This window comes from Diabrotica virgifera, chromosome 7 (genome assembly GCF_917563875.1).
Source record: "Diabrotica virgifera virgifera chromosome 7, PGI_DIABVI_V3a".
Taxonomy (NCBI): Eukaryota; Metazoa; Arthropoda; class Insecta; order Coleoptera; family Chrysomelidae; genus Diabrotica; species Diabrotica virgifera.
In genome coordinates, this window is record NC_065449.1 from 48,005,451 (window position 1) to 48,271,564 (window position 266,114).

Sequence of the window (266,114 nt, forward strand, 5' to 3'; positions counted from 1 at the left end):
GGTACTAGCCGAAAAAATATATACGTTCCATCACCTATGTCACTTTTTATTAATTCTCAAAGGTTTTTCGAATAAGAAATCTCTTTTATTTTTTATTATCTTCAATTTTGGTAATCATAACTATTTTGATAAAACTTACAGTTTTTGAATTATTTACGAAAAACCGCTTTACATCATTCATTAATTTCACGAAAAATTCAAATCTTTGATCTTTAATAACTCAAAAAGTATTGATTTTATTTAATAATTAAAAGTAACAAATTTTGCTTAAAATTTGTCCCTCTATCGATTAGTGGGGTTATTTTTAATAAAATAGTTTTCACCCTCGAGAAGGGGTGGCATCCACCCCCAGGGTAAAAGCGCACGTTGGCACCATATCAGTTTTGTTTCTTGAGTTATGCTCTAACTACTCACCAATTTTCATGTAAATCGATGGAGGTTTAATAAAATAGAAGGTGAAAACCTTTAATGACTGCGTTAACTTTCCCCTTTCATCCCTTATTGCTACTCCCTGTATCCACTGAGGTGTCAGCCTGAAAGGGGTCATAATTATCAACATACAATAGACACATTTCACATGCCAAACTCCATATTACTTATGACGATGATTTCTCGCCTCTAGCTCTTAGACTATAAGTGATACTCAAGGAGGCCCTATCTTATAAGTAGAGCTTAGCTAAGCTGGAGCTTAAGATCTTTTGGTGCAATCAGGCATTAAAGTTATGGTATCTATATTTTTGTTAGTTTCTAGTAGTAGACATTCTTTCTTTAAGGCATAGTCTAAGAGTGAACCATTCAAAAATTTCTAATTTATAGCATGTGTCACTGGATACCATCCTTTATCTGCAAAGGTTTTTAAGAAATTTTCTCTCCAAATTCTCCATTGTGAATCTAGTGTATTTTTTATCAGCATTGAGGTATACCAGTCTTTAGCAGTATTTTCTAAAAACAATCTTAAAATTTCAATTTTTTCAACAACTTTTGTAATATTAAATCGGTTACATTCACTCTCATATACAGGGTGTCCCGGAAAATAGTGCGTTCCTTAAAGGTGTGGGTAGAATGCACCATCTAAAAGAAAACTTTCTTATAAATTTTTTTTCTAAAGTCATCTGTTGCCCCAAAAAATTAAAATAATGTATTTTACTAAAATTTACATTTGGCAACACGGCAGTTTTATTTATTTTGACACAGCTTAGATAAAAATATACAAATTGTAAACACAAACAGTCATATCATAATCACCTGTAACCCCAGAATAGGTACATCCTATTGTTGTGATATTGTCATGATTTCGATAGCGAGTATATCATGATATTATGTTAATTACGTTTAGTGCAAGATTTACAGCAAGGCTATTTACCTCCAAGTAAAATAAGATCTTCAGAGAACCCGAATTTCTGTGTAAAGTGTTATGTGCAGATAAAGTTTATTTTTACGAATGGTGTGTTTAACTTTCGTGGTTGACAAAAGTATGAATTTGTGGGCTGGGAATATTTTTTATAATCATCTAATTGAACCATTCGAACTTCCCAGAAGATTGAATGGAGAAATGCAGGTACTCAAATGTTTGCAACATGTTCTATCGATGCTTCTTGAAGACGTAGCTTTATTGTAATAAAAAATTTTTATGTAAGTTAAAACACTATACAAACCTTATTTATTAGATATTTAATAAACACAAATATTATGCTGTTTTTCTATTACTGTTATCAGTATTTTATCAATGTATATTATGCCTATGATCGATGATTCATGATAGTTGAGTTACAGTAAAATTATTTTAGCACAGAAGGAACGCAGCGCTGCCGGCTGTATTTGTTTTTCTGTGGACATTAATCAAATGCATTAAAATTAATAAATTATTTTTTTGAAAACGGTTGACTTAACAAAAAAAAAATTATTAGACTTTTTTGCTCTAAATGGTGCACTTAGCCCATACCTTGAAGGAACGCACTATTTTCCGGGACACCCTGTATTGATAGCCACTGATTTACATTTACATTATTACCATTAAATCTATCAACTATGAACTTTTCGGAAATTTTATTTATGTTTGGATTTGTTTGCATTTGATTTTCTTCTTCATTTTTGGATAATTTTTCCAAAATCTGTATTAAATCTTCATGAGAAGTGTGTGGAGATGTGTATTGTTGAACTTCTTCTAAAAGATAATCTTCTATTGCCATATTTCCACTCTCATCTTTGTAGATGTTTAAAGTACTTTGATTTAAATTAAACCATACATTTCGTGTTTGACCACGTTTTTTTAGTGTTGTTGAAACTCTTTTATATTCAGGTAGATTGGCAAGTTTTGTGTGATATTTTATTGGCCATAGGTGATTTGGAATGTAAAATTTTTCTTTTTGTTCATTTGTTATTGATTTAACTGCTACAATATTGGATTTTTGATCTTCTGCTGCAACAACTTCAAACTCAAATCTTAGTCTCTCCATAGCAATTAATAATTAACTAATAAACGGATTTATTCTTCAGTTATATTTAAATATTGATTGTATATTCAGGTACTTCTTGCACAAACGTGACAATTGTTGATTTATAATGTTCCTTGTTGCATCAAAACAAAAGTTGATTGTCTAAAAATAGAGTTTATAATTAGTTACAAAATTATATGCTAACAAATTATACAAACCTAAAAATAGAGAATCAACAATTAAAAGTTTATGCTTTCAAAAATCTAACAATATTATTATTTTATCTATCTAATAATTATATATTATTATTTTATCTAAATTGTACAAATTATTTTATCTATCTGACAATAGCTAAATTAAAACAGAGTGACAAATATCAAATTCATTAAATAAGTGCGTCACTTGAAAACAAGCTGCTGGTTGCGTTCCGTATCTAATGTAATATCAAGCATTCACAAAGCTTACATAATATCTAAAATATTTATTCACAATAATCCACAAAATATCCACAAAAATCCAATACATACGCAATAAAGGAACATTGGTAATGAGTAAGCGTGTTAATGGGCATTTAATGATTTTAATCTTTCCCTAATACCTGGAAATTATTATAATACCTAATTATCATAATGAGGGAAAATTAAAACCGTTCTTTTTCTTATTATTTTAAAAGTTCAAAGACAGTTTAGATTTGTAATAAATACTTTTTCAGCATAAATTAATGTACTATTATATACGTGACATATCACATAATTTGTCCTAATTCAAGAGTCTTTCTTATGTCTATATTTTGTATTATTTTGAATAAATATTTTAGGTATATAATTTTCTTTTCGTACTTCCGGGCCTAAAGTGACAACTTCACTCCCTTGTGACAGGTACTAAAGTGTCACATTTAATCCCTCCGGGATTAAATATTGACGAAACTCCCGGAACGATTAAATCACAAACAAACGAATTTAAGGGATATTTTATTGAAAAATATAATTAATTAGAATGGTAATTAACGTTAATATTCAAATTAATATTGTGACAGTTCGTCATATTGACCAGTCTTTCCTGGGTTAATGCAGCAGGTAACTGACGAGTAACAGATAGGTCCTTTTCATATTGAACTGGTGTTTGTTTCGAAGATCCTGCGGAAACAGGAAGCGAGAATGAGGACTGTGGCATAACTATAGTGGACGAATCGGCGACTTGACCAAATATTTTATCTGAAATTTTTTGTTTATTTTTAATAGACGATTCAATATATCCCTCGGCCACGTTGGAGGATTTCCATCCTCCATGTCTCTTCAGCACGTCTATTGTTGCTCCCGAATCAGCTAACAAAGACGCAGATGTGCGTCTAAAACAATGTCCCGTATAAGACGTCGCATTTTCTAATTTCAAGAAAGCTGCTATTTGCCGTGGAATTGTACCAAACATGTTTTTTCCTACTACTCGCGTAGTACATTCTTTGTTGATGTATTGAACAAAAAATTTTGAATGAGTTGTCCCTGTCTTTCGCAATGCCACATATTTCCGAAATATCGCCACAAAACTGATGGCACTGTTTTCTGAATTTTTGATCACAAAATTTCGGTCAATTTTATTTTTGGTGTTTCTAATCGCAATTAGGAAGGAATCGCCCAAATCTCTCACATCGTCGATTTCTAAATCAACCAACTCTTTTCCACGACAAGCTCCCGCAACGCCCAAAATAAGTGCAACCTACAAAAAAATTGATTTCTTAAAATTTCTGAATATAAACAAATTTCCAAATTTACCTTAAGCATTAAATATTTATCATCCGGAGCCTCCCGTAAGAACTGATCTACCTGCTCAGACGTGAGAATTCTTGACTTCTTTGGCTTAAATCCCTCATTTCTTCTCTTCAAAAAAGCTAATAATTTTGGAAATTTACTTATATCAATATCTTCTCTAATGTTAATAACCGATTTCAGCATTGAGTAATGTGCCCAGAGAGTTGAGGCACAAACCGCTTTTGATTTATCATCGAAGTAGACTAACAGCGCATTTTCAGTAGGTTGTCTCACATTTTTTAAGCGGCACCACTTTTTAAAAGCATCGTACTGCTGCTCGTATAGTTTTCTAGATTTCGGTGGTAACAATTCTTCACCTACTTCGGCTGCTCTTTTATCAATATCAGATACACCTTCTTCACTCATGATACCAATAATTATCAATAACAATGTTTCTTTACAATGACACTAGTAATGACAATGTTTCTAAATTATAACTGTCACAACGCAATGTTACTATGGTAACTTATTTTAAAGACAGTTTATTAAATGAGTTGAAGAGAGAAAAAACTGATTGAAATTATTGAAATAATTAATAAAATCATACCGGAAGTACGAAAAGTATCGTATATACCTTGCGACTGAAGTACATTTAATCCTTCAGGTAAATTATGGCCCTCCCTGCGGTCGGGCCATAAACTTTACCTTCAGGATTAAATGTACTACTTCAGTCCCGCGGTATATAATGTACTATTTTTATTCGAGCAATTTGTATTTCGAGCAATTTTTACGTCCTGAAACTGTCACGTCAGTCGTTAAGGGTTACCATGTTAAAGTCGTTGTTTGTCACCCTTGACTATTTTATTACAAGTCACATTAACATGCCAACTCAAAATTGCCAGTAAACTCAAAACAAAGTAGAAGAATAAGATTGTGTAATGGTCGGCAGTTGCCCCCGAGAGCAAAAGTTTGTGTCTTTGTTGAATTTGTCACATGCCAACTCAAAATTGCCAGTAAACTAAAAAAGAAATAGAAGAATAAGATTGTGTAGTAGTCAGCAGTTGCCGCCGAGAGAAAAAAGTTTAATGTCGTTGAAAAAAAAGTTAAGTTGTTGTATTTGTCCCATGCCAACTCAAAATTTCTACTAAATCAAAGAAGAAAAAGAAGATTGTGTATTGATAGACAGTAGTTGCCCCCTTAGACAAGGAAAGAGAGGTTGCCCCTAGCGTGAAATTTTTTTATCTTGTCATGTTTGTCCCACACCAAACAAAATTGCTAGTTAACTAAAGAAGAAGAAGATGAAGAAGAAGAAGTAAATTGTAGAACGTACTAACTCCAAATTGTAAGTGAATAAGGGATTTTCCCCTTGTTCCGAGACGATGAGCTGGCCAAATACCCAAGTAGGTGGAGGCCAATAAGCTGAAGAAGAAGAAGAAGAAGAACAGTGTCCACTTTCAAGTACTTATTGAGATCACTATTCAAAATATGTGTGTGTGTTTATGTTTTATTGGCACTGGTTTAAGCAACCAACTGGCCAGTCAATGTGTTTTGAATTCTCTCTTTTACAAAATATATGCTTAGTATCTAAATTTAAAACTATTAGTACTACTGTTTTTTTTTACTCTGTTTTTTTTATTATTTTTTTTATTATATTTTTTAACATTTTTTTTTATTACATTTTTTATTTTTTTTTTATTTTTTTTTTTATTTTTTTTTTTAGTTTTTTTTTTTTAGTTTTTTTTTTTTTTTTTTCATGGGAGAGAGTAATTATTATTGATAGACGCATACGTGAAGAAACCAAAATATCTGATAATCAATTTGGATTTATGCAGGGCAGATGAACAACAGATGAAATTTTTTATTATAGGGCAATTGATGGAAAAATACAGGAATCTAGAAACAAACGCTCTCTCAATCAGCAAAGTGCTTATCATATGGGAGTCTTGGGTACAAATATATAGAAACAAACGCTCGTATAGTATTCACTGATTTTGAGAAAGCATATGATAGAGTTCCTTGAGAGATTCTGTCGTGGGCACTTAGTAAGAAAAGATACCCTGGTGAATATGTAAATATTGTGAGAGATATGTATGAGGGTGTAACGACTAGTGTTAGGACAGGTGTGGGAGAGACCGATAAATTTCATGTGAAACTAGGATTGTATCATGGCTCGGTGCTTAGTCCTCTAAAACAGAGTATTTGGAATGTTCCTTTAAAGATGGAGATACTGAAAATAAAATGGTATCTTTGGATGGTAAAACGATTGTGAAAACAATAGTTTTAAGTATAGTCGGTTCGCTAAACTCAGACACAACTAGCTAGTAATTTTAGTTGATATTTTTTTGTTTTTGGCTAATTTTACCAAAACTGGCAAAATTATTTAGTAGTTATTACCTATTTAGTAATTATTTTCTTGCCAATTTTAGTAAATTGGCAAAATTGCTTACTAGAATCATTAGCCAGTTGTGTCTGAGTTTAGCGAACCGACTATACCTAGGATCGGTATTACGGAGTAATGAATAAATAGATGCAGATGCATGCATTATAATTAGGGCTGGGTGGATGAAGTGTAAGGAAGCGAGTGTGATGTGTGACAGAAAAATTTCAATGAAGCTAAAGGAAAAACTCTATATAACAGCCATAAGATTGGCTATGATGTACGGAACTGAATGTTAGGCAGTGAAAAAGAATGAGGAACAACAAATACACGTGGCTGAAATGAATATGCTTAGACGGGTCAGTGGAGTGACAAAGGATAAAATTTAAAATGAGTATATTAGAAAAAGTTTAGGTGTGGCACCAATTGATGCCAAAATGAGAGAGCATAGGTTAAGATGGTTTGGTCATGTTCAACGTCGAGACGTTAATCACCCAATATAAAGAATTGCTGAAGTGTAGATTCCTGAAAAGAATAGAAGAGGAAGACCAAAGAAGACCTGGGGGAGACGATTAGGCAGGAGAGGTTGATAAAGGGGATTAATATTGATATGACCCAAGATAGAATTTTTGTGGAGAAATACAATTAGGGAAGCCGACTCATCATAGGAATAAAGCTAAGAGAATGATGAATTAACCGTCTTCGTTATAAATAAAGATGAAAAATATAAACAGAAAACACACATTTTGAAAATAATACCCTATCTATCTCAAACAATAAAAATAACGACTTACATTGTATCTACTTAAAAATAAAATTTATTAGTTCCTTTCAAACAAAATATTACCAAAGCTTTTTCGTAATTTGTGCAATTGCTTGTGAATCTCTAAATTACCCAATGTCTTTTTCCGATGCATAAACTTGAGATCGATACCTTTTTAATTTAAATTCACTCTCAGTGGAAGAGCGGCCCTTTCGACAAGCTACTTTGGAAATCGGCCTTCGACGAACCTTTTGGAAACAGAATTGCTGTCTCATCGCCAGCAAATGATTAAACAATTCGTTCCAAAATCAACTACAGCTCTTAAAACAACATTCGTAATTGGATGGTGTTGGAGTATAAAGTAGGATAAATCATTTTTTTTTGGAACGCATGTTTTTTGGTAGGGATGGCGGTTGTTGACAAAACTTGTTATAAAGGTTTTTTTACTTGCGGTTTAACTTGGCGGTTATAACCGGTCAAAAAACCGGTTATTCCGAGAACGGTGTTTAGTTTTTTTAACCAATAGCCAATACCCAACAGGTTAGAATGTTACATTTAACTTGTACTTTAGTTTGCGATACTCCATTCGAACACTGCCTATATTACACAGTGGGATTGGGAAGGAGGAACTGGAAGCTAGAACTAGCCAATTGGGATAGGAAATATAATTCAATCATCAGTGTTGTAAAATCTGCTTCGGTCTCGGCCAGACTAAAATTTTTCCTGAGTGAGCGAAAAGAAAATATTTCCCAAATTTTTCTCTGAATTAATTATTTTTCTCCAGAGGTAACTTATCTAGTTTTTTACCGGTTGTTACTTCTAAAGGGAAAAATCAGTTCTAAATTGTTGGTCCAAATTATACTAAAATATGGATATATCTTAGTAATATTAAATTTTAGTTGCCTGTCACCTCTTGTAACATGAGTCATATGTTGCCCTAGGGGGCCGTAGCCATAGGAATTATATCCATCCTTTGAATTTTGACATGTTTGCATTTATACGAGACTTTTAATCTGTTTTTGAAAGGCTTTGACCTTTGTATTTTTTGGTTGGCTCACCATGTTCTTGTAACACTGATCATACTCTTGTTATAGAGCTAAAACGTTTTGTTTCTATATTTGTAGCCCTATAGGGGCTTCTTAAAATAATATACCTTTTACCAAGAAAAAAATTATTTATTAAATTTTTATTAAATCCTTTGACTTGGTTTTTCAATTTCGCACTCCTAATAGTCGCAAGTCGTCTTCCACCTAGTCCTTAAATCGTACTCTGGGCCTGCTCCTTCTCCTCAAATGACATTAGAATCCGTTTATTATATTCATCCACGATCATCTCTAGAAATTAAAATTGAATTATTGGTAATTATATGCCTTTGTTCTGCAATACTAGCTGGCTTAGTTTTATAAATTTTACTTTTAAAGTATCGTCAATAAAAATAATCTTTAGGATACAAATCGGGTCAACGAGGAGGTCATTAAATAATACCTAATCTACCAATCTACCGTCTGAGAAATGCCTGATTTAAATTATGCCGAACATTTACAGAAGTATGAGCTGAAGCTTGTCTGTCTGTTGAAAAAGCTCCGTCTTGTTGAAACGATATTTCATTAAAATTTCCACATTTATTATACTAGTAATTACTTGTATAGATTAGAAGGAGGAATCTGTTAATAAATTAGAAGAAGTACAGCCAAATGTTGATATTAATAATTATTTATTAAAAATATTCATTGGTTATAATTTGTCTTAATTTGCCAGTAGTATCATTCCTTAAAATCAAACCGTCTTTATCAAATTCGTAATATTAAAATTAGATCCACACCATTCATTTCATTTAGTGCCTCAGTGAATGAAACGAGACTTACGTTTTAAAGTGAAAAATTGCTGCCACGCTTAACTTCATTATGTGGAATGCTTCGTTCAAATAGGAAGGTCAATTTAAAAATTTGCTTTTGTGACAATGAACTAAATTTTAAATATTTGACTAAAATGTGATTTGTTTTGTGTGATCTCTTCCAAAAATTTTAGTTGCTTTTTACCAGGTAATTATTTTATTTTTATATTTATATTTGCTAAGAATATTTATCTATATTTTTCGATAAATTACACTTAATATTATTTAATACAAAGATTTGGGTTAGACTATAGGTTGCAGTTGCTTAAGAGGTTCCTAAATATGAATCAAGATCTTGCTATGTACTTCAATTTCTAATCTTAGTCTCTGTGCAATTGTCAGTAGTAATTGCACAAGAGCTCTAAAATTATTGAATTTTTCCCGAGTGTCACTTTGGCAGTTTTAATTTCACGAGCCGAAGGCGAGTGAAATTATGTCAAAGTGTCACGAGGGCAAAAATTCTATATTAATTTTAGAGTTCGAGTGCAATTTGTTGCGATTATTTCATGAATAAAACTGTTCAAAACCAAAATTTTATTGTAATTTATATATTCGCACCTTTAATAAGAAAGCGAAATAACTCAAAATTCATGGTTTTCGAGATTTAATCATAAAGTGAAATAACTAGACGAGAAGAACCTGTTCCGTTTAACAGCCAGGTTAAAATGATGAAAATGAGAAAGATAAGTGATTTTCCCGCTCTTTTTTACTAACGCCTTTGCACAAACCGGTACTCGTAAAGTGGTGGAATTCAGTTATACTCCGGCTGTGTTTGGAGGTAAGATATCCGGTATTTTCAAAGAAAGTGATACAATACGAAATAATTCTGTGTTTTACTAACGAGTAAGTATATTATTTGCTATCGCTTTTTAGAGAAGTGTATTCTTTCAGATTTATTTCACTTTATTAGAAAACTAGTTGAAGATTTGTTAGTTCATTTATGAGTTAGTTCATTTTAGTAGAAATTATTTCTTATTACGTGCCGTATTATTTCAACTTTATGCAGTTTCTAATTAAAAATTTAAAAAATTACTAAAGTACAATAAGTATTATTTCAATATTCTGCTATTATTTTATTAGATAGGTAGTTAGAAACCTTCACGTTTTTGACTTGTTTTACTTTATTATAAAATCAACAATAATTATTGTAATAGTAATATTTTTAATATGCAATGGTTTGATGTTCGCATTGATACTTATGTACTTATTTTTTGATAATCCAATTTAATTAGATTCTTGTTGACTATCAGCTTCTTGTATAACTAACCGGTATAATATTTATACTCTTTTTTTAGAGTTGCGTCTTCTAGTCTAGAGCACAAAAATACTTGGATTAGTAGCGAAAAATTCCTCATTGAATAATAATTCCATCAATGAAAAACCCGTTAATAATAAATGTGAAACTACGGAAGAAGTAAGTTTCAATTTGTGTTTCTTTAATATATGTATAAATACACATTTTTTTATTATAAACTAATGCTTTTACTTGTTTCTATCAAACAGTAGTAGTATCTTACATAATAATAGTAAACTTACGTATCTATGTCAAAAAATAAAAAAAAAAACTATCCCCGCTCGTTGTCTGAAAGAGCCATGTACCGAAAAGGGCAGACTTAAGTCCTCTGAGAATATCAATACAGCAAACAGATATGGTATTTTTTGCAAGTTCTGGGAATTGGGCAGTTTGCTAAAGCAAAGAGCATACATACATTTTTGTATGGATGATATTCAACCTAAGTACAGGTACACAAACGCTGAGAATCCTAGGCGCTGCAACCAGGCTTTCCATTTTGTTATAAATGATGTCAAAATTAGAGATGTCAAACATTTTTTAAATCAACTTTAGATATTTCTGACCGCATGATTTTTACAATACAGACCAAGATTGATGCAAATGGTTTTGCACTGGATGATTTAAGAGAAAAACATGGCAAGCACAGAAAAAATGATCCCGAACTGATAACCGACATCAAGGGGCATATTAATTCTATACCAAGGGTTGACTCACTGCCTACGCGCTGCTACTTCAAGAGAATACATAGAAGGCAGCAAAACCATTAAAGATTTATACAATGATTTTAAATTAGAACAAGAGCGGAACAATAAATAAATTGGTACATATATTACCTATTATAAAATATTTACGACTGAATTTAATATCGGTTTCTTCCAACCAAATAAAAAAGATCAATGCGATCTGTGTAATACCTAGAACAATTAAAATGTTAATGAAAATAAAGACCTGGAGCAAAAATATAAATCAAATTTAAAAAAAAACTGGAGAAGGGCTGAGAAATTAAATGACCGAAACAAAGTCAGCCTAAAATTAAAGGGTAGCTAGTTGTGCTGCAATGGCATACAGGTCAGTCTTCTTCATTTTATTATAAATCAAAACTGAACTGTTACAATTTAACGGTGTCGGAACTGACGGAAAAAATCTAAGCAGGCATATAAAAATGTACACTGTTATTTTTTATCTAAATGTGATGCAAAACGAGGCTCCATAGAAATCGGTTCTTGCATATGGGCCTATTTTAAAAATATAAGTGAAGAGGGCGATGGTGAAAAAGAAGTCATATTCTATTCAGACAATTGCTGTGGCCAAAACAAGAATAAGTATATAACTCAGCTGTATTTATTCGCTGTGCACACGTTAAAAATTAAGAGAATGACACATAAATTTTTAATAAGGGGCCACAGTCAGAACGGAGCCGATAGTGGGCACAGTCTTATTGAGAAAGAAGTTAAAAAGAGCTTGAAATCTGGATCTATTTACACTCCAGACCAATATGTAACTTTAACAAGGAATGTTAGAAAATCGAACCCACCTTTAATTGTGCACGAGATGAATTACTGATCATTTTATGATTTAAAAGGTTTGCAAAAATAATTGGGGTATAACTTTACGATTAATACTGAGGGAGAAAATGTTAACTGAAACGAAATCAAAGCAATACAAATGAACAAAGATAATCCTACATATTTTTTTATAAGATATCATACAATAATGAGACTTATAAACAGGTAGATATAAGGAACAAACGAAAAAAAAATAGGATCAATAACGGAAATAGCACTCAAACCCGCCTATACAAAAAAACAAAAATTGAGTACAAACAAACGGAAAGATTTGCAAGCATTGCTATCTAAAGGATTGGTTCCTTCTTTTTACTCCCAATTTTATAATTCAATAATTTAATCGTTTTTTTAATTCATAGTTCTAAGATAAACGTTGTGCCATATTTGAAAGTAGCCACACAAGTTTCTTGAAACAATCTATTTTATATTTTCGGTTTATTTTTTAAAATGTATTAACATCTTTTCATTGTATTATTACAGTGTTACTTATGTTTTAGTTTAATTTTGTAAACAGGCAATTTTGTTAATAAAGATAAATAAACGAATAATCAGTATTTTATTATAAAGAAAACGAAAATTCATTTTGTGTTTAAGAAAATATAGAAACAACTAGGATTAATTCAGTGTTAAGTTTTTTTACATCAAAACTGCAACAAACCTAATTGTTTATTTTACATGACAGTTCATTTAGCAATAAAAGAGCATCATGTAGAATTATTTCATCGGCGCAGAATATATGTTTAATCATAAAGTGAAATAACTATAAACTATCAAAAGAACAACACATTTGCACCCTTAACAATAGACGAGAGGATTAGCATTTTCTAAAATCTAAGAGCTTACTAATTAAACTCTCCACACCAACCTTTAGAATTCCTCTAACCCGTATGATTTTTGTGAAATGAATTTTTAACCTCTACTGTGCAAAACTTAAAAACTTTGACTGCAAATTCCCACAAACTGTGTTTTTTTGAGTTATTTCTTTTTTTTTATTAAGTACCAATTAGTGAAATTAAACACACAGTTGTTATAAATATGTATTTGACGGTTGAAAGTCATCACTTTTATAATGTTTAAAACATTTGTCATTAATGTCACTGAATGTATTTTTTCGTAGCAACGAAGAGCATCTGACGTAATATGCTTAACGACGGGAGATTATCAAAAATTATCACCTTAATTTGCATGTCTGTAGCTTTCTATTGGTCAGAATCTCCTATGAATGAAATAATCACGCTTATTATTTAGTGTGTATTCCAGATATTTGAATCGATGTACTCTTTCTATTATGTATATACGCTGTGAGCTCGTACGTAGAGGGGATATTTACAAATTCGCGAACGCCAGTAGTGACAAGTTTGTAAACGTTTACCGGAAATTTGACATAAATGTCAAAGCGATTAATTTAAAATTAAAATTAAAAACATTAATTATAAACAATATTAGTTGGTCAAAGCTGTGGTATATATTTTTACCTTAAATATACTTACGTTTTAAATACTGAATTTAAGTTTTTTTAATGTTCCGTAATATCTAATTATAAATAATCCATTATAATCTTAGCGCCATCTACACGATTATTTTCAAAGTATCCGAAGTAAGAAATTGATATTTTATCAATAGAACGTCAAAATGATTAGAAAAATCTTAAAAAAATCGATTACAATTTAATTACTTTTTTGCGTTGTAAATATTAAGCGATAACAATTAAATAATAAATTTAAAAATTACCAGTAAAAGTTGAATTAGTAACCGCTAGGAGCGACACCAGCGAAGCTCAGAGCGTATAGTTCGGATTCAATAAGCAAATCGATGTTTTGAACGGTTTTTTTAACTAACCATCATCGGTTTAGTTTTTGTTCTGTTGATGTTAGTCGAAATTGGTTGCCTGTAGTAGTAACTCTATTATGTACGTATATTTCATGCACCAAGGTTGATCTGAATCAGATAGAAAATGTTATGCTTTAATTAATTTGGACGACACTTTTAAAAAAGGTTTAATAACATTTTTTATACCAATATACAAATTGAAGTTTTTACTTCTATATTAATTTTATATAGGTAGATGATATATGAACATCATCTACAAATTTTTGATAGCGACCAGTATTACTATCAAAGATTACTAATTCTTGATGCCTTTATTGTATTTTTCCAGTGCCTCTAGAATATTTGTTCCTTTATAAAATATGTTGAAAATTAATGTCGAAAGGATGCAGTCCTGTTTAATCCCGTTAGAATTAATTATACACGGTAGCGAGAAAATATCGAAACACGGTAATTTCTCGGAAACCGCTGGAAGGATTTTTATAGGTTTGGTGGTTAAGGGTATTCTAATACGGCCGATGTTATAGTGGTAATTACATTGTTGTCAAATCTTCCGTTTTTCTGGAAATCTAATGAACTTTTAATTTTAAATGGAACACTATATTTTTTTGCGTTTTGAAGTGCCTAAGAAATACTGATTATTTTTCATGTTAGATTTCCTCTACATAAATGCCATAATTTCGGAGTTATTGCTACATTTATTAAAAAAAATTTAAACAAATTGTAAAAATCATTTTTTTTGTGACCCAGTCATTTGGAATAATTTTTTTAATCCCATCATTGGGAACAAAAAAGCTCATTTAATCATTTCCGAGGTATAAACAATTTAAAATTGAAAAAAATCGAGAAATTACGATTTTATAGGTTTAAAAACACAGTAGAAAATATTATTTTTGAAACTTCGAAGTATCTAAAGTCAAGTGAAAACCTTATTGTATCACCTACCTATAAATGATTTGGTCTTATTTAATTTTAAAATATTTTGTTTCAGTTGGTAATGCAGCCCGATCGCCCGTCCTCTCACATGCGCTTCATTAACAATAAAAATAACAATGTTTTACAATAAAACGTGCCAAAAATTCTTATAAGAATCTCATAGAAGAAGGTTTGACCTTAAATTTAAGTACTTCGTAATTTTAAAAATTGATTTTTTTACTTGTGTTTTTGAACCTTAAAAATCGTAATTTTTCGATTTTTTTCAATTTTTAATTGTTTATAACTCGGAAATGATTATGAAAAAACAAAAGATGTAGATCTTTGAAACACACTCAGTGATCAAAAGATCCACAGGTACTGGTTTAACGACCACTCGTACGAAATCAAACAAATGAAATAGAGAATGTGGAAAAATCCCCTTACGAATAATTCACATATCCACCATTTCGGGCTGGGAAAATTTTTTTGAATAGAATCAAAGACCCAAACACCAGTTCTTAGAAATGTGTTTCGCCCTCTTCAACCTCCCTGGGCTCGTCGGTAAAGATGAGAGGTTGAATATCTTTAGACACATTCCAATCAAAAAACAACATCCGAGTCCTAGACATAGCAGGAGCGTAAATCTACGCCCAACCTGAAAATGTCAGTCTCAAGTTTTAATTCCCTAATTACTTTAGAGTAAGTAAGATAATGTTTATGAAAAAACAAAAGATGTAGATCTTTGAAACACACTCAGTGATCAAAAGATCCACAGGTACTGGTTTAACGACCACTCGTACGAAATCAAACAAATGAAATAGAGAATGTGGAAAAATCCCCTTACGAATAATTCACACATCCACCATTTCGGGCTGGGAAAAATTTTTTGAATAGAATCAAAGACCCAAACACCAGTTCTTAGAAATGTGTTTCGCCCTCTTCAACCTCCCTGGGCTCGTCGGTAAAGATGAGAGGTTGAATATCTTTAGACACATTCCAATCAAAAAACAACATCCGAGTCCTAGACATAGCAGGAGCGTAAATCTACGCCCAACCTGAAAATGTCAGTCTCAAGTTTTAATTCCCTAATTACTTTAGAGTAAGTAAGATAATGTTTATGAAAAAACAAAAGATGTAGATCTTTGAAACACACTCAGTGATCAAAAGATCCACAGGTACTGGTTTAACGACCACTCGTACGAAATCAAACAAATGAAATAGAGAATGTGGAAAAATCCCCTTACGAATAATTCACACATCCACCATTTCGGTGTCTAAAGATATTCAACCTCTCATCTTTACCGACGAGCCCAGGGAGGTTGAAGAGGGCGAAACACATTTCTAAGAACTGGTGTTTGGGTCTTTGATTCTATTCAAAAAAAATTTCCCAGCCCGAAATGGTGGATGTGTGAATTATTCGTAAGGGGATTTTTCCACATTCTCTATTTCATTTGTTTGATTTCGTACGAGTGGTCGTTAAACCAGTACCTGTGGATCTTTTGATCACTGAGTGTGTTTCAAAGATCTACATCTTTTGTTTTTTCATAAACATTATCTTACTTACTCTAAAGTAATTAGGGAATTAAAACTTGAGACTGACATTTTCAGGTTGGGCGTAGATTTACGCTCCTGCTATGTCTAGGACTCGGATGTTGTTTTTTGATTGGAATGTGTCTAAAGATATTCAACCTCTCATCTTTACCGACGAGCCCAGGGAGGTTGAAGAGGGCGAAACACATTTCTAAGAACTGGTGTTTGGGTCTTTGATTCTATTCAAAAAATTTTTCCCAGCCCGAAATGGTGGATGTGTGAATTATTCGTAAGGGGATTTTTCCACATTCTCTATTTCATTTGTTTGATTTCGGAAATGATTAACTTAAGGAAAATTAAAATATACCTTTTTTGTTCCTAATGATCCAAAAAACCTAAAATAATATCTGTGCTCTGTGCGTAAAGCGAGTTAAGTCCAAAAATGGTCGAAATTAGAAAATACACTATGTGTATGTTAGAATTTGATATCTACAGGTGTGTATAATTTGTCAAGTCCAATTCAATTTCTAAACTGAGATATTAATGAAAAACAATATGTGTAAAGCGTGTTAAGTCCTGAAATTAGACGCATGATTATTTAAGAAACAGGAAGACTCAGTGTGTTAAGTACCACAATTTTGGGACTTAACACACTGTACACTAATGAGTTATTAAGTGCGCCACGGGACGAAGTGCGCCACGGGACGTTGCAAACTTTAAACGCGTTTATCTCAAAACGGTGTTTTAGGACTAAACTCTCTTTACGCACACTGCCGTGCTAGGCCCAAAGGCGGTAACTAACATTTGAGAAAATGGTGGCAAAATCGATTTCAAAATTGAATGCTAAAATTTGGGCCCGTTAGGGATTTATGGACTAGCTAATAGTTTTTATGCATGGATATATGCCCCAGTTTATTAAGGGAACCGTTAATTATATTTTAAAACAAAGTTTTATATAAAAAGAGGTAGATACCGCTAAAACGTTTTATCAAAACTTACTATAAAACTAAGCCTATTAGCAGTATGTGGTTTACAGTTGTGATTGATATGAAATAGAAAGGTTTTCTGTGTATTCCAGTTTATTAAATTGAAAGAATTAAAGTACTATTAAATGTTATTATTTTGTTGAGCCACAATAGTAGATAACCAAAGTTACTACGACTACAGAGATAGGGAAATCAATGTGTTAGAGAGAGAAGTACCTTTCCAATGAGTAAGAGTGAGATAGATGCTGACGTCACAAGGAATCTTCCATAATGGAATCTACCATAGTTATTTTCCGCTAGATGGCGCCACCAATTCGCCATTTTTATTCCAATCCGCCATTTTTATTCCCATTCACCATTTTTATTCCAATTCGTCATTTTTATTCCAATTTGCCTTGACACAGTCATTACGTCGAAGAAATCTACCATAGTTTAGCTATTATCCGCTAGTTGGCGCTATTTTTAAATTAAAATAGTAAATAAATTAAAAATAAAACAATTTTCCGTTCTGTGCTAGTCGCCACGCTCTTCTTCTTTTTGTCAACTGTCTATTCTTCTTCTTTTACATAATATGTTATTTAAGCCAGTCACGTGCAGAAATCTAAGCTCTACGTGTTGCATACTATATTTTATCTACGACCGATAATTTAGTATATTTAAGCGATGGTGACATCTCGTTAGCATTGGTCTGATTATAGATTGTCATACGTTAAAGGTGTGGGGAGTATCGAATATGTTATTTAATCCATAAACTAACCGTTACGAGTTGCATACTATATTTTATCTACGACCATAAAATAATGTGTTATTTAAACCAGTCACGTGAAGAAATCTAAGCTTTACGAGTTGCATACTATATTTTATCTACAACCGTAACATAATTTAGTATGTTTAAACGATGGTCTGATTGGAGATTGTGATACGTTAAAGGTGTGGGGAGTATCGATTATGTTATTTAATCAATAAACTAACCGTTACGAGCTGCATACTATATTTTATCTACGACCATAAAATAATATGGTATTTAAACCAGTCACGTGCAGAAATCTAAGCTTTACGAGTTGCATACTATATTTTATCTACGACCGTAACATAATTTATGTTTAAGTGATGTGAATTATATGTTTAAGTGATGGTGTAATAGAAAAATTAAACATCATGTCATAAAGGCATTAGATATGAATCTTTACTAATACAATAAACATAACATCATGCCATAAAGACATTAGATACAAATGATTTAACCACCAGACACAGAAAAATCAAATAGAGCAGAATGTTAAAAAGGAGTTCTGTATCTTCGGTCCTCTTGGTGCAATAGGGACATACGAATTCTCAAATGATACGATTTAACCAATAGAGTTCAGTGACAGAAAAATAAAATACATCATGTCAAAAGGGTCTTAGATACGTATTTTCCGTCCAATCGTAACTTACAGTACCTCAACCAATAAAATACAATGGCATAAAAATCAAATACATCAGCATGTCAAAAAGGCTTTAGTATTTTCTTTTCTACTGAGAAACATCCAAATCTTTCGTAAAATATTATACACGGGCGTTCTTTCTATATGTCCAAACTAGTAAACCTCTTATTTTTAACACGCAACTCTCAATATTTACATTATTTCTTCCTAGAAAATATCAGTGTATCAAAATGGAATACAAATATATGCAAACCACCAATTGCTAAATCTATCATTATATCGCTAATACCTAAAATACATATCAGATAAATTCTTTCGCTAAGTCCAAACCACCGATATTTCTCACATTATTTTCAAACCAGATTTAGAGTTCTAGTCAAGCATAAAAATCAAATACATCAGCATGTCAAAAGGGTTTTAGTATTTTCGTTTCTATTAAGAAACATCCAAACTTTTCGTATACTATCGTGTTGTATACTTTTGTACACTATTGGTTTTTATAATTTGTTTAAATTTTTTTAATAAATGTAGCAATAACTTCGAAATTATGGCATTTAGTTGTAGGGAAAATAACATGAAAAATAATCAGTATTTCTTTAGGACTTCAAAACTCAAATAACGACTTCTTGTCCTATTAGAAATACGGAATTGGATTTCCAGAAAAACGGAAAATCTGACAACAATGTAATTGTCACTATAATATAGACCGCCTCAGAAAATTCATACCCATCAAAATCTATAAAAATCTTGCAAGCCGTTTCCGAGATAATTGAGTGTTTCCATACATAAAACTCACTCTGTATGCAAACCAGATTTAGAGTTCTAGTCAGACATAAAAATCAAATACATCAGCATGTCAAAAGGGCTTTATTATTTTCGTTTTTACTGAGAAACATCCAAATCTTTCGTACTCTATTATACACAGGCGTTCTTTCATTATGTCCAAACTAGTAAACCTCTTATTTTTACCATGCAACTCTCAATATTTACATTATCTCTCCCTAGGTGCAAAATGTCAGTATATGAAGCATAAATATATGCAAGCCACTAATTGCTAAATCTATCATTATATCGATAATACCTACAATACATATCAGATAAATTCTTTCGCTAAGTCCAAACCACCGATATTTCTCATATTATTTTCAAACCAGATTTAGAGTTCTAATCAGTTGGAGAATACAAATTTTTGTTATAAAGTACGTTTTAAATGTGATCTCAAATAAAATCCCATGCATAAAACAAATTGAATTCATCGATATGAAAAAGAACTTCGACTTAGTGCAATATAAATGACAAAGACAAAAAATATATCTAAAAGGAAGATATCTAATAGAAATAGGTCGCAAATTTTCAAAGCAAAAGTCTTTTAGTATAATTAGAGTAATCCGATTGAGAAAATTACTTATTATGGGTATACACAAGTTAATAATAAGCAAAAAATCGAACTTCTATTGATCCAATCAAAAAAAATCAAATACATTTGTACTATGAGAATGATCTCCGAAAGGGAAATCGATAGGTCAAAATAAACTAATTTTAAAGTAAAAATGTGGCTTATTCACAATAAAAATAATAAATAATAAATTTTCTTGCGCTCCTTATTGTTTTACGAAAGATACAAAAAAAACACGAAAAATACACGATACGTAGGTAGAAAATAATGTCATTATTAATTATGACTTAATCATTCTTTCGAATGTTTTTAGTACGCATGACTCTAAGAATTTACCCTGGTATGATTCTGGTTTCGAAGGATCTTTGGACGGTTTTAAAATAATTCGAACTAGGTGTCGAAGGATCTTTGGACGGTTTTAAAATAATTCGAACTAAATATATTCTTACCAACCATCTGGAAACTTAAGGTGTGTGTCGATATAATTCTTTATTTGCACTAACGCCATTACTACAATCGGAAATTTTCTTAATCATTCTATAAGTACAGTATTTTAATTGCATTTTAAACAGGTTTCTAATTCACTTATGGAAAAATTAGAATTAGAATCAGAATCAGATTAGAACTTTCATATTGTGATACATTTGTATATGGAAGAAAATAATACGGTATGTATAAGATACAAAATTCAAGCATTGGAAAAGCCATACAAGAGGCACACCAAATTCAAAAATCTTGACTATTTCGTCTAAACATGAATTAAAATTTCTAGTTCTATCTTCTAGCTTCTCATCCAGCTTGAAATAGGATATTAGTATTCATATTTATTATTTCAAAATTTTAAGATATCGTGTCTTTTGTTGTAGGTATACTGTCACATTTTCAATACATATTACCCAATTTTTACTTACCCATCATCGAGTTAATTTATAAATGCAATAAGTAACTCCTTAAGATATTATGCTTTCAAAAAACGCTACCAACCAATCTCCTTCATATTGGCTAGTTTCAAATGTATTTCTACAATTACACCATTATTTGCCGAAATATTTTAAAGCAGTGTTGACAACGTCTAAAAAACTGTACATAATTTGGTACATAAATATCAAAAATGATGATCAAAATTGCTTTTATTAGATGATTATTAGCTCTCTTTATCCAGCTTAACAAAATGAGAAAAGTGCTCTGCACAAGAGATCTAAGGTTAGAGCTAAGAATAAGGTTGGCTAGGTGCTACGTTTTCTCGACTCTGTTTTACGGAATGGAAGCTTGGACCTTGAATGCTGCATCAATGAAAAAACTGGAATCATTCGAGATGTGGGTATATAGAAGAATTCTAAAAATATCATGGACAGAACACGTCACAAACAAAGAGGTTCTGAGAAAGATGAACAAAGAAATGGAAGTCTTAAATACAATTAAAACCAGAAAATTGGAATATCTCGGACATATTACACGTGGAGAGAGATACAACTTGCTCCAACTCATTATGCAGGGAAAGATTCAAGGAAAAAGAAGCATAGGGAGACGCAGAATATCGTGGCTGCGCAACCTGAGAGAATGGTACGGATGTACATCAAACGAACTTTTCAGAGCAGCTGTCTCCAAGGTCCGAATAGCTATGATGATTGCCGACCTCCGTCGCGGAGATGGCACTTGAAGAAGAAGATCCAGCTAAAATAAAATAAATAAAGAACTTACATCGTCATATCCATATACTGTTTTGAAAACCGAGGACTTGGAAGCTCCAATAAGTCATAACTCGAAGTTTGAAATAGTAAATAGTATATCAGTGAATGTTTATGCTTTGGAATTAAATCAAGTTAAGGAAAAATAATTTTACGAATTAGTGCCTGCTTGCCTAAACAAAACAAACTTGATAGACATGTAAATTTGAATCTTATTCAGGATAAATATTTTCTAAAATTAAATGATTACCTACGACTCTCATCGTAGTGACGATGGAAATATTGAAATAAAATATCATTACTTCTGGAAAAAAAGGTGTCTAGGTTGTTACACTATATAACCAAAAAAGAAAACTAATTCACCCAGATTTATTGGAAAAATTTACTGTTTCACCGTATCATTAAAATCTTACAAAAAAAGAAATATCGAATTAAATAAACAATACATAATAGAACTAAGAAGTAAATTACGAATATCAGAGTGCATGAGATACGAAATAAACATCTTACAAGCAAAACTATCGATACAACAAATACATATTATATACATTATTCACTTGAAAATTTTAAAGTAATGTTGGCTGAATGTCCAAGAAACTGAGTATATTTAGCCTCTTTTACAATATTTCTGAAAAACTTCAACGAATTTGTCTATTTAGCGAAAAAAAAATCTAATTCACGCAGTTTTATCGGAAAACTTTGCTATTTACCATTTTTATTCACTGTCTTTTTAATCTGTTGAGTAACATCTTTAATTTATTTTGATTTTTAAGAAGTTTTCTAACCTCCTCTAATTACGATTTTTTGTAGAATTTGGACTGGTTGTATTGAATTATGATAGGTATGTGTATCTGATTACGCAATAATTTCAAAGAGACATTCTTTGTAGCTTAGTATAAATTGGTCTTCTAATACTAAAATATTATAAAAAAATAATAGAGTAAAGCAATACAGGAGACTTAAAAAAGGTTTAAAATCTCATGAAATCTTGTTTATTTAGTCTAAACATGAATTAAAATTTATACTGTTCATACTTATTATTTCAAGAATTTTAAGATCGTTTCTAATTATCCATCATCCAGTTAATTTATAAATTATGAAATAGGTATCACTATGATATATTATGCAGCAATAACTATGTTTTCAAAAACTATACCAACCAATCTCTTTCATTCTGACGATGTATTTATACAATTACAACATTATTTACTTAAAAAGTTTAAAGCAATGTTGGCTGAATGCCCAAAAAACTGAGTATATTTAGCCTATTTTACAATATTTCTGAAAAACTTCAACGAATTTTTCTATTTACCGAAAAAAAAATCTAATTCACACAGTTTTATTGGAAAAATTTACTATTTCACCATTTTATTCACTGTCTTTTTAATCTGTTGAGTAACATCTTTAATTTATTTTGATTTTTATGAAGTTGTCTAACCTCGTGTAATTACGATTTTTTTGTAGAATTTGGATTGGTTTTATAGGATTATGATAGGTATGTGTATCTGAAAACACAATAATTCCAAAGAGACATTCGTTGTAGCTTAGTGTAAATTGGTCTTCTAATACTAAAACATTATAAAACATAATAGATTAAAGTAATACAGGAGACTTAAAAAAGTGTTAAAATCTCATGGTACAAAAAAGAAAATGTCTCGAGTGTGAATTTAAAAATGGAGTTACTACAAAAAAGAAGATGGTACATACCTTTGAATATTAAAAAATATTTGAAAAATTTTAATTTTTTTTGTAGATTGTGTAGTTAATACTAAAAATTAGTAAGGAAATAAAAATGATTATAAATTAAAAAAATCTTCGACGTTTGTTCTTAGAGCATGTGAAACATTAATAATTACCAAAAAATTTCAGTAGGTACCTTTAAATATTAAAAGTATTTGAAAAATTTTAATTTTTGTAGATTGTGTAGTTAATACTAAAAAATTAGTATGGAAATAAAAATACATATCAATTAAAAAAAATCTTCAGCGTTTGTTCTTAGAGCGTAGTTCGAGTATGCCCGAACTTTCCCGATCCCCAATATATCTACTTCTTCTTGTAGTGCTCATCCATTTTGGATGTTGACGATTATCCTAGAAATATATACTTTGCATACTAATGTACTGAAAAGATTTGTAGTTGTTGTGCTGCACCACATATATAGATTTTTTAGCCAGAAAATCCTTCACCTTCCTGGTTTTCTTCTACTTTTCTCTGTAAAATTAGTTGCAGCAGTTCATATCTTCGCTCTTTCTTACAATGTGTCGGATGTATTCGATTTTAACTGTTTTATTGTGGGTACCAGCTCTTTTTCTTTTTTAATTCTTAATAAAATAATCTAATTAGTTATGTGATCTGAGTAAGATATATACAAAAATAAGAAAAAAATGTTTTATTTCTTTGGAATAAAATAAAAAAGCCAAGTTGGTTGACTGGTTTAAAGTATTGCAGTGCAGGGGATTTGAACCTATGATCCAACACTTACTTATTTTCAATGCAATGTAACAAAGTCTTAAATCGCTCGACCAACGTGGCTTTGGAACTTTGCTCTAAAAAACAACGATGATATTCACATGTTATGGCATTCCTATTGACAATAAAAAGAAATAAAATGTTTTTCAAATAATATTTTATTCAAAATACTGTTATTTAGAGTGTGAGCTTTATGATTATAAATAAAAAAATCTTTGACGTTTGTTCTTAGAGCATGTGAAACATTAATAATTACCAAAAAATTACGGTACCTTTAAATATTAAAAGTATTTGAAAAATTTTAATTTTTGTAGATTGTGTAGTTAATACCAAAAATTAGTGTGGAAATAAAAATAAATATCAACTAAAAAAAAATTTTCAGCGTTTGTTCTTAGAGCGTAGTTCGAGTATGCCCGAACTTTCCCGATTTCCCAATATTAGCTGTGAGTTTTGGCTTAGGATACCCATATAAAAAGCATGGAAAACGAAAAGTTTCAGCGTTTGTTCTTAGAGCGTAGTTCGAGTATGCCCGAACTTTCCCGATTTCCCAATATTAGCTGTGAGTTTTGGCATAGGATACCCATATAAAAAGCATGGAAAACGGAAAGTTTACCTTGGACAAGTGACGGCGTCACTTGTCCAAGGTAAACTTTCCGTTTTCCATGCTTTTTATATGGGTATCCTATGCCAAAACTCACAGCTAATATTGGGAAATCGGGAAAGTTCGGGCATACTCGAACTACGCTCTAAGAACAAACGCTGAAACTTTTCGTTTTCCATGCTTTTTATATGGGTATCCTAAGCCAAAACTCACAGCTAATATTGGGAAATCGGGAAAGTTCGGGCATACTCGAACTACGCTCTAAGAACAAACGCTGAAAATTTTTTTTTAGTTGATATTTATTTTTATTTCCACACTAATTTTTGGTATTAACTACACAATCTACAAAAATTAAAATTTTTCAAATACTTTTAATATTTAAAGGTACCGTAATTTTTTGGTAATTATTAATGTTTCACATGCTCTAAGAACAAACGTCAAAGATTTTTTTATTTATAATCATAAAGCTCACACTCTAAATAACAGTATTTTGAATAAAATATTATTTGAAAAACATTTTATTTCTTTTTATTGTCAATAGGAATGTCATAACATGTGAATATCATCGTTGTTTTTTAGAGCAAAGTTCCAAAGCCACGTTGGTCGAGCGATTTAAGACTTTGTTACATTGCATTGAAAATAAGTAAGTGTTGGATCATAGGTTCAAATCCCCTGCACTGCAATACTTTAAACCAGTCAACCAACTTGGCTTTTTTATTTTATTCCAAAGAAATAAAACATTTTTTTCTTATTTTTGTATATATCTTACTCAGATCACATAACTAATTAGATTATTTTATTAAGAATTAAAAAAGAAAAAGAGCTGGTACCCACAATAAAACAGTTAAAATCGAATACATCCGACACATTGTAAGAAAGAGCGAAGATATGAACTGCTGCAACTAATTTTACAGAGAAAAGTAGAAGAAAACCAGGAAGGTGAAGGATTTTCTGGCTAAAAAATCTATATATGTGGTGCAGCACAACAACTACAAATCTTTTCAGTACATTAGTATGCAAAGTATATATTTCTAGGATAATCGTCAACATCCAAAATGGATGAGCACTACAAGAAAAAGTAGATATATTGGGGATCGGGAAAGTTCGGGCATACTCGAACTACGCTCTAAGAACAAACGCTGAAGATTTTTTTTAATTGATATGTATTTTTATTTCCATACTAATTTTTTAGTATTAACTACACAATCTACAAAAATTAAAATTTTTCAAATACTTTTAATATTTAAAGGTACCTACTGAAATTTTTTGGTAATTATTAATGTTTCACATGCTCTAAGAACAAACGTCGAAGATTTTTTTAATTTATAATCATTTTTATTTCCTTACTAATTTTTAGTATTAACTACACAATCTACAAAAAAAATTAAAATTTTTCAAATATTTTTTAATATTCAAAGGTATGTACCATCTTCTTTTTTGTAGTAACTCCATTTTTAAATTCACACTCGAGACATTTTCTTTTTTGTACCATGAGATTTTAACACTTTTTTAAGTCTCCTGTATTACTTTAATCTATTATGTTTTATAATGTTTTAGTATTAGAAGACCAATTTACACTAAGCTACAACGAATGTCTCTTTGGAATTATTGTGTTTTCAGATACACATACCTATCATAATCCTATAAAACCAATCCAAATTCTACAAAAAAATCGTAATTACACGAGGTTAGACAACTTCATAAAAATCAAAATAAATTAAAGATGTTACTCAACAGATTAAAAAGACAGTGAATAAAATGGTGAAATAGTAAATTTTTCCAATAAAACTGTGTGAATTAGATTTTTTTTTCGGTAAATAGAAAAATTCGTTGAAGTTTTTCAGAAATATTGTAAAATAGGCTAAATATACTCAGTTTTTTGGGCATTCAGCCAACATTGCTTTAAACTTTTTAAGTAAATAATGTTGTAATTGTATAAATACATCGTCAGAATGAAAGAGATTGGTTGGTATAGTTTTTGAAAACATAGTTATTGCTGCATAATATATCATAGTGATACCTATTTCATAATTTATAAATTAACTGGATGATGTATAATTAGAAACGATCTTAAAATTCTTGAAATAATAAGTATGAACAATATAAATTTTAATTCATGTTTAGACTAAATAAACAAGATTTCATGAGATTTTAAACCTTTTTTAAGTCTCCTGTATTGCTTTACTCTATTATTTTTTTATAATATTTTAGTATTAGAAGACCAATTTATACTAAGCTACAAAGAATGTCTCTTTGAAATTATTGCGTAATCAGATACACATACCTATCATAATTCAATACAACCAGTCCAAATTCTACAAAAAATCGTAATTAGAGGAGGTTAGAAAACTTCTTAAAAATCAAAATAAATTAAAGATGTTACTCAACAGATTAAAAAGACAGTGAATAAAAATGGTAAATAGCAAAGTTTTCCGATAAAACTGCGTGAATTAGATTTTTTTTTCGCTAAATAGACAAATTCGTTGAAGTTTTTCAGAAATATTGTAAAAGAGGCTAAATATACTCAGTTTCTTGGACATTCAGCCAACATTACTTTAAAATTTTCAAGTGAATAATGTATATAATATGTATTTGTTGTATCGATAGTTTTGCTTGTAAGATGTTTATTTCGTATCTCATGCACTCTGATATTCGTAATTTACTTCTTAGTTCTATTATGTATTGTTTATTTAATTCGATATTTCTTTTTTTGTAAGATTTTAATGATACGGTGAAACAGTAAATTTTTCCAATAAATCTGGGTGAATTAGTTTTCTTTTTTGGTTATATAGTGTAACAACCTAGACACCTTTTTTTCCAGAAGTAATGATATTTTATTTCAATATTTCCATCGTCACTACGATGAGAGTCGTAGGTAATCATTTAATTTTAGAAAATATTTATCCTGAATAAGATTCAAATTTACATGTCTATCAAGTTTGTTTTGTTTAGGCAAGCAGGCACTAATTCGTAAAATTATTTTTCCTTAACTTGATTTAATTCCAAAGCATAAACATTCACTGATATACTATTTACTATTTCAAACTTCGAGTTATGACTTATTGGAGCTTCCAAGTCCTCGGTTTTCAAAACAGTATATGGATATGACGATGTAAGTTCTTTATTTATTTTATTTTAGCTGGATCTTCTTCTTCAAGTGCCATCTCCGCGACGGAGGTCGGCAATCATCATAGCTATTCGGACCTTGGAGACAGCTGCTCTGAAAAGTTCGTTTGATGTACATCCGTACCATTCTCTCAGGTTGCGCAGCCACGATATTCTGCGTCTCCCTATGCTTCTTTTTCCTTGAATCTTTCCCTGCATAATGAGTTGGAGCAAGTTGTATCTCTCTCCACGTGTAATATGTCCGAGATATTCCAATTTTCTGGTTTTAATTGTATTTAAGACTTCCATTTCTTTGTTCATCTTTCTCAGAACCTCTTTGTTTGTGACGTGTTCTGTCCATGATATTTTTAGAATTCTTCTATATACCCACATCTCGAATGATTCCAGTTTTTTCATTGATGCAGCATTCAAGGTCCAAGCTTCCATTCCGTAAAACAGAGTCGAGAAAACGTAGCACCTAGCCAACCTTATTCTTAGCTCTAACCTTAGATCTCTTGTGCAGAGCACTTTTCTCATTTTGTTAAGCTGGATAAAGAGAGCTAATAATCATCTAATAAAAGCAATTTTGATCATCATTTTTGATATTTATGTACCAAATTATGTACAGTTTTTTAGACGTTGTCAACACTGCTTTAAAATATTTCGGCAAATAATGGTGTAATTGTAGAAATACATTTGAAACTAGCCAATATGAAGGAGATTGGTTGGTAGCGTTTTTTGAAAGCATAATATCTTAAGGAGTTACTTATTGCATTTATAAATTAACTCGATGATGGGTAAGTAAAAATTGGGTAATATGTATTGAAAATGTGACAGTATACCTACAACAAAAGACACGATATCTTAAAATTTTGAAATAATAAATATGAATACTAATATCCTATTTCAAGCTGGATGAGAAGCTAGAAGATAGAACTAGAAATTTTAATTCATGTTTAGACGAAATAGTCAAGATTTTTGAATTTGGTGTGCCTCTTGTATGGCTTTTCCAATGCTTGAATTTTGTATCTTATACATACCGTATTATTTTCTTCCATATACAAATGTATCACAATATGAAAGTTCTAATCTGATTCTGATTCTAATTCTAATTTTTCCATAAGTGAATTAGAAACCTGTTTAAAATGCAATTAAAATACTGTACTTATAGAATGATTAAGAAAATTTCCGATTGTAGTAATGGCGTTAGTGCAAATAAAGAATTATATCGACACACACCTTAAGTTTCCAGATGGTTGGTAAGAATATATTTAGTTCGAATTATTTTAAAACCGTCCAAAGATCCTTCGACACCTAGTTCGAATTATTTTAAAACCGTCCAAAGATCCTTCGAAACCAGAATCATACCAGGGTAAATTCTTAGAGTCATGCGTACTAAAAACATTCGAAAGAATGATTAAGTCATAATTAATAATGACATTATTTTCTACCTACGTATCGTGTATTTTTCGTGTTTTTTTTGTATCTTTCGTAAAACAATAAGGAGCGCAAGAAAATTTATTATTTATTATTTTTATTGTGAATAAGCCACATTTTTACTTTAAAATTAGTTTATTTTGACCTATCGATTTCCCTTTCGGAGATCATTCTCATAGTACAAATGTATTTGATTTTTTTTGATTGGATCAATAGAAGTTCGATTTTTTGCTTATTATTAACTTGTGTATACCCATAATAAGTAATTTTCTCAATCGGATTACTCTAATTATACTAAAAGACTTTTGCTTTGAAAATTTGCGACCTATTTCTATTAGATATCTTCCTTTTAGATATATTTTTTGTCTTTGTCATTTATATTGCACTAAGTCGAAGTTCTTTTTCATATCGATGAATTCAATTTGTTTTATGCATGGGATTTTATTTGAGATCACATTTAAAACGTACTTTATAACAAAAATTTGTATTCTCCAACTGATTAGAACTCTAAATCTGGTTTGAAAATAATATGAGAAATATCGGTGGTTTGGACTTAGCGAAAGAATTTATCTGATATGTATTGTAGGTATTATCGATATAATGATAGATTTAGCAATTAGTGGCTTGCATATATTTATGCTTCATATACTGACATTTTGCACCTAGGGAGAGATAATGTAAATATTGAGAGTTGCATGGTAAAAATAAGAGGTTTACTAGTTTGGACATAATGAAAGAACGCCTGTGTATAATAGAGTACGAAAGATTTGGATGTTTCTCAGTAAAAACGAAAATAATAAAGCCCTTTTGACATGCTGATGTATTTGATTTTTATGTCTGACTAGAACTCTAAATCTGGTTTGCATACAGAGTGAGTTTTATGTATGGAAACACTCAATTATCTCGGAAACGGCTTGCAAGATTTTTATAGATTTTGATGGGTATGAATTTTCTGAGGCGGTCTATATTATAGTGACAATTACATTGTTGTCAGATTTTCCGTTTTTCTGGAAATCCAATTCCGTATTTCTAATAGGACAAGAAGTCGTTATTTGAGTTTTGAAGTCCTAAAGAAATACTGATTATTTTTCATGTTATTTTCCCTACAACTAAATGCCATAATTTCGAAGTTATTGCTACATTTATTAAAAAAATTTAAACAAATTATAAAAACCAATAGTGTACAAAAGTATACAACACGATAGTACACGAAAAGTTTGGATGTTTCTTAATAGAAACGAAAATACTAAAACCCTTTTGACATGCTGATGTATTTGATTTTTATGCTTGACTAGAACTCTAAATCTGGTTTGAAAATAATGTGAGAAATATCGGTGGTTTGGACTTAGCGAAAGAATTTATCTGATATGTATTTTAGGTATTAGCGATATAATGATAGATTTAGCAATTGGTGGTTTGCATATATTTGTATTCCATTTTGATACACTGATATTTTCTAGGAAGAAATAATGTAAATATTGAGAGTTGCGTGTTAAAAATAAGAGGTTTACTAGTTTGGACATATAGAAAGAACGCCCGTGTATAATATTTTACGAAAGATTTGGATGTTTCTCAGTAGAAAAGAAAATACTAAAGCCTTTTTGACATGCTGATGTATTTGATTTTTATGCCATTGTATTTTATTGGTTGAGGTACTGTAAGTTACGATTGGACGGAAAATACGTATCTAAGACCCTTTTGACATGATGTATTTTATTTTTCTGTCACTGAACTCTATTGGTTAAATCGTATCATTTGAGAATTCGTATGTCCCTATTGCACCAAGAGGACCGAAGATACAGAACTCCTTTTTAACATTCTGCTCTATTTGATTTTTCTGTGTCTGGTGGTTAAATCATTTGTATCTAATGTCTTTATGGCATGATGTTATGTTTATTGTATTAGTAAAGATTCATATCTAATGCCTTTATGACATGATGTTTAATTTTTCTATTACACCATCACTTAAACATAAATTATGTTACGGTCGTAGATAAAATATAGTATGCAACTCGTAAAGCTTAGATTTCTGCACGTGACTGGTTTAAATACCATATTATTTTATGGTCGTAGATAAAATATAGTATGCAGCTCGTAACGGTTAGTTTATTGATTAAATAACATAATCGATACTCCCCACACCTTTAACGTATCACAATCTCCAATCAGACCATCGTTTAAACATACTAAATTATGTTACGGTTGTAGATAAAATATAGTATGCAACTCGTAAAGCTTAGATTTCTTCACGTGACTGGTTTAAATAACACATTATTTTATGGTCGTAGATAAAATATAGTATGCAACTCGTAACGGTTAGTTTATGGATTAAATAACATATTCGATACTCCCCACACCTTTAACGTATGACAATCTATAATCAGACCAATGCTAACGAGATGTCACCATCGCTTAAATATACTAAATTATCGGTCGTAGATAAAATATAGTATGCAACACGTAGAGCTTAGATTTCTGCACGTGACTGGCTTAAATAACATATTATGTAAAAGAAGAAGAATAGACAGTTGACAAAAAGAAGAAGAGCGTGGCGACTAGCACAGAACGGAAAATTGTTTTATTTTTAATTTATTTACTATTTTAATTTAAAAATAGCGCCAACTAGCGGATAATAGCTAAACTATGGTAGATTTCTTCGACGTAATGACTGTGTCAAGGCAAATTGGAATAAAAATGACGAATTGGAATAAAAATGGTGAATGGGAATAAAAATGGCGGATTGGAATAAAAATGGCGAATTGGTGGCGCCATCTAGCGGAAAATAACTATGGTAGATTCCATTATGGAAGATTCCTTGTGACGTCAGCATCTATCTCACTCTTACTCATTGGAAAGGTACTTCTCTCTCTAACACATTGATTTCCCTATCTCTGTAGTCGTAGTAACTTTGGTTATCTACTCACAATATGACAACAACAAATTGACAATATTTAGTTGTGTTATACCTGTTTTCTTTCAAGAGTCAATAAATACATATTGCTTCATTAATATTAATGTTCTATTTGCGATTCAATATAGACAATTTAATAGACAATCGAACACCATACCTTGTGTCCGGTGCATACACAAAACCTATTTAGTATTACAATGGTATTACCTCATAATTATCATTTTATATAAAATCTTTTATAGTGCGTCTAATAATTTGGGCAGAACTGTACTTATACAACGAAAAACCAGAATCCGTTCAGATTATTATAGCTGTTTAAACATCTGCGTTTTAAAGAATTCTTCAACTGTAAATGTGATTGTGATTGTAAACCATACTTTTGACTTTGTCTTCTCAGCTATTTTTATTTTGTTTCTTGCAAACAAATTTTTGGATCATTATCCAGGTACCTGACGCATTCTTAGAAAATTTATAAAGGAATAAAACCAACATTTTTGTATAAAATTTATGTAAAGGATTCTCAAAAGATTAGGTAAAGATATCCCAAATCTACAATCCCGTATCTATAATAGCATTGTATAACTAGACTACTAGACATTGTCTAGTTAAACAATGATAATAGCTTGTATTGAAATAAAAAAAAATGCAATCAATGGGTTGCATTGATTTAGTTGTTGCAACCTAACAAAGGGTTTAAACATACATATAAATCATCCACTTGGCGCAGATTCATATTGTTTAGGACAACATAAATGGTTAATTCTTGAAATACTATAAAAAAAAATGAAAATATATTTCAATAGATATAATAATCTCGAAAAGTTCTTACCATCCTCGCTAATTATTTCTTTTACTAACACAACTCTTTTAACTAACACAATAATTTAACCTTGTAAAGTTAGGCCGAATTTACTTTGTAATACTAAGGCGATTTGGCGGTTTCTAAATGTAGACGTAGAATTCTTGAAAGTAGATTAGCGGTAATTGCAATATGCTAATGTATATGGACGGCAACTGTAGCAGATACCGTCAAAACGCCATAGTATTTAACATTTGCCGCCAAATTGCTTAGTATTTTAACTGAAAAGTGTAGATACCGCTAACAAAATTGCAATTTTATTTAAAATATAATGCTTCTATAACTCCAAAGACTTTATAAATATATACTAAATACCCTATTCTACCTAAAAATACAATAATCTTATTTTCGATGAAAAATCAGATCCCGCCTTTGGGCTTAGCACGGCAGCACAGAGCACAGATATATACCCGGGCTGAAAAGAATGATTTTTATAATTTGTTTAAACTTTTTCTAATAAATGTAGCAATAACTCCGAAATTATGGCATTTAAATTAAGAAAGTTAATTAGATTTTCAGAAAAATGGAAGATTTGACAACAATGTAATCACCACAGTAAAATCGGTCGCATTAGAATACCCTTAACCACCAAAATCTATCAATATCGTTCCAGCGGTTTCCGAGAAATTGCCGTGTTTCCATACTTTCTCACTACCCTGTAGCAGCCAGTAATTGTATAAGACAGGCGGATTCTCTCAGGCCTCTATTATTGAACTTAATCATGGATGAAATAATAAAAAAGTAAGAACTAAGAAGGATACTGAATCGGAGAAAAACAACAAAATAATCTGCCATGCAGAATATGCAATGCTAATATCTCAAAGTAAAAATGATTTACAACGTATGCTGCACCAATTTAATACAACCGCCAGAAACTTTAACATGTTTAACATAATTTCCCTAAAAAAGGCAAAATGCATGGTTATAACAGCACATCCACTGAGATGTAAATTAGAGCTAGAGTCAGATAATATAGAACAAGTAATGTAGTTTAAATATCTAGGCATCACAATATCTAAGCACAAAAAGCTTAAAGCAGAATTGGAAGATCAAGTGAATAGAACAAACAAAGACGCAGGTTGCCTGAATGAAACCTGCCTGAGATATAAAAATATTGGAAAAGAAAAGAAAGGTGGAATTTTCGAAACAGTCAGCAAACCAGTAATGATATATGCGCCAGAAACAAGACCTGACACTGACACAGAGAGGACTAAAATAATGCTAGAAACTAAACACACACCTAAGTCAGGGCTAAAAATAGATTAGTCATGGCGGCGAGAGACGGTTTCCCAATAGAAAGATGATCAGTGGGAAAACCACGAATATGATTAAACCACAACTAAAGACACACTACAAAACAGAAAGAGTCATGTCTGCACTAAAATAAGAAGAAGCAGAAGGGGTTATGTTTTGACTCATCATATGTCCACACTTTATACGGACTGTTTGATTTCAATTCAGATTTTTAATAATCTGAGTGTCCTTTGTATCAACTCCGGAAAAATGGAATACTTCTACACGGTGTTTCATTAATAATTGTCCATATAGTAACTGGAGAAACCTTAGCACAAAATACGAAGATTTAACCTAAAACACTTAAATAAAATGTGGTTCCTTACTGAGTTACAGGGTGTTTTATCTAAAAATTTAAAAACTATTTTTGCTCAGCATTTTAAAACTATACAACGTATCCTTTTCATACTTAGCAGGTAGTATAGATACTATACAAACTACTAAATTATGGTAAACAAACTTTACTGGCTATTACCAGAGGCGTGCGACGGGGAAAAGTGAATGGTTGACCCTTTCCAAATTCTACGCCACTGGTGGAATTGCTATTTTAGTTCAATTTTTGGGTTCTTCAATACTTTCTAAAAAAATAATATACTCTTCATTCGTAACGATAAAGTCATTAGTTTTCGATATCTTTGAAGTTAAAAATGAAACGACACGGTTATTTTGATTAATGTATTGTATTGCTTCAGTTTTAATTTGAAATATCTCGAAAACTAATCATTTTATCGTTACGAATGAAGAGTATATTATTTACATAAAAAGTATGGGAAAATAAAAAAATTATACTAAAATAGCAATTTCGTCAGTGGCGTAGAATTTGGGAAGGGCCAACCAGACACTATCCCCTGTCGTACGCCTCTGGTAGTAGCTAGAAACGTTTATTTATCTTAATTTAGTAGGATGTACAGTACCTACACTTTCTGACAAGTATGATAAGGATACGCCAAATAGTTTTAAAGTACTGGGTACAAGTAATTTTTAAATTTTAATCATATGAATCATATCATAAATTAATCAAAATAACTGTGCCGTTTCATATTTAACTTCAAATATCTCGAAAACTAATGACTTTATCGTTACCAATAAAGATTATATTATTTACGTAGAAAGTACTGGAGAATCTAAAAATTATACTAAAATAGTAATTACTCCAGTGGCGTAGAATTTGAGAAGGGTCAACCATTCACTATCCCCTGTCGTACGCCTCTGGTAGTAGCTAGAAACATTTGTTTATCATAATTTAGTAGGGTGCATATTATTCGCACTTTCTGCCAAGTATAAAAAGGATACGTCGAACAGTTTTAAAATGCTGAGCAAAAATAATTTTTAAATTGTTAGATAGAACACCCTGTAACTCAGTAAGAAACCACATTTTATTTAAGAGTTTTAGGTTAAATCTTCGTATTTTGTGCTAAGGTTTCTCCAGTTACTATATGGACAATTATTAATGAAACACCCTGTATAAGTTTGTAAGGTTTGATGGTATCAAACACTCTTCCGTAGTCGATAGAGCAAACGTAAATATCAGTCTTTCAACTATTTTTACAAACGTAAATATGTTTTTGTTGATTCATGCATTTTTAAACACTTGTATTTGAAAGATCTCTCGTTTTTCCGCATTTAAAGCCGAACTGTGTTTCATTTTTTATACTGTGCTCTAGCTGTGGTGTTCGTATTCTGGAATGGGTACTAGACAAAAACACTTTAAACTTATGGCTCACAAACTATGTGGACTTCAACCACTCCAGATGAAATTTGAGCAGTATTTTATTTCTATTATACAGTTCCAATATTATATACATTCAGATTGTTCTCGTTAATACCTTTTAAAAATGCAACTGCATTGCATCGCATCCTGTTGCTTTCCCATATTCATCCCAGAGACCTTTATTTTTGCAATAACGTAAGACATAAAATAATGAAGATAGGGCAATTCTGAGTATACCAAATGAAAGTAAAAGAGTGATAGTGTCAAAATGTATTAAAAAAGATAAAAAATTATTAATATAGTCAAAAATCCTAATGCCAAATTGTTGAAATTTTGTAGTTTATAAACATTTGGAATAGGCAACTTTAAAAATGTTGTCCATATGAACAATTTTTTATATATTCAAAAAGCTAGTATTTTAACACGAATTTTAAAATTAAAAAATTTAGCCTGAGTTCATTTGGGACAAAGTTAGCCATGTATTTTTTAATTCACAGCTAATTTGTTTATAATAATTAAGAAATCTAATTAATGCCATTTTAAAGAATGGGAGTTGTAGTTTTTCTTAAAACATTTGCACAAACATTGAACTTTCACAGCACACTCTACGATTTTTCAAAAATGTAGTTCAAACGATTACTAGGGGGAACCTACAAATCCACCGAGTTAAAATACCGAAAAATAATTTCAAACTAATACCATTTTCTGTATCTCCCGATTAACTCAGTAGACTTTGATTTTTCTTTTATTAATTCGTATGTAATTTCTACGTATTCTTTTTCTCATAGGAATCTTTCAGTGCGTGACAATTTTTCGATTTCTTTCTAACGCACTAAATTTTATGTGATAGAAAAAAGGCACGCTCGTGATTACAGAAATTTATAAAATTTATAATCGAAAAAAAATTATTTACGAATTATATAATATATTTACGAATATAATCTGTACAATTTATAAGACTATACAAATTAAAGAAAATACCATTTTGTAAATTCAATAAACACAATTGATTTGTTTTTATGCCAAATTGCAAATAAAATGTGACAACTGTCAGATTTAACTAAAATATTATGTTATAATAATTGTTATAAATGTATATTATCACGGACTTAACTTTTTTTCCATCATTTGTGACGCAGTGAAAAATGCCCATGCAAAGGACCATACATTACAAACATGCAATTTGTTTATAAATTTATTAATTGGTTAACAGTTTAATTTTTAATTAAACAATTCTTGAAAAAATATATATTTTACAAAAATCTAATTTTTTAAACATAGTATCATTAATGATCATAGAGAAAGTTAAAGTAGACTTTAATAAATAAATTATTTTTATTAGATAATTATTTATTAAAGATAATTTATTTATTAAAGTATGTATACCTTAGCTTTTTCTATAATTAATAATAATAGTATGATTAAAATCATGCATTTTTAAGAAAAAATTTTTTTCGAAAATTGTTTAAACAACTTAGACTGTTTATTAATTAATAAATGTCTAGACAAATTGCATATTTGTAATGTACAGAAAAGAACGAGCAAAATATATTCAGTAGATCCCGAGCCTTTTTTAGTTTTTGAACTCGTGCATCTGTCGGCTACTAGCTCCCCTTCACTTATCACGAGTTGTCACCAATTGAACCACATTTTTAAATAATCTTTTAAAATACCAGCTTTTCTAATATGTAAAAGGATTTTTTCTACGGGCAATATTTTTAAAGTTATTCTAAATGCTTATAACTACAAAATTTTAAAAATTATCTAATATAGTCAAAAATCCTAAATTTTTTACTATATTAGATAATTTTTTTTAACTTTTTCTCGTTTATTTTGATAGCATCTGTTTTCTACTTTCATTTGGCATACGCAGAATTGCCATATCTTCATTACTTTCTGTCTAATGTTATTGAAAAATAAAGGTCTCTGGGATAAACAAATAGAATAAATCTTAAACTAATTAATGGATTCGTCTTAAATTTTGAATGTTTGTTAAGTACCCCATTATCCGACTTTGGGTGAAACAGTAAAGTTCTATGGTAGTTTTAGTAAAAGTTATTAACAAATAACGATTTTCACTTATTTTGCAGTTTGCGTAACAACAAATTAACTTTTTAACTTTCACTTTCAAAAATCGGCATTTTGAAGGTTTTTCAATGTTCTAAATAATTAAATTTTATAATTTTATGTTAACGATTTAGAATTTATTCTAAATTATTCTATTATTATATAATAGAATATGTAACACCATTGAGGACGCTGTACCAATTGAGCAAGCTGGATTTAGAAGAGGACGAAGCTGCTGTGACCAAGTGCTGTCCTTAACTACATTCATCGAAGCTGGCTTTGAAAGACGTGAAAAATCTGCCATAACATTTATAGACCTTACGGCTGTCTATGACACTGTGTGGAGAGAGGGCCTTATTTATAAGTTGATGAAAATCATACCCTATCTCAAAACTTGTCAGCTGATCAACAATCTACTAACTAACAGACTGTTTCAGGTATATATAAATGATGCACTGAGTAACGTTAGACAACTTAAAAACGGCTTACCTCAAGGCTCAGTGCTAGCTCCTTTATTATTTAACCTTTATACGGCAGATATACCTGACACAAAATCGAGAAAATTCGCATCTGCAGACGACCTGGCCATTGGCTTCCAAGATAATAGTAAGGAAGCTGGAGAAAGAGCTCTAAACCAGGACCTAACTACACTAAATCATTACTTTAAGAACTGGCGCTTACGTCCTAACACAAGCAAAACTGTAACCTGTCTCTTTCACCTGTCGAATCAACTTTCGGGCGATACTCTAAATGATACAGCTATCAAACATAACAATAACCCCAAATATCTAGGCGTCACACTTGATAGAACACTCACCTTCAAAAGCCATCTTACACACGCAGCCGGTAAACTGAGAACAAGAAACAATATAATAACAAAACTTGCTGGAACAACTTAAGGTGCTTCTGCATATACTCTTCGGACCTCTGCTCTAGCGTTGATTTTTTCAGTGGTAGAATATTGTACAGCAGTAAGGCTAAATAGTTCACATACCAACAAAATCGATGTCCAACTTAATCAAACCATGAGAATAATCACTGGAACAATAAAATCAACCCCAGTGAGATGGCTGCCTACTTTGAGCAATATTGCTCCACCAGATCTACGCCGTACAGCAGCATTAGTGAGAGAGTACCAAAAAATTGTAGCCAACATACAACTACCAATCCATCAAGACATACCAGATATCTCTATAGAGTACCAGCGACTGAGGTCTAGAAATCCTCCAATCAGATCTGCCCAAAAAATTGGGATTCCTATGGTATACAAAGGCAGTGGTCCACAAGATGGATGCCAACAATAGCAGCAGACTATATTCAGATATCCACCCCAACCCAGGGTGTCATCGGATCGGGTCTGCCCCGGTCCACCTGGGCGAGGCTTAATCGCATACGTACCGCACATGGTATATGTGCTGATTCTCTGTTCAAATGATGAAGTCGTGCGGAAAGTCTACAGTGCTATTGCGGATCACCTAGAAAGACCATAGTTCATTTAGTCCAAGTAATGAAGCTTAAAATAGGACAAAACCTCGCAATTTTTACAGAATGGATCGATTTGCTTGAAAATTTGAGAATAAGTAGTGGATAGTCCATGAATCAAAATCTATATCGTGCCGAAAGGCGCTTATACCATGGCAGTGGTTGCCACCCCATCTCGTGGGTGGAAATTGTTTATTATATTTTAATCGCAAAAGTTGGTAAAAACGTTCATTCTAAGCAAAAAATGTACTATATATTGTTTTGATAAAATTGATAGTTTTCGATTTATTCGCTATCGAAAGTTATAGTTTTATATCCAAAAATCGGTGTTTTTAATAAGATTTCTGCTAATAACTCCAAAAGTTTTCGTTTTATCAAAACAACTTTACTCACCAAAATGTACCTTTTGAAAAAATTAACCAAACCGTTTTTTTTAATTTCCTTTAAGACCAATAGTAATCGAGCTATACTTTATTATATGTCGGCTCTTCCTCGTCAAATACTAAATATTGTAGTTTCAAAGTCAAAGGAAAAACTATGCATTTTTCGAGGACAACTTGTTAAAACTAATTTAAAGTACTTAAAAATATCTATCTCTAGAAATAAAAAAAGTCTCTAGCTCAAAAATTAAGTGACTTATAATGAAAATAATTTTAGTCCTCATTTTATTCAGCGAAAAAGTGATCGTAAACGACCCCCTAATCACGACCCTAATTAAAATTATTGGGTCATTAATTATTTGGTCATTTTTACTTATATATTATTAATAGGTTTTAAAAGTTTTACAGGCAAATAATGATTAGTTTTTAAAAAAATGGAGTTAAAAGCGAATGACGAATTTTTGTAGCTTGGTAGCGAATAAAGTTTTATTCAGAATAGCAAGATTAGCATTAGAGATACGAAAAAATGTTTAAATATGAAATTGTAGCTTATTTAATTGCCAATAATCTGGTTTGCACAAAATTTTTTACGGCAAAAACTGAGTGAGCTATTGACATTTAAAACTTATAATAACATGCAAAAACCACCTTTACCAACCCTTTCAAAGTCACCTCTTTTTGCGACTGAAGATTTAATATTAATAAGCTTATAGATCTTGTCAAAGCCTACAAAATTGTGTTTTATCAAACTTTTAAAGATAAAAAATAAAAAGTTACGGTTAAAATATCAATATATTTTTTTGAAAAAAAAAAAAGGAGAAATCCATTTGGAAGCATAATAATGTAAGTTAGCTGTGTTTTAAGTCATTGGCCTTTTTCATTCTTATGTACCTATGTATTATTAATAGATTCTAGAAGTTTGACTGGTTTAGAATGGTTAGTTTTTAAAAAACTGGAGTTAAAAGCGAATAACGAATTTGTGCAGTTTGGTAAAAAATGCCATTTCTTCAGAATAGAAAGATTATTATCAGAGATACGAAAAAATGTTTCTATATAAAATTGGAAGTTATTTAATTCCCGAGAATTTGGTTTAAAAAAAATTTTCTACGGCAAAAATTTAGTGAATCTTAAATGAGTACATATACAGGGTGTCCCGGAAAATAGTGCGTTCCTTAAAGGTATAGGTAGAAGGCACCATGTAGAACAAAAAACTCTTATAACATTTTTTTCTAAATGCAACCGTTTGACCAAAAAATTAAAATGTATTTTGGTATCCAAATTTAAATCTGACAACTATGTGCGGTACGCAAATTTAAGCATAGACAGTCTCATGTAAATAGATAGAAGATGATAGTAAACAGATAGTTTTAAAGAATCCTGTTTAGTGTCAATGCCGAAAATGTTTTCGAATAGTGAGTGTATTACCTATTATGTTATTACCTATGAATGGTGTTTGTGAAAGGTTACTTGAAACATCTATTCGGTATATTAATTATTTTCAAGTAAGTACAACTTAGTTATTTCAGTTCACAAGTAAACAAATTACTGAGACATTATCTGGTGTATTTAAGTTCCACTGTAAACTATTAAAACTATGTAATTCAGTTAAAGCCCTCAGCAATACTCAGCATTCAACCCATTTAAACCTTACTAAATACATAATACTAGTTTAGTTAAAAGATGTGTTTTTATGTTAAAAGATGTGTAATTCGTTTAAAATTATGCAATAGGTATTTCAATATATTTCAAAAGAAAATAATTTTAGTAAACAAATAGTAAATACATAAGTATTACCTACTATTAGGTTGGATTATTTTAAATACTTTTAATCACAATCACAAACGAGTTATTATTATGTTATTATGTCGTAGTGCGTACGATGTTGCCAGTTTATTAAAATTTCCAAACATTAAAATACAGGTATATGGAAAACAATATTAACTTTTTTTTGGAAACGGTTAACTTTAGAAAAAAATGGTATAGGACTTTTTTGTTCCAAATTGTGTATTCTCTCCATACCTTAAAGGAACGCACTATTTTCCGGGACACCCTGTATATCGAAAAACATTGAATGTTTGTATACAAAACTAACACTTTCGATAGCGAATAAATCGAAAACTATTAATTTTATCAAAAAAATGTATGGTACATTTTTTGCTTAGAATGAATGTTTTAATCAACTTTTGCGATCAAAATATGATAAAAAATTTCCACACACGAGATGGGGTGGCAACCACCCCCATGATAAAAGCGCCTTTCGGAATCATATAGATTTTGATCCTTGGACTGTCTACTACTTATTCTCAAATTTTCAAGTAAATCGATCCATTCTGTAAAAATTGCGAGGTGAAAAGCTTCGGTTCCTGGCCTAATTGTGTTTCAGATTGTCTAAATCGTGCCTACCGTGGAAACCTCCAGGACTTTGTGGAATGCTCCCCAGAAGCAATTTAATGGCTATGTAAATTGGATATTAATATTTAGGTTCATTCATTATATTTTAGTATTTGAATAATATATTATATTTGTGTATTTATCGTACTGTGAAAGTCCATACGCTAAATAAATAACCTAGGCAGTGTCCCCTACTTTCCTAATTATTTCTTGATATTCTATTTATTTTCATTTTTTACGGCAAAACTCTTAAAACTTATAACAAATAATATATAGACTAGATTAAATTGCCTACCAATTTATTCATTTTGTACAATAACTTTCCAACTAATATTGATTTTTCTCTTTTCTCACCTTCATCTATTTTTATCTTTTTATCTTTATTGACAGCAGCTTACTTTCTTTCTATCAATTTGATCAATCTAATGTTATGGTATACAGTCAATATAAATAATCTTATATTCTAAATTAATTTTGTATATCACAATTTCTTTTCAATAACCAATAGATTTAAAATGTTAGACATTTTCAGATATTAAAATCTTTATCATTTGTTGTGGGTCATGACCTTTTGGTTAATTAACATTGAAAATCGACTACCTTTTTCTCTACTGTCAATGTCACTTCAAACAGTTCCTTAGACATTAGTGTCACTTTATAGTCAAAGTTGGCCTAAGATGGTTGATTGAGGTTTTGGTAGGGTTTCACCATGTTCCCATAGGCAATATCCTGTAACATCGGCGTTTAGCCTGTTTAATATTATTTTTAAATAATGTAAATTGAATTTTAAATTCAACCATTGTTTGGTTCTGGGGCTATTTAGCAAGTATGCACGTAAGTAATCTAACCACATTTTTAGCTTTTAAAAATTTCAACCATCTTTCAATTCTAATAGTGGGATTACTTATTTTATTGTAGATTCACTGATGATGGACCGATAGGTCTGAAAACGTTCTGAATTGGACATTTTTATTCAATCCATTGGGATTTTTAAGTTTTAATAAATATACCAATTTACATAGAAGTGGTTTTACTTCTTGTTAGAGTTTTTTAACTATATGGTATACAGCCAACCTAGGGAACCTCCCTTTTAGTTTATAACAAATAACTATTTTCTTTTGGTCGACGTTTCAATAAATATTTTGCCGCACTTACATGACATTTACTTGTTTATGCGCCACATTAAAGACAGGAACTTGCACTATGTTATTTTAATTCTGCAAATTTGCTGTTCCCTTTTTCTTAGACACCGTTCATTTGTTGAGCTTTTCTCAATCCTATATAATTATTTTCTGCAAGCAACCATCAAGCTATCAAAGAGCAGGATACTTTAGAAAAGCGACAGACCGAAGGACATGGGACACTTAACATGGGTATTCAAGTTTCAAGGGATTCCATTCCTTGCGAGCTTACTAATTTATCAGTCAAAGGATGTGATGCTTAAAAGGGTCAATTTTAACATGGGACTTTATTTAGACAGGATGGTTGGGTTACGTTATGCTAATTTGCTAAATTTATCTTAAGACATTTTTGTACGCGTATCGCATTAATTGGCAAGTTTAAAGGTCAGTTAGCTCCGAAATCTCGTCTCGAGTCTAATAAATTATAGGGCACCACGTTTAATTTGATACAACACACGGTAGTAACTAAAGCTCTTAAAAAACAACATTTTCAAACAAAATTATAATAAACATAGACAAAAATATCGAATGCATATTTTGGAATTTTCTATTTTGTTTTTAAATAAATTACGGTCAATCAAGTCGTTTATTGTAACAGTGCGATCACTGAGGGTGGATATGAGTTATTACCTCCGATTTCGTTGAACCTCCATGGATTTGCATGAAAATTGGTGAGTGGTTAGAGGATATCTCAAAAAACAAAGGTGAAATGGTGCCAACTTGCGCTTTTACACTGGGAGTACATGCCACCCCTCCTCGGGGATGAAAATTATTTTATTAAAAATAACCCCACAATTCGATAGAGGGACAAATTATAAGCAAAATTTGTTATATTAATTTATTAAAATAAATCAAAACTTTTTGAGTTATTAAAGATCAAAGATTTTAATTTTTCGTGAGAAAAATGTAGGTTTTTAACCGATTTTTCATTAATAACTCAAAAACTAAAAGTTTTTGCAATAGAGATTATCAAAATTGAGGCTAATAAAAAATCAAATAAACTCCTTACTAGAAAAATCTTTCAATGTTAAATAAAAGTGAGTTATAGGTAATTGAATGTATATTTCTTTCGTCGAGTACCCACATCTAAGTATTCAAGCTTAAATACCAGGAAAATGGTGCATTTTATAACATAAACTTATTAAACATATGTCAAAGTTCATAGAAATATCTATCAAATAAGCCCTCGAACAAGTTAATAGCATTAAAATTTATGCACCAGAAATGTTTCAAAATATATCTTTTAAAAATTTTTCCAAAAAGTGTTGTTTTCCTGTAAATACCTCCGTTAATTTTTAAGATATAAAGTTCATCTAAAACTAATTAAAAGTTTATTCCAAGAGCTATTAAAAAACGTCAAAACTAGTCTTTTAAACTTCTTACTTTTCTAAAAATAAAAGGTTAAATGGCCCCGGTTACATGGTTCTCGCAGCAAAATTGAAATATTAAACGTTTCTATCTCGGTTATTTTTTACTCTACTGAAATAGTAAAATGAATAAAGTATTTGGAACGGAAAAATAAAATTCAGTTATAGGTATATGATTTTTACGTATATTAAGTATTTTTGGAGTTATTATCAAAAGAAAATGAAAAGTACGATAATTATAAAAATTCTGATTTTTTTAAATTATCTTTTTTTTTTTCAAAAATATGCATTCTAAACCGGTCAAAATTGTTGAAATCATTAACTATGTTAACCTAAATAAAATCTTGTGAGGATTACTACAAATTTTAATTTTTGTGGAAATGGGGTATGTTTTATTTTTCACTTTTTCCTAAAAAAAAAACGAAAGGGTTCTCTTATTTTCATCATAACTTGCTTAATTTTGATGCTATTAACTTCTACTGGAACTCATTTGATAGGTATTCCGAAGTACTTTGACAATTGGTTAACAAGTATATTATACAGTGCTAGTCAAAAGTCCGTACCCCCCCTCTTATCTTTTGAACGGTTTTAACTATAATAGTGAAATTTGGATGGAGGAAATTAACTGACGTAAGCTTCTTAACTAGTTATGACCGGTGACGTAATAGTGACAGATGACGTTACAGAGCCACTGTGACCGATAATTTTAAATGGGACCTTATGGCAAGTGATACCTCGTTTGAAAGGTATTCAAAATACCTACTCAGCCATACTAATTTTTTTGTGTTTTAGTTGATTTTGATTTTGGTGAATAAATTAAATAAATATAATATTGTAGCTTCGCATTTAATTAATAAAAATTCAAATGTACGCCTATGGTTTTTTTGTCAAAAAAGTTGACGTTTTTCGATTCTCTAGTAGTTTTTACGTCAACGTCAACCTTTTTGACAAGTAATCATAGGCGGAATTTTGAATTTTGAATTAATTAAATGAAACTACAATTTTATATTTATTTCATTAATTCGTCAAAATTAGCTTAAACTTAAACAATATTAGTATGACTGAATAGGTATTTTCAATACCTTTCAAACGAGGTGTCACTTGCCATAAGGTCCCATTTAAAATTATCTGTCACAGTGGCGCTGTAAAGTCATCTGTCACTATTACGTCACCTGTCATGACTAGTTAAGAAGCTTACGTCCGTTTATTTCCTATCTCCAAATTTCACTATTATAGGTATAACCGTTCAAAAGATACGAGGGGGGGTACGGACTTTTGACTAGCACTGTATAAAATGCATCGTTTTCCCGTTATGTAAGCTTGAATATTTAGATTTGAGTACTCGTCGAAAAAAATATACATTCAATTACCCATAACTCACTTTGACATAATATTAGTTTAGTTCTTTAAGTGGGTAGTGTATTAAATTTTTTATTACCTTAGATTATAATTACAAGAAAATAATCATGACTTAGAAAAAAAAAATAAAAAATGCCTTTGGTAAAGTTCACCCCATCTGGGGGGAAGTTGACCGTATATGCATTTTGCCTGTAAAATTATTTTCTTGTAAGTGGGGTTAATTTGACCGTTTTTTAAACCATTTTTTCTTAATTCGTTATATCGGTGGATTTAACAACCCTTGGAATATTAATTCTTTTTTTTTTAATTAAAAATGAATTCTTAGATATTTATAAATTGGAATCGTTAAAAATAATTTTAAAAATTATACAGGGTGGCTGAAGTATATCACAATAGATATTTTTCTATGTTTTCGTTCAAATTCACCCCAGGGTTCAAAGTAACCCCAGTTATGGTATCTTTAATTTTTTCAATAATAGCTTTTTTAAAAGGCGTATAATTTTTGAGTAATACGTGACAAACAGATCTTAAGCTTAAGACGGGCCTTAAGCTCAGCTTACGAAACATACGCTTTGCAGTATTGAGTCTTGGATCAATTTTCTGCTTGCCTCAATAGATGGCCACGTTGATTGCATCTTAAACTTCGTCTTAGTTAAAACGTGCTTAGTACTGCTTAGATAAAAATCGAAAATTATGTTGCAAAGTAAGTGTGTGACTTAAAACGGCCCTATCTATAAGCTGAGCTGGGCTAAACTGGAGCTTACGATTGGTTGTTGCAAGCAGGTGTAAGATTATTTTATTGTTAACTTAAATGTTGATTTAAATTGCTTAAACAAGTTTTTTTTAACAGAAATAAGTGCATGATTAGTAACGAGTATTCCCACCTCTAACTCTAATTACTGCTTGCATCCTCTCAGTATACCTACAAGTAAATTTTGGACATATAATTGATAAATTGCATTCCATTTATCATGTGCAGCAAGCAGCACGGCGAAGCTGCTCTATCGTTTGGAACGGAATTTCTTTGTCGTGTGCGGCGTTTTAGCTGATCCCACATGTGCTCTATTGGATTTAAATCCGGGCTAAATGGTGGCTAATTCATTCTTCGATTTTTGACTTCATCAATATAATTACTCGCTATGGCAGCAACATGTGGTCGAGCTTTATCGTGCCATAACATGAATTTGTCATATCTAATGTAACCAACAAATGGCAAAAGATAATCTTGCCGAAAGTTTTCAACGTAAAAGTCACCAGTCATTCGTTCAATCACTTCCACAAGTGCGGTGAGTCCCTCCCAACTAATACCCTTTAAAGCATTATGCTTTCATAATAGGATTCTGGTCTGATCAGTAAAAACAGCATTTTTTATCGTCATTCCACTGAATATGGCATATTGGCATATTGTGTTCTTGCAAATTCTAAACGAAGAGCTTTATCATTTTGGAGAAGACGTGGATTTTTGATAAGGGGTCTAGGCTTTAAGCTTGCTCCCTTTAACCTTCATCTAACTGTTATTGAACTCACATTAACTTGTCTAACATTTAGTAGCTCATTTCTGAGGTGCATCGATGTCAATGAGTGATTTCCTGTAGAAATAAGAATTCAAAAATGATCATCAATTGCGGTTGTGCACCTTAGGCGTCCTTCACCAGGCCTTCGTACAAAATTCCATGTCTCATGGTAGCTTTTTAAAGTAATTTAAACTGTAGATTGACATGGTGGAGTCTTTAAAAAATAATATCTAAAACTACATTTCAACAGAAGAGAATATTACTGTGGGTAATTTAAATTTGACCACTTTATGAGCTCTCAGTTGCAAACAAATAAATAATAGAAATTTAAAACAAGGGCGCAGGTTAGTGAAATTTTCATCGAAAAATATACAATTTCTTAGCTTTTCTGTGATTAATGTGAAAAGATTTTGTTTAATATATATAGTTCCAGACACAAATTGTCCCATATTTTTAACTTAACTGTTTCTCATTATTGCTTTCCAGATTAACAAAATTGCCAGATATTTATCTATGTTCTGTAACTTTTGCCATTCACAAAGGCAAAGACAATGCTATCTGGCGATTCACGTCAACATTAGTGAGGTATAAAAATGATTTCTGGCTTGGCTACATCAGAACATTTCCTAAAAACTTAAAGGGACGGAAAGAAATCGTTTCTAGATAATAAATACTTCCCATTCCTGTTCCATTTTAGTCCTAAATCACAAAATCTCTCAATTCTGTAGCAGCTTTAAAGTCAAATCCGGAGTATTGTGTACGAAATGCTTTGAAAATAGCAGCGGATTGGGAAAATGGAAAAACTATATAAACTGAGTATATGGGATTTAAAGCTATTAACTAGTTTATTGACAAATAGAAAAGCTATTTTTGCTTTCTTTTTGTGTTTACTAAAAACTGATCTAAAATTTTTTTCCACATTCAAATATTTTTGTAGATAACAAATATTTTTGTGTATTGAAACACTAACAGAAATATTGATGATCATTATTACTTGAATTTATAATTATTATCATTTATTTATAAAGCCTATATATTGATAAAGCCTATTAATAAAAATAGCCAAACACATAAAAAAGAAGGAATAACACCAGCTTTCAAAGAAAACAACAATTTAGGCAAATACATTAAGAACAAAAGAGCCAAAAGAAAAAGCAATTACAGCGTGGTGTATATAAACTAACATATGGTGACTGTTCAAAAACGTACGTCGGTCAGACTGTCAGAATATTTGACAAACGTAAAGCAGAAAACAGAACACAAATGGGCTTTCAATAATAAATAATAAAAAAAACAGATTTACGTACTAGACCAGGGCGCACCTGTAAAAATATTAGTACATTTTGATGTTGAGAGGTGACTCATATTTTTTGCCGAAATTGCTTGAAAATAACTCACATAATAATATTTGAGTTATCCTCCCACTCAAAAAGGTCCAGAGCATTGTTTAAATTATCAAAATCTCATAAAATTAAGGAAAAAATCGATTTTTTTCTTCGTTTTTTGATTATAACTTTAAAAGTACTCATTTCCAAGAAAAGTTGCGTAAATATAAAAGTTGTGCAATTATATTTCCTACAATATAGTATTAGTTAAAATTTTTAAAAATTGTCACCCTTGTTGCAAAATAGCAATAATTGCGGAAAAAAACATAAAAAACAAGTATTTGCATTTTACGTTTTTCAACCATTTGTTCACTTATAACCCGGTCAATATAGACATTTCAAATAACAAAAATTGCCGGAGAGCCAAATTTTGGTGGAGAGCTAGGGTATACCATAACAAATAACGTTTAAAAAGTTCCCATCGATCCCATTTGTGCGTCAAAAGTTATTCGGGGTCAAAGGTCAAAATTTGAGATTTTTTGGATTTTTTTTCGAAAACGGTAAGTTTTATCAAAAAAAAAACCTTAAACCAAAGTTGTAGATCTTAAAATTCTCCACAAATATAGTCCTTACTATTTTTTTCCTAAGAGTTGCCATTCCTGGGATATCGCGATTCAAAGAGTCACGTTATACATGATATGCACACGTTTCCACACCACCTGTGAGGTAGTGTACTCGGCGCGTCTTTTTTACCGTGGTTTCCCCTGTAGGCCTACTCCACTAACAGTTTTGACAATTTTAGGAAAATTTAAGGAAACAATACCGGTCAAGTTCTAGATATTACTTTATTATTGATATTGATTATTGATATTGCTATTGATTATTAGGTTAACTATTGTTTTGATTTCTTTAGATATTTTAATCAGATTCATATTCTTGAAAGTCTACTTCAACAGTCAAGTCTTCTTAGATTTCATCTTCTTCTTCTTCCTCTTGCTGGATGTTCAAAAATTGTTCAAATGTGACTGAGTCATTGGTCTCTTCATTAAAATCATAGGAGTCTTCCTCTGTTGTACTAAACTGGACATTTGAGCAAGACTGACCTTGGTAGTTGGTACACACTAGAGAATACAGCAACCCGACTTTTTTACTTCCACATTTGGCACTACAACCTTTTTTGCAATTGCAAAAAATAGTGTTAAGGAGTTTTTCTGGAGCAGGTGGGAGTAAGGTTTTAATCGGTTCCGGAGTATTATCTATCAATTTCCAACCCCAGTCTTCTGGATTCCGTTCATTGCCTAGCCATGTTTGAACTTGATAATATACTCGATACAAATGTTGAAAAGCAGATGCTGACGTTGGAGGAAGACATGATAGTTGTACTTGTTTCTTATTTCGCGTATTTTTACAAAAGTTAAGTATCGGTATTTATCAAGACAAATAATTTTTTGGAGCTCCATAAACCGCAAGAAGAAAGCGAATTTCTTCCGTAATTATTGTTTGCGGTGTAGAATTAAGTTCTGTAAAAACTTTACAGCAGTCAGTCAAACCTTTTTTTTTCGAATAATTTAAGTACTGACGTTTTGCCCCTTCTGTACTTTTCGGACGTAGTGTCGCAGCCGGTTATCGCATGTAAAAATAAAATGTACTTTTGGCATTTGGGATAAGCCGATAAACTATTCGAAGAATATATCTCTGTTTGCTGTTGAGCCCTTCCAGGTTTCAGAAAATAAATAACTTTATCTACTGGAGTCCTTGCAGTAATCAGTACCAACAAATCAACATCTTCACCAACTACAATTGTTGTGTTTGTTGCCTTAAATTTTTCAATTGCTGTCTCAATTATAAGGACATCTGCGTCATTTTTAGCTTGTTTCACTTCAATATTCGCAGCTGTTAATTTGTCAGTTAACATGGAAATGAAACGTGATTTATTATTAATGTTGGCGAAAAATTGTTTTTGATTCGCTGGAACTGTTATATTTTCATCAATGATAATGTCGGAACCCGATGATGTTTTTGTAGTTCGACGACGTTGTTCTGCAGCTTTAATATTCTTTGTCGAGTCATTGTAGCCGCCTTTAGGACTAAAAGAAACAGATAATATGATGAACCAGACCTACGGACAATACTGTAGCCATTGCCTATAATAGACAATCTGTTCTTTTTTAAACAATGGTATAGCCAAATGTTTTTCAAGGCCACGTGGATAGAGGAAATTCAGTTTGACTGATTACCTTTTGAAGAAATATTTTCAGAAAAGTATAATATACTATATAAAAGAGACACAAATATGCATTTATACTTGTCTTAAGGGCCACATATGTATATACGTGGCTTATATGTGCATATAATGTATAAAGTAACTTTTAAAATCGCGATATCTCAGGAATGGTACTCAGGAATGGTAGCTCTTAGGAAAAAAATTTTAAGGGCAATTTTTGTAGAGAATGTTAAGATCTACAACTTTGGTTAAAGGTTTTTTTTTTTTGATAAAACTTACCGTTTTCGAAAAAAATCCAAAAAATCTCAAATTTTGACTTTTGACCCCGAATAACTTTTGACGCACCCATGGGATCGATGGGGACTTTTTAAACTTTATTTGTTACGGTATACCCTAGCTCTCCACCAAAATTTGGCTCTCCGGCAATTTTTGTTATTTGCCAAGCATTTTGATGTCTAAGTTGACCGGATTATTAGGACCTTCATGTTTCACCCAGAAAAACTTTATGATATAGTAAAACAATATTGAAAATTTAATTGAGATCGGTTAAATATATTTTGCAAAGTAAACTTTGCAATCCAGCTTTCGCAAAAAAAATTGATTTTTCAAAATGTTGCAGGACTGAAAATAAAGCAGACAGCAAGTTGATTTTTTCTTCGTATAGAAGATTACTGTAAGTTTCATTTGCAATTTGCAAAATTAAAATCGGTTAACTACCACGACGTCAGGAATTTTTTTAAATAAACATTAATTTTTGGTGCTACGCGCAGGACAACGGATACCTTAGCTCTGATTGGGCATTCCAATGACCTTTGATAATAATTGATAAATTTTAATTTTTAGTACATTTCGATATAAATAAATAAATTTGTTTATTGCAAAATAAAAACAAATACTCTGTCCTTTGAAATAACACTTGTTTTAGCAAAAACTTTCTTTGTTCATATATTTCAATTTAGAGAATAAAAGTTTATTATTTTTAAATATATGCAATTGTTTAAACAATATTTCACAAACAATAATCAAATTAGTTTGATTTTTGTGGAATAAATATTAAAATACAACAAAATATAGAGAAAGAAAATATTATATTAGATAAAGATTGAAAGACATTTTGGTGGGAATCAACTTGTGTGAATCAAACACCGCTGTAGTGCGCGTAGCACCAAAAATTAATGATTATTTAAAAAAATTCCTGACGCCGTGGCAGTTAACCGATTTTACATTTCCAAATTGCAAATGAAAAATATAGTATTCTTCTATATGTAAACAAAATTTTAACTTGCTATCTGCTTTATTTTCAGTCCTGCAACATTTTGAAAAAATTAATTTTTTTTGCAAAAGCTGGTTTGCAAAATTTATTGTGCAAAATCTGTTGAACCGAATTAAATTAAATTTACAGTATTATTTTATTATATAAGGTTTTTCTGCATAAAATATGAAGCTCCTAAGTGTAGCGCAGATGGTTTAAATACGTAAAATGCGAATACTTGTTTTTTATGTTTTTTTCACAATTATTGCTATTTTGCAACAAGGGTGACAATTTTTAAAATTTTTAACTAATCCTATATTGTAGGAAATATAATTACGCAACTTTTGTGTTGACGCAACTTTTCTCGGAAGTGAATAGGTTTTTTTAAAGTTAAAATCGAAAAACGAAGAAAGAATCGAACTTTTCCCGCAATTTTTGATATTTTGACTATTTAAACAATATTCCGGACCATTTTAAGTGGGAGGATAACTCAATTATTACTATATGAGTTAATATAAAGCCATTTTTGCGGAAAAATAAGAGTCCTCTCTCAAAGTTTATCTTAAAACAGATGCGCCCTAGACTATACGTACTTCACCTTCAGCATAATCATAATTCATTATTTTAATCAACAGTTTCAAATTCGTCATATTCAAAATAAAGCCCGTAAGCTAGCGGTCGGGGAACCGGGGTAAATTACCCCAAATGGGGTAAAAATGAAATTTTTGGGGATAAAATAATTATTTTCCTAACAAGTGCAGAAAGTCATACTTTTCCCCACGCGACTGCAGTTTGCCGAACGACGCGAAGCGGGAGTTCGGCAAGCAGTCGAGTGCGGAAAAGAGACTTTCTGCAAGCGTTAGGAACAATATTTTTTCTACGAGTCTTTAAAAAATGACCAAAACTTAATCAATTAATTTAATTAATATGAAAATACATACCCCAATTAATTCTTTGACAAGGTTGTCAAAACCAAACTTTCAGCATAATTGGTTAGCATGACGACGATTCAAAACCACTGTTATTGTCTACTGAGTTGACTTACGAATATTATGTCAAAATTATTTTAGTTCATCGAATTCTCACGTTAATTTCATTAAAACATGAACACAATAAGATATGTTTGAAATAAATTAGTAAATAATATCTAAATATTAGTTTGTTGTATGTATTATAATTACTATGATTACTTTAAGGCCATATTAACATATCTAAATTAACACGCGTGCGGAAAAGTAAAACGCGTACGGAAAAGTAAAACGCGTGCAGAAAAGTAACACGCGTGCGGAAAAGTAAAACTTTCTAAACTAAAACGCGTGCGCGAAAGTAGACATTTTTGCACGCTCGTAGAAAAATGAAGTTTTTTGTTAGTACAAAGTATATATTTTTAATTTGCTATTTTATAAACCTGTTAGTATTTTTCAAATGAAAAGGATCTGAATTCAGTGCCCTTGTCTGCGAGAATTGTGAAAGAACAAATTTCTATATTAGCAGAAAATGTGAAGGAACAGGTTATTTTCGCATTAAAACAGGCTAAATATTTTGCTATTCATCTTGGTGAGACAACTGATTTTATTAGCAATTCACAACTAATGGTATATGTTCGCTTCCAAGGTGCAGATAATTTTGAAGAGGAATTGCTGTTTTGTTCTCCTCTCGAGTTAAGATCTCGTGGAATTGATGTCTACAATAAAGTAAATGGATACTTAAATTCGCAAAGTTTAAAATGGGGAAATAGTATTTCTGTATCTTTGAATGGAGCTCCAGCTCTGCTGGGTCATATTAATGGTTTTCGGCTTTCGTAAAAAAAAATAACCCACATATTGAAGTTACTCACTGTATGATCCATCGCCAGGCCCTTATGGTCTCATATTTAGAACCTACAATGGAAGCCGTCATGCATGATGTCATCAAGATTGTAAATTTTATCAAGGGACATGCACTAAACACGCGGCTATTTCGTGAATTATTATGTCAGGACGGTGAAGCTGAATATACGGACCTACTTTATTATACAGAAGTAAGGTGGCTGTCTCGCGGAAATGTACTAAATCGAGTATGGACTCTCAAAACTGATGTCAAAATTTTTATGGCTGATCAAAGAAATATTCTCGCAGATAAGTTTAAAAACTCTTCCTGGGTTGCATGTCTCGCATATTTAGCGGACATTTTATAAAGTATAAATATATTAAACAAAAAATTGCAAGGAGAGAATATTAATATCATTTCAGCGAGAGAAATAGTGTCAGCGTTTGGATTAAAGCTGCAATATTAGAGTTAGAAAGTAGAAGAGAACAAGATAGCTTCTTTTTCAAGGTTAGCTTGTTTTGGGAAGATTGCGAAAATATTACTTTTGCTGACATCAAGGAAAATTGTAAGACATCTTATCAAACTCAGAAAGCGGTTTTCAGATTACTTTCCAGATTTTGATACACGTACTGTCAGTTGGATTGTAGATCCTTTTAAAATTTAAAATGAAAATTTCACATTTAATGTGAAATTGCTATGATACCAGAAAACCTTCAAGTTTGGCAGAAGCAATTCTTGAACTTAGATCTAATACTGAAGCACGTATTCAATTTGAGAGTAAACCAAATCTGTCGTCCTTTTTGATGTCAAAAGCTGCAAAGGTTTAAAAAATTGCTGCCATTTGGAACAACATATTTGTGCGAACAAGGTTTTTCCACTCTAATGAACATAAAAACGAAGAACAGGAATCGATTGAACGCCGAAGACTGTATTCAAATCGCTCTTACATCAAAAGTCCCAATTTTGAAGCAATTGTATCAAACATGAAACAACATCATTTCTCTAAAACGTGAAGGAAGAATATTTTCAATTATTCCTTTTTTTTTCTAATTGTTTCAATTCTAATTTTTGTTAGTAGCATTATTAATATTTTTATTATAATTTATTACAGTACCTACCCCAAATTGTCAACCCTCAATTGTATCCCAATGGGTTTCAATTTGTTATATAGTAGGTATTACTTATATTACTATTATTACCATTAGGTATTACTAGGTTTTACATTGATAAATTGAATAAATGATGTTAAAATTAAATTTTTAGTTATTGCTTTCTTTTCAAAATTATCATGGGGGCTATAATATGAAAGATGCTAAAAAGAGGCGATTTCGTTTTTTTGCTCTTCGCCATGGGGTAATATCAACTTACACAAAAATATTTTGGGGTAGTGATTAAAAAAGTTCCCCGACCGCTGCCGTAAGCTATCTTTATTAGAATCTATGGATACTACTGAAACAATGAATACAGATATAATTCTGACCAATAATAAATGACCAACTTGAGACAAGCAGCTCTCAACTCCTCAACCTATTCAGTTAAAATCTTTAAAGTGCAGACACACAGTAAAATACATCACTTGAAAAAATGCACTCTGCCGAAACAGCTGTAGTTACATTAACTTTTGTGAAAGTATTGGGATCAAAAGTTTTCAGTGTTTTATTGTTAGATAAAATGATTTTCCATCAAGTAATGGTCGAATCGGTCAATTATTAAAACACTGCTGTTTTTTTGTTAGGTCTTATTTTAAAAGGGTCTGTTTAAAAAGTGTCTTCGGAAGCGACAACACTTATCCCGGGATTAGTCGCTAGGTTGGTTTTTACGTGGTCGGCCGCGCGTGGGATTTTTTTCACAAATACCTTTGCCTTTTTTACGAAATAAAGTTTTTAAACTGGATTTTAAACGTTTTTTTTTATTAACTAGTAGAAAGAACGATACAAAAAATACAGCCAGATTGTAAATAAACCTATAATTTTAATTGATCTTCGTATCTTCATAATTTGCAGCAACGCCCTTTGGACACGTATACGTAGGTTGCTCTGGACAAGTTGATCGCTGGTAAAAAATTCAAGTTTTTTAACTTTTTTATTTATAATTAAAAGCAGCTTATGTTTCATTTCAGTTTAGAGATCATCCACCATCCCTATACGGCTGTTTCGGTCTCTTCAGACCTCTTCAATAGGGCTACATAAACACCTCTGAATAGAAACGAAACCAAGCTGCCTATTTAAGCATAGAGCTCCATTTTCCCGACCCCTTTTGATTTCCCGGGAATCGAGAGTTGGTAATTTGGATTTCCCGGGAATTCCCAGGAATGGGGAAATTTAAAAATAAAAAAAGAAATTGTTTGTGTTCTAATTTTTCAATGCAATTAGTATAAAAAAATTTGATTACAAATTAATAATCTTTAGAACAATTTAACAATTTAAAAGAAAATTAATAATTTAAAAAAAAATTTAAAAATAGAGAAATTATAAATTTGTGTAATCTGAATTTTCGTTGTTTTTATTATTGAAATATGTTTTAAAAAAACATAAATTGTTGAGTGTTTGATCTTTCAGGCTGCCTCTTTTTTTGTACAGAAATTTGCTGAAGTTGAAAACGTTTCTGTCGATGTAGGTCTGATGCTTTTTAGTGAAGTGAGTAATTTTTTTAAACTTTAGGTCAGCTGATTTGCACTAATCTAATAACGTATTAAATTTTAATATAATAAATATTTATGTTATAATTCTGGATGCTTCAAAATGAATCGGATCGTCGCATAAACAAAAGAATGTTTATGCTAACGGATGTGATACATTCTGATTTTACCCCAAAATTGGAAGGTTTAACCCAGGAGCAGTCGCGCCAAAAATCTAACATTTATCCTCTTCCGTGATACCTTGAAGAAAAATTTTGTAACATAACTTTTCACTCGTAAGTCCCTCGAGGAAGATTGTAGTAATGCGTGGGAATTTTTTAAAAAAAATTTTAAGTTTGTTTTTATTTTTTTGTGAAATATACGTCTTTGATGAGAACCAATTAGCTTTAAAACTGTTAGAAATATATATTTTTAACGTAACAAGTCAATAAAAATTACCAGAGAACGGAAGTTCTCGCCAGTGGCGCACATTCATACTCCCCTACACGCGACACTACAAATTGTTATATTCATATTTGACATGAGAAATAAAAGACTATATTTATATTTAAAATTCAAATTAAAATAAAAATGTTCATATTTCTCAACCACGAGCATATAAATTTTGAACACGCTGTATAAGACAAATTTTGTAAAAATAGTTATAGCTAGTTTTTAATAAAGTGTTTCGGCAGAAGTGTTTACTAGCCCCATGAACAATGCATTTTAAGTAAGCAATTAGGGTGCTGATTTAAGAAAGTGTTCTTTGAACTGTTTATCAAAACCACGGACAATATAATAGGTCATTAAGTTTTTCAAGATATGCGGGTAAGTAATTCATTAGCCGCACGTTACATAATAGATAGTTAAAATATACCTGTGTATTAAGATTCTTAAACATAGATAAAAATTTGATTAATGTAGAAAATAGAATTAAAATATTCGGAATATTATTTTTTCTTGAAAATCCATAAAGACATGTTTAGAAAATAGAAAGAGTTTTTTGGTAAATACGTCATGACTGAAAGCTGTTTTGATTGGGTGGAAAATTAATTCTGGAGGGGAACGATTTGGAAGGATGAGAATTAATGAGGAGAGAGAAAGTCAGTGTGTTTTGTTGGATCGAAAGGATGAGTCCAGTTTTGAGGATAGTGTACAAAGAATGTAAAACGGCGGTTGGTTTTTTGGAAAAGTGACAAGCATAATAGTATCGTTGAAAGAGTAATAGGCCAAGTCGAGAGATGATATAACTCCTTGAGTCTAAAGTATCCAGGGTTTTGTTTGTGTTTCAAAAAGTTGGAATATTACATCAGGAGAAAGCCGGAACGAGTACTGTACGCGGCATAGTGAGGAAAGGGAGAACGAGTTTGCAGAGGAATAGGGACATTATTGGAAAACGTGAACGAGTTTCGTTGGATCGCAACACCAGCAACGAAGGAAACGTGTTTTGTGTGAAGACATTTTCGAATCATCAGCAAAGGTCAGTTTTATTTTTAGTTGAGACATGAATATATGGTTTTACGTATTAAATATCACAGTGCATATTGAACGACACATTTCACTATTATAAAATCATCAAACCTCAATCAATTTTGTTACTTATAAATCATTATAGTTGATTTTTTTATACAATAATATTGATAAATTAAGTTTTTTTTATATCAAAAAATTTTGAACAGGTAGAACATCCTTTGTAGCAGAGGTAGAGAGACTCATAGTTAGTTATTAAAAAAAACAAATTTGGAGACAAAGAGAAATAAGATTCCTATTTTTATAATTGTTAGTTAAAATAAAGATAGAAGAATAAATAAAATTTGCAATATTAAACATTTATTTCCGTTAGATAAAATAAACGACTTTTATAATTTCTAATTGAAATTTATTTGTGTATTATTTTATTCTCTTTTATCTATCCCTATTAGGAAGCCACTGAGAAATATTTTGAAGCCACGAAAGTAAGTATTGATAGCATAATTTAGCCCTAAGATTTACAAGTTATTTAATTTTGATTTGTTTCATAAATGAGATAATTAATTGATTAATTAATCAAAGTGGATCACAATAATATACACAAAATTTTCGATTTTCTAAATCTGACTGAATTAAAAAATGGGCTAACTCCCATCTTAATTTTCAGGAAAAGCCTCACCCATTCATATGTCAAACATCCATTTTGGTCCACGGGTGTGGATTTTACGGCCCTTCCTATTTAGGGTCTGTTTGTCGTTCCTGTCTCCAAAACTCCCAAAAACTTCGAGAATTTAACTCCGACCTTTGCGGCTTCTGATAGTACTGATTATTACCTTTCTAACGCATGTCTAATTTTGAAAATCGGTTATACCATTCAAAAGTTACCGAGCTCAGAAATATGACTCAATTTTTATTTAAAAAAGGGAAAATGTTTGTCGATATGTATGTATGTATGTGGAAAAGTTAAACCGATCTGAATTTTTTTTCTGTGTTTGAAGAGGGGGTCAGGGTCGATTCAGAACCCATGTAGTTAGTGACTTTTAAACACCCATAAGCCAGCTATAGGACTAGGTAGGTACAAAACGGCCTATTTTTTGGGGGTATATATCTTCGGTTCGCGAAGAGACAGGAGAACAGTAAACACACCAAATCAATAGTATTGAGTTATGCTTTCAAATGGTGTTTAAGCCGTCAGGATCAGATATACACACGGCTCAGTATAGTCAAAAAACTTAAAAACGAAACTTTGAAAATTTTGGTTTTTCGACAATTACTCAAAATTTCAACCTACGAGTTGCGCCAATAACTGAGCGTTTGTAGAACGACTCTAGGCGAATCTAACGGTATATACCTCATATCCGGGAAAATTAGAATTTTTAAGTTATAGGCTTCATAATATGATCAAATTTATTTCTTATGGGAAAACGGTTTTTCAAGCTCAATAATTCCTGTAATAGCTTCAGTTATCATACTTGACCTTAGATTGATCAAATACCACTGGTCAATACGTCTCAAACTCATGTTTAGTGGTCAAAATCGGTTAAGCAGTTTAGAAGTTATTAAGCTACAAAAGTATAATCCAAAAAACGATTATTCCCTAAATGGTTTATGTAGCTGTAGTGGTTACGACGCTAAATTTGATCTGGCAACGAGCAATTCGAGTTCATTTACCGGCCATTTCAATATTTTTTTCAATCTATTTTGAATAGAAAAAAATCTAGTGTACATTCGATCGACACTAGATCATTTGGGAGATAATGCGACCAAGGCGACTATTTATAAAGCTTAACGTGTAATCGAGAAACATTGTATTTAACTTCATACATTTAATTTATAAATAACTTTGAAAAACTCCTGATACAAAAATAAAAAACCGCTACAATATTCCAGCTACAAAAGATCTGATATGAATATTACCTGGCGCGAAAATGTATTTTCATTTTGATGCAAAACAAAATTCTAGTTTTATTTTAAAAGATTTTTCCATAATATTTGCTAAATTTGAAGCAAAACGCGCCACAAAAAGTAACTTTGATACAGTTTGAATTTTGAAACTCTTTTGTGGCGCGTTTACTTCAAATTTAGCAAACATTATGGAAAAATCTTTTAAACTAAAACTAGAATTTTGTTTTGCATCAAAATGAAAATACATTTTCGCGCCACATAATATTCATATCAGATCTTTTCTAGCTGGAATATTTTATTGTAAAAATATTATACAATAAAAATTTCTTTTAAATTCGCATTTAAATTCGTATTTTGAGATTTTTTCTCTACGCGCGACTACTTACGTGACAGAAGTGGGCGCGACTGCTCTCGGGTTAAAATATAATTGAAAAACAAATATTTTAAGTGGAATAATTTAAAATGATTATTAAGCAGAGATAATAATTGTATCAGAATCATTTATTCATTGTGAGTTAGTAATATCTCCGCTCATAATATAAAATAAAATTTTTTAAAATCCCGGGAAATCTGTAAAAATTCCCGGGAACCGGGATTTCCATTTTTTAGTGACTTCCCGGGAAATGTGCCCGGGGAATTTCCCGGGAAGGCAGCTTTATTTAAACAGCATTTTAAAAATAATTCTGCGTATTGGACTCTGTAGCGGTAGCGACATAATATATTAAACAGAAATAGTCTAGGCGAAAGAGGGGTCACCGTGTCATATTCAATTCTGATGGACAAACTCAACGGTTTCTTATGGATTTTTGGCTGCCGATTACGAATTTCGAGGGGGATTTCGATCCGAGTGGTCAAAAATTGTTATAAACAATTTAATTTTTTATAAATTGTTTATAAGGCTCTGGCTCATAAACTAAAAGAGATAAAAAAAATGTTTCAAATAAAATTTGTTCCTTAATAAAAAACTAAGAAACAACCGGTTACTAAACTTAAATCTAACAATTAGAACTCAAGATATTGTAAAATTAGTGCACAATGCAAATTGCAAATTGCAAAATAAGTATTTTTCGAAGCTTTATCGCTCGTAACTCGGCTTCCACACATGCAAATGAGCCTTAGAAGGTGTCGTTTTAAAGCTTAATTCCAGGCTTCGAAACAAAGCTTGTTAAATGACTTGATCTTCAGTTGTTTTAAAGATATACCCGTTTGAAATTACAATTTTCTTAAAAATATTGTACATTCATTTGTTTATAAGGGTTTCAAGCAAATTTGAGCTATAAACATTTATACTTTAATAAACAATAATGATAGAAAAAATCAAAAGGAACAATTTGAGGTTAAGAAAATGTTCCTAAGTTTATTTTTGGCCAAGATGTCGATATTTTAATAGCGCGCTATGAGGCGGAAGATCGGCTTACAGCCAATTAAATATTTTTCGACGCTTTATCGATCGTAACTCGGCTTCTACGCAGTAAAATGAGCTTTTCGTGGTTTCATTTTAAAGCTTAATTAATAGACTTCCAAACAAAGTTGTCAAATTACTTTATCTTCATTTGTTCTAAAGTTATACTCGTTTGAAATTATAATTTTCTTAAATAATTTGTGCATTAATTTTTGTATAAGGGTTTTTAGTAAATTTGAGCAATAAACATTTATACTTTAATTAAAACTAATAATATAAAAACTAAGAAGTTGCATTTTGAGTTTAGGAAAGTGTTCGTAGGTTTATTTTTGGCCAAGATATTGATAATATAATAGCACGTTCTGAGGCTCAAGATCAACTCACAGTCAAGTAATAAATATCATGGTAAATATACCGATCGACTGCTCCCGTGTTACACTATTTTGCTCAGGAAGCCTCTATTCTTAATATTTCTATCAATGTTTACAATAATATAATATACTACTGTCAATTCTGTCTATTTGTTACAACAAAGTCATTGTCTCTTAATAGTGTAATGTGATATTGATTCGTTGCAATAATGAATAATTTAGTTAATAATAAATTATGCACTATATGTCAAAAAAATATCAACATCAAAGTGTCTTCTACTGAGAACGGTTGTGCACGTATAATTGAAACAGCAAATATTCGTAAAGATTTTTCTCTTGTTTTCTCTTGTTGAAGGAGGCATTTCTCTTGTTAAAGATATGCCACCAACATCAAACTCAATCCACTTACATATAAAACGAGCATTTTATGACACACAATTAACGTGCCTCGAAGATTCTGAAAAAGAACTTGATCCACTTGTATATGGATATCTTATAGATAATGAAACTCTGAAGCCCCAAAAAGTTTTAATTTTAATGCTTTCAAAATCAGATTTAGTACCAACATGTGTCTGTAAAAATTGCTCGAAGAATTATGCAGATGTAAAAAAGCTGAGATTCCCTGTATATCTCGATGCAGATGTATGAAAGAAAATGTTTGTAAAAATAGTAATAATAAATAATATCAACTCACTTTTTAGTTATATTTCTGAAATATTAGTTTTTAATGTGTTTTTTTCTCATTTACTACAAAAAATGGAAGACAAATTAAATAGAATGAAAGGTGATACGAGATACAGTATGATGATTTAATTATAAGAAGTATACGATAAAATTATATTAGGATCTTCAAAAATCAAAAATGAAGATAACGTATATATACATAGAAATTATAATTTGCATCGAGATCTTAGCGCGTGAACCTTTACGCTGTGAGCCAATCTTGCGCCTCATAGCGCGCCATTAAAGTATCGACATCTTAGCCAAAAATAAACATACGAACAGTTTCATAAGCTCAAATTGTGCCTTTTGAGTTTTTATATCATTATTGTTAATTAAAGTATCATTGTTTATAGCTCAATTATGCTTGAAACCCTTATAAACCAATGAATGTACAATATTTTTAAGAAAATCATAATTTCAAACGGGTATAACTTTAAAACAAATGAAGATCAAATAATTTAACAAACTTTGTTTGGAAGCCTCTTAATTAAGATTTAAAAGGACATCTTACAAGGCTCATTTACATGCGTAGAAGCCGAGTTACGATCGATAAAGCTTCGAAAAATACTTATTTTTCAATTTGCAATTTGCATTATGCACTAATTTTACAATATCTTGAGTTCTAATTATCGTATTTAAGTTTAGTAAGTAGTTATTTCTTCGTTTTTTATTAAGGAACAAATTTTATTTGAAACATTTTTTTGTATCTTTTTTAGTTTATGAGCCAGAGCCTTATAAACACTTTATAAACAATTAAATTGTTTATAACAATTTTTTGACCACTCGGATCGAAATCCCCCCTCGAAATTCGTAATCAGCAGCCAAAAATCCATAAGAAACCGTTGAGGTTGTCCATCAGAATTGAAAATGACACGGTGACCTCTATTTGGCGCCTAGACTAAAATGAGAAGTCCGAGATCTAAACAATAAATCTGAGGATTCTGTTGGGACCACTTTCTGGTAAAGTCATTTCTCTGATTTGACAATTTATAAGGCATGAAGATGATGAATAAAGGAGACGAAAGGAACTCTACAATATGCAGTCACATTTTGTCTATTCGTCTAAGAAATATTCCAACGAAAGTTCATTTCGTGTACTCAAAATATGAGTAAAATGGAGTATTAAAAACAGCTTATGCTTCATTTCAGTTCAGAGATGATCCACTATTCCATACGTTCGTTTTGGTATCTATAGACCTCTTCAGTATTTTTGAAATTCTGTTAAAATAAGCAGCGTGGTTTCGTTTCGATTCAGAACCAGAAAGTGGTTCCAAGCGGTGCCGCCCAAAATCCCGACAGCCAAAAGCCCGACGACGAAAACACCGACACGCCAGAATCCCGACAGGCCAAAATTCCGACATGCAACCATTCTCTCATAAATAAAAATTCCGACCACTACATTTTGAATATTTATTGTTTTTTTTTATTGTTTTCTTTTCAAATGCAATACCAAATCATATTATAGAGTATTGAAACTTAAAAATTAATTACTTACTAATAACTACGGGTACTAATTATTATATATTTCAAAAGAAAAAATTATTAAACACTTATTACACAATTTATAATATAAAAGCTATGCTTACTGATATTTTTAAAGAATCAGAAGATATATCTGCAACAATTATTTCCAATTCACTCTCTGTTTTTCTTGCTATTCAAACTATAGATTTTCCCAATAACAATTTAAATATTGATATCCCACTAATTAAGAAAATTCTTTTTGAAATTCAAAAAAATAAAAGCAAAGTGAACTTTTAATGAATTAAGGCTCATATAGAACTAATGCATAATGAATATGTTGATAGTTTGGCTAAAAAAGCTGTTGAGTATGGAACTTCAAATAATCGTAAGTTTTGCATATCTGATTTAGTTTACACTATTAAGCATCGAGTTAAAAATCAGTGGACTCAATCATGGCGAAATCTTTGTAAACAATCCAAATCTCAGTATTCACTGATTCAACCTTCTGATCCAAATATATATTGGTTTAAAAATTATGTAGTACCTCGAAGATATATAACAACTTTAATCGGAATGAAGTTTGGACATTTTCACCTTTCAATATATCGTATCTATTGTCTCTGAACAGCAAAATATATATGATTGTTTAATGAAATTTATCCGTGAAACTAAAATCAACCTCTAAATTTATTAATCCTGATAATTTGATATATATTATGTACATATAAAAAAAGAAGAAGAAGAAGATGTATAATGGAAAAATGTGATGAGCAACTTGGATAGTCCATAGCGGCCAGCTGCAGCTTTTGAACTGAGAAAAGAGCTGTGGAAAAGTTTGCTATGGAACTCTAAGGACCTCATTGCCTTGATGTATGAATAGAAAACAAAAAAGTTGTGACTGGCTAACTGACACCCAAGTCTATGCCATAAAACAAAAAAAAATACTGAAATGGACAGTTATACATGATAATATCTATTATATGAAAGTAAACTTAAATTCAGGATTGGAGTATACATATACAGGGAGTAACAAAAATACAGGTCATAAATTTAATGACATATTCTGGGACCAAAAATAGTTCGATTGAACCTAACTTACCTTAGTACAAATGTGCACACAAAAAAAAGTTACAGCCCTTTGAAGTTACAAAATGAAAATCGATTTTTTTCAATATATCGAAAACTATTAGAGATATTTTATTGAAAATAGACATGTGGCATTCTTATGGTAGTAGTATCTTAAGAAAAAACTATAGTGAAATTTGGACACCCCATAAAAATTTTATGGCGGTTTTGTTCCTTTAAACCCCCCAAACTTTTGTGTACGTTACAATTTAATTATTATTGTAGTACCATTAGTTAAACACAATATTTTAAAAACTTTTTTGCCTCTCAGTACTTTTTCGAAAAGTCAGTTTTTATCGAGATATTTTGAATATTTGTCAAATCCACCACATATTTGTATATGGTTAAGTACGATTATGGAGACTTGTTAATAATATGAAAATTTATTTATGATTTACATTTTTAGGTATATTTTGAACCATATTAAAAAAGAAGTAATATCTCGATAAAAAGTGCCTTCTCGAAAAAATACAAAGAGGCAAAAAAGTTTTAAAAACACTGTGTTTAACTAATGATACCGCAGTAAAAGTTTAATTGGAACATACACAAACATTTAAAGGAACAAAACCCCCATAAAATTTTTATGTAAACATATTAAAAAAGAAGCCGCAACTCGATAAAAACTGTCTTATCGAAAAAATACTAAGAGGCAAAAAAGTTTTACAAGTATTGAATTTAACTAATGGTACCACAATAATAATTTAATTGGAACGTACACAAAAGTTTGGGGGGGTTTAAGGGAACAAAACCCCCATAACATTTTTATGGGGTGCACAAATTTCACTATAATTATTTTTTAAGATGTTCCTGTCATAAGAATGCCACATGTCCATTTTAAATAAAAAATCTCTAATAGTTTTCGATATATTGAAAAAAATCGATTTTCATTTTGTAACTTCAAAGGGCTGTAACTTTTTTTATGTGCATATTTGTATTAAGGTAAATTAGGTTCATTCGAACTATTTTTGGTCTCAGAATATGAGATTTAATTTATGACCTGTATTTTCGTTACACCCTGTATTATTGGATTATAAATTGGCAAGAAAAAATTTAATTCATATACCCATGTTAGAAATTTTAATTTAGCAAATTAGTTCATATTAAATGGTAAATACTTTTGTTTAGTAACAAAAAATAAAAAAACAGATGGCCATAAACAAAAAACAAGAAATAAATGTAATTATATGTTAAAAACAAACTTGTCAAACCTGTCGGGATTCTGGCCTGTCGGTATTTTGACCTGTCGGGATTCTGGCCTATCGGGATTCTGGCGTGTCGGGATTTTAGCCGTCGGGATTTTTGGTTGACCCGGTTCCAAGAGAATTTTCAGATTTATTGTTTAGACCTGGGATTTTCTATTTATCTTTTTTTATTTTTGTGGCCAGGCAAAATGTACAAAACTGAATATATTATCTGAGGGTTCAGATTGCGACTCGTTTGGTGACTATATTTTGGCAATTATTGCTACATAGTACTAGTCAAAGGTCGGTACCCCCGTCGTATCTTTTGAACGGTTATACTTATACCTATAATAGTGAAATTTGGAGGGAGGAAATAAACCCACGTAAGCTTCTTAACTAGTCATGACAGGTGACGTAATAGTGACAGATGGAGTTACAGAGCCACTGTGAGCGATAATTTTAAATGGGACCTTATGGCAAGTGATACTTCGTTTGAAAGGTATTCAAAAAACCTATTCAGTCACACTAATTTTTTTGGGTTTTAGTTGATTTTGAGTTTGGTGAATAAATTAAATAAATATAATACTGTAGTTTCGTATTTAATTAATAAAATTCAAATGTCCGCCTATGGGTTTTTTGTCATGACGTTTTTCAATTCTCTAGTAGTTTTTACGTCAACGTCAAACTTTTTGACAAGTAATCATAAATATGCGGAATTTTAAATTTTTATTAATTAAATGCAAAACTACAGTTTTATATTTGTTTCATTTATTCATCAAAATTAGCTTAAACTCACAAAATTAGTATGACTGAATAGGTATTTTCAATACCTTTCAAACCAGGTATCACTCTCCATAAGGTCCTATTTAAAATTATCAGCCACAGTGGCGCTGTAAAGTCATCTGTCACAATTACTTCACCTGTCATGACTAGTTAAGAAGCTTACATCCGTTTATTTCTTTCCTCCAAATTTCACTATTACAGGTATAAACGTTCAAAAGATACGAGGGGGTTACGGACTTTTGACTAGCACTGTATAATTACGAGAGCTAAAAGATAAGTTCGGAATTGTCGTACCATTTATTAGATGTGGTTTCATCAACGACAAAGCCAGTTCCTTAAAAAAGCACGAAATTCTTCGGTTTGGAAGGTGGGTGTCAAAAAAAATGGGAGTGGATCAGAAAATATTGGACAGGGTAAAAAACATAGACGGAAATACAATAAAATAGACGGAAGTCAGAAAAGATTGAGTGGAATGACTGCAGATGGCAATTATTGAGTGGGTGCTTGTCGGATGCAGAGTAACATGTTAATACGACAATCGAAAAAGTTTTATTCGTCAATTTTGGATCCAGCGTTTTAAAATGTTCACTCTTTATATTAAACTCATATTCAGAAAAATAACAAACCTTATATAGTATACTGTTATATCTAATAGAACAAATTATTGTTCGAAATTTTAATAAATTTTACATCAGAAAGGCAAAGGGCCTAGCCGCGTAAGATGATGAAAACTGCCCCCAACTCGATTCGAATTCCATATAGGTCACCGTTTAAAATATATAGTGAAACTCACTTTCTGAAATTTTTAAGCCCCTAGGTCGTCATGTGACCCACCTAGAGCCTAATTAGGGTTTTTATGTTTTTATTTTTATCTCAGCCGCATCGAGAACTAGCGAAAAACTTTAAATAAAAGAGTTGTAAGCTTTAAAAAGTTCTGTCCGAATTTTTTTTTTAATTTTGGCGGGAAATTTAAATTTTAGAACGATTTTAAAATTTTAAGGGAGTATAAAAAAATAACTAAGACATTTGTTTTCACAAAAAAAATATATATCGTGTATTTTAGCAGAATGTTTCTCCCTGAACTTTTTCAAATTTTTAAAATTGGTGAATCGCACTTGTAAAAATAAAAATACCGCATTTTTTTTTCGTTGTTTGGTACAAGTTTATTCATATTTTTCAAAAAAGGTAACACCGTCACTATGAATGGTTAAAAACTAAAAAATAATTGGGGTTTGTTAAATAAAAATTTTTTGTAACGCCATCCATTTTCAAGATACAGGGCGTTGAAGAAATCAAAATTTTACACATTTTTTACGATTTTACCGAAACTACTGGCAACATTGTAATAAAACTTGGCGGGTTTTAAGAGTTAGTTATTGTGCATGTTTTGACATACAATTACGGATTTGATATTCATCATTGGCGCGAATAGGGGTAATGGTCTGGACTTTTCAAAGAAAAAAAGATAGTACGACATATTTCAAATTAACAATAATTTTTTAATTCCTCGTTCAATTTGCGATAAAAAAACTATCTTCTCATTTTTTCTACGACGCGCTGTTTTGTTGCAAAAAATAAAATATCTTAACACTTCCAAAGTATTCGAATTAGTTTTTATAATGGATGTACTGTACAAGTTTATGTACGAATAGATGTAGAAACTACTAGAAGTTCGAATACTTTGTAAAGGTTAAGGTGTTTTATTTTTTGAATAAAAATGGCGCATCGTATGAAAAAATAAGAAGATAGATTTTTTGTCTAAAATTAAACAAGGAATTAAAAAACGATTATTAATTTGAAATATGTCAGTGGCGTACTATCTTTTTTCTTTAAATAGTTCACACGATTACCCCTATGCGCGCCAATGATAAATATAAAATTCTTAATTGTATGTCAAAAATGCACAATAACTACCTCTTAAAACTCGCCAAATTTTATAACAATGTTGCTAGAAGTTTCGACAAAATCGTTAAAAAGGTGTAAAATTTTGTTTTCTTCAACGCCCTGAATCTTGAAAATAGATGGCATTACGAAAAATATTTATTAAGCAAACCCAATTATTTTTCAGTTTTTTACCTATTCTAGTGACGGTGTTGCCTTTTTTGAAAAACACGTATAAAATTGTATCAAAAAACGAAAAAAACAACCAAAAAAATGCGGTTTTTTATTTTTAAAGGTAGGTTTCACCAACTCTAAAAATTTTAAAAAATTCAGAGTGAACTATTATGCAGAAATACACGTTATATATTTTTTTCGCGAAAACGAATGTCTTAGTTATTTTTTATACTCATTTAAAATTTTAAAATAGTTCTAAAATTTAAATTTCCCGCCAAAAATAAAAAAAAATCGGACAGAACTTTTTAAAGCTTACAACTTTTTTATTTAAAGTTTTTCGCTAGTTCTCGATGCGGCTGAGATAAAAAATAAAAACATAAAAACCCTAATTAGACTAAAGGTGGGTCACATGACCACCTAGGGCAGCGGTCAGCAACCTTTTTGATATTGCGACCCCAAAATTAAAAAAAGAGTTATGAGCGACCCCAGAAAAAAAAATCACTAAATTAACAAGTGAAGAGGTTGGTTCAGGACGAAATTAAGGTAAACTTCAATTATCCTCCATGTTGTACTTAGCTGTTTTTATTTCGTAAATTATGTTGAAGCGTTTATTTATTTTGGAAAATAATATTAGAGCAAACTATGCATTTAACATAATATTTATGATGGCATTAAATGAGACAAGCAATTATTTTAACATTTTAGTTTTTTTTAAATAGGTACATATACATAAGTTTACAAACTAATGTGAACCTTGTGCTTGCACATTTGCAGTCAGTATATTAATTCTTGGTGATATATTATCCGAAAGAGACACCCTCAATTCAGGTTCTACGTTAAGTCTGGAGCGATATTTTGTTTTTATAGCAGTCAATGTGGAGAAAGCTGTCTCGCACAGGTATGTAGATGCGAATGGCAGCAATTTCAGCAGAGAAGTTTTGTATAACAGTAGATATTCCTTTTCCATCATTATCCAGAACTTGGATATATCCGTGGATTTGAAAATAGATCGAAGGCTTTCATCGGACAATAAATCGATCAGCTGCTCCTTTTCTTTTAAGTTCATCTTCACAGTGTTAAGATTACAAGTGAATGGATTAATTATCCATTGGTCGCCGTGTGACGTATCTGGGAATCGTATTACCAGGTCTTGCTTAAGGCTTGTAAGGTACATGATGATTTTGGTTTTAATTTCTTCTTCGAGCTTTATATTGTTTTCTTCAGAAAATTTATTGTCCAGGCTGGACAGGACGTACAGTCGTAATTATTTTCGATTCTCTCCGTTTTAAGGACATTGTGTAATTGTGTAAGTAAAGAGAGGTTATATTTTACGCATAAACCATAATAAAATTCGATAAGTACTGGACCTTGTAGTTTTTTTTTACTTTTTTGACGACCCCATAAAGACCTTTCGCCACCCCAGGGTTGCGGACCGCTGACCTAGGGGGCTAAAAAATTTTAAAAGTTAGTTTCACTATATATGCTAAACGGTAACCTATAGGGAATTTGAATCGAGTTTGTGGGCAGTTTTCATCATCTTAACCGGCTAGGCCCTTTAATATTCGTTGATGTAAAAATTGATATAATATTAGACTTTTGGCTTCGTTTTCAGCCAATCGTTCTACTATGCTCCCTTGAAAATATTTGCGAATATTCATGATAGATCAGGCAATGTCACTATTCCCTGTGATCAAGAAGAATTTAAAATAATACGTATAAATAATTCGGTCCTACAAAAGTTAGACAATGATGTCGATATTGATAGTATGCTGGACCCAATTATTACGCAACGTAGTACTCGTATCATGAGTTTTCTTCACCCCTGCCTTCAAACGGAATTAATAACAAGAAAACTTTACTCCCATTATTTGTTCTGATGGAATCTGTGGTATTATTAAAGGCCAATCACACCACATCAATATTTGTCTGACAAAGTTGCTGAAGTTTAATTTGATTTCGTGTGATCAATTGGATGATACTACAGTAAAATTAATACATGGACGTACGTTGAAAATATTTACAATACTTATATCAGTTTAAAAATTTCTACCTTAAACTGGATATGCAAAAGTATGTCTGAAATTCCCTTATCAGATAAGATAGTACGGGATCCGAATATAGGTCGAACTGTACCCATCCGCTTGCCGGATGGAACCTTTTTTTTTGTTTATTAAATTTCATACATAGACAAATATTTCTAGCATGGGTTGCCTATCAAAATCGTGTCATAGCTATGCTTAAGGGGGGGCCGTAAGGGTTGGAATCAATATTTCAAGCACATTTTTTTTAAAGTACGGTAGAATTATTTTATTTTTAAATTAAATAGGCATATTCCGTACAATACATAGATTATTCAAGAAAAAATCAAGAAAAACTAAGCCAACGGTGGCAAATTTTTAAAGATATCTCAAAAAACAATAAATTTTGCGGTGGACATCAGAACACACAGTGTGGCGTTTAGTTGCTATCTTTCAAGTTATGTATAAATATATCAGTGCAGGAAAAGGTGTGAAAAGAATATATTAGTGTTTTTAGTAAATATATTTATTATAACCTAAAAGAGGTAGTTCCCTGGGTTGGCTGTATACCTTATAGTTAAACAAACTGGAACATGAAGTAAAACCACTTCTATGTAAAAGGTATATTTACTAAAATTTTTAAAAATCCCAATGTATTGAATAAAATGTGTTCATCAGAACGTTTTCGAACCTATCGGTCCATCATCAGTGAATCTAAAATCAAATAAACAATCCCACTATTAAAATGGAAAGATGGTTGAACTTTTGAAAGTTACAAAAGTGTGGTTATGATTACTTGCTTGAAATACTTGCAAAATAGCCCCAGAACCAAACAATGGTTGTGATTATAAATCAATCTACATTGTGTTATAATAATATTGTAAAGGCTAAACGCCGATGTTCAAAGATATAACCTCTGGGAACATGGTGATGCTCTACCCGAGGACCCAATCAACCATCTTAGGTCAACGATGACTACCAAGTGTCAAAGGTTTTAAGGGAATGCTTGATGTGACATTGACAGTTAAGGAAGAAGGTAGTCAATTTTCAACAGAATTTAGAACAAAAGTCATGATCCAAAAAGGATGATATGGTAAAAATTTTAATATCTGAAAATGTCTGTTATTTAAAACTATTGTTTTTTTAAAAAATGTGTTTTAAAAAATAAAAATTATTTTTAACTGTACCTACAAATTGACTATATAAAATAAAATTAAACTGATCAAATTAATCCAGATGAAAAAAATGAGCTGATTAGTAGTAATGATAGAAATAAAAGTAAATAAGAAGGTGGTGAGATAGAATAAAATTATTTTAAATTTCTGTATTGGGATATTATTATACAAAGAAATTACTGTCAGCAACATAATGTATACCAATATTGTATTGGTGGTTGTATATGTAGAAGGGAATTTTTTTTATTTGAATGTAGGTGAAAAGTTAAAAATAAATAAATTGGAGTTAAGATATAGTCAATGAAAATAATTATTATGAAACATTATTTATAAAGTTGAGAGAATTCTTGTGACAAAATGGTGAATATGTAAAATTGAAGATAAATAATTTTAGGTTTATAGGTGAGCCCAGTTGACACAAAATAAAATTAAGATTAAATTTATATAGAAAACAGGTGTAGTGAATAAAATAGAATTAGCAAAACAAAATTAAGAGAGTGAATATTGTTAAAAATTAAATTGCAATAATGACTGAGTTTAAATGTGAGATCTAAAATAAAGTGATGGAATGTTAGGTGTGGAGGTAAAATATATTTGGAAAAGGTCAAAAACAAAAAACAAAGAAATGTGATGTAGGGTCAAAGCCTAGGTGAAATGAGGGAAAGAGAAGGAATGAACCCGTCTAATCAAAACCCAATTAATTCACCCTATCATCTAACTATTCTTTCATTTCAATTCTTTATTCAGTTCAACCCTCATACCCAATTTCTCTCTCATTCCTTCTCTTTCCCTCATTTCACCTAGGCTTTGACCCTACATCACATTCCTTTGGTTTTTGTTTTTGACCTTTTCCAAATATATTTTACTTCCACACCTAACATTCCATCACTTTATTTCAGATCTCACATTTAAACTCAGTCATTATTGCAATTTAAATTATAACAATATTCACTCTCTTAATTTTGTTTTGCTAATTCTATTTTATTCACTACACCTGTTTTCTATATTAATTTAATCTTAATTTTATTTTGTGTCAACTGGGCTCACCTATAAACCTATAATTATTTATCTTCAATTTTACTTATTCACCATTTTGTCACAAGAATTCTCTCAATTTTATAAAAATAATGTTTCATAATAATTACTTTCCTTTAATCATACATTTCCTACTATCATATTGACTATATCTTAACTCCAATTTATTTATTTTTAACTTTTCACCTACATTCAAATAAAAAAAAATTTCCCTTCTACATAAATATACAACCACCAATACAATATTGGTATACATTATGTTGCTGACAGTAATTTCTTTGTATAATAATATCCCAATACAGAAATTTAAAATAATTTTCTTCTATCTCATCACCTTCTTATTTACTTTTATTTCTATAATTACTACGAATCAGCTCATTTTTTTCATCTGGATTAATTTGATCAGTTTAATTTAATTTTATATAGTCAATTTGAAGGTACAGTTAAAAATAATTTTTATTTTGTAAAACACATTTTTTCAAAAAACAATAGTTTTAAATAACAGACATTTTCAGATATTAAAATCTTTACCATATCATCCTTTTTGGATCATGACTTTTGTTCTAAATTCTGTTGAAAATCGACTACCTTCTTCCTTAACTGTCAATGTCACATCAAGCATTCCCTTAAAACCTTTGACACTTGGTAGTCATCGTTGACCTAAGATGCTTGATTGGGTCCTCGGGTAGAGCATCACCATGTTCCCAGAGTACACAATGTAGATTGATTTATAATCACAACCATTGTTTGGTTCTGGGGCTATTTTGCAAGTATTTCAAGTAAGTAATCATAACCACACTTTTGTAACTTTCAAAATTTCAACCATCTTTTCAATTTTAATAGTGGGATTGCATATTTGATTTTAGATTCACTGATGATGGACCGATAGGTTCGAAAACGTTCTGATGAACACATTTTATTCAATCCATTGGGATTTTTAAAATTTTTAGTAAATATACCTTTTACATAGAAGTGGTTTTACTTCATGTTCCAGTTTATATTTATTATAATTTTTGTATCTTTGGATTTGTCTTCCTCAGGAGTAAGATGAGTATTATTAAAACATTTTATTGTATATTTATTATCTTGTCCGTTTGTTACCGTGAATTATTGTCATTAGGTACGTCCGAACCGATAAAGACACAGTCCTCGTAGCGTATTTGGTATAGCATTCGGCCAGAGATCGAGAGGTCTTGAGTTCGAATCCGGAGCAATCCTATACTTTTTTTTTGAAAGCGGTAAGCAAAAAATTAGTTTGGTGTTAAAAAAAATTAAAACAAACTGTTTAAAGTATATTTATTTTTAAGAAATCATATAATAGAAGTATAACTTCTTACGTGCGTACAAAGTACACACACATTCTTTTTTTTTTAGTTTTATCGAATTTTGACTTTTTGATATCACTCAGAATTCAAAACAACGATTTTTTTGCAAAAAAAGAAGGTGAAAATCAACATATTTATTATTGTTAAAATATTTATTATTTTATCAACGTTAATAAAATTATTTTTTTCATTTTAATTGTGGCTTATTTCCCATATAAATAATTAATCATAAAAATGCCACAAGGAAATAGCTTCAGAACAACATATTTATTATTGTTAAACAAAAAATAAGCATAAAACAAGAAATACCTCGACAGAGTTACCTTAAGGAATGTCTAAAGAAAATATATACAAAATAGGTCCAGGTGGGTTGGTCAAGTAGATTTGAGTTACAATGTCTGCAGCCTTTGAAAAAATGAGTTTTGTAAAAAAACGTCAACGTTTATTTTAAATTTTTTTGTCTGTCAAATCTAAAAGTGATGCACACCGGAATATGTTCTTGAATCGCAGAGTAATTTACAAACGAAAATAAGAAAAGCTGTTGACTGTTTCTCACTACGTTCAAGCGAGCTGGCGCAAACCTGCTGCAAAGCGAGTCAAAGGTAGTGAGGTAGGGAGATAGTGTTGAATATTCCTACCTCGACTCGCTTTGCAGCAGGTTCGCGCCAGCACGCTTAAACGTAGCGAAGAACGGTCAACAGCTGTTCTCATTTTTTTTTGAAAATTACTCCGCGATTCAAAAAGATATTCCGGTGTGCATTATCTTACGATTTGACAGACAAACATGAAATTGAAAATAAAAGTTGACAACACTTTAAACGCTGTTTCCTCAGAACTGCTTTTTTCAAAGACTGTAGACATTGTAACTCAAAAACTACTTGACCGAACCACCTAGAATTTTGTATATATTTTCTTTAGGCATTCCTTGAGGTAACGCTGTACATATATTTTTTGTTTTATGCTTATTTTTTGTTTAACAATAGTAAAAATGTTGATTGTCATCCTTTTTTGAAAACAAAATTCGTTGTTTTGACTTCTGAGTGATATCAAAAAGTCAAGAGTCGATGGAACTAAAAAAACTCATAAACTAATAAAATATTTTTGAATTTTTTGTTTACCATAAGATAATGATAAGTTCTGATGTCCACCGCAAAATTCATTATCTTTTGAGGTGTCTTCAAAAGTTTGCCACCGTTGGCTTATTTTCCAATATTTTTCTTTGAGTTTTTTCTTGAATAATCTATGAATTGTACTAAATATACCAATTTTATTTAATTTAGAAACAAAATAATTCTACCACACTTAAAAAAAATGTGCTTGAAATATTGATTTCAACCCCTACGGCCCCCCTTAAGCATAGCTATGACACGATTTTGATAGGCAACCCATGCTAGAAATATTTGTCTGTATATGAAATCTAATAAAAACAATGTTTCATCCGACAAGCAGATGGGTACAGATCAACCTATGACTATATTACTCTTAAGTAATATAAATGAAAAATGTTTTCTGTTCTGTTTTTCGTTTCTCTTCTCTTTGAATTGGATATAAAAATTGTATTGGTGATTCAAGAAGCTTCAGTTAAAGTTTCTATTAAGTATGGTTTCAGATAGAGATATGTTATGTCGTCGAATACCTACACTGAACCACTTTTTGAAATAGCGTTATATAATCGCCGCGAATGTGTTAAAATCGGTGGTGAAATTGATACCGTCATAATGAAATAAAATCTGGAAGACTTTCAAACCCTGTTGAACGCTAGGGCTGTAAATAACGAATACACTAAAGAGGGCTTAACAAACAACGCAAAGAAAACAAAATGGTTAATAATAGCCAATAATTAATAGCGAAGACATTATTAAACATAGATAACAAAATCCTGGAAAGGCTGGTACACTTTAGATATCTGGCTAGTTGAATTGACTGCAGGGTTGTAAGTGACGAGAAAATTTCAACCAGAATAGAACTTGCACGGAAAAACTTTATTAATACATTGGGCTAATTAGCAAAATACAAGGAAAAGTTATCTACCAGCAATTTTATTGCTGGAATCGAATCTTATGATTGTATATATTAATAATATAGGTATGCAAAGTCCGCAGATAGTGTGCTACTTTTTTTATACACATAATGGCGCCCGAAAATCGTGTTTTTTTTTTTCAATTTTTGCTCTATGCCTTCAAAGATTTTAACTTTACACCAAAAACACCCAAATAATAATTCACCGTAATTAAATTCTGCATAGACACGTGTTTTTCCCGATTTATTTCGACGAAAATTTTCCCCGGAAATTGGGGGTTTTTCCAACCAAATCTTTAATTTTCAACTAGAATTTTAGATAAGTAATGGTTTATCAATAATTTAATAACTTGGTAATATAAAAGTTCCGTTCATATAGATTATAATTCCAGAAGACAATGGAAATTGAATTAACGGTTTAGCAACAATTGAATTGTTAATTAAAAATTCACGGTCGCTATAATAACCACAATAATTATGATACATAAAAATAACTATGATTTTTGTATAAAAAGACACTGTACCTATTTAATGTACTTCACAGAATTGAAATTGGACTATTTAAGGGGCCTCAGGAATATTTTAAATTTATAAACAATTTTTTGGCTTAAAAACAAATATAATATCTCAGGAAATATTAAATTAAATTAAATCATAAAAACGGTATATGAAAAAATGCGACAGGACGCTTCTTTTAAAAGAAAAACGTTTAAATGTGATGAGTGGTTCTTGAGATACAGTCGGTCAAAATTAGGTTGGAGAAAATGTAATTTCAAAGTTCAAAATCGGTATACGTTAAAAAAATGCATTTTCTCGGCTTCCCATGGAGCAATTTCCTTCATTCTTTTTTTGTTCCCGAGTAACTCGAGTAGAGCCATCTAACTAATTCATTATTAAATGTCAAACTTGTTTTTGTTTTGTTATAATAGATTAATTGATTTATAAGAAAAACTACATATTTTTTACAGTTGTAGACTTTTTTTAGATAAACTTACTAAAAATATACCTTTTAACGTTAAAAACACAAATATTCTCATTTGAAAGCTGTATAATTGTTTAAACCAGTGATTCTTAACCTTTTCAAAGCTGGGGAACACTTGACAAATTTTGAAAAAGTCGCGGAACACCATTGTTTTATTTTATAGGAAACACTAAATAAGAGGTGCAAATGTAAATATAAATGTAAATAAAACACGTTCTTTAACTGCAAATACATGCAAAAACAAAATATAAGAATAGAAAAATACTCTAAAAATAGAAATTAACAAAAGATATGTAGATTAGTAAATACATTTTATTACATTTTATTTTACAATTAGATGTATGGGCATAACTAACATAGTAATAACATAAAAATTACACAAATTTAGTGCGACACTTGAGCCTGATGACTTTTGCAAATTTTATGAATATCCGGTCTAATATACGATAGGGCTTCACGTTTCTTTGTTTTTATGTTTGTGAAGATTGAAAAACCTAATTCACACAAGTATGAAATTGCAAACTGTAGTAATACTAATACCTTTAATGCTCTTGTAGAAAGAAGTGGGTGTTCAGCTTGCACAGAAATCCAAAATTCTTCAAGTGACATTTCAGAAAACTTTAGTTTCAGAGTGCGATCCGTTGACAAGCCTACTAACTCTTCTTCCTCTTGTAATGACAGCTGGTATTTCGACATATTAATCGAGATAAAAGGATTTCGAATCCAATCGTAATTATCTGTATTTAAGGAAGGAAAGTAGTGATCAATTTTTTCTTCTAATAGCGTCAAATGTTAACGGATTTCATCTCTTCAATATTTGCGCTAATACTAGGAAACATATCCAATGTACCTTTTTCTAATATGCGATTTTTCCAAAGAGATATTTTCTTTTGAAACCCTGATAATTTGTCAGTACAAGACAAAATATTTTCAGAAAATGCCTTAATAGAGCCTAATATTGATGGTGCCCCATCTGTACCAGTACCCACGCACATGTTCCATGATAATTTTCTTCAAAATATGATGTAACGCACTTAAAAACATTTTGACCGGTTGTATGTTCAGTAAGTTCCTTACAACATAAAATCTTCATCACCTCTCCATGTAAAGCCATAACTCAAATATTCTTCCGAATACTGGCGATTAACTTTTTTGGTTGGTTGGTTGGGAAATGGGAAGCTGTCCCTTCACAGAGGTACTGGTACCTGCTCCATAGTTTATATCTTGTGCATCGTCAGAACTACGTTTTCTTTTAATAAGGAATTTGTCCATTGCTCCAATGCGAAACAAATTTTATTTTAAAAGGTGATTAGTTACAAAAGTAAATTAACAATATTAATTGTTGTTGTTAGCTCTACGTAACCTTATTTTTATTTTAAGTTGCTGTTAAATCTAAAATAAACTAACCTAAATTACTTACCTATCAACTGGAACTTAAAACTCAATAAAAATAGTGCGTCGTTTTCTGCGAGAAACGGTTGCGTGCACGTGACAAATAGGGCGTATTCAAGCAAAACAAATAAGCAATCTTAAGCTTGGAGTTCGCATCACTACCGAAAACCGAGACCAGCAGTGTTGCCAGGTACACCAGAAAACAGGTAACCGGGTAACCGCGACAATAAATACACGCATAGCATACGCCGACGAGATTGTCAAGAGAATTTTTCATTCTTCCCGATCTCTTGGAAGCGACACAATTTCACGTCGGTCTGCGAGATTAACGTATATTTTTCGCGGAACACTTGCAGCACATTTGCGGAACACCTGTGTTCCGCGGAACACCGGTTAAGAATCACTGATTTAAACAATCTTTATTTAAATAAATTAAAAATTTTTGGTATAATATAAAAATTAATTTATTATATCAAAATAAAAGAAACTTTGACATTTAATAATGCGTTAGTTACATGGCTCTATTCCAGTTACTTGGGAACAAAAAAACAATGAAGAAAATTGCTCCATGGGAAGACGAGAAAATGCATTTTGTTAACTTGTACCGATTTTGAACTTGGAGATTACATTTCCTCCAACCTAATTTTTTATTGGAACTTTGCTATTTTTGGCAATTTTCACTCGTAATATCGATAGTTTTTATTATAATAATATATGTTATAATTATTTTAAAGATATGGAAATTACTGCAAAGAAAGAGGACAAAAATAAATAGGTGATGGTTTGAAAATTATGATCCTATTCTTTAAACCTTTGCCGTAAATGCCGGTCAAATTTGACCGGTTGTTTCTCAAGAACCACTCATCACAATTAAACGTTTTTTCTTAAAAGAAAACGTCCTGCCACTTTTTTTCCAATACCGTTTTCATGATTTAATTTAATTTAACATTTCCTGAGATATTCTATTTTTTATAAGCCAAAAAATTATTTATAATTTTAAAATAAATAATAACAAATTTGATGTTTAGGCAGGATCTTAAAACAGTTTATTCCTAATTTATGTCCTGCATATAAGCAAGTCTGATCAGAATGTCGGATTGTGCCAAGTGTAAAACGTATAAAAAAAACGCTCATTTAATTGGCTGTGAAGGACCCTGTGGTCGCTGGTTTCATGGACCTTGTGCTAATTTATCGGACTCTGAATTCCGATTTCTCTCCAAGAAAGACAATGTCTTTTTCTTGTGTGATTTCTGCAATGGTAATTGTGAAGTAGTTGAGAAGTCTGTCGCTGCTGTTATGACGCAATTAAACAGTTTTCCAGATCTAATGGCAAAGAAGATCGATGTGATGTTTAAATCATTCAAATACGAGATGCTAAAAATGTTAAAAGATCAAATTCCTGATGTCCCACGACCTTCGTGCAGCTCGCCTGAATTGTCATTTGCGAAAGTAGTCCAGAAAGCCCTTACTGTGCTAATTACACCCAAAGATCCAAAACAATCTTCTTCTTCTACCAAATCCGAGTTAATCCGTAAAATTGATCCTATTAAAGAAAATATCCAGGTTACACAAGTAAAAGAAATCAACAAAGGCGGTATAGCGATCCGTTGTGGTAACGATTCGAAATTTCAAGATTTAATGAACTCTACAATGAATAATAAATATAATATTAAAGTAACTTCTCCTCTTAATCCTCGTGTACGTATTGTCGGTATTTCTGAAAATTTAGATAAAGTTATCTGTTAAGTATGCTTAAAGAGCAAAATCATAGCGTGCTATCAAGTGACTGCGTTTGTGATGTAATATCGGTCAGTCCCTTAAAGAAAAATCAAAATGTATTTCAAGCTATACTTCAAGTAGATCTGACTACCTATCATCGTCTTTTAAATTATGAGCATGTTTTTGTGGGTTATGATTATTGTAAAGTATATGATGCTGTGGAGGTTAGGCGATGTTTCAAATGCTGCGGTTTTCATCACTTCGCAAATAATTGTCAAGCAAATCAAGTAGTCTGTCCAAAATGTTCTTTAAGTCATCAAGTCTCTGAATGTAAGTCTACTGCTTTAAAATGTATAAACTGTGTTAATTATAACAAACGTGATGGAGTTCAGACGATTAATACTGACCATGCAACATGGGATAAATCCTCATGTCATGTATTCAAGCATACGCTGGACTCATTTAAGGCTAATGTACTTAACATTAAATAGCAACCACAGAAACAATTTATTAAGCCCCAGGTGAAGAATAATGGAAGCCCAAAACTAAATATTGAAGTATATTACCAAAACTGTCGCAGTTTGCTAAGTCGGACTCAATTGGTTTACACTAACCACGGCTCCGTTCCTGGTACCCATAAAATTTTTGCTTTCACTGAAACTTGGTTAAATTCTAGTGTGTATGATTCGGAACTTTTTGATCCTGAATTGTTTACTGTGATTCGTTCAGATCGGAATTTTTTAGCCACTGGGACAACTAGAGGTGGAGGTGTAGTATTAGCAGTTAATAAAGCATTAAATGTTATTCCTATTGATGTCTACTCTATATGTGCTGCTATTGCTGAAGTCAAATTAATTGATGTAGTCATAAGCAAAGTTGTATCAAAGAAAATAGTTTTTTATCTCGTGTTAGTATATGTACCTCCGCAAACACCTCTAGCTGAACTAGAATTATTCCTAGAGTGTTTAGAAACAGTTGAATGTCTTTATAACGAAACAGTATTAGTCTTGGGTGATTTTAATTTACCGGAATATACTCAAGGCATTATTACCGGTAAATCAGTGGCCGTGCAGAATGTTGCAAATTTCTTTAATCTATCGCAATATAATCATGTAGTTAATCATAATGAACGAATCCTAGATTTGGTATTTTCTAATATATTTTGTAAGTTATATCAGGCAATTGACTATGTTGTTCCCAAGGATAACCATCATCCAGCGCTCATCATTGATTTTAGTATTAAAAAAGAATTTAATGAAATCAAAATCGACAGTAAGCAGAATTTTAACTTTAAGAGAGCCAACTTTATAGAACTTTATAATGAACTCTATTTATCTGACTGGTCTTTTCTTTCCAGTGATCTTGATATCAACAGCAACCTAAATGCCTTTTATCAGTATATTCACAGCATCTTCTCTAAACATATTCCTCTTAAAAAGAAGCAAACTAAACGTTATCCGATTTGGTTCAATGGTGATCTGATTAATCTTCTGAATACTAAAAATAGAGCTTGGAACGCGTACAAAAAATCTCGTAATATTCAAAATTACACTGAATTCAAGAGAATTCGTTCAGAATTCAAATACTTTAATCAAATAATATACAAGCGTTATGTGTCTCAACTAGAACTCAATCTTAAACAAGATCCTCGTAGCTTCTGGTCGTTCATAAACTCCAAGAAAACAAATTGTTTTATTCCTGAAACTATGTCGTATAATAATATATAGCTAGAGACTTCACAGGATATTGCCTCATCATTTGCCGATTTCTTCTCAAAGTCATACACCGATATTTCTCCTCCCGACCATATCACTCCCAAATTAAATACATATATTGCCGAACAATTGCACATTCCCGCATTTACAAAATCTGAAATTAAACAGGCCATAAGGAAGATTAAGCCGAACATGACGATGGGACCAGATAATATTCCTGCATTTCTCATAAAAGATTGTGCCCACGTATTTTCAACTCCTCTGTGTACTTTATTTAACTGCATATTATCCAGTTCGGTCTTTCCCACACAATGGAAAGTTTCTAAAATTGTCCCTGTGTTTAAGAAATAAAATCGAACTTCTATCCAAAACTATAGGCCTATTGCTATCATATCCAACTTTAGTAAAATTTTCGAGATATGTATAAATAAACACCTTTACACCCACATTTCACCATTCATAGTTCCCCAACAGCACGGATTTATCAGTGGTAAATCTACTTTAACAAATCTTGTTAATATCACTCAATTCCTGTGTGAAGCATTAGACAGAAATGCTCAAGTCCACGTCATATACACTGTCTTTTCCAAAGCTTTTGACCGCTTAAGTCATAAAATTCTACTGAATAAGCTCAGTTCTATTTCAATCACACCTACGCTGTTACAATTATTTAACTCTTATTTTACAGATCGATGGCAATATACACAAATTAGAGGTTTTAAATCAATCCCTTTTCCTCAGTTATCCGGAGTACCTCAAGGTTCAATTGTAGGGCCGCTATTGTTTGTGATATTCGTTAATGATATTGTTGATGACCTAGATGTTCATTCACTAATTTATGCGGACGATTTAAAATTATTTTTTGAAATTAAGTCACCCTCCGATTGCATTAGACTTCAAGAAAATTTAAATAAAATCAGTATATGGTGTGACACTAATTGTTTGCAGCTAAATGCGTCTAAATGTAATGTTATGTCTTTTTCTAGAAGCCCTTCTCCAACACACTATGATTATCATATACATAATACTTCCATTTGTCGCCCCTGCTCTGTTAAGGACCTGGGGGTCATATTTGACTGCAGACTATCATTTGTTCCACACATCACTAATATCGTTGCGGGTGCGTTTAGTACTCTAGGTTTCATTTTACGAAATGCGAAAGAACTTACCGATATTGACACTTGCAAATTTTTATATTCATCTCTTGTTCTCCCCAAACTCGATTATGCATCGATAGTTTGGTCTCCAATTTATCAAAATCACACAACTGTTTTGGAATCAGTACAGAGGCGGTTTTTAAAAAGTATGCACTTTAAATCCACTGGCATTTATCCTGCTAGGGGATTTTCTGAAGAGCTACTTCTCGATAAATTTAAGGTGCAAAGTCTTCAGCGTCGTAGAATAACTCAATCTTTATGCTTTTTATTTAAAATTATTAACAATCAAGTAAATACTCCTGAGTTATTGCTACTTCTTAATCTCCACGTACCACGTGTTGCTTCTCGTACTTCACAAACGTTTTATGTTAACAGAGCCAGATCAAATATTTTGGTGCAGTCACCTCTAGTACAAATACAAGCTCACTACAATGCGAACTCTGATCTCTTTGACATCTTCAATTCTAATTTACGCATCATTAAGAATACTGCTAACGATATTAGGTTGCAACCAGTCACTTTTTAACATCTTGCTGTTATATTATATATTTATTCTATATTTTTGTATTTAATTGTTTTACATACTATGTATTTTCTGTTTTTCTTTAATTACTTTATAAGTTTTTGTTCGTCGTTGTTCGTATGTAAATGTGTTTTTCTTATTTTGAGTTTTTTCACACACTTACATATAAACGGCGTTTATGTAGTCTATGTATTTTATACTGTTTTGTTGTTATGTTTATGATCTGTAAACGGTAAATTTACTAATACGCTTAATACACTAACCCAGATTGTAATTGGTCCAGTACTGTTATTTGGGTACTAAATAAATAAATAAATAAATAAATAAATAAATAAATAAATAAATAAATAAATAAATAAATAAATAAATAAATAAATATTCCTGAGGCCACTTAAATAGTCCAATTTCAATTCTTTAAAGTAAATTAGATAGGTACAGTGTCGTTGTATTCAAAAATCATAGCTATTCTTATGTATGATAATTATTGTGGTTATTATAGCGATCGTAAATTTTTAAATAACAATTCAATTGTTGCTAAACTGTTCATTCAATTTCCATCGGCTTCTGGAATTTTAATCTATAGAAAAAGTGATTTTGTATTGCCAAGTTATTTAATTATTGATAAACAATTACTTATCTAAAATATTAGTTGAGAATTAAAGATTTTGTTGGAAAAACCCGCATTTTCCCAAGAAAATTTTCATCTAAGGAAATCGGGAAAAACACGTCTCTATGTAGAATTTAATGAGGGTGAATTTTTATTTGAGTGTTTTTGGTGTAAAGTTAAAATCTTTGGAGTTATAGAGCAAAAATTAAAAAAAAACACGATTTTCGTGCGCCATTTTGTTTATAAAAAAAGTAGCACCCTATCTGCGGACTTTGCGTACCTAAGTAATATATACAGTCATAAGATTCGATTCCAGCAATAAAAGTACTGGTAAATAACTTTTCCCAAAAATGGCATATTCTCCGATAACCTGCCCAGAATATAACTCGCGTTCGCCATTGCACAGTAGAAGTCCAATTACCAGATATCTAAGAGTATTGGAGTGCTAAGTCTGTCCGTTTTGTTTTATGGATATGAAACCTGGACAACAAAACTAAAAATCTTAATAAATTAAAAGCTTTCGAGTTGTTGTGTTACTGTCGAATGCTCATAATCCCGTGGATAGCAGCTATATCTAACGAACCTGTACCAGAGACCTCGCACAAAGATCGATAATTAGTCAGCATCAACAAGATGTGGTTAATAATGTGTTCATACAATGATAGAAGCTAAATATCGCCTACTCCGGTTGATCATTCAAGGCAAAATCTAAGGAAAACGCTGGTTTGGAATAGGGATGGGAAAAACCTACCGGTTATAACCTAAAACCAGTTTTTTCTTCTGCAATAATCGGTTTTTCCGGTTGTTTTTTTGTCACGGTTATAACCGGTTTTTTCTTTTTAAAGTAATAATCGGTGAAAAACCGGGTAAGTGGAAAAAATACTGAATTCAGAGGAAAAATGTGAAAATTTTTGACCCACCGTGCGAAAATGAGAAATTTTAAGCTGACTGAAACCGATTTAACAACACTGATGACTGATTGCTATACTGATAGGGACTGATATCCATTCGAATGGAGTATCGCAAACTGAAGCGCAATGTAAATATAACGTATTGGGTATTGGCTGTGACTAAAAAAACCGAATACCGGTTTTTGAAACAACCGGTTTTTTTTGACCGGTAATAACCGGTAGTTTAAACCGTAGGTAAAAAACCGGTATAACCGAAAACCGGTGTTTTGTCAACAACCGCCATCCCTAGTTTCGAAGAAAGCAGCTTTCCTGGCTGCATAATATTAGGTAATGGCCAGATTTCATCAGCATGTTAATGTTAATCTGACGATAGTCAACGAGAGAAAACAAGGACGGCACACAAAGAAGAAGAATATGTTTATATTCCCGTATTGTATAGGGCAAAAATTTGGATTATAGCTCTTGGTTTTTCACAACCTCGAAATAGCTTTACTTTTTTCCTTATTTAATAAACAACTATTGCCTCATTTTTGATAACTTGAATTTTGAAACCGATTTTAACTCAATGTTCCAAAGCTTTTTATACTTTTGATGATATTTTCTACGAATGTATTTAACCATTACAGAAAGCATGAAAAACAGGTTTGTTTCAACATTTTTATATACAGGGTGTCCCGAAAAGATTTGTCGTAAATTATACCACAGATTCTGGGGTCAAAAATAGGTTGAGTGAACCTCACTTACCTATATACAATAGGGCACACAAAAAAAGTTACAACCCTTCGAATTTACAAAATGAAAATTGATTTTTTTTCATATAACGAAAACTCTTAGAGATTTTTTATTGAAAATGGATATGTGGTATTCTTATGGCAGCAACATTTTAAATAAAAATTAAAGTGAAATTTGTGCACATCATAAAAATTTTATGGGGATTTTGTTCCCTTAAACTCCCCCCCCCCCAAACTATTGTGTACGTTCCAATTAAATTATTATTGTGGCACCATTAGTGAAACACAATGTTTTTAAAACTTTTTTGCCTCCTAGTACTTTTTCGATAAGCCACTGTTTATCGAGATATTTTGTATATTTGTCGAATCCACCACATATTTGTATATGGTTAAGTACGATTATAGAGACCTGTCAATAATCTGCAAATTTATTTATAATTTACATTTTTAGGTATATTTTGAAAAAGAAGCCACATCTCTATAAAAGGTAACTTATCAAAAAAAGACTAAGAGGCAAAAAAGTTTTAAAAAGACTGTGTTTAACTAATGGTACCAAAATAATAGTTTAATTGGAACGTACACAAACATTTGGGGGGTTTAAAAGAACAAAACCCCCATAAAATTTTTATGTAAAGATATTAAAAAATAAGCCGCACCTCGATAAAAACTGGCTTATCGAAAAAATAATAAGGGACAAAAAGGTTTTAAAAACCTTGTGGTTAACTAATGGTGCCACAATAATGATTTAATTGGAACGTACACAAAAGTTTGGGGGGATTTAAGGGAACAAAACCCCCATATAATTGTTATGGGTTGGAAAAATTTCACTATAATTTTGTTTTAAGATGTTCCTGCCATAAAAATGGAACATGTCCATTTTCAATAAAAAATCTTTAATAGTTTTCGATATATTGAAAAAAATCAATTTTTATTTTGTACTTTCAAAGGGCTGTAACTTTTTTTATGAGGATATTTGTACTAAGGTAAGTTAGGTTCAATCGAACTATTTTTGACCCCAGAATGTGTGGTATAATTTATGACCAATCTTTTTGGGACACCCTGTATATTGCAAATTTCTAAATTTTTCATTCTGACAATATAATCAGAAACAAAACGGCTGGAAGTAATAATAGAAAACCCGTATCGAATTTGGGTTTGCCATTTTCATAAACACTGCAGTATTTTCTGGTGTTTATGATCTCATTTCAATATACGCCATTAAAACAGTTTTACTGCATTCAGCTGGTCTATTTCAAAGGTATCAATAAAAAGCGATCTGGTAATATCCACCTGAAAAGCTTTATTAGAAATTTTTATGCCCGGTTCGTCGTTTTAATTACTTTTTCGACAATCTTTCAATAGTATAAGTATTGAAGTTTGATGATAAAAGTAAAATACATGGAGATATTACATTTTTAATTTAAAATATTTCCCAGTAATATTGGATAGGATTTAAAAAACAACATTCACCGATCCTTAATGGATACAAATTATGTGATATTATGTACTTTAGTGTGTTAAAAATTATATTAGTCCAGGTGGTGAGACCGCTCCCGTCTGGAAAAATTTCTGATTCGGTTTCTTTGTGGATTCCTATTCAAAAGGTGCCGGGCGAAATTTTTGTGCAGAAATTGTTTAAAAATTGTTTTTAAACAAATACAATAGATCACACTCAAAAAAATTTAGTTCGTAATATTGATTAACAGTGATTACTGAATAGTATTTCGTTGTCACAACAATTTAATTTGTTGTTTCAACGAATTTTTAGACATTTACGAATGTATTTGGTTATTGTCACAATTATTGAATAATAATTGTGAGAATAACTAGAGTACATTAATCAATAACACTCAATTTATTCAGCCAATAACTTAGTTTCGTATTTTTAATAAATACTGTTAATTCTGGCAGCAACTCACGTTCTTGATTTCGTAGATGACAAGCAACTACCTTGGTTTCATTAAAACAATGTACAAATGTTGTTAATATAGAGTAATATATGATTATTGAATAGATGTACATTGATTGTTGTGACAACGAATGCATTAATCAATCTACTACTGCATTTAATTCCCACAATCAATGCGTCATTGTGACAATAATCGTAGTTGTTGAGACAATAAATGTTTTGCTTGACCATTTGAAAATTAACGGCTTTTCCTTATCGTGATACCCCTAGCTTCTCTGTGTTACCGAAGTGCCGAATAATAATTGCATTTCGTTTTCAAGTGTAGTCCGTAGTAGAAGGAAGTTTTTGTGTGTCTATTATCGTGAAATTTATTATTATTCGGTCGAATTCTTTTTAAATGTATTCATTTTTTTCGAATCCTGAGAAAACGAATTATTATTTTTGAAAATTTAAATGCAAAATAAAATATTACAGTATTATCGAGGGTCTGAAGTCCCTGCGAACTTCTATAATGATTTTTTTAATAAGTCACAGGAAATAATTGTAGAAATAAACGAAATTTGTTGGATGCATGAAGCAGTATACGTTAGGAGAAATAACACTGTTATTGACACAACGAATAGTCTTCGTCGGTCAATTAACGACGTTGTTGTTTCAATGAATAGTGTTTGTTGGCTCAGTGAACAGTGTTCGTAATATCAATAAAGTGATATTATGGTATACATAATGAAAGTGTTATATATTAATAAATGGATGTTCATCCATTCAATAAACTTAATACATTGGATCAACTAACGAAAATAATGAATTTGTGAATATCGCTGTGTTGTTCCAATAAAACCAAGAATTGGACAAACCTGAGAACCTCTATAATGATTATTTTAATAAGTCACAGGGGTGAAAAAGAGAAAATTTAGTATGATTTTTAATTTCAAATAGGCATACCATTTAACAGAAACTTTTTGTTATTCTAAGGGACTTTCTGCCCTCGGTAATAACGTAATATTTTATTCTGCGTTTAAATTTTTCAAAAATACTTATTAGTTTTCTCAGAATTCCAAAAAAATAAATTCGTTTAAAAATAATTCGATCGAAATTTTGCACCTGCGCTCTCAAAAAGGATTAAAGTGTTATACATTTTTGGAATCACTATTTCAAACGCTTTTAAATAAGCTGTCACATGACGTACTTTCCCATTAAAAAAAATCAAAGTTACGCCGCGCCTGTCACCTGAAGAGGGGGATCGTGTAAAGTTCGAAACATTGATGTTATAATATACTTTGATTATTTTAAAAATCGACCTGTCCGAGCGTTTTGCTTATGTGCTAAAAATATATAAGTTAATAAGAGTGTAACACTTATTCCAGTACACTGTATAAGTGAAATCATATGAAAAATCACACAGTGTAAAGTCCTTTAGGTTAAGGAAAAAAAGGGGGATTTAAAAAATTATTATTAATCAATTAATATCATACATTGGGCTATTGCATTCAGTAATTATTAATATAAAATATGTTCATAGAAGGAATGAACGAAACTGATTGTAAGAATGAATAAAATTGATTGTAAGAAAAACCGTATTTATTGTGGGAATAAACGGAATTAATTGTAACAATAAACGGAAATAATTGTAGAAATAAACGAAATACGTTAGGAGAAATAACACTGTTATTGACACAATGAATAGTCTTCGTCGGTCAATTAACGACGTTGTTGTTTCAATAAATAGTGTTCGTTGACTCAGTGAACAGAGTTCGTAATATCAATAAATAGTGTTCGTTGACTCAGTGAACAGAGTTCGTAATACCAATAAAGTGATATTATGGTATACATAATGAATGTTCATCCATTCAATAAACGTAATACATTGGCTCAACGAACGAAAATAATGAATTGATGAACATCGTTTTGTTGTCCCAATAAAACCAAGAATTGGACAAATTTTAATTATTGCGTTTGTTGTCTGAATTAACATTTTTATTGATATTACGTACCTTTTTCGTTGAGTGCACGTTTTTTTGCTCTGAAACATATATTTTTAAGTTTAGTCGGTCATTCTGAACAAGACAGGTATCTTGTAAATTTTCTCAGAAATTGATAGTTTTCGAGTTATAGGCGATTTAAAATCTGAAAAATGTGAAAATACGCATTTTCGAGGCTTAAAAACTCATAATTAATATTTTTGAGGTTTCTAGATACTTATATTGAAGACCAAATATTCAACTTCCAGATTCTGAAGAGTGATCGCATGTATCTTTAATTTATACCGTTATTTTTTAATTGTTAAATATGCGTGTTTATCCGATTTTTTTGCCGGTCTGGCGCGCTCCTTTTCAAAAATCTCCTATTTTCCTCCGAAATATATTTTTTCTAGATTCTTTGGGCATTCTAAATAAAATAAGTTTCTTGACATTTTTCTCAAAAGTTAATAGTTTTAAAGGTATAAGCGATTTAAAATCCGAAAATGCTTTTTTTTGTCATTTTTCGGATTTTAAATCGCTTATAACTTAAAAACTATTAACTTTTTAGAAAAATTTCAACAAACTTATTTTATTTAGAATGTCCCAAAGAATCTAGAAAAAATATTTTTCGGAGGAAAATAGGAGATTTTTGAAATGAAGCGCGCGGCACCGGATAAAAATCGGATAAACACGCATATTTAACAATTAAAAAACAATGGTACAAATTAAAGTTAGACGCGATCACTCTTCAGAATCTTGAAGATGAATGTCCAGTCTTCAATCTAAGTATCTGGCAACCTCAAAAATACTAATATAAATATGAGTTTCTAAGCCTCGAAAACGCGTATTTTCGCATTTTTCAGATTTTAAATCCCCTATAACTCCAAAACTACCAATTTTTTGGAAAAATTAAAAAAATCTAAAAATATATGTTCCAGAGAAAAAAAAACATGATATTTTGTATTTGTTTAAAAAAATTGTTTAAACAATTTCTGCCCAAAAATTCCGCCCGGCACCCTTCAGATTTGTTTAAAGGGGACATTTTTAAATAGGAATCCACAAAGAAACCGAATCAGAAAATTTTTTTCAGACGGGAGCGGTCTGACGACATGGACTATATAAAAAAGCAAGTGCTGCCTGATATAATTTGGCACCACTTGGATACAATTTTGGCATTAATAAGATTAATTAAAACATAATTAAAAAATAAATTTTTTTATGAATTCTAGCCCGGGCAGATATTATTTTAGATTTTTTTGATCATTTCAAACAAAAAAGAACTTTGGTAATTTTTGGTAAAAGTTGGTCGTTTTCAAGTTACAAACCATTTAAAACTGAAAAATGAACGAAAAATAACAATTTTTAAGGCTCAAAGCACAAGTGAAATATATTACTTTAGCAATCTTCAAGTACCTAGATTCAAGTTCACAATCAGGTTCGGATATGAATGATTTTGCCATGTTTTATTCAAAAATATATTTTTTAAATTGTTAATGAGGAAAGTTAGGCCTGCCCTCTCTCAACAAGTTTCTCATTCATCCTTTTGTTCCAGCTGCCCTCTTCTATTAGTCTAAGAGCTGGTGAACCCTTCGACTAACGGTCGTCCTGTAAGGCTAGAAATTTTTCTAGTGATAATTCATAGCACACCAAAGCTAAAAACCATGACCTGGCAGGCATCAGCGGTGCACGTGTATCTACCAGGTGAATCGAAAAGTGCAAATTTAGGGGGTAAAATAAACTTTCTCCTGTAAGGTTTAAATTTAAGTATGTGTTTGAGTAAGTCATTTAGAAGAAATGTGTACAATGACAGGCGATTCTGAAGAGCATTAGACCTTGCCAGGCGAGGGGAAAGATTAGGGGTTTTTCCTAAAATTATTCTTTTTGCATCAAACAATTTTTTTTAGGTTTTTTGAGTCATTCTAAAGAGAAAAGTTCTTTAGTGATTTTTCTCTTAACTTAACAGTTTTTGTTATATAAGCGATTGAAAATTTTGAAAATTGCGAAATCGGCCATTTTTAACCCTAAATCGGACATTTATCTAAAAATTTCAAAGTTACCAAGGTAGATAGATATTCTTTAAACATTGATTGATGAAATCCCAAAGAGTTTTTTGCAATACAATATCGGAAACCCCTTTGTTTTTTAATTGCCAATCAAGCGGGCGCGACACTGTAGTATAAGTGAGGACGCTTGAGTTGGCATAAATCCATATCTCGAGAATGGGCAAATTTTAAGAGAAATCCTCAGACAGGTCGATTTTTATTTTTAAATTAGGACTTTTTGGCATATATATAATACTAGTGACGTCATCCATATGAGAGTAATGACGTAATCGATGATTTTTTTAAATGAGAGTAGGGGTTGTGTGATAGCTCATTTGAAAGTTTATTTAATTCTCTATTCACTAATATAAACATTGACATAATTATTTATACAGGGTGTACAAAAAAAAGTTTTTTATTAAATTAACTTTGATTAAATTTGACAAAGAGAAGAAAATTTTTTTTGTACACTCTGTATAAATAATTATGTTAATCTTTATATTACTGAATAGAGAATTAAATAACCTTTCAAATGAGCTATCACACAACCCCTACTCTTCTTTAAAAAAATCATCGATTACGTCATCACGCCTAGATGGATGACGTCACTAGTATTATATATATGCCAAAAAGTCCTAATTCAAAAATAAAAATCGACCAATCTGAGGATTTCTCTTGAAATTTGCCCATTCTCGAGATAATGAATTTATGCAAACTCAAACGTCCTCACTTATATTACAGTGTGGCGCCCGCTTGATTAGCAATTAAAAAAACAAAGGGGTTTTCGATATTTTGTTGCAAAAAACTCTTCGGGATTTCATCAATCAATGTTTAAAGAATATCTACGTACCTTGGCAACATTGAAATTTTTAGATAAATGTCCGATTTAGGGTTAAAAATGGCCGATTTCGCAATTTTCAAAATTTTCAATCGTTTATATAACAAAAACTATTAACTTAAGAGAAAAATCACTAAAGAACTTTTCTGTTTGGAACGATTCAAAAAACCTAAAAAAAAAATGTTCGATGCAAAAACAATAATTTTAGGAAAAACCCGTAATCTTTCCCCTCGCCTGGCAAGGTCTTATGCTCTTCAGAATCGCCTGTCATTTTACACATTTCTTCTAAATGACTTACTTAAACACATACTTAAATTTAAACCTTACAGGAGAAAGTTTATTTTACCCCCTAAATTTGCACTTTTCGATTCACCTGGTAGATACACGTGCACCGCTGATGCCTGCCAGGTCATGGTTTTTAGCCTTGGTGTGCTATTAATTATCACTAGTAAAATTTCTAGCCTTACAGGACGACCGTTAGTCGGAGGGTTCACTAGCTCTTAGACTATATATTTCTCACTTCCATAGCTTGATCTACTTCGACCCGAAATGCCGCGTCCCCACTGGTAATTTACGTCGAACCAGCTGTTCGTCGCAAATATTTGCGTGCTCGAGGTAAATAATTGCGCCAATGTGGAAGTGTTCGTCGCATAAATCGGACGCAAGAATTTTCGACGCACACAAAGCACACGCTCCATTTGTTGTCGGTTTTCGAGCGAAAATCAAATTATATGCACCGCGTCCTCATCGGTAAAAATTTACGAGGCAAATTCTTTTACGAGAATAGAATAGAAATATGTTTTATTGTCAGTGAAAATTATACAAATTTTATGGACAAAGCTGAATATAAAGTTAGAAAAAATAAATAAATAATAACAATAACAAATACAATTTTCTGAAAATTGATAAATCGTCAATATATAAAAAATACAAAAATACAAAATATAAATTAATAAGGTAAAGAAAAAAAAACAAAATCGATATATTGCAACAATTACTAGAAATTGCAAAGTGAACATACAACAAAGTAAACTATAGACATAGGAACTAATAAGTTTAAGCTGCTGCATGTGACACCCAAATATAGATAAGTTTGGTTACTTGTACATTACTGTAATTTCTTGGTTAGTCATTAATAAAATCTTCTACTGAATAATATGGTCTTTTAGATAGATGCGCTTTTGTCATTTTACGGAACTTGGGGAAAGATATTGCAGATTTGAGTTGTAAAGGGAGATGGTTGTGTAGTTTTTTTGCGGAATATAATGTAGATTTCTTTCCTAACTCAGAGGACGGGATCGGTAAATATACATCAAAAGTTGAATTTCTGGTGGAGTAGTCATGATTAGGCCTTGCTGGAAAGACATGCAGGTGTTTACGAATTAAGCAAACAATTTCTAAAATATATAAAGATGAAAGGGTTAAAATTCCGTGATTTTTGAAGTAACTTCTGAAATATGTTGTTCTTCTGAGGCTACACAGATACCTTATTGCTCTTTTTTGTAATTTAAAAATAACATCTAATTGGGCAGCTGTACTAGAACCCAAAAAAGAAAGACCATATCAAAGATGAGACTCGAACAAGGAAAAATATGTTAGTTTAGAAGATGCTAAATTGAGTTCTTTCGAGACAGATCTTATAGCATAGCAGGCTGAGGCGAGTTTCTTACTTAACAAATCGATATGAAGGGACCATTGAGGTTGCTGTCTGAAAAAATACCAAGAAATTTTACAGAATCAACGGTAGAGATCTGGCTGTTATTAATATGCAGGGGTTGAAGAGCACTTTTATAGGATAATGCTACTGTCTTATCCACGTTAAAAGAGAGTAAATTAGAGTCAGACCAGGATTTCAATACGCACGAAAAATTTACCAGTGAGGACGCGGCATACGATCTTCTGGATCTTTCTCATTTGCATATTCCTATCGAGAAAATAGTTGTATGGTTTGTTCAACAGTAAATGGTTTGAGTTCAATTAGTGCGGTCGTAAATATTATTAAATTTATCTGACCTGGCCCATTGTTAAGACCCACCCGGAGCGATAAGCCACCGAGGTAGACAGAGTTGGTCTTTTGCAATTAACACTGACTAGACGGTACTCCCATAATAAAGCCTAAAATAAATTTTACCTGAAACCGGGCCTTTTATACTATTATCGGTTAATCCGGGCTGTTTATAGTGGTAACTAATTGAACTTAACCATTTACTATTTAACATACCATACCAGTCAATTACTCTAATTATCCATCTATCGGGTGGTACCCTTCTGACATGACCATACCATATAAAACGGTTTTCTTCGAAATAGGTTATAATGTCTTATTCTACTGATATTCTTCTTCTTATATCCTTATTTCGGATTCGGCCTTCTTTCGTGACCCTACTGCATATTCTCCAAAACTGCATTTTGGTTTGTTCTGGTCTTTTTGTTGACTATCCAATTTTCTGCTCCATACGCCATAATACTTCTGACTAGGGTGTTAAAGATTCTTTTCTTGGTCTTTATTATATGTGTCTCACATAATACTCCATTTAGTTGTCTTATACAGTCTCTGGTTTGACCTAGTCTGTTATTTATGTCTTCAACAGTAGTGCTATCTCTAGAAATACAGACTAGGACTAGGAGCCTAGGAGCCTATGCACAAACTAATTTTTTGAAACTTACAATATTCAATAATAGTTGTTATTTATGATATAAATGTTAAAAGTACCATTTTAAGGCACGCCTGTGAAAGTTTGCAGAATGAGCGAAGCGAATTCTGCAATTTACATGAGTGCCTTAAAAATGTACTTTTTAACACGTATATCATACAATATTTTTTCTACGAACGTCGTATATATCAACAATAATTATAATTTGTTCATTCTAAATTACAGGACAACATCTACAAAAACTTTTACCGAACTTTTTCTTGACATTACATCAAAACTGCCTATATTTTCAATACGTAAATCATAACAACTATAAAATAATATCTTACTTTTATTGTTATATATTTTAACAAATTTTAATAGTTTTTTTCTACAAACCTGTTAAAAATGCAACAACACACTTTAAATCAAATTTTAAAAAACCTTTTAGACCACCTTTTTTAAATTGAGCAAGTTGTACTATTAATAGTGGAGTCACTGAAGGTGGATATGAGCTATTACCTCCGATTTCGTTGAACCTCCATCGATTTGCATGAAAATTGGTGAGCGGTTAGAGGATATCTCAAGGAACAAAGGTGACATGGTGCCAACTTGCACTTTTACCCTGGGGGTGGATGCCACCCCTTCTCGGGGGTGAAAATTATTTTATTAAAAATAACCCCATAATTCGATAGAGGGACAAATTTCAAGCAAAATTTGTTATATAAGGTTATTAAAATAAATCAAAACTTATTGAGTTATTAAAGATCAAAGATTTTAATTTTTCTTGAGCAAAATGCATGTTTTTAACCAATTTTTCATCAATAACTCAAAAAGTGTTTACAAAAGTTTTTACAAAAAAGTTATTATTGACAAAATTGAAGCTTATAAAAAATGAAATAAACCCCTTACTACAAAAACCTTTTAATGTTAACTAAAAGTGAGTTATAGGTAATTGAATGTATATTTTTTTCGGCTAGTCAAAAACTCTTAAGTATTCAAGCTGAAATAACGGGAAACTGATGCATTTTATAACATAAACTTATTAGAAATTTGTCAAAGTACTAAAAATATCTATTAAATGAGCTCCCGAACATGTTCATGGCGTTAAAATTTATGCTCCAAAATTTTTTCAAAATTTATCTTTTAAAAATTTTTCCAAAAAATGTTATTGTTTTTTTTTAAATAACTCTGTTCGTGTTTACGATATCAGGTTCATCTAAAGAGTGTTTGACTGTTTTGTCTAAAGACTAATCTTTTAAATCACTTACTTTTTTAAAAATAAAAGGTTAAATGACCCCGGTTGCATGGTTCCCACAGCAAAATTTAAGATTTAAACGTTTGTATCTCGGTTATTTTTTACCCTATAGAAATAGTAAAACATGTAAAATATTTGACACAGATAAAACTAAAATTGAGTTATATATAATTTTTTACGTATATTGAGTATTTTTGGAGTTATTATCAAAAGGATATGAGAATTATAATAATTTTAAAAAGTCTGATTTTTTTAAATCAATCTTTTTTTCAAAAATATGCATTCTGAACCGGTAAAAATTATCGAAAACATTACTTATGCTAATATGAAGAAGTTTTTGTAAGGATTACTATAAATTTTAATTTTTGTGGAAATGGCTAAGTTTTATTTTTGACTTTTTCCTAAAAAATTCGAAATGGTTCTTTTATTTTCATTATAACTTGCTTAATTTTGACGTTATTACCTTGTTCTGAAGCTCATTTGATAGGTATTCCGAAGTACTTTGGCAAATGTTTAGCAGGAATATTTTATACATTGCATCGTTTTCCCGTTATTTAAGCTTGAATACTTAGATTTGAGTACTGGTCGAAAAGAATACACATTCAATTGCCAATAACTCACTTTGAACTAACAACAGTTTAGTTCTTTATATGAGGAATGTATTCATTGTTTTATTATCTTCAATTTTAGTAATAATAACTTTTTTGTAAAAGCTTACAATTTTTGATTTATACGTGAAAAACCGATTTAAAACATGCATTTTTTTACGAAAAAATTAAATTTTTGGTCTTTAATAATTCAAAAAGTGTTGATTTATTTTAATAACCCTATATAACAAATTTTGCTTATAATTTGTCCCTCCATAGATTTATGGTTTTATTTTAATAAAATAATTTTCACCCCCGAGAAGGGGTGGCATCCACCCCCAGGGTAAAAGCGCAAGTTGGCATTATGTCACCTTTGTTCCTTGAGGTATCGTCTAATTATTCACCAATTTTCATGAAAATCTATGGAGTTTCAACGAAATCGGAGGTGAAAACCTTCAGTGACTGCACTATAATATTAATGTTAATAAATGAAATTTAAATGTTTTAACGTTTCACAATTTGACAATTCACTTTTAATTGCAGTGCCTTAAAAATTTTAAAGCACTAGTGCTTTAAAATAGCATTTTTAACGCTCCTATGTAGTGCTCAAAATTGCATTTTTAACACGGTTATAGAAAAAGGTCATTTCTGTAGATATGTTACTGTTTTTTTTTTATTGTAAATGATGTTTAGTGCATTTTAGTGATTTTCACGATTTGTTACTTATTCGTGTAGAGAAAATTAAAATATTGCAATCAATTTCTTTAAACTGTTTATTTATTATAAATGTAATGAAATATGAACTTTACCTTCAGACTACAATATCCAATACTAGTTTTATGTACTCCAATTTATTACCTGTCGTATATTTATTGAATATTACAGAATATTTTAAGTTCTATTTCTCGAACGTTTACTATTCTAGAGGTGAAAGAGTAAATTTCCAATTTGTCGTGGACTGTTTTTATTGCCATTAGTTAGAACAGCAGCGTATAAATTACTGCAACCGTTATTTGTCACGAGAACCTATCTCAACAAAATTTCAGTAAATTATTTTGGAGAGATGGCAAGTGGCCAGGCGACAGGCACATCCTGTACGCCTGGGTGTGCAAAGTGTGCATCTGACGCTAAATGAGGTTTCTTTTTAATTTGCGGAAATAGCAACTTGCTACGTTGGAAAACGCTCATGTAAAGGCATGACTCGCTCTTAAGTTTATAAACGAAGCTAAGAAGGTGAAGAATTTCATGTTAACCATAATAATTTTTAAAGATTTAATAAAATTTCAATACTTGTCGTAACTTTATCATTTTCTTATAGAAAACTAACGTGCATAACGGATAAGAGGTTGTGGTTATTACAAACACCTACTTTAATAGTTTAAGAGTTCGCTTTTCGAAAAGATAATGTTTTAAGGGGAGCTTTACTGTCAAAATGGCAAAAAAATTTAAAATATTTTTTTAAATATTGAAAACTTTGCCTTATTCTTTTTCTTTTTTTTTGTGTAGACATGACATAATCGTCTTCCTAACTTTTCTCGCCGTTCATACTACTCTATTTGATATTATACGGCTTATGTGGTCATTCCATTGTAGTCTTCGAGTTTTTTGCAATACAATATGGAAAACCCCTTTGAGTTTTAATTGCCAATCAAGCGGGCGATTTATTGGCAACCGTTGCATGTATATATGTAATATGCGTAAATATATGTGCGGAAAAATATTTTGATTCAATTTTTTTTCATCATCTTGCTTGAAAATATCCGCTCTTAACAAATTTGCATGCTGCCAGGATCAAAATGTCAAAAAAAATTTAAACGTTTGTTTTTTGTTTTTTCTAAAACTAATTTTTTGACATCGGACAATTTTTTTTAGGTTATTTGGATCATTCCAAATAGAAAAGATTTTAAGTGACTTTTCTGTAAATGTGATAGTTTTCGAGATATAAGCGATTGAAATTTTAATACTTGCAAAATCGACCATTTTTAACCCTCAAAAACTATGTGAAACACCAAAAATTTCAATGATACCAACGTACGTAGATATTGTAAGAATATCGATTGATGAAATCCCGAAGATAAATCCCTATGCAAGACAATATCGAAAAGCCCTTTGTTTTTTAATTTTGCTAATCAAGCGGGAGCGACACTATTTTCAACCGTTGTTGCATGTGTATATGTAATCGGAGAACATTTTTTTAGGTTTAAAAAAATTGTTTAAATTTTTTTTGACACATTTTCGACCCTGGCAACATGCAAATTTGTTAATAGGGAACCTTTTTAAGAAAGATGGTGAAAAAAAATTTAATCAGAATATTTTCCCCAAATATATTTACGCATATTACATAGATACGATGTTGTATACATAGTCGGAGAGATAGAAGCGGATTCTGTGCGTGATAAGTAATATGAAAAAACTATACGGGGATATGTTGAATTAGTTGTGTACATGACTTTCACCAACGGCCGGAAACCAGAGTTGGGGCCGAGGGTAGTTATAAGAGGTCAAAGTCGCGGATTTTGTTATTTTTTTTTATGACGCTCATGATCGATATAGTGCCCCAAAATTTGGGAATAAGTAGATCATGACGTAACTAAGTAAAATCTCTAGAGGCGGAAAGCTGCGTGGCCGACAAAGGGGTGGGGGTAGGGGTGAATATAAAAAATATAAAGGGTTTTTTGCGCTGTTCGTGATTGAGATAGTGAACCAAAATTTGGGAATAAGCAAATCATGACATTACTAAGTAAAATTTTATATTCACCCCTGCCATACCCCTTTGTCGACCACGCAGCCTTCCACTCCTGGAGATTTTACTTAGTTACATCATGACCTACTTATTCCCAAATTTTGGTGCACTTTCTCTATCATGAGCGTCACAAAAAAAATAATAAAAACGGCTACTTTGACCCCTTATAACTACCCTCATCTCCAACTCTGGTTTCCGGCTCTGGTGATTTTACTTAGTAATGTCATGATCTACTTATTTCCAAATTTTGGTCCACTATCTCAATTACGAACAGCGCAAAAAACCCTTTATATTTTTATATTCACCCCTACCCCCACCCCTTTGTCGGCCACGCAGCGTTCCGCCCCTAAAGATTTTACTTAGGTACGTCATGACCTACTTATTCCCAAATTTTGGTGCACTATCTCGATCATGAGCGTCATAAAAAAAATAATAAAATCCGCGACTTTGACCCCTTATAACTACCCTCGGCCCCAACTCTGGTTTCCGGCCGTTGGTGAAAGTCATGTACACAACTAGTTCAACATATCCCCGTATAGTTTTTCCATATTACTTATCACGCACAAAATCCGCTCCCAGCTCTTAGACTAACAGTATACATGCAACGGTTAAAAACAGTGTAGCGACCGCTTGAATAGCAATTAAAAAACAAAGGGGTTTTCGATATTGTATTGCAAACAGCTCTTCGGAACTTCATCAATCGATATTCTAGAATATCTACGTACCTTGGTGTCATTGAAATTTTCATTGTTTTACATAGTTTTTGAGAGTTAAAAATGACCGATTTTCAATTTTTAAATTTTCAGTCGCTTATATCTTGAAAACTATCACATTTACAGAAAAGTCACTTATGATATTTTCTACTTGAAATGATCCAAAAAACCTAAAAAAATTTGTCCGATGCAAAAGAAAAAGTTGTAGGAAAAAACAAAAAACAAACGATTAAATTTTTTTGACTTTTTGATCCTGGTTACATACAAATTTTTTAATAGGGGATATTTTCAAGCAATATGGTGAAAAAAAAAATTGAATCAAAATATTTTTCCGCACATATATTTATGCATGTTAGCATGTGACATATACATACATGCAACTGTTGTCAATCAAGCGCCCGCTTGGCTGCCAATTAAAAAACAAAGGAGTTTTTGATAATTTATTGCAAAAAACTCTTCGGTATTTCATCAATCGATGTTCAAAGGATATCTTCCTACCTTGGCAAGATCGAAATTTTCAGTTTTTCACATAGTTTATTAGGGTTAAAAATGGCCAATTTCGCAATTATTAAATTTTTAATCGCTTATATGTCAAAAAGTATCAACTTTAGAGAAAAGTCACTAAAGACCTTTTCTGTTTGAAATGATCCAAAACACCTAAAAAAACTTTGTTCAATGCAAAAAAAAATAATTTTAGGAAAAAAACAAAAAAAAACGTTTAAAAAAATTTTGACCCACTTTTGGACCTGGAAATATGCAACTTTGTTAAAAGTAAGATCGTGCAAAAAATCCGAATCGGAATATTTTTCCTGGCGGATGCGCGGTGGCTTTCTGGACTATTACCATTTATTTTTTGAAGATTTTCCATCTCTGTTTTTCTAGCATTTTGTTTTCTCTTATGTGTGTCGGGTCGTGTTTCTGCCGCGTAAAGAATTATTGGTCTGATGATGAATTTGTAAATTCTGCCTTCTGTTTCTTTACCGATATTTTTATTTCTCCATATTGTTGAGCTGTATATAGGGTGAGGCAGATAGCTGGCCTATTAGAAATATCTCGAGAACTAAAGGCAACAGAATCATGAAAATTGGAATAAAGGGGTTTTGAGGGATTATCTAGTAAATGAAAATATTTTCATCTCTTTGCAACTTCCGGTTATACCGGAAGTTGCTTATAACTTCGTTTTTTTAAATGGGACACCCTCTATATTTTTACATTTTTGGATTCTCTTCGATGTCTTCTTTCTTAAAATATAAGGTTTTGTAATATTATACAGGGTATTTTAAAAGATAATTACGTTTTTTTATTAATTTCGTAGCAATATTCACACCCTGTAGAATTGTAGTAGTTTGACATCTAAAACTCTACTTGCGTTCAAATGATTTTTAATATACTCTACTATTGTTAAGAATCATTAGTATAGCTAAATTTTCAATTTTAGTATACAGGGTTGGTCGAAACTCGGAATGAGTATTTTCTGAGTTTTCTTAAATGGAACACCCTGTATTTTTGTATTGTAGTGAAATGATATTTCATAGTACTTTTTTATTTCTTAAGCATTCCCTATACCTAACTGCTTTAATTTGTGAGTTACTGGTGATTCAAACTAAACATTAATTGCACCAAAAAATACGTAAAATTTTATTAGGTTGGCCGTGAAAATACTCAATCCCAAATAATTTTTCAAAAATGAATACATATTAATCCAGACTGGTCCTTAAAATTACCAATAATGGTTTAGCTATCGAAATACTTACTTAGTTAAAATTGTTGGTGCGATTAACAATTAAGCACAAATTAAAGCAGTAAGGTATAGGATATGCTTAAGAAATAAAAAAGTACCATAAAATATAATTTCATTACAATACTAAAATACAGGGTGTTCCATTTAAGAAAACTTAGAAAATACTCATTCCGAGTTTCGACCAACCCTGTATACTAAAATTAAAAATTTAGCTATACTAATGATTCTCCACAATAGTAGAGTATATTAAAAATCATTTGAACGTAAGTAGAGTTTTAGATGTCAAACTCTACAATTCTACAGGGTGTTAATTTTGCTACGAAATTAATAAAAAAAAACGTAATTATCTTTTAAAATACCCTGTATAATATTACAAAACCTCATATTTTAGGAAAGAAGACATTGAAGAGAATCCAAAAATATAAAAATATACAGGGTGTCCCATTTAAAAAAACGAAGTTATAAGCAACTTCCGGTATAAACGGAAGTTGCAAAGGGATAAAAATATTTTCATTTAATAGATCATCCTTCAAAACCCCTGTATTCCAATTTTCATGATTCTGTTGCCTTTAGTTCTCAAGATATTTCTAATAGGCCAGTTATCTGCCTCACCCTGTATATCTCTTGAGCTTTCCGTAACAAGATAGTGTGATACCTACATATTTAAATTCCATAATTTTTACTATTTTACCTGATCCTTCAGCTCTAATTTACTGATTCTGATAAGATTTGCTGTTACAACCATGCTTTATTTTCTTTTTTGGGAAAATTTTGAGAAAAATTTAGTAGTAAAATTTTCTGGCGGTTATATTATATTGGTGCAGCATACGTTGTAAATCATCTTCACTTTGAGAGATGAGTATGGCATCGTCTGCAGATAAGATTATTTAAGTTGTTTTTCTCCCATTTGGTATCCTTTTTTAGTTCCTACTTTTAGTTTTAGTAGTTCTTACTTTTTTTACTGTTTCATCCATGATCAGGTTGAATAATAGAAGACTCACGGAATCCCCCTGTCGAATCCCATTGCCAGCTTTAATTATTATTAACTTTGCTGTAGAATTTTATTATAATTTTCTATTATCAATGAATTTTTAATATTGAATTTTTGAATTTATACTTCTTTTGGCTCGATTGGGAAAAATTTGAAGAGTTAATTTTTATAAAAACGACAGTGTACGTCTACACCGACAGTATAAAATTACTTGATAAATCCTTCCAGTTACGTATGTATCAGTGTAAGTAAAGTGTGAAAAGAATGTATTGGTGTTTTTAGTAAATATATTTATTATAATATAACATAAAAATAAAACTAAAATAAAAATGTATACCGTATAACTTAATTTTTGCATAAGATATGAATATTTATAAAAACTCAAAATTTATGATTTATTTTGCAATTGTCTAAGCAACCAATAAGGATGGACATATTCAGCGAACGCCATATTGAAGTTTTTATACTATTTATCTCTTACTTACTGAGGTCTTACTCTCAAATTTGTTTAAAATGCTTAACTTTTTGGTAATAGAAGAAAAAAAAAACGAAAATTTACCGTTTTATGTATATTTATGTATACCTTATATCTGGGAAAATTCGAATTTTTAAGTTATAGGGTTCATAAGTATGATCAAATCTATTTCTTATGGGAAAAAACGGTTTTTCAAGCTCAATAATTCCTGTAATACGTTCAGTTATCATACTCGATCTTGGACGCATCAGATACTACTTGTCAATACGTTTCAAATTCATGTTTAGTGATCAACATCAGGTAAGTCGTTCAGAAATTATAAAGCTCCAAAGGTATAATTAGTCCAGGAACTGAAATTTTTCACTTCGCAATTTTTACAGAATGGATAGATTTGTTTAAAAATTTGACAATAAGTAGTGGATAGTCCAAGGATCAAAATCTATATGATGCCGAAAGACGCTTTTACCAAGGGGGTAGTTGCCATCTCATCTCGAGGGTGGAAATTTTTTTTTTATATTTTGACCGCAAATGCTGGTAAAAATATTAATTATAAACAAAAAATGTTCATTATACATTTTTTTGATAAAATTAATAGTTTTCGATTTATTAGTTATCGAAGCTGTTAGTTTTATATCAGAAAGATTACCAGATAACGGCAGTTCTCGCCAGTGGCGCAGAAATACACCCCCCTACACGCGACACTATTATATACACGAAATTTTCAATTTTCTAAATCTGACTGAATTGAAAATTGTGCCAACTCCCATCTTCAAGTTCAGAAAAAGACTCACCCATTCATATGACAACCATCCATTTTGGTCCAAGGGTGTCGATTTTACGGCCCTTCCTATTTAGGGTCTGTTTTTCGTTCTGGTCCCCAAAACTCACAAAAACTTCGAAAATTTAAGTCCAACCTTTGCGGTTTCTAATAGAACTGATCATTACCCCTTTCCAACGCATGTCTAATTTTGAAAATCGGTTATACCATTCAAAAGTTTTAGTGCTTAGAAATGTGACTAAATTTTTATTTAAAAAAGGGAAAATATTTGTGGATATGTATGTATGTGTGTTTGAAAGTTAAACCGATTTGATATTTTTTCTCTGTATTTAAAGAGGGGGTCAGGGCCGATTTAGAACCGGTGTAGTTTGTGACTTTTGACCACCCATAAGCCAGCTATAGGACTTTGTAGGTACAAAACGGCATATTTTTTGGGGGTATATATATTCGGATCAAGAAGAGGCATGAGAACCGCAAATATATCAAATCAATAGTGTTGACTTAAGCTTTCAAACGGTGTCCAAGCCGTCAGGATCAGACATGCACACGGCTCAGTATAGCCGAAAAACTGAAAAACTAAACTTTGAAAATTTTGGTTTTTCGGCAGTTACTCAACATTTCAACGTACGAATTGTGCCAATAACTTAGCGTTTGTACAAGGACTCAAGACGAATCTAACGATGTATACCTCATATCCGGGAAAATTCAAATTTTTAGGTTATAGGCTTCATAAATATGATAAAATCTATTTTCTGTGGGAAAAACGGTTTCGAAAGCTAAATAATTCCTGTACCTAATAGCTTCAGTTATCATACTTGACCTTAGATCCATCAGATACTACTGGTAAGTACGTTTCAAACTCATGTTTACTGATCAAAATCGGTTAAGCCGTTTAGAGAAGTTATTAAGATACAAAAGTATAATCCAATTAACGATTGTTCCCCAAATGGTTTATGAGTTGTAGTGGTTACGACGCTAAATTTGATCTGGCAACGGGCAATCCGACTTCATTTACCGGCCATCTCAATATATTTTTTTTCAATCTCTTTCGAATAGAAAAAAATCTAGTGTACATTCGATGGACACTAGATGATTTGGGGGATAATGCAACAAAGGTGACCATTTATAAAGCTTGACGTGTAATAGAGGAACATTGCATTCAACTTCATACATTTAATTTATAAATAACTTTGAAAAACTCCTGATACAAGAATAAAAAACCGCTAAACGCCGTAAAAATGAGTGGCGCATAAAATATTCCAGCTAGAAAAGATCTAATATGAATGTTACGTGGCACGAAAACGGATTTTCATTTGATGCAAAACAAAATTCTAGTTTTATTTTAAAAGATTTTTCCATAATATTTGCTAAATTTGAAGTAAACGCGCCACAAAAGAGTTTCAAAATTCAAACTGTTATCAAAGTTACTCTTTTGTGGCGCGTTTACTTCAAATTTAGTAAATATTATGGAAAAATCTTTTAAAATAAAACTAGAATTTTGTTTTGCATCAAATGAAAATCCATTTTCGCGCCACGTAACATTCATATCACATTTCTTGTAGCTGGAATATTTTATGCGCCACTCATTTTTACGGCGTTTAGCGGTTTTTTATTCTTGTCTCTTACTTACTGAGGTCTTACTCTCAAATTTGTTTAAAATGCTTAACTTTTTGGTAATAGAAGAAAAAAAAAACGAAAATTTACCGTTTTTTGATCTTCATTTGTTTATAACTATGTATATCATCAAAATAGGCTACAGGAAACATAATATAGGTTATTATTATAGATGTACATACTACTAAAAAAATTTGGTTTCGGTCTGGAGGGGGTTGTGTCACCAACAGGATATATTTTTTCCTTATTTCTCTGAACTATGTATATACCTTAAAACCATGATTTTTTTGAGCTACGCGCCCATTGAGTCTTTTGTTCTACACAATACATGAAAGAGTGCAAGAACCCAAAGTTTTAGAGCATTTGACAGAGAGCTATTTCCCTTAAGGTTTCTGCGGGGTCCTTCAGACAACAAAAAACGCAGTGCCCAGTAAGACGATAATAAATAAATTACAGAAGCTGGCAAGCTCATAAAATACCCATTCTGTGTTTTCTTTTGAAGTTAGCCTTGTCGCGTTCAAGAATGTGAATATAGATCAAAGCAAAATTTAAGGATTAAAATTTGTGAAAGGCTACCCACCTAAAGTATAAAAAGAAAGAAAAAATGGAAAAATATTTATTTTTGGAGTACCTACCTATGATAATAACAGACAAGAGCAAAGATACGATTTTATGTAATTATCTGGGAAAAATATGAGAATATACATTGATTCCTGATTGACATAATATATATTTCTTCTTAATTGACATATACTTAATTAATATAAATGTCAAGTAGACCCAGGTTAGCCAGATTTAAAAATAGACAAGGCGAAAACGACGGGTTCGTTACAAAAAATATTCCCATGAGATTTTTTGCCTAATCACATTCGTGAGACATCCCAGAATAAGGTTCAAGAAGTCGCCGACGTGCAAAGAGGTCCAATTTTTTTAACAATTTTTTTAACCAAATTGCAGAAGTCATTATTTTTGGCCCGTACAAATTTTGTTAGGTTTTTTGGACCATTCTGGACAAAAAAGGTATCTTGTAATTTTTCTCTAAAGTTGATCGTTTTCGAGTTATAAACAATTTAAAATTTAAAAAAACGAAAAATGGCGATTTTCAAGGCTTAATAAATTGGTTAAAAGTTATTATTATGAAACTCAGAAAGTAATTAAATCAAAGCTTAAAGTCCCCCTACAAGATCCTGAAGAAATGTTTGTCATAATTTTATTACTAAGCTCTTATTTTTAAGTAATAATAATGAGCACCAGCACGTATTAGGCGGCCGTCTATGGTGAGTGCGAGAGAGATGCCATTCCGGCAGTACAATGGGGCATCTTACTCGCACTCACATTTACAACCGCGTCAATATGCTCTTACAGCTTATTGTTAATAGTGGAGTCACTGAAGGTTTTCACCTCCGATTTCGTTGAACCTTCATCGATTTTCATGAAAATTGTTGAGCAATTAGAGGATACCTCAAGGAACAAAGGTGACATAATGCCAACTTGCGCTTTTACCGTGGGGGTGGATGCCACCCCTTCTCGCGGGTGAAAACTATTTTATTAAAAATAATACCATAAATCGATAGAGGGACAAATTATAAGCAAAATTTGTTATATCAAGTTATTAATATAAATCAACACTTTTTGAGTTATTAAAGACCAAAAATTTCATTTTTTCGTAAAAAAAAATTCATGTTTTAAATCGGTTTTTCACGTATAACTCAAAAACTAAAAGCTCTTAAAAATAGTTATTATAACTGAAATTGATGATAATAAAAAACTGAATACATTCCTCACTTAAAGAACTAAACTAATGTTAGTTCAAAGTGAGTTATTGGCAATTGAATGTGTATTTTTTTCGACGAGTACTCAAATCTAAGTATTCAAGCTTAAATAACGGGAAAACGATGCAATGTATAAAATATACCTGCTAATCATTTGTCAACGTACTTCGAAATACCTATTAAATGAGCTTCAGAAATTTATAATAATCCATACAATAACTTCTTTATATTAGCATAAGTAATGATTTCAATAATTTTGAGCGGTTTAGAATGCATATTTTTGAAAAAAAGATGTAATTTAAAAAAATCATAATTTTTCAAATTATTGTAATTTTCATATTCTTTTGATAACAACTCCAAAAATACTCAATATACGTAAAAAAAGATAAATACCTAAATTTTAGTTTATTTTGTATCAAATATTTTACCTGTTTTACAATTTCCATAGGGTAATAAATAACCGAGATAGAAACGTTTAAATCTTAAATTTTACTGTGAAAACCATGCAACCGGGGTTATTTAACCTTTTATTTAAAAAAAAATGGGGAGTCTTAGAGATTAAATTCAACGTGGTTAAATAGCCCTTGGAATTATTTTCCAAGCGGTTTTTAAATAAACCTGATATCTTAAAAATAAACGGAGTTATTAAAAAAAAAGTAATAACATTTTTTGGAAAATTTAAAAGAAATAAATTTTGAAATAGTTTTGGTGCATAAATTTTAATGCTATCAGCATGTTCGGGGGCTAATTTACTAGATATTTTTAAGTACTTTGACAAATGTTAAATAAGTTTATGTTATAAAATGCATCATTTTTCCGTTATTTCAGCTTGAATATTTAGATTTTTTTACTAGCCGAAAAAAATATATATTGAATTACCTATAACTCACTTTTAGTTAACACTAAAAGGTTTTTCTAGTAAAGGATTTATTTCATTTTTTATTAGCTTCAATTTTGATAATATTAACTTTTTTGCAAAAACTTACAGTTTTTGTGTTATTGATCAAAAATCGGTTAAAAACATGCATTTTTCTCAAGAAAAATTAAAATCTTTGATCTTCAATAACTCAAAAAGTTTTTATTTATTTTAATAACTTTATGTAACAAATTTTGCTTAGAATTTGTCTTTCTATCGAATTATGAGGTTATTCCCAATAAAATAATTTTCACCCACGAGAAGGGGTGGCATCCACCCCCAGGGTAAAAGCGCACGTTGGCACCATGTCACCTTTGTTCCTTAAGATATCCTCTAACCACTTACTAATTTTCATGCAAATCTATGGAGGTTCAACGAAATCGGAGGTAATAGCTCATATCCACCTCCAGTGACTGCACTATAATAATTAAAAATAACAGCTTAGTAATAAATTAATGATACAAGTTACTCCAGGTTCATGTAGGGGGGGGGGGGGCTTTAAGCTTTGATTTAGTCTCATTTTCTGACTTTCATAATAATAATTTTTAACCGAGTTATTAAGTCTTAAAAATGGCCATTTTTGCGTTTTTCAAATTTTAAATAGCTTATAATTCGAAAGCCATCAATGGTCTAAAAAACCTAAAAAAATATTGTCGAGACCAAAAATAACAATTTTTGCAATTTGATTAAAAACAGTTGTTAAAAAAAATTTGGACCACTTTTCTCGTGGGCGACTTCTTGAACCTTATTCTGGGGTGTATTACAAATGTGATTATGCAAAAAAACCTCATGGGAATATTTTTTCCAACAAACCCGTCGTTTTCGCCTTGTCTAAAAAGTAATCAGGGTAGTAATCTTAAAAAAACGTAATGGTAGGGGAGACCAAGCAAGGATTTTTGAAGTTACCCGAGCGCGTCATATTATTACATAGGGAGAAACCTTGTACCCTGAAAATGTACCTCTATCATATATTGGCTCTTAGTGCAGGGGAGTTCGTTAAGGGGGGGCCGAAAAAAATCGATACTTAGAAAAACTCGAAATCGTCAGATTAAGATAAAACAGGCAAAACAGTGTATATTTCAAAAGTCTGAAGAGTTGAGCGGGTAAGGAAATTGGTGAGTCCCAAAGTTTCACAAGGAAAAAGCGAATATTTTGCGAAATGAACGATAGATCTAAAAAAATACGTGCTCAATATTTGTCAAAAATCTATCGAATGATACCAAACAAGACTTCCCACGGAGAGGGGTGGGGGGTAAATTAAATATTTTAAATACGAATCCCGCGATATTTCGCGAAATGAACAGACCGAAAAACTGTAAAATACACTTATTCAATATTTTTGAAAAATCTATCGAATGACACCAAACACGACCCCCCACGGAGGTGGGGTGGGGGGTTATTTTAAAATCCTAAACGGGAACCCCCTTTTTTATTGCAGATTTGGAATCCTTACGTAAAAATAAGTAACTTTTATTCGAGACATTTTTTCGAATTATGGATAGATGGCGCTATAATCTAAAAAATGGTTAATGGAAATGGAAAATTAAATTAAAAATGGAAAGTTCCCACTAAAATGGAAAACTTTGCTTAACTTTTTTGGTTTCAGGACCTACTTTTCACAATCCAATAGGTCCCCATAACGCTTGAGTGACTGCACATTTAGCATACCTACCATAAGAGTCAAAGTTGTAATCCTTTGAAGTCTTTGAAATAACGTAAATTGTAAATCAAAATAAATACTATCAACAAATATTGTATTAATGTTGTTATGGTTTATGGAGCATAAATCTATTTACTATCTGAGAAACAGATTTCCTAAAATAACATCCATTACCGACTAGCCAAAGCCAACCGTCAACTGTGATTAAAGTTTAAACAGAAAATAGAGATTAATCTTCAGGCCAACTCTTCGGGGTTTAATATCAACCTGCCAATCGAGGGTGAATTGGACAACAAAGACTGTCACTCCAACGAATACTCATCTATATTGTAGGTAGTTTGAGGTTATACAGTTCACATAAATTAAATTTATTCATGATACATTTGATGCTAGGCTAGAGAAATATCCTAAAAATTGCATTTAATGTTTTAAAAGAAATGTTGGTCCATTTGGATACAAAATATTTGTATGTTATTTTACTAACGAATTTATAATGTAAATAAAATCATACATGAATTATTTTTCTATTTTTGTACAAGTACACGTGTAAAAATACATTATAGTGTTTTCATAAATACATAATAGTATATTATACAACGAGAGAGGCGGCTCTCAGACAGATACAAAGAAATAGGAGATCTGAATGAAATCAGATCTGGAGAAATGACAGGTTTTAAAAAAGCACAAGAACGAATACCCTTAAAAATGATAAAGGGGATATTATTACTGATGTTAAGGGGAGATTGTGTCACTGGACCAATTACATCCAACAACTAGTTAATGATGAAAGAGAATAACTGTCATTAGAAATCACCGAGGATACCGGACTACCAATATTAGGAGAAGATGTCATCTAATATATGCCATTAAAAACACAAAAGAGGGTAAAGCTACTCTACCAGATAATGTGCCCATCGAATTATTAAAACTTATTGATGAATATGTTATTGATGTATTGGTTAAACTCTTTAATCTAATATATCAGACTGCCACAATCCCCAGACAATGGCTGCAGTCGACCTTTTTAGCAATTCCCAAAAAGTTAAGTGCAAGAACCTGCTCAGATTACAGAACAGTGTCTTTAATGAGAACACTTAAAACATTTTTCAAAATAATACACGGCAGAATTAGTGTTAAAACTCTTGAATATAAAATTAGTGACACACAACTTGACTTTAGAAATGGTATGAGCACAAGAGATGCTTTGTTCGACTTGAATGTGCTGGACCAGAGATGCATGGACATGAATCAGGATATATTATGTACTTATGTTTTGTAGACTTTGAAAAGGAATTTGATAAATTTCAACATAAAAAGCTTGTAGACATACATATTTTAAAAAGCAAAAATATTGACAGTCGTGATATGAAAATTATATCTAATATACAGGGTGTAACAAAAATACAGGTCACAAATTTAATCACATATTCTGAGACCAAAAATATTTAGATTTCACCTAACTTATCTTAGTACAAATGTGCACAGAAAAAAGTTACAGCCCTTTGAAGTTACAAAATGAAAATCGATTTTTTCCAATATATCGAAAACTATTAGAGATTTTTTATTGAAAATGGACTTGTGGCATTCTTATAGCAGGAACATCTTAAAGAAAAATTATAGTGAATTTTGTGCACCCCATAAAAATTTTATGGGGGTTTTATTCCTTTAAACCCCCCCAAACTTTTGTGTACGTTCCAATTAAATTATTATTATTGTAGTATCATTAGTTAAACACACTGTTTCTAAGACATTTTTGCCTCCTAGTACTTTTTCGAAAAGTCAGTTTTTATCGAGATATTTTGAATATTTTTCAAATCCACCACATATTTGTAATATGGTTAAGTACGATTATGGAGACTAGTAATAAAATGAAAATTCATTTATGATTTACTTTTTGAGGTATATTTTGAAAAAGACGCTACATCTCGATAAAAGGTGATTTATGGCTTATTGAAAAAATACTAGGAGGCAAAAAAGTTTGAAAAACATTGAGTTTAACTAATGGTACCACAATGATAATTTAATTAAAACGTACGTAAAAGTTTGGGGGGTTAAAGGGAACAAAACCCCCATAAAATTTTTATGGGGTGCACCAATTTCACTATAATTTTTCTTTAATATGTTCCTGCTATAAGAATGCCACAAGTCCATTTTCAATAAAAAATCTCTAATAATTTTCGACATATTCGAAAAGATCGAATTTCACTTTGTAACTTCAAAGGGCTGTAACTATATATTTATGTGCATATTTGTACTAAGGTAAGTTAGGTTCAATCGAACTATTTCTGATCCGAGAATATGTGATTTAATTTATGGCCTGTATTTTTGTTACACCCTGTATATTTCAATCAAACTGCCAAGGTAAGAGTTGACAACCAGGACACCCAAGATATCAAAATACAGAGAGGAGTCCCCACTACTTTTCAATGTCTACAGTAAAGCGGTATTTCAAAAAGCGCTCGCAGATTCAATATAAGGTATATATCTATCAATGGAGAAATTTTAAACAACTTAAGTTTTGCAGACGATACAGTAACAATAAGGGACAACACCAATGATTTACAGAACGTATTACAACCCCTTAATGAACGCTGTCATGAGTACCGACTGAAGATGAATTTAAAGAAAACTAAATGCATGATCATGACTAAATCAGCACACGCAAATATCCAATCGACTATTGAAGATACTTTAATTGAGAATATGGATAACTACAAATACTTAGGAACATGGACAACATCAAATGTAGACGAAACCAAAGAAATTAAGACATGTATTGAAATAGAACGTGCGTCATTAATTAAACTTAAAAAGTTTCTTTGTTGTCGGAATTTAAGGTTAGAACAACAAGTTCAGAAACAAGTCCATCTGAATAAGTTGACCGCCTTTTAATTTTGGTGTTATAGAAGAATTCTACGAATATCATGGATTCAAAGAATGTCAAACGTGGAAATAACTAAATGGATAGGAAATAAAGCGGAAATAATATTAACAACTATCAAAAGACGAAAACTTAGGTGCTTGGGACATGTGATGAGAGGGCAAAAATACTCATTATTAGAGCTTATTATGCAAGACAAACTCCGAGGAAAACGAAATGTGGGAAGGCGAAGAACATCCTCGCTTAATAACTTAAGAGAATGATTCGAATGCAGTACTCAGAGTCAGCTATTTAGAGCGGGAGTCAACAGGGCCCGCATTGCCATGATGATTTCCAATCTTCGATAGAAAATGGAACTTAAAGAAGAAGAACGGGCATTTAATGATGATCATTATGATGCGAGTATGAGGGATACGACACGAGCCGCGAAGCGGCGAGTGTGGTTTAGAAGACGAACATTATATTGACAATTAAATGCAAGTTGTATACATGATTTTTTCTATGATCATTCACGACAAAAAAATATATTCAAATTTATTTATTTTGAACCACAAACAAATTAAGAAATTATATGATTAAGTTAATTATTTTGTTGTTACATTTATATTTTCAATATTACAATTAATAAAACAATTTTAAGGTTAGATTTTCAATATCCCATTGCTCATTGCGCTTGTGCCACCTTCGAGAAAGAACGTGATCTCGCGATTTTATTGGTTACAACTCTTTATCGTACTGAAATATATTATCATAATGAAGCTCATTATGATACATGTATTAACTTATTAAGCCCATTATGATAGAGGTATTAATTAAGGTATTAATTAATAGATATGTTACCGGCCAAACTAGTTTGGTCTAAACGCGATAGAATAAACTGGTTTGGCCTAGGCCAAACTACACTGCGGTGCAAAAAATTCGATCCACTAAAAATTTGGTCATTTTTGATGTTTAGAATTTCCTAAACCTGTTGTCCGATTTAAGTGATTTTTTTATCACATTATAGCCTTATTCATTGACAATATCGCTGTAATAATATTGTTGCTAGACAGTCAAACTGTTATTGTATACCGGGTGTACGAATCAAACTGTGTTTTTTCCTCAAAGTTCGCATCAGCCTGTGGATTATTCTAGCATTTATAGAATACTGAAATTAAAACCCAACTATAGCCCCAGGTTTTCTTAACATTTTGTCTTTCGATTCATTCGCGTATGTTTGGTAATAAAAAAGTTAGGTACTTTAACAACTGGCCATGTTCGTCATCAATACAGGGTGTTTCTAAATAAGTGCGACAAACTTTAAGGGTTAATTTTACGTGAAAAAATAATGAGAATTTGCTTTATAATCATATGTCCGCAAAACGCTTCGTTTCCAAGATACGGGATGTTCAATTTTTTTACAAACTGACAATTTATTTATTGCTTTAAAACCAGTTGAGATATGCAAATCAAGTTTGGTTGGTTTTAATTCGTAGTTATTGCACATTTTTTGACACACAATTAAGAATTTAATATTCACCATTAACGCACAAACGGGTATTATGGACGACAATATAATTTTTAATTGTATGTTAAAAAATGTGCAATACCTACGTCTTAAAACCAACCAAATTTCATTTGCATATCTTAATTGGTTTTAAAACAATAAATAAATCATCAGTTTGTAAAAAAAAATTGAACATCCCGTATCTCGGAAACGAAGAGTTTGCGGACATATGATTATAAAGCAAATTAACATTATTTTCTCATGTAAAGTTACCCCTTAAAGTTTGTCGCACTTATTTAGAAAACACCCTGTACTGGTGACGAACATGGCCAGTTGTCAAAGTACCTAACTTTTTTATTATCCAACACAAGCGAATGAATCGAAAGACAAAATGTTAAGAAAACCTGAGGGTATAGTTGGGTTTTAATTTCAGTATTATATAAATGATAGAATAATCCACAGGGTGACGCAAACTTTTAGAAAAAGCACAGTTCGATTCATACACCCGGTATACAATGATAGTTTGACTGTCTAGCAACAATATTATTACAGCGATATAGTCAATGAATAAGGCTATAACGTGGTAAAAAATCGCTTAAATCGGACAACAGGTTTAGGAAAGTCGAAACATCAAAAGTGACCAAATTTTTAGTGGATCGATTTTTTGCACCGCAGTGTAGTTCATCCTAATATTAAAACGGATACTGCAGAACCGACTAATAGTACGGCCTAGTATAAACATCATAGTAGACCTACAAAGACAAAATAAATAGATAAACTGAATAAAATACTATTTAATTGAAAAATAATCATTTTTATTAAAAATGATAACCAATCGTCGTTAAAACTGAAGGACAATTGGTAATACAAAAAATCATATTATAAAAGATAAGTTTTTTTTTTATAATAGCCATAAGTATACCTACCTCAATTATAAAAATTATTATTAATTTTTTAATGGGGTGTTTTACTCCATTTTATGGAGTACTATTGCGGAGTATAATTGCCTTTTTGTACTTGCATCTGTTTGTGCAACAGTTTTCGTTCCAGCTGCATTTGACAAAACCTTGTCCGATCCAACTGAATCTCTAGTAGCTACAATCCTTACCGATATTTTAGTAAAAATGTATCTAACTTTTTGGGGTATTAAGGTCTTTAAAAGGTTTTTAATTGTTTTCAGATCAGAATTCGACATTTGCCATCAAACTTTTTTAGAGGTAGTAGATTAAAACTAAGGCACTGAAATATCGTTAAGGGTTGCAGCTACGAGAGGTTCAGTTGGATCAGAACAAGGTTTTGTCAAATGTAGCTGCAGGAAAAACTGTTCCACAAACAAATGCAAGAGCAAGAAGGCAATAATAATCCGCAATTCTAAGTTTCACCAAAACACTCCATGGAGAAATAAAAAATAATGATTATAATTGAGGTATAATTATTACTGCTTTAATAAAAACACTGATTATTTTCAACGAAAACTTTTCGTTTATAAATTTGCAAAAGTCTGTGTGTTATTGCGTTGCCGCTCCTGCAATATTTAGAGCAGGTGTATCGATGGATTCATATGTAGTTTTGCCTTCTGAATCCAAATCTGAAAACGCCATTTCGATATCTTGAACCGTCTTCGAGATAATCGACCTCAAAGTCTTAAATGTGACGTCACAATCCGGTTATTTCCTACCGACGCACTAAACGTCAGCTCAAATGGTTGGTTAGGAAGTAGGCTACTTTTCGAAAAGCTAAACATCAAACTCAATAAGTTACGAGTAGACTTAGTAATAATTATCTAGTAGTTTTACAAATGTTTGACATTTCTCTTCCAGAATTGAACAAGCGCTGTCGTATTTTTGTGTGACTAAAAAAAAATCAATTTATTACCTACCTTCTTACATCTTACATCAAATATCGAATCTTGTGTATTAAGTAAACCGTTTAGTCCTTTAATTTATTTATAAATTCAGGTTATATATTGTACCTATCTAAATTATTTTTGAAATTAAAAACCATTGACGTAATGCACAACAAGGTACCTATATTATGTGACGTTTGTAATTAATGAATTTGAATAATTTTAACAATATTTGGTTATTTTGAATTATTATTTAATCTCAATTTGTTCAGCAAAGCGTAGTTTATTTACATTTGAGTTTGACACTTCGTGAATGTCAAACTAAATTTTAAATTAAGCATTAATAAAACATCAATGACATTTGATAGTGAATTTAATTATTATATAAAATAAATAAGAGGTTCAAAAATACAATTTGAGTATATTTTAAAAGCAATAATTTATTAGGTAGGTATATATTTACGAGTATACGGCCTACCCTTTATGATAAATGGACTGTTCCATTTGTTATGAAATTAAAATACAGGGTGTTCAGAAACTCTACCGACAAACGAAGACAGGAGGTTCCTCAGATAATTTTAAGACAATTTAACCCAATTCATCTAGTCCGAAAATGCTTCCTAAAGGGGCTAGAGCTATTTGAAGATGGCGTCTGGTAATTAGTTTATCTTAAATATCTCCAGAACGCTTCTATTTAGAAGAACGAAAATTGGTACACATATTTATCTTCCAGGGATAAATTGATTTCATTCATTACAAATTTCTAGTACCGGTCATAGGCGTCCGTTTGGGTAGGGCATCAGTTATATGATCGCATAACTTTTTTGTTTTTAATTTTTAAGCACTTTTGAGTCTGGATTATTAAAATGTAAGGCATTATAGTACTAAAAGATACAAAGATACTCTTACTTTAAGTCGATAGGATACACCGTTTTCTAGAAAAATCGATTTAAAAATTTTTCGTTGTTTGAATATCAAAAAAAAATTCAATAAAAAAAGCTATTTAGAAAAACCAAAATTGGTACATTTATTTATATTCCAGAGATGAATCGATTTTATTAATTGTGAATTTCTAGTACCGGTCATATGCGTCCGTTTTGGGTAAATCAACGGTTATTTTATCGCATACCTTTTTTTCTTTAATTTTTAAGGATTTTTGATATTAGATTATTAAATTATGAGGTATTCTAGTATTAAAAGTTACTCTTGCTTGAAGATGGTAAAATACACCGTTTTTTTTTTTAATTTTCAAATTTTTTTTTCAAATTCAGGAAACGAAAAATTTTCAAATCGATTTTTCTAGAAAACGGTGTGTCCTACCGACTTAAAGCAATAGTACCTTTTAGTACTAGAATACCTCACAAGTTAATAATCCAGTATCAAAAGTGCTTAAAAGTTAAAGACAAAAAAGTTATGCGATAAAATAACCGTTGCCTCACCCAAAACCACCACACAAAGTCACCATAGATGGAATCGATTTATCTCTGGAAGATAAATATGTGTGCCAATTTTCGTTTTTTCTAACTAAAAGCGTTCTGGAGGTATTTAAGAAAAACTAATTACAAGACGCCATCATCAAAGAGCTCTAGCTCCCTTAGGAAGCATTTTCGGACTAGGTGAATGTGGTTAAATTCTTTTAAAATTATCTGAGGAATCTCCTGTCTTCGTTTGTCGGTAGAGTTTCTGGACACCCTGTATAGTGGGTTCGCTAAACTCAACACAACTGGCTAGTGATTTTAGTAGGTAATTTTTTTGTTTTTGGCGAATTTTGCCAAAATTGGCAAAATTACTAATTATTTAGTAATTATTAACTAATTAGTAATTTTTTTTTTTTGATTATTGACTAAAATCACTTGCCAGTTGTGTCTGAGTTTAGCGAACCGACAATATATGAAATAATATTGTTTGGTATACAAAATTATGTGCAATTATGCGAGTATGTGCAATTCTAATGAAAAAAATATTTGAAGATTTTTCTCAAATTATGGATACCAACAACATTTTCATTTACAATTTTTTTATTTTTAGTTTGACGAAGAAAAGTTATTCTTCATAAAAAGTTATTCATGTTCTAAGATTTATGATGCAACTAACATATTATATAAAGTTTTATTAATTTTATACGAGGTATATAAAAATATAAATTTAGATCAAAAGTAAACTACCTTTATAGTTCATAACATTTAAATTAGAATGATATACTTGCACATTAAAACATAATTATTAATTCTAAACTACTTTTCATAATAGCAATTTTCCATATTACGAATTAAAATACGTAAATAAACAAGGTTTTCGTTATGATAATGCTCACATTTTCAGCTTGTTTATAATATAATTGTTTGTATTATCAATAATTGTCCATTAATTTTAACGCAAAGTTATTATCTTTTATTAAAAATGGTTATTTTCCAATTACAGAGTATATTGTTCAGTTTATCTATTTATTTTGATAATGTAGGCATAATATAAAGGGCATACTAGTTTATCCTGCAGTGTTCGTATTAATATCAGTTATTAATATAAGTTTGGCCTAGGCCAAACTAGTTTACTCTATCGCGTTTAGGACAAACTAGTTTGGCCTAGGCCAAACTAGTTTCGTAGCAGTTCTAAACTAGCACTTGGGTTGAAACTTGTGCTTCCCTGGTACCCAGGCCTTTTCTAAATCCAAATTGTGAGCAACCAATAACCTTATCGCATTTTTGGAGATTCTGTACTGAAGAACTTTGAGGAATAATTTTAAAGAATTGCTCACCAGACTTATGAGTCGGTTATCTTTACACTTTTTTGCGTTGTTCTTTTTTGGCAAAGGGATAAAGGTAGATACAAGCCATTGGACAGAAAATTTTCCTTTTTTATAGATTTGTTTGAATAATCTTTGGAGTATCGTAATTCCCTCTTCATCTAACAGTCTGACAGGAATTTCTTCTTCTTGCAGTACCGTCTCCTATCGGAGGTTGGCTACCATCACATCAATTTTTACATTGTTGACTGCAGCTCTGAACAATTGTATTGAACTGCACCCGTACCATTCCCTTAAATTTCGCAACCACAAAATCCTTCTACGTGCCACATTTCTTTTTCCCGAGTCTTTTCCTTGGATTATAAGCCTTAGCAGGTAATAGTTTTCGCATCTCATTATGTGGCCTAGATATTCCAGTTTTCTCGTTTGTATTGTTCTTACGAGTTCAGATTCCTTCCCCATGTTCATCTAAACATCTTGATTTGTCACTCTATCTGTCTATGGTATTTTCCACATTCCCCTGTAGCACCACATCTCGAATGCCTCAATGTTTTTGATGTTTATTTTTTTTCAGGGGCCACTGAAACAGGAATTTGATCAGATCAAATTGCTTTCCAGTCTTTCCAAGTATTTATTGCTCTAGTAATTTTTTCATTTATGATCTCGAGACCAGATAGGTTGTTAATATCTATCACTTTTTCCTGAACCACTTCTATCTCAGGCCTCTCGTCTGCAATGAGATTTTTGATGTATTGTTCCTATATGAGTTTTCTGTCTCTATCGTCTTGTGCCGTTTGTCCTTGTTTATTTTCTAAGTCAGAAAACTTCTTTTTTCTGTATATTCCAGCTACCTCCTTTAGTTTCCCATGTCGACTGTGGACATCATGTTTTTTTTGTAACTTCCATTTCCTCACGCTGTTTCTTTATCCACTTATTTTTTGCCGTTCTTAGCTCCATTCTTATGCTTTGTTGTTTTTCTCGATATTTGTTTCGGTTCCCTTAGTTTTTATGTTTTCTTTTTTCTTCGAACATTGCCAGGATTTCGTCAGTCATCCAACATTTCTTTTGTATTTTTTGTTTATAACCTAATTATTTTTTAACCGTATCCGTCATTGTTTTCTCTATGGCTCTCCATGTGTTATCCAAATTAACTACTCTTTATAGTTGTACTTTTGTATTCTTTGTTATTTCTTTGTTTAATTTCATATTTAGTTCTCTTCTGGTATTCTCATCTTTCAGTTTAACATAGTCTATTTTTGGTTCTGGTTTGCGTCTCCTCATATTAGTGATTTTATTTTTATTTCTGCTAAGACAAGGACATGGTCTGATGGGACATCGGCTCCAGGGTATGTACAAGTTCTAATAATTATTGATTATCCAAATCTTTTGGTAACCATTATGTAATCGATCTTGTTTCGAACTATACTCTCTGGGCGGTCCGCTGGGGCTTTCCATGTATACATATAAGCGTCTAGCTAGGTGGTACCTTGAACCAGGTATTAGTTATTTTCATATCTTCCTCTTGGCAAAATTAATATAGTATATTGGTAGATTATCTCTACAGAACTATAACTCCTTCTTTAGAACTATAAGTGCTCCTAACGAAGAATTTTTAAGTAAAATTCTCATGTGACGAATTTTTGGACGACCTGTATAGCGCTAACTATTAAAATTGCCAATTTTGTTGTATATAAACATCAATAGACATCCAATTTCGAATTTTCAATTACCAAACAAATTTGAATTAAAACTTTAACCTTTCATCAAACTAACCCATTAAACAAAAAGTTCTAAAGTTCAGAAACATTAAATAAAGAAATAGAACTTTTTCTGAGCTAGCAGCTTTAAAGCTCGAGTTCCGGAACAGCGAACTTTCAATTCGTACTAAAAGTTTTTATCAGAAATTGTGCATTCAATTAATCAATGAATTTAGTTTTATGGGGTAGTTAGTTATTCTTTTCCAGGTGTGGTGTAAAGATAATGGGATTGTGATATTATATAGCATAAATTTTGTGCCTGCTTAATTTTTATTTGTTACAATTGTTGTTTGAAATGGTAAACTACTTAAAATTAAAAGAAATAAAATAGCCACGGGAAATAGAAAAATAACATGAAAATCAATAGAATGAGAACATCCATTAATACCAATATATAAAAAGAAAAAGAAACATAGTCTATAATAATTATATACATCTATATTATATGTCAGCCTATAAATTATTTACAGGCTGATAAATCTTACAAAGTATATAGAGTATGATGCGAATGAAAGGAGTAAATTATTATAATAATTGTTATTTCGTAACCCGTCGACTTTAAGAGAAAAGCCTGAAACAGGTCGATTTTTATTTTAAAATTAGGATTTTTCTGCATATACAGGGTGTAACAAAAATACAGGTCATAAATTTAATCACATATTCTGGGACCAAAAATAATTCGATTGATCCTAATTTACCTTAGTACAAATGTGCACATAAAAAAAGTTACAGCCCTTTGAAGTTATAAAATGAAAATCGATTTTTTCCAATGTATCGAAAACTATTAGAGATCTTTTATTGAAAATAGCCATATGGTATTCTTATGGTAGTAGTATCTTAAGAAAAAAATATAGTGAAATTTTGACACCCCATAAAAATTTTATGGGGGTTTTGTTCTTTAGACCCCCCAGACTTTTGTGTACGTTCCAATTTAATTATTATTGTAGTACCATTAGTTAAACACAATGTTTTAAAAACTTTTTTGCCTCTTAGTACTTTTTCGAAAAATCAGCTTTTATCGAGAGATTTTGAATATTTGTCAAATCCACCACATATTTGTATATGGCTAAGTACGATTATGGAGACTTTGTAATTATAATTTGTAATAAATATGTAATATGAAAATTTATTTATGATTTACATTTTTAGGTATATTTTGAACCATATTAAAAAAGAAACCACATCTCGATAAAAGGTGCCTTATCGAAAAATACAAAGAGGCAAAAAAGTTTTAAAAACAATGTCTTTAACTAATGGTACCGCAGTAATAGTTTAATTGGAACGTACAGAAACATTTGGGGGGTTTAAAGGAACAAAACCCCCATAAAATTTTTATGGTAACATATTAAAAAAGAAGTCGTAACTCAATAAAAACTGCCTTATCGAAAAAATATTGAGAGGCAAAAAAGTTTTAAAAATATTGAAACTAATAGTACCACAATAATAATTTAATTGGAACGTACACAACAGTTTGGGGGGGTTTAAAGGAACAAAACCCCCATACAATTTTTATAGGGTGCACAAATTTCACTACAGTTCTTTTTTAAGATGTTCCTGCCATAATAATGCCACATGTCCATTTTCAATAAAAAATCTCTAATAGTTTTCGATATATTCAAAAAAAATCGATTTTCATTTTATAACTTCAAAAGGCTGTAACTTTTTTTATGTGCATATTTGTACTAAGGTAAGTTAGGTTCATTCGAACTATTTTTGGTCCCATAATATGTGATTTAATTTATGACCTGTATTTTCATTACACCCTGTATATCATACTAGTGAAGTCATCCAATGAAAAGTATTCAATTGTATACTCAGTAATAAAACAGTAACATAATTGTTTGTCCTGGGTGTCCAAAAAAAATTGTTAATTGAGAGAAAAAGAAGAACGTATGCAATTTATTAAATACAAAATATATTTAACTGCTGTTAGAAACCAATAAAAAATGTCTATTTTGTTTAAATATTTATTTGCTATTTCTATAATACATTCATAATAAAGATGCAGTATAAATAAACAAACCAAGACACGTTAATTATTACTAGGATCACTCCAGGATCATAATTTACAATGTATAAACTTTGTAAATCATAATTTGGGATTTACAATGTACATGCATTGCAAAATATGATTCAGGAGTGCTTCTAGTAACATTTAACATGTCTTGGTTTGTTTATTTCTAGTGCATCATGATTGTGACCATAGTATAATAACAAATATATTGTTTATCACTTAAATTAAATGCTAAAGCTGCAACCCACCTACCTCTTGGGTTTTTGAATATTTAATTTAACCGAAAACAGTGTTATTTTTCAAATATCTTTTTTCTATTTTCTGACAGAAGTAAAATGTATTTTGAATTAAATAAATTACATACACTCTTCTATTGGTGTTAATTAATTGAATTAAAAATTTTTTTTGGATACCCTGGACAAATAATTATTATCATATTGTTTATATTATTGAATAGAAAATTAAATAATCTTTCAAATGAGCTATTACACGAACCCTATTCTCATTAAAAAATATTGATTACGTCATCACTCCCAGATGGAGGATGTCATTGGTGTGGTAGATTTATATGCTAAAAAATGGTAAATTAAAAATAAAAAAAGACCTGTTTCGGGATTTATTTACAAAATCGCCAATTCACGAAAGCATTAATTTATTTTAATTTTACGTGCTTACTGTATACAAAATTATTAAAAATAAAGGACACCGCACACATCTTATGGAAAATATAATGTCTCTCAAATGAAATAAAATTTACATGAATAGATGCGTCCTGAAATTTCAATAATTTGATACCATTGCGCCAACTCTGAATTTTGCTTAATTAGGGCGTTAATTGTAATTAAAGTTTATCGAAATCGCATTTTGAAGTCCATAAAACTGGCATTCATAAATAATATTAATCTAGAGGCTATTGAAAACAGTCTATTCACCACTAGCTTAAGCCGATTGGAGGCGGTACAACTAACCAAATAATTATACCTACTTTATTATCAATAATAATAGGAAACGATAAAAGTAAGCCATTACCTTAATCTCTCAGAAAGATTTATGGAGTAAGCGAATCACAAGATCTTTTTTTTCTCTTTGACACACGTATATTCCTATTTGATTTTAGATTTATTTTTATCAATTTGCGCTCTTGTTAATCAAAATACAGAGTTGGCGCAATGGTATCAAATTATTGAAATTTCAGGACCCATCTATTCATGCAAATTTTATTTCATTTGAGTGACATTATATTTTCCATAAGATGTGTGCGGTGTCCTTTAACGAAGAATACAAATATTTGATCCGAAGAAAAACAAATAAGACCTAGAAGAGATGCTAGTACGGAGTAGATGCTACAAACGACAACGACCTACGACGTATACATACATGGACATAAATACACGGTGTGTCAGCCAAAATGGAAAAAATTCAATAGTTAAAATACTAATTGCTTTTTTCAAAAATGCTTAACCTGTCGATTAGTATTTTAAATGGAAATTTTTTTCATACAATAATAATGTATACAGGGTGTCCCAATTTATAGATATGACGTCATCATTGATTTTCTTAAATGGCCACACTATCATTTTGACAGCTATTTTGATAGGGTGTGTAAAGTTATACATAACTGCAAAATACCAAACTTTTATTCCTTACCATTTACAAGATAATAAAAAATAACAAAGTTATGTCTGTAATTTGGAATAGGTAAATTCAATAGTTCAAATACTAATTCTTTTTTTTTGCAAAATGATTAAATCTGTCGATTAGTATTTTAAATGGAAATTTTTTTCATACTATAATAATGTATACAGGGTGTTCCAATTTAGAGATACAACGTCATCATTGAATTTTCTTAAATGGCGACACTGTCATTTTGATAGCTATTTTGATAGGGTGTGTAAAGTTATACATAACTACAAAATTTCAAATTTTTATTCCTTGCCATTTACAAGATAATAAAAAATAACACTAGATCTCTAAATTGGGACACCCTGTATACATTATTATTGTACGTAAAAAAATTCGATTTGAAATACTAATCGACAGGTCTGAGCATTTTTCAAGAAAAAACAATTATTATTTGAATTAATAAGTTTATTTCAGATTACAGACATACATAATTTTATTTTTTATTATCTTGTACCTAAATGTTAGAAAATAAAAATTTAATATTTTGCAGTTATGCTTCTTTTAATGAGCATTTTTCAGTGCGTCACAAATAATAGGAAAAAAGGTAAGTCCATGATAATATATATTTTTAGTGACATGACATTTTAGTTAAATCTGACAGTTGTCACATTTTATTTGCAATTTGGCACAAAATCAAATAATCAATTTTGTTTATTGCATTTATAAAATGGTATTATCTTTGATTGGTATAGTTTTACAAATTGTACAGGTTATATTCGTAGATATATTATATAATTTGTAAATAATTTTTTTTTTTCGATTATAGCGCCATCTATTGACAACTAGAATAAATGTTATATATGTCACCGACGAAATGTAATCACCGACGTGCGTTTTTTTCTGTCACGTGCAATTTAATGCGTTAGAAAGAAATCGATACACTGTGACGCACTGAAAGATCCTCATGAGAAAAAGCATATGTATAGCTTTACACGCTTTATCTAAATAGCCATTAAAATAACAGTGTTGTCATTTAAGAAAAATAACGATAACGTCATATGTCTAAATTGGGACACCCTGTATACATTATTATTGTATGTAAAAAATTTAGATTTAAAATACTAATCGAGAGATCTGAGCATTTAAAAAAAAAACAATTAGTATTTGAACTATTGAATTTATTCCATTTGGCTGACACACGCTGTATGTGAACAAAATAACCTACAGAGGTTAAATGGTTTTTAACAGCAAAAAGATATACCTACTCGTAAAGTATAAATTAACTCAGAATACGAGAGGCCTTAATAGACTACACAGCATTCTAAGACAAAAATCTCAGCTGATTATGTAGTTACTCATACTCGAGTATGTAGGGCAACCAGCTGCATGAATGGTTTAACTTATTTTCTAAAGACTTAAGTTATAGAGCAAGAAAATTAGTCGAACCAAATAATTCAGGATGAAACGAAATAAAAAAAGATACAGTCTAAACAATATGGAACATTGCAGCGTAACAAGATTTTAAAAAATAGATTAGATGACAAACTAAACACCAAAAACCACCTCACCTCGCTAGAAGATCAATACAAACATATAAAGTACAGACGCAGCAGAATATGAAGCAGTGGAACTATATGAAGCAGATAAAAACAAAGAATAAGAGAAAGAAGTATCTAAAATATCTGAATACAAAAAAATATTGATGATATAGCCGTGTACAAAGCAGTCCTAGCAAGAGAGCGAAAAAAATTATTAAGAAAAAACGAGAAAAGAATTACAAGATAAATATATACATAGGTCGCAAAAGATGAACTAAAGGCTGGAAAAATGAAGCAAAGAAAAGGGAGACATACCTTATTCGTGACCAGACATCTCGTAATGCGACAATCCGTAACCGGACAACTCGTAACGGCGACAGTTCGTAATTATACAAATTCGTAACGGACAATTCGTAACGTCAAAATTGAATTATTCTGCTTATTTTTGTTAACGAGGAAACTAACAGTTATTACAGTTATAATTGAACAATTCATTAAAAAAATGAATAACGAATTAGCGTCTAAATATGTGAGTAGAACTTTTTACCTTAACCTGCTTATAATATTATACACCTTCGAACCATTTACACCTTCGAATTTTTATAGGTTGAATTTAAAAGTTCGCATTATTTTCCCTTAAATATCTGACGCAGAATATTTAAGAAGGTAATATCTCTGGGATGTTGTAAGTTAACCGCAGAAGCATTTTGTAGTACGGTTTTTAAAAATATTATCCAGATACCTAAAATAATTTAGTCACTGAAACACTTAATATTATTTGGTGATTTTTAGGCTACTTATATCAATTTGCTGATAAGTTTCACAACACAATCACAAGAGTTTTTCCCACAAGCTTCCATATTTTCATACAATCTTACGTTGAGTATTTACTGCAATAACGGTTATCTGCTGCCTTACTTTAGACATAAGTATTGAAACCTCTTTTTTAATAACCTTTCTCCTAGATAAATATATTTAAGAGTTATTTGTTTAAAATGCGCTAAACCTATCAGATATTAAGAGGAAACAGTAGCGATCAACAGGTGGCAAAAATGCGTTCCAAGATTGCGGCTGTAATTTTGAATATTTTTTCGAGATATTTGGCACACGTATTCGTAATATAATAAATAATGGCGGTACAGAGCCCAATTTGAAAAATATATAATATGTGGAAATTACTCTGTAATTAAATACAATATTAAAAAAACGAGCCTGTACTATTAAACTGCCATTAAGAAGAACTAAAAAATAAACTTTCTTCAAATAAACTTTTTTATCCGATGCTAGATTTTGTGTCATTTCGGAACTACTAAAATTTTTTATTTCATTAGTAGTTCCAAAATGACACAAAATCTAGGCATCGGATAAAAAAGTTTATTTGAAGAAAGTGTATTTTTTTGTTCTTCTTAATGGCGGTACAGGCTCGTTTTTTAATATTGTATTTAATTACAGAGTAATTTCCACATATTAATATATTTTTCAAATTGGGCTCTGTACCGCCATTCTTTATTATATTACGAATACGTGTGCCAAATATCTCGAAAAAATATTCAAAATTACAGCCGCAATCTTGGAACGCGTTTTCGCTACCTGTTGATCGCTACTGTTTTACCTTAAGCAGTTTATGAATAGACCACATCTCGAAGTTCTCACTTGCTCATCATATTAACTATAATATGATCAAATTTGGAGGTCTCTAAATGGGTAATAGTAATAAACACATCATGAGAATTTCAACAAATACATAAACACACACCTATACTGACATAAAGAGACATAAATATTATACTGTTCAAATATTCCGGAGTATTGGTCAACAGAAGGAATGTAAGTGTAGATAATTTGAAAAGAAGAATTCAAGCAGGAAATAAAGCGTCCTACAGAAATAAAAGAATGTTTAAAGATAAGAAGATGAGCAGAAACACAAAAATGAAGATCTATCAAACGACCATAAGACCAGTAGTGTTACCTATGCTCCGCTATGCTTTAGAGAAATATACATTAACAGCAAGAGAAAAATAACAGCTGACAGTTTTTAAGAAGAAAATTATGAGCAAAATATTGGGAAGAAAGAGGAAAAACGAAGAGGATATAAAACAATGGATAATGGATCAACTATTATTAAAGCAATAAAAGCACAGAGAATCAGATGATATGAACACATAATGGAAGAGAGAAGAGCAATCCGTTAAGAGTGATAACATAATGGATACCACCGGTCAAAAGAACCAGAAGCAGACCTAAATTGAGATGGAGAAAACAAGTGAAAGAAGATTTAAGAAGTACGGAAATTAGAAATATATGAAGGACAACCAAAGAGCGAGATTAATGGAGCAAAGTAGTGGAAGCAGTGAAGTTACAACAGCAACTCTAAAACCAAACCCAGAATGGAATGATCATGCACACAAAAAGCTTGTATTGTACAGGGTGTCCCGAAAAGATTGGTCATAAATTATACCTCACATTCTGGGGTCAAAAATAGTTCGATTGAACCTAACTTACCTTAGTACAAATGTGCTCATAAAAAAAGTTACAACTCTTTGAAGTTACAAAATGAAAATGGATTTTTTCAATATATCGAAAACTATTGGAGATTTTTTATTGAAAATGGACAAGTATCATTCTTGTGGCAGGAACATCTTAAAACAAATTTATAGTAAAGTTTGGCCATCCCATAAAGACTTATGGGGGTTTTGTTCCCTTAAACCCCCCCAAACTATTGTCTACGTTCCAATTAATTCATGATTGTGGTACCATGTGCCATTGTGGTTAAACACAACGTTCCTAAAACTTTTTTGCTTAAACTTAAAAAATCTAGAAAGTTATCTCGCCCTTAACTACTGACGCGGATGTTTCAGGTAAACTCAAACTCTGATGTGTGGTATATCATACCGTTGATTATCCTCCTTTGGTTTCAATAAAATACAGTTTCACTGTATTTATTTTTACATCAACTACGGAATTATTCTTCACACTGCTGTAGAATATAATACTGCTCCAAATAATAGACTAAGAGCCGTTATAGGTGAAATTTCCTAATCATTTAATGCACGATGGGACCCTATAACCTAAATAGTAGAACCTAAAAAAAAACCGTTTAAACACTGTGCCGTCACTTTTCAGTGGCACATGCGTCGACAGTGGCGCATCAAATTTTCCACTTATGGACGGGATAATTAAATTAAAAGTTACCCTCCCTTACTAACAGAATTACTTTTTTTTATTTTTTTTAAGTTCTATGTGATTAACACATAGGATTCAGCGTAATTTTAACCCACCACACCCTTCCCCCTGCCCCCACCATGAAAAACTTCATTTTCGTTTTTTTTGGTAAGATGCAATCAATTTTAAAATTTCAAAAATTCACACGCATAGCTGAGGCTTTTATAAAATATGCTTATTTTTTATAGACCCATAGGTAGAGTGTACATAACCTCAAAAAATTAAAAGAGATTTTTTTTTTCAAAAAAGCATATAACTTTTTTTGAGGAATAGATGCAGGTCTAATTTTTTCTTAAACTTGCGTGTTTTATCAAATACTATATTTTTAATTTTTTTCAGATTTTTCCGTAAAGTTCCCACCTTCAAAAATCCAAAAAACTGTTTTTTGGGGGGTTTTGGGGGATTGTCCCTATTTTATAGACTTCATAATATATCAAATCAATTTTGTTTTTATAGGTTATATGTAACATAAAGTAACTGAGTCTTTTAGAATATTTAAAAATCAGAAAAACACGTTCAAACCCCCCAAAACACCCTTAAAAAACAGTTTTTTGGATTTTTTTAAAGTGACCAGCGTTACAGAAAAATCTGAAAAAAAAATTAGAAATATAATGTTTGATAAAATACACAAGACTAAGAAAAAATTAGATCCGCAGCTATCCCCAAAAAAAAAGTTATATACTTTTTTCAAAAAAAAAATTTATAAATAAAATTTTTTTGAGGTTATGTACACTCAACCTACAAGTCTATAAAAAATAGACGTGTTTTATAAAAGCCACTATGCGTGTGAATTTTTTGAAATCTTAAAATTGATTGCATCCCACGAAAAAAAAATAAAATTGAAACATAAAGTTTTTGATGGTGGGGGCAGGGAGAAGGGGGTGGTGGGTTAAAGTTACGATGAATCTTATGTCTTAATCACATAGAACTTAAAAAAAATGAAAAAAATTAAATTCTGGTAATGAGGGAGGGTATTTTTTAATTTATGTATCCCGTCCATAAGTGGAAAGTTTGATGCGCCACTGTAGACGCATGTGCCACTGAAAAGTGACGGCACAGTGCTCAAACGTTTTCTTTTAGGTTCTACTATTTAAGTTATAGGGTCCCGTCGTGCCTAAAATGATTAAGAAATTTCACCTATAGCGGCTCTTAGTCTATAACATAAACTTTATTTTTTCAAAAAAATTATGAATTTATGCGTATTAAAAAAATGGTGGAGGTTCTTGCAAAATCCTTTACAGTCGAACCAGCCTCTAATAGCCTTCGTGCCAACCAATAGTATTCCTATAACCGAGATATTTTAATAACCGATCATTGGTGCACAGTAGAAACGTTTCAGAACATCAAATTTCTATTTCTTATACCGGGATATTCCTATACCCGGTATTCTAATAAGCGGGTTCAGCTGAATAAACGGAATTGGAACTAACTAAAAAAAATTCAGAATTCGTAACTAAAAAATAGTGTCTCAAATACGATATAAGGTCGATTTGCACCTATCTGTTTAATGGATAAAAATTATTGGATATATGTAATTTAGCATGTTAACAATTACAAAAAACAAGGATTGCCCGATCTAATCTGGTTCTAACTATAATTAATTAATAATTAAAAAATGACATTTTTTTTATAAATTAAAAAGAAAACAATTTTGACTCGGGCAGATATTATTTTAGATTGTTTAGGTCATTCTAAACAAAAAAACTCTTTTGTAATTTTTCTCTAAAGTTGATGTTGATCGTTTTCTAGTTATAAACAATTTAAAACTGAAAAAATAACGAAAGATGACGATTTTCAAGGCTCAAAAACATAAGTATAAAATATAATTTATGAAATTACAAAGCACCTAAATTCAAGCTCAAACCTTATTCTGTCAGCTCTTGGTAAGTCATTTGGACTTATTTCATTCTGAAACATTGTTTTTTAATTGTTAATACCTGTCTCCCCATAAGAAACATTCCTCATTAACCCTTAAACGCCCAAGGGTGGGTAAAAAATGTCCACCTAATGCGAATTCCTTTGTAACATATTTATTACGTATTTAAAAAAATTTTTAAAAATTATTTATTGTTAAAAAGGTAGTCCTTTATCGAATGTTAATTTGGTTCTACTGATATTTTTGAAAATAAAAGTAATATCTTGAGTTAAATATGGGTGAGCATAAAAAGTATACCCTTGACAAAACTTGTTACTAAAGGTTTCTATATAATTTCTTGTTGGTAGGAACATAATCCATATAATTATCGACGTATAATTATATAATCGACATAATTTTCTGCCAATGAGGAGGCTGAAAAGAAGAATGTGGAGAAAATCGATAAATCTGAATTACTGGCTTTTACTGTTATGTTAATTTTGATTTACATTGTAATTTTGTTGTAAGGTTTGTAAATTGTTTATATTAATAATTTAGAAGATGCTATGTTCATTAAGCATAAGATTATTAAGTTTAATCGATTTCCAAAAACTCTCAATAAATATATTAGCTATTTTCGAGGTGGACATTTTTTACCCACCCTTGGGCTTACATGGAACCTAAAAAAGGTTGGGCGTTTAAGGGTTAACAATTAAAAAAATATGTTTCAGAATAAAACATGGCTAAAATTCTTATCGAGACCTGATAGAAAAAGGTTTGAACTTAAATTTATGTACTTGTTGATTACAATAATGATATTTTTTACTTGTGCTTTTGAGCCTTGAAAATTGTCATCTTTCGTTCTTTTTTCAGTTTTAAATTGTTTATAACTCGAAAACGATCAACTTTAGAGAAAAATTACACAAGACCTTTTTTGTTTAGAATGATCCAAAAAATCTGAAATAATATCTGCCCGGATCGAAAAAATTATTTTAAATTTATAAAAAAAATGTTGTTTTTTATTGATTAATTAATTATAGTTAGAACAAGATTAGATCGGGCAACCCTTATTTTTTGTAATTGTTAACATGCTAAATTACATATCCCATAATTTTTATCCATTAAACAGATCGGTGCAAATCGACCTTATATCGGATCCTCTACTACAATGTTGAAAGCAGTTGAAAGTATAACAATTTGATGAACTTTCTGCCATTAACTAGTAGCGAAAGAATGCACAGGACTTTTAACTATAGAAACGTAAACACTTAAGTGTGGTACGTGATACCGCAAGATAATTTTACGTCAAAGTAGCTCAAAGTATAAACTATACTATACCTGCAGCAGTTGAGAGCAGGTACAATTACACACCCACTTGAAGGTACACAGATGGTGTTCTAGGAATATTTTATAAAACAGGTTTTACAGCAAAATATATTTTCAACGCGGTATGGCATAACGCGTGTCAGTGTTTAAGGGTTAAGCTAAGGACACATTAATTAACACGTGTCGTGTGTTAACACGAGTCAACAAGACACGTGTGAATGTGACATATCAGGTAGGCCGGACACATATCCGTGTTGCAAAACGTGTGTTATGCTGAAATTTTGATGTTCTTAAACGTTCTTGTCGTGTTTTTTGCTCTCGGAAGTCCTTATTTTGTAAGTTACATAAAAAATCATACTTTCGTACTTCTTCTACTAATTGTTCCTCAATATTTAAACCTATAAAATGTACTTATAAATTATGTAAACAAACTCCCTGCGCTGTCTTGATGTTTTAACACACTGTAACACTCTGACGAAAATCTAACCACGTTAGATATTGAAAACACGCGTTAAGACGTGTTAAAGCGTGTTGTCGGTTTCTGACGACACATCACAATAATATGTGTAGATATATTTAAAATAACGTAGTAGACATTTCTATGACACGTGTTAATGCGTGTTAACACGACACGTGTTAACCCTTTTCAGGGCAAGGTGAGCCCGGCGGGCCCGACACGCCAATTCTTTTATCATATACTCATAAAAAAAATTTGTTGAATTTTATGCATCACTGAATTTGTTTAGAAGTGTGTTTCCTTCAACATAGTCATGAGCTATCCAAAATATTCATTATCATTTTTGAAAATACTGCGTCGAAAGATTTTGTCACGTAAAGGGGCAATACGGGCCTGTCGGGCCCTACTTTTATTTATACCTAAAATCTAAATCTTTGTTACAGGAGTATTTCTGGCAGTCAGGTAATGTTTTTGTGAATTATGTAAAAGACTTTTATGATTCCGGAAATCCAATAATAAAGTCTAAATGTGCAACAAACAATTTAAACATCAATTTGATGTGAACATCAAAGAGATGCTTACAATAGGTGGTATATCTATTCTAAATGAATTGTAAAAACTGATAATGATTGTTGGAATGTAATAGTATTTTTAGGTAGGTACCTATACATATTTTGAAATAAATAATGCATCTGCTATCAGTCGTTTGATACCGATGTTAGTGTCGACAACTACTAAGCCAGTAAAATTGTATTGAATTACAGTGAAATTAGATAGTGCGAATAAAATGTCCCGAAAACCATTATCAGCTGCAGAACTGCAAGATATTGCTAATAATTTATGATTTCCGATGAAGAAGAAACTCCTGAAGTAGTTGGCATTGAAAGTGACTCTGAAATTAAAGATCATCTTTCGGAAGCAAGTGAAGAGGATGATCAGCAAGTAGTATTGAGTGATAATGAAGACGAATGTGTAGCTACCAGTTCCCAGATTTCAGAGTGTGTAATTTTTAAAACGAAGGATGGAAGTAACTGGAAGAGTCAACCACAACCGATAGGACGTATGCGATCCTGCGATATAATAAAAAGCAAAGTGCACAAAGTAATGTTAGCCCCTGGTCAAAGTGTGGATGATCCTGTTGATTCCTTTTGTTTGTTTGTAGACGAAAAAATTGTGAACGAAAGAGTTAAGTGTACAAATAAAGAAGCCGAAAAAGTCCTGGGGATAGAGAACTGGACATATTGCGACTCTACAGAGATATATGCCTTTATTGGGCTCCTACTAACTGCAGGGCACCTGAGTGTCAACAATCATAATGTAGATATACTTTGGAGTAAGTTTTATGGCCCTACTATATTTTCTCTTTTATACTCTTTTCTTAGAAGGGTTTTTACGCAATAATGAAAGGCAACAACACCGTAATCTTTTTCCAGGGTATGCGTAAATACCAATCCCTCTTTTCAAATAAAATGGCCTCTTAGATTTACAAAAGATTTTATTTATTTATTAATTAAGTCTTCTTTGTCTCCAAATTTTTATTACTTGTAAATTAATATTTTTTCTACAAAAGTTTTTTGCATTTCATTATTTTGTGCAAATCCTTCAGGTAGATCGCACCCTCGAGGTAGACCGCATAGGTACTATAGTAGCACCTTTTTTTAATCTAGAGAATTTAAATTTAACTTTAATAAAAAATTAAAAATGAATATTAGACATAATATTCTGGGTAAATATGAATAGTACATTAAAGAACAGTGGTGGGCCCAACGGACCCGAGTTGCCCGGTTACGTAAGTAAAATGTGTTGCCCGGATAAGGGTTAATAATGTGTCCTTAGCGTTAGTCAAGTATTATCTGGAACATCAGAAAATGTATATAAGCAAATTAATGCAAAATACATTATCAACTAAACCGTATTTTTGCTTGTCTTTGACACTGCTTCAAATATTGGGAGAATTTGCTATTCACTTTCCCAGAACAGCGGGCGTTTAAGTAAAACCCTTTATCCCTAATTCAAAATACTTGCAAATTCGAAAAATACACTATAGTAAAAAGATCTTTATTAACTTATGTTATTAATTTGATGAAGGCATCGAACAAAAAAAATGTTAATATCAGTCTTGCTTTGGAATGTTGCTACGCACGATATAATTTAGGTGATAGACATCAAAAACTTCATTTCGCCTTCAAGGACACTCTCCCGTCATAAAATTAGGACCCATTTCTTTGAAAATTTGGGAGATATAAAAGAAGTGGTTTTTCAAACGAATGTCAACTCTCTTCCGACTGGCCTGCTGAGCCATTGTAAGGGTCCGATCGTGTATCGAGCCCCAGAGTCGACACTCGACAGGGTCATTACAGTTGAAGTGACCACTTACACGACGTACAAAGAAAGATTGTTCCGAAGGGAATTGATGTTGTCCTTGGGTCGATTAATGAATTGACTTTCGAAAAGAGCCATGTCATGTAATTTCGAAAAGTGAGTTAGTACGTAAGACGTTTATTAAGAACGTAATTTATTCTTAGCTTCATTCATTACGTAATTGTTAGAGAGGGACATGCCAATGCGAAAACAAAAAAAATATGAAAAGCAATTGATATGGTTTTAGTTATTAATAAAAAACAATCAAGTTTCAAAAAAATAACTTATTTTGTATGAATTCTATTGATGTAAGATAAAAGTACACTTTCCTGGTTATCTAGGATATTTGTTGCAATAACTTGTAATTTTGTCAGCATATTATAGACCGAGAGATATTATACAGAAGTTCAGCCACGATTTTCTAAAACCTGTCTTTTGCAAGAGTGGAAGGCTAGACGAGGTACTTACAATTTGTGGAAATATCCACAAATTTCCTGTGACATTTTCCTGTAAAAATTAGATTTTCCCAAAAAATAAAAATAGGGTTTTGCGATGAATTTCTGAGTCCTGCCATATCCGTAGAATGACAGGATACTATGGATTTTATGAAGAAAATCTTTGGGCAAGAGGGTTACAAAAGGGCTAACGGAGTGTATATGTATACAAATATATAAGGAAAACAATGAAATTTTCATGATTTTCTGGGTCCTGCCAACTAAATAAATTATACACATTTATTTCAAAATTATCAAAAAAATGTTGGCATGACGTCTCCTACTGTCTAAGTATACTTGTCCCTTGGAAAATTATGCGCAAAATTTTTACCCTGATTCCGTGATTTTCTGAGTCCTGCCTTTAAAAAGTTATAATACTCAAATGCAATCAATACTTTTTCGGTACTTGGCAGGAAGGTTAAACGGTTCTTGTAAGACGGCAGGAGTCCTAGATTTGTAAGAAAATTTGTGAAAAATTCCACGATGTTCTGAGTCATGCCATTTTGCACATGTTTCAAGAATCCTTATTTAAGTCTATTTACAAAGAGGCAGGATGGTTTTATAGTTATTTCGTATACAGGGTGGGGCATTAGTGTGACAAAATCCAATCACTCGTTTGTCGTAAAAAATACGAAAAAAAGTTATTTAGGTAAAACTTGGGGCAAAGAGAGAATCATAATTTAAAAATATTTTCTAATATACAGGGCTACCCGTATTGACAGCGTGACACAAACTTATGTTTTTTTAAATGGAATACCCTGTATATAATTTTAAGATTCCTAAGATAATTTTAACACAATTTAACACAATTCACATAATCCAAAAATGTTTCCTAGGGGAGGTAGAGCTTTGTGAAGATGGCGCCTTTTAATTAGATTTTTTTATCCCCAGAACGCTTCCATTTCGATAGACAAAAACTGGTTCGCCTTATTTTCTTCCAGAGATAAATCCATTCCATCAATTGCGAATCTCTAGTACCGGCCATAAGAGTCCGTTTTGGGTAAGACAACGGTTATTTTATCGCATAACTTTTTTGTTTTAACTTTTAAGCATTTTTGATACTATATTAAATTGTGAGGTATTCTAGTACTAAACGGTACTCTTGCTTTAAATCGGTAGGATGCACCGTTTTTTAGAAAAATCAATTTCAAAATTTTTCGTATTTTGAATTTAGGAAAAATTTGAAGAAAATAAAAAAAACGGTGTATTTACTGACTTAAAGCAAGATTAACTTTTAGAACTAGAATACCTCATAATTTAATACTCTACTGTCAAAAATGCTTAAAAATTAAAGCAAGTTATCAGATTTCGTTGATCTACCCAAGACGGATGCCTATGACCGATACTAGAAATTCACAATTGATAAAATATTCATCTCTGGAAGAGAAATAAACGTACCAGTTTTCGTTTTTCTGTATAGTCTTTTTGATTTTTTTTTTCAAATTCTAATATATACTATATTATATATACTAATACCAGAGTATACATCGCTAAAAACTTCTATTGTAAATACAACTGTTTCTTATATAAAAGTACACTAAAAATATAATAAAAAATATGAAACATTTTTTTTTCTACAACCCTGTTAAAATGCAATTTTTAGCACTCCATACGAGCGTTAAAAACGCTACTTTAAGGCACTAGTGCTTTAAAATATTTTTAAGGCACTGCAGTTCGTATTGACCGTATAGGCAATTTTGATGTAATGTTAAAAAAAAATATAAAAATGGAATGTCAGTCAAGTTCAAGTAAAAGTTTTTGTAGATATTGTCCTGTAATTACGTTTGTAGAAAAAATATTGTATGATATGCGTGTTAAGAAGTACATTTTTAAGGCACTCATGTGAATTGCAGAACTCGCTATCGCTCATTCTGCAAACTTTCACATGCTTGCATAAACGTGTACTTTTAACACTTTTATCATAAATAAATATTAAGAAACGCTTTTCTTTAGTTGCGAGTGACTAAAATTAAATATATTTAAAAAAAATCAACCAAAAAGCAAAAAATAAAAACAATTGAAAAAATCTAACACATTCGTCAAAGTATTCGTCTTCATCGAATAAACGGTTTTCGCACCACGCTTTTCTTTAACGAATGTATTAAATTTTTTAAATTTTTTTTATTTTTTGCTTTGTAGTAAATTTTTTTTATAATATATTTAATTTTAGTCACTAGTAACTAAAGAAAAGCGTTTCTTAAAAATATTTTTTCATATTTTTTTATTTTTTACTTTTTAGTCATACACTTTTCAAACATTAAAATATATCGTCATGTATATTAAAATATGTATAAAACATATGATGTACAAATATGAAAAGTAGTCGGAAATGCCGATTTATATACAGGGTGTTTCATTAATAATTGTCCATACAGTAACTGGAGAAACCTTAGCACAAAATACGAAGATTTAAACTACAACACTTAAATAAAATGTGGTTCCTTACTGAGTTACAGGGTGGTTTATCTAATAATTTAAAAACTATTTTTGCTCAGCATTTTAAAACTTTTCGACGTATTCTTTTCATACTGGGCAGAAAGTGTGGCTGCAAGACAGCCTACTAAATTATGATAAACAAACGTTTCTAACTACTACGAGAGGCGTACGACAGGGAATGGTCAATGGTTGACCCTTCTCAAATTTTACGCCACTGGAGGAATTACTATTTTAGTGCCATTTTTAGATTCTCCAATACTTTCTACGTAAATAATATAATCTTCATTGGTAACGATAAAGTCACTAGTTTTCGAGATATTTAAAGTTAAATATGAAACGGCACAGTTATTTTGATTAATATAATATAATAATATGATTCATATGATTAAAATTTAAAAATTATTTGTACCCAGTACTTTAAAACTATTTGGCGTATCCTTATCATGCTTGGCAGAAAGTGTAGGTACTCTACACCCTACTAAATTAAGATAAATAAACGTTTCTAGCTACTACCAGAGGCGTACGACAGGGGATAGTGGCTGGTTGACCCTTCCCAAATTCTACGCCACTGACGAAATTGTTATTTCAGCGTAATTTTTTGATTTTGCAATACTTTATATTTAAATAATATACTCTTCATTCATAACGATAAAATGATTAGTTTTCGAGATATTTGAAATTAAAAATGAAGCGACAAAATACATTAATCAAAATAGCCGTGTTGTTTCATTTTTAACTTCAAAGATCTCGAAAACTAATGACTTTATCGTTACAAATGAAGAGTATATTATTTTCATAGAAATTTTTGGAAAATCCAAAAATTGAACTAAAATAGCAATTTCGCCAATGGCGTAGAATTTGGAAAGGATCAACCATTCACTTTCCCCCGTCGTACGCCTCTGGTAATGGCCAGAAACGTTTGTTTAACATAATTTAGTAGTTTGTACAATACCTATGCTTCCTGCCAAGTATGAAAAGGATACGTCGAATATTTTTAAAATGCTGAGCAAAAATAATTTTTAAATTTTTATATAAAACACCCTGTAACTCAGTAAGGAACAACATTTTATTTAAGTGTTTTAGGTTAAATCTTCGTATTTTGTACTAAGGTTTCTCCAGTTACTATATGGACAATTATTAATGTAACACCCTGTATAAACAAATATATAAGCGTTAAAAATTTGAAACTTTATTGTTTATTTATGTAGCATAACGTAAACAATTAACGTAAAAAGTAAAATTATGACATAATTTATATACTATACATTGTATAGTTCATATCCGTAAAAGTTTCAAGTTTCTACATTGTAAAAAACCAGAGAATTTAAGCATTTTCCATTAAAATCTTTTTTTTATTTAAACAACTAATAAACATAAAATATTTTTTATTGACTATTTGTGTATTGTTCCCGCGAATGTATATGTCTGCAAATTTTCGTTCATTTGCATTGAAGAAAAGTCAGTCAAATTAACGTATAAAAATTTGATGCAAACTATTGATGTAAAGAAAAGCGTCTAAAAAATTAAAGAAATACTGCCGAAATCACAAACAGTATATAACTTAGTTAACCTATGAAATGCCAATAGTGCCAAAATTTCATAAAAATGTCAATAGTTTCATAACCGTGGAGTAAACTTGTCTGAGATGGGACCTATTACAAACAGGAATTACGGCGCGGTAAATTTGAATTACTCCTTTAAAAGTTTAAAAACAGGATATAGAATTATGCAACGAAAACCATTAAATAACTTCTCCATCTCTACTGGCTAAACATAGAGCTCTATTACTTTTTACGTGGTATGTGTAATAGATTTCGTGCCTCTACGAACTATAGCAAGTCATTTAAAAGCAATTTTCTGAACAGCTTCCTACAAAAATTACACCCGTCGACGGAAAAAGTGTCACGTTTCACGTTCTGTTATTGGGATAACTTTTTCCGATTATCCTCAAAAAATCTAACTGATGGAGTTTCAGCAACTTCCTTGAGACGTTCTGCTTTTTATGTCACTGGTTTTACTGGGTTTCAAGGGAGGCTATTACCTTTACAATCTTGTTGTACCTGTGTGGCATATTCCTGCTCCATATTACGGAAAATGTCCTTATAACTGCTTTGTTGAACATAAAACGAAAATATTGTAATAAGGACTAGATCCCTTTTTGAAACTGAAAAAGAAATAGGAAAATGTGTTTTTCAATTTAACTTCCAAATTTTCTTTCAAGCGAATACAGGAAGAAATGATTGCTACTTGCGTTTTAATGATATTTGTATTATGCTGTTTGGGATTTTGCTGTATTTTCAATTGTTTGATTAATTTTTTTCAAAGTATTCATCAACCTGGGGTAATGTATTTTATTTTTTCTGCCCTCCAGTTTTATGCTCCATATGTAGATATTGACCTATATATTGTTTCATATATTGTCATCTTCGTTTTGCATGACATTTCATTGTTGTTGGAGAATCCTCTATTTAGAGCCTGGAAGAGTTTTCCTGTATTGTCTATTATTGAGATCGTCCTCGATAATTTCTCTGTGATTTATTACTAAAGCTCGGATGTATAGGCAACAAAAATTGAAGAAAAATGCGCCTATATAGGCAAAGATTTTTATTAAGAAAGGCAGGAATATTAACATTTAGGCAAAATATAGGCAATGAAGGAATATAACTTATTATTTAAAACCACTTAAAATTTTATAATTAATAGAAACAACTAAATGTTTTTCAATATTTTCGGTCTTAAAACTATGACTTCGATCACTTAAAATTAATTTGTACATTGAAAACGAACGTTCGACATCGACAGATGTAATTGGAGCATATTTCAGAGCGGATAATAAATCTGGCATAATTTGTAATTCCTCGGAAAATGTCCCATTCAAAACTTTAGCAACATTAGGTAAAAACGAAAAACCTTCATTCTTGTCGAAAACATATTTCATTTTTTTTAAAATTAATTGACCGTTACTTCCAGTTGCCCATTTAATTTTCGTCTTTAAATTATCTATTAATTTTACTGACTCACATAAATTTATCTCTTGTTTTTCTAATAAGGTAATTGTGGTAACTATTAATTTATATTGTCATTGATATAAGCGAGTTCCAGTTCCAATTTGGGATTTTTTAATATTTTTTTTGCTTCTCGAATGGCTTCGAAAATATCATCATCAAATTCTGACATAACTAATTCTATTTCATTGCAGTGTTCAAAGTAAAAAAACTGCTTCGAGTCAGGTTCCCCACCTTGTAATTACTGGTTTAGGTGGCAAAGGGACACCGGGAAGTCTTTCTTTATATATCTGCACCCTCAACGGAGCTTTTACAAAAACTTTTTTCATAAAATTTATAAAATTATTTACCAACGGAAACAGATTTCTTATTTCTTCAGCAATTCTATTTACCCCGTGGGCTACACAAGTGCAATGAATTAAATTCGGATAAAAAATCTTTAAATTAACAGCAGCTTTTAACATATATACCGCAGCATCTGAAAGCATTAAAACTATTTTATTCACTGGTATAGGGTTGGGTAAAAAGAGGTTTGTTAAACTATCTTGTATAAATCGACTTATTGTTAATTTGTTTGTTTTTTCCAATTCTTTAACGGCAACTAAATAAGGTTTTCTCGCAAAGTTTTCGTTCAAAATTCCAATCATTAAATTAGCTATATACCTGCCGCATACATCTGTCGTTTCATCCACGATAATATACAAAAATTGCCCTCTAACTCCCGCTTAATTTTTGAAATACATTCCACGTAACATTTTTCCACAGTATGTTTCCTCAATGTACTCTCGTCCAGTAAGGATTTATTAAGATATTTTTCGAAAAAGCATTTAAAACTAGGGTTATTAACTTTATATAGAGGAATGTTGGATGCAATCATCATCTGGCATAAATCAAATTTAAATGCGTCTTCCTCCTTTTTTTTGAACTGTTTAAACTATCCCGCAGAGATATTTGGGCTAACTTAGAGGAATTTAATTTTTCCAAATTACGTTTATGAAGTGGGGTTCCACAATGCTGATCAATAATAGTATATTACTTTATGAGGCGGAGAAGCACGACTTTTCTTGACGCGTAATAGAGGGCAAGTCAAGAAAAGTCGCTTCTTTGCCGAATAAAGTATACTATTTTTTCTTCAAACGTAGCAATTTTCAACCATAAATAGTTCAATTCATACGCTATTTTTACTCGAAATTAACTGTGACAACTATCAAAGTCGTCTAGATGTTAGAAATTAAAATAATTAAGTCGTCGGTGGGATAAACCCTCATGATTCGCCAACATCGGGAATGATTGCTGAAAGTTGTGCTCGACCATCAGTATCATCAACAATTACCAATGCGTATTAAGAGTCGGGAACATTTTTGCACGGTTTCAATTTTGAAAATGCCTCATTAACTAATTGTACTTTTAATATTACTATAAATAAAAATGAAGTTTAATTGTTGTTAATGACATTTGTATTGTTGCTTTGTGACATGTTTCATATTGTTGCCATGAAAACATTTTTCCCTCCGCCGTAAAGAAATGGAAAAAAAACTGCTGCCGGCGGAGACATCAAACTTTGACAGGATCAAGTTAGATAAGTAATGTCATCATTATTTGACGTTTGAAGAAAAGTACTTTTTTCTACTTGAAATCTGAGAATTAAAAAAAAATAATTAGAATTCTAAAACCGCTTTAGAATTTAGTTATGTGGTGGGACGAGAAAAAAAGAGAAAATATAAAACTTACCTATTTGCTGCATGGTTTACAAAATGCTCCATCTCCTTATAGAATAGAATAGAAATATGCTTTATTGCCATGAAAAATTTAACAATTTTATAGACAAAGCTTACAAGAATCATAAATAAGAACAATAACAAATAACAAATACAATTTACTAAAATGATATAGATCGTCTACATAAATAAAAATAATGAAGATAAACAAAAAAAAAACAGTAACAATCTATTGCAAAATTAAAAAATATATATTTGCAAATTGCATAATCTACCTTAAGAAATTTAATAAGTTAAGTTAAGCTGCTGCATATGACACTCAAATATAGATTAAGATTATACTTATAAATAAGAATACTGTACTTTCTTAGTTATTGGTTAAGAAACTCTGCTGTTGAATAATATGGTCTTTCAGATAAATAGGCTTTAGTCATTTTACGGAACTTGCGGAAAGATGTTGCAGATTTAAGTTGTAGAGGGAGATGGTTGTAAAGTTTTTTTGCAGAATATAATATAGATTTCTTTAGTAACTCACTGGATGGGATCGGTAAATAGATGTCAAAGGTAGAATTTCTGGTAGAATAGTCATGTCTAGGTCTTGCTGGAAAGACATGTAGATGTTTACGAATTAAGCAAACAGTTTCTAAAATATATAAAGAAAGTTCCGAATAAGGTGCTTCTAGAGAAAGTTCCGAATAAGGTGCGATCCATAGCCTTAATTTAGATGTCATCTTTTCACAAAAATGTCTAAAACGTTTTAAAACGTATTCTTTGCTTTTCGGTATACGCAGCAAAATTAAACTAGGATATAGCAATTTGTGACTAAACTCTGATACAGTAACCGACTGTACAACTGATAATAAACTAATAAAGCTCAGGGATTTCCAAATAGTTAACCCTCAAGTCTCGATCAGGTACATTTTCCTAGAAATCTGTTATATAAACAAACCATTGATATTTTATTATTGACCCAAAATTTTATTATAGAATGGTTTAGTAAGAGAATAATATCATGGGTAGACTTAGGCAAATATGCAAATTGCATATTTTGCATATAATGCATAAAAAATGCAAAAATGTCAAATTTTGCATATTTTTATAAAACTGAGCATAAAGTGCATATAATTTGAAAATTTGGTGTTAACTATATATTTTTATATTCAAACTTACAGATAGCATGAAAATGCCAATATTTAATTTTGTTTTATAATCACTTGGTATTCAAATTCTTGGTATAGTAACTAATAAAAGACAGCGGCTTATAGTTTTGTCACGTTTTGTCCTGGAATTAAGGGTTTGTGTTTGCCAGTTTATGTCTCTAGGTAAAATTTTTTATTTTGACGATCAGTTTCACTTGATTTCACTTTTGTTGTAAAATTGGAGGCGTAAACAACGTGTATTTCTAATTGTGAATAATTATTGTGCTTTGAAAATGCCGAAAATATGCAATGTTTCAACTTGGATAAAACCTTACACAGGATCTATGGATATGGATAAAGTTTATTGCTCATGTTGTGGCAGAACCGTAAGTACATACGTATTATTTTTTATTTTATTTTAAAAATTTACACGGTGGTACAAACAAAGATTTTAAAATTGGAGATTATCTTTAAGAAAAGTACCGACACAAGGCTAGTTCGCAATAAATCGATGTATTTTTTCTTTTTTCAAGCATTTTTAAACCCCTTGCGATAAAAATAGGATACCTATTTAAAATTAAAATCCTTCAATAGTCTACTGAAAGGTCGCTAACATTTTTTTTAACAACAGTATAGTTTGCTTTAATTTTGCTAAAAACAAAAACATATCATATATTCGACTTAATTAATTAAGTGCTTTTAATTTATGCTTACAGTATTTTTTCTTTAAATGTAAAGAGAAAAGACCAAGAGCCTCTTGTAAATATTTGGGGGTTCTTCCTTCTTGCACAGTAATTTCTTGATATTTTCAAGATTACTACACCGATTTTTATTTGATTTAATTTAAATATTTTAATTGATACGCAAAAACGGTTCATTTTTAGTTTATTTCTGCAATCTTAGATTTTAAAAATGGGTAGAACTATAGAATATTTAAATTCTTTTTTAGATTTCATCTGAAAAAAAAATTCAAATAGATCAGCATATCAGAACCGCGAAATATTTAGCTACTAAAAAAGTAAAAACCACATCAAGTGAAAAATATCAACCTTCAGTGTCCAAGTGCTTTCAATCAATCTTTATTGGAAGCTAAGCAAGCTTTCAAAATAAAATCCTCCAACAGCAACTGTCATTCATAAAATCAAATTATAGTTTTTTCCAGAAAACTATAACTCAATTAGAATCCTCTAAATTATCATTATTAGAGAGTACAGTTTTAATAAAAGAATTTGAGTCATTGTGTCAAAACGTTAAAGGTACTATTGGAAAGGAAATTTTTCAATAATTTAAAGTAACCGTAGAAAAAAATAGTGGTTACCAGGTTCTTTCTGAAGTGGTTCAAGTACTAGCTGGGACATTTTCCGAACCACTTAATTTAGAACCATCTAACCAGTAAATTTGAAAAATGTCGAATTTGATGTCGAAAGAAGTTTTTCTATTTACAAATATATGTATTCAGATAGAAGCCATAAGTTTTTATTAGTAAATTTTGAACATCATTTGATCATCTATTTTTACCACAATTCAAAATATATTATTTATATGTTACAATAAATGTATATTATGTTATGTGTTTATAATATTGTAAGTATTTTTGTAAATAAAAAAATATTGTAAATAGTTTTTATTACATGCATATTTTCTAGATAAATATGCATATTTTGCATAAAATACTATATATTTTGCATAAAATACTGCATATTTATGCGCATATTTCATACTTTTTTATTTGCATATTTACCTAAGTCTAATCATGGGTAATACCATGAAATTTAAAAAAGGCATAAATAGGCGGAATTTACGAAAAAAGGCCAAAAATGCAAAAAACAATTATAATAGGCAAAAAAGGCACTTTGCCTATAATCCGAGCTTTATTTATTACTGTTCGTAGGTAATTTCAATTAGGTTATCCGTGCCTTTTTCATTGTTATTCTCATTATTTGTCTTTTATTTATTTACACCTCGGTTGTATTTTTTTGCTTCTGAGTTTCATTTTTCTAATTTTACTACTAATTACTACTAATTTTATTACTGTCGCCAACGGCCTCCTTTATTGAGATGGAGTCACACAAGTTTTTTTTATGTATTTTGACATGTAGAACGTGAATTTTTTGGGTAACAGTTGGTCCGGATGTCGATAAGATTGTTATAAACAAAAAACTTGCAAAATTACAAAAAAGCGATTTTGCGCAAAACAAAACATTTTTTTGTAGTTTTTGGGCCATTCTAAGCAAAAAAAATGCCCTTACGAGTTTTTTCGTAGGATACATAGTTTTCGAGATAAACATTAGATATAAATGAGTCAGATTAAATAAATTATTAGAAGAATTTTTTACTAAGCAACAACATTTTTATTTATTTAGTATTATTTTGTATTTTGACAACGACACCCGACTTGGGCGTCGAAACGTTAATAAAATCATTTTTAGGTAAAATTGTGGCTTATTTCCCATTTAAATATACTTGATTATAAAAATGCCACAAGAAAATAGCTTCAGAACAACATTAACAATCTTATCGACATCAGGACCAACTGTTCCCAAAAATTCGTGTTCTACGGGTCAAAATATAAAAAAAACGGGTTAGTCCATCTAAATAAAGGACTCCTCTGGCGACAGCACTATTGGTATTTTTGAAAAATTTAAACGTAGAATGCAATATTACATTATTACTGAGGGCCGAAAGTCCCTGAAAACTTCTATAATGTTTATTTTAATTTAATGAATTAGAAGGGTGAAAATATAGGCAAAATTTAGTGGGGATTTTAATTTCAAATATCTCATTCAAAATAAACTTTTTGTTTATACTAAGGGACTTTGGGCCCTCGGTAATAATGTATCTTTGATTGTGCGTCTAAAGTTTTCAAAAATATTTATTAGATTTCTCAGGATTCTAAAAAAATTAACGCATTTAAAAATCTTTGGTCCGAAATTTTGCGTCTACGCTTTTAACCACAATTATTAGTTGGATTGTAACTATATACCGTAAAAAGATCATTAATAGATAATATACATATACATATTTGTAAACAACTCATTTGGGGGACATTTCGAGGAAAGCGTAAATTATAATATATGGGAATGTTGAATCTAGCTAATCCTAATAACTGATGAATATTGCCATTATGTATTGATTATCCGTAATTAATCTTGCTCATTGCTTATTCATTGACAGGTATAAAGGTAGCCTAAATAAATTGTCCTAATTTGAGGAATTTGCATTTACATATAATCGGAGTGCCAACAGAAATATAACTGTCTAAAGTAGAAAAAAACCCACAAAACAGAGGTACAGTAGAACGTCGATAATCCGGACGTCAAAAATCCGGACCGTCAATAATCCGGATTTGTATCTAGCAAAAATATCTGATTCTTTTAAAATAAATTAAGAACTTAGCTGCGAAAAACGAACCTCTACCGCAGTTCAAAAATATTTTACACATTTTTTTAAAAGCCCAAATAGTGTCTGATGTTTTTACTGTACACATGCTGCTATTATCAATTAATTACAATACAATGTTTAAACATAAAAAAATGTTTTGATTAACTTCACCTCTAGACAAGAGACCACTGTACAAGAGAAAACATAAAATTTTAAAACGTTTGTGGTACTTTAATGTATATATTGGCCTTTTTTTCAGGTAATTTCGATAATCCGGATAATTTGATAAGCCGAATGGGGTCCGGTCCCAATTAATCCGGATTATTGACGTTCTACTGTAATAGGAGAATCCGAGGCCAATTTCCGACAGGGGAAAACAACAACTATTTACCAATCAGTTTAACGTCAATAGAGGATCAAACCGTGAAACTGTTTAACAATAGACTTGTACTAGAAAAGATCATCAGAGGAGTCAATGTCCAGACAAGCAGCACGATTCTGAACAAAAGAAAGCAGTGCATAGGGTTCGCCAATGACAGGTTTGTATTTTTAACATGAAGAAGAAGCTAAAAACTATGGCCTAAGTGAACAAAAATCCAAGAATATTAGGGCAGTCAATGGGGTATTTGGCTCCGAATTCCATCCTACTACATCGAATTACTTGATATTTTCACAGTAAGTAGGGAATAACTCAAGAAACAAAGTCTACCCTAAGCCGATGTGCGCTTTTATCTTTGGGGGGTGGTTCCCACCCCTTCTCGGGGGTGGAAAATTTTTTGGCTAAAATTGCCACGAAAAAAGCTAGAGAATCTAATTCTAAGCAAAAACTGCTTTATATAAATTTTTTGAAACCTCAATACTTCTTGAGTTATTCGTGGTTGAAAATTGGCCATTTTCATTGAAAAATTACACCTTTTCGGACGGATTTTTGCGAATATCTTAAAAACTATGCATCTAACATAAAAACTATGTTAAATATTTTTCTAGCTTATAAAAAACAAAAAATTTGTTCCTTCGTATATCTTCTAGTTATGATACAAAAAGGAATATGGTAGGTGAGAATAGTTTGTTTTTTTGGTGCATGCTCAAATCGGTGTATTCAACTTGAAATAAGAGAATCCGTCGATTTTAGGTGTATAATGATACCAATAATTTTTGTAGTGCTTGAAAGGACCTTTCAAATGAGCAATATTAAATCTCGATTACATTGAAACTAAATGAGATATGCTGCAAAAAAATTGATAACTAATGTATTTTAAGAAGAAATGAGAAGTATACTTAACCCCTCATCCATCAGAATTTAAATACATCGTTTTCCTTCTACAATCCTTTTTATTAGAGTGTTATTTCTATGTTTAAAAAGTTGAACTGGATTAAAATGAATGGTTTTGAAAAAAATAAGATCAAATTATAGAGAACATTTTTAAATTTTCTTACAAATCTTCCTTTTTCTCCATGTAACTCGAAAATGATAAGAGATACGAAAAAAAGACTCCACACAAAAATTTAGGTTTTTTTCAGATAAAAATTTCGTTTTTATTTTTTTACTGTATCTATTATCATTTTAAAGTTACATAGAGGAAAAGCAAGATTTTTAAGGAAATTTAAAAATGCGCTCTATAATTTGGTCTTATTTTTTTTTTCAAAAACCATTCATTTTAAACCAGTCCAACTTTTTTAACATAGGAACAACACTATAATAAAAGGTATGGTATTAAAAGGTATGTTATAAAGTAAAACGATGCATTTACATTCTGGTGGATGGGGGTTAAAATTACTTCTCATTTGTTCTTAAAATACATTAGTTACCAATTTTGGTTATCAGTTAGTAGTTCGGTATCAATTTTGTTTGCAGCATATCTCGCTGAGTTTGAATGTAACGGACCTTTCATATTGCTTATTTTAAAGGTCTTTTCAATTACTACAAAAGGTATTGATAGAATTATACATCTAAAATCGACCGTTTCTCTATTATTTCAAGTTGAATTCATCAATTTGGGCATGTACAAAAAAAAAACAAACTTTTCACCTACCATATCTCTTTTTGAATTATAACTAGAAGAATTATGAAGGCAAGTGTCTTTTTGTTTTTTTATAGCCTAAAAAAATGTTTCATATGGTTTTTTAGTTAGATGCATAGTTTTTAAGATATTCGCAAAAAACCGTTTGAAAAGGTGTTATATTTCAATTAAAATGCTCAATTTTCAACCAGGAATAACTCAAAAACTATTAAGTTTTCAAAAAAAATTATAAAACAGTTTTTCCTTAGAATTGGGTTCTCTAGCGGATTCCGTAGTTATTTCAACCAAAAAATTTTCCAACCCTGAGAAGAGGTTGGAACCACCCCCAAAATAAAAGCACACATCGGCATAGGGTAGACTTTGAATTAGGAAATAAGTAGAGGCTATTCCCGAAATTTCATTAAAATCCATGCAGTAGGATAGAATTCGGAGGTAATATCCTATTCTTGACTGGCGTATATGGAAATTATAGGGGCGAGAGAGTATAAATTAGAGAAGGTAACAGAAATAAAAGATAAGACAAAAATGTCAATTTCCTCTGTTCCGACAGTCACACACTCATAGGATTGCGACGGAGAAAGCTAAAAAAGACAATGACTATGTCTGCATCTGATTCAGCCTCGTCGACACTAAAACCTGATATGGCAGTTTTGGAAAATTCTATTAAGTTTGTTTTGTTCTTTTCATTACCAAAAAATTTTTCTTGAGACTATTTTAGTATGGTGCGCTTAGCAAACTTTATCTCTGTCGAATAGTTCTTTTTCGTGCAACGCAAGCGCACTAGGTGAAATAAGTATTGTGGTAGGGCAAAGGACTGATGATAAATTAAAAATATTAATAAATTAATATTAACATTAAGAAAATGATAAACTTACTTAAAACGAATATTTTATGAATACAAAAATGCATAATAGAAAACGACCTAATGATTCGTTGTTATCGTTTTCAAACGAGTATTCAAGAACAGAGTCAAATTAGGAGCGTTGTAAAATCCATATAAATTATTGAAATTATGGGGGTAGGCCCAAAATTTCGGCTCCAATGCTTTTTAAATGCAATCGTTTTTTTTCAAATCCTGAGAAAACTAATAAATATTTTTTTTTTAATTTAAACTCAGAATGAAAGGTTACGTTATTACCGAGGGCCGAAAGTCCCTAAAAACTTCTATAATGTTTATTTTAATAAGTTATAATTATAATAATAGTCTCTCGTTTTATACCGCTAACGCGGCTTTGGAATTATAGCAGGGTAGTCTGCTATATCTGGGGCCTACGATATACAAGGAAGGTAACGGGGCCAGTGCTACGCTCCAACCGCCTATTATTACCCCCTAGTTTTACCCATTTTTATTCAAGCTGAGTAGATCTGGGGCCCATAGACATTTTAACCCTCCGTTAGTCGCTAGGATAAACGGAGCATCAAGAGTCGCTACGGTGTCAGAGACCGACAATTAAAAAAAAATAGTTATTGCTATAAAATTCGAACAAATATTTTATATTGTGTATAGGAATGACTGAAAAATATTTTTGAAAATGTTTTATTGAAAAACAACAGATATAAAATGAAAAACCGCTTTCATTTTCACTTCTCTCATCGTCAAAATAATTTTCATCGTCGCTAGGAACCATTTCCCATAATTCCATTCCAACGTTTTTGTTCGGCTTCAAAGGACATCTATAAATAAGACTTGACCCAAACTTACCGATAAAATGCAATAATAAGATGCTAAATCTTTACCTGAACTGCAAGTTATGCCAATAAAGTAATAACCACACCGTTAGTCGCTACGGAGTCTTGCACCGAAAATAGCTATAAAACTCGCACAACTGTACCCAAGTAGGTAAGAATGTACACTAACACGAGGTTAGTTGATAGGAAGAGGTACAGAAAGTGGCGATAGAAAAAAAAACAGTTATTTTGTAAATCCCGAATGAATAATTCTGTCGTCGGTGTGTGACACCGATAGCGACTAACGGAGGGTTACAAATATCTAGATGTTCTCGCCTGCGCTGCGCTGGGTTTCGAACCCCGGCCTACCTACGTGGAAGTCAGACATGCTACTGCCTGAGCTATTCGGGCCCTAATATATTTAATAAGTTACAGGGGTGAAAAGAAAAGGAAAAATTTAGTGTGATTTTTAATTTTACATATCTCATTCAAAAAACTTTTTGTTTATTTTAAGGGACTTTCTGCCCTCGGTAATAATGTAATCTTTCATTCTGCGTTTAAATGGACACGCGCCAACTCGCAACTTTTAATGACAAAAATTTTCAAATCAAAATGTACACCGGCCAATTCGTAACTTTTCTACTACCTGATCCTGCAAAATTCGAAACTTTCTACAGGTGAATTCGAAACCATTGATTAAATCTAATACCTTAAATCTAAACCCAATATTTATTGGCTTACTTAAAAACATTATTTGTATTATATGTACCTATAAAAAATAACAAAAATTGAAATCTCTTAATAAAATAATTGAAACAATATTATAGTGTTTCATTAATAATCGTTATAAATACCCATATAGCACACAACGTCCAATGAACGTCCATATAACGTACATTTAAAGTCCAAACTTCCATGGACCAAAACTGGACGTACTATGTACGTACATTACGCGACGTCTATTGGACGTTTGATTTCAACGTACATTGGACATCCATTTGTGGTCCATGGATATTTTACACAAAACGCGACTATTATTATGTCCCAATACAAACTAAATGAGAATATTCTTGACAACGTTGTCGCTCTTCGCGCTATCGGTCGTGAAAGGCAGGTAGTTTTAGGGGATTATCAAAGGTAATACCACGAGTCCTCTAAATTTTATCGATAAATTTTTTTGTTTTCACGAAAACTTCTTTATTTGGTAAAATTACGAAAACAAACCGAATGATAAAATCACGAGTCCGAAGGACGAGTGATTTTATCCATTTCGGTTTGTTTGAGTGATTTTACCCTAAATAAAGAAGTTTAAGTATGAAAACGAAAAAATTTATCAAGCAAAATTTAGAGGACGAGTGGTATTTGAAAAGATTATTTTGTGAACCAATATGTATTATTAGTAAATACGGGCATCTGTGAAATATTTTTGAGACAACTAGGATCAATGTCTTAAGTAGGTTATAGAGAAATAATTTTATGATTTAAAAATGAACCAATTTATTTATTATATTGTTAATACATAAAAAACTGTTTAAATTGAAAATGAACAATTATTAAAAACACAATTTTTATAACTAATATGAGATTTTCCAATGTCGTTCGTAAGATCTAATATGTCGTCACTCTCAGTATCATTAATTACAGTCGCAGTTGATGTACTGGCAATGCACTCAGTTGTAGTAGTTGTTCTAAGTTTATTAATAATTTTTTATGATGTTATTCATTAACTTGAAAATAAGGTTTTAACGAAGAAGCTGTGGCATGTCCAGTTATTTTTATTGCCTCCTGTTCTTGAATTCATGCCTTAACAAGATGAGATACTACACTGGATCGGCTTGAATTATTTGTTATTTTTCGGTTTTGTGTGTCCAATCCGCATTTTTTTACAGAGTTCTTCAACCATTTAGCCATTTCATTTGGTCCAATGGGAGTATTTTTATACCATATTCCATTACCTGTTTGCCAGTATGGATTTGGGGTAAGGAAAAATCTATCGCTGGTAATATTTTTACCACGCTTCTTCATGATTTTTTATATAGTCTTATTGGGCACCTTTCTGGATCTTTAATGTTTGGTGTCAGCCATTTTGAATCCGAACACTTTTTTTGACCACCTTGGCATGTTTTGGTAAAAATTGGATTATATTCAATCCTTCCCGTTTCTTTGCCGGCATTATTTATTTCATATTTGAAATAATCAATTCTACAATGAACACCCTCACCACCGTGCCATGCTTACTCGTAAGAGACAACATGAAAAAATTTCATCTCTAATCCTAGCGGATTATTTTCATCGCACGAGTCTATAATACTCAAATACTCTTTTTCATCCAGCGCTATAGCACTTTGTTTTCTTTTTTCGGGACGACTTTGTAACTCTTTCCTTTTTGCATTTCTCACGTCTCTTGCTTTCTTAAATTCAATGTCGATAAACGGGTTAAAACTTATATTAAACTCTGAAAAATATTTTTCTTGAATCATTTTGGCTGTTACATTCCAAATAGTTTTAACAGAGTATTCCTTGTAATCTTCACCATTCATTTTCTTCATATTCATTCCCCATTCTACAAGAACTTTTGCAATTTCTTGAATACTTGTATTATCATTCAACTGATAGTTCCTTACTGTGCAAAATTGCTCAAATTGTGTCCAAACAGACCTTTTTGTCTTAATTGTATTTTGAGGCGTATTATTTTTTAACAAATCTTTAATTTGTTCATGATTATTGTCACCAAATCTAACGCTAACGCCCATTTTGTTTAAATTAAATTATGACGATATTAAATCGCGAAAATTTAAATCGGTCAAAATTGCGCGGCCTACTTGCTTCGTGGTCTTACCCAGCTACGCTGGGTGAGTTCACCACAGTGCAGTGGTGTAATTGGTTTTGCCTAACCCCCAGGTAAATGCATTTTATTTAATTATTATTCACCCGTATTTTTGTAATAATGAAATAGGAGAATGTAATTTTAGAACTATTTTACTAATTCTACTAATATAATGTGTATTTTAAAAGTAACTATTGTTCCAAAATATTACGTTGTAAATATTCGAATCCTTTTATGTGATAACACTGGTTTGTTGAAATCGGCAACAAAATAGAAGAATTAGTTCTGTGTTCTGTGTACGGTTTACATCGGTTCTGTTTGACGTTTATGAAAAGTTTAGAAATATATATTTTGAAAATAAAAACTGTAGAAAATCTGAGTATATCGTGGTTAGTGTTTTTAAAATATCTATGTACCTGGGCTGTTCATAAATTAAGTTAGTAAACACAGGTATGTACGTAATATGTGAAATTTCCGGTACCTTAAGTTTTATCAGGGAAGAGACTGTTTTATTAAGGAAGAGGCTGTTTTATCAGTATTACACTCAATGATTGGCTACAATGACGCGTGGTGATTGGCTGAAAAAGCACAAAGGTCAGAATTTGACAGGTGAAAAAAATAATCGCTGGTAATTGTTGTGGAATACTGAAAGAGGATTTATTTATGATAATTCACAGAATGGCAAACCCGCTTGTAATATACAACTACCGTACTGACTCTAAAAATAGTTTGGAACAGAAACAGAACAGAAAATAAACCTCTTTTATTGTGCATGCTTCATACGGCGCCATTATCTGAATCTCGTCTTTATTAAAATACATCCTGTGATATATTTGTGTTTTCTGTTTATCGTGCAAGTGCAGTCGTGCATTAATGAAGTTCCTAGTTCCTATAATAAAGTATATGTAATAAAGTTATAGTAACGAGAAATAAAAAAGTCTTGTGTAATATTTTAAGTATAAGTTTAGTATTATAAGGAACTATTTCCTATAAAGGCTTTTTGCTATGTATTCACAAAATTATGGATACTAGATTGCTTTCTGAAAAGTGCCCTACAAATGTCCATAAGACGTACATTGAATGTAAATAAGGTGTACACTGAAAGCTCCAACAACGTACAATGTACGTTTGTAGCGGACGTTCTATGGACGTCCAATTTTGTGAACTCTGGATATTCGTTGGACGTCCATCGGATGTCCATTGTACCTTAGCGGGACGTCCATTGGACGTTCCAATGTACACATATGTACGTCCATTGGATGTCCATAAAACGTACTTGTACTATCTGGGTATTATTTTCATCAAGTATAGATCTACAAGAGCCTGGTTTTTATCAAGTAATTGTAAATTCAATATTTAGATGTATAGCAATGATAAATTATTTAAATCGATCTGATAATTCAAAAGCAAAGAGATTTTTGATGTGTTTATTCCAAGTCTAAAAGATTACCTATACCTTTATTTAGTTACGAATTCACTGGTAGTTGGTTACCGAAAAATTACCTGAGGGCCAGAGTTGCCAATTGGCCTGTAATTGGAATGGGGGATTAAAATAGTTACGAATTCACCGGGACCCGTTTAAATTTGTTTCAAAGATATTTATTAGTTTTCTCAAGAGTCGAAAAAAATGTATGCATTTCAAAATAATTGGAGCCGAAATTTTGCTCCTACGCCCTTAAACAAATTTTTAGTGGAAATTATTCACTGAAAAACTATAAATTACTTATGGATTTAATGACATTTTATTTTTAAATGACTAGAAAAATATTATAACGCCTAAAAAATTAATGAAAACATTTAATTGTCTTTGTTTATAACGTTTTATCTACTAGTATGACAAAAAGTAATAGAAATAAAGTTGTAAATAATTTAATTGGCTATAATTAATTTTGTACCCTCTTTTACGATGGCAGGTGGATAACAAGGGTGGTGACCCCACAAACTTAGAATTAAGCTTATAGTAACCCCTTATACACATAAAAAAATAAAATTGCTTCCTCTGAGAACCTCAAGCCTAAATGTTAACTTTTCAATGAACTACCATAACATTATAAAAAGGTACAATCAAGTAACACTAGATAATTAAAGAAATATATTTACTTATTTAAATATCATAATATATTTACTTAAATATATTATTCAAGTTTTACTTCCAGTTAAATTTAGTGTAAGTGTATATTAATTAACCTCAAGCATTCTGGCGTCTTGTTAAATAATTTACATCTTAAATATACCTGAGCTTAAATCCAAGCATACAAGCAATTTTGTAAGTGTGCTCCTAGATACTAAATGAATACATGTAATTTATTAATGAAAGTTAAATTACATAATGCCTTTAAACGGGGCAACACCTATTTGTACAGAGTTTACTTTTAATACAGTTATTTCTTTTAAGAGCAAAGACGCAAAATTTCGAACCAACGCTTTTTAAATGCATCCAATTTTTCTAATCCTGAGAAAACGAATAAGCATGTTTTGAAAAATATAAACGCAGAATGAAAAAAAAACATTATTACTGAGGGCGGAATGCCCCTGAAAAAAAAAGAAAATTTAATGTGATTTTTGATTTCAAATATCACATCCAAAAGAAACTTTTTGTTTATTTTAAGGGATCTTCGGCCCTCGGTAATAATGTCAACTTTCATACTGCGTTTAAAAATTTCAAAAATTTTTATTAGTTTTCTCAGGATTCGAAAAAAAAATCTATGCATTTAAATACCATTGGTTCGAAATTTTGCGCCTACGCTCTTTATATGTTGTTTATGTTCATGTAATAAACCTTTTGGTATTTCAATTAAATAAATCTAAATAGACCTACAGTCAATAAGTCTTTTAGGTCTCTGCCTCTCATTTCTTAATATTTACTCATTTTCTGTAAATAAGGCGAGATCTGGAAGATTATTACATACGTCGAATAAAAGTGCCTCATCTTGCGGCGTTTCTTTTAGAGCTGTCCACCTTTTTGCGTTACGCACATACATTTCTGACCCTCCAGCTCTTTCAACTTATTTTTCAAATCTGTAAATTTTCTATATATCTACAGATACAGTATTGACCCTGGAAGACTAAGGGGGGTTCAAAAGTATCCACAACATTGCATTACATCTGATTTTTTAAATAACTATGCTCCTAAAAATCTCAAATAATTAGTAGTAGGCGTACTACTGACCTATTAGAAGCCATAATTAGTATTTCTATAATTTAATTCATTTCCTCATACTTTTATAAAAACTTGACAGTGGACTATAAAAATAATCTCCCTTAAATACCTCCAAACCCATCCAAAATGGACAGGACCATACCATTTATGTTGCAAATAAGCAAAATATAAAAGACAAAAGACCAATAAGTGGGCAGAACCAACCATAGTTTGTTCAAAATGCCATAAGTATGTATGCGGTAAGCACAGCAAGAAGTCAAATGTTTCGGTATTCTATGTTGATGCCAATTCCAGTGAAGCCGAAGACTCCGGGTATATTATAAATTCTTTTGTTTTAACTGTTCCATTAACGTCTAGGAATAATTTTTGAAGATATTCTTCTTTAGGCGCGATTCGATTGAGGGTGAAATTGTACATAAATCTGCTGGTGTAGTTGCTAGGGCGTTAGCTCCGGAATTGGAATGACGCGGGTTCGAATCCTGGGCGATTCATATTTTTTTTTATTTTTGGTTGTTTTAATAAAAAATTTGTGAAATTTGAAAATTGTAAAATTGTGAAATTTGTGAAAAATGAAAGTGGTAGATAAGAAAGTTAGTTTAATTTTTAAATAAAATACAAATAACCTGTTAAGTATATTTACTTCGTTGAAATTACCTATATAATAGAAGAATATCTTCTTACGTGCGTACAAAGTACACACACATTCTTTTTATTTGTAAAAGTGTTATTTTTAAATTAGTTTAAATAAAAAAGCACGTATTTGATTAATTTATGTATGTGTGGACATTTATTGACCCATCCTTGGTCCTCGCTGTTTTTAATAAAAGGTTGGTCCTGCAAGGGTTAATTGCAAATGGCTCAATGTGTATTTAGTTAATTTTTGTGGTAAAAGGATTTGTTATATTTGATATGAATGTTAGAGTGCCTTTGTTAGTTTTGAATTACTCAGATCTGTCAGAAAATATATCTTTGATTTTTTTATAACTGTACTCAAGTAATTGGTGTCAACAGTTCAAATGGTTTTGTGTGATTTACCGATCTAAATATCTTCTGTAACGGAATTAAAAAGAAAGAACCAATTCTTCTAACAAAACAGAGGCTTTATTTCCCTTTTCTTACAATTTTAGATTCACTTCATTTAATTTGAGACATCCACTATAAAGTAAAATGTTTGCAAGCATTTGTCGTTCTCTACTGAAGGTGATTTACTTGCGTCCTCTACTTTTTTAGATTTAATAATGTCATTCCAACACAAAGCAAAGGGTTCCAACAGTTTACTTTTGGAAAGCCGTCGAACTTTATTGTGAAGAAAGAGGACATTTTTTTAGGATTTTTTTTAAAATGAAGATGATAGAGTAACCAGATTTTGTTATCAATCTTGATTAAACCAACACGTGCAATTCGAAAATATTAAAAAATCAATAGGACAGAGATCTGCCATGTATCTTGCTAAAAAAGTATTTATAGTCCAGGGCTCATCTGTTTTGACATGGACGTTGAGAGGTGACTTAAATTTTTTTGCAGAAATTGCTTGAAATTAACTCAAATAATAATATTTGAGTTATCCTCCCACTCAAAATTGTCCCTGTATCGTATTCGTATATCACGAATACGATACACGAATCACATTGTGCCGTAGGCACAATGTGATTCGTGTCTCGGATCTGATAGTGTATGCATGTTCAGCAACTCCAAAAACCTAAGAGTAATCCATTTGATTCCTCCGAAACTCCAGAAAATAACCTGTCTTAGGCACCAGGTGCTTCTGTGTCTGTGCTGATCACGTATTCGTGTTCAGCAACCCCAAGAACCTATAACTAATCCGTTTACATTAATGTAGTACCAAAGACCCTCGAAACGCCAGGAGCCTCTTTGCATTGACCTTGGAAATCAGGTGCTCCGGGAGTCGGTTCTGCTGGCATATTCGAGTATAGCGACCTCGAGAAGCCCTCCAGTAATTCATTTGCATCAATTAAATGCCGAAAACCATCGAAACTCGAGAAAATGACGTCCCTTGCAGAGGCCCTGGCCACCACGTCATCCGGAGGGCAATTCTAATGGCATATTCGTGTTTAGCGATCCCAAAAACCTATAAGTAAATCTCTTTATATCAATTGAATGCCGAAAACCCTCGAAACTCTAGAAGATGACGTCCGTTGAAGGTCAAGGTCAAAGCAAAGGTCGCCATTGGATAGCCAGGAAAAATCATACACTTCTAGTACTTTTCTTTGATTCAAACTTCTACATGTTGCCAAATAAACAGTAACTCACGGAATTGGAATACCCCCGTAAATCTTATAATTTTCCGAGTTTGGGCCTCTATATCTTGAAAATCCTTCATACGATTGAGTTGTGCCCATGAGAACTTTTTATCAGGATGCTTCAAAGAGTATTTTTCCAAAGTATGAACGACATCCACTGGGACCTATTTTCCATAAGGTTTGTGTGGGGTCCTTTACGATATATTAAATATATGTTTTAAGTATAATATTAACCCTAGTATAAAGTATAATAATACTGCTATATTGTTTGGAAAAACTTATGTAAATAATTCCATTTATGTAAAAGAAAATGTTTTTATTACAAACTTCAAAGCGGAAAACACTCTTTTTAATTATAAACACTTGTCAAACTCACAGAAAGAAAATTTGCGTCAACGTTTAATCTCTCCCCCAAGTCCTGTTTGAGGCATTCGCTGATTCTCTCCCAGTTTTTCTACAGGCTCTCGCAACGTTATTTGTATCAAAAATGGCCTTAGGTACATTAGCTTACAAAGTAAGTAAATTTAATGTTTATAAAACTTGAAACGGTTAACTTGGAAGTCAAAGTAACTCTCTTGCGAGCAAAAGAGGATGCACTTCCCGTCTTTTGCCTTTGAAACTACAATATGTAGCATTTTACGAAGAAGAGCTAACATATATAATAAAGTATAGCTTGATTACTATTGGTCTTAAAGCAAATTATAAAAAACGGTTGTGTTTACTTTTTCAAAAGGTATATTTTTGTTAAACAAACTTGTTTGATAGGATGAAAACTTTTTGAGTTATTAGCAGAAAACTGATTAAAAACAATGATTTTTTTCGATTTAAACCAACACTTTCGATAGCGAATAAATTGAACGCTAGTACTTTTATCAGAAAAATGTATAGAACGTTTTTTGATTAGACTGACTGTGTTTACTAACTTTTGCGGTCAAAATAAAATAAAAAATTTCCACCCCCGAGATGGGGTGGCAACCACCCCCATGGTAAAAGCGCCTTTCGGCCTGATATAGATTTTGATCCTTGGACTATCCACTACTTATTCTCAAATTTTCAAGCAAATCGATCCATTCTGTAAAAATTGCGAGGTTTTGTCCTATTTTAACTTCATTACTTGGATTTCCCGTATTATTCATAATACACCCTACATGATATAGTTCGTTAAAATCAGGTTGTTAAGCAGCTTTTAAAAATGTAAGAATATACAGGGTGTTCCATTAAAAATAAAGCATATGGACTCTGCTAGACTTGCAAGGATCGTCCTGTATATTTAAATTTGTGTTCAAAAAGTGCACATTTTTATTTATAAATTGACGGGTCTCAGCGTTTTTTATAATTTTAGGAAACAAGGACAGAAATAATTTTATTCCGTAAGTGCCTTCCACACTGTATACAATATCGGTTTACAACGTTCTTCGACGTCTTCCGATTTCCAATCTCCATCTCGTTCTGTCATTCCATTGATCATCTTCGAGTTCTCTGTCTCTGATTTCTCTATCAACTCCTTCTTTCCAACTTCTTCTAGGTCTTTCTGGTCTACCCCTTCCTCTTGGTTGCCATTCGAGGATTTGTTTTGGTATTCTATTCTCCGGCATTCTCCTTGCGTGTCCGTACCAGCTGAGTTGTTTCGTCCTGATGTCGTCAACAATAGTATGTGTAACTCCCATGATTTCTCGGACTCTCTCGTTTGTTATTCTGTCGCGTCTAGATATTCCCACCGAACGGCGCCAGAAGTCCATTTCTGTTACTCTCTGTATCCTTCCTAACTATTGGAAAAACATTTATGTGTAATAATTCATGAACGCCAATATATGGGCGGCACCGATCATGCTGACCAATTACGATGTCGATTACTGTCTATGATTTAGACAGAAGAACTACCAAATAGTGAAAAAAAATTGCACTCTATCTTCAAATATTATAAAAATGACATTCATCGATTTTGTGATCGAGTTCTGGCAGAATCGCAAATTAGTGGAGAATTATATCAGAATCATGTCACAAATGAACAAAGAAACAAGGCCGCATTTCAAAGAGAGTAAAGTATTGTACTAATATTGATGATCTTCTAATTGAAAAAGGTAACAGGAATATATGTAAAAACGTTAAAATCGAAAAAAGAATAAAACATACTGTTTTATTCCCTTCTTAACATATTTTTCCATTGTTCATTACTGCTGGGATAAATATGTCTTGCTGACTATATATTATGCTGACTTTTTTAAACTAGTGTATGCAAAAATTTCTAATTTAGGATTTATGTTAACTAATTTCATATGTCCAGTACTTTGTATTTAAAATAAAAGATGTATTAGTACATTCTTTCACGGTTTTTGCTGTAAATATTAAAGAATCGCTTGGATTGACATGAAATTTGGCATACGCATAGCTTACATGTCAAATAAAAAAAGTGATATAATGCCGATGTGTGCTTTTGCCCTGGGGGTGAGTTTCGCCCCATGTCGGGGTGAAAAAATATTTTCAAAAAAAGTTATTTGCAAGTGAATATGTTCATTTTTCAACAAAATAACCACGTTTTTAGACGGTTTTTCGCAAATAACTCAAAACGTAAGCATTTTGTCGAAAAAATTATTCTTAGGTAAACTATAGCCTATCAAAAATTGAAAAAAAAAACGGTGTATATATTAGGTCTCTATACCTAGCAAAAGCAGAGTTATAGCTAATTAAAAATAGGTTCATATTCGAAAAATTCCAAATAGAATAATTCAATGTGAAATATCCAAATAATGAAGCATTCTTGCGGAAAACACATGACAACTTTTTTAGTGTTAAAGAAAGCTTTATTTCTGTTTAAAAAAAATTCTAGCATCAAACGTAAGCATAAAATAAAGTTGATCCCTTTTGTTTTGGCAAAAAAAATCAGGAAGATCACCCCCCAATTAGCAACGTAAATGAAATTACTTGTTACCGCTTCACAAGTTACTTTACTTATGTTATGTTTATAAGATCTGTAAGTTTCATCGATTCAAAGTGCTTATTTTTGAAAAAATTTGGTTTTAAAGTAAAATTTTTAAAAAACTTAATTTTGAAAAAATGCTTTTTTTCAAAATAACTTAAAAATTGTTAGAGATACCAAAAACTTTTGACAATAAAAAAAGTCAGCTTTACTTTACTGAATATTTTGTATTTTTTTGTTTTTCTGTAAGACAAAAATTGGTTAAGATTCTTTGTTTCTAATTTGCATACACTCGTGATAAGTGACTCGTTCAAGCCCTTTTAACTATAGCTCTTTCAAAAATAAGGACTTTGAACCGATGTAACATACAATTCATATGACCAATACGTACTCGAGTAAAAAACTTGTGAAGTGGTAACAATTAAGTTCATTTGAAATGCTAATTAGGGGGTGATTTTCCCGATTACTTACCAAAAAAAAGGGACCAACTTTATTTTGAGCGTAACTTGTTTACTTTTGATGCTAAAATTTTTTTTAAAAACAAAATTACGCATATTTTTAAACACTTAAACAAAGTTAAAATGAGCTTTCCCCAAAAAAGTGCTTCGTTTTTTTTTTGGTTATGGCACGTTAAAATATTCGATTTGGAATTTCACGAATATGAACCTATTTTTCATTAGCTATAACTCTGCTTCTACTAGGTATAGTGACCTAATATATACACCGTGTGTTTTACTTTTTTATGTGCTATATTTTTGATAAGAATTTGTTTCTCGACCAAATACTTACTTTTTGAGTTATTTACAGAAAACCGTCTGAAAACGTGGTTATTTTGTAGAAAAATTAACATACTCACTCGCAAATAACCCAAAAAATATTATTTTGGTGAAAAAACTTTATAGAACAAAAGTTGCTTAGAATTAGTCATTTTATCCACTGCCGGATTTACTTCAAACAATTATTTTTCATTCCCAAAAGGGGGTGACAATCACCCCTGGGGCAAAAGCACACATCGGCACAATATCACTTTTTTTCTGTGACTTGTTAGCTACCTGTATGCCAAAATTTCATGTCAATCCAAGCGGTTCTTTAAAATTTAGAGGTTCTGTAATATTTTACCTTTAACCGTAGTATTTTACCGTACTACATATATCTAAAACTCGTATTGAAAAGTTAAAGTTATTGAAAGTATTAATAAGTTTGGGTACGTTTATCTGTGATGTTTAGTAACTCCTTGTATGTGAATATTTCTTGTGGAAAATCTTCCCTTCGTATACAACCCTGTTAAAATTTTACATGTGTTAAATTTCGTAAAACTCGTTTGTGCAGCTTTTAGGCTAATAGCCTTTAATCATAGCAAACGACGTAAAAATGTAATAACGTTATATCATTTTAGCAATCTCTTATTATATTATATTAGGTAGTAACCGAGGCTAACGCTTGTCTGAGTACGTTTCCCTGGAGCATGTTCTCATATAATTTTAAAAGGAAACAGGGAAAGGGAGACATTGATAGAATTGGAATTAGCATTATGATTTTTTTCTTTGGGAAAACAAGATTCGTTTTGAAGGGAAAAGCTTTGAGTTTTTGAGAAATAAATTCATGTTTCTTTGTGTTGATCTAACATGTTGATTACTTAGTGACGACTTACTTTTTATTTATTTGTATTTAAAACTAGATTGAGCAAACAGGTAAATTAAATTTTTGTATATTTTATAGTACCTATATTGATTTCTAAATAATACAAATAGTGCAGTAACTGAAGGTTTTCACCTGCGATTTCGTTGAACCTCCATCGATTTTCATGAAAATTTGTGAGTAAATAGAGGATACCTCAAGAAACAAAGGTGACATGATGCCAACTTCCGCTTTTACCCTGGGGGTGGGTGCCAACCTTTCTCGAAGGTGAAAATTATTTTATTAAAAATGATACCACAAGTCGATAGAGGGATAAATTCTAAGCAAAATTTGTTATGTAAAGTTATGAATATAAATCAATACTTTTTGAGTTATTAAAGGTCAAAGATTTTCTTTTTTCGTAAAAGAAATGCATGTTTTAAAGCGGTTTTCAGGTATAACTCAAAAACTATAGGATTCTACAAAAAAGTTATTATTAGTGAAATTGAAGATAATAAAAAATTGAATACACCCCTTACTTAATGAACTGAACTAATTTTCATTCAAAGTAAGTTATGACCAATTGAATGTATATTTTTTCGACGAGTACTCAGGTCTAAGTATTTAATGTTAAATGACGGAAAAATGGTGCATTTTATAAAATATACCTGCTAAACACTTGTCAAAGTACTTCGGAGTACCAATCAAATGAGCTCCAGAAAAAGTTATAAAGTGAGCATCAAAATTAAGCAAGTTATGATGAAAATAAGAGAACCCTTTCGATTTTTTACAAAAAAATTAAAAATAAAACATATTATGTCATTTCCACAAAAATTAAAATTTATAGTATCTAATCCTTACAAAAATTGATTTACTATTATAGTTAATGATTTAAACAATTTTGACCGGTTTATAATGCATAATATGCATTATAAACCGGTCAAAATTGTTAAATATTATTTAAAAAAAATATATAATTTGAAAAAATCAGAATTTGTAAAATTATCGTAATTTTCATATTCTTTTGATGATAACACCAAAATTTCTCAATATACGTAAAAATGATATATAATCGAATTTTAGGTTATTCTGTATCAAATTATTTACCTGTGTTACTATTTCGGTAAGGCAAAAAATAACCGATATAGAAACGTTTAAAACTTAAGTTTTGATGTGAGAATCATGTAACCGGGGCCATTAAACCTTTTATTTTTGAAAAAGTAAGCGGTGTAAAAGATTAAATTCAACATGGTTTAATAGCTCTTTCAAAGCCTTGGTAATTAATTTTCAAAGAGTTTTTAGGTTAACCTGATAGTATAAAAATTAACGGAGTTATTTAAAAAAAAACAACATGTTTTGGAAAAATCTTTAAAAGATAAATTTTAAAAAGGGTTTGTAGGATAAATTTTAATACTATCAGCTTGTTCGGGGGCTCATTTGACAGATATTTTTTAAGTACTTTGACAATTGTTTAATAATAGAAAAAAAATTGTTTAATAAGTTTATGTTAGAGAATGCAATATTTTTTATTTAAGCTATTAGGTCTGGATCCCGCGTATGAAAAAAAAAGTTGATTAATAGCAAGCTGAAAATTTGTTAATAGCTTAAGGGTGTCTAGTCGAATAAACTTTGATATGTGTGAACACTGGAACAGGGGTAGTTTTAATTGTGGAACAGGTTAAAAATTTGGAACGGTCACAGCACGAAAACGGCACATTTATTTTGTCCGATAGAACAGACTTAAACTCTTCGAACAGAGATTAAACTCTCATGCAAAAATCAGACTGCTATTTATCACCAAATGGGCGTTTTAATGAGTGGAACATGTAGAATATGTCAAATGACAGGAATTATGACAGGTAATAAATAGCAGTCTGATTTTTTCATGAGAGTTTAATCTCTGTTCGGAGAGTTTAAGTCTGTTCTGTCGGACAAAATAAATGTGCCGTTTTCGTGCTGTGACTGTTCCAAATTTTTAACCTGTTCCACAATTAAAACTACCCCTGTTTCAGTGCTCCCATATATCAAAGTTTATTCGACTAGACACCCTTAAGCTATTAACAAATTTTCAGCTTGCTATTAATCAACTTTTTTTTTCATACGCGGGATCCAGACCTATATTTAATAAGCCGTTATTTAAGCTTGAATACTTAGATTTGGGTACTCGCCGAAAAAAATATACATTCAATTAACTATAACTCACTTTTAGTTAACATTAATAAAAGGCTTTTTTTAGCAAGCCGTTTATTCATTTTTGTATTAGCTTTAATTTTGGTAATAATAACTTCTTTTGTTAAAACTTATAGTTTTTGAATTATTGATGAAAAATCGGTTAAAAACGTGCATTTTCTCACGAAAATTTAAAATCTTTGATCTTTAATAACTCAAAAAGTTTTGATTTATTCTCATAACTTTATACGTGTAACAAATTTTGTTTAGAATTTTCCCTCTATCGAATTATGAGGTTATTTTTAATTAAATAATTTTCATCCCCCGAGATGGGGTGGTATTCACCCCCAGGAAGAAAGCGCAAGTTGGCACCATGTCAACTTTGTTCCTTGAGATATCCTCTAACCCAGAGGTTCCCAACCAGTGTGCAGCGGCACAATGGTGTGCCCTGAAATCCCTGTAGGTGTGCCGCGAAATTCACATAACAATACATTATGATTATACTAATTATAGAGATTATTTACCCAAGTGTGCCGTAGCTGAACGAATTTTTAAGTTAGGGTGCCTCAAGCTAAAAAAGGTTGGGAACCGCTGCTTTAACCACTTACCAATTTTCATGCAAATCGCTGGAGGTTTAACGAAATCGGAGGTAATAGCTCATATCCACCTTCAGTGACTACACTAAAAAGTATTTTTCAATATATTTATATTAGTCTGGATTTATCCTTGAGTGGCTCTACATTTCTTATGATGATTCCTTATCAGCCACTTCTGAACTTAGTTTTTCGTGGCATCTTTAGTGATACTGCATATAATAATAATGGTCATATTTTCTGCGGTAAATAAAGGATTTGCCTACAAAGATTTCTCTCGAACCTTCTTTTGCCATGCATCCTTGTTGGGTCTTTATTTCCATATTGGGGAACCATCTGCTCGTTAATTCCCATGCACCCCTTCGTGATACATTATATATGTCACATGTCCATGATATGTGCACTTTCTCACTAGTCTTGATTTGAAATTGGGTTCTTTACTGTCAGAATAGCTGCTTGGCTATCTGAGTAAATGCTGATTATCTTTGCTTTCGGGTCTCCATCTAAGATTTTGTCATGCAGGTTCAGGCAGCAAAATCGTCAGTCTGGGTAAATATACAACTGTGTTTTATATTGACCCAGGTTGTAAGCTTTATTATAATCGCATGTTTGGTAAAAGACTCCTGATCCAGTACCATTGGCAGCGTTAGATGCAACAGTGCATCATATTAAGTCCCCATAAATATTTTGAATTTTTTTTGTCTAGATAGTATAATCGTGTTAATCTTATCAGTAACTATTGACTCTGGTGTTTATCATGAAGATATATTCTTCAAATAACTTCCCAGTAGTGTTTGTGTGGCTGATTTAATTATTTGGACTTGCCTTTGTAGGGTGATAAGAAAGGTTGCAGAAGATTGCAAAGCCGTCTTTTTCCACCAAAGTACCACATAGGTTACCATAATATAAGAAACTTTTGATTGTACCCTTGATATGTATAACCAACAGATTACCTCCCCAGGTTCTACCTACAGCTCGTCTGCAGTTTCAGAAGAGTCGCTTAGCTAGCCCTCTTGGTTATACAGGGTATCCAGAAACTCTACCGACAATCGAATGCAGGAGATTACTCAGGTAATTTTAAGACAATTTAACCCAATTCATCGAGTCCGAAAATGCTTCCTAAAGGAGCTGGAGCTATTTGAAGATGGCGTCTGGTAATTGGTTTTTCGTAAATATCTCCAGAACGCTTATATTTAGAAAAACAAAAATTGGTACACATACATACCTTCAAGAGATAAATCGATTCCATCCATTGCAAATTTCTAGTACCGGTCACAGGCGTCCGTTTTGGGTAGGGGAGCAGCTATATTATGGCATAACTTTTTTTTTTATTTTTAAGCATTTTTGAGTCTCGATTATTAAAATGTAAGGTATTATAGTACTAAAAGGTACTCTCAGTTTAAGCCGATAGGATACACCGTTTTCTAGAAAAGTAGATTTTAAAATTTTTCGTTTTTTTAATATCAATAAAAGAATTTCAAAACAAACTATTTAGAAAAAAGAAAACTGGTAATTTTATTTAAATTCTACAGATGAACCGATTTCATTAATTGTGAATTACTAGTACCGGTCATATGCGTCCGTTTTGGGTAGGTCAACGGTTATTTTATCGCATAACTTTTTTGTCTTCAATTTTAAAGAACTTTTGACACTAGATTATTAAATTATAAGGTATTCTAGTAGGTACTAAAAGTTACTCTCGCTTTAAGTTGGTAAAATACACCGTTTTTATTGAAAATTTTTTCAATTTTTTTTAAATTCAGGAAACGAAAAATTTTTTTATTCGATTTTTCTAGAAAACGGTGTGTTCTATCGACTTAAAGTCGGAGTATCTTTCAGTACTGAAATACCTCACAATTTAATAATCTAGCATCAAAAATGCTTCAAAGTTAAAAACAAAAAAGTTATGCGATAAAATAACCGTTGTCCCACCCAAAACGGACGCCTATGACTGGTACTATAAATTTGCCATTAATGAAGTCGATTAATCTCTGGAAGATAAATATGTTTACCAATTTTTGTTTTTTTAACTGGAAGCGTTCTGTAGGTATTTAAGAAAAACTAATGACAAGAGGCCATCTTCAAAGAGCTCTAGCTCCATTATGAAGCATTTTCGGAATAGGTGAATTTGGTTAAATTGTCTTAAAATTATCTGAGGAATCTCCTGTCTTCGTTTGTCGGTAGAGTTTCTGGACACCCTGTATTGTTAATGTGGGTGCTCGAATTGAAAGCTTGTAATTCGGGGTTACCCCTAGAAACTCGATCTCATGTGTTCGCTCCAGTTTCTCCCCAACTAATTTCAGTTCATTCAGTCCAGTAACGTTCCTCTTATACGGAAAGGTGCACGGAGAGGAAACCCTAGACCCAGATTCCTTGGGCATTACCCCATGAATTACGTCATCGACAACTATGATCCATATTTTATAAATTTTTGTCACGCCACTTATCCAACTAAATATTCTCATTTTTACTACAAGCATACGTTATTCTCGTTTCTTTTTAAATGTCCTTTTTTGTATTTAGTTCCGTACACCATAGCTGATTTAACGGTAGTTTTATACAATGATCATATCATTATTTTGTCTGCTTATTTCATAACATAATACTTACTCCTTTACATTTAGTCCATCCAACTCTAACTCTATTGTATGAATATCCATTCAGAATATGCATACAATACCGGAAATATCCAGGAAATTGAGAAATTGCTCACAGAAGTTATGGTTGTGTAAAATAAATATGTATTTTTTGGCAACGAACTAAGAAATGTGATATAAATAAATATAGCCTAATAAAATAAAAAAAAAGTCAAAATGTAAATTCGTACAGGTTAAAACAAATTGTATACCAAAGTTTAGGTGGGTACAAAAGATATTTTCAAGAAAGTATCCAAATCATACAAGGGGATCATTGTTTAAATAATTAAAAAGGGGTAATTTTTGCAAAAAATATACTTTTCTAACTGCCGAGGTAATTCACTTATTAATGAAGGTCTATGGGATTTTTTTCTGCAAACTTGAAGGGTAAATCTTTTACATAAGACCTACTAAATTAAATTCGACCTCCTATTTATTTAAATAATTGTATATAAAACTTTAAAAACAAATTTGCAAAAAAATATTTTTAGCGTTTTAAATAAGCACTTTAAAATTTCTTATTTTACGGTGTAAGTTGCGCTATGTTACCAGTATTAATTAAAAATAAATTAGTCGAAAAATATTTAATATTTTTTGAGATATTGAATTTGTTTATTAAATGTTACTATATTTTCAATTGCAAAAACGTGGTTGTTGCCAAAGAAATATTCACCTGCTTAAGATCCCATTATTTTTATTTTTATGTATATTTTCGATAAATGTATTGATAAATTCAAATTTCAATTAAACTCCCCCCTAAAATGGCATTTGAAAACTATTCAAATTTGTTTATAATTTGTTTTTTTTTAATAACGTCGCGGGGATTAAGTATTTTGAAATGCGGTTTCGATAATTGGGTTCCTCGGAATTTTTTACTAATTAACAAAATTTTTTTGTCGTTTTTTCTTCTTCTTTTTTTTCTTGGAGTTATATTACTACGGGCCCTTTTAAGGTAAAATTTTATTAAGAATGTCGAATCTCCGAGTTGTAGATTCTAAACCTAAAAATATTAAGATTAAACTAAAATCTCTTAAATAAAATGTGGCTACTTACTGAGTTACAGGGTGTTTTATTTAAAAATTTAAAAATTATTTTTACCAACTACTTTAAAACTATTTGACGTATCCTTATCATACTTGGCAGAAAGTGTGGTATTATACACCCTACTAAATTGTGATTATTAAATGTTTCTAGCTAGTGCCAGAGGCGTACGACAGGGGATACTGAATTATTGACCCTTCCCAAATTCTACGCCACTGAGTGAATTACTATTTTAGCGTAATTTTTCGATTCTCCGATACTTTGTATGTAAATAACTTTATTGGTATCGATAACGTCATCAGTTTAGAGAGATATTGGAAGTTTAAAATAAATGAATGAATGAATCAAAATAACTATGCTGTTTCATTTTTAACGTCCAATATCTCGAAAACTAATGACCTAATCGTTACCAGTAAAGAGTATATTATTTACATAGAAAGTATTAGAGAATCGAAAAATTTTGCTAAAATGGTAATCCCCTCAGTGGCGTAGAATTTGGGAAGGGTCAATCATTAACTATTCCCTGTCGTATGCCTCTGGTAGTAGCTAGAAACTTTTATTTATCACAATATAGTAAGTACCCACACATTCTGCCAAGTATGATAAAGATACGTCAAACAGTTTGAAAGTACTTGGTAAAAATAATTGTTAAATTTTTAAATAAAACACCCTGTAACTCAGTAAGTAGCCACAATTTATTTAAGTGATTTTAGACCAATCTTAATATTTTTAGGTCTAGAATCTAAAACTTAGAGATTCGACATTCTTAATAAAACTTAACCCTAAAAGTGCCCGTAGTAATATAACTCCAAGGAAAAAGAAAAAGAAGAGGAAAAAAGAAGAAAAAATTTTGTTAATTATTGAAAAATTTCCTGGAACCGAATTACCGAAACGGCATTTCAAAATATTTATGCCTTGCGACGTTATTAAAAAAAAAACAAATTATAAACAAATTTGAATAATTTTCAAATGCCATTTTAGGGGGAAGTTTAATTAAAATTTGAATTTATCAATACATTTATAGAAAATATACGTAAAAATAAAAATAATAAGATTTAATACAGGTGAATATTTTTTTGGCAACAACCGCGTTTTTGCATTTGAAAATAGAGTAACATTTAATAAACAAATTCAATATCTCCAAAAATATTAAATATTTTTCGACCAATTTTTTTTGTTTAATACTAATAACATAGAGCAAATTCTCTTGTAAAATAAGATATTTTATAGTGCTTATTTAAAACGCTAAAAATAATTTTTTGCAAATTTGTTTTTAAAGATTTATGTATAATTATTTAAATAAATAGGGGGTCAAATTTAATTCAGTAAATCTCATGTGAAAGATTTACCCTTCAGCTTTGCAGAAACCAATCCTATAGACCTTCATTAGTAACTGAATAACCTCAGCAGTTAAAAAAGTAATTTTTTTGCAAAAATGACCCCTTTTTAATTATTTAAATAATGATCCCCTTATATGATTTGGATACTTTCTTGAAAACATCTTTTGTACCCACCTAAACTTTGATATAAAATTTGTTTCAACCTGTACGAATTTACATTTTGATTTACATGTAGTGTAATTTTATTTTACTAGACTAATATGTAAGTTACTCAGCAGATCAGTTTACGTTGGGCTACATACGGAAAAATGAGGAAAGTGTTTAGAACAAAAATGTCCCAATCCATTTAACCTTCCGATGACCAACCTTTTTTTGTTACACGGATGACCAAGGGGGGGGGGGAATGACCCAGGTTAAAAATGTCAAAAATGACAATTAACAAAAAAATTAAGTTTTTTTTTTGGCATGGACTTTATATCATTCAGCGAGTCACAACATGAGTATTAGTGTCATGTGTAGTGTGTATGTTGAGTAAGTGTCTAGTTACTTTGCAAAGTCGACGTCATTAGCGTAAAACTACTTGGAATTACACATAATACACGGTATTTTACTAAACGTCAACTTCGGAATATACTTTTTATTCGTAAAATATAGGGAATTTTTTTTATTTTAAAATATGAGGATATCTAGAATGATATTAAAGTCAAATAAAAAAATATTGATTAAAAATTGAAAATACTTTTGAATTTATTAAAGAAAAACATGCGCTGGGGTGACAATTTCCCCCGCTTAGTCATCCGAAGGTTAAACAAGAAATATTTCTTAGGAAAGGTAGAACATTGGGTTCTACTATTCCTCACACAAGGAGCAGAAACCTTATTTGTAATATATAACATGACTGTTGTTATATTAGATATACATAATAGAATAAACCATAGCTTTTGTCATTTTAGAGTCACATAATATACATTTGGTTAACTCAGAGATTATGGAAAAATCTAGTAGATATTTTTATTAAATATTTACTTATTTTGTATATCATTTATTCTTATTTCCTTATATTTATATTTACCGAGTTAATATATTTGACAGCAGTGTAAGATACCTGGGAGAGTGATCGAAGATCATTTCGTGGCGCCCATGATTTGTTTGGTTTTATTAAATTTGTTCTTCATTAGCAAGTATTCATATTTATTCGTTTTCAGTACATTATTTTTATCTTAATATTTCCCTTCTTAGTTATCATCACTATCTACTTTGAGCCACCGTCTTCGACAGGCATGCAAATTGGCCGTATCCATCCTTGAGTGTCAAGTGGTCGTTCTCTTGCATATATCGCTAGCCTACCTCCTTTCAGTTTGCCTCTGTCCATTCATCTATTTAGTATCAGTTCATCCCCCTTTCTTCTACTTTCTTCATCTTATCATTTCCCCCCATACAAGTACTACTGCTAAAAGTAGTATTTTGTTACTTCGGCTTCTCAACGTTGAAGCCACACATTTTTTGTTCCATTAGCTTACATTAAGCTCTCTTCTCTTTTCTACTTCTGTTGGATTATATCATTCTCTTTACTTTAACTCCAACAGAAGTTTTCTTTTTTGTTACATTGACGTCACACACGGAGCAGGAACCTTAGTCCTCACAAAAACTTCAGCAGCGAATCTGAGAGGAACACAACGTAAAATGAGGAGATCAAGGCTTGGAATAAGCGTTAAGCATAGACTAAGAAACCGGAAAGTTCTTAGATAAACCGGAGTGGACGATATTATCAAGCCTACTCCAAGGACAAAATGGCGGGACATGTTGCAAAAATGGAAGACGAGAGGTGACAAAGAATGCTTGTGTGTAGATTACGGGCAGAGAAGCGAAGCCGAGGAAGATCATCAATGCGATGGACTGACGACCTCAAAAGAATTGTGACGAATTGGACGAGAAGGAGAATCGGAGGCGTAGAACAGAAGTAGATTGAAATATCTTGAGGAAGCCCATGTCCAACAATGGACAAATCAGGGCTCATTGATGATGATGATTCATTCTATCTCCATTCGGAATATAGTCCAGCCAAAGTTATTCTGAAAATTCACATTTAAAATGCCTGAAGTTTCTTAATTAACGTGTTGGTCAGTGACTATAGTCTACATATAGGTACTTCTGCTCCTTATAGATGTACGGGAAATACATAATTACATCGGTGTAACCGTTTTTTTTTTTGCTGTTAGGGTTAAAGTCTCTACTCTACTGAGCGTGTGTGTTACTGTTATGCCTCTAACTGTTTTCTATTTTGTTTATTAGTACATTCTTTCACGGTTTTTGCTGTAAATTTTAAGGAACCCCTTGGATTGCCATGAAATTTGGCATACGCATAGCTAACATGTCAAAGAAAAAAGTGATATTGTGCTGATGAGTGCTTTTGCTCTGGGGGCGAGTGTCACCCCCTCTAGGGGGTTCAAAAATAGGTGTCCAAAATAAGTGTGGAAATGGATAAAGTGTCTAATTCTAAGCAACTTTTGTTCTATGGTTTATTCCACGAATATACGACTGTTTTGGATTATCGCGACAACGCATATTTTAGTGTGCAACATAAGAAGTACGACAGTATTTTGCTCTAATAATTACTTTAATAAACAATAATATAATTTGCAATTTATTTTCGTTATTCATATTTTGCACAGTAAAATATTCGTTGCCGCGATAATCCAAGAGGGTCGTATATTCGTGGAATGGGGTATATAGAGTTTTTTAGCCAAGTCAACACTTTTCGAGTTAGTTGCCAGTGAATATGTTCATTTTTCAACAAAATAAACACGTTTTTAGACGGGTTTTCACAAATAAGTCAAAAAGTATTTTATAAAAAAAAATGTTTTTAGCAAAAATATAGCCTGTAAAAAAGTAAAAAAATATGGTATATGCATGAGGTGTCTAGAACTAGTAGAACCAGAGTTATAGGTAATGAAAAATAGGCTTATATTCGCCAAATTCCAAAGAAAATTATTCAACGTGAAATATCCAAAAAATTTTTGGGGAAAGGTCATTACAACTTTTTTAAAGTGTATAAAAAATCTTTATTTCTGTTTAAAAAAAGTTTCTAGCATCAAATGTAAGCAAGTTACGCTCAAAAGTTACGCAAGTTGATCCCTTTTGTTTTGGCAATAAAAAACGGGAAGATCACCCCCTACTTAGCAACTTAAACGAAATTAATCGTTATAGCTCCACCAGTTATTTTACTTATGTTTCGTTTATATTATCTGTAAGTTTCATTGACTCAAGTTGCTTATTTTTGAAAAAATTTGTTTTAAAATAAAACTTTTAAAATTTCTAATTTTGCAAAAAAAATGATTTTTTCAAAATAACTTAAAAATTGTTAGAGATACCAAAAATCTCAAAAACTATAAAAACTCCGCTTTGCTTTTCTGAATATTTTGTATGTTTTTGTTTTTCTGTAAGACAAAGATTGGTTGAGATTTGGTGTTTCTAAATTTGCATACACTCGTGATTAGTGACTCGTCTAAGCTCTTTTAAATATGGCTCTTTCAAAAATAATTATTTTGAACCGATGAAACTTACAGATCATAAACAATATATACACGAGTAAAGAAACTTATGAAGTAATAACAATTAAGTTCATTGGAGATGCTAATTAGTAGGTGCTTTTGCCGATTTTTTATCAAAAAAAAGGGACTAACTTTATTTTGAGTGTAACCTGTTTACTTTTGTTGCTCGAATTTTTTTTATAACACAAAGATATAGCTGTTTCTAAACAATTAAAAAAAGTTATTATGAATTTTTCCCAAAAAGTGCTTCATTTTTTGGTTATTTCACGTTAAACTATTCGATTTGGAACTTGACGAATATGAACTTATTTTTCATTAGCTAAAACTCTGCTTCTGCTACCTATGGAGACCTAATATACACACCGTTTTTTACTTTTTACAGGCTATATTTCTGCCAAAAATGTTTTTTTCGACAAAATACTTTTTGAGTTATTTGCGAAAAACCGTCTAAAAACGTGGTTATCTTGCTGAAAAATAAACATATTCACTCGAAAATAACTCGAAAAGTATTAACTTGACGCAAAAACTTTATAGAACAAAAGTTGCTTAGAATTAATCATTTCACTTATTTCCGGGCGGCTTATTTTGGACATATATTTTTTCATCCCCGAGAGGGGATGAAACCAACCCCCAGGGCAAAAGCACACGTCGGCACAAAATTACTTTTTATCTTTGACTTGTTAGCTACGTGTATGCCAAATTTCATGTCAATCCAAGCAGTTGTTTAAAATTCAGAGGTTTTGCAATATTTCACCGTTAAAGAACGTACTATATTTGTTTTTTTATGCATTCAGTTTTTCAAACATTACTTTTCCCAGTTCTGACATAACAAACCAATAAGATGGCTCATTAGGCTAAAGATCGCTATTAAGTACAGAAAATAATTCCGATATAGAAGAGGGCAGAGTAGTGGCACAATCATTATACAAATATACTATATAAGGTATAATAAAATACATGATAATAAACTAATAGACTACTGTTGTGCAGCATGTATCATTAAACAACCAAACTATTTATATTGAATTGCAAAAACAATAACAAACTAAAGACCAATTATTCATTCCATCGTTTATCCAGAATTATAACCAAACAAACAATGTTTTTGTGTCTTTTTTTAATTTCCACTACAATTTATTGAACTGTTCACTGAAATTATTCATCACACGTTGGTTTTGATTAAGTTCCATGTTAATAAAACGACCAACCGGGATGCTGCTAATCATTATTCTGTCTGCTTGCACTCGCTAAGCACAAATTGTTTAATAAACCACCCCTAATAAATCAAAATATCTCGTCGGCATACAGAACCGGTTTTAAAGTCGCTAAAAATAATAAATACGAGTATATAATGCGTAAAGGGAAAATATAGTACCCCATATTTATTAGTCACAAACTATGCCTTTAAGACCCTAAAATAGACCAGTTGTCAGAGACGAAAATACTCTCTCTCTTTCTCTCTCTCTCTCTCACTCTCTCTCTCTCTCTCTCTCTCTCTCTCTCTCTCTCTCTCTCTCTCTTTCTTGTCGTTTCCTCCCCATTACTGAGGATCGTGATTTCTTCCAATATTCCTAACAATTTTTTTCCATTGGTCTCTACCTTCAGCTGCTCTAAGAGCTTCGCAGAATGAGTCTCCAGCTGAATTCTTAATATCGTCTAACTATCTAGGTGGTGATCGTCCTTTTGATCTTGACCCAGGAACGTTTCCAGAAACAATTAATCTCTCCAAACTATCGTCACCTCTGCAAACCACGTGATTGAAGAATTGCAGAATTCATTGCAGACATATTAATATTGTGGACCGACTCCTTTTAATCTCGAGTTGGTTTAGAATGGAAACGTTCGTCCTATGAGCTGGCCAAGGTATGCGCAGCATTCTTCTGCAGCACCCCATCTCAAAAGCATCAATATTTGGCGCTCGCGTGCGCGAAGAGCTTAAGTCTCTGCTCTGTATAGAAATATTGAGAATACAAGGGCATTCACCTGTCTCATCTTGATATTTTGAGAATAGATCTGTCTTTCCAAATTTAGTTAGGCGACTCATCGCATTTTTTGCCACACCAATACGTCTCCGAACTTCTGCTTCACAGTTATCATCGTTAGTTAAACTAGATCCGAGATAGACAAAGCTGTTTACTATCTGGTATTCCTGTAATAGTATGATAAGATTAATCCAAAAGACGGCATAATAACCCAGACATCTAAAGTGAAAGTTCTCCTCCAGCACCAAATTGTTCTATATGGTCCACATAATGTTCAGAAAAAAGTCACACCATTTTAACTTCGTAGTTTTTTGCGTTTTTCGTCAATATTTCTAAAACTATGCGGTTTAGCATGAACAACCTTCTATACAAAAATGTTCTACATTAAATTTGAAATAAAAAGGGTCCAATGCATAATCCTTCTAAAATGAACGGTTCCAAAGTTACAGAGATAGTATAGTATAATTGGTCCAAAAAAGGCCTAACCCAGACATCAAAAATAAAAGTTTTCCTCCAACACCAAATTATTCTATATGGTCCACATATGGTTCAGTAAAAAGTTACACCATTTTAAGCGTCCGGTTTGGGGGGGAGATGGGGGAGAAGTCGGTAAATTAGTAGTTTTTTGAAGTTTTTCGTCAATATTTATAAAACTATGCTTTAGTGTAAACAATATTCTATACAAACACGTTCTACATAAAATTTAAAACAGAAAAGGTCCTATATATAATTGCTATAAAATCAACGGTTCCAGAGTTACGGAGGGTGAAAAGTGGAGGTTTTCGATACTTTTTATATTTTTTGGGCAATTTATGATGATTTTGGGTGGTGAGGTTGACGTTTCTTCAAGGGATTATCACTATCATACTATCGGCCACTGAAATAGCAAATTTGATTTATAAAACCCAATTCTGTTAAAGAAAATCGTAGGAAATTGCCCAAAAAATATAAAAAGTATCGAAAACCTCCACTTTTCACCCTCCGTAACTCTGAAACCGTTGATTTTATTACAATTATGTATAGGACCTTTTTTGTTTTAAATTGCATGAAGAACATTATTTTATAAAAAATTGTTTACGTTAAAGCATAGTTTTAGAAATATTGACGAAAAACATAAAAAAAACAACTAATTTACCGACTTTTCCCCATCTTCCCCCCAAATTTGACTCTCAAAATGGTGTAACTTTTTAATGAACAATATGTGGACCATATAGAACAATTTGGTGTTGGAGGAAAACTTTTACTTTGGATGTTTAAGTTAGGCCTTTTTTGGACCAATTATACTATACTACCTCCGTAACTTTGAAACCGTTCATTTTAGAAGGATTATGCATAGGGCCTTTTTTTATTTCAAATTTAATGTAGAACATTTTTGTATAGAAGGTTGTTTATGATAAATAGTATAGTTTTAAAAAATATTTACGAAATACGTAAAAAACTACGAATTTACCGATTTCTCCCCCTCTCCCCCAAACCCGACGCTTAAAATGGTGTGACTTTTTTCTGAACATTATGTGGACCATATAGAACAATTTGGTGTTGGAGAATATCTTTCACTTTGGATGTCTGGGTTTGGGTCTGGTTATACCTTACTATAACACGTTAGTCAGTTCAGTAGTGTGGAATGCGGATCTTGCTTTCTCTCTCCTTCATTTGATAACTAAAGAAGTATCCCAATTTTTATTGACGTTCATACCACGGTAAGTGTAAGGGTCGTTACTCTTTCTATTTGCTGATCGTTCACACTGATTCATCCAAATTGGTGTTCCTTCTTAGAGCTCATCATACATTTTATTATACATTTTGTGAAGAAGAATATAATAAACATAATGTGTTCAACCAGTGTTTTTTGGAGGCCGATCATTTGTGTCTAGAGGGGGGTGGGCATATATGTTATAACAGGCGCGCAGACCTATTTTTAAATGAAAAAATGACGGCACTTTTCCGCGGCCTAGTTTTCAATCATTTAATTTAGAGTCGCTATTGACCTATATTAAACTAAAAACGAATGTGTAACAGACCCTCAAGTTTACTTTTTTCATTCAAATTATCATAGTTGGCAAGTTAGAAAACAAGCCAGCTTACTGATTTAATACTGAAAATTCTTCTTATCCTAGAAAATCAAGAAAATGAAATGTAGAAAAGAAATTTCGTTACGAATTCCTGACGATTCCATTCTAATGAATTATACAAGAAAAACAGCGGAAGTAAGTTCAAACAAAAAATATTATTCTTGTCACGAGACAAACAAAGGAAATAAAAAAGAATTTGGAAGCTAAGCTTTTAGATGCGTGAGTAAATTGTGTTTTAGGACTGTTGTTCTAATTCAACATGAGTGAATGTGTTAATCCAACAAACAATGGATTAAAAGAAAACATGCACGTTTTTTTTTATTATTTTTTGTTTTTTTTTATGTAGTAAGGCATTATTTTCAGAATAATAGTCCGTAATTTTTAGGGATTCTTAAACACCATCGTCCTTTCACCATCTTAAACACCACCAATTACTTTCGGTAATTGTTTTAGTCAGGGTGAAGTGTTAGTCAAAATTACATCAACCGTAAAACTTTTGAAGAAGTCACATACTTAAGATACTGTTTGTAACTGTTTGTTTTACGAGTAGATATATATTTATTATATTTGTACATATAGATTATATTATGATGATTATTTTTTAACGATTTAATTTCCAATCGTGTGGTAAGATTTTTCATTACGTCTTTAATTCTGTCCAATCTAGGGCTCCATTTTCACGGCCTCTTTTGATTTCCCGAGAATTAGTAATTTGGATTTCCCAAGAATTCCCGAGAATCGGGAAATTTAAAAATAAAAAGAAGAAATTATTTTTGTTTTAATTTTTCAATGCAATTTGTATAAAAAATTTGATTACAAATTAATAATGTTTAGAAAAATTCAAAAATTTGAAAGTTTTAAAGAAAATTTTAAAAATAGAAAAATTTTAAATTTGTGTAATCTGAATTTTCGTTGTTTTTTTTTATTGAAACATGAAAAACATAAATTGTTGAGTGTTTGATCTTTCAGGCTGGCTCTTTTTTTGTACAGAAATTTGCTGAAGTTGAAAACGCACTTTCCGTTAATGTAGGTCTGATGCTTTTTAGTGAGGTGAGTAAATTTTTAAACTTCAGGTCAGCTGATTTGCACTAATCTAATACCATATTAAAATTTCCTATGTATTAATTCTTCATAAACATAATTTTAATTCAAAATAAATATTTTTATAATTCTGGATGCTTCAAAATGAATCGGATCGTCGCATAAACAAAAGAATGATTATGCTAACGGATGTGATACATTCTGATTTTACCCCAAAATTGGAAGGTTTAACCCGGGAGCAGTCGCACCAAAAAATCTAATATTTTATCATCTTCGGTGACAACTTAAAAAAAAAATTGTAACATAACTTTTCACGTAGTATTGTACACTTGTACACGATTGTAGTAATGCGTGGGAATTTCTTTAATTTTTTTAAGTTTTTTTTTATATTTTTATTTTTTTGTGAAATTTACAGCTTTGGTGAGAACCAATTAGCTTTAAAATTGTTACAAATAGATATTTTTAACGTAAAAAGTCAATAAACATATTATACAACAGAAATTTCTTTTAAATTCCTATTCTGAGATTTTTTCTCCATGCTCTATTTGAAAAAAAATTTTTTTTTTCCAAAATTATATAAAAATTGTTAGAGATACTAAAAATCTTAAACAATAAAAAAGTCGGCTTTACTTTTCTGAAGATTCTGTATTTTTTGGTTTTTCTTTAAGACAAAAATTGGTTAAGATTCCGTGTTTCTAGATTTGCACTCGTAATAAGTGACTCGTTCAAGCCCTTTTAACTACAGCTCTTTAGAAAATAAGGACTTTGAACCCATAAAACATATAGATCATATGAACAGTACATACGCGAGTAAAAAACTTGTGAAGTGGTAACAAATAAGTTCATTTGAAATGCTAATTCCGGGGTGATTTTCCAGATTTCTTACCAAAAAAAGCGACAAACTTTATTTTGAGCGTAACTTGTTTACTTTTGATGCTATAAATTTTTTTAAAAAAACAAAAATAAGCATTTTTTAAACACTTTAAAAATGTTAAAATGAGTTTTCCCCAAAAAGTGCTTCGTTTTTTGGCACATTATGGCACATTATATGGCACATTATATGGCATTGTATGGCACATTATAATATTCGATTTGGAATTTGAGGAATACGAACCTATTCTTCATTAGCTATAACTCTGCTTTTACTAGGTATAAGGACCTAATATACAGTGAGCACGTAAAGGTTGGAAGAAATTCATTTTCTCGAGAATGGACGATTTTGGAAAAAAATCCCGAAGTAGGTCAATTTTTATTTTTAAATTACGAGTTTTTCGCATATATATTATACTAGTGACGTCACCCATCTGGGCGTGATGACGTCATCGATGATTTTTTTAAATGAGAATAGTGGTCGTGTGATAGCTCATTTGAAAGGTAATTAAATTCTCTATTCAGTAATATAAACATTAACATAATTATTTATACAGGGTGTACAAAAAAAATTTTTGAGTTAAATTTATTGACATAAAAAGAAGAATATCTGTAATTTATTTAATTCAACATACATTTTACTGCTCTCAGAAAACAGAAAAAAATGAATATTTGAAATATTTTTGAATATTTGACTTAAATTAAACGTTCAAATTGTCACGCGGCTGGTGGGTGGCTATTTTAATATTGAATTTAAGCAAAAAACAACATTTATTTGTCAAAAAAACATTTTTTTCTGATAGCAGTAAAATGTATTTTGAATTAAATAAATTACACACATTCTTCTTTTTTTGTCAATAAATTTAATTCAAAAAAAAATTCTTTAGGCACCCTGTATAAATAGTTATTGTCCAATATCAAATATTCAGTATTCATATCCGAAATTGGACAGTATTATTTTATCACCCAGTAGATCGAATGCATTTATTTGTTATTAAACACACACACGTAATTAATTAGATTACATACACATTTGGTCAATTATCAATAATATAATTTGGACATCAGCCAAAAGTTGCTGACATAAGATAAACAATTTACCTTAATTAGATACACAAAATCACGCGGGGCCCGTGTTTACATTGACCCAATTTAAACTTATATAAAACTAAGATCTCTTGTCTAGAAATTCAATTATTATTAATTCATTAACGCGAGTGATTGTCTTCAACGCTCATCATTTAAGTCTCTACTCAAAGTACCCCGGGTCAACATCCATAGTGTAAGTCTCATCAATAAACTCTGCTACTATTATTTGGTGTTTCCATCACAACTTAAAGACCATCTACACTGAGCCAACGAATGGAATTGTTCAATTATGTTATTGTTTATATTACTGAATAAAGAATTGAATTACCTTTCAAATGAGCTATCATACGACCCCTATTCTCATTTAAAAAATCATCGACGACGTCATCACGCCCAGACGGGTGACGTCACTAGTATGATATATATGCCAAAAAGTCGTAATTTAAAAATAAAAATTAACCTGTTTCGGGATTTTATTCCAAAATTGTCCGTTCTTGAGAAAATGAATTTATTTCAACCTTTACGTGATCACTGTATACACCAGGATTTTCACTTTTTTACGTGCTATATTTTTGATATGAATTTTTTTTCGACCAAATACTTACTTTTTGAGTTATTTGCGAAAAACGTCTGAAAACGTGCTTATTTTGTAGAAAAATTGACATATTCACTCGCAAATAACTCGAAAAGTATTAACTTGGTGAAAAAAACTTTATAGAGCAAAAGTTGTTTAGAATTGGTCCTTTTATCCATTTCCGGATTTATTTCGAACATATATTTTTCATCCCCAAAAGGGGGTGAAACTGACCCCTAGGGCAAAATCGGCACAATATCACTTTTTTTCTTTGACTTGTTAGCTATGTGTGTGTATGCTAAATTTCATGTCAATCCAAGCAGTTCTTTAAATTATAGAGGTTTTGCCATATTTTACCATTAAAAAACTAGTCCAATGTAATAAGGATTTTCTCGGGACACTAAAGATGCAGGTAGCTGATTACTTTTTTAGTTATTGTAGACCTACAGGAAGAAAACCTACCTGTTTCCTGCCTAGAGTTCACGTCCGCTTTTTAATCATTTAGTGCAAAAATCGCGATTAATTCGATTTTTTGCACTCCATTCAAAAACTAAACAGTTGACATAAAATTACAAAATTCAAATTTTAGAACATTGAAAAGCCTTCAAAATGCCGATTTTTGAAAGTTAAAAATTTAATTTGTTGCTACATAAACTGCAAAATAAGTGAAAATGGTTATTTGTTAATAACTTTTACTAAAACTACCTTAGAACTTTAGTGTATCACCCAAAGTTGGTCATTGGGTTACTTAACAAACCCTCAAAATTTAAGACCGATCCATTAATTAGTTTAAGAGTTATTCTATTTGTTTATCCCAGAGACCTTTATTTTGCAATAAGATAAGACAGAAAATAATGAAGATAGTGCAATTCTGAGTATGCCAAATAAAAGTAGAACAGTGATGTTATCAAAATGTATTAAAAAAGTATAAAAAATAATTAACATAGCCAATGATCCTAATGCCAAATTTTTAAAATTTTGTAGTTTATAAACATTTAGAATAACTTTAAAAATGTTGTCCGTAGAAACAATCTTTTTATATATTCGAAAAGATAGTATTTCAACACGAATTTTCAAATAAAAAAATTTAGCCTGGCTCATTTGGGACAAAGTTAGCCATATTTTTTTTTAATTCACAGCTAGTTTGTTTATAATATTAAAGGAATCTCATTAATGTCATTTTAAAGAATGGGATTTGTATTTTTTCTTAAAAAATTTGCAGATTATACCTTCACAGCACCCTCTACGATTTTTCAAAAATGCAGTGCAAACGATTACTAGGGGGAATCTACAAATCCAGCGAGTTAAAATACCGAAAAAGCAATTTCAAACGAATATAATTTGATGTATCTCCGGATCAAATCAATGGATTTTGATCTTTCTTTTTTTCATTGGTATGTAATTTTTACGTACATTACAAATATGCATTTTGTTTTTAAATTTATTAATTAATAAACAGTCTAATTTGTTTAAACAATTCTTGAAAAAATATTTTTTTTACAAAAATCTATTTTTTTAATCATAGTGTCATTAATGATCACAGAAAAAGTTAAAGTACACTTTAATAAATGAATGATTTTTATTAGATAATTATTTATTAAAGATAATTTATTTATTAAAGTATACCTTAACTTTTTCTATGATTAATAAGGATAGGATGATTAAAATCATAGATTTATGGGAAAAAATTATTTTTTCAAAAATTGTTTAAACAAATTTGACTGTTTATTAATTTATAAATGTCTAAACAAATTGCATATTTGTAATGTACAGAAAAATTACATACACAGTAAAAAAAGAACGATCAAAATATATTTAGTAAATCCCGAGATATAGAAAATGATATTAGTTTTAAGTTGCTTTTTATAGTTTTTGAACTCGTGCATTTATCGGCTCCCAGCTCCCCCTTCACTTACCACGACTAGTCACCAATTAAAATACATTTTTAAAAATTCGTGTAAAATACCAGCTTTTCTAATATGTAAAATGACTTTTTCTACAGAGAATATTTAAGTTATTCTAAATGTTTTTAAACTACAAAATTTCACAAATTTGGCATTAGGATTTTTGACTATATTAGATAATCTTTTTATCGTTTTTTAGTACACTTTGATAGTACCAGTTTTCTACTTTCATTTGGCATACTCAGAATTGCCCTATCTTCATTATTTTCTGTCTTATGTTATTGCAAAATAAAAGTATCTGGGATAAACAATTAGAATAACTCTTAAACTAATTAATAGATCGGTCTCAAATTTTAAGGGTTTGTTAAGTACCCCAATACCCAACTTTGGGTAAAACACTAAAGTTCTAAGCTAGTTTTTGTAAAAGTTATTAACAAATAATCGTTTTCACTTATTTTGCAGTTTGCGTAGCAACAAATTAACTTTTTAAATTTCAATAATCGTAATTTTGAAGGATTTTTAATGTTATAAAAAATTAAATTTTGTAACTTTATGTCAACTATTTAGCTTTTGAATGGGGTGCAAAAAATCGAAAAAATCGCGATTTTTGCACTAAATTATTAATAATTAAAAAACGGACGCGAACTCTAGGCAGGAAACAGGTAAGTTTTCATCCTATAGTATACAATAACTAAAAAAGTAGTCAGCTATCTGGATATTTGAGTGTCCCGAACATGGTCTATTTCTAGCTTATTTCCCTGGTCTAAAAGTACTAAAAGGCCAATAGACTCAGGTGGGCAGGACATGTAATACGCAGTAACGACAATTGCCTTATAAACAATGTGTTCTGGGAAAGGCCAGATGTAAGAAAGTCTGTACCACGGCCTAGAAAAGGTGGAAGGATGTAGTCAAAGAAGATCTGGAGAAAATGGGAGTGAGACAATGGGAATTAGGGGCACAGGACCGACAGACATGAGAGGGAACACGAAGCCGCTCTGTCTCACTTCCTTACTTACTTCTACTTATTGTGTGATACTAGTATGTTCCCGACAGACAAATACAATTTTGTTTCTGTTTTATTTCTCTTACAGTTGTTTTTTAAAGTCAAGAATAAAAAGAAGTTTTTTTAATGATCCTACATGTACACTTAAAATTTCGTTTTCATGCGTTAACAATTTACACAAAGTCTGTAAAATTCTTTCAAAATCTCAAAGAGACATAATATTTGAAATATATCTTCTTAATCAACATATAAAGTTCAAAGATTGTAAAAAGATGTGTCTTAGAAATATAAAATTATCACGTTACCGTAAAGTTTACGAGATTCTTCTACGAATTAGAAATAGGTCACGCTACCGTGATGTTGTTACAGAAAGGTGCTTGGGATGTTATACTTGTGAGTGAAAATTCTTACATTGTGTGTACTTTACTTTTTGACACAATAGTATCCAGTGTTTTCTTAAACAGTAGTTTTTTTTATTTTTGCTTTCAATAGTCGTGTATTTAATATAGTTGTAGTCCAGGGCGCATCTGTTTTGAGATGGACTTTGAGAGGTGACTCATGTTTTTTGCAGAAATTGGTTAGAATTAACTCATAATTGCATAATTAAATTTCCTACAATATAGGGTTGGCTATAAATTTTAAAAATTGTTACCCTTGTTGCAATATAGCAATAATTGCAAAAAAAAACCATGAAAAACAACGTGTATTCGCATTTTACATTTTTCAAACCATTTATGCTACACTTAGGACCTTCATGATTTACCCAGAAAAACTTTATGATATAATAAAACAACATTATAAATTTCATTAAGATCGTTTCAACGGATTTTGCAAAATAAATTTTGCAATCCAGCTTTCGCTGTTGAAGATTTTTTACGTATAGAAGAATACCGCACATTTCATTTGCAATTTGCAAAATTAAAATCGGTTAACTATTAGGAATCAGGAACTCGGATCAGGAATTTATTAAATAAACATTAATTTTTGGTACTACGCGCAGGACAGCGGTGTGTGATTCACTCAAGTTGATTTCCACCAAAACTTCTTCCAATCTTTATCTAATATATTATTTTCTTACTCTATATTTTGTTGTATTTTAATATTTTAGTTCCACAAAAATCAAACTAATTTGATTATTGTTTGTGAAATATTGTTTAAATAATTGCATATGTTAAAAAATATAAACTTTTATTCTCTAAGTTAAAATATATGAACAAAGAAATTTTTTGCTAAAAAAAGTATTATTTCAAAGTACAGAGTATGTGTTTTTATTTTGCAATAAACAAATTTATTTATATACATCGAAATATACTAATAATTAAAATTTATCAATCATAATCAAAGGTAATTGGAATGCCCAATCAGAGCAAACGTGTCCGCAGTCCTGCGCGTAGCATCAAAAATTAATATTTATTTAAAAAAAATTTCTGACGCGGTGTTGGTTAACCGATTTGAATTTTGCAAATTGCATAGGAAAGGTACGGTGTTCTATATGCAAAAAAATTCAACTTGCTGTCTGCTTTATTTTCAGTCCTGCTACATTTTGAAAAAATGAATTTTTTTGCGAAAGCTTGATTGCAAAATTTATTTTGTAAAACCTATTAAACCGATCTTAATGAAACTGACAGTGTTGTTTAATTATATAATATAGTTTTTCTAGGTAAAATATGAAGGTCCTAAGTGTAGCATAAATGGTTGGAAAACGTAAAATGCGAATACTTGTTTTTTATGGTATTTTCGCAAATATTGCTACTTTGCAACAAGGGTGACTTTTTAAAATTTTTAGCTTATATTGTAGTAAGTTTAATTACGCAACGTTTATATCAGTGCATCTTTTCTCGTAAATGGATACTTTTAAAGTTATAGATAATAAAGGAAACGAAGAAAAACATCGAATTTTTCCTTTATTTTTTGATATTTTGATTATTTAAACAATGGTCCGGACCTTTTTGAGTGGGAAGATAACTCAAATATTAATATATGAGTTATTTTAAAGCAATTTATTCATAAAAATTTAGTCACCTCTCAACATACAAATTTACTAATATTTTTACAGATGCACCCTGGTCTATTGTTCCATTCTATCTTTGCCCATGCGTCATGATTTATTTTCAAACAAGTTAAATCAAAACATCAAGTGAAACGTAGGTCGATGTGTAGTATCATTGATACGTACGTATTTTTTTGTGAAAATATTCTTTCGTGCTTTTGTTACATCATTTGTATTAGGTGACAATAATAAACCATATTGGTTTACGCTAGTTTTAATGAACATGTTATTGTGTTTTGTTTGATTAGATAATAATTACAATTAATTAGCCAAGACATTAAAACTATGTTTAATACTATGACTACGGTGAACTTTGTGAACTTGTAAAACTAGTAATTACTTAATGTAAACGTTTTTATTTGATAAGAGAATCCGTTATTAAATAAAAAATAAAGAAATTAGAGGAAAACACCAACATGGTGTTCGAAAATTCAAGTCTACCAACAACCATGTTTTATTTGCATTTACAAATTTTGAAAGAAACCTTTGATTAAAACAAAATGTGAACAGGTACACACATAATCATCGTGCAAAAATTAAACAACCTTTTTGCATATGCTAAAGACGGGTTCTCACTTGTCAGTTTCGCTGATGCAGTCTAACTGATTCATTTATAATGAAAAATAAAAAGCGACGTTTGTGTTCACACGTTTCATGTTTTGCTACATTTAGTATGTAGTTACTCTAAACATTTTTTATCATGGTGATGAAAATGGTTACAAAAATTGACACCAGTTGTTCGCGAATTATTATGTTTACAATTAGTAAATGAGTTACAGAATATTCTAGTGAATCAAAAGAAAAGAAAACGTCGTAGAGAGTGGGTCAGGTCCTGGATATTGCGCTGATATAAATAGGGTGCCAGTGAAACTATATTGATAGAATTCGCTTTGGAAGATTGTGATTCATATACAAACAATTTAAGAATGAACGAAGACAAATTTCAAGAGATTCTGCAAAAAATTGTTCCAAAAATACAGAAAGCCAATACCATCATGAGAGAATGATCAGTTAAAATGAAAAAAAGTAGAACTGGGTATTACTTCAACTGAAAGTATGAATGTACTGATCATTTAAAATGAAAATAAGTTCTCATGTTCATTATTTGTTCAGTATAACTGAATCAGTTGGAATGCGTCAGCGAAACTGACAAGTGAGAACCCGCCTTAAGATGATAATTTAACATTATGAAAGTGAGCTACAGATAGCCATCTATAATATCTAAAGTCATGGCGTTTGACAGTACTAACCCGATCACGACGAAAACAATAATTGACGATAATTGTTACGACTCTCTTAAAATCTTCTCAAACGCTACAACTTCTCCATTTATTTGCTCTACACTATTTACACCATATCTTCACCAAAAAACGTTGATCCAGGAACCTCCTTCTCTCTCTATCAGTATGTCCGTAACAAGATTAACCCTTATCCGGGCAACACATTTTACATACGTAACCGGGCAACTCGAGCCCGTTGGGCCCACCACTGTTCTTGAATATACTATTCATACTTACTCACATATTTCTAATATTCTTTTCTGATTTTTTATTAGAGTTAAATTTAAATTGTCTAGATTAAAAAAAAGGTGCTACTATCGTATGCGGTCTACCTCGAGGGTGCGATCTACCTTAAGGATTTGCACAAAATAATGAAATGCAAGAAAACTTTTGTAGAAAAAATATTTGTGCGGAACAAGTTGCTCATCTACCGTTATGTTTTTTCCTGGTAAAGAGTATTCCTGAAAGTTTCTTGATTACACACATCGCGTAGGTATTGCTGCTAATTTGTCGCTCCTTCTTCGTTTAGACCTCGTGTAATTATCGTCAAATCGAACAAATCTTAGCACATTTTTGAGTCGTTTTAACCCCATGGTAGTTTTAAATATAGTAGGTCCATAAAACTTACCCAAAGCATATCTTCATTATAGATGTTGACACTCAGGTGCCCTGCAGTTAGTAGTAGTCCCATAAAGGCATATAGCTCTGTAGAGTCGCAATATTTCCAGTTATTTATCCCCAGGACTTTTTCAGCTTCTTTATTTGTACACTTCAATATTTCTTTCACCATTTTTTCGTCCACAAACAAACAAAAGGAATCAAGAGGATCATGAACACTCTACACTTTTACCAGGGGCTATCATTACTTTGTGCACTTTGCTTTTTATTATGTCGCAGGATCGCATAACTTCTGTCGGTTGTGGTTGAATCTTCCAGTTAGTTTCATTCTTAGTAAAATTACACACTTTGAAATCTGAGAATTTGTAGCTACACATTCTTCTTCATTATCACTCAATACTACTTACTGATCATCCTGTTCACTTGCTTCTGGAAGATGATCTTCAATTTCAGAGTTCCTTTCAATGCCACCTACTTAATAACCCATAAATTATTAGCAATATCTTGCAGTTCTGTAGCTGATAATAATTTTCGGGACCTTTTATTCGCACTATTTACTTTCATTGTTATTCAATATAATTTTAGGAGCTTAGTTGTCGACACTAACATCGATATCAAACGACTGATAGCAGATGCATTATTTATTTCAAAATATGTATAGGTAAATACCTACCTAAAAATATTATTGCACACCAACCATTATTATCAGTTTTTAAAATTCATTTAGAATAGATATAACACCTATTGTAAGCATCTCTTTGATGTTTAAATCAAAGAGATGTTTACATTATTTGTTACAACCTTTAGACTTTATTATTGGATTTCCGGAATCATAAAAGTCGTTTAGATAATCCACAAAAAATTACCTGACTGCCAGATTAACTTCTGTTACAAAGATTAGATTATAGGTATAAATAAAAATAGGGTCCGACGTGCCCGTGTTGCCCCTTTAGGCCGATGCCACATTATGCGTTTTGACCGGATGCGGTGAAAACGCATCCGTTTCCAACGCAACCGGACCGACCTGTCACACTATGCGTTTAGTCTGGTGCAGTTTGTAAGCGCGTACCGATGACTTAAAACGCATCCGTTTCCAACGCAACCGAACCGATCTGTCACATTATGCGTTTTCACCGGATGCGGCGGAAACGCATCCGGTCAAAACGCATCCGTTTCCAATGCAACCGGACCGACCTGTCACACTATGCGTTTAGTCTGGTGCAGTTTGTAAGCGCGTACCGATGACTTAAAACGCATCCGTTTCCAACGCAACCGAACCGATCTGTCACACTATGCGGCGGAAACGCATCCGGTCAAAACGCATAATCTGCCATCGGCCTTACGTGACAAAATTCTTTTGTCGCAATAAGTTCAAAAATGATAAAAATATTTTGAATAGCTTATAACTATGTTGCAGGAAACAAACAAATTCAGTGATGCATAAAATTAGATAAAAATTTTTTTCATTTTATGATAAATTAATTGACGTCTCGGGCCCGTTGGACCCACCTTGCCCGGATAAGGGTTAAGCAGGTAGTTCGGTTTTCCTTCGGTAAACCTTCTGTTTTCCAGTCATAGTCGTGTTCAGTAAGGACACAGGTCCTTACTTTGGTATATGTTCCCTCATACATATCCTTTACGAACCTTACGTACTTCTTAGGAACCCATTTTCTCTCCTATATCTCCATAGCTCTTGTCTAGGAACTATGACAACTGCCTCAAAGCAAACGAGGCATCAGTTGTCCTCCTTCCTCGCTTAAACCCAAACTGTTCTTCAACTATCGATGTGTCCGCTTCTGAAACTTCAATCTAGGGTCGTCTTCTTCTTCTTCTTTTTGTATTGACATAACTCTGTCTGTTTTTTAAATGTGCCTCTAGCAAGTTGTCGTTCCATCGTTTTCGTTCCATCTTCCCACTGATCGTCTTCCTATTGGGGAACCGCCTCTCGCTGTCCTTTTTACTCTATTTCTTATCATTCGCTTATGTGGTCATTTCATTATATTCTCCTGTTTCTTATCCAGTTATTAATGTTGCCCACCTTGCATCTCCTTCGTATATCTGTAGTTCTAGCTCTATCCCATAGAGTCTTACCATCGATTTTTCGAATGGTTTTTATCTTTGCTGTTTCGAGAAATATTTTTGTCCTCTCCGTGTCGGGTCGTCTTTCTGCCGCGTATGTCATAATTGGTCTGATGACTGTTTTGTAAATTGTACCTTTCATTTCTTTTTCGATATTTTTATTTCTTTATATTGTCATTCAGGCAACCTGCGGCCCTGTTTGCTCTATTCACGTGTCCTATCAAGTCCTCTTGATGTTGGCGATTAACACGGCGGTAACAAAGTACACACATTCTTTTGTTTCTCATAGAAGCAAACAAACTTTTAATTTTATATTTTTTATTGCCAATAATGAACAAAGTTTTTAACGTCTACTGCAATTGCTACTAAGTAACTATAGTCCATTCTTTCACGGTTTTTGCTCTAAATTTTAAAGAACCGTTTGGTTTGACATGAAATTTGGCATACGTATAGCTTACATGTCAAAGAAAAAAAGTGATATTGTGCCGATGTGTGCTTTTGCCCTGGGGGTGACTTTCACGCCCTCTTGGTGGTGAAAAAATATATGTCCAAAATAAGTCCGGAAATGGGTAAACTGACTAATTTTAAGTAACTTTTGTTTTATTGAGCTTTTTCGCCAAGTCAACACTTTTCGAGTTATTTGCGAGTGAATATGTTCTTTTTTCAACAAAATTACCACATTTTTGGACGGTTTTTCGCAAATAACTCAAAATAAGTATTTTGTCGAAAAAAACGTTCTTAGCAAAATATAGCACATAAAAAAGTAAAAAAAAATGGTGTACGCGTTAGGTCTCTGGATCTCGTAGAACCAGAGTTATAGCCAATGAAAAATAGATTTATATTCACCAAATTTCAAATAGAATATTTCGACGTGAAATATCCAAAAAATTAAACACTTTTTGGGGAAAACCTATTCTAACTTTTTTAAAGTGTTTAAAGATAGCATTATTTCTGTTTTTACAAAAAGTCTCTAGCATTAAGTTTAAGCAAGTTACGCTCAAAATAAAGTTGCTCCCTTTTGTTCTTGCAAAAAAAAATCGGGAAGACCACCCCCTAATGAGCAACTTAAATGAAATTAATCGTTACCGCTCCACAAATTATTTTACTTATGTTGTGTTTATATGATCTGTAAGTTTGATCGAGTCAAAGTGCTTATTTTTGAAACAATTTGGTTTCAAAATAAAATTTTTAAAAATTTAAATTTTGAAAAATATGCTTTTTTTCAAAATAACTAAAAAATTGTTAGAGATACCAAAAATCTCGAAAAACAAAAAAAGTCAGATTTACTTTTCTGAATATCATGTAATTTTTTGTTCTTCTGTTAGACGAAAATTGATTAAGATTTGGTGTTTCTAAATTTGCATACATTCGTGATCAGTGACTCGTTCAACCCATTTTAACTACAGCCCTTTCAATAATAAGGACCTTGAACCGATGAAACTTACAGATCATATAAACAATATATACACGAGTCAAGAAACTTGTGAAGTCGTAACGATTAAGTTCATTTAAGATACTAATTAGGGGGTGATTTTCTCGATTTTTTTACCAAAACCAAAAGGGACTAACTTTATTTTGAGCGTAACTTGTTTAATTTTGATGTCAGAAATTTTTTATAAAACAAAAATAAAGCTTTTTTTAAACACTTTAAATAAGTTGTAATGAATTTTCGCCGAAATGTGCTTAATTTTTGGTTATTTCACGTTAAAATATTACATTTGGAATTTGACGAATATGAACCTATTTTTAATTAGCTATAACTTTGCTTCTGCTAGGTGTAGAGACGTGATATATACATCATTTTTTTTTAATTTTTTACAGGCTATATTTTTGCTAAAAATGTTTTTTCGACAAAATACTTACTATTTGAGTTATTTACGAAAAACCGTCTAAAAGCGTGGTTATTTCGTTCAAAAAATGAACATATTCACTGTCAAAGAACTCGAAAAGTATTGACTTAGTGAAAAAAACTCTATAGAAGAAAAGTTACTTAAAATTAGCCAGTTTATCCATTTCCTAAATTACTTTGGACGAATATTTTTTCACCCCAAACAGGGGGTTAAAACCACCCCCAGGGCAAAAGCACATATCGGCACAATATCACTTTTTTTCTTTGACTTGTTAGCTATGTGTATGCCAAATTTCATGTCAATCCAAGCGGTTCTTTAAAATTTAGAGGTTTTTCAATATTTTACCGTTAAAGAACGGACTACTACTATGCATATTATGAGATTTGTTGACACATAGATTTAAATGTTTTATTGTAGAATTAAAGTATTCACAGCACAATTTCATCAACAGATTTCCGTTACTTCTAAAATCCGTCTGGTTAACTTTAAACGAAGATTTTAAGATCGAAGGTGTATAATTTATTCATAGACATAGTGCCTAACTCTGGATAAAACTTAACCTGCCAGTAAAATTCCCGCCAAGGAACGAAGCTGCTAATGAAACGAGAGATCCGGCTCACTGTGAAGGAGTGTATAGAGGATTAAGAAAATTTTACATGGTTTACACGGTAAATGAAATGTTAGGCGACTCTTGAAGTTTGTCGATAATTATAAGAGTTTAAAATGTAGGGTGAACATTTAAGGATAAGAACAGAGCAAGTGGGTCGAGGTGGAGGTGTAGGTTGCGGTAGATGCTACTAGTAAAGTCGCGGTCGATGTCGACAGCACATAGCAAGGATCACATGCGCTGTCAGTCGAGCTAGACCCACTATCAGGTGAAGTAGTTTAATGAAATTTGAATGACAAAAGGACTGTGCTTTTGCGATGTTGTGTCAGTCAATTGATGGCAGTGATGAAATGTCAGCTGTAAATAATCAGATCCTCCTTCATATTTCAAAAATTTACTGAATTTAATTACTTTACAAATTCAAAAATAAACTGAATACATAAAAGGGATTATATAAAAAGTATCAACTCAGATAGCGCAGGTAATGATAACTTGGCTTCGAACGGACCAATCACAGGGAAGCATCCTTGTAGGCCGCGCAGTAGACATCCATGTAAAACAAACTCATTTTATTTTCAAAAGCATCGATATAAACCTCCTGGATGGCATCGCGCTAAACCTCCACCGCAACTTACCTGCTCTGTTCGATTCCATTCATTTCAATAATGTGTTTGCTTTACATGTATGTCGACATCGACCGCGACCGACACCTCCACCTCCACCGCGACCCACTTGTTCTATTCTTACCCTTAGAGTTGCTGTTGCAGAAGGGGTGACGCTATTTTTAGTTTAGCAATATCGGTACACTAAAAAAGTGCTAGTAATTGGACGTTAAGGAATCATCCACTAAAAAGAAGGGAACAATCCACTTAAAAGTGAATTCACACTAAATGCAATCTAAAGTAATGACACATGAAAGCTTGAAATGGATAAATGCCATAACTAATAATAAACTAAAAAAGAATATGTGTACTTTTGTACGCACGTAAGAAGTTTCATGATTTGAAGCATGATTTCAACGAAATCAATATACTTTAAACAGTTTCTCTACTACTTTTCAAAAAATTTTATTAAAACAATACCAAAAATTAAAAAAGTAAAAGAATAAAACACACACATTGAAAAATGCTACAAATGATTTCTGAACAATAATTGTTGCCAAAAATTTTAATTAAATAGGTATTTTCTGAAAAAAAAATGTATAATAATATACTTACAATCATAAAATCTATAAAAAAATAGAAAAATGATATAACTTGCATTGGGCTTGAACCTACTTCCCGTGTATCCCGCCGTACGAGAGTCGAAGCGATTTCAAACTGCACCACCTTCGCGTATACGTCATGTGGGAATATACACAAACTGAACAACTTTTTGACATTTTGTTTATATGAATTTTTATTAGTTTGATTTTTGTCGAATTAAAATACAACAATATATAGAGTAAGAAAACGATACATTAGATGAAAATTTGTAGAAGGTTTGTTCGTAATCAGATTATATAAATTAAAGAATTGCCTACTAGGGGTATAGCATAGCAAGTACTAGGTAAGTACATTATTTTTTTTTTACATTTTCCAAATAGGTATGAAGATAATTTTTTATTGGAATACAACTGAAACATTTAGAATTACGTACCTGTGGCTTTTCAAAACTATTTAAAAAGTCACTATAATTATAAATTTGATTTTATTTCTGTCGTCACAACAATAAAAACTAATATATTATACAACATTTTTGTTTACCGATAACCTCCATATTGAACAATTATTGACAGATCGTTTCAGCACCCAATCAGAGCCCTTATAACGACTAATACCATACTGTCGGTGTGCGCATGCGCGCAGATCAATATAAATTCACCCTCAATCTCAATCGCGCCTAAAGCAGTATAACTTAAAAAATTGGTTTATCTTTATTATTGCCGTGTGGATAGAAAAAAATAAAACATGGCAGTAAATGTATATGTTGCACTGAATAACCGAATTCGGCCATTGACTGAAATTTATACCCACAACGCGTTATGAATTTCGTTTATTTCTCACATCACGTTTCGGGCATTTTTGACATGCACAGAACGCGTTGTGGATATAATGCGAAGACCCACAATAGTATGGTATAACTAGACCCAAACCCAGACATCCAAAGTGAAAGTCCAACACCAAATTGTTCTATATGGTCCACATAATGTTCAGAAAAAAGTCACACCATTTTGAGCGTCGGGTTTGGGAGGGAGAGGGGGGAGAAATCGGTATATTCGTAGTTTTTTGGTTTTTCGTCAATATTTATAAAACTTTGAGGTTTAGCATGAATAACCTTTTATACAAAAATATTCTACATTAAATTTGAAATAAAAAAGTTCCTATGCATAATCCTTCTAAAATGGACGGTTCCAAAGTACGGAAGTAGTATATTATAATTGGTCCAAAAAAGGCCTAACCCAAACATCCAAAGTAAAAGTTTTTCTCCAACATCAAATTGTTCTATATAGTCCACATATCGTCCAGTAAAAATTTACACTATTTTAAGAGTCCGGTTCGGGGGGGAGATGGGGGAGAAGTCGGTAAATTAGTAGTTTTTTAAGTTTTTCGCCAATATTTCTAAAATTATGCTTTCGCGTAAACAATGTTCTATAAGAAAATGTTCTACATAAAATTTAAAACAAAACGGTCTTATACAAAATTGTTATAAAATCGACGGTTCCAGAGTTACGGAAGGTAAAAAGGGGAGGTTTTTGATACTTTTTATATTTTTTGGGCAATTTATAATATTATTACTGATGAAAGAAATTTGCTTTAACAGGATTGTGGTTTGTAAATAAAATTTGCTATTTCAGTGGCCGATGGTATGTTAGTGATAAGCCCTGGAAGAAACGTCAACCTCACAACCCAAAATCATAATCAATTGCCCAGATAATATAAGAAGTATCGAAAACCTCCACTTTGCACCCTCCGTAACTCTGGAACTGTTGACTTTTATAACAATTATGTATAGAATTGGAAAAGACTGCAAGACTTGTACCGGGTGTCCCAATAAGAATGGCTCTCGGCCATATCTCAGGAACGGTTTATAGTAGAGCTTTGAAATAAAAAAATTTATAACAAAAGTTGCCTCGGGAAAAGCCTGGAAATTATTTTCATAATTGTGGGTCCACCGCTAGAGGGCGTAGTTGAATATCAAAAATAAAAAAATCTAAATTTTACAAAATTTTCCTAATGAAGGGGCACTGGAAATCCGATTATTGTATTCTTCATCAAATTCTGCGCATATTTGATTTAACAAGTTTAACTCTACCTTTGCAAATACGAGGTGGGGGTGAGTGGGAACCTTGTTATGAAAAAATGGCTGTAAGTCCGGTTCTGCTAAATCAAATTTTGAAAACTGGATCTTGTTGAAGACAGATATTTTTCTTCAATGTAAGCGTGATAATTTTGAACCATCCTAATAAGTAATAAGCCAGCTGGGAGGCGTTATTTAATTTTTTTCAGAAATCTAGTTTTCTTTGGAAAATATTAAATACAAGTATGCATTTTTTAATCATACTTTATAAAATTAGATTAAATTAGCAATAGAGTAGCGAAAACCGCATGTCGATACCTTTTGTCTATCTCAAGATATCTCGAGAAACGTGTAAATTTTATACATAACTGTTACTATCACCGGTAAACTAAGTTAATGAAAAGTAGTGTGCTGTGGAAAAAAACAAAATGACATTTTCTAGATGTCAACGTATAAAAATATAATTAATTAAAACAAAAATATAAAGAGAAACAATATTATTAAAATTAAATCTAACACAGAACAAAAAGAACTACTTAGTGACGACCTAAATATTCAAATTGTTGCCCATCATACACTACTCTAGAATACATTATCCAGAGAATACTAAACGCCATTCAAAGCATATCGAGAGCAGAAATTAACACTGTTGTTCCATCTACTCTTGAAAGAGTAAATGTTTGCAACGAAAATGATGGGCAAAAATTTGAACGTTTATGTCATCACTAAATAGTTGTTTTTATTTCTTTGTAATAGGGCTTTTCAACGCTTCTCATTTGTTTCGAGCCTCTGTCATATGCCGTATAATCCGTGTATAATATTAATATACGAGATATGAACGAGGCTCGAAACAAATGAGAAGCGTTGGAAAGACCTAATATACGTTGACAGCTGGAAAATGTTTCTTTGTTTTTTCCATAGCACACTACTTTTAATGAATTATTTCGTTTACCGGTGACAGTAACAGTTATGTTTTTAAATTTACACGTTTTGTAAGATATCTCGAGATAGAAAAAAGGTATTAACATGCGGTTTTCGCTATTCTGTTGTTAATTTTATCTAATTTTGTAATATGTTATTAAAAATGCATGTTTGTATTTAATATTTTCCAAGGAACACTAGATTTCTGAAAAAAATTAAATAACGCCTTCTAGCTGGCATATTACTCAGTAAGTTGGTTCGAAATCATAACTTTTACATTGACGAAAAAGATCTGTCTTCAACAAGACCAAGTTTGCAAAATTTAATTAAGCAGAACCGGACTCACAGCCAGTTTTTCATAACAAGGTTCCCACTCACCCGCACCTCTTATTTCCAAAGGTAGACCTAAACTTGTCAAATCAAATATGCGTAGAATTTTATGAAGAATACGACGATCGGATTTCCAGTGCCCCTTCATTAGGAAAATTCTGTAAAATTTAGATTTTTTAATTTTTGATATTCAATTACGCCCTCTAGCGGTGGTCCCACAATTATGAAAATAATTTCCAGGCTTTTCCTGAGGCAACTTTTGTTATAAAATTTTTTATTTCAAAGCTCTACTATAAACGGTTCCTGAGATATGGCCGAGAGCCATTCTTATTGGGACACCCGGTACACACTTCTAAATAGGTCAAAACGGCAAACAGGTGTATGTTTTCAAAAAACTTTTGATAGTGTGTAAAAAATATATTTTATATCAGCTAAGTACTTTCAACACATAACGTGCCATCATCAGAGCTTCCTAAAAGGACATATTTAAGATAAGATTTTTTTCATATAAAAAATGAGTGAAAAACTTACGTCCTCTTAAAATACCTTCATAGTACGTCCTCTTAAATACCCTATATCTGTGGCTTTTGCCCAGTATTCATGTTTTTTGTTGTGTTGTTAAGCAATTGCTCTTCTATGAAGGTATTTTAAGAGGACGTAAGTTTTTCACTCATTTTTTATATGAAAAAAATCTTATCTTAAATATGTCCTTTTAGGAAGCTCTGATGATGGCACGTTATGTGTTGAAAGTACTTAGCTGATATAAAATATATTTTTTACACACTATCAAAAGTTTTTTGAAAACATACACCTGTTTGCCGTTTTGATCAATTATGTATAGAACCTTTTTTGTTTTAAATTTTATGTAGAACATTTTTGTATAGAACATTGTTTACGCTAAAGGATAGTTTTAGAAATATTGACGAAAAACGTAAAAACTTTTTACTGAACATTGTGTGGACCATATAGAACAATTTGGTGTTGGAGAAAATCTTTTACTTTGGATGTCTGAGTTACGCCTTTTTTAGGACCAATTATATATATGCTATACTACCTCCGTAACTTTGGAACCGTCCATTTTAGAAGGATTATGCATCGAACTTTTTTTATTTAAAATTTAATGTAGAACATTTTTGTGTAGAAGGTTGTTCATGCTAAACCGCATAGTTTTAGAAATATTTACAAAAAACCTAATAAACTACGAATTTACCGATTTCTCCGCCTCTCCCCCTCAAACCCGACGCTCAAAATGGTGTGACGTTTGTCTGAACATTTTCTCTGGACCATATAGAACAATTTGGTGTTGGAGGATAACTTTCACTTTGGATGTCTGGGTCATGCCATCTTTTGGATCAATATTGTATCATACTATATACTGACATTTTAAAAAGTATCGAGAAAAGAAAGCATGAGTATTTCGGACATGTTATGGGAGGTCCCAAATTAATATAGGTTGCTACAAAATATCATGCAAGGAAAAATAGCAGACAAATGCAGTCCAGGACGAAGAAAAACTTCAGGTTGCAACTTGCGAGATTGGTATGATGCTGATAGAAGCATGCTATTTAGGATGGCAGTGAATAAAATTAAGATAGCAATGATGTTAACCAACGTTCTAAAATGATATGGTAAATCAAGAAGAACAATTTTAGCTTAAATACCTCAAATACTAAGACCGTTGACATGGTACAGTTGATGATTTTGCAATCAGAATATATTGTAATGTGTAGTTTGTGTGTTGAGTAAATGTCTTGTTACTTAGTAAGAACGACTTCATTCTCTTTACAAAGAGATGCTAATTGTATTGTATCCGAACGCCTGCGGTCCCTCAAGCTAATAACGATCCCGCAAACATATAAATTACTTTTAATTATTAAATTTTTATTAAAGAATTACTTTCTACAATTTCTACCCTACTAGGATTCGACATTACAACGCTTGGATCTAAAGAAATGCTCTCTTAACACTGAGCCACAGACGGATATTGTTGTTAAATATTATGTGATTGTATTGATGCTATTTAATAATTAAATAAGAAACTTTTAATTGTAGTAATGTATATCTTTGGCCTGGCCATTGACTCTAAAGGAAGTTAATTGTCTTTTACGATATTTATTATTGCATAATTAATTGTTTGTTAACATAATATTCTGGAAAGTATTTTATCAATTGTGTTAATATTGAATAGATTGTTGGATGCTATGTGTTTGATAATATTTAGTTCCTACATAAAAGTTCTGATAAATGCTATGGGTCGAGTATCACAATAATTACTGAAATTTTATGAGAAGCACAACTTAATGACATAAAAGCTAAAGATATCAGGTAAATGATCAATTTAGTATTAACCTGAGAATATGATATAACTAAATTTCTTGTTCTACGACCGTTTAATAATATACTCATTATTCGCTATTTTTGAATAGATAATAACACCTATTACTTTACCCGTGAGTAATAATTCATTACTCACGGGCTGAAGTTACTCGCGGGTCATTACTCACGGGTTGAAGTTAGATTCAAGTGGTGCATGGCACTTTTAATATGCCTATTAGCAAATAAAATTACTTAAACTTGTTTATTTATTAAAATAATCATTGTAATTTATATGAACAATGAAATTTGAAAAATGTTTAAAGGATTTTTAACTTTAACAATGGGTTAGTACAGTGGCGGCCCCTGAGGTAGTGCCATAGAGCCATGGCACTACCTTGCTAACTATCCATAAACATATTTTTTATCTTCAAAACTTTTTAATTCCTATTAATTTTTTTGTGTGTATTTCTTTTGATCTTCATAAATTATATAAAATATGGCAACTATGGGCGCAATACAATCCCTGCCGACAGCGGAGAGTATTCGACAGGAGAATCTCCTTCGCGCCGAAGTCAGTACTGGCACGAGTAAAGAGAGAAAGATTTTACGAGCATTATATGTAAGTGACAGAGAAAGAGCTATATTGGACTATTAGTATACCTTAACATTAGAATCTCTGTGCCAGGCACGAGGGTATGAAGCCAGGTCTATTTATTTTGTTTCTTTACGTGCTGGTTTGTCGCTTTTATTATGTATATTTTCTGTTAAAAAGTTTTTGTATTTATAATTAAACTTTTGGTGCATCATGATCGTGGGTATTTTGATAATATTTTGATTATTTCTTAAGTTTAATTTATTAATTGACAATAAAGATTAGTATTTTAAAAATTTTTTTGGTGGTTTTTCGCTAGAAAAAAAACTACAAATGTTATAAGGTGTTGTGGAGCTTTCGAGTTAGCTTTAAGAGGTCACGACGAAAAAGAAAATTCAGAAAATAGAGGCATATTTAAGGAGCTGGTCAATTTTAGCGCCGAATTAGACAACGACTTAAAGGTTCATATTATTCAAAGTACCAGATCTTTCAAATAGTATAAGAGCTGTGAGACATTTTTGAGTAGGTATTTTAGGCAACCTGAAAAATTTTCAGGTGACTCTTCTATGATAGTCTAATACAAAAATGCCGGTCTGGCTGGAGGGTAGCGGTTATTTTCCCCAAAAATCCCCCCAAAATTAAAAAAAGGGTAAACATTGTTATTACAAAAAATATCATTGATATGACTTAAAAGTAAATTTAAATATTCAAATATAAAGAAAATAAACAGGCCAGGCGATTTGAGGGCGATTTTAACTCTTCAAGATACTTGCATTGGCGCCCCAGGATTATTTTCAGGGGGTGCATCTGAACTTCAGAAGATTTTATTTGAATTTGTACATACTATTAACGAGTATAAAATATACAACTATACATGCATAGATATGTACATTCCTTCCGGACAGGGAGGTGCAATTGTTATTTTGACAGGGTATTTTTTAATTTTAAAAATAAATATTCTAAAAAAGACAGGTTTTTTTGGTAAAATTTTAAAATTGCCATTTGATCAAACAAATTATGCGTGCATATAAATGAAAAGCGCTATAGGTAAGCAGCAGTGTGAGAAAGAGCGTATACCGATAGCTGTTTGCGTCCTCTGTTGTAGCTGATCGAGTCCGTTCGCTCGAGAAAATCACGTGACCTGGCGATATCCTTGTTGTTGTGCCTCGAAACATTAGAGTAATTATTATATATTTTATAGTTTTTTAAGTAATTTTTGCTTAATTAAAGGAAAATAATACGTACTATACAATAGATTTTGCAAATATGATAGAAAAAGACAAATTTATTATTATAAATATATCGGTAGAAAAGTATAAAACTATAAACTAAATTAATTCTGTGTCCGAATCTTGTACTTCTTCTTCAAACTCCTCATCTGAGCTTAAATGTTCATTCTCTTCTTCTTCTTCGTCAGACTCCCCTCGAGACTCAGATTCCTCTTCTACATGATCTGTAAATAGTTGTAATATGTATTTAGAATTAGTTAAAAATTAATCAGTGATTAATTAATTGAGTTGCTACGTATTCTCTGTCCTTGTATACGGAGTCGAAGCCTGGACAATCACGGGCGCATCTGAAGAAAGACTTACCATTGTTGAGATGTGGTGTTATCGAATAATAAATCGAGTAAAAATATCATGGACACAACACTTAACAAACACGGAAACATTGAGAAAGATGATAAAGGCAAAAGAAATACTCAACACTATAAAGAAAAGAAAAATGAGCTAAAATAAATATACATTCTCTTCTTCGTCAGACTCCCCTCGAGACTCAGATTCTTCTACTATTCTACCTGATCTGTAAATAGTTGTAATATGTATTTAGAATTAATGAAAAATTAATTAGTGATTAATTGATTGAATTGCTACGTATTCTTACTTATATACCAATGCTTAATACTTCATACTGTTGAGTATTTCTTTTGCCTTTTTTATCTTTCTTAATGTTTCCGTGTTTGTTACGTGTGTCCATGATATATTTAACATTATTCGATAACTCCACATCTCAACAATGGCAAGTCTTTCTTCAGATGCGCCCGTGATTGTCCAGGCTTCGACTCCGTATAAAAGGACGGAGAATAGGTAGCAACTCAACTAATTAATCACTATTTAATTTTTAATTAATTCTAAATACGTATTAAAACTATTTAGATCATGTAGAAGAGGAATCTGAGTCTCGAGGGGAGTCTGACGAAGAAGAAGAGAATGAATATTTAAGCTCAGATGAGAAGTTTGAAGAAGAAGTACAAGATTCGGACACAGAATTAATTTAGTTTATAATTTTATACTTTTCTACCTATATATTTATAATAATAAATTTGTTTTTTTTCTATCATATTTGCAAAATCTATTGTATAGTACGTATTATTTTTCTTTAATTAAGAAAAAGTTACTTAAAAAACTATAATATATAATAATTGCTCTAACGTTTCGAGGAACAACAACATGGATATCGCCAGGTCACGTGATTTTTTTGAGCGAACGGACTCGCTCAGCTACAACAGAGGACGCAAACAGCTATCGGTATACGCTCTTTCCCACACTGCTGCTTACCTATAGCGCTTTTCATTTATATGCACGCTTAATTTGTTTGATCACCAGGCAGTTGGAAAATTTCACCAAAAAAACCTGTTTTTTTAGAATATTTATTTTTAATATTAAAAAATACCCTGTTAAAATAACAATTGCACCTCCCTGTCCGGAAGGAATGTACATAGCTATGCATGTATAGTTGTATATTTTATACTCTTTAATAGTATGTACAGATTCAGATGAAATTTTCTGAAGTTCAGATGCATCCCCTGAAAATAATCCTGGGGCGCCCATGCAAGAATCTTGCAGAGTTAAAATCGCCCTCAAATCGTCTGGCCTGTTTATTTTCTTTATATTTGAATATTTAAATTTACTTTAAAGTCACTTCAATGATATTTTTTGTAATAACAATTTTTACCCTTTTGTTTAATTTTGGGGGGCATTTTTGGGGAAAATAACCGCTACCCTCCAGCCAGACCGGCATTTTTGTATTAGGTAATCATGGAAGAGTCACCTGAAAAATTTTCAGGTTGCCTAAAATACCTACTCAAAAATGTCTCACAGCTCTTGGACCAAAAGGTCTACCTTCACCGGACATTTAGTTGCTTCTAATTTATTTATGTCGGAGAAGTTTTCTGCTTATAAGCATCAGTTCTCCGAATCATTTCTTAATGAACCATGGAGACAATTTTAATTTTTAAGCAAAACTCGGTTTAAAACTGAATTAGAAGTAGGTACTGTATTAGCGAGACGAATTAAGTACTACTTCTGGGGCTGTTTCGCTATCGGTTTTATTGTAGAGGGAAGGTTCAAAAAGCACATTTGAAGAAACTATTAAACTTTTAAGTATTTTAGTTACCATTCCTATATCAACATCTGAAGCAGAACGCTGTTTTTCGATGTTTACATCGAAACTTAGTGCTTTAGGTATGCTATCTGCAGAAAAGCATTTTGTAAATTGTATTGATAATTTTAATTGTAAAGTCATTGAAAACTTTGCGACCAAAAAATAGAAGAATGAACTTCATATATCGTAAACTTTAAAAGTGACATTACAAAAATTTGTGCATGTGTGTGAATAATGAAATAGTATTATTTTTATAAATTGGTAAATAGAGACTAAATCGTAATAACAATTTTCAAGCACTATCAGCAGTAAATGCTGGTGGTAGGTTAAGAGGTTTTTATTATTAATTAATTTACGGAACTGTTTTGATCAATGTTGGGCAATTGCTTTGCACCTCAGATCAATAAACTTAAGATATGTACATAAGATAAAAGTATCCGCGCATATTTTTTTTAGTTTTTGTTGTCAGTATACCTTTTTTTGACAATATCGTGAATCCGTCACTAAAAATTTTGGTGGCTGCCCGAGTTGTGGCACTACCTTCTTAAAGTGGTACGAGCCGCCACTGGGTTAGTATATTTTTTACGTTTAAATTTCAACATTTGACATTTTAAGATGGACGTCATAAAAAGGTAAACAATAAACAATCGGTATTAACTTCGTAAAGGGACTTACGGATGTGAAATTCATATCAATGAATTCTGTTTTACTTACTGTTCATTGTACAATAGATTTTAATTGAGAGCACACGTTCTCTTTCATGTAATTGCCTTAAAATATGTCTTATTTTTAAAAGCTACCGCCATTCCATGACATATTGGCAACTACTGTTTATTGTTTCATAAGCTCAACGAGTGTAATTCTAACAGTGTTGCCATAGTTATATAAAATATATTTTCTTATGAAAAATAAAATATTTCGTTTTAAATAATGTTAGTAGTTGATAATTATATTTTTCTACTAATCCAAATAAAAAAGGTCGTAGAAAAAGTATAGTATTCTACTTGCATGTAATGGCTATTACTCACTCTGATGAATTACGACACTCGCCAACGGCTCGTGTCGCAAACTTCATCATCGTGAGTAATAGCCATCATTACATGCTCGTTGAATAATATACTATTAATTACGTTTCAAGCAGCTTTACAAATTATTGCATATAAATAACATATCAATGGTATTATTGAAAATATTTTTAAAGGTTATACATGCAAGAGTGTTCAGAAAGTGTGAAGCTGATATGAGTAGGTGACAGTTGTTGTTGTTAATATATCAGCCCCTCTAGTTCAGTTTTCATTATTTATAGGTTTCTCCAAAGGCACATTGATGCAAAAGCTGGTGATATCAAAATTGACTAACATATTTATTATTAGAGTAGTACTCTGTTTCTGCTAGTTTTTGCAGATAAATCTGTGAATTATCTTCTTTATAAACGTTGTTCCGTTACGATCTAATGATTATAATATATCTAACAATAAAACACTGAAAACGTTTGTTTTCTATACTTCCACAAAATTTATTAGAACTATGTGGCTACTGCTGTTTCGGCAGAGTGCCTTTCTAAAGTGATATAGTTTACAATGTGTTTGCCTTTTTAAGTCTTTAACTGAAGAGGTTGAGGAGTGGGGAGCTGTTTGTCTCGAGTTGGTCATTCATAATTATATCTGTATTTTTCAATTTATTAATTCCCATAGATTCTAAAAAAGATAGCTTAAGGCCTTTATTTTGAATAAGCAGAATTTGAAACTCTTCATTGAAAGAATGATTATGATCTAGAAGGTGAAGTGCGTATGTAGAAGTGCCTGTTTTTCTATTGTTAAAAGTTCTTTTGTGTTTTGCTATCCGTTTGTCAAAGGTTCTGTCAGTTTGACCGGTGTAAGTTTTCGGACAGTCACCACAAGTTAATTTGTACACACCACTCTGTAGTTGCTTTCTCTTTCGGTTTTGATTGTTCTTAATATATTTGCTTAAGTTGTTGTTAGTTCTGAATGCTGGTGTTATTATTTTCTTTTTATGCATCTGGCTATTTTTGTTGTTATCTTGCCAGTATATGTGAGAGAGCAGAAGGTACTGGGTTCTTTCTGTGGTGGTGGATGCACTAATTTCAGGGCTTTCTTATGGAGTTTTTGGTTTGAAATTTTGGTCACTGTTTGTTCGTTACAGCCATTGTTTACTGCTATTTATTTAATGATGTTTAGTTCTATCTCGAAGTTGTTTTTTGTCATGGGAATTTCTGTCAGTCTATGTATCATGCTATGGTAGGCTGGTAATTTGAGTTGTGTAGGGTGGGATGATGAATTGTGTATAGTTTTGTCATTATGGGTAGGTTTATGATATACGGAGAACTCATGTTTGTTGTGTAGTCTGGTAACGATTACCAGATTACCAGATTTTACTGTAAGATAAAATGAACTTCCATCAAGTTACGGTCGAATCCATCGATTATATTATATTTAGAAGAAACTTTGACAGTTGGTTTAAAGGAGAAGCGATCCTGCTGCAAACCTGTCTTACGTTTTTTGTGAATTTTTAAAACTTAATATAGGTGTGGTGTCCTGCTGTAGTAGGGTGTTACTATTTTTCTATGGTAGTCTCTCTTAAATTTGTGTAGTGTTTTATATTATATACTCCAATAATTTGATTGAGTCTTGTTTTGATTTCTTTATGATTCATTTTTAGCTCATTCTCCTAGTGTTAAAATTTGTCCGTGATTACAGATGCATCTTCGTCAGCTAGTAATATAATTATGGACTCATTTTCTTTTAGATCTTTGATAGCTTTAATTAGGTACCTACTTCTTTATTCATTTATATTAAAATCAATAACCATGAGTAAGTCCCACATAAATACAATTTTTAACTTAAAAAAAGCACAAAGAAACAATTCCAAAATTGAAAAAATATGTTTTATATTTTTAACCGATTTAATTAAAATTTAACCCAAGTTAACTCAATGGGACAACTTAATGACAAACACTAATTTATCAGTATTTTAATTTTTAGAAATTAAAAAATTTTTCTATCAATATTAATCTCAAGCGTGGACCTAAATCTAAATATAAACAAAAAAAATAAATTAAACTTTTTCTTCACTTTTGTAATAACAATTGATAAGAACTAAAAACAAGGGGATACAGTTTGATACAAATAAATTTATTAATAAATAAATCGTAAATGCAGTATTTTACGCTATTATTAATTAATTACGGTTTAGGAACAAAACATGTTCAACTGGTGCCTTTCTGATCAATGTGGATTTATATTAGATATTAGATATATTAGATATTAGTCCAATCAACAGCCAGTTTCTCGTGGAGTTTTGAGAACCAAGTTCGATTTCCTTAAAATTTTGGATTTAGGCAGTATTTATAACCGTTGTCAAAATCTACCCTACGCCGAAGTGCCCTGGGGGTGGAAACAACCCCATCTAGGAGATGAACATTTTTTCAATCAAAATATCTATGGAAGTTGATAAATTGACTAATTTTGATTAAATTTTGTACTATAAAATTTTTTTGCAAAGTTGATACTTTTCAAGGTGTTAGCGATTGAACTTTTCATTGAAAAAACTTTAATTTTAGAGAAAAAATTATTATTCTAAACAAAATTGTAGCTAATTAGTCGGAGAGATAGAAGGGGATTTTGTGCTTGATAAGTAATATGGAAAAACTATACGGGGATATGTTGAATTAGTTGTGTACATGACTTTCACCAACGGCCGGAAACCAGAGTGGGGACCGAGGGTAGTTATAAGAGGTCAAATTCGCGGTTTTTATTATTTTTTTTTGTGACGCTTATGATCGAGATAGTGCACCAAAATTCGGGAATAGGTAGTTTATGACGTAACTAAGTAAAACCTCTAGAGGCGGAACGCTGCGTGACCGACAAAGGGGTGGGGGTAGGGGTAAATATAAAAAATATAAAGGGTTTTTGACGACGTTCGTTATTGAGATAGTGGACCAAAATTTGGAAATAAGTAGATCATGATATTAATAAATAAAATCCCCAGAGCCGGAAACCAGAGTGGGGGACGAGGGTAGTTATAAGGGTCAAAGTCGCCGTTTTTATTATTTTTTTTTTGTGGCGCTAATGATCGAGAGAGTGCACCAAAATTTGGGAATAAGTAGGTGATGACGTAACTAAGTAATATGGAAAAACTATACGGGGATATGTTGAATTAGTTGTGTACATGACTTTCACCAACGACCGGAAACCAGAGTGGGGGCCGAGGGTAGTTTTAAGGGGTCAAAGCCGCGGTATTTATTATTTTTTTTTGTGATGCTCATGATCAAGATAGTGCACCAAAATTTGGGAATAGGTAGTTTATGACGTAACTAAGTAAAACCTCTAGACGCGGAACGCTGCGTGACCGACAAAGGGGTGGGGGTAGGGGTAAATATAAAAAATATAAAGGGTTTTTGACGACGTTCGTTATTGAGATAGTGGACCAAAATTTGGAAATAAGTAGATCATGATATTAATAAATAAAATCCCCAGAGCCGGAAACCAGAGTGGGGGACGAGGGTAGTTATAAGGGTCAAAGTCGCCGTTTTTATTATTTTTTTTTGTGGCGCTAATGATCGAGAGAGTGCACCAAAATTTGGGAATAAGTAGGTGATGACGTAACTAAGTAAAACCTCCAGGGGTGGCACGCTGCGTGGCCGACAACGTAGTGAGGCAGGGGTGAATACAAAAGATATAAGGGGTTTTTTGCGACGTTTATGATTGAGAGAGTGCACCAAAATTTGAGAATAAGAGGACCATGACCGGACTAAGTAAACTCCTCAGAGCCGGAAACCCGACGTGGAGGACGAGGGTAGTTATAAGGAGTCAAAGTCGCCGTTTTTATTATTTTTTTATGACGCTCATGATTGAGATGTGCACCAAAATTTGGGAATAAGTAGGTCATGAGGTAACTAAGTACAATCTACAGGGGTGGAACGCTTCGTGGCCGATAAAGGGGTGGAAGTAGGTGTGAATATTAAAAATATAAGGGTTTTTTGCGACGTGCTAGATTGGGATAGAGCACTAAAATTTGGGAATAAGTAGACATTGACTTAGCTAAGTAAAATCCCCAGAGCCGGAAACCAGAGTTGGGGATGAGGGTAGTTTTAAGAGGTCAAAGTCGCAGTGTGTATTATTTTTTTGTAACCCGGCACAACATTTTTCCCCACGCAGCGTTCCACCCCTGGAGATTTTATTTAGTAATGACATGATCTATTTATTCCTAAATTTTGGTGCACTATCTCGATCACGAACGGCAAAAAACCCCCATATATTTTTATACTCACCCCTGCCTACCACCCCTTTGTACCCCAAGCAGTGTTCCTCCCCTGGAGATTTTATTTAGTTACATTATGATCTATTTACTCCCAAATTTTGGTGCATCTCCATCATGAGCGCCACAAAAAAAAATAATATAAACCGCGACTTTTACCCCTTATAACTACCCTCATCCGCCACTCTGGTTTCCGTCTCTGGGGATATTACTTAGTTATGTCATGGTCTACTTATTTCCAAATTTTGGTGCACTATCTCCATCATGAACGTCGCAAAAAACCCCTTATATTTTTTTATATTCACCCCTGCCCCACCCCTTTGTAGGTCACGCAGCGTTCCATTCCTGGAGATTTTACTTAGTTACGTCATGACCTACTTATTCCCAAATTTTGATGCACTATCTCGATCATGAGCGTCATAAAAAAAATAATAAAATCCGCGACTTTGACCCCTTATAACTACCCTCGGCCCCCACTCTGGTTTCCGGCCGTTGGTGAAAGTCATGTACACAACTAATCCAACATATCCCCGTATAGTTTTTCTATATTACTTATCACGCACAAAATCTGCTTCTAGATCTTAGACTAAATAAAAAACAAAGAGATTCGCGTCGAAAAGATCTATTAAAACCCAATAACTACTGAATTATTGCTCTTTAACGGATGGTTATTTTCGAAGAACCTCGAAATGGAGAACTTTCAATCTCAAATAACTCGAATGTGGTGCAATTTTTTGGGAAAACTTAACAGATATCTTTTAACGATCATTAAACAATTTTGCAAATGAGTTCCGATAAAAGTTTTTTGCATAACAACTGACTGATATATGACGAAAATAACGATATCGCTCTCTGCTTTTTTTTGAAATGTAACAACCAAACCCTCGTCATAACAATGATAATAAGAATAAACAGCTTCCCACTTGAAATTAACTCTATTTAGGTATAAATGATATGATCCATGTGAGTTGAATTGTTTGGAATGCTTAGTTTAGAAAAAAATACTTGCTTAAGTGGCAAATGAAAAAAAAGGGTATTTTTTTTAAATAAACCTAAAAATGTTCATGATATAAAAACAAAAAAAAATCAAAATTATCAGTAAAAAATCCTAAAATTAATACTAAAAACATTTTTTCATATTATAAATGCTTTTAAGTTTATTTAAGAACAAGGTACTTTTTTTAATTGCAAAAATATAATTTTTGGTATTTTTTCTAAATTAAGCATTACAAATATTTCAAATCACGTAGATCGTATCAATTCTACCTAACTAAATTTAATTTCAAGTGGGAAGCTGTTCATTTTTATTTCGATTTTATTGACGAGGGTTTAATTGCTACATTAAAAAAAAGCAGGAAGCGATTAATTTATTTTTAGTAGTAATTGCACAAGAGCTCTAAAATTCTATATTAATTTTAGAGATCGAGTGCAATTTGTTGCGATTATTTCATGAATAAAACTGTTCAAAACCAAAATTTTATTGTAATTTATTTATGTAAGTACAAATTAGTACAATTAAAGTCATTAAACTAGTACAAAGTCATCACTTTTATAATTTTTAAAACATTTGTCATTAATGTCACTGAATGTATTTTTTCGTAGCAACGAAGAGCATCTGACGTAATAAGCTTGACGACAAGCAATTATCAAAAAAGTTATCAGTTTAATTTAGATTTCTGTAGCTTTCTATTGGTCAGAGTCTCCTATGAATGAAATAATCAGTAGTAATTGCACAAGAGCTCTAAAATTCTATATTCATTTTAGAGATCGAGTGCAATTTGTTGCGATTATTTCATGAATAAAACTGTTCAAAACCAAAATTTTATTTTAATTTATTTATGTAAGTACAAATTAGTACAATTAATCACACAGTTGTTATAAATATGTATTTGACGGTTGAAAGTCATCACTTTCATAATTTTCAAAACATTTGTCATTAATGTCACTGAATGTATTTTTTCGTAGCAACGAAGGGCATCTGACGTAATATGCTTGACGACGGGCAATTATCAAAAAAGTTATCAGTTTAATTTAGATTTCTGTAGCTTTCTATTGGTCAGAGTCTCCTATAAATGAAATAATCATCATAATTTCGTCTATCTAATGCAAAAAAAATTACCGGAAATCATTTGAAAGGCTTTTTAACGAGCTTTAATCTTCGGCCATCTTCTTGACGCTGATTTGGTTAAGCACTGTATGGCCATCTGATCTACAACGTCTACTCCGTATTTTTTATGGTTGTAGTAGGTAATGGTTTCAGGTTTGTCCTTTTTGTCTATGCCTATTTCAATATTGTTTGAGTATAGAGAATTCAGCGCTAGAACATTTTTGATCATTTTTCTCTGGTACACCTGGTTTCCCTGGTTAGCTCAAGTCTTCGTGTATGAAGATTTTTGATTTGTATAATTCCATCTTTTCGTTTTTTATCGACGGAGGAATATCCTTTCTTTATTGTTCCAGTACTGCCGGTAGTCTTCTTTCGTAATACTTTTTATGTATCGTGACATTTCTTCCCTTATTCATAAATGGGCCCACTAGACGGCTAATTACATGTTCCCCTAGAAGTTGATTGTCTGGTCGTTGTTCACCTTTCCGTAGGTAAGGAAATCCGTGCAATAAATATTTGGACGATACATTAGCTGTAAGCTAGAATTTGATTCCAAATTTATCGGGTTTATACGCCATGTACTGAGTGAAGTGACATCTTGCCTTTGTGGGAAAAAGCTGTTCGTCGATAGATATATTTTAGCCAGTTGTAGGTGTAGCAAAGTATATAATTCTCTATAAATAAGTTCCATATTGCCGACGCAAGTGCAAATTTATCTGTTAATCATCGCTCAGATCTGGTACTTCTCCTCCGTAATAAGGACCGCACTTTTTCTAGTTAGACATCAACATATTCAACAAGTAATTACAGTAAGTACCTACCTGCAAAAGAGAACTTGTAATCCTCAAATAGATGTAGCAAAGTCCTAAATTTTTAAGTTTCTAGGATAACTATAAATAAGTAGTAATACAGAGGGTCAAAAATAGAAAGCAGTCAAAATGACCGCCCTGGTGCTTCTAGGTATATATTAACACATCTCAAAAAGTAACTACACTAAGTACATGTAAAAGAGAAATTATAATCCTCAAGTAGATCTAGGAAAAGTCCTAAATTATCAACTTTCTAAAACAACTAGGAATAAGTAATACAGAGGGTGAAAAATAGAAAGCAGTCAAAATGACCGCTCTGGTGCTTCTAGTGTTAAGGGAGCTAGAGCTCTTTAAATATGGCGTCCTGGAATTAGTTTTTCTTCAATCTCCAGAGCGCTTCTATTTAGAAAAATGAAAACTAGTACGTTTATTTATCTCTCAAAGATGATAAATCGATTTCCTCACTTACGGCATTCTAGTACCAGTCATGTGCGTCCGTTTTGGGTAGGTCAGCAGTTATTTTATTACATACATAATTTTTTTGTCATAATTTTTAAGCATTTTTGACATTTGATATAAATTTTATCACGGCCATATAGAGGCAAATGATAAGTTGTTTTTTATAAAAATGTAATTATTTAATGCCCATGCTTATAAGAAGACTGACCAAATGTAACATTTAATCATGCGCTTTCGCCATCCAAAAACTAGAGATTCGCAATTTTAGACTTTTTAAAATAGCTGTAGGTATCTATTCGCCATTACTTTTAATCAAAATTTACCGCGTCACACCCTGTATATTCCTTGCAAATATATTTTAATCTATTTTTACTTATCTTTTTTTTATTTCTAAATTTTACCAATGACCCATAAAGTACCGGCATTGATGACTGAAAAATTGTAATATCTGGTACAACGTGCTAAATGCTAAACTGCCTTAAAACTGATATCTTATTTAAAATTTTAATTAGTATTGATAAATTAGTTGAGTGTTTTATCTTACGTTGTGGTCATTTTTTAAATAAAAATTAATGTCGAGTTAAACTAAAAGCTTTTTTGTGTAATTTCTACAGCAATTCATTTTGCGATTATTAGTTTTAGTAACTGTTTTTACGAAACTGCAAATGACGTCTACTGAGGAAACCGTGAACGAGGATGAAACAAAATTGGTCTCCATTTCAAAACTAAGAAAACAGATACAACAGATAAAAGGTAGGTGAATAGTATTATTTTATAACAGAATAAAAGTTAAATAAAGTAATCACATATAAGCGATATAAAATAAATAGTCTTCGACTTCCTTCTCATAATCCTTATTGCCCTTCAGGGCGTTGGATGTAAGGCTCTCCCTCTTATCTGTTTCTTCCATGCACTTCTATTGGTGGCCAGGTTCTTTATAACTATTATATTCATATCTCTCTTTTTACCCATATCATGGCTTTGACCCATCCATGTCTTCCTCGGCCTTCCTTTCCTTCTTTTGTTTCCCATTTTGGCTTCATGTACCTTCTTTTGTCTATTTGTCTATTTTCGATCATCCTCATTATCAGTTCTTGCTACAGCTCTCTCCTTACCTATGTCTTCATTTCTAATTCTTTTAAACTTCCTAACTCCAGCTATTCTTCTCATGTATTTCATCTCGGTCGCGTTTATCATTGATTTATGTTTCTTTTGCACAATCCATGTTTCCGCCCCATAATATATCATTACCGGATTAACTGTGCTGTTATATATGTGCTGAGTTTAGTTTTGTTGTCTATTTCTGATTTCCAAAAATTGTATTTAGTTCAGAGCAATAAGGAAAAAAATATCCTGTTGGTGACACAACCCCCTCCAGGCCGAAACCAAATTTTTTAGTAGTATGGACATCTATAATAATAACCTATATGATTCCTGCAGCCGATTTTGAGGATATACATAGTTATAAATAAATGAATATCAAAAAACGGTAAATTTTCGCTTTTTTCGTCTATTACCAAAAAGTTGAGCATTTTAATCAAATTTGAGAGTAAAAACTTATATATAAGTCGTATAAAAACTTCAACATGGCGTTCGCTGAATATGTCTATCCTTATTTGTTGCTGAGAAAATTGCAAAATAAATAATTATAAATTTTGAGTTTTTATAAATATTCATAACTTATCTATGTTAACATTAACTTAACCTTTTTATTACAAGGAATGCTGAGACTTCTGGTGCTTAAATCATATCTACCCTTTTCAAAGCAATTGTTCAAATAGTTTAAAAGTTATTTAATTTTTTATCCCAAATTAATTTTTTTTGCAAACCTGTAAGTCAGAAAATGATGAAGTTACAATAATACTTTGGATAGTTTATGAAAGAAGAAGATTTGCACTATTAATTTAATTAAAAAAAATGACAAAAATAATTCTAAATATTGCAAAATTAGTTTGCAAGGACATGTGAATTAAAAAAGGGGGGGGGGGCTAACTTCGTCTGTAATTATTATCCTAGGACAATTGTTTTTTTTAAATGTGTATAAAAATTCAGTCTTTCTAAATATGAAAAAATATTTTTTCTACGGGTAACGGTTAAAGAGTTATTCTAATAGAATATAAATAAGTAAGCAAAAATTCGACATGTTTTTGCAAAATAATTTTACACTCTTTAAAATTACTTTTTGTCATTTTTTTAAATTAAATTAATAGTATAAATGATCTTCTTTCATAAACTGTCAGAAGTATTACTGTAACCTCATAATTTTCTGACTCATATTGTTGCAAAAAAATGAAATTGGGATAAAGAAATTAAATATTTTTTAAACTATTTGAACAATTGCTTTGAAATTAAAAATATAATTTAAGCACAAGAAGTCTCAGCATTCCGTGTAATAAGAAGGTTCTATCTTAATTTTTTACACAAGTTAGAACATTTATAAAATCTCAAAATTTATTACTTATTTTGCAATTTTCTACGCAACCAATAAGGATAGACATATTCAGTGAACGCCATATTGAAGTTATTTATGTGATTTATGAGATTCTTATTCTCAAATTTGCTTAGAATGCTTCAGTTTTTAGTAATAGACGAAAAAAGCGAAAATTTACCGTTTTTTGATCTTCATTTGGATATAACTATGATATCATCAAAATCGGCTGCAGGAAACCTATTTTGGCTGAGGGGGATGCGTCACGAGTTATACATGTTAGAATACATGTTAGTAGCCTTATTCAATTTATTAGTTATTGCCTTGTCCGTTTTCACATCTTCTGTTATTAAATTTCCCAAATATACAAATGCAGATACTTGTTCTATAACTTGTTCCTTTACTATTGGTTTAGTATTCCTTTTTTTTTCTCATCTTCATTTATTAAAAATAAATAGTCAAAGTCAGTCAAAAAGGAACATCGATAGTTATTCAAAATAAAAGTTTAAACTTTTTGTAAACATTTTTAATCCAATCTTACTTTTTATATTATTAACATTTTTATATTATTAACATGACAAAACAAAAAGTATTTTTTGCTATTTTTACAAAAAAAAAATGGTGGCTTCATCATGAAACTACTGATAGGGGAGTCAATGAGTGTATATGGCTCCGAATTCCATCATACTACATCGATTTACTTGATATTTTCACAGTAAGTAGGGAATAGCTCAAGAAACAATGCCTACCCTATGCCGATGTGCGCTTTTATTTTGGGGGTGGTTCTCACCCCTTCTCGGGGGTGAAAAATGTTTTGGTTAAAATAGCGACGGAAGATGCTAGAGAACCTAATTTTAAGCAAAAACTGTTCCATAATTATTTGTTAAAAACTCAATACTTTTTGAGTAATTCGTGGTTGAAAATTGGCCATTTTCATTGAAAAATGACACCTTCTCGGACAGATTTTTGCGAATACCTTAAAAACTATACATCTAACAAGAAAACTATTTAAAATATTTCTATAGGTTATAAAAAACAAAGAGATTCGTTCCTTCATAAATCTTCTAGTTAAAATACAAAGAGGGATGTGGTAGGTAAGAAGAGTTTGTTTTTTTGCTGCATGCTCAAATCGGTGTATTCAACTTGAAATAACAGCGAAACTGTCGATTTTAGGTGTATAATGATACTAATAAGTTTTGTAGTGCTTGAAAAGACCTTTAAAATGATCAATACTAAATGTCGAGTACATTTAAACTAAGCGAGATATTCTGCAAAAAATTGATGTCTAATGTATTTTAAGAAGAAATTAGTAGTATATTTAACCCCTCATCCATCAGAATTTAAATGCATCGTTTTTCTTCAGCAATACTTCTTATTATATTGTTATTTATAAGTTCAAAAAGTTGGACTGGATTAAAATGAATGGTTTTTGAAAAAAATAAAATCAAATTACAGAGCGCATTTTTAAATTATCTTAAAAATCTTCCATGTAACCTCCAGTTTCCTCCATTTAACTCGAAAAAGATAAGAGATACGAAAAAAAATATACCACACAAAAATGTAGGACTTTTCAGATAAAAAATTCCTTTTTATTTTTCATTACTGTATCTCTTATCGTTTTCAAGTTACATGGAGAAAAAGGAAGATTTTTAAGAAAAGTTCAAAATGCTCTCTATAATTTGATCTTTTTTTTTCTTTCAAAAACCATTCATTTTAAACCCGTCCAAATTTTTGAACATATAAATAACACTATAATAAAAGGTATTGTGGAAGGAAACGATCCACTTACATTTTGGTGGATGGGGGTTAAAATTACTTCTCATTTTTTCTTAAAATATATTAGTTATCAATTTTGTTTGCAGCATATCTCGCTTAGTTTTAATGTAATAGACCTTTAATATAATATAGCTCATTTTAAAGGCCTTTTTAAAAGCTCTACAAAAGGTATTAGTAGTATTATACACCTAAAATTGACCGTTTCTCTGTTATTTCAAGTTGAATACACCAATTTGAGAATGTACCAAGAAACAAACTATTTCCACCTACCATATCGCTTTTTGTATTATAACTAGAAAATTTCTAAATGCAAGTGTCTCTTTGTTTTTTTTTATAGCCTACAAAAATGTTTAATATAGTTTTTTTTAGTTAGATGTACAGATTTTAAGGTATTCGCAAAAAACCGTTAGAAAAGGTATTATGTTTCAATGAAAATGACCAATTTTCAACCACGAATATCTCAAAAAGTATTGAGTATTGAAAAAAAATTATACAACAGTTTTTGCTTAGAATTAGGTTATCTATCGAATTCCGTGGTAATTTTAACCAAAATATATTCCACCCCTAAGAAGGGGTGGAAACCACCCCCAAGATAAAAGCACACATCGGCATAGGGTAGACTCTGAATTAGGAGATAAGTAGAGACTAGGCCCAAAATTTCATTAGTATCCATGCAGTAGGATAGAATTCGGAGGTAATATCCTATTCTTTCTCCCATTGACTGGCGTATGAGACATTAAGACATTATTTGTGGTTCAAGGCAAAATATTTTTTTTGACATAAAGAAAAAGTTCTACAGTACATGCAGGTCATTGACGCCTAGTCACATGCAGCTATATTTTTGTACTTCAAAGTTCACAGTCATGTGATATGCTATAAATTGTCATGTGATCAGCAGATGTCAATCTGGTGTCCAGTTGAACGTATTTTTTTAATTTACTAACAGAACGCTTCAAACTTCCCCCTCCTTTTTTTTTACAATTTTCAACTTCAATTTCTCCCCGTAACCCAGATAACCTAAAATCGATAAGTGAGAGTATAGATATAGATACTTCACGTATTTTACAAGAAATAATGTATAAATTTACTGGTGTTACATCTAAAAAAGCTAAAATATAAATATGCATATACCTACCAATTTTGCTTTTTTGGTTTATTTGATAATATGACTTTTGCATGTCTGCATTGTCTATATCCCATGTGTGCATTTCTACACCCATCCTTGACGGATGATGAAGGGATACGAAATTTTTATTTTTTTTTTGTCCTTTCACTTTAACGAAATAATATTTTCCTTGTTTATTTTCCAATCAATTTCCCTCTCACCATTTTTTTACCCACCTCGAAAATAGCTAATATATTTATTGAGAGTTGTTGAAAATGGACTAAACTTAAGAATCTTATGCTTAATAAACACAGCATCTTCTAAAATATTAATATAAACAATTTACAAACCTTACAACAAAGTTACAGTGTACATCAAAATTAACATACCAGTAATTCAGATTTGTCGATTTTCTCCATATTCTTTCTTTCAGCCTCCTCATTGGCGGATAATTATGTAGATTATATAATTATACATCGATAATTATATGAATTATCTTCCTATCAACGAGAAATTATAAAGAAACATTTAGTAACAAGTTTTGCCAAGGGTGTACTTTTTATGCCCATCCATATTTAACTCAAGATGCTGCTTTTATTTTCAAAAATATTGGTAGAACCAAATTAACATTCGATAATGGGCTGTCTTTTTAACAATAAATAATTTAAAAAAAATTTAAACACGTAATAAATATGTTACAAGGTAATACGCAATAGGTGGACATTTTTTACCCACCCTTGAGCGTTTGAGGGTTAAAGGTGAATATATTAGGCAATCCTTTTCCAACCTGCCGGACCGTAACTTAGGCATGTTGGCTTTCTTCAATTCATTCATAAGTGCGTAAGGAGGTATAATAACTATCAAAATATTTTTTTGAGTCTTCTTCTTCTTGTAGTTCCTTCTCCTATCGGAGGTTGGCTATCATCACAGCTATCCGTATCTTATTGACGGTGGCTCTGAAAAGATCTACTGAGCTGCAACTATACTACTCATTTAAGTTTATCAGCCAGGAAATTCTTCTTCTACCTATGGATCTTTCTCCATTAGTTTTGTCCTGCATTATGAGCCTTAATATCTCATATTTTACACCTCTAGTAATGTAGCCCAAATATTCCAGCTTTCTCGTTTTGATGTTCTTTATCACCTTGCAATTTTTTAAGTAGCTACCAGTAAAGCATCTACACAACATACAGTGCGGTGGAATAAGTGTTGCCCCCCCCTGTTAATTTGTTTATTTTAAGAATATAAGCAAAACCCTCGGACAGGTCGATTTTTAAACTAACCATAGTATATTATGGCATCAACGTTTCGAACTTTACGCAATCCCTCTTCAGGTTACAGCCATAACTTTGATTTTTTTAAATGGGAAAGTACATCATGTGACACCTCATTTAAAAGCTCTTAAAATACTGAGTTCAAAAATGTATAATACTTTAATCCTGTTTGAGAGCGTAGGCGCAAAATTTTGGTCGAATTATTTCTAAATGCAATAATTTTTTTCGAATCCTGAAAAAACTAATAAATATTTTTGAAAAATTTAAACGCAGAATGAAATATTACAGTATTTTCGATGATCCAAAGTCCCTGAGAACTCCTATAATGTTATTTTAATAAGTCACAGTGGTGGAAAAAAGAGAAAATTTAGTCTGATTTTTAATTTCAAATATATCATTCAACAGAAACTTTTTCTTTATTCTAAGGGACTGTCAGCCCTCGGTAATAATCTAATCTTTCATTCTGCGTTTAAATTTTTCAAAATTACTTATTAGTTTTCTCAGAATTCGAAAAAAATAAATGCATTTAAAAAGAGTTCGACCGAAATTTTAAGCCTGCGATCTCAAAAAGGATTAAAGTGTTATACATTTTTGAAATCAGTATTTTAAAAGCTGTTAAATGAGGTGTTACATGATGTACTTTACCATTTAAAAAAATCAAAGTTATGCCTGTCACCTGAAGAGGGATTGCGTAAAGTTCGAAACGTTGATGGTATGATATACTATGATTAGTTTAAAAATCAACCTGTCCGAGCGTTTTGCTTATATTCTTAAAATAAACAAGTTAACAGGGGGGGCAACACTTATTCCACCGCACTGTATAAATGACAACACGCTGTCCCGATTTTTTCCCTACGACGTTATCAAATTTACCGGTATATATCTATAATTCCACATGGTCTCTTTCTAATTTTTATGGGATTCTGAGGCACATAATACTGATGGATTGATTATCGTCATTCCAGTCATATTAGAGATCCATCTATACTTTAATTTTGTGCCGGTTTGTATTAATGACGAAAAGTCTCTGATAATTTTTATTTGTTTTTCCATCCCTAGTTTCTCCAATTTTTACTTCAGTCCTACTGCCTCCTATATGGTCCGAGAGCTGTGAGACATTTTTGAGTAGGTATCTTAGGCAACCTGAAAATTTTTCAGGTGACTCTTCCATAATAGCCTAATACAAAAATACCGGTCTAGCTGAAGGGTAGCGGTTATTTTTCTCAAAAATCGGCCCCAAATTAAAAAAAAATTGGTAAAAATTGATATTACAAAAAATATAATCGACATGATTTTAAAGTAAAATTAAATATTCAAATGTAAAGAAAATAAACAGGCCAGGCGATTTGAGGGCGATTTTAACTCTGCAATATACTTGCATGGGCGCCCCAGGATTATTTTCAGGGGGTGCATCTGAACTTCAGAAGATTTTATCTGAATCTCTACATACTATTAACGAGTATGAAATATAAAACTATACATGCATATCTATGTACATTCCTTCTGAACAGGGAGGTGTAATTGTTATTTTGACATGGTATTTTTTAATATTAAAAATAAATATTCTAAAAAAGACAAGTTTTTTTTTGGGGAAATTTTCCAACTGCCATGTGATCAAACAAATTACTCGTGCATATAAATGAAAAGAGCTATAGGTAAGCAGCAGTGTGAGAAAGAGTGTATACCGATAGCTGTTGTGTTGTCAACTTGACAGTATTTAACTAGTTATTTAAATTTAATGCCCTAGGACGTTATTTTTCAAAATAACGTCCTAGGTTATTAAATCATACTTAACGGACTTCAAATTCATGTCATTATTTGTCAAAGAATATACCAGTCGGACATTAAGTAATTAATAATCTTGGTTTTATTTTTAGATGTGGGAATACTGGAAAATGCTAATCTAGACGATATTTACCTTTTAAGGTTTTTATACAGTACATCTTTTAATATTGATGAAGCGTTCAAAAGAGTAAGTAATTTTTTTCTAAGCATATAAAATTAATAAGTGACTAGATAAAAGAACCCAAAATAAAAAAAGCAAAACAGTATTGTATAAAACATGCCCGGACGAAACTTCTGATAGAAAAAACATCCTAGAACATCCTAGAATACAATGACGACAAACGAGAAAAACATAAGATTAAAACGTGACCCGTAAGAATGTTTGTTGTATTATATTATTATTCGGATAACTTTTTAGCATTTCCCATTTTTGGACGCATCACAAATAGAGAATTAAGCCAATCTGTTGGCATTTTCCTGGTTTCGTATACTTCAATTAAAAGGCAAAGGAGTATTTTTTGTTCTCTTTTATTTGCAAGTATTTTAAATACGTTTGTTGCTATTTCATGTTGTCCTGTAGCTTTTCCCTTTTTGGTTTGTCTTTGTTGCATTTTCTAATTCTTCTATTGTTATTGTGGGGCCTATCATACAATTTGGTATTTACATATAAACAATTTTTTATTTCTTTTACTGGCCATTCATAACTAAATAGATATTTAATATGCTCTTATCATGGTTTTAGTTTATCGACATTGTTTGTGCTAAGGTTACCTTCTTTATCTACAAAGTTTGATGATCTTTTATTTTGGTATACCAGCACCATCTTTTGTCTTCTTAAGTACGTTGAGCTGGAGCAAGAACCGATAACGAGGAAGAACTCTCACTCACAAGATTTAATGTATTTTAAGCTTTTTTACAAAGATACCTTACAAAGGATTGATGTTTATCACAACAGTATTATTGTGGTACAACGTGATGGTGATGATACAACTACTGTTTTTAAAGTATCTCAACAAAACAACTACCGAAAAAAACAATTATACATATTCCTTTTATACTACAAATTAATCATTAACGTTACCACTATATACAGAGTAAGTCTGTAATTTGGAATAAATTCAATATCTCAAAATATACTAATCGTTTTTTTTTCAAATGGCTCAAACCTGTCCATTAGTATTTCAAATTGTCCTTTTTGACATACAATAATAATGTATACAGGGTGTCCCAATTTAAAGATATGACGTCATCGTTGATTTTCTTAAATGGCAACACTATCATTTGGATAACTATTTTGATAGGGTGTGTAAAGTTATACATAACTGCAAAATTTCAAATTTTTATTCCCTACCATTTACAAGATAATAAAAAATAACAAAGTTATGAAAAACAAGTAATCAAATAATAATTGAATTTAATTATTTCAATTAAGCAAATGCTCATAATGTTGCCCATTGACTATTTGACAGTAATTGATGGCAACATTATGAGCATTTGCTTAATTGAAATAATTAAATTCAATTATTATCTTTGATTACTTGTTTTTCATAACTTTGTTATTTTTTATTATCTTGTAAATGGTAGGAAATAAAAATTTAAAATTTTGCGGTTATGTATAACTTTGCACACCCTATCAAAATAGCTGTCAAAATGACAGTGTTGCCATTTAAGAAAATCGACGATGACGTCATATCTCTAAATTGGTATATCGTGTATACATTATTATTGTATGTTAAAAATGACAATTCGAAATACTAATCGACGGGTCTGAGAATTCTTCAAAAAAACAATTAGTATTTGAATTATTGAATTTATTCCAAATTACAGACATAACTTTGTTATTTTTTATTATCTTGTAAATAGTAGAGAATAAAAATTTGATAATTTGCAGTTATGTATAACATTACACGCCCTTTCAAAATAGCTATCAAATGACCGTGTTGCCATTTAAGAAAATCAACGATGACGTCATATCTCTAAATTGGGGCACCCTGTATACATTAGTATTGTATGTCAAAAATGACAATTTGAAATACTAATCGACGGGTCTGAGCATTTAAAAAAACGATTAGTATTTGAGATACCGAATTTATGCCAAATTACAGACTCACTCTGTATATTCATATACAGTGTGGGCCAGAGAAAACAGTCAACATCGGTATTTGACAGTATTTATTAGACTTTAAGGAAATAACGAAATATGTCCATTTTTGATCTAAGGGGGACACATTTTTACGGTAAAAACATCTGTCATTTGTCAACCCCCTCCCTTCCACATCCCCCACCCCTTTATTTTAAATAGGTAATATGGGTAGTGTGCTAACTCATTTGAAAGGTTATTCAATTCTCTATTCAGTAATATTAAAATTGACAGAATTATTTATACAGGGTGTCAAAAAAAATTATTTTGAATTAAATTAATTGTCACAAAAAGAAGAATTTATGTAATTTATTTATCTCAAAATACATTCTACTGCTGACAGAAAACAAAAAAAATCTTTATTTGATACATAAACATTGTTTGTTGCTTAAATTCAATATTCAACCTACCAAGAGGTAGATGAGTGGCAGCTTGAACATTAAAATTAAGCGAAAAGCAATGTTTATTTATTAAAAAACATTGTTTTCTGTTTTGTGACAGCAGTAGAATGTATTTTGAAATGAATAAATTACATACATTCTTCTTTTTGTGTCAATTAATTTAATTTAAAAAATTCTTGGACACCCTGTATAAATAAGTATGGTAATGTTTATATTGCTGAATAGAGAATTGAATAACCTTTTAAATGAGCTAGCACACTACCCCTATTCCCTATTTAAAAAATAAGGGGTAGGGGAAGTGGAAGGGAGGGGGTTGACAAATGTCAGATGTATGTACCGTGAGAAGGTGCCCCCTTAGATTAAAAATCCTTTCATTTCCTTAAAATCTAATAAATACTGCCAACTATCGGGTTGGACTGTTTTCTTTTGCCCACTCTGTATAGTAACTATGTACTACAGTCATTACAATAAGTAAAAATTAACTAAATACTTAGAGTCCTTTATTTATCATTTTGATGTTTTTTTAGTTCAAAGGATACCATGAAAGTGTTCAAAAATATCCTCTATTATACCCTTTAACAGGCCCACTAGATCGAAGACCAATTATAGAACGTAACATCAGTACATTATTACCAGATTGTGATAGAAAGGGCAGACCTATATATATATTTAAACCAGGTAAGTGAATCATTTATTTATCCCCTATGTATACCATAGGAACTTCATATTCTTATTACTTACATAAAAGAAGTCAATGTTTACAAATAAGAAATTGAGTATGGTCATCAGATTGAGGTTCGCCGAATATGTGGTCGCAACTACTATATTATGGGGTAGGGGCTTGGACTCTAAAAACTCAATCCGTAAAAAAATTAAACGCAATCGAAATTGATGTAATACCGGCTGGTGAATTGGAAAATGGCCATAGGAAACTCAATGTAAAATTCAAACTGTTGAATTTCTGCTTCCCTAATTATTTTACATCAAACGACATGAGAAACTATTTGTAGAGGATTGAAATCTTTATTGAAAACAATTGTTAAAATTGTTCTACGAATTAAACACATTCCAAAATTTTGTAAAATGAAATAAGTTGAATCAAAGTATTTTCCAAATTTAGGCCACACACAGTGCAATAATGTGTATAAAGTTGTGTTCGGTCACAATGAAATTATTATACTAACAATATTTTTATTTTATCATTAATTTATTGTTTAAAAAACAATAAAATTGATAAGATGTCCTCAGTTGAGGAGAAAGAAATAATAATAAAAATGTTTTATTCAGTCAATAATGTTTGTACTGTCAGTTAAATAGTAACCTGTGGCCGTACTTTTAAGCACTTAACTGCTATGGCAAATGTATTATATTTTTCCAAATTTTGGAATGTGTTTAAATCGTAGAAGAAGTTTAACTTTTGTTTTTATTACAGATTTTAATCATCTACAAAAAATAGTTTCTCATGACTTTTGATGTAAAATAATTAGGGAAGCAGGAATTCAAACAATTTAGTAAAATTTTACATTGAGTTTCCTATGGCTCGTTTTCCAATTCACCACCCTGTATAGGCGTATTCTGAAAATTCCTTGGACTGCAAAAGTCTCAAACGAAGAAGTGTTAACACGAATTGGACATGGCAGAAAGTTTATGACCACAATTGACATAAGAAAAATATCGTATCTGGGCCACACACTTCGAAACGATAAATACAGGGTGTTTCAAAAAGGTATGTCATAAATTAAATCGCGCATTCCGGGGACAAAAATAAATTGATTGAATCCAACTTACCTTAGTACAAAAGTGTACACAAAAAAAGTTCCCTCTGAATTTACAAAATGAAAATCTATTTTTTTTTTCATATATCGAAATCTCTTAGAGATTTTTCATTGAAAATGGACATGTGCCATTTTTATGGCAGCAACATCTTAAAAAAAATTAAAGTGAAATTTTTACACCCCATAAAAAATTTATGGGGGTTTTGCTCCATTAAACACCCCCAAACTTTTGTGTACGTTCCAATTAATTCATTATTGTGATACCATTAGTTAAACACAACGTTTTTAAAACTTTTCTACCTCCTATTATTTTTTCGACAAGCCAATTTTTATCGAGATGCGGCTTCTTTTTTAATATGTTTACATAAAAATTCTATGGGGGTTTTGTTCTTTTAAACCCCCCAAATGTTCGTGTACGTTCCAATTAAACTATTATTGTGGTACCATTGGGTAAACACAGTGTTTTAAAACTTTTTGCTTCTTGGTCTTTTTTTGATAAGTGACCGTTTACCGAGATAAGGCTTCTTCTTCTTCAAAATGTACCTAAAAATGTAAATTACAAATAAAATTTCAGATTATTAACAGGTACTTAACCATATACAAATATGTGGTGGATTCGACAAATATTCAAAATATCTCGATACACACTGGCTTATCGAAAAAGTATTAAGAGGCAAAAAAGGTTTAAAAACATTGTGTTTAACTAACGGTGCCACAATAATAATTTAAAATCAAATCAATGGGAAAATCCCAATAGTTGGCTGTATACCAGATTTTAAAAAACCTATACAGAAGTAAAACTTCAAATTGTATTTTGGTGTAAATAGTTTATTTAAAACTTCTAAAAGTCATCCACATGGATTGCAAAACATTTTCGTTCTGAACAGAACATCTTCAGTGCCTGGAATTAAGTATTTCCACGTTAGATTAAGGCAAAAAGGTTAAAATTGTGACTGTTAATGAGAAAAATATGTGGAGAATACTTACATTCCGCAAAGTAGTTGTAACTAGCACACCAATGCAGGTGGTAACTTCATAATATATGGCTTACATTATACCTTTTAATAAAATATTGTGACTACAAGTCGATGTTACAAGATTAAAATATGTATGTGCCTAAAGAGCAACATGCTTCCCTGCTCGAAGAAACTAGGTACTTGCCATTTGAATTAGCACAGACCAACTGATGTAAAATGAAAAGGAATGACAAAGAGTGACATGACAAGACAAGGTAAAGTCAATTTTTGGTTACGAACTTCAAAAAGTGTAGTTTTAATTTTTTGGATTTTAATTAAAATGTAAAGGTAGGTAATAGCTGATTGAAAATATAATTAAAACTGTTTAAAAAATATGTTGAGAATCTATTGTAAAGTCTAAATAGCAACTCTCTAATCCAGAAAAAACTTTAGGTTTGTTAGAAATAAGATTGGTATATTTCACGGTTAGAGGCGTGACGTCATCGATTGTAAAATTTAAATGTGAAAGTTTAATCTGGTATAATAGAATGAGATTTATACTATATGTAAACAATAAATGACCTGAAGTGGAGAGATTGGATGGTAAATAAAGCGGATTTTAATGTAAATGTTATAGATATATGTACTGTTGGTTGCCTAACATGGTGAGGAATGTTTAAATTTGGCTGTATACTGTTGTAATGATGATTCTGTTTGTTAAAATTGTAAAGGAAATTGTGGAAAAATTAAAGTTAAAATAACTAAAAGAATACAGATCAAGAGTAGATTACAATAATAATTTAATTGGAACGTACATAAAAGTTCGAGGGGTTTAAGGGAGCAAAACCCCCCATAAAATTTTTATGAGGTGCACAAATTTCACTTAAATTTTTTTTAAGATGCTGCTGCCATAATAGTGCCACATGTCCATTTTCAATGAAAAATCTCTAAGAGATTTCGATATATGAAAAAAAATCGCTTTTCATTTTGTAACTTCAAAGGGCTGTAACTTTTTTTGTGTACACTTTTGTACTAAGGTAAGTTGGATTCAATAAATTTATTTTTGTGCCTGGATTGCGTGATTTAATTTATGACATACCTTTTGATACACCCTGTATTCTCTGCTGCACGTCATCGTGCAAGGGAATATAAGGGCGGAAAGGCTTGGGAAGAAAGAAAAAATTTTGGCTGAGGAATGTCAGAGTTTGGACTAACCTCATTGTTGAACAGATATTTATTTCACGTTGCAAAAGATAGGGAAGTGATCGCTCACCTTCGTTAGAAGACGCCACCAGAAGAAGAAGAATACATTCATAGAAGCATTAAAGAATGCTTGTCTAAGTAATTGAAAATGCTTCTAAAGAAAGCCATCACCATCATTTTTTATTTCGCACTTCCTTGTATTTCCGACCCAAATTTAAAGTCATATCCTAGTTATTCAACCTGAAAACTCGTTAGTAAAATGGTTAGTAAAAATGGAGAGTCAGTAGCTTTAGCTTAGTTTCCGCTTAAAAGCTGATTTATCTTACGATGAGACGAGGACGGCAAGGCTGTCTTACGTGGCACGTTGAAAAATCGTGTAATATGGAAAGCATTGGCTGGTTTATCGTACAACAGAACGGGGCGACACCGGGTACGTGTGCCGTGTATTGTTCTACGGCCCGCGCCGTCCACGTCCAGTCGTAAGTTAAATCAGCCTTAATCCGAATTATTACCCATCAGTATGTATTATAGCCTATATTACAATCATCGAGCAATAGTAAGAATTGAAAAAGAAACATCTGAATATGGAAATAAAGAGAGTAGTCCGGTAAGGCTGCATACTATCACCTCTATCATTTAACGCTTATTCTGAAGAGGTAATGCGAGAAACTCTGGAAGATGAAACAGTCGGCATAAGAGTAAATGGAGTCTTAATTAACAATATTAGATATGCAGATGATACAGTAATAATAGCCGATAGTTTACAATACCTATAAAGACTCATGAGTAAAACAGTAAGGTGTAGTAGGGAGTGCGGACTCTCTATCAATATCAAAAAGACGAAGTTTATGAAAATTAGTAAAAACAACCATAATACTAACGAAATGTTGATAGTAGGGGGCCAGCAGAAGGAAAGAGTAAAAAAGTACACTTACCATAACACGAACCTTATAACAGAAAATAATGACTACACTGCAGAAATCAAAGTCAGAATCGAAAAAGTACGTTCTAATTTTATGAAAATGAAAAAGGTCCAATATAGCAAAGATTTAACATCAGCTCTTAAAATACGCCTAACAAAATGTTACGTATACAGTGTACTATACTATTGAGTGGAATTATGGACGTTAAATGTAGAGACAATGAGACGACTTAACGCCTGTGAAATGTGGACCTGTAGAAGAATTTTGAGGGTTTCCTGGAAAGATAGAGTTACGAACAACGAAGTACTAAGAATAATTGATAAAGAGAAGGAAGTAGAACCAAAATTAAAGAAAGAAAACTACAGTATCTCGGACATGTGATACGAGGCGAGAAGTATGGCATCCTGCGACTCATAATGCAAGGAAAGATAGATGGCAGAAGAAGCATCGGAAGAAGATGAATTTCATGGCAGAAGAACCTACGAGAATGGTTTGGATGCAGCTCACAACAACTATTTACAGCTACTGCCTCAAAAATTAAAATAGCTATGATGATTGCCAAGATCCGTAGCGGAGATGGCACCTGAAGAAGAAGAATGTATTGTAGCCATATTTACTGTAATAATTTATAATTACAATTAAACTAGCGGTTCGTATTTATATACGACTTTATTTATATAACTGTACAGACGAATTTATTTTACAGACTAACCCTATTTACAAAATTCGTTCCTTATATATTGAATTCAAAATACCAGACATTTTCTTGGACGTTCCAGAAAAACAAAACCGCCCATCACTAGTAATCCGTGTCCTTTTACTGTCGATCATTCACGAGAAATCGTTTCCTCAATCGTTCGGTGAGTCATTGTTCCAGATGTCTCCTTACGTTACGGACTGTCGAGACAGAACCTGTTATTTGCGGTCGGTAATTCGTCACAGTATCTTAGTATTTTTAATATATTTCAGGTAATGCCAATTATAGCCAAATGAAATTTTCTGATCAATCAGGGATAGACGATAATTTGTTCGAATATTTACTTGTCCATAACCCAGAGATTGCAGAAAAAGGAATATGTTATATATTAGATGCCAAAGATCACTCATACGGATTTGTGAGATGGTTGTCTATAACCAATATGAATATGGGATTAAATAAACTTAACTATTTACCATTCAAAGATTTTATGTGTCACGTTGTAAATCAAAGTAACATCTTGAAAATTACTACTAAGATGATTTGGCCTCTTATTCCAGAATCGAGCAAAAAAAATGTAAGTTTTACAATATTTTACTATTCTAATAAATTATCAAATTTTATTTTTTAAAGTAAAATTTTTGTATACACAAACACACAACTAAAATGTGCTTATTTTTTTTCTAATTTTGTTTCTGCATATCTTCACGAATTTGTTTCATTTTATTTAGGATATTTTCAATAAGCTGTTAGTATCTTCATTCGTACATACCTTATGTAAAATAATATTATGGTTTACTTTTTTATTTTTCTGCGAAGTTTTTTGACTATTTTTGATTATTGACTATTTCGTTGATTGACTATTTAGAAGACGAAATCGAGTTTCTATTTGGCTCCTTTTTTACTATTAATGGACTGTATTTTTATATATGGTGTCTCAAAAGTAGTGGAACGGTCAAATATTTCGCGAATTAAACATCTGATCAAAAAAGTGAAAAATACGTGTTCAATAATCTTCAAAAATCTATCGAATGACACCAAACACGTCCCGCCACTCCACCTCCTGGAGATAGGGTGGGGGTAACTTTAAAATCTTAAATGGAAACCCCTGTTTGTTATTGCAGATTTGGATTGCCCACGTAAAAGTAAGCAACTTTTATTCTAAACATTTTTTCTAATTATGGATAAATAGCGCTATAACCGCAAAACATGATTTATCGTGAGACCGTCGACATACGAAAATAGGTAAATTATAGAAACGGTCTAATATCTCGAGAAATAAACTTCCAAATAAAAAACCAAAAAACACGTACAGTGGAATCCCGATAAGTCGGCCTCCGATAACCCGGAAGTCCGGCTAACCCGCTAACAATCATTTTTTCAGTTTGACTGAGTTTTATACCAAGAAATGAACAATACTGTATACAACTGTATGTACATAATTTATACGTACTGTACATATGTATTCCATGTTTTTGCAATTATAATGGATTTTTTCTGTAAGTATACTGTATTTTGTTAATTTTTATCATATTCTCTGGCCAATCCGCATTTTCGATAATCTGGATCGGCCTCAGTTCCGATTAATCCGACTTATCGAGGTTCCACTGTATTTAATATTTTTCAAAAACCTTTCAGTTAATTTAAAACATTTTTTTGTACATTTTATGGTTTTTTTGCTCAAATTATTTATGTATAACTTTTTTTAAATCCAAAATGGTTAGAAATTATGTTAGAAAAACGAACCGAAGAGCGTAATCAGCAGAAATATTTGAAGAAGCAGTGATAGAAATGAGGGCAGTCGCATAAATGCCATGCGAAAAACCATTCTTTATATCTAAATGTATAACTTTTAAACTACAAAACTTATTTTAATCTGGCAAAAAGCAATTTATAAATGACGGATTAGTAATTCCGATTTTGTCCCATAACATATGAAGATACCTTTCAATAAGTTTTAAATAGCTATTTACGAACTTGCCCCATGTATGGGGCAAGTTCGGAATAGTTACTGTATTTTCTAATTATTTATAAAAGTTATAATTTCCAATGTAAATTGATGTTTTCGGCAATGCAAATTATGGAGTATTAATGTTACTTCACGTTGATACCAAGAAAATGTTAAATATTTGAAATATAATTTACAAAAAATATTAAAGTCAAACTTAGCAAAAACCAGTCCGAACTGGCCCCAATCCACCTTATAGTGCTATTCGATAGGTTTTTGAGAAATATTAAAAACATATTTTTAGATTTTTCATTTCGAAGTGTACTTCTCGAGATATTAGACCGTTTCTATAATTTACTATAGTATCGCGATAAATCGTTTGTTGCCGATTATAACGTCATCTATCCACAATTGGATAAATGTCTCGAATACGAGTTGCTTACTTTTAGGTAATGAATCCAAATCTGCAATAGCAAGCAAGTAAGCAATTTGGTTCAACCCGACCTGTGGGAGATGTCCACCCTTTCGAAAAAGTATATTCGGGTGTGACAAATTCATTGGGGCGAGGTGTTTTGACCAGAGTTTTAAAACAGGGATCACCCCACCTCGCTCCAATGCCCCAGGCCATCCTTTTTCCCCCATAGCACGCTAATGCGCGATGGGGGCACAACTATCGTAGCCAAATGCTCTTCACAATGGAATCCTGGGTAATAAGATTCCAATGTGGTGCCCTAATCGAATGCAAAAACTAGGCCAGCGTGATGCGCTCTATGCCTTTATCTTCTTACTTACTTATCCGCGGAACTAAAATTGCTTGCTTGGGCCCCAAGTCATTGTACCAAGCCCCACTGAGCTCAGTCCAATGGCTTGTAACTTAAGAATTTTATGATTTTTTTGTTTTTATGACTTTTTGGTGGCTTACGCATTTTTCATGTTTTTTTTGTATGCTGATTTTACCTGATCGTCTATCTGGTAACTTGGATGACTTCTTGGACTACCTTGGTCACTATGTTGGTGACTAGTCTGACCAGGTAGTCTTCGTCTGGAGGATCGCTTTGGTGGCTTGTTGGTTTTTGGCTTGTGTGGCTTTGGCATAGGAGACTCCGGTTGCCTGTTGTCGTCTGTTGGTCTGTTATTGTGGCCTCTGTGGTGGTGGTCTGCTCCAGGTTGGACATCTTGGGCATCCTCTGTAGTTTGCGGGGTGATTTCCTTTGCAGTTAGCGCAGGTTGCCTTTGTTTCTCTGGGCCTTTTACACTGCTTCGAGGGGTGATCTTCTCCGCATTTCACACATCTGGGTTCTTTGTGGCACGCGTTCTGTGCGTGGTAGAAGCCCTGGCAGTTGAAGCACTGCGTTGGCTCTGTCGCTTTTCGTAGGTCTTCTACCACTACCTTCATCTGGCACAGATTAGTGATCAGCTTAGCCCTGTCTACATCCTCGCGATTCAGAGTCAGTACGAACATCGGTTCGTAGTTTCCCAAGTTACCCAAAAGTTTCCTTTTGGGGCCGGCTCTTGTGGACATATTCTTAGCTGCGTAGCAGACTACTTGGTGTTGTGTTTCCATCTCTTCTTGGATTTCCTCTTTGGTGGTGTTTGGGGTCAATCCACGTAAAACCACTTTGGGTTTTATATCCTCTTACATTGGGAAGGCTATCCATTGTAGCCTCTTGTCTTTATGCGTCTCTGCATATTCTTCTATTATCCTCACCATTTTTTTATAATCTTCCAGGCTTTTCGCCTGGATGAGTGTCTCTCTACCACTCCTGGAGATTTTGTTTGTCGTGTAGACTTTTAGTTTCTAGTGAGGAAAGCTCAGCAAGGAAAGGTCTATGGTGAGGATAGCTCCTGTCTCGCTCACGCTCTGTAATTTAATTACAGGCGGCTTTCTGCGAGATGTTGCCTGTTGTTCGGGCAACACGGTGTTTTCTTCGTTTTCTTCGTTTGTTTCCATATCCTCTGTCTCCGAATCACCAGGTCGCCGCAAGGCAAGGGTCTCACCTGTGATTTGCTCCGGGGGGCCTGGCTTTTTGGTTTGTGGATTGGTTCTGCTCTTGGTTGGCTGGTGCTGTTTGCCAGTGGTGGGAAGTTTTCTTTCTTCTTTTTTTGGCTTTGGTTCGTTAGCCGGCGGTGGCTTTCCGATCGCTGAGTTCTTTTTCGGTTCGGGTTTCGTCAGCTTTGCCGGTTGGCTTTTGATGTTGTCGTCCTGTTGTGGCTTCTCGATTTGTGGCCTCGGTAGCTTTGGTGGCTGCTTTTCCTGTTGGCGGTTCTTCTCTATCAGTTTCCGATTTTCTTTCAACTCTGTCAACAGGTCGCTCAACCGGTTTGACATCTTCTTCATCTCTTCTCTTTGTTGAGTGATTTCGGCCCTTAGTCGCCCGTTTTCTTCTTCTTTCTTTGCTAGCTGATCTTCGAACTGGGTAGTCAGCTTCTTTAGCAGCTCTCTCATGCCTGCTAGGTCTTCTTTGGCTTTTTCTCCATCGTCGCTCCTATCTTCTGTCCTCCTAGCCCTTTTCGCTCTTCCTCTCTCTGCTTCGCCGGGGGCTTCATTTTCCGTGTCTTCGGTGTCGGTTTCCTCTTCGGAGTCTTCCTCGGATTTCATCTCGGTGTCTTCTTCGGTTTCCTCATCGCTTTCATCTGTTTGTTTTTCCTGTAAAAGGTTAAGATTCACTTTGCGTGGATCCTCATATTTTGGCAGAGGGGCCATAGGGGGGGATGATCGAGACTTAGCTCGGTCAATCGTCTGGGGGTTAGAATCCTTAATACTGACGAACCTTTTTTTCTGCCTACTGGCCCGACGCCAGCTCGACTTCAGGGGTGGTTCCCTTTGACCTATCGCGGTTGTTCTCGTACCCAGACAGAACTAGGTACGGGATCTTCTTGACTTTCTCGTTCTACTGACCTAGGGGCCGGGGCTGCCCGATGTAGATTCCATAGAACTACACCTTGCAGTGTCGATACACTTACGGAGACACAGTAGAAATCCCGTAACCGGCTCACGTCGATCCCGTTCTGCTTTTTCCGCTAACCGATCTCTAGCTGTGGCGTCTCAGAGAATCCAATAAAATCAAATTCCCTAATTTTCATCACATCCAGTCGATCGGCCTTTGCCTCTCCTTCTCGCCTCAGAGAGTGAGAAGCGCTCAACTGCTGTCTTGCTTACATTCAAGACTGAACTGAAAAGTTCACAGTCGAGCCACTCTTACTTCTTCGGCTGCTGTCGTTGCTTTCCGCTCCACTGCTGGCACGTCTTGTTCCTACGGTGGCTGGCACCGTTCTGATTCCAAATCTGCAATAAAAACTGGGGGTATCCATTTAAAATTGTAAAGTTACCCCCCACCCCACTGGCAGCGGATGGATTGGTCGATCCGATGTTCGGTTAGCAAAATATTCAACCGTTCCGCTACTTTTGGGACACCCTGTACATTTAAATATACATATCTTCTTCTAGTTCCACGCCCGTTATCAATCGTTGGATATCATTGACAGAAGCTTTGAAAAATGACGTAGTCGATTTTCCGTACCAGGGCATTAGATTTTTCATTTTTCAGCCATGATATTCTTCTTCTACCAGGACCACGTTTACCTTGGGTCTTTCCCTGAATTATCAGATGTAAAAGGTCAAATTTTTCAGGGTGTCTCATAATGTATTCCAGCTTGCGTTTCCTTATAGTGTTGCCCAAAATCGGTCTTGGTCTTGCAGTCTTGGTCTTGTTCTTGCGTTCGGCTATATTCTTAGATACTCTATGAGAAACAAAAAAAATTGTAACAACAATTTTTAAAATTGGACTTTACGAACAATACCACAAATATACATACATAGCGAATCAAAATATCTATTACAAGAACACTCGACACATTTGACATGTACTCAGTCATTATTATAATGTAAAAATAAAAATTTTTAGTACATTATTTCTCAGTAGCCGACTTCTTTGCTCTGAAATTAATTGTCCTGGTTTTGAGAATAGTCGTCTTCTAATCATATTCATATAACACAATATTCCTGTGTTGAGACGCCTACAGTAATATCGAATATCGTATTCAAACCTTTCTGAAAATAAATATGTCACCTTAGCACTTATATAAATTTACATAAATAATTTTTTATTATTAGTTTTCTAGGAATCTAACAAGAAATCTTATCAGTATACATTATTATAGTAACATTATTATGTATTGTTTCTGCTGCACAGTCAGCAGAAACAATACATAATAGTTTTACTATAATAATGTATACTGATGTGTCCTGTGTTATGAGGTCACTCGGCTAAACAAAATTTGCCGAAACAGCGTGGCTATTATTTGTAAGTATCATAACCAGACAAAAGTATAGAGATAATGCCGGATATCGTGTCAACTAATACCGAAATATTATTTTAACAATATACACTTCTCCAAGAAATTAACGCACCACAAAAACGGGTCATTTTTAATGTCTCAAATTTCCTAAACCTGTTGTCCAAATTAAGTAATTTTTTTTAATATTTTGTCTTATTCTTTATAAATATCGCAATAATAATAGATATTGTTGCTAGACAGGTCAAATATTGTCAGTGTATACCGGGTGTACCAATCAAACTGTGTTTTTTCTCACTCTGTGGAATATTGTAGCATTATGCTAACTTATTATTCTAGCATGCAATAGCATACTGAAATTAAAGCCCAACTATAGCCTCATATTTTCTTAACATTATATTGGATAATACAAAAGTTAGTTACTTTTTTAACTAGCCATGTTTTTCGTCAATACAGAATGTTTTTAAATAAGTATGGCAAACTTTAATGGGTAATTCTGCACGAAAAAATAATGACAGTTTGTCATAAACGTTTACTTTATAAATGCTTTATTTACCAAATAGGGGGGGTTGAAATTTTTCTTACAAGCTGACGATTTATTTATTGCTCTAAAACCGGTTGAGATATGCAAATGAGATTTTGTGGGTTTTAAGAGGTAGTTTTAACTTTAGTTAGTTAGAACGTAGGTAGGGATCACTTAGATCGTGGGTTCAAACCCCACCCGGTGTCAGTTGTTTCGATATTTATTAATTTGGGTAGTCTTTACTATGGCTATGATATTCAAGCTTAAAATGTACCTTTGTTACGTTGTTATAAGATATGCAATAGGCTAATGGGCAACTGCGAGACTTGCAAGACTCTTGCTGCAAGACCAAGACCACGACCAAGACCGGCAGCGCAATACCAAGACCAAGACCAAGACCAGGTGTACTTACGCAAGACCAAGACCAAGACTGTCTCGTGTTGGTCTTGCATTTGGGCAACACTATTTCCTTATTATTTTGAACCGTTGTGTTGTTTCGTTCAGCCGTATAAAGACCTTAGAGTCCACGCTTTCACTCCATACGGTAGGACTGGAGAGATATAATAATATGTCATTTGAACACACAGGTTAATACTAAGATCGTGGCTTCAATGTATCGTGGGATTTTCTTTCCAATAGGTCGAAAACTATTCTTTTATAGAATATAATAATATGACCCACAACGCAAGTTATTTAACTTAAATATATTTTAGGTAAGAATCCATGCAGATTGTTCATGTCTACATGAATATATAGACCCCGAAGTCTTACCACCGGAATATGGTGGAAACAAAGAAATTGATTACGAAAGTATCCACAAGAGCTACTACGATAAGCATGATGATATTGTGAAAAGTTACAGCAATATTCGACAAAGATCAGGGAAATTAAAATAGCGACAGGACAAAAAATACGCCAATCGTGCTCGATATAATACGAAAATATGTTTTATTTAAATAAGTTGTAAAAAAAAGGAAAGTATATTTTGTAAAGTAAAGATTAAAAATTTTAAAACTCTTTTTTTAGTACGTTTAGATTTGTTTCAAATTCCTTCTGCATAAACGAATAATATTTGTAACTACAACTATTTATTTGACTGCAGATTACTAATATACAGGGTGTCCCGAAAAGATTGGTCATAAATTATACCACAGATTCTAGGGTCAAAATAGGTTGATTGAACCTGACTTACCTATATACAATAGTGCACACATAAAACGTTACAACCCTTTGAAGTTACAAAATGAAAATGGTTGTATTTTCATATATCGAAAACACTTAGAGATTTTTTATTGAAAATGGACATGTGGCATTCTCATGGCAGGAACATCTTAAAAAAAAAATAAGTGAAATTTGTGCACCCCATAAAAATTTTATGGGGGTTTTGTTCTCTTAAACCCCCCAAACTTTTGTGTACGTTTCAATTAAATTATTATTGTGGCACCATTAGTTAAACACAATGATTTTAAAACTTTTTTGCTTCCTATATTTTGAATATTTTTCGAATCCACCACATATTTGTATATGGTTAAGTACGATTAGAGAAACCTGTTAATAATCTGAAAATTTATTTATAATAATTTATATATTTTAGGTATATTTTGAAAAAGAAGCCACATCTCGATAAAAGGTGACTTATCAAAAAAGACTAAGAGGCAAAAAAGTTTTAAAAATACGAATGGTACCGAAATAATAGTTTAATTGGAACATACACAAATATTTGGGGGGTTTAAAGGAAAAAAACCCCCATAAAATTTGTATGTAAACATATTAAAAAATAAGGCGCATCTCAATAAAGACTGGCTTATCGAAAAAATACTAAGAGGCAAAAAGTTTTAAAAACGTTGTGTTCAACTAATGGTACCACAATAATGAATTAATTGGAATGTACACAAAAGTTTGGGGGATCTAAGGGAACGAAACCCCCATAAAATTTTTATAGGGTGGAAAAATTTCACTTTAATTTTATTTTAAGATGTTCCTGCCATAAGAAAGATACTTGTTCATTTTCAGTAAAATATCGCTAATAGTTTTCGATATATTGAAAAAAATCGATTGTCATTTTGTAACTTCAAAGGACTGTAACTTTTTTTATCAGCACATTTGTACTAAGTTAAGTAAGGTTCAATAGAACTATTTTTGACCACAGAATGTGTGGTATAATTTATGGCCAATTTTTCGGGACAACCTGTATAACCAAGCTAAGAATTTTTGATATCCTATACACACTACATGGCAGAAAGGACATTACAAAACTTAAGAACAGAGAAGGAACATATTATAACGTCGCATACAAACGAGATTCTCATAATTGTTGAAGAGTTTTAAACGGAACTATATAAAAGTTAAGAAACAAAACTAAATACACCACAGACATAAAGAATGGCAGTGGAGTAATGAACCAGGACTCTGAAAACATGCCTGAGATTACCATAGAGGAAATAAAGAACGCACTTAATAGATAAAGAACGGGAAGGCACCAGGAGATAGCACCATAGTGGTGGAGTCCATAAAAATTGGAGGAAGTACCCTCTTACAAAAAAATTGAAGGCCTATTTAGGTTATGCATAATTCCCAGTGAATGGACCAATGCCCTTATGGTGATCATGTAAAAAAGGGGACCCCACAAATATACAAAACTACCGACACATTAGTCTCCTGTCACAAAATGTACAAGCTTTTTACCAGGGTGATCATGATCACTAACCGACTTAAGAGCAAATTGGATTCCAACCAGTAGAACAGGTTGACGTTCGCTCAGGGCTCAAGGTTTGGGACAAAAGATAGTGTGAATAATATGTTTTGAAAATTAATCTGTGTTTTTTTTTATTTTTATTGTCTTTTTTAACCTAATACCTAATCTGTCATATCAATTTGCTATTATAATTGGGAATAAGCTAATCTTGTGGTTTAGTTCCAACTGAAATAGTAAATTGATATGACAAAGTATTAATTTGTATAAGGAAAATAATAATAAAAGACTAAGTTGATCATCCTAACAAAAATATTTATATTTGTAAAATAAAACATTTTTAAAAGATTTTTAATTGAAAAACTTATTAGTCCATTTCCCTGGTGACCCCTCCAAGGCTTCTACAATATGCAAGCCAAATGGATGTTGCAGTGAAGACAAAAGGGAAGGAATTCTACACTATGCAATTCACAACCTCTGTCTGCAGCTTGGTAAAGTTCCAACGGAAAATGGACCTAGTTACTCTATAGGAGCAATACTAATATAAAAATAAAAATGTATACCATTTTTATTCAGTTGCAATGCGAAGCCAAAACCGTCTTAATTTTTACTTAGATTAGAGAGTGCAGCCAGCACTCTTATCGACGATTTCACCTCTTGTTAGAGGCTCTTCAGAGAATGCATAGGCTGCTTTCTTTAATCCCTGTAAAAATTTTTCGACATATTAGTCTCCCATTGCAACTGACGTGAAGGTAGTAGGCGCGTAGTGGCATCTGCTAAATGAAAGACTAAGTTTTCATCCTAATAAAAATATTTATATTTGTAAAATAAAACATTTTCAAAAAAAATTTTTAATTGAAAAACTTATTAGTCCATTTCCCTGGTGACACCTCCAAGGATTCTACAATATGCAAGCCAAATGGATGCTGCAGTGAAAACAAAAGGAAAGGAATTCTACACTATGCAATTCACAACCCCTGTCTGCAGCTTGGTAAAGTTCCAACGGAAAATGGACCTAGTTACTCTATAGGAGTAATACTAATATAAAAATAAAAATGTATACCATTTTTATTCAGTTGGAATGCGAAGCCAAAACCGTCTTAATTTTTACTTAGATTAGAGAGTGCAGCCAGTACTCTTATCGACGATTTCACCTCTTGTTAGAGGCTCGTCAGAGAATGCATAGGCTGCTTTCTCTAATCCCTGTAAAAATGTTTCGACATATTATTCTCCCATTGCAACTGACGTGAAGGTAGTAGGTGCGTAGCGGCATCTGCTAAATGAAAGACTAAGTTTTTCAACCTAATAAAAATGTTTATATTTGTAAAATAAAACATTTTTAATAAAATAAATTAAAAATAGAATTAAAATGGTATACATTTTTATTTGAAAATAATTATATTCTTCTGACTTATGCGTTTTATTGATTTTGTAAAGATTGTTTTTGTCGGTACTTTATACATTAGCTGCTAATTACCATAACCTTTTCTCGGAAGGGTTTTCACACAATAATGAAAGACAACAACACCGTAATATTTTTCCAAGTTATGAGTAAACATCAACCCATCTTTTCAAATAAAATTGCCTGGTAGATTAACAAAAGTTTTTATTTATTTATTAATTAAGTCTTTATTTGGCTAAAAATGTTTATTACTTGTGAATAAAAATTTTTTCTACAAAAGTTTTCTTGCATTTCATTATTTTGTGCAAATCCTTCAGGTTGATCACACCCTCGAGGTAGACCGCATACTGTAGTAGCACCTTTTTTTAATCTAGACAATTTAAATTTAACTTTAATAAAAATTCAAAAAAGAATATTAGAAATATATGAGTAAATATAAATAGTGCATTCAAGAACAGTGGTGGACCCAACGGACCCGAGTTGCCCGGATACGTAAGTAAAATGTGTTGCAAGGGGAAGGGTTAAAAAAGTAATAAATAAGCATTCCAGCGCATATTATAATGTACAAAGATCCTACAACTATCTCATAATATTGTAGATATATTATAAAATATTAACTTCATTATCTTGTTTTAAAGTAGCATACATATTTTATTCATACTATTCCAATTTGCAATTTTGTATTTACCAATGTAACATCTAATCTTACGAGTAATTAAAGCGTAGATTTTAATAAATTGCTCAAAATTTTAGATGACTAAGAAAAATTCTAATTTCAATTTTTTCGTTTTTTATTTCGTTTTCCGAGAAAATTCATCACAGTAATATATATTTTACACTATCAGAAAATAGAGATTTCAGCGGAAAAAACAGACCAATTTTTGAAAAAAGCGGATATGTCAAAATTTTCTATTTCAAATAACCGGATTTTTGGATTTTTTATTTTTATCTTCAGAAAAAAAACTTTAACGAAATTTGATGACAGCTTATATTTTTATGTCCCAAACACACTGTAATTTTTTTATTTAAAATATTTCTTTCTCCCCTTATAGGCTATTCATTATGTAGTTTAGAAAGGAACTACAACGTTAACGTGATTTTATTGTGTCATGTGGTCAATGGACCTCTAAATTTGAAAAAACCGGGGGCTGCTACCATTTAAATGGGTGCGTTTTTGAGAAAGGGGTGAATTAGGTCCTAGGAGCAGGGCGAATTAGCGTGTGTAAATTTATTATCTAAATATCTCATCCTGAAGTGAGAAATGTTTTTTTTACAAAAATATATTCAAAAGAAAAGCACGAAAAAACATGAAAGAAAGCAATTTTGTTTTTTGCCCCATAACTTTTTCCATAGGGATATAGGTATTGACATTGCTTCAGCGAAAAATAACTTCCGTTCTTCCACTCTAAAATGAAGTTTGGTGAAAGTCTTTAGTATTTAAAGTTTCTGAAAGTTTTTTTTTTCAAATTTCGCTACTCACAGCATTTTTGGACCATTTTCCCCATTATTTCACAAACATTGGTCTGTAACTTTTTTCTACGCATTTCTAGGTATATGTAATGGTAAATTTAGTGGAAAGAGAAGTCAGTTACCTTCAAAATGTTCTATTGTATAAGACTATATGGCTCTTTTTAAGCAAGCTATGCTTTTTCAAGGTTTTATACATTTAATGGTTTTTAATATTTTTAAACATAATTTCTCATTATGATTTTTTTCTTGTACATTTAGGTATATACATTGGGGAATAAAAAAGCTTATTTTCTGTACTTTAAAATGGTGTATGGCAAAAAATTCTAGGACTATCTTTAAACAAGATATATATCCAAGAGTATCCGTAATTTGAGAAAAATTTTAAATTTTAATTTTGTTTTTAATTTGAAGAATGCAATTGAATTCTATAAGCTAATTTTGAACTCCAAATAACTTTTGTTTATTACACGTTTCGATATTGTGAAATATAGGTACTTTACTCTTGAGCGAAATTCATATTTTTTACATACCTTGTACACTATTGATAAAATTTCAAGTTTTAATTTTAGACTATGCAGAGCATTTTATAAAGAATAATTTTTTTTTTTTCATAAAGTTAATAATAAAATTTTTTTCTATAATGTTCTAACTTAGTGGGACCTATGGCATGTGTATGGCACATATGTCACATTTTGAAAAAGCATATATTGTTTAAAAATATTCCTAGAATTTTTTGCAATACACCATTTTAAATTAAAGAAAGAAAGCTTTATTTTTTATTGTACAATACCTAAATATACAATAAAAAAAGTTATAACGAGAAATTTCAAAATAATCATAAAATATATAAAACAATCATTAAAGATATAAAATTTTGAACAACCATATCTCACTTAAAAATAGTCATTCGTCCTTCTACAATAGACCGTTTTAAAGGTAATTGACTTTTCTTTACACTAATTGTAACATTGTATACCTAAATCTAAAAAAGTTACAGAACAATGTTTGAGAAATAACAAGGAAAATGGGCCAAAATCGCTGTGAGTGGCGAAATTTGAAAAATCATATTATCGAAACTTTAAATCATAGAGATCCTTACTAAACGCCATTTAAAAGAGGAAGGCTGGAAGTTTTTTCTCTAAGAAGCAATGCCTATACCTATATCCCCGAGGAAAAAAGTTATGGGGCAAAAAACAAAATTGCCATCTTTCGTGTTTTTCTTGCTTTCCTTTTGAATATATTTAAAAAAAAAATCATTTTTCACTTCAGGTTGTGATAACTAGATAATAAATTTAACCTAGAACAATTTTCCTGTAGACGTGTTTGTACCTTACAGGAGCCTAATTCGCCTTGTGCCTAGGGACTAATCAGGGCCCCCGTAAGTGTAACTGGCGCCTGTGTGCAATAAAGGATTTTGGCGCCCCATAAGTCATTTTGGATCATGTTTTTCTATTTATTTTTTGAAGGTAGGTAGGTAGGTGCTTGAAATAATGCAAAAAACTTATCCTTAGATGTCATATTTATAGTCCAGTCACTCACGGTAAAATATTGCAAAACCTCCGAATTTTAAAGAATTGCATTGACATCGTATTTTAGTCCAGAAAGCCACGACGCATCCGTTAGGAAAAATATTCTAATTCGGATTATTTGGACAGTCTTACTCAAAAAGGACTCCTTTTAACAAATTTGCATGTTGCCAGGACCAAAAGGTGGTCAAAAATTTTCTAAACGTTTTTTTTTTTGTTTTTTTCCTAAAATTATTTTTTTTGCATGGAAAAAGTTTTTTTAGGTTTTCTGGATCCTTACAAACAGAAAAGGTCTTTAGTGACTTTTCTCTAAAAATGATAGTTTTTGACATATCAGCGATTAAAAATTGAAAAATTGCGAAATCGGCCATTTTTAACCCTCAAAAACTATGTGAAAAACTGAAAATTTGAATGTTGCCAAGAGAGGTAGATATTCTTTAAACTTCGGTTGATGAAATTCCGAAGAGTTTTTTGCAATACAATATTAAAAACTCTTTTGTTTTTTAATTGCTAATCAAGCGTGCGCGACACTATTTTCCACATACAGTATGGTGCAAATGAAAGGAATAAATTCGTTATTTCGTAAACCGGCGACTTTAAGGAAAAATCACGAAACAGGTCGATTTTTATTTTTAAGTTATGATATTGTGGCATATATGGTATACTAGTGACGTCATCCATCTGGACGTGATGACGTAATCAATGATTTTTTTAAATGAGAATAGGGGTCGTGTGCTAGCTCATTTGAAAGGTTCTTCAATTCTCTATTCACTAATATAAACATTTACATAATTATTTATACAGGGTGTCCAAAAAATTTTTATTAAATTAAATTATTTGACCAAAAAAGAAGTAGAAGGACACCCTGTATAAATAATTATGTAAGTGTTTAGATTACTGAATAGAGAATTGAAGAACCTTTCAAATGAGCTACCACGCGACCCCTATTCTTATTTAAAAAAATCATCGATTACGTCATCACGCCCAGACGGATGATGTCACTAGTATACCATATATGCCACAATATCATAACTTAAAAATAAAAATCGACCTGTTTCGGGATTTTTCCTTAAAGTCGCCGGTTTATGAAATAACGAATTTATTCCATTCATTTGCACCATACTGTCGGTGGAAAATAGTGTCGCGCACGCTTGATTAGCAATTAAAAAACAAAGGAGTTTTGAATATTGTGTTGCAAAAAGCTCTTCGGGATTTCATCAATCGATATTTAACGAATATCTACCTGCCTTGGCAACGTTAAAATTTTCAGTTTTTCACATAGTTTTTGAGGGTTAAAAATGGCCGATTTCGCAATTTTTCAATTTTTAATCGCTTATATGTCAAAAACTATCATTTTTAGAGAAAAGTCACCAAAGACCTTTTCTGTTTGGAATGATCCAAAAAACCTAAAAAAACTTTTTTCCATGCAAAAAAAATAATTTTAGGAAAAAAACAAAAAAAAACGTTTAAAAAATTTTTGACCACCTTTTGGTCCTGGCAACATGCAAATTTGTTAAAAGGAGTCCTTTTTGAGTAAGACTGTGCAAAAATTCCGAATTAGAATATTTTTCCTAGCGGATGCGCAGTGGCTTTCTGGACTATTTGGCATACACATTACACCTAACATGTCAAATAAAAAAAGTGATATTGTAGATATGTGTGCTTTTGTCCTGTATGTGAGTTTTACCCCTTCTCGGGAGTAAAAAACATAGAAATATTCAAAAAAGGAATTGGATAAAATGACTAATTTTAAGCAACTTTTGTTCTATAGAGTTTTTTCAGTAAGTTCAGTAAGTATTTTATCGAACAAAGTGTTCTTACCAAAAATAAAGCTTATAAAAAAGTGAAAGTGAAACATTATTTTTTTTTGGTTTTTTAAGTTTATAACTTCAAAAGTAAGTAAGTTACGCTAAAAATAATGATGGTCACTTTTTTGATAAAAAAAATCGTGAAAGCCACCCCTAATTAGCGTCCCAAATGAAATTAATCGCTACCGCTTCAGTACAAGTTACTTATGTATTGTTTATATGATCTGAAGTTTCATCGGTTCAAAGTGCTTTTTTTGAAAAGGCTGTTTTAGTTAAAAGGGCTTGAACGAGTCGTTAATCGCGCGTGTATGCAAATTTTGAACAGCCATATCTTAACAAATTTTTGTTTTACAGGAAAACAAAAAATCCAAAATATTCAGAATAGAAAAACCTACATTCCTTACTGCTTGAGATTTTTGGTATCACCGATAATTTTTAAGCTATTTTAAAATAGCAATTTTTTTCAAAATAAAAAAATGTTGTCCAAAAGATTTATTTTACCAAAAAAGGGACCAACTTTATTTTGAGCATAACTTACTTACTTTTGATGCTAGAAAATTTTTTAAAGAACAAATATATAAAGCTTGTTTTAAACACTTTAAAGAAGTTTTAATAAGTTTTTCCCGAAAAGTGCTTCATTTTTTGGTTGTTTCACGTTGAAATATTCGATTTGGAATTTGAAGAATAAAAACCTACTTTTCATTAGCTACAACTGTGCTTCTACTGAGTTTACAGACTTCATATGCCAGCCATTTTTAAACTTTTTGTAAGCTATTTTTTGATACGAGCATTTTTTTCGATAAAGTACTTACTTTTTGAGTTATTTTGGAAAAACCGTCTAACAGGGTTTTTGTTAAAAAATGAACATATTCATTCGCAAACAACTCGAAAAGTATTAACTTAGTGAAAAAATTCTATAGAAACAAAATTCCTTAGAATTACTCAGTTTATCCAATTCCAGGATTATTTTGAACGTATGTTTTTCACCCCCGAGAAGGGGTGGAATCCACCCCCCAGTGCACAAGCACACATCGGCACAATATCACTTTTTTTCTTTGACTTGTTAGCTATGTGTATTATGTGTCTGCCAATGTGTATTTCATGTCAATGCAAGCGGTTCTTTAAAATTCACAGCAAATACCGTGAGTAAATGGACTATTATTTGTAGACTAGAATATCAAAATGAAACAAACGTAATAAAATCATAACAAAATAAATTAAAATGCCTGACTTCCGACATGGTCTTACATATAGGAATCGGCAGTAACTTGATGATATCCCTACTAATAAAATTTTGTGTGTATTTATTATACCTTCGTCTTCTTTATCTAATATTTCACAACCATGAAAGTTAATTTCCACCAATTTATCTCTTTCCCTCCACTTTTTCTTGTATTATAAGGTAAAGTAGATGGAATTTAGGTCCTCTAATTATTATATGGCCGAAGTATTCTGTTTTCTCATGTTTTCTTCTATTTATACGTAATCCTATTTAATTTCTCAACTTTTATTTTAAAATTAATTTTTGTTTTTTTTGTTTGTTTTTTTTTTCAAATTTCTTGCAATTTTTTACCCTGGGTTTTGGCGCCCCTAAAGGAAGGCGCCCGTGTGCATTGCACACTTGGCACATATGGTAGCGGGAGCCCTGGGACTAATGCACCCCCTTCTCAAAAACGCACAGCTTTAAATGGTAGCACTCCGCGGGTTTTTTCATATTTAGACGTCCATTGAGTATATGAAACAATAAAACCCCGTTAACGTTGTAGTTCCTTTCTAAACTACATAATCAATAGCCTAAAAGAGGAGAAAGAAATATTTTAAATAAAAAAAATACAGTGTGTTTATGGGACATAAAAAGATAAGCTGTCATCAAATTTCGTTAACGTTTTTTTTCTGAAGTTAAAAATAAAAAATCCAAAAATCCGGTTACTTGAATGTTTCGCATAGGTTTCGCTACATTTTGAGATGATGTGAAAAAAGTGTAAATATGTACAAAAGTTGTAGATCGTTTTATTACCTAATACCATTGTTTAAGAAAGGAACAACGTCCTTTCTTAAACAATGCTAATACTTTGTCTTTTAACTTTTTTCCATACACGTATAATAAATAACATTGCTGGATGATTTATGTTCGGTAATCATAAAAGTAAGTAGGAATAATATATGTAAAAAGTAATTTACTCAAAAAATAGCTTACCAAATTGTTCACATAAGTAAACGCTTTTTTATGGCACTTACCTAAAAAAGAAGAGAGAATTAGTAAGACAAATTTTATTTGTAAATTATTATTAGTTAAAACTCGTAAGTGTATTTTTTGTTGCATACTTTTAAAAAATATTCGTTGTAACTATCACTTTGCTAAATGTACAATGTTAACGACTCAACTTATCAAATAAAAGCAGGGACCACAATATAGTAAAATCTAAGAAACTTAGAGAATATCTAAAAACCCTTTGTCTTTGTATAATATAAACTTAAGGGTAATTTTTTGAGCGTAAAAATCTAACCTGGGTAACTCGAAACTAGAGTGGCGGCTCGTCAGGGTCGGCAGTGCCGACCAACACATTTATGGACACATTATAGATTTGTTAAATATTTAATTTAATCGGAGTTGATGATATTCGTTTCTGTGAAATAAAAAATATATCTGTGAGATAATACAGACTAAATTTTATTCATTGTTTTTAAAAGACTTCGATCCCGATACGTTAGTTAAGTGATCCCTGTGCGCTGTGCGTAAGAGACTTTTTAAATTAATGATCCTATAGCCATGCACCCGCACCCGATTGCGATTGTGTGAATTCTTATTAGAAAGCCCGGCACGGCATGCCGTCAGGTCCATGTCACCAGCCCCCCCTTTCTCGATTTGAGGGTCGAAAAAAAGCTCATTCGTTTGTATTGCGTTAGTACTGGATTGTATCACCCTTCATTCGTTTGTACTGCCCCCACCCTTTTAAATCTGCCTGGAGGGGCTGGTGACATGCCATCCCCCCCTTTTTCGATTTGAGGGTCGAAAAAAAGCTCATTCGTTTGTATTGCGTTAGTACTGGATTGTATCACCCTTCATTCGTTTGTACTGCCCCCACCCTTTTAAATCTGCCTGGAGGGGCTGGTGACATGCCATCCCCCCCTTTTTCGATTTGAGGGTCGAAAAAAAGCTCATTCGTTTGTATTGCGTTAGTACTGGATTGTATCACCTTTCATTCGTTTGTACTCCCCCCACCCTTTTATATCTGCCTGGAGGGGCTGGTGACATGCCATCCCCCCCTTTTTTGATCTGGGGGTCCGGGATGGGTATGTTCGTTTGTACTGCGTTAGTATCGGATTGTATCGCCTTTATTTTGTTTGTACCCCCTAACCCGTCTAGATTGGCCTGGGGGGGCCAGTGACATGCTACCCCTCTACTCTGCACTTTTTGCCATCTAACGTCGAAAATAGGCTATTTCGTTTGTACTGCGTTAGTACTGGATTGTATCATCCTTCATTCGTTTGTACTGCCCCCACCCTTTTAAATCTCCCTGGAGGGGCTGGTGACATGCTATCCCCCCCTTTTTCGATCTGGTGGTCCGGGATGGGTATGTTCGTTTGTACTGCGTTAGTATCGGATTGTACCGCTCTTATTTTGTTTGTACTGCCCCCACGCTTTTAAATCTGTCTGGAGGGGCTGGTGACATGCTATCCCCCCCTTTTTCGATCTGGGTTTCCGGGATGGGCACGGTCGTTTGTACTGCGTTAGTATCGGATTGTATCGCCTTTATTTTGTTTGTATCACCCCCACCCGTCTAGATTGGTCTGGGGGGGCCAGCGACATGCTACCACTCTACTCTGCACCATTTGCCATCTGACGTCGAAAATAGGCTATTTCGTTTGTACTGCGTTAGTACTGGATTGTATCACCCTTTATTCGTTTGTATTGCCCTCACCCTTTTAAATCTGCCTGGAGGGGCTGGTGACATGCTATCCCCTCCTTTTTCGATCTCGAGGTCCAGAATGGGTATGTTCGTTTGTACTGCGTTAGTATCGGATTGTATCGCCCTTATTTTGTTTGTACCGCCCCCACCCGTCTAGATTGGCCTGGGGGGCCAGCGACATGCTACCCTCTACTCTGCACTCTTTGCCTTCTGAACGTCGAAAATAGGCTATTTCGTTTGTACCGCGTTAGTACTGGATTGTATTACCCTTCATTCGTTTGTACTTCCTCCACCCTTTTAAATCTGTCTGGAGGGGCTGGTGACATGCCATCCCCCCTTTTTCGATATGGTGGTCCGGGATGGGAATGTTCGTTTGTACTGCGTTAGTATCGGATTGTATCGCCCTTTTTGTTTGTACCGCTCCACCCGTCTAGATTGGCCTGGGGGCCAGTGACATACTACCCTTCTACATTTAAAACAGGGGAGGAATAATGCTAAGAGTAAGGACACAAAATTAGCCAAGACTATTATAGTAACACCGCGGGTGTAAAATTTGGTAAATTCGTCAAAAATGTAACGAATTACATTTTGAAATTGAAAAACAGGCTTGCAAGCCACTCTCCATCGGGGAATGGAAAGTTACACCCTCAAATGGATCTCGAAGTAGTTCTACACTACCGATTTGAAAAATGGTACATGTATTTGTTGGAGATATTTTGAACACCATTTTCGATCAGAAATCAGAGGAGCGACCTTGCCTTTCCCTACTAGGAAGAAATTTATCCATCCCTTCAATAAATTTTACAGTTTTACAAGCTATCGATATGAAAATCAAAGATCTCATGCGGCGCATTCCGAAATGCACTCTTCGTTGTACAATTTCAACCTCTCTGGATAACTGATTAACTGAAACATACATACGGCAGAATTCATTGGAATCGAAAATTATTAAAAGTATTTGGAACATTAAATGCAAAATTCACACAATCAATGTATTTCCTACCATCTAATGCGAGAGACCAGATAACAATAATTGCCGTTGCTATGTTATGGTAATTTGTTTTCTAGAAAGGTTTGTATTGTTCATTTATGACTGCAATGAGATTCAGAATTTCCGTATTTCATTTGCAAAATAAATAGAGTGTCAAAAACTTGCTTATACATTTGACGCACTGTCCGTCAACGTGTTAATTGACTCAGTGCCAAAACGAGACATTTTTATAGAAAAATATTTGCAAATATATGAAATGCCAAACTGACCTATTAAATAAAATTTATTAAAATAAATTTTCGATTTTTTTACTATGGAATTATCGCTGTATAGACCAGGGCGGATCTGTTTTGAAGTGGATGTGAGAGGTGGCATTCCGATTTTTGCAGATAAAATTAGGTGACAACTTCAGTCATTATAATTGGCTTATGTTCTTTCTCAAATATGTGCGGAACATTAATAAAAACATTAATAAAATCTTTTCAATCGTTTTTAAAACGATTCATTTTGGAACAAAATCGTAGGGAAATAAAATAAAGATAATTGAATTTTTTATGATATACGACTATAAAATACACTTAATAGATTTTGCATATAAATTTTGCAATCTAAATTTTTTTAAAAAAGTTAAAATTTTTTATAAACTTTTTGAACAAAAAGTAGACCGTTATTTAGAAGTTTGCTAATTTTTTTACATATAAAGATACGCCCTACCTATCTAATACACTTTACAGAACTTAAGTTGGTTTATTTAATCGGCCTCAGCAATGTTTTAAAGTTATACACAATTTTTTGGCTTATAAACAAATACAGTGAGGACGTTTGAGTTAATAAATACGAATAAATTCATTTTTCTGTTATTTATCAAATAAACATTTTTTTCTGTTTTAGGACAACAGTAAAATGTATCTCGAATTAACTAAATTAAATAGTTTCTTCTGTTTGTCTCAATTAATTAAAAAAAAATTTGGGCACCCTGTATAAACAATTATGTAATAAATAGAGAATTGAATAATCTTTCAAATAAGCTAGCACACGACCCACATTTTCATTTAAAAAAATCATCGATTACGTCATCATACCCAGATGGATGACGTTAGTAGTATGATAGATATCCCAAAAATTATAATTTAAATATAAAAATCGACCTGTTTAGGGATTTATCTCCAGAGTTGCCCATTCTCGAGAAAATGAATTTATTCCAACTCAAATGTCCTCACTATATTTGTTTATAAGCAAAAAAATTGTTTATATCCTTAAAACAGTGCTGAGGCCGCTTAAATAATCCGATTTTAATTTTGTAAAGTGTATTGGATTGGTAAAGTACCTCTCGATATGTAAAAAAATTAGCAAACTTCTAACAGAAACTACTACTACTCTACTTTTTGTTCAGAAAGTTTTTAAAAAATTTGAACTTTTTCTAAAAAAATTTAGATTAAAAATTATTATGCAAAATCTATTATGTCGATTTTAATGAAATTTGGTGGACGGATTGAGTATGTTGTAAGAATTTTCTAAGTAAAATACGAAGGTTCTAAGTGCAACCAAAGTGGTTGAAAAACATTGAATAAAAAGAGGCTTATTTTGTCCTCTTATTTTGTATTTATTGCTATTTTGCAGAAAGGATAATCATTTAAGATATTTTATACCAGTCGTGTCGTATATCATACAAAATTCAATTATCTTTATTTTATTTCCCTATGACTTTGTTCCAAAATGAATCGTTTTTAAGTTACAAGCAATGAAAGTTGAAAAAAATCGATGTTTTTCGAAATTTTTAAATATTTAAATTTTTTAAATAATATTCCAAACATATTTGAGAAGGAGCATAAGTCCATTATAATTACTGAAGTTGTCATCTAATTTTATCTGCAAAAATCGGAATGCCACCTCTCACATCCACCTCAAAACAGATCCGCCGTGGTCTATACAGCGATAATTCCATAGTAGAAATCGAAAGTTGCAATGTCATTGTTTATTTAATAGGTCAGTTTGGCATTTAATATACTTGCAAATATTTTTCTATAAAAATGTCTCGTTTTGGCACTGAGTCAATTAACACGTTGACGGACAGTGCGTCAAATGTATAAGCAAGTTTTTGACACTATATTTATTTTACAAATAAAATACGGAAATTCTGAATCTTATTGCAGTCATAAACTAACAATACAAACTTTTCTAGAAAACAAATTACCATAACATAGCAGCGGCAATTATTGTTATCTGGTCTCTGACATTAGATGGTAAGAAAGATATTGATTGTGGGAATTTTTCATTTAATGTTCCAAATACTTTTAATAATTTTCGATTCCAATGAATTCTGCCGTATGTATGTTTCAGTTTATCAGTTATCCAGAGAGGTTGAAATTGTACAATGAAGAGTGCATTTCGGAATACGCCGCATGAGATCTTTGATTTTCATATCGATAGCTTGTAAAACTGTAAAATTTATTGAAGGGATGGATAAATTTCTTCCTAGTAGGAAAAGACAAGGTCGGTGCTCTGATTTCTGATTGAAAATGGTGTTCAAAATATCTCCAACAAATACATGTACCATTTTTCAAATCGCTACAACTCCGAAATCCATCTGAGGGGGTAAATTTCCATTCCCCATGGAGAGTGGAGAGTGGCTTGCAAGCCTGTTTTTCAGTTTCAAAATTTAATTCGTTTCATTTTTGACGAATTTACCAAATTTTACACCCGCGGTGTTACTATGTGCAAGGTTTGGCTGAGTTTGTGTCTTTACTCCTAGCACTAATCCTTTTGTGTTTTAAATGTAGAAGGGTAGGGGTAGTACAAACAAAATAAGGGCGGTACAATTCAGTACTAACGCAGTACAAACGAAGTAGCCTATTTTTGACATTCAGATGGCAAAGAATGCATAGTAGAGGGGTAGCATGTCACTGGCCCCCCAGGCCAATCTAGACGGGTGGGGGCGGTACAAACAAAATAAGGGCGATACAATCCGATACTAACGTAGTACAAACGAACATACCCATCCCGGACCCCCATATCGAAAAAGGGGGGATGACATGGCACCAGCCCCTCCAGTCAGATTTAAAAGGGTGGAGGCAGTACAAAAGAATGAGGGTGATACAATCCAGTACTAACGCAGTACAAACGAAATAGCCTATTTTCGACATTCAGAAGACAAAAAGTGCAGAGTAGAGGGTAGCATGTCACTGGCCCCCCCAGGCCAATCTAGACGGGTGGGGGCAGTACAAACAAAATAAGGGCGATACAATCCGATACTAACGCAATACAAACGAACATACCCATCCCGGACCCCCAGATGGAAAAAGGGGGGATAGCCTGTCACCAGCCCCTCCAGACAGATTTAAGAGGGTGGGGGCAGTACAAACAAAATAAGGGCGATACAATCCGATACTAACGCAGTACAAACGAAATAGCCTATTTTCGACGTCAGATGGCAAATAGTGCAGAGTAGAGTGGTAGCATGTCGCTGGCCCCCCCAGACCAATCTAGACGGGTGGGGGTGTTACAAACAAAATAAAGGCGATACAATCCGATACTAACGCAGTACAAACGAACGTGCCCATCCCGGAACCCCAGATCGAAAAAGGGGGGGATAGCATGTCACCAGCCCATCCAGGCAGATTTAAAAGGGTGAGGGCAATACAAACGAATGAAGGGTGATACAATCCAGTACTAACGCAGTACAAACGAAATAGCCTATTTTCGACGTCAGATGGCAAATAGTGCAGAGTAGAGTGGTAGCATGTCGCTGGCCCCCCCAGACCAATCTAGACGGGTGGGGGTGTTACAAACAAAATAAAGGCGATACAATCCGATACTAACGCAGTACAAACGAACGTGCCCATCCCGGAACCCCAGATCGAAAAAGGGGGGGATAGCATGTCACCAGCCCCTCCAGAGAGATTTAAAAGCGTGGGGGCAGTACAAACAAAATAAGAGCGGTACAATCCGATACTAACGCAGTACAAACGAACATACCCATCCCGGACCACCAGATCGAAAAAGGGGGGGATAGCATGTCACCAGGCCCTCCAGGGAGATTTAAAAGGGTGGGGGCAGTACAAACGAATGAAGGATGATACAATCCAGTACTAACGCAGTACAAACGAAAGAGCCTATTTTCGACGTTAGATGGCAATAACTGCAGAGTAGAGGGGTAGCATGTCACTGGCCCCCCCAGGCCAATCTAGACGGGTTAGAGGGGTACAAACAAAATAAAGGCGATACAATCCGATACTAACGCAGTACAAACGAACATACCCATCCCGGACCCCCAGATCAAAAAAGGGGGGGATGGCATGTCACCAGCCCCTCCAGGCAGATTTAAAAGGGTGGGGGGAGTACAAACGAATGAAAGGTGATACAATCCAGTACTAACGCAATACAAACGAATGAGCTTTTTTTCGACCCTCAAATCGAAAAAGGGGGGGATGGCATGTCACCAGCCCCTCCAGGCAGATTTAAAAGGGTGGGGGCAGTACAAACGAATGAAGGGTGATACAATCCAGTACTAACGCAATACAAACGAATGATCTTTTTTTCGACCCTCAAATCGAAAAAGGGGGGGCTGGTGACATGGACCTCATGCCGTCCCCAGGTCGAGGATTTGCTATATAATAAGAAGCTATGGAATATTAGCAGATAGGCAACCAATTATACATTCTCCGTACTTATTTGAATGGCAAGTACGGCAGCGGGTACCTCTGCCGAGGTCGAGCGGTGATCTGCAAACGGCAGAAAGGCACGTACGTAGCCACGTATTGCCTTGCTAGCGCGCCCGGGATAATTATGAAATAGGTACCTAAGTAGTTTTACGTCGTTTAATTATTAATATTATTATTGATATTGTAATTCTTTTAAGGTACTAGTACATTTAGAACCCCAAAAAAAATTATTTTTTTCAAGAATTTTTTTCTCAAAACCTTTATTAAAAATGAACATAAAACCTTTTACATATTAATATCTAACTCTTAGAGAGTACAAAAAATATATCTTTTTTTATATATGCACGTACAATAATATGATAGAGGGCGCAAAAGTCGAGGTCTCGAAAAATGATGGCGGACAGTTAATCTCAGGATTGGGATATCTGAAACAAAAAAATCGTACTGAATTTGAAAAAGGAAGGTTTCTTACGTGACAATTTACCACAATTTGACCAAAAAATAAAAACTAAATATTTTTTAACCATGAAAAACTAAAGAAAAACGCGCGATTTTTTCACAAAAATTTTTCAAATTTCCGTAAAATATTTTTTTTTGCAGAATTTTTCACTAACGGTGGTAAATTGTCACGTAAGAAACCTTCCTTTTTCAAATGCCGTACGATTTTTTTGTTTCAGAGGTCCCAATCCTGAGATTAACTGTCCGCCATCGGAACTACTTTTTTTCGAGGCCTCGATTTTGCGCCCTCTACAATATTAGTGTACGTGCATAAATGAAAAAGATATGTTTTTTGTATTCTCTAAGAATTAGATATTAATATGTAAAAAGTTTTATGTTCATTTTTAATAAGGGTTCTGAGAAAAAAATCTTGAAAAAATGCTTATTTTTGGTTTTCTAAAGTGTACTAGTACCTTAAGTTGTTAGGAATTACAATTTAGGGGACAGGATGTATCGAAGCATTTGTTAAATCAAGTTAATTATAGAGAACTAATAAAATTGTTTAACAAATACGATCTGGAATTTTCTAATTTATTTTCTGACTCGAAGAATATACCGGCGTACTTAAAACAGCACAGAATGAAAGAATCAATTAGTAGTTACATTTTGATCCTTTTCGGTAGAAGTAGACGAAACTACTGATGGAGGTAACATGTCATTCACAAGTATCAATAATTGTTCTTCGATACGCGTTACGTCTAAATTTATGAGAGGTTGTTAGGTTTTCAGACGTGAGTAGAAGCCATAAGACAGAATATATTTTTGGTGTTTTAATTTAAAGGATAGATTAAATTTTTTGATACCAAAAATAAATTGGTAAGGCAAATTTAGGACCGGGCGCTGTCTTGATGTCCAGTGAATTGTATGGTCTCCGGACAAAAGTTAAAACAATTGCACCAGGCAAAACTATTATTTACTCACTGTTATAAGTCATTGACCTATTTGACTCTTCAAAATTTAAAAGTTACGCCAAAGAATTTTCAAAATATCTATTAGACAAGTTCATTAAAAATTATCCATCATTTTTTAATCAAATAAAATAAGAAAATGAATTAACAGTTTTATATTCTGATCCAAATATTTTCGGAAGGTGGGATAAGTTACAGACTATGTATAATTTTATATACTGCAATTCATTAGGTACAACAAACTGTTCCCGAAATTAATAAATTATTGTGCTCAAATGTGGGCAAATTCTGTCTCAAATGAACGGGATTTCTCTTGTCCCAAAAGAGTCAAAACGTATTGTCGAAACACCATGAAACAAGAGAGAATGTCAAACTTGTCTCAAATGTCGATAGAAAAAAACTTTTAAAATCCCTCCAAAACAATAATAAATTTTACAATTACATACATTATAACCCATTTTGCTACTTCGAAACAACATAGACTAGAGTTAATTTATAAACAAGTATAGTTTCTAAATTTATAGGAAAAAAACAAAAAAAAAGAAAACAAAAAAAAAATAAAAAAAACCAAAGATCTCCTATGAAATTGAAGCATTTGGAGACAAAACCTTGCCGACCCTGTCCCTAAAGCCAAGAGCACTGCGAAATTATGTTTACTCCATAAAATGGGTTCAGGTTCACGACTATGTGATTTTTTTCATATAAATCTACAATATTATAATAGACCAGTCGGGATAGCATTTGACCTTGCATTAGGAGCTGCCCCAAATTTTATTTTTCGAATCTTTAGGGAGGGTCAATATTAGTATAAATTTAAAATCTCGACTGAATTCCACTATTGCGTTAGCCGCCATGTTGATTTTAAATGAGAACTGTTTTTGCTCAATATCTTCGCCATTTTCAATTTTTTGACAAAAAGTGTATAAATTAAAATTGTTGAAAATATGATTTTCTATAATTTCATTTATTATAATTTTTTTCGTGCGGTCGATATTTTCCGAGTTATGAGGGGAAAATAGTGACAGTTGTAGCATAATTATTTAAATATTGAATTATCTCGTTTATTATTAGTTTTACAACAAATATACACCTATACAAAAATGAAGAGGATTAAATTTTCTACAATTTTGGTGCCATTCATTTTTTTGATGAAATCAATATTTAAGGTAGTGCGTATGTGGTAAAAGTGCGAGCGTAAGACCTGATTGGTTTTGTAGCAATTGTTTTTGTTCAATATCTCCGCCTTTTTCAACTCTTCGACTAAAAGTGTAAGAACTGAAATTGTTGCATTTACGATTTACTACAATTTTTCGAGAGAACCAGTGGCGGGTCTACAAGGGGGGAAATGGAAAAGTCCCCCCAACAGGCTCCAAATTTAAAAAAAATATATTGAAACATCACGATATATTAGCTGACATAAAACTTAAAATATCGACCGACAAATTCAACCAATAAAACCCGCTAGTTAATAAAATTAAATGAACTTAATGCATATAATGTCTTTTTATGTCTTTTATATACTTAGTTTGGTTGATGTTTCATTGGAAGTTTCAAAAATTGTATAAAATATAATTCTCTTTATTTTTGTTTATGTACAACTATGTCGTAAAGTTAATAATAAATGAGACAATTCAATAATTATGCTTACCCTCCGCTTCCATTATTTTCCCCCTTTACTCGGAGAATATTGATCGTATAAAAAAATTGAACCAAAGAAATTGTAGGAAATTGCATTTCCAACAATTTTCTTTCCCACCATTTATGTCGAAAAGTTGAAAATGGCGGAGATATTAAGCAACAACAGTTCTCATTTAAAATCAATATGGCGGCTAATGCAACCGCGGAATTCAGTCGATATTTTAAATTTACACTACTATTGATCTCTCCTAAAGGATGTAATTATAAAATTTGGGGCAGCTCGGAAAAAAATTCAATTCAATAATTATGCTCCCCCCACAACTTTATATTATTTTCCCATTTAACTCGGAAAATATTAACCGCATGAAAAAAATTGTTAAAAAGAAATTGTACGAAATTATATTTTGAACAACTAATTTTAGTTAAAAATGGCGTAGATATTGAACAAAAACAATTGCTATAAAAACAATCCGGTCTTACGCTCGCGCCATTACCGCATACGTACTATCTTAAATATTAATTTTAGCAAAAAGATGAAGGAGATCAAAATTGTGTAGAATTTAATTCTCTTCATTTTTGTATAGGTACATATTTGTTGTAAAGCTAATAGTAAACGAGATAATTCAATAATTCAATAATTATGCTCCAACTGTCACTATTTTCCCCTCATAACTCGGAAAATATCGACCGCACGAAAAAAATTATAATAAATGAAATTATAGAAAATCGCATTTTCAACAATTTCAGTTTCTACACTTTTTGTCAAAAAATTGAAAATGGCGGAGATATTGAGCAAAAACGGTTCTCGTTTAAAACCAAGATGGCGGCTAACACAACGGTGGAATTCAGTCGAGATTTTAAATTTATACTAATATTGACCCTCCCTAAAGACTAGAAGAATAAAATTTGGGGCAGCTCCTAATGCAAGGTTAGGCCTATTATTCGTCTAACCCGACTGGACTATAATAATAAAATGTACTTTTTTTCTACTCCCACACTTAGATCAATTACAATGTTAATACCTACCAGACCTGTGTATCATTATTAGAAATAGAAATAGAATAGAAATATTTATTTATCCTTTAACCTTCCGATGACCAACCTTTTTTTGTTACACGGATGACCATGACCACGGATGACAAAAAATAAAGTTTTTTTTTTAATTTTTAATTTTTTTTTTTTTTTTGGCATGGACTTTATGTCATTCAGCCAGTCACAACATGAGTATTAGTGTCATGTGTAGTGTGTATGTTGAGTAAGTGTCTTGTTACTTGGCAAAGTCGACGTCATTAGCGTAAAACTACTTGTAATTACACATAATAGACGCTATTTTACTAAACATCATCTTCAGAATATATTTTTTATTCGTAAAATATAGGGAATTTTTTTTATTTCAAAATATGAGGATATCTAGAATGATATTAAAGTCAAATAAAAAAATAATGAGTTAAAAATTAAAAATACTTTTGAATTTATCGTCGTAGAAAAAGTTTTCAAAATCGATAAATGTTAAAGTATCATTTTTACTTTCTTCTTAAAAAAATATCCATGTGCCATATCAAAAAAATATCCAACAACGTTGGCGATCACTATTGCGATTGCTTCTAGAGCTTTTGACACATCGAATAATGGTTCTCCAAATGATATCTGATCTCTTATCCATTTTTAACTCAATATATGCCCTAGATAAGACATTGTCCGGTGTTTAAGAGTTTTTAGTAAACTTCTATAATTGTTGACTCTCTTTTGTACTTCCTCGTTAGTTTTTCTTGCTGTCCAAGCTACTTTTTTACGTGCTCTAATAGAAGTATGGAAAATGTGCTCCAAGCACATTTTTAATGCTTCAATTAGCCCCATGTTGGATATTTTTTACTGTTTACATATAGCTCCATTTTTCTCAATATTCAATAAAGTTTGAAAGCTTAAGATTGGATTTATACATTTTAAAAGATACTCAGCTTATTTTTGAATATGTTTCAAAATTTTTGAGTACCTACCTAACAAAATGTAAATTATAAATATATTTTTATATTCCTACCAGGTCTCTATAATCTTACTTAAGGGCCGGTTTCATCAACAACAAATAAATCAGTGAATTGGTCAAATCAAATTTATCAGTCGATTATATTTTCATTGTGTTTTGTTACAATTTTGATAAATATTTAAAATTAAATTGACGAATTTTCTTTGTTAAAGATATTTAAAGCAAGGTTAGCTTCACTTAATACCTATTTGATAAATAAAGAAAGTAAGTCTTAGTCATAGGCGTAACCAGGGGTAGTTTTGGGGGTTATAACCCCCCCTTTTGGATGTACTATGAGCTCTATACGCTTAACACCATTACTATTCCATATCCCCCCAGAAACATTCAAGTAGATGTAACCCCCCCCCCCTTAGGATCATCCTGGTTACACCTCTGGTCTTAGTTGACTTTGGTGAAACGTAGATGTGTCAGTTTTATTGGTCGAATAATACCCCAGGCTGTGGGTGAAAAAACGTGATATAATTCAAGAATTTGTGAAACCTATCAGGTGTTGTAAAGGACGATGCCAGGAATAACTTCTACTATAATGTAACCAAAAATATTGTGCGCTTTTTTTTATTGCGATTTTCATTTGTTAAATTTGCAATTTTTAAAGATTTTAATTTTGCAGCTTAGGATATTGATATTAGAGAAAAACTTTTTAATGGAAAGTTGTAGTAAATTAAAAAACCTACAATTTGAGCTATGGTGGGTTTAATTTCGTTTATTGATTATTGCAAAACAGCCTGCGAAACGTCCAAAATGGCCGTTTTTTACAATTGCATTATTGATTGTACAAATAATTTTTTTTTATTTTTTAAAACTTTAAAATGAAGATCTTTCAATTCTAAACCAAAAAAAAATTGTAAAGCCAGATTAACGAATTTGTTGCTTAGATATTATAAATTGTTTATCCCAAGAGGTCAAATGTCGAAGGCTATAACTTTTTGAAAAAAAATCGTAGGGTTTTGGTGAAACATCCAATCTCCTTTCAAAGAGTTATGTTTTCATATTCTGATGTAAATAAATGCGTAAAACATTTTTAAACCTCTAATTTTTGGGTTTGAAAATAAGGGGGCAAATTTCGTTATAAACATTTAGAGCTGAAGCGGCCCTGTACATCCTAAGAGTTTTTAACTTACAGATTATTGTTGCTAAAGACGAAACAAAGATTTATAAAAGAATAAAAAATTTCTACGACCAACTGAAGGCGAGATACTTTTTGGATTTGAAAATAAGGGGCAATTTCGTTATAAACATTTAGAGCTGAAGCGGCCCTGTACACCCTATGAGTTTCTAACTTACAGATTATTGTTGCTGAAGACGAAACGAAGATTTATAAAAAAATAAAAATTTTCTACGACCAACTGAAGCCGAGATGATTGTTTTTTTTTTAAATCGTAGTGCCTTTATTTATAACAATTAAGACATTATTTTACGTCATTCACTAAAGAAAGACTTATATTATCTTAAAATAAAAATTATTATAAAATATAATTACATTTAAGTATTAAAAACTATTTTTAAAGTCGGTGCTTTTGCGAGCGGCCGAATTTTGCAAATCGCCCGGATCGCTTAAAATGCGCGCGATCGGAAACTGTTTACGTATAGTAACTTGTATTAAATTTTGACAGAAAACAATTTAATAATATTACCATTATAATATACAGTCTATTTACCACTGTATTTGTTTTAGTTGATAAACTTTTATGTGTGAAATCTCATTTCTGAAGAAATAATATTACAAAAGTGATACATATATAAGAAATATATAACTATATTTTTAATTTTTTCATTGTTATATAAATATAATAATATTAATGTTACTTCTTATTATACAATATAAAACTTTTTCTTCTTGTAGTGACTATCCGTTTTGGATGTTGGCGACCATCATAGCAATCTTTACTTGCACACTAAATCGGTACTGCTGCTCTTAAAAGAAGCAGGGAGGCGAAGGATTGCCTTTGCTAGAAAATTTACTTACGTCGTTCAACACAACAACTACAAATCTTTTTAGAGCAGCAGTACCGATTTAGTGTGCAAGTACATATTGCCATGATGGTCGCCAACATCCAAAGCGGATAGTCACTACAAGAAGAAAAAGTTTTATATTGTATAATAAGAAGTAACATTATTATTACTATATTTATATACCAATGAAAAAATTAAAAATGTAGTTATATAATATTATTTCATATTATAATATGTATCATTTTTGTAATATTATTTCTTCCGAAATGAGATTTCACATATAAAAGTTTATTAAGAAAAACAAATACAGTGGAAAATAGACTGTATATTATAATGGTAATATTATTAAAATTTTTTCTGTCAAAATTTAATACAAGTTACGTAAAAAGTTTAAGATCGCGCGCATTTTAAGCGAGCCGGGCGATTTGCAAAATTTGGCCGCTCGCAAAAGCACCGATTTAAAAATAATTTTTAATAATTAAATGTAATTATATTTTATAATAATTTTTATTTTAAGATAATATAAGCCTTTCTTTAGTGAATGACGTAAAATAATTTCTTAATTGTTATAAATAAAGGCACTACGATTTAAGAAAAAAAAAACAATTATCTCGGCTTCAGTTAGTTGTAGAAAATTTTATTTTTTATAAATCTTCGTTTCGTCTTCAGCAACAATAATCTGTAAGTTAGAAACTCATAGGATGTACAGGGCCGCTTCAGCTCTAAATGTTTTTATCGAAATTGCCCCTTATTTTCAAATACAAAAATTATCTCGCCTTCAGTTGGTCGAAGAAATTTTTTATTTTTTTATAAATCTTTGTTTCGTCTTCAGCAACAATAATCTGTAAGTTAAAAACTCTTAGGATGTACAGGGCTTTAAATGTTTATAATGAAATTTGCCCCCTTATTTTCAAACCCAAAAATTAGAGGTTTAAAAATGTTTTACGCATTTATTTACATCAGAATATGAAAACATAACTCTTTGAAAGGAGATTGGATGTTTCACCAACCCTCTACGGTTTTTTTTTTTCAAAAAGTTATACCCTTCGACATTTGACCACTTGGGATAAACAATATATAATATCTAAGCAACAAATTCGTTAATCGGGCTTTGCAATTTTTTTTATGTTTAGAATTGAAAGATCTTCATTTTAAAGCTTTTAAAATTAAAAAATAAATATTTGTACAATAAATAATGCAATTGTAAGAAACGGCCATTTTGAACATTTCGCAGGCTGTTTTACAATAACTAATAAACGAAATTAAACTTACCATAGCTCAAATTGTAGGTTTTTCAATTCACTACAACTTTCTATTAAAAAGTTTTTCTCTAAAATCAATATCCTAAACTGCAAAATTAAAAATCTCTAAAAATTGCAAATTTAACAAATGAAAATCGCAATTAAAAAAACGCGCACAATATTTTTGGTTACATTTTAGTAGAAGTTATTCCTGGCATCGTCCTTTACAACACCTGATAGGTTTCAAAAATTCCTGAATTATATCCTGAAATCGACCTATTTTTAACCCACAGCCTGGGGTATAACTTTAGTCATCGAATAGACAACATATTATTCGTCGTTGGTGAAACTGGCCTAACCATTTACAAATGTGGTGGATTTTCTCGATATTTCTAGATAAAAACTAGCTTTTCGAAAAAGTACTAAGAGGCAAAAAATTTAAAAAATATTGTGTTTAACTAATGGTGCCACAATAATAATTTAATTGGAACGTACACAAAAATTTTAGGGGATTTAAAGGAACACATTCTCCATAAAATTTTTATGGGCTGCACAAAGGGCCTAGCCGGGTAAGATGATGAAAAGTGCCCCCAACTCGATTCGAATTACATATAGGTCACCGTTTAGCATATATAGTGAAACTAACTTTCTGAAATTTTTAGCCCCCTAGGTGGTCACGTGACCCACCTAGAGCCTAATTAGGCTTTTTATGTTTTATTTTTTATCTCAACCGCACCGAGAACTAGCGAAAAACTTTACATAAAAAAGTTGTAAGGTTTAAAAAGTTCTGTCCGAGAATTTTTTTTTTAATTTTTGGCGGGAAATTTAAATTTTAGAACGATTTTAAAATTTTAAATGAGTATAAAAAAATAACTAAGACATTCGTGTTTACGAAAAAAATATATAACGTATATTTTTGCATAATATTTCACTCTGAATTTTTTCAAATT

The 266,114-nt window shown here is 31.6% G+C and overlaps 1 protein-coding gene across 2 annotated transcripts; it reads left to right on the forward strand.

The window, feature by feature from the left end:
- The first annotated feature begins 9,244 nt into the window (after nt 1-9,244).
- LOC114327843 (retinaldehyde-binding protein 1-like) lies at nt 9,245-239,438 on the forward strand. 2 transcript variants are annotated; one of them, XM_050657309.1, is made up of 7 exons: nt 9,245-9,362; nt 149,157-149,436; nt 215,828-215,944; nt 223,652-223,746; nt 226,628-226,778; nt 231,927-232,231; nt 239,135-239,438. In XM_050657309.1, exons 2-7 carry the CDS (start codon nt 149,430-149,432, stop codon nt 239,315-239,317), a joined length of 858 nt encoding a protein of 285 aa, XP_050513266.1. In that variant the 5' UTR covers nt 9,245-9,362; nt 149,157-149,429; the 3' UTR covers nt 239,318-239,438. The 2 variants fall into 2 exon arrangements, with proteins under 2 accessions (XP_050513266.1, XP_050513267.1); XM_050657310.1 differs by lacking the exons at nt 9,245-9,362; nt 149,157-149,436 and adding an exon at nt 202,555-202,572.
- Nucleotides 239,439-266,114: the final 26,676 nt, after the last annotated feature.

What these genes read in the sequence shown, in the direction of transcription:
- LOC114327843 (XM_050657309.1), top strand. An exon ending in ACAGATACAACAGATAAAAG is followed by an intron (nt 215,945 to 223,651) that starts GTAGGTGAATAG and finishes TTTTATTTTTAG; the next exon opens with ATGTGGGAATACTGGAAAAT. An exon ending in TATATATATATTTAAACCAG is followed by an intron (nt 226,779 to 231,926) that starts GTAAGTGAATCA and finishes AATATATTTCAG; the next exon opens with GTAATGCCAATTATAGCCAA.